At 43.1% G+C, this 270,937-nt stretch overlaps 15 protein-coding genes and 1 long non-coding RNA gene across 23 annotated transcripts; 6 read left to right on the top strand and 10 right to left on the bottom strand.

Annotated features, from left to right (window-relative positions):
• Positions 1–25,677: 25,677 nt before the first annotated feature.
• On the bottom strand, positions 25,678–55,977 carry LOC311127992 (putative helicase senataxin). The gene is made up of 25 exons (XM_084159915.1): positions 55,829–55,977; positions 54,242–54,421; positions 53,789–53,999; positions 53,540–53,646; positions 53,110–53,329; positions 49,871–49,990; positions 48,929–49,109; positions 48,745–48,832; positions 44,291–47,902; positions 43,948–44,056; positions 43,584–43,757; positions 38,881–39,104; positions 38,485–38,637; positions 38,098–38,245; positions 37,836–37,937; positions 37,615–37,727; positions 35,569–35,640; positions 35,164–35,313; positions 33,109–33,216; positions 32,701–32,885; positions 28,870–28,962; positions 28,032–28,187; positions 27,704–27,799; positions 27,445–27,532; positions 25,678–27,342 (listed from the first exon to the last, which is right to left on the bottom strand). The coding sequence occupies exons 1-25, from the start codon at positions 55,829–55,831 to the stop codon at positions 26,461–26,463; spliced, it is 7,575 nt and encodes a 2,524-aa protein (XP_084016041.1). The 5' UTR covers positions 55,832–55,977; the 3' UTR covers positions 25,678–26,460.
• Positions 55,978–71,444: 15,467 nt separating this feature from the next.
• dolpp1 (dolichyldiphosphatase 1) lies at positions 71,445–95,330 on the bottom strand. Its single transcript, XM_084160312.1, has 8 exons — positions 95,243–95,330; positions 83,168–83,268; positions 82,783–82,867; positions 74,055–74,154; positions 73,811–73,909; positions 73,473–73,601; positions 73,172–73,261; positions 71,445–73,054 (listed from the first exon to the last, which is right to left on the bottom strand). Exons 1-8 carry the CDS (start codon positions 95,316–95,318, stop codon positions 73,018–73,020), a joined length of 717 nt encoding a protein of 238 aa, XP_084016438.1. The 5' UTR covers positions 95,319–95,330; the 3' UTR covers positions 71,445–73,017.
• A 742-nt stretch (positions 95,331–96,072) lies between these two features.
• On the bottom strand, positions 96,073–107,994 carry LOC311128259 (mitoguardin 2-like). 2 transcript variants are annotated; one of them, XM_084160310.1, is made up of 15 exons: positions 107,908–107,994; positions 106,579–106,960; positions 106,117–106,327; positions 105,718–105,836; positions 103,685–103,805; positions 102,587–102,753; positions 102,125–102,242; positions 101,803–101,903; positions 101,534–101,643; positions 101,190–101,262; positions 100,988–101,074; positions 100,667–100,765; positions 100,221–100,355; positions 99,846–100,016; positions 96,073–99,439 (listed from the first exon to the last, which is right to left on the bottom strand). In XM_084160310.1, exons 2-15 carry the CDS (start codon positions 106,714–106,716, stop codon positions 99,227–99,229), a joined length of 1,863 nt encoding a protein of 620 aa, XP_084016436.1. In that variant the 5' UTR covers positions 106,717–106,960; positions 107,908–107,994; the 3' UTR covers positions 96,073–99,226. The 2 variants fall into 2 exon arrangements, with proteins under 2 accessions (XP_084016436.1, XP_084016437.1); XM_084160311.1 differs by having other exon boundaries at positions 102,617–102,753.
• A 34,417-nt stretch (positions 107,995–142,411) lies between these two features.
• st6galnac4 (ST6 (alpha-N-acetyl-neuraminyl-2,3-beta-galactosyl-1,3)-N-acetylgalactosaminide alpha-2,6-sialyltransferase 4) lies at positions 142,412–145,863 on the top strand. The gene is made up of 6 exons (XM_084160519.1): positions 142,412–142,503; positions 142,825–142,910; positions 143,016–143,159; positions 143,417–143,826; positions 144,023–144,130; positions 144,502–145,863. The coding sequence occupies exons 2-6, from the start codon at positions 142,899–142,901 to the stop codon at positions 144,707–144,709; spliced, it is 882 nt and encodes a 293-aa protein (XP_084016645.1). The 5' UTR covers positions 142,412–142,503; positions 142,825–142,898; the 3' UTR covers positions 144,710–145,863.
• A 173-nt stretch (positions 145,864–146,036) lies between these two features.
• LOC311128717 (alpha-N-acetylgalactosaminide alpha-2,6-sialyltransferase 6-like) lies at positions 146,037–156,356 on the top strand. The gene is made up of 6 exons (XM_084160962.1): positions 146,037–146,125; positions 147,797–147,876; positions 148,307–148,513; positions 154,496–154,914; positions 155,145–155,252; positions 155,661–156,356. Exons 2-6 carry the CDS (start codon positions 147,853–147,855, stop codon positions 155,845–155,847), a joined length of 945 nt encoding a protein of 314 aa, XP_084017088.1. The 5' UTR covers positions 146,037–146,125; positions 147,797–147,852; the 3' UTR covers positions 155,848–156,356.
• Positions 156,357–157,392: 1,036 nt separating this feature from the next.
• Positions 157,393–168,809, bottom strand: LOC311127520 (uncharacterized protein). The gene is made up of 25 exons (XM_084159342.1): positions 168,654–168,809; positions 168,361–168,454; positions 167,680–167,738; positions 167,450–167,597; positions 166,969–167,118; positions 166,786–166,872; positions 165,179–165,304; positions 164,803–164,923; positions 164,578–164,654; positions 163,589–163,678; positions 163,112–163,298; positions 162,797–162,873; positions 162,562–162,690; positions 161,190–161,420; positions 160,982–161,021; positions 160,666–160,791; positions 160,385–160,544; positions 160,167–160,256; positions 160,037–160,086; positions 159,762–159,892; positions 159,538–159,610; positions 159,283–159,381; positions 159,063–159,165; positions 158,296–158,443; positions 157,393–157,861 (listed from the first exon to the last, which is right to left on the bottom strand). Exons 2-25 carry the CDS (start codon positions 168,430–168,432, stop codon positions 157,784–157,786), a joined length of 2,652 nt encoding a protein of 883 aa, XP_084015468.1. The 5' UTR covers positions 168,433–168,454; positions 168,654–168,809; the 3' UTR covers positions 157,393–157,783.
• A 303-nt stretch (positions 168,810–169,112) lies between these two features.
• On the bottom strand, positions 169,113–171,372 carry surf6 (surfeit 6). The gene is made up of 4 exons (XM_084159711.1): positions 171,007–171,372; positions 170,573–170,803; positions 170,318–170,400; positions 169,113–170,165 (listed from the first exon to the last, which is right to left on the bottom strand). The coding sequence occupies exons 1-4, from the start codon at positions 171,095–171,097 to the stop codon at positions 169,464–169,466; spliced, it is 1,107 nt and encodes a 368-aa protein (XP_084015837.1). The 5' UTR covers positions 171,098–171,372; the 3' UTR covers positions 169,113–169,463.
• A 54-nt stretch (positions 171,373–171,426) lies between these two features.
• On the top strand, positions 171,427–179,229 carry surf1 (SURF1 cytochrome c oxidase assembly factor). The gene is made up of 9 exons (XM_084160496.1): positions 171,427–171,564; positions 171,721–171,787; positions 171,907–172,034; positions 172,122–172,204; positions 173,836–174,027; positions 177,511–177,583; positions 177,668–177,830; positions 178,062–178,143; positions 178,292–179,229. The coding sequence occupies exons 1-9, from the start codon at positions 171,502–171,504 to the stop codon at positions 178,353–178,355; spliced, it is 915 nt and encodes a 304-aa protein (XP_084016622.1). The 5' UTR covers positions 171,427–171,501; the 3' UTR covers positions 178,356–179,229.
• Positions 179,230–179,683: 454 nt separating this feature from the next.
• LOC311128381 (large ribosomal subunit protein eL8-like) lies at positions 179,684–183,025 on the bottom strand. The gene is made up of 7 exons (XM_084160497.1): positions 182,060–183,025; positions 181,695–181,844; positions 181,264–181,404; positions 180,980–181,059; positions 180,589–180,719; positions 180,275–180,344; positions 179,684–179,950 (listed from the first exon to the last, which is right to left on the bottom strand). Exons 5-7 carry the CDS (start codon positions 180,684–180,686, stop codon positions 179,846–179,848), a joined length of 273 nt encoding a protein of 90 aa, XP_084016623.1. The 5' UTR covers positions 180,687–180,719; positions 180,980–181,059; positions 181,264–181,404; positions 181,695–181,844; positions 182,060–183,025; the 3' UTR covers positions 179,684–179,845.
• Positions 180,790–183,007, bottom strand: LOC311127519 (large ribosomal subunit protein eL8; the record flags this gene model as incomplete). The annotated part of the gene is made up of 6 exons (XM_084159341.1): positions 180,790–180,795; positions 180,980–181,059; positions 181,264–181,404; positions 181,695–181,844; positions 182,060–182,180; positions 182,999–183,007. The coding sequence occupies 6 exons, from the start codon at positions 183,005–183,007 to the stop codon at positions 180,790–180,792; spliced, it is 507 nt and encodes a 168-aa protein (XP_084015467.1).
• Positions 183,026–183,069: 44 nt separating the features above from the next.
• med22 (mediator complex subunit 22) lies at positions 183,070–194,454 on the top strand. 4 transcript variants are annotated; one of them, XM_084159912.1, is made up of 6 exons: positions 183,070–183,157; positions 185,746–185,858; positions 187,020–187,167; positions 187,305–187,385; positions 189,302–189,510; positions 193,389–193,923. In XM_084159912.1, the coding sequence occupies exons 3-6, from the start codon at positions 187,045–187,047 to the stop codon at positions 193,573–193,575; spliced, it is 600 nt and encodes a 199-aa protein (XP_084016038.1). In that variant the 5' UTR covers positions 183,070–183,157; positions 185,746–185,858; positions 187,020–187,044; the 3' UTR covers positions 193,576–193,923. The 4 variants fall into 4 exon arrangements, with proteins under 4 accessions (XP_084016038.1, XP_084016037.1, XP_084016040.1 ...); XM_084159911.1 differs by lacking the exon at positions 185,746–185,858 and having other exon boundaries at positions 193,389–194,454; XM_084159914.1 differs by lacking the exon at positions 193,389–193,923 and having other exon boundaries at positions 189,302–191,877.
• Positions 193,902–197,718, bottom strand: cUnh9orf78 (chromosome Un C9orf78 homolog). Its single transcript, XM_084159910.1, has 9 exons — positions 197,525–197,718; positions 197,291–197,350; positions 196,772–196,823; positions 196,584–196,654; positions 196,402–196,482; positions 195,961–196,158; positions 195,548–195,684; positions 195,167–195,277; positions 193,902–194,935 (listed from the first exon to the last, which is right to left on the bottom strand). Exons 1-9 carry the CDS (start codon positions 197,602–197,604, stop codon positions 194,838–194,840), a joined length of 888 nt encoding a protein of 295 aa, XP_084016036.1. The 5' UTR covers positions 197,605–197,718; the 3' UTR covers positions 193,902–194,837.
• A 4,187-nt stretch (positions 197,719–201,905) lies between these two features.
• Positions 201,906–230,356, top strand: LOC311128460 (ubiquitin carboxyl-terminal hydrolase 20-like). Of its 4 annotated transcripts, none has more exons than XM_084160615.1 (25): positions 201,906–202,028; positions 202,549–202,645; positions 203,105–203,158; positions 203,284–203,346; positions 203,696–203,866; positions 204,237–204,345; positions 207,414–207,483; positions 208,550–208,663; positions 208,993–209,092; positions 210,428–210,959; positions 212,075–212,212; positions 212,775–212,887; positions 213,166–213,338; positions 214,014–214,108; positions 214,682–214,715; positions 214,831–214,876; positions 215,050–215,230; positions 215,861–215,987; positions 216,200–216,369; positions 217,199–217,280; positions 217,575–217,683; positions 217,803–217,905; positions 218,262–218,330; positions 218,443–218,621; positions 228,028–230,356. In XM_084160615.1, the coding sequence occupies exons 2-24, from the start codon at positions 202,565–202,567 to the stop codon at positions 218,604–218,606; spliced, it is 2,898 nt and encodes a 965-aa protein (XP_084016741.1). In that variant the 5' UTR covers positions 201,906–202,028; positions 202,549–202,564; the 3' UTR covers positions 218,607–218,621; positions 228,028–230,356. The 4 variants fall into 4 exon arrangements, 3 of the variants coding, with proteins under 3 accessions (XP_084016741.1, XP_084016742.1, XP_084016740.1); XM_084160616.1 differs by lacking the exon at positions 228,028–230,356 and adding an exon at positions 222,134–224,246 and having other exon boundaries at positions 203,696–203,848; XM_084160614.1 differs by lacking the exon at positions 228,028–230,356 and adding an exon at positions 222,134–224,246.
• A 12,372-nt stretch (positions 230,357–242,728) lies between these two features.
• Positions 242,729–251,937, top strand: ptges (prostaglandin E synthase). Its single transcript, XM_084159673.1, has 3 exons — positions 242,729–243,029; positions 243,176–243,258; positions 251,196–251,937. Exons 1-3 carry the CDS (start codon positions 242,922–242,924, stop codon positions 251,443–251,445), a joined length of 441 nt encoding a protein of 146 aa, XP_084015799.1. The 5' UTR covers positions 242,729–242,921; the 3' UTR covers positions 251,446–251,937.
• A 2,455-nt stretch (positions 251,938–254,392) lies between these two features.
• On the bottom strand, positions 254,393–255,210 carry LOC311127929 (uncharacterized protein). Its single transcript, XM_084159830.1, has 2 exons — positions 254,856–255,210; positions 254,393–254,748 (listed from the first exon to the last, which is right to left on the bottom strand). The coding sequence occupies exons 1-2, from the start codon at positions 255,029–255,031 to the stop codon at positions 254,397–254,399; spliced, it is 528 nt and encodes a 175-aa protein (XP_084015956.1). The 5' UTR covers positions 255,032–255,210; the 3' UTR covers positions 254,393–254,396.
• A 4,146-nt stretch (positions 255,211–259,356) lies between these two features.
• On the bottom strand, positions 259,357–265,543 carry LOC311128093. Its single transcript, XR_014613181.1, has 3 exons — positions 264,141–265,543; positions 262,401–262,647; positions 259,357–261,553 (listed from the first exon to the last, which is right to left on the bottom strand). It is a non-coding gene; the product is annotated as an uncharacterized lncRNA (long non-coding RNA).
• Positions 265,544–270,937: the final 5,394 nt, after the last annotated feature.

The raw sequence follows: 270,937 nt of genomic DNA, 5'->3' as shown, positions 1-270,937 counted from the left end.
TGTTTAGACTGATTTGCCACATGATTTATCTACTCATGCACAATTAATCTGTACTTCAATATGATCAACTGATAACAACCACAGCAGCAGATAACCTAGAGAAGCCTATTCGCTCTGATCCCCTCTGGCCAGGGGAAACGAAGCGGTAGCGCCAATATATTTATAGCCTACACTAGGTATTTAAAGCCTAAAATAGGCCAATTTATTTGTGTTAAGAAAAATGTTGAATGTGATTAAATGTGGTATATATTCAAACTTCAGGTGGCTAAGCTACCTAGACCTTTTCAATCCAAAACAAGGCAACAGTAAACATGTTGTCCCCCAAGAATGATGTACATGCCGGATCTGTATGGCAAGACGCATCATTCACCGGAGTTTCGTAAAAATCAGGTCAGTGGTGTCGGAGATACTGAGGAGTGGCTTCCGTCTGGCCACTCTACAAAATTTTATAGCACCACAATCTGGCCAATCAGCGTTATTTTGTAAATGCCGGATTTCAATGGCAAGACGCATCATTCAAAATCGGGCCAGTGCTGTCTGAGATATTGCATGTGACTAACATATGAACGTCACCTCAAGATGGGAAGACCATGATATTGACAACCAGGACAGGTATACCCTCCCATCCTCTTCACCCTTTTGACCCATCACATCAAGATGGGAAGAACATGATCATTTCATAGGATTGAGTGTGTACATTTGATATCAGACCACTGGCAGACATGGTGCAATTCTGGTCTGATTCATGCAAATTCTTCACTTAAAGGCACATTTTAGAGTGGCCTTTAATTGTACGCAGCACAAGGTTCACCTGTGTAATGATCACGCTGTTTAATCAGCTTCTTGATATGCCATGTGTTTGATGTATTTGATGCCATTCCACTAATTCTGCTCCAGTCATTACCACGAGCCCGTCCTCCCCAATTAAGGCGCCACCAACCTCCTGTGCTGCCTACAAGCAGCAATCCTCTCAGGACTGACACTTCCTACCTTGACCTTATCTGGTAACAACTCTGCATCAAAACTCAGCAACTCATCAAGCGGCGGGCGTTACAGACACCGGGAATCTTCAATTTCAACTGCTCCTCCTCAACACTTAATGCCACCCCTGTTATCATTCCTTTCAACGGCACCCTGCTCCGGAGAGCAAAGCACATCACAATTATTGTCCCTAATCTCGTAATCCAGAACGCCCTCTCCCTCTGGGCATAGGAAACACAATAAATCATCACAAGTCCTTCACCTTCACCAACTAAACAGTCCCCAACCTCTCCTCCACCCAACCTCACACCACATATAGATCAACCAAACAGCAAGGATCCATTCTCTTTACAAATCTCACTCCCACTGGACTAAAATCATCCTCATCATCCTTGTGACAAGGCCCGAACTTGGCAATCCTTGCCGCAGGTACTTCCCCTTCACTCTCAACAAGTTCCATCTCTGAACTACTGGAGCACGTATCCCTGTTTTGGCACTTGACTCCGACCTTCCTCACCTCACTACTTCCCTCTACACTCAACTTCTTCTCAGTAGTCATCACTGCACCTGCCACCACATTTAATTTATCCTCACTCTCGTCATGTCCCATCAAGCTCTTCCAAAAGTTCTGTGCGATCCTCCATACCATATTCACTCAAAAAATATTCCATGTCTCTCCTTTTTTTCTTGTCCATCATCTTCTCCTTCACCAGATCTTTCAGAAGGCCTGTTTATTCCCCACTCCATGTTTATTCATAATGTGCTCCACTTTCTTCCTTATTTCCTTTTCCGCCATCTTTCCCCACAGTGGTCTTCCCCCAACACCTGTCCGCCATCTTCCTTCTGCAAGGGAGGCTCTTGCCACCTTCATAGCCTCTTTTAGAATCCGAGAGTGAAATACTCACTCTCTCGTCTCTAACATGTAGGCTCAGCATTCTTTAACAGTCCCATTACAAGTTAGAATGTTGAACAAACGTCATTTCAATTTACTTCACCTGTTGTCTGCAGATTTTGTCCCTATGTCTGAGGTGATCTGATACAAAATATCCAGAGGGAAGTGTTATCAACCTGACCTCAATACACTGGTCTGTATATCAGTTTGTGTTTCCAGTTTTTATTTTCAATACTGATGCAATTCGCATGTGACAAACACTTGCACAATATGGCCGAGCCTAACCGAAACACAGACCAAACACTTCCAGCTGATTGCCAGGAAATGTGTGTTTCGGTTGACTATGTTTGGTAACATGCGGCTATTATTTACATATTGCAAGAGATTGAAAATATAAGCGAAGCTACAGAACCTACTGGTGCCATAGAAAGTTGGGTAAACAACACTTTCCTGTGGATACCCCATCTCCACCTACCGCCAAAAGGACCAACACCATGTACAACCGGTAAAGTAGGTTAAAATATAATTATATTCAACATTCTGGCTTGTAAAGACTATTGCTTCAGTCAGACTGTAATTCCATGGTGTAACCATGGTAACAGGCTGATGTTTTTAGGTAAGGTCTGACATAGTACTCCGACTCAGGGACTAGTTCTTTAATACACAAATAAACACATGGGAGAACTAAATCAGCTGAATGAATATTGTGGTGTCCAAGTCAACGTTGCTAATTATGCTGTGATGATAAGAAGTCCGCTTACACTGTTCTTTGATTATAAAGATTTATTGTATCAAAGTTCACAGTATTAATTTACAGATATCTGCAGTTATATCTGGAGAGAAACGGCCAATCTGTTGATCTCATATGTTGTCTCTCCCTTCTTTGTTTAAGACATGGTATTTATATCCTATGTGACATAATATGGCGTGATTTTAATACACCAATCACTGGCTTTTCACATATCTTCCCATATCCTCTTTTCCAGGAATTTAGTAATGCTTTCCAGATGTTTCCGAAAGCAGAGCCAAGTTTCCTCTAACACACTTTTTGCAAACCTCAGCAAAATCATAGACCCTCAGACACTACAATATCATTCATGATGACATGTAGTAATAATAATACATTTAAAATGTCAGTACTATCTAAACATTTCGAGATACTATCAACAACAAAAAAGAGATAGTAGATCATACATATAGGATATGTTTCTTAATTTGTAGCATTGTGTGCCAATTTCTATATATCCTTGTTGCAGTGATCAGCACAGCAGGGCCGCTGGCAAACGTATGGCGAGCTGACATTTACCCCAGCACTTTTGGTTTGGTATAATAAAAAATATTTACAAAAAAGCGTTGAAAAGAGGGACAAAGTACTGTTGTTTAGACTGATTTGCCACATGATTTATCTACTCATGCACAATTAATCTGTACTTCAATATGATCAACTGATAACAACCACAGCAGCAGATAACCTAGAGAAGCCTATTCGCTCTGATCCCCTCTGGCCAGGGGAAACGAAGCGGTAGCGCCAATATATTTATAGCCTACACTAGGTATTTAAAGCCTAAAATAGGCCAATTTATTTGTGTTAAGAAAAATGTTGAATGTGATTAAATGTGGTATATATTCAAACTTCAGGTGGTTAAGCTACCTAGACCTTTTCAATCCAAAACAAGGCAACAGTAAACATGTTGTCCCCCAAGAATGATGTACATGCCGGATCTGTATGGCAAGACGCATCATTCACCGGAGTTTCGTAAAAATCAGGTCAGTGGTGTCGGAGATACTGAGGAGTGGCTTCCGTCTGGCCACTCTACAAAATTTTATAGCACCACAATCTGGCCAATCAGCGTTATTTTGTAAATGCCGGATTTCAATGGCAAGACGCATCATTCAAAATCGGGCCAGTGCTGTCTGAGATATTGCATGTGACTAACGTATGAACGTCACATCAAGATGGGAAGACCATGATATTGACAACCAGGACAGGTATACCCTCCCATCCTCTTCACCCTTTTGACCCATCACATCAAGATGGGAAGACCATGATCATTTCATAGGATTGAGTGTGCAAATTTGATATCAGACCACTGGCAGACATGGTGCAATTCTGGTCTGATTCATGCAAATTCTTCACTAGGGGATTTGACTGACAAAGCAGATGATTGTCCGCAACCAACCTCTGCCTCACATAGGTCCAGAAACAGTACTTTTTCTTTCATGGCTAACTACCAGGAAGTTTGAGAAGACAGGCTTCTTCTTCTGTGGATTTTTTATGGCGGTTGGCAACCAACTTTAAAGTGCATTACCGCCACCAACTGGACTGGACTATGGACCAGATACAGGGAAGGTCGAAATCCTACCCAATATTCTAGTGTCCCTAAAGGAATGAAATACATAACTATACTGAACAAAAATATAAACGCAACATGCAACAATTTCAAAGATTTTACCGAGTTACAGTTCATATAAGGAAATCAGTCAATTGAAATAAATAAATTAGGCCCTAATCTATGGATTTCAAATGACTGGGCAGAGGCGGACCCATGGGTACACCTGGGAGGGCATAGGCCCACCCACTTGGGAGCCAGGCCCACCCACTGAGGAGCTAGGCCCAGCCAATCAGAATACGTTTTTCCCCACAAAAGCGCTTTATTACAGACAGAACTACTCCTCAGTTTCATCAGCTGTACAGGGGTGGCTGGTATCAGACGATCCCACAAGTGAAGAAGCCGGATGTGGAGGTCCTGGGCTGTTGTGGTCACACGTGATCTGCGGTTGTGAGGCCGGTTGGACGTACTGCCAAATTCTCTAAAACGACATTAGGGGCGCCTTATGGTAGAGAAATGAACATTAAATTCTCTGGCAACAGCTCTGGTGGTCATTCCTGCAGTCAGCATGTTCCCTCAAAACTTGAGACATCTGTGGCATTGTGTTGTGTGACAAAACTGCACATTTTAGAGTGGCCTTTAATTGTCCGCAGCACAAGGTTCACCTGTGTAATGATCACGCTGTTTAATCAGCTTCTTGATATGCCACACCTGTCAGGTGGATGGATTATTCTGGCAAAGGAGAAATGCTCCCTAACAGCGATGTAAACACATTTTTTCACAACATTTGAGAGAAATAAGCTTTTTGTGCCTATGGAACATTTCTGGGAACTTATATTTCAGCTCATGAAACATGGGACCAACACTTTACATGTTGCGTTTATATTTTTGTTCGGTATAAATACTACATCCCCTGAAGATTTCCCCAGCAGTTCACTTAATCTTGGCTCTCCAACCCCATTACTCCTCAAATCTAACAACAAATCGCTCCCTTTCCCTCCCATATTTCTGCACTGAAATACACGCAGCGGGACCCTGTAGACATGGACATTGACTCGGACAGCCAGATGCCCTTTGAGGAAAAAGGAGGGTCTTCAGACTGGACACGGCCTAATCAGGCAGACGAAGGGCAAGAGGCTCCACTTGTCCCACAGACCTTTAAGAATCCGGCTACTCCGCCACCCTCGCGCTCTAGCTTGGCTCAGGACGATGATCGCTTGTTCCTGAAACCAGGAATGTCCCCTATGTCAGTTAAAAAGGCCAAGCCGTCCACCACCAAGATCTATGCAACCTCAAGCTCCAGGAGTGCCTCCTTGGTGCAAGAGATGGAGAGGACTGGAAGAGGTAGGCATGCCCGGCCAGTTGTGCCAGGCCGGCCAGTCGTGCCTGCACAAAGTCCCTGTGTCCTACAAGCTCCTCCTCATCCAGAGGTTAGTCAGTCTCTCCAACTGAACCGACTCTTATACAGACCCATCACACCACAACTACCACCTAAACCCATTCCACCAAAACAACCACCACCCAGATCTGAACAAAACCTCCCCTGTCCACCTGGCCAGCCCCTCCGCCCAATCCAGCACAGCAACATAGGTTCCACCCCCCAGCCCTCCACTTCCAAGACCTACCCCAGGCCCGACGCCCCTTTCCAAAAGCATATACCCAACCAGGAGGTTGGCATCAGATTTGACCCCAACTACCTGATTCAGCACATCCTGAAATGGACCTTTGATTTGTTCAGCAACTACAAACAGTTTGGTATACCCTCAGAGGTGGAAACAGTAGGCTTCAGCTTCAGCTCTTATGTTCTCCAGAGTAGCGCTGTGGTCTAAGGCACTGCATCGCAGTGCTAGCTGTGCCACTAGAGATCCTGGTTCGAGTCCAGGCTCTGTCGTAGCCGGCCACGACCAGGAGACCCATGGGGCTGCGCACAATTAGCCCAGCGTCTTCCAGGGGAGGGAATGGCCGGCAGGGATGTAGCTCAGTTGGTAGAGCATGGCGTTTGCAACGCCAGGGTTGTGGGTTCGATTCCCACGGGGGGCCAGTATTAAAAAATAATGTCTGCACTCACTAACTAAGTCGCTCTGGATAAGAGCGTCTGCTAAATGACTAAAATGTAAATGATAAATACTACAAGACCTTTTACCCCCTGCTTCTCACCAACACTTTTTGAGGAGCTGAGTAGTCAATTTGTTACCAAATAATTGTAACTCATTTAGGTGTGAATTCTGTTCTGCTATGGTGCATTTAGGCTGTAGGCAACTGAAAATGATGGTCAATCTAGCATTACAAAGAGCATTGACATTTTGGCTAATGTTAGAGTTGTGAGTAATGAGTCACAAAGCCGTTTTTAATGGCCGTCTCTTGGAGTCGATCTCTTCTATTAAAGTCAAATTCCCTTCTCTCATCAAAGCTTGCAGGTGAATGGCTAAAGAAGGAGGAATCGGGAAAGGTGGTAACTCAGAATTTAAAAGTTGTCGCAAATGAGTATAGCCACAGTGTTTGGAATGTCAGTTTTACAGGTAAACTTACTGAAGTAACCCATTTTTTATATTGCTTACGCTAACCATTTAAAAACAACAATGCTTTAAGCTTGCACTTGAATCTACATACTGTAAACATTGATACAATGTATGTTATTTGTATCAGATTTCTATTTAATTGTGATGTTGTTCCAATGCTGATCCACGTAACAAACTTATTTTTGTCAGCGAGCATTACTGCCAGTGATGTCTCCCGTCAGATGTACCCTAGGGAGGATGACCTGGTCATTCTGTGGCTGCCCCAGAATACAGGTGCTTACTCACGGCATGAGCAGGGCTTCTTGGATCCCCAAGAACATTTTGGCTATGTACAGAGATCCAATATCTGCAACGGAGGTGTGGGTGAGTACATTTGTGTGTAGGAGGCCAGGAAGTGATGGGCTTACATTAAGAGGGAAGGGGATTGTATTGCTATGGAAAGACAAGTTGAATATAAATATCCTCGACATACAGTACCAGTCAAAATGTTGGACACACCTACTCATTCAAGGGTTTTTCTTTATTTTTACTATTTTCTACATTGTAGAATAATAGTGAAGACATCAAAACTATGATATAACACATATGGAATAATGTAGTAACAAAAAAGTGTTAAACAAATCAAAATATATTTTATATTTGAGATTCTTCAAATAGCCACCCTTTGCCTTGATGACAGCTTTCCACACTCTTGGCATTCTCTCAACCAGCTTTATGAGATAGTCACCTGGAATGCAATATATCCAAGATGGCGTAGCAGTGCAGTCGTGTATTCTCCTTGTGTAAATAGCCTGTTTTTTTGTTTTGTCTTTTTTTCATATATGTATATTTCTCTCTCACTTTCCATCCTTTAATTAAATATACTTTCCTGCAACCCGCCTCACCCAATGTGGAACGGATTCTATTATTTATTTATTTTCATCAAGAACCTACGGCTGAAACTAGCCAGCTACATGCTATTAGCCACCGTTAGCGGTCTTCACCACTGTCCGTGGCCTGCACTACCTACAAGCCAGCTCTAGCCTGGAAAATTAATCGGCCAGTCTGCACAGCGTGCTATCGACCCAGAGCATATCGGATTTTCTGCCGGAATCACTGAATCACTGGACCTTAACACCGGACCATCACAACTAGCTAGCTGCAACCGAATGGCTATTGTTGGCTAGTCACCACTGTCCCGACGAACCAGTTAGCCTTGAGCTAGCCTCGAGCCAGGCCCATCTCCTGGCTATCTACCTCTCTGTCAACCGGACGGGACCTCCTAGTATCGACACGGAGCCCCGCCGATCCATCACGACTGGTCTGCCGACGTAATCGTCTGATGTGGTTTCAACAGGCTTCCCGTTGCGACGACCTCGAAGATCCATCTGCTAGCCCCGGCCCGCTAGCACGCGCAATCAATAGCCGTGCCTCCTGTTCGCCTGTGCTGTAGAAGCCTACGAACTGCTCCCGGACTTACCTATTGCTGTTCAATGGACCTTATGATCACTCAGCTACACAGCTAATGCCTGCTGGACTGTTCCTTTACACGGTACCCCATCCTGTTTATCTGTTTAGCCTCAGCCCAAACTTTCGGCGCCATTACCAGTTGTTGTCTTAGCCCTCTCGAATGACACCTGTGATTGCGTTAAACCTCTCTCCCATGTCAATATGCCTAGCCTATTGCTGTTTGGGTTAGTTCTTATTATACAATTTCACTGTAGAGCCCCCAGTCCTGCTCAACCAGCCTCAGAGAGCTCCTTTGTTCCACCCCCCATACACGCGGAGACCGGCTCAATCGGTACCTCCAGTGATGCTATCTCTTTCATAGTTACCCAATGCTTAGGTGTACCTCCACTGTACTCATATCCTTCCATATCCTTGTCTGTACATAATGCCCTGAATCTATTCTACAACGCCCGGAAATCTGCCCCTTTTATTCTCTGTACCCAACGTACTAGAAGACCAGTTCTTAAAGCCTTTAGCCATATCCTTATTCTATTCCTCCTCTGCTGTTGTAGAGGTTAACCCAGGCCATGTAGCCCCCAGTATCACTCCTACCCCCCAGGCGCTATCATTTGTTGACTTCTGTAACCGTAAAAGTCTTGGTTTTCTGCACATAAATATCAGAAGCCTCCTTCCTAAGTTTGAGTTATTCACTGCGTTAGCACACTCCGCCAACCCTGATGTTCTAGCAGTGTCTGAATCCTGGCTTAGGAAGGCCACCAAAAATTCAGAAATTTCCATCCCCAACTATAACATTTTCCGTCTAGATAGAACTGCCAAAGGGGGTGGAGTTGCAATCTACTGTAGAGATAGCCTGCAGAGCTCTATCATACTATCCAGGTCTGTGCCCAAACAGTTTGAGCTTCTACTTCTAAAAATCCACCTTTCCAGAAATAAGTCTCTCACTGTTGCCACTTGCTACAGACCCCCCTCAGCCCCCAGTTGTGCCCTGGACACCATATGTGAATTGCTTGCCCCCCGTCTATCCTCAGAGTTTGTACTGCTTGGTGACCTAAACTGGGATATGCTTAACACCCCGGCCGTCCTACAATATAAACTAGATGCCCTCAATCTCACACAAATTATCAAGGAACCTACCAGGTACAACCCTAAATCCGTAAACATGGGCACCCTCATAGACATCATCCTGACTAATTTACCCTCTAAATACACCTCCGCTGTCTTCAACCAGGATCTCAGCGATCACTGCCTCATTGCCTGCGTCCGTAATGGGTCTGCGGTCAAACGACCACCCCTCATCACTGTCAAACGCTCCCTAAAACACTTCAGCGAGCAGGCCTTTCTAATTGACCTGGCCCGGGTATCCTGGATGGATATTGACCTCATTCCGTCAGTAGAGGATGCCTGGATGTTCTTCAAAAGTGCTTTCCTCTCCATCTTAAATAAGCATGCCCCATTCAAAAAATTGGTGTCTGGTTAGACCGTAAACTCTCCTTCCAGACTCACATTAAGCATCTCCAATCCAAAGTTAAATCTACAATCGGCTTCCTATTTCGCAACAAAGCCTCCTTCACTCATCCTCCATATTATGGGAAGAACAGTTCAAATAAGCAAAGAGAAACAACAGTCCATCATTACTTTAAGACATGAAGGTCAGTCAATACAGAACATTTCAAGAACTTTGAAAGTTTCTTCAAGTGCGGTCGCAAAAACCATCAAGCGCTATGATGAAACTGGCTCTCATAAAGACCAATATCACAACATGATATTGGCTTGATGTGATTAAGTTCCCAAATATAAATGTTTTATGTTTGACGCCACATCAATTTAACGTTTGAGTTTTAAAACAACATGAAATTGGTTTGATGAGATTAAGTTCCTTAATATATAAATATTTTATATTTAACGCCACACAATATTGATCTGGGAAATTGAAATGAAATACCTGGATTTATAAGTTGAATCAAATGTTTAATATTTGACACGGCAAAGGATACCAACGTAGAATAATTAGGTTGAAAATAACTTGGGTAACATTGAAATATAAATACAGAGTATAATTAAGTGGGGAACCACTTAATTCAAACAAATCGATCGAGGGATAAAAATAAAATTAAAATAAAATATGACTACCAATGGAGAAGCGGAGAGAACTTTGAAGGTTTTAAGATCTGCCCTTGAAGTTAATGGAGGAAAAGACGGAAAGGAATGCAAAAGGAGAGGAGAAAAACTCTATATGGAATGGATAGAAGAGGGTTGTATATTATCCCCCGACGGAGTGCCTGTAGAAGGCGAACCGGGAAGAATACTGGAGACGTTGACACGGAAAGCCCAGAAGAAAGAAAAAGGAAAGTGAAAATATTGGAAGAGGTAGTAAGAAGAGGCGCGAAACAGCTGAAGGAAATGGAACAAACTATGCGAGACCTGAGCGAGGAGAGGAAACAAGGAAGTAGAGCAACCTCTCCACCAATGATGCACAGACCGGTTTCACCTCCCGGAGGGCACTATATAGACATGGGAGAAGAGCATGAAGAAGCAGTGAGAGAGAGAGAGAGAAGGAGGGGGCCAGTACCCACTGATAGCCTTACCTAATCTATTGGCGGGGAATGAAAGAGGCCCCAGCAACCTTAGATGTATACAGTAATAATAATAATAATAATAATAATAATAATAATATGCCATTAGCAGACAGGCCATGAACACAGAGGACGTGGCCAGAGCGGTAGAAGGAATGACCCACCCCAAAACAGGAATAGTAAGGTTTGGGCTGCCGTTAGAGGGCAATGGGTTTCAGGGGATGCAAGTAGCTTTAGCTATTATGCTGAGGGAATAGCACCAACCTATAGTGGGTTCTAGATTTGTTAAATAAACAAACTTATATTTTAAACTAAAGTAATGCAATAGGCTACAATTATAACATTATCAGAAAAAGGCACAATTTAATGTGAAATAGTTATTAAAATGATTATTAATAGTTATTACAGTTATTATCATTGATCCAGTAATGATAGAAGGATAGTAGAGGAAAGGCAAGGGATTAAATCTCATTTAGGGAAAGAGGAAGAGTATGAAGATATATTAGGGAGAAAATACCATTAACTGAGGGATATAAAACGTTTAGCTGAAAAAGACAACAGGAATAATTTACCTTACACCCTAATATAGACATTAGACCACACCAGAAGTAGAGATGGCAGGATCACCAGTAGCAATCATGAAGAGAAGGTTCCCAGAAAATAGTGAAGATATTGGTAATATCTCTAACAAATGAGAAAAAGGACCAGAACGATAGTAACTAAATGGCCAAAGGAGGGAACATTTGATGTAACCGTGATTGTATTGGCTAAAAAATGAAATATGACATTTACAGGTGGGACAGGAACAATAGAAGGGGAGACAGATTTTCCTAGGGGGTTGATCAAATAATTGATAATGGATCATTTGAGATGAGATCACATGTAGCAGATTTAGGGTAATCAATTAAATAATCATTGTATACTCGAGGAATTTTCAGTGGTTTTATGGATTAGTTATGAGGAATTAGATTGATACAAACAATTATTGATGGGTTAGGACTGGGGATATCTGTATCATGTTTTGTGTGTACTACCATCTTTAGATTACTGATGGTAATTGAAGGTTAACAAAATGTATAACCAGGAGAAAGAGATTAGCTTATCTCATTGGAATGTTGCCCAGGGCTAGGGGGAGCAGTAGTGAAGTTAGGCAGTATTTAAAAATAAGGGATGGCAATTGGATGATAAATTACCAATATTACCTAAGTGATTGTTTAGGTAGGTGGTAATATTGACACATGAGCAAAACATGTGTCAAAGGGGGGATGGTAGGAGATGGTAGGATTAAATCATAAATATATACGAAGGAGAGGACAAAATACTTAAAAAAAAAAAAAACATACAGAAAGTGTCTAGAAAGAGAATGCAGTCAGAAATAGAAATTGAGAGCTGAACACGTGTGAAGATAGTTTATTAACCACACCCGTATGTCAGAGGTTTTGTGCCCCACAGGTGAACTAAAGGAGAAGGTGACCCACTCTATCTAACCAGGTGACTGGTGAGCATCCAGTCCCTAAAGAAGAAAAACTGGAAGCAGGCCTGTTGGGAAGGGCCCTATCAGGTTATATTGGTCACTGCCTTTGCCATTAGAATAGCAGAAAGAGCAATCTGGGTCCACGTTACCCACTGCAAAAAGGTAAGAACACATGCAAGCACCACTGAACACATGCAGAGTTAGAGAGAAGAACTGACCCAATAGGGTCTGGGGATCACCTCTGTTAACGAAGATCTCCTACCCCGACCTATCATCACTGTAGTGTGTTCTCAGGGTGTGAGTATGGGGTAGTACCAAGCAGAAAGACTGAGGACAGGAGAGGGTTGGCGGTTTTGGGGAATATGGATAACTTGAGTTGCATCATAGTCTCGGTAATGGTCTTGATATGTCAAGATCCACCACCAGTTGTGCTATGCCCTTACCATTGTTAAGAAGTAAAAGAGAAGAGAAGCGACCCGACATACTGACCGTCAAGGACGAGTGGCCTACAAAATGGGAGTCAGAAAAGGGCAGACTGTCAGATTCAAAATAAGGGTTAGGGACGTAGCCAACGGGTGGGGTACATGTCAATAAGCAAATTGGGATTATAAAATCCTATTATATTCTTGTTCGGCCACCACGGCGGATTGTTCCTAGACTCAAGTGTTTAAATACACTTGGGGATGGGGATATGAGACCGAGGGGGACTGAACATCCAGATGGGGGGGTAAAGAGAAACAAAGACATCACCATTTATCAATTGGAGATAGTAGTAATGTGACGGACTTAAGTTCGGAAGCACAGGAGAGAATTTTGAACCTTACAGCCCCTGTAACCGATGTGTGGTGGGCATGTGCCAGTAAAGGCAGTGTAAGGCAGATAATTCCAAAAGGGTGGCTAGATACATGCGCCCTGGTTCTACTGATTCAGCTAGTTAGAATTAGTCACCAGGAACCAAGGATTAAACAGATGTAGGAGGAGTTTTAACAAGAAGGAGAATAGCCCTATTTAGATGGATGCGACTGGGATACCAAGGGGGGGTATCGGATGGATACCGAGCTATGAAACAATTAGGGGAAGAGTTTACTACCACGTTATTTTGGTGGGTGACAATAAACAAAATTGTGAATTGGATTAATTATATATTTTACGACCAACAACGATTTATTGGCTGGACTAGGGATGCAACAGAAGGGATCTTTGAACAATTATCCGCCATCTCACTCTTATGACTTAGTAAAAAGAGGTTGGCTCTAGATCAGGCAGAAAGGGGTGGTGTCTATAGAATGGTAAGCCATTGTTGTACGTTTATCCCTAACAATACCAGTCCTGACGGGAGTATCTCTAAAGCCCTAGTTGGTATAGATAAACTATCAGCTGAAATGAAGAGCATGGCTGGAATGGAGGGAAACGGACTGTTCTCCTGGTTGGGGGAGTGGTTTGGTAAGTATGCTGCACTGGTGGTTACTGGATTTCTGACCCTAGTAGTTGTGTTTCTAATATTAATGTGCTGTGCTGCCTGTGTAATTCCTTGTTTGAGAAAGTCTGTTACAGATGTCGTGCATACGGCTGGTATGATGCCCCTCCTAGGGGCTCAAGAAGGAGATGCAGACACTGAGATGAAGTTGACTGAGGATGACCCTTGGTTTGCTATTGGTGAGGTGGTGGAGTGACACCCTAGTGGGTGTCTAAAGGGGGAATCAAAATTCCCTGTTTGTGTTTTTATGTTTAATAAATCCATTTAAACTATTGTGTTTGTCTTTCCTTATGTGAAGGTTTGAAGTTCCTGGGTGGCTGGTAGCCAACCTAGTACAAGTTAGGTGTAGATGGAAGGACTGAAGGCCTTTTTATTATCATTATTGCCTATTAATAAAAGTGTGATTCTTTTTGTTTGTATTGTATTTTAATGAGTGACACCCTAGTGGGTGTCAAAAGGGGGAATCCTACATTTCCCTGAAATTTCTTATTTTGGGTTCACACCCAGCGGGTGTTAAAAGGGGGATTGTGGGGATCTATTTTCTTATAACTAGATGTGATGCCTAGCTTAGAAAGAATACATTAATGATTAAACATAATAGGTTTGTGCTGTACTGATATAGATTGTTTAACATAACAAGCTGTGATTAATATGAGGAACCGTTAGGGGGTAGGCTGAGACAGGCTTGTGACTCACACACACAGCCTCTTTGTTAAACCGCTCAAGGACATGTGTTCTGCTACAAAGAAGGACAAACTATGTCTGAGGTTGCTGACTCGAGACAAGTTGTAAAGATAACAACTAATGCCTGGCAACAGTGAAGCGCCAAGGGGCTGGGACCAGCCTGTGCGCCATCGATAGGTTGGGTAAGTTTAAACCACACCCAGCCTCTACTCTGACAGGCCCAGCAGGGAGCGGGAACTATCTCTGTCAGAGTATTTAAAGAAGAACTTATAACAAAAGCTCAGTTCTCTGACTGCCCTGTGTGGTTTTTCAGTGGGCCCGTATATACGAACATCATATTTACCATTCAAGTGTTTGCATAAATTAAAATACTAGTCTATTTTAGAAGACGTGTATTGACCTCTTTTTGTTCCTATACCAGATTTGAATTGACGCAATTTGACACTTAATTTCAATAAGTCACCTGCTAGCAAATCACCTGCTGGCAATAGCTAGCGTGACGTTGTAGTGCAGTGACCATCGGTGCTAGTTAGCTCATCATTAACATGGCTAGCTAAGCCAGCAAAAACTTGGTTCACTTGCTGAAATAGGTCTTCAATACATTAACGGCAAAATAAATATATACATAGCCACATTTGCTATTGACTTTAGGATATATGAACCAGTTTTCCAAAAACACTTACAGTGGGGAAAAAAAGTATTTAGTCAGCCACCAATTGTGCAAGTTCTCCCACTTAAAAAGATGAGAGAGGCCTGTAATTTTCATCATAGGTACACGTCAACTATGACAGACAAATTGAGAAGAAAAAAAATCAGAAAATCACATTGTAGGATTTTTAATGAATTTATTTGCAAATTATGGTGGAAATAAGTATTTGGTCACCTACAAACAAGCAAGATTTCTGGCTCTCACAGACCTGTAACTTCTTCTTTAAGAGGCTCCTCTGTCCTCCACTCGTTACCTGTATTAATGGCACCTGTTTGAACTTGTTATCAGTATAAAAGACACCTGTCCACAACCTCAAACAGTCACACTCCAAACTCCACTATGCCAAGACCAAAGAGCTGTCAAAGAACACCAGAAACAAAATTGTAGACCTGCACCAGGCTGGGAAGACTGAATCTGCAATAGGTAAGCAGCTTGGTTTGAAGAAATCAACTGTGGGAGCAATTATTAGGAAATGGAAGACATACAAGGCCACTGATAATCTCCCTCGATCTGGGGCTCCACGCAAGATCTCACCCCGTGGGGTCAAAATTATCACAAGAATGGTGAGCAAAAATCCCAGAACCACACAGGGGGACCTAGTGAATGACCTGCAGAGAGCTGGGACCAAAGTAACAAAGCCTACCATCAGTAACACACTACGCCGCCAGGGACTCAAATCCTGCAGTGCTAGACGTGTCCCCCTGTTTAAGCCAGTACATGTCCAGGCCCGTCTGAAGTTTGCTAGAGTGCATTTGGATGATCCAGAAGAGGATTGGGAGAAAGTCATATGGTCAGATGAAACCAAAATAGAACTTTTTGGTAAAAACTCAACTCGTCGTGTTTGGAGGACAAAGAATGCTGAGTTGCATCCAAAGAACACCATACCTACTGTTTATTTATTTTTTATTTCACCTTTATTTAACCAGGTAAACCAGTTGAGAACAAGTTCTCATTTACAACTGCGACCTGGCCAAGATAAAGCAAAGCAGTGCGATAAAAACAACAACACAGAGTTACATATGGGGTAAAACAAAACAGTCAAAAAATACAACAGAAATACATATATACACAGTGTGTGCAAATTTAGCAAGTTATGGATGTAAGGCAATAAAATAGGCTATAGTGCAAAATAATTACAATTAGTATTAACACTGGAATGATAGATGTGCAAGAGATGATGTGCAAATAGAGATATTGGGGTACAAATGAGCAAAATAAATAACAATATAGGGATGAGATAGTTGGGCGGGCTAATTTCAGATGGGCTGTGTACAGGTGCAGTGATCGGTAAGGTGCTCTGACAACTGATGCTTAAAGTTAGTGAGGGAGATAAGTGTCTCCAGCTTCAGAGATTTTTGCAATTTGTTCCAGTCATTGGCAGCAGAGAACTGGAAGGAATTGCGGCCAAAGGAGGTGTTGGCTTTGGGGATGACCAGTGAGATATACCCGCTGGAGCGCAGACTACGGGTGGGTGTTGCTATGGTGACCAATGAGCTAAGATAAGGCGGGGATTTGCCTAGCAGTGATTTATAGATGGCCTGGAGCCAGTGGGTTTGGCGACGAATATGTAGTGAGGACCAGCCAACAAGAGCGTACAGGTCACAGTGGTGGGTATTATATGGGGCTTTGGAGACAAAACGGATGGCACTGTGATAGACTACATCCAATTTGCTGAGTAGTGTTGGAGGCTATTTTGTAAATGACATCGCCGAAGTCAAGGATCGGTAGGATAGTCAGTTTTACAAGGGCATGTTTGGCAGCATGAGTGAAGGAGGCTTTGTTGCGAAATAGGAAACCGATTCTAGATTTAACTTTGGATTGGAGATTCTTAATGTGAGTCTGGAAGGAGAGTTTACAGTCTAACCAGACACCTAGATATTTGTAGTTGTCCACATACTCTAGGTCAGACCCGTCGAGTGTAGTGATTCTAGTCGGGTGGGCGGGTGCAAGCAGCGTTCGGTTGAAGAGCATGCATTTAGTTTTACTAGTGTTTAAGAGCAGTTGGAGGCTACTGAAGGAGTGTTGTATGGAATTGAAGCTCGTTTGGAGGTTTGTTAACACAGTGTCCAATGAAGGGCCAGATGTATACAAAATGGTGTCGTCTGCGTAGAGGTGGATCTGAGAGTCACCAGCAGCAAGAGCGACGTCATTGATATACACAGAGAAAAGAGTCGGCCCAAGAATTGAACCCTGTGGCACCCCCATAGAGACTGCCATAGGTCCAGACAACAGGCCCTCCGATTTGACACATTGAACTCTATCTGAGAAGTAGTTGGTGAACCAGGCGAGGCAGTCATTTGAGAAACCAAGGCTATTTAGTCTGCCAATAAGAATGCGGTGGTTGACAGAGTCGAAAGCCTTGGCCAGGTCAATGAAAACGGCTGCACAGTACTGTCTATTATCGATCGCGGTTATAATATCGTTTAGGACCTTGAGCGTGGCTGAAGTGCACCCATGACCAGCTCGGAAACCGGATTGCATAGCGGAGAAGGTACGGTGGGATTCGAAATGGTCGGTGATCTGTTTGTTGAATTGGCTTTCAAAAACTTTTGAAAGGCAGGGCAGGATGGATATGGGTCTGTAACAGTTTGGATCTAGAGTGTCACCCCCTTTGAAGAGGGGGATGACCGCGGCAGCTTTCCAATCTCTGGGGATCTCAGACGTTACGAAAGAGAGGTTGAACAGGCTAGTAATAGGGGTTGCGACAATTTCGGCGGCTAGTTTTAGAAAGAAAGGGTCCAGATTGTCTAGCCCAGATGATTTGTAGGGGTCCAGATTTTGCAGCTCTTTTAGAACATCAGCTGTCTGGATTTGTGTGAAGGAGAAGCGGGGGGGGCATGGGCAAGTTGCAGCGGAGGGTGCAGAGCTGGTGGCCGGGGTAGTGGTAGCCAGGTGGAAAGCATGGCCAGCCGTAGCAAAATGCTTGTTGAAATTCTCGATTATTGTAGATTTATCGGTGGTGATAGTGTTTCCTAGCCTCAGTGCAGTGGGCAGCTGGGAGGAAGTGCTCTTATTTTCCATGGACTTTACAGTGTCCCAAAACTTTTTGGAGTTAGTGCTACAGGATGCAAATTTCTGTTTGAAAAAGTTAGCCTTTGCTTTCCTAACTGCTTGTGTATATTGGTTCCTAACTTCCCTGAAAAGTTGCATATCGCGGGGGCTATTTGATGCTAATGCAGTACGCCACAGGATGTTTTTGTGCTGGTCAAGGGCAGTCAAGTCTGAGGAGAACCAGGGGCTATATCTGTTCTTAGTTCTGTATTTTTTGAATGGGGCATGTCTATTTAAGATTGAGAGGAAATTACTTTTAAAGAACAACCAGGCATCCTCTACTGACGGAATGAGATCTATATCCATCCAGGATACCTGGGCCAGGTCAATTAGGAAGGCCTGCTCGCTGAAGTGTTTTTGGGAGCGTTTGACAGTGATGAGGGGTGGTCGTTTGACCGCGGACCCGTTACGGACGCAGGCAATAAGGCAGTGATCGCTGAGATCCTGGTTGAAGACAGCGGAGGTGTATTTAGAGGGTAAGTTAGTCAGGATGATATCTATGAGGGTACCCATGTTTACGGATTTAGGGTTGTACCTGGTAGGTTCGTTGATAATTTGTGTGAGATTGAGGGCATCTAGTTTAGATTGTAGGATGGCCGGGGTGTTAAGCATATCCCAATTTAGGTCACCAAGCAGTACGAACTCTGAGGATAGATGGGGGGCAATCAATTCACATATGGTGTCCAGGGCACAGCTGGGGGCTGAGGGGGGTCTGTAGCAAGCGGCAACAGTGAGAGATTTATTTCTGGAAAGGTGGATTTTTAGAAGTAGAAGCTCAAACTGTTTGGGCACAGACCTGGATAGTATGATAGAGCTCTGCAGGCTATCTCTACAGTAGATTGCAACTCCACCCCCTTTGGCAGTTCTATCTAGACGGAAAATGTTATAGTTGGGGATGGAAATTTCAGAATTTTTGGTGGCCTTCCTAAGCCAGGATTCAGACACTGCTAGAACATCAGGGTTGGCGGAGTGTGCTAACGCAGTGAATAACTCAAACTTAGGAAGGAGGCTTCTGATATTTATGTGCAGAAAACCAAGACTTTTACGGTTACAGAAGTCAACAAATGATAGCTCCTGGGGAGTAGGAGTGATACTGGGGGCTGCAGGGCCTGGGTTAGCCTCTACATCACCAGAGGAACAGAGGAGGACTAGAATAAGGATACGACTAAAGGCTTTAAGAACTGGTCTTCTAGTGCGTTGGGTACATAGAATAAAGGGGGCAGTTCTCCGGGCGTTGTAGAAAAGATTCAGGGCATTATGTACAGAAAAGGATATGGAAGGATATGAGTACAGTTCAGGTAACCCTAAGCGTTGGGTAACAATGAAAGAGATAGCGTCATTGGAGGCACCGATTGAGCCGGTCTCGGCGTGTATGGGGGGGTGGAACAAAGGAACTATATGAGGCAGTTTGAGAGGGACTAGGGGTTCTACAGTGAAATTGTATAATAAGAACTAACCCAAACAGCAATAGGCAAGGCATAATTGACATGGGAGAGAGGCATAAAGCAGTCACAGGTGTTATTAGAGAGAGCTAAGACAACAACTGGAAATAGCGATAACGTTTGGGCTAAGACTAAACAGAATAAACAGGACAGGGTACCGTGTAAAGGAACAGTCCAGCAGGCATCAGCTGTGCAGCTGAGTGATCATAAGGTCCAGTGAAGCATGGGGGTGGAAACATCATGCTTTGGGGCTGTTTTTCTGCAAAGGGACCAGGACGACTGATCCGTATAAAGGAAAGAATGAATGGGGCCATGTATCGTGAGATTTTGAGTGAAAACCTCCTTCCATCAGCAAGGGCATTGAAGATGAAACGTGGCTGGGTCTTTCAGCATGACAATGATCCCAAACACACCGCCCGGGCAACGAAGGAGTGGCTTCGTAAGAAGCATTTCAAGGTCCTGGAGTGGCCTAGCCAGTCCCCAGATCTCAACCCCATAGAAAATCTTTGGAGGGAGTTGAAAGTCCGTGTTGCCCAGCGACAGCCCCAAAACATCACTGCTCTAGAGGAGATCTGCATGGAGGAATGGGCCAAAATACCAGCAACAGTGTGTGAAAACCTTGTGAAGACTTACAGAAAACGTTTGACCTGTGTCATTGCCAACAAAGGGTATATAACAAAGTATTGAGAAACTGTTGTTATTGACGAAATACTTATTTTCCACCATAATTTGCAAATAAATTCATTAAAAATCCTACAATGTGATTTTCTGGATTTTCTTTTCTGATTTTGTCTGTCATAGTTGACGTGTACCTATGATGAAAATTACAGGCCTCTCTCATCTTTTTAAGTGGGAGAACTTGCACAATTGGTGGCTGACTAAATACTTTTTTTCCCCACTGTATGTTATACAGTTTTAAAGTTTTTTATATACAGTAGAAGGAGACATGAACCCGCTCTCAGAAGATCTCTCTCAGACTGAGGAGCAGGCAGACCAACTTCCCAAATAGGGGAGAAGCACTCAAAACCCACTAGTTGTTCTTTCAAAATAAAATAGTACAAAAAATGGTAAGTCCGAAGACCTCTCGTATTACCAACCTTACTACAATGGCAGCAAATATTTTTATGAATTCAGTAACACAAAATTAAAGGAAACTTTATTTATATCAACCCTTTTCCTGAAGTGAATGGTTTCACCCACTACTCTACTGCGAACTGTGGCGTTCTTTGATGTCTACATTGCGTGCGAGGTTGATGGAAACTCTACATTTTCACTTTGTTACACTGGCCTTCACAATCCCCCGACCTCAACCCAATTGAGATGGTTTGGGATGAGTCAGACCGCAGAGTGAAGGAAAAGCAGCCAAACAAGTGCTCAGCATATGTGGGAACTCCTTCAAGACTATTGGAAAAGCATTCCAGGTGAAGCTGGTTGAGAGAATGCAGAGAGTGTGCAAAGCTGTCATCAAGGCAAAGGGTGGCTATTTGAAGAATCTCATATAAAATATATTTTGATTTGTTTAACACTTTTTGGGTTACTACATGATTCCATGTGTTATATCATAGTTTTGATGTCTTCACTATTATTCTACAATGTAGAAAATAGTAAAAAGAAAGAACCCTTGAATGAGTAAGTGTGTCCAAACTTTTGACTGGTACTGTGTGATTGTGTGTGTGTACAGTGGCTTGCGAAAGTATTCACCCCCTTGGCATTTTTCCTATTTTGTTGCCTTACAATCTGGAATTAAAATATATTTTTGAAGGGGGGTTGTATCATTTGATTTACACAACATGCCTACCACTTTGAAGATGCAAAATATGTTTTGTGAAAGAAACAAGAAATAAGACAAAAAAACAGAACATGAGCGTGCATAACTATTCGTGCGAACACCAAACATGTTTGCTTATTTTTTTCTTTAAGCAATGGCTTTTTTCTGGCCACTCTTCCGTAAAGCCCAGCTCTGTGGAGTGTACTGCTTAAAGTGGCCCTATGGACAGATACTCCAATCTCCGCTGTTTCCTTCAGGGTTATCTTTGGTCTCTTTTGCCTCTCTGATTAATTCCCTCCTTGCCTGGTCTGTGAGTTTTTGTGGGCGGCCCTCTCTTGGCAGGTTTGTTGTGGTGCCATATTCTTTCCATTTCTTAATAATGGATTTAATGGTGCTCTGTGGGATGTTCAAAGTTTCTGATCTTATTTTATAACCCAACCCGGAACTATACTTCAACACAACCTTGTCCCTGACCTGTTTGGAGAGCTCCTTGGTCTTCATGGTGCCGCTTGCCTGGTGGTGCCCCTTGCTTAGTGGTGTTGCAGACTCTGGGGCCTTTCAGAACAGGTGTATAAATACTGAGATCATGTGACACTTAGTTAAATAAAGTCCACCTGTGTGCAATCTAATTATGTGACTTCTGAAGGTAATTGGTTGCACCAGATCTTATTTAAGGGCTTCATAGCAAAGGGGGTGAATACATATGCACGCACCACTTTTCCGTTATTAGTTTTTTTTTTTTTTTTTTTAAACAAGTATTTTTTTTCATTCCAATTCACCAATTTGGACTATTTTGTGTATGTCCAGTACATGAAATTCAAATAAAAATCCATTTAAATTACAGGTTGTAATGCAACAACATAGGAAAAAACGCCATGGGGATGAATACTTTTGCAAGGCACTGAGAGGCTATGATAGTCCACAAGGTTCTCTCTGATGACAGAGTCTGAGCTTGCTAAACATTTCATGGGCTTAGTAGCCTCAAATTGCAGAGACCATGACTATGAATTGGCACACTGAAACAACATCCTTGTCCCAGACAGCTGGTCAAGAAATGGAAAGGTAAGTGATTTTGAACAGAGAGATCAATATCTGAATGTAGGCATACATTTAAGATTTACGATATAGCACACCTCCATTCCATTAATTAAACTTGACCTACCAGCTACATGACCCAATGTCACAGGACATCACACACCCCTACCCAAAGCAGCTCAATACTAAACCTACCCCATACCCGGGGTAAGTTGTGCCAAGAGACCACTCTTTTTAGACAAGCTATGTTTTCAACTTATGTTTATATGAATTCTGATTATTTCCAGGGATACACATCATCCTGAAATACACTACATGACCAAAAGTATGCGGACACCTGCTTGTTGAAAATCTCATAACAAAATCATGGGCATTAATATGGAGTTGGTCCCCCCTTTTCTGCTATAACAGAATCCACTCTTCTGGGAAGGCTTTCCACTAGATGTTGGAACATTGCTGCAGGGACTTGCTTCCATTCAGCCACAAGAGCATTAGTGAGGTCAGGCACTGATGTTGGGCGTTTAGGCCTGGCTCGCAGTCAGCGTTCCAATTCATCCCAAAGGTGTTCGATGGGGTTGAGGTCAGGGCTCTATGCAGGCCAGTCAAATTCTTCCACGCCGATCTCGAAAAACCATTTCTGTATGGACCTCGCTTTGTGCACGGTGGCATTGTCATGCTGAAACAGGAAAGGGCCTTCCCCAAACTGTTGCCACAAAGTTGGAAGCACAGAATCATCTAGAATGTCATTTTATGCTGTAGCGTTAAGATTTCCCTTCACTAGAGCTAAGGGGCCTAGCCCGAACCATGAAAAACAGCCTCAGACATTACTCCTCCGCCACCAAACTTAACAGTGGGCACTATGGGCAGGTAGTGTTCTCCGGCATCCGCCAAACCCAGATTTGTCCGTCGGACTGCCAGATGCAATGCCAGTGTTTCCACTGCTCCAGTGTCCAATGGCGGCAAGCTTTACACCACTCCAGCCGACGCTTGGCATTGCGCATGGTGATCTTAGGCTTGTGTGCAACTCCTCGGCCATGGAAACCCATTTCATGATGCTCCCGACGAACAGTTCTTGTGCTGACATTGCTTCCAGAGGCAGTTTGGAACTCGGTAGTGAGTGTTGCAATCGAGGACAGACGATTTTTACGCACTTCAGCGGTCCTGTTCTGTGAGCTTGTTTGGCCTACCACTTTGTGGCTGAGCCACTGTTGCTCCTAGACTAGACGTTTCCACTTTACAATAACAGCACTTACAGTTGACTGGGGCGGTTCTAGCAGGGCAGAAATTTGACGATCTGACTGACGGTGCCATGTTGAAAGTCATTGAGCTCTTCAGTAAGGCCATTCTACTGCGAATGTTTGTCTATGGAGATTGCATGGCTGTGTGCTCGATTGTATACACCTGTCAGCAACGGACGGGTGTGGCTGAAATAGCCAAATCCACTAATTTGAAGGGGTGTCCACGTACTTTTGTATATATAGTGTATATGTAGATATATTTGTTAGAAATAATAATATATTTCCGTTGACGTAGTGATGCTGAATGTAAAAAATGGCTCAACATACTCCCCTCTCACCTATGTAATTTCATTCAGGTCAGACATGTTTTATGCAAATAGAAAAAGAGCTAACATGATGATTGGGCCAGTATGAAAAAAAATATGTATGCACTCACTAACTAAGTCATTCTGGATAAGAGCGTCTGCTAAATGACTAAAATGTAATGATTGACACCCACACATCCAGCTCAGTTGGAGATTGAACCATTGGGAATTATGAAGAACTGAAAGTGAACCAAAAATGGCTCCACAATATCCTAAACATTTAACTACCCATAACGTTCTGATAGAACAAAATGACTGTTCCTAATAGGTCAAAACATGATAGCGGTCTCCACATAGAAAGAAATTCTAGTAAGTATATATGGTTCTCCCACTCAGAGATCATCATCATGGAAACCCGGGGCTTACAGATTCATCCTAATGACACCCTAGGCATCGTGTGGAGTCCTTCATTCGGAGTCGACTTTTATAAATAAATAAAAACACTTCAGTGAGAAAGTAGTTCCCGGTGTTAACGGTCAGTGACATTGGGCGTAAACTAGAGAACTACAGGTGAAATGGACTATCACTCTGTAAAGGATGAGCACATTTAGACAAAAGCAACACCAACACCTGGGAGGAATGCAAAATAAATTGGGTGGGTATCAGCATGCAATAATAAGACAGAAAACACATTCAGCCGGTGTAAAATAAAATCCTGTTCTAGTCTATTGTGTCTGTAAGGCGTCTCTATTCTGGGCTCCGCTTCAGAAGAAGTCTGCATTGTTAACATGAAGGGCAGCGTGATGAATTGAGACATTTGGGGGAGATCCTCTGGGAGATGGGGCACAGAATGATCTGGGTGCAGATCAGAGACCAAGGTGGGAGTTGTCCTGGCTGAACCGCACTGATCTAAGATCAGATTCCCCTACTCCACAGTCCTAAACTCAAGCATTAGGAGAATGGAAACGAAGGCCTTATTTAGAGCAAAGTTGTACCTTCGCCGATCAGAAGTGCTGAAAGGATAGTGGTATGGTGAGAGGAGTTGTGTTTGACAGAAACAACAAGGCCCGACTAATAGTGGAAGTGTACCGTCTACCTGTGTGAAGTGAGATGCATGAAACAAAATTCAAATTTTAGCATTCGATGTTGACCATTATATAACAAAATATAATCAATATAACTGGGCGCTCTCCCTAACAGTTTACAGAGATGGATTCAGCTGATTGGTTTGGTGAACAATAATATACAGGGCCATGTTCAGTACGAAAACATTCGCGAACGTTGCAGATAGAAATTCCACAAATAGAGCAGACTTGATTCTTATTCTACATGTAAGAAATGCATATTTGTTCTACATAGCATATTTCTATCTGAACGTTCCAAAACAATGAGTCCTGCTGAACACGCCCCAGGTGAACGTTGGCAAGAGGGTGCAGCACCAATTGCAAACAAATAAAAGCAATAATTTTGCAGCTTAAAATGAATTGTAAATAATTTTGTTCAATTTCAAATACAAAGGATTAATTTACAATCTTAAAAAACATGAAAAATGTGTGCATATTTGTTTTGGGTTAAACTGGCGCCGTGGTTTCTTTGGCGCATATGTCTTGGAAAAACTAGGACGTTATTTCCCCCCAAAAACTACATTGCATAGAAATTACTTTAAGAAATTATTTGAAACATTACCTTCCAAAAATCGGAACACAGGAAGGTATCGTGACAGGTGAAACTCAGAAGGAATAACGCGATGTATACTTACATTTTTATATTTCCCTGAAGTTGCTGAGAGCCACTGGAAGTCTGTACTTTGGTTGCAACATTCAAGGAGGCAGCTGGCCTGAAGTCTAATAGTTGTTAATAATACACTCATATCCCCTAGTCTCTGTCAACAAGAAAGGTATCCTAAAATAAGCTTTACTGAGAGATTAGTTTCTTGTGTGTGTAAAAATGACCTTGTGTTAATGCACAGCGTGATACGACAAATAAAAGTGCATCCAATACCGTACAAACAAAAACACCAAACTAAACCAGCAGAAATAAAACACCCAGCGCTTTCAACACTTCTCTGGGGAATAAAATGGCGGTGAACTACTGTACAACATGTCTCTCTATATAGAAATAAAATGTATTTGTCCCACATGCTCCAGCTAATGTGTTCGCTCAGACTATGTCTGGGGTCCATGTTACAGATTCTATAAAGATACATACATTAAGCAACACAACCAGTCAAATTCTGATCACAAAATGTAACATTTGCCTCAGTTACCCACCATCCTGGTGCTCAACAAGGATGACACTTCAAAAGCAAAATAAACAAATAATTGTCTATAGTCAAATAACTATTGCTGACAAGACATACTTTTGCACTTAATAATATATGCTCTAAGTGGAAATAGTATGCACTTAAAATCCAGACTGTTTGAGAACCAAACTACTCTGAGGAGTAATCTCTCCTTCCTCTCTCGTTCCCTTTCTCTGAATATATAAGAAAGCACACGAATAAAAACAAACCAAACAGGGTCAGTGGTCAGACTCATCTCTTCCCCCTCTTGGAGTGGGTGGGAGGGATCCATCGGGTGTCTGGGGCTCGTTTCTGGGGGTGAGTGTGTGTGTGGTTGTTGAAGGAGGCTGTAGCACTGTGGTCCCACGGTGGTCTGTTGACTCCGTCTCCTGGGCAGGGCGCGGTGACAGGTGAATGGTGTCGCTCTCTGTCCATGTCCCTCTCCCTGCCAGCACATCTCAGGTTTTGGTACACAGTGGGGTGAAGCTGTTCTGGGCTGTTCCGTCCTCGTGGGTCCCTCTCAGCTCGTGGGTCTCTGAGGTTTTCCACCCGGGAGTCTCTGTAACCCTCCGCTCGTGGGTCCCTTCTGATCTCCGCTCGTGGGTCCCTTCTGATCTCCGCTCGTGGGTCCCTTCTGATCTCCGCTCGTGGGTCCCTTCTGATCTCCGCTCGTGGGTCCCTTCTGATCTCCGCTCGTGGGTCCCTTCTGATCTCCGCTCGTGGGTCCCTTCTGATCTCCGCTCGTGGGTCCCTGATTCCTTCAGCTCGCAGATCCCAGTCTGCTCTATGCTGGGGGGCCTGTGGATGCTGGACTACCAGACGCGGGTCTGTGGGCCTGTCAGCGGCCTGGGGAGGGGATGCTGAGCTGGGCTGCTGGGGGGAGTCCCAGCCCTGGGCGAACAGGGCTGGCTCAGAGGAGCGCCGCAGCCCGATGGGAGCAGCCCTGGGGGCATCGGCGGTGGGCCGGGAGGCAGCAGGGGGAGGGCCTGCTTCTCTGAGGGGGTTAGACAGGCTCCTGGTCAGCTCCTGCTTGAAGATCTTCCTGGAGACCGTCTTGAAGGTCATCTCATTCGTTGATTTAATGACGTCACGTGTAGCGGCGTCTTTGATAAGCGCACCCCAGTCTTGGTTTTCCTAAGACAGACACACAATCAAAACGAGGCTGGCAAAGGAAATACAACCAGACAGGCCTCCATACAGACACAGATTTTTGACCCAGGAGGAGGACATAATTACCTGGAGTGTCCGTAGATGGCCCAGAATGAACAGGCTAAACTTGGCCCGGGTGATGGTCACATTCAACCTCTGGCGATTCCCCAGGAACCTGTGGGGGGGGCACCATAGATGAGAAACTATACCCATTACCCAAGTAAGCGCAATACTGGTAGTATGAATACTACTTCTACGTAAAGCATTACATAAATCACATTTGTTATATCATTACCAAGTATAGGGCCTGGCCACATGACCTTACCAGGAAAACTTGTCCACTCACCCGATGCCGCCCTGCTCGTGGCTTGCCCTGACGCAGGAGACGATGATGCAGTCCATCTCTCGGCCCTGGAAGCCTTCCACAGTGTCAACGTCCACCCTGGAACACAAGGCATTTTATTTTAGGGTCCCTTCACACTGCTTGCAGAAAGGAAGCCATTTCATTGGTTCTAATGATTCTGCCAGCTAAGACTAATGAAATGGCTTCCTTTTCTGGCAATTTTCTCTTTACACTAGCAGCGCGAACAGACCCTTTGTGCCATCGGAGCATATCCCTGTCAATCTACTTACCCCAATGAGAATACGCATTTATGGTGCAGCACTTCACTCACGTGAGGTTCTTGTTGACCATCTTGGCCAGCTCGCGGTTGATGCGGTCCTTCTGGGCTTTGTAGGGCGTGATGACACCCACCTTGACCTGCTGCTTCTCAGCCATCATCCTCAGCAGGAACACTACCAGCTGCACCTCCTTCAGGTTGCTGAACGACCTGGTGACCAGCCAGAAGGCAATCAAACAGTCATTCAACATGTATTCAGTCACAAGCACTTTTTCGTAATGACTTGCATTTGTCATTAAAGGGATTGTTCAGCGAGAGATTGACCTACATGGGGAATTGGACCAAAAATGCTTCCGTTGACAATTGTTGGCCGTGGCTAGTTTAACAAAATCCAAGTGTGGATTGCACTGTCACTCTTACCCTATGAGGTCCAAAGCCTGCTGGTTTTCTGTTCTACCTGATAATGAATTGCACCCATCTGGTATGCCAGGTCTAAATAGGTCCCTGATTAGAGGGGAACAATGAAAACAAGCTGTGGAACTGGCTTCAAGGTCCAGAGTTGAGTTTGAAGGCCCTAGACCAGGGGCGTCAAACTCATTCCACGAAGGGCCGAGTGTCTGCGGGTTTTCGCTCCTCCCATGTACTTGATTTATTAATTAAGGTCACCAATTAGTAAGGAACTCCACACACCTGGTTGTCTAGGGGTTAATTGAAAGGAAAAACCAAAAACACTCGGCCCTCCATGGAATGAGTTTGACACGTGCCCTAGACTGTTGTCGAGGTAAGGAACAAAATATCTAATCATGTAAAGTCACTGAACTATCCCTTTAACATGAGGCCTACAGCAGAATTAAATAGAACTCATAGAACCATGATCCAGAGATTTTCTTACTCTCCCTCCTTGACCTCCTGGCCGTCAGTCACGTCAAACACACGGTAGGGCTGGAAAGGCCAGCCAAAGTTCACCATCCTCGCTGCAGTTTCACTGAAGACGGGAACAAACACACAAAATGTAATATTAAACACTAACCACTTAATATTGATTAACATTGAATGTTTAACACTTAAAGTAGAATTTTCCGAAATAAATCTACATGATTTATTTAAATTGACGTTATAGAAGGGTCCAGACACTTTGATTTGGCTTGTTTTTGAGAAACTTACCCCAGCCGCGATTCACTTCCTCATTGCGCAGTATCAGGGCACGCAAAAGACATGAACAAAAGCTACAAAAACACCCAAATACATCCTTTGAGAAACTGACACTCAGTATAGCAATGTAGAGTACCAGTCAAAAGTTTAGACACCTACTTATTCAAGGGTTTTATTTTCTACATTTTAGAATAACAGTGAAGACATCAAAACAATGAAATAACACATGGAAGGAATCATGTAGTAACCGCCCCCCCAAAAAAGTGTTAAACATATCAAAATATTTGATATTTTAGATTCTTCAAAGTAGCCACCCTGTGCCTTCATGACAGCTTTGCACAGTCTTGGCATTCTCTCAATCAGCTTCACCTGGAATGCTTTTCCAACAGTCTTGAAGGAGTTCCCACATATGCTGAGCACTTGTTGGCTGCTTTTCCTTCACTCTGCGGTCCAACTCATCCCAAACCATCTCAATTGGGTTGAGGTTGGGTGATTGTAGAGGCCAGGTCATCTGATGCAGCACTCCATCACTCTCCTTCTTGGTCAAATTGCCCTTACACAGCCTGGAGGTGTGTTTTGGGTCACTGTCCTATTGAAAAACAAATGATAGTGGGACTAAGCCCAAACCAGATGTTATGGCATATCGCTGCAAAATGCTGTGGTAGCCATGCTGGTTAAGTGTGCCTTGAATTCTAAATAAATCACAGACAGTGTCACCAGCAAAGCACCCCCACACCTCCTCCTCCATGCTTCACGGTGGGAACCACACATGCAGAGATCCGTTCACCTACTCTGCGTCTCAAAAAGACACGGTGGTTGGAACCAAAAATCTCACATTTGGACTCCAGACCAAAGGACACATTTCCACCGGTCTAATGTCAATTGCTCGTGTTTCTTGGCCCAAGCAAGTCTCTTCTTCTTATGGTTGTCCTTTAGTAGTGGTTTCTTTGCAGCAATTCGACCATGAAGGCCTGATTCACGCAGTCTCCTCTGAACAGTTTGTTGATGTGTCTGTTACTTGAACTCCGTGAAGCATTTATTTGGGTTGCAATTTCTGAGGCTGGTAACTCTAATGAACTTATCCTCTGCAGCAGAGGTAACTCTGGGTCTTCCTTTCCTGTGGCGGTCCTCATGAGAGCCAGTTTCATCATAGCGCTTGATGGTTTTTGCGACTGCACAAGATCTTGAAATTTTCCGGCTTGACTGACCTTCATGTCTTAAAGTAATGACGCTGTCGTTTCTCTTTGCTTATTTGAGATGTTCTTCCCATAATATGGACTTGGTATTTTACCAAATAGGGCCATCTTCTGTATACAACCCCTACCTTGTCACAACAACTGATTGGCTCAAACGCATTAAGAATGAAAGAAATTCCACAAATTAACTTTTAAGAAGGCACACCTGTTAATTGAAATGCATTCCTGGTGACAACCTTATGAAGCTGGTTGAGAGAATGCCAAGAGTGTGCAAAGCGTTCATCAAGGCAAAGGGTGGCTACTTTGAAGAATCTCAAATATAAAATATTTTGATTTGTTTAACACTTTTTTGGTTACTACATGATTCCATGTGTGTTAGTTCATAGTTTCAGTGTTCTATTATTATACAATGTAGAAAACAGTAAAAAGAAAAGAAAAACCCTGGAATGAGTAGGTGTGTCCAAACTTTTGACTGGTACTGTAGGTCTTTAGATGTTGTACACATGAAACTGTGTCATTCCGAACTTAATCCGCAACGTTATCAATGCTCCCTCTAAGCTGCGTGCAGGCACGCAGTAGCCCCGAGACTGCCACGCAGCTCCCCAGGACTGCCGCGCAGAATAAATATCAGCCCTCGGAGAGAAGCACGAGATTGAACTTCATAGAGTTATCCCCTTTTCCCTTTACTGTGGCAATTGTGATTGAATCAACGCATTATTAGCCACTTTCAATGCAACATACCAAAACAAAATGCAAGAGATGTTGTAGGCAGAACACAGTAGGATTCTATTGCGGACAACTCTGCCGGTACTCTACACAGACCAGAGCGGCATAACCAATCAGAGCTGCAGTAGGACTATATGCAAGTAGACCATTGCCATATATGGATCTGTGCCATTTACTTTGAACTGGACTCTGTTTACAGCATGAGCAGTCTTGAGTAGATGCACTTGTTTTGAGATCAAAGCAAGAGCTGCATGTAGCCACGTGTGCACATTTTGTTCATATCCTTTGCTAGTTAGTGAGTTATTACCCAAGTTATAGATCATTTGTAGGCAGCAATAGGGGAGTGATTGCTTCCTACAAGAGCACAAAATGTGTACATTTCTAAAAGCAAGTCAGGTAAAGAGCTTTTTTTTGTCTTAAAAGGGCAGTGTTGTATTTTGAGACCGGCTTGAATAAGCTAAGTAGCCAATAGGAAGAGGGTAGCATAATTTGTCTGATTCTCTGTAATAATGGTATTGGAATAATAATGCATTTATTTTGTAAAGTGGTTTCTTGCATCAATCACCATTTTCAGTCACCTTGTCTGAAGGACAAGTGGATGAACAGGTTAATGTCAAGTCCTGCATGTTATTTTCAAAAGTCTCATGGAATGTAGGCCTACATTGAACACCACACATTGGCTGCTACAGTAGGCTGAATGATAGAACAGCTATTTCCATATTAAAATGTTATGGGATGCATTTTCTCCATTGTTTATGGTAGGCCACACTGATAGGCCTACATTATAATCAAATAGCCACAGTAGCCTACTTGGCCACTGTTAAAACTAACAAAGCGGGTACAGCCTCAGTGTTCACAGTAAACACACGCTGAAATTTGCTCAGCGCTTTTTTTTATTTTTTATAGAGGGAACATTGGTTATAATCAATTTTGGCTGTTTCCCCACACAGCTGTGTAGGCCGAGGCTGTCCCTATAGTACACTGACAAAGCCCGTGCAGCACAGCTGGTAGAAGTGGAATATAACATTGCGGATAAAGTTCGGAAAGACAATTTCATGTGTACATGAAGGCCTACATCACTATACTGAGAGCGTGTCCGTTTCAAAAATGTATTTTGCGTGCCCTGATACTGCACAATGAGTAAGTGAATCGCGGCTGGGGTAAGTTTCTCAAAAACACACCAGATCGCTCACACAAAAAAAGATTATAATAATAATAATAATAATAATAATAAATAATAATAAGCCATTTAGCAGACGCTTTTATCCAAAGCGACACAGTCGTGTGCATACATTTTTACGTATGGGTGGTCCCTGGGATCGAACCCACTACCATGGTGTTACAAGCGCCATACTCTACCAATTGAGCTACAGAGGACCACAAGAAGTGTCTGGACCCTTCTATTAACATATAATTTACATTTAAACAATTTATTTACTTCAGAAATAGGAACAGACGCCTTTAATAAATGCGGCACTGTGTACACCAATACACTCAAACATAAATTGTGTTCAATGACAGGTGCACTACGTGGTAATTAAATATTTGTTCAAAATCTCTCCAGCTTTAGGAACATGAAAACAACACCATTCATTCCTACTGAATCAAGTCAGTATGTTGAAAAGGAGTGGGCGGCAAGAGGAACCTACTTGTCAGTTTTAAGGGCCTTGCGGTAGATGTGCTTGGAGGGGAACTCGCAGATGTCGGGGTGCATGCGGTACTGGTAGCTAAGGAAGACCACAGGGCTGGGCATCTTGTTCTCCTTACAGTAGTGATCCAGGTTGGTCACCAGCCGAGCCATCAGGGACTGGCCATACTTCAACTCCTTCGCTGTCTGACAGAAGATAGATCATAGCATTAAATGGAACACTTAATCTACCTAACACTAAACATTTAAATATATAAACAAACAGCCAGGGGAACACAATGAAAATACACAGTTAATGTTTCACCGTCAGTCAGAATCATTGAACTGAGAAGTGTTGAAAGAAAGATTCACATGAGTAAGAATCTCTTGCAGGTGTATTTTCAGGTAGTGAAAGTGAGAGCTGCAGTACCTGGGAGATAACCGTAGGTGGCAGCTGATGGGGGTCTCCCACCAGGATGAGGGCATTGCACTGGTAGAGCATTGGGATAAGAGTCTCCGTCTCGGTGGCCTGCCCTGCCTGCACCACACAAAGAAATGTCTTGAAATAAATAAAGGCTCTTTGTTCCTCACATTCATACTGAGACAGTGTGAGGGTGTTTTCAGATATAGCAGGGCTTTATGCTGACATTTTCTTTTTTTACAAGTAGCACATGCTACTAAATTGAAACATTTAGGAGCACAAGAGTGTTTTAATGATAAGAAAATGACTAAACGTTCATGAATAAAAAGGTTTTTGGAGTGTTCCATGCTCAATCAAGGACAATGTACCCTCAAATATTTGAGTCTCTTAGGTGAGACATTTTCAGCTAACCCTTCAAGGGGCGGGACATTACCGTGGTAACAGTACGACTGCATGTCTGTCAGAGAGATGAGATTATCCGACGTGTCTCTTCACTAGCAGTTGAGCAAGCTCAAACTAACACTTTAGCAGACTTTGCGGTAAATTCTACCAACTTCTATGCCTGCGCGCGTCTAAAAAATGAATCTTACAGCACTTCACTCCCAGTGTGCATAGCCCACCAACAGGCACTGTTGCTGCGCTTGTGGGGATAGCTATATGGGAATTCATAGTTCTTTGTGCGATTAGCTACCAACTAGGAAACAAAAACGGCAGAAATACTTTGAAAATAGCTACAGCAGCAATTTATTTGGTGCTATAAATCACAACTCGCACATGTGCTCATACTTTACTTTTTCAGTTCGCACATTTATTTTTAGGCACATATTCACGTAAAATGGTCACATTGTAGAGCCCTGTATAGTCCTGTTTAAAATAACCAATCTCAGTCCTCTTTAAAGTGAACTCAGGGGTGAAAAAAACCCCCAAAAGAACTCCGTTATCTTTGAATTCACACTGCCCTTGCCTTTAAATGAGAACTCTGCCAGTTCACTTCAACTATTTTGTGGACCAAATCCTCTTTGCATTCACATTGCTATGCTTAGAAAGGAACCAAGACCTTTTTCCAACATTTACTCAATGCACTCTTGGTAATTATACTATATCAGCCATTCCATCAGAACATGTTATTGAACAGCCAGGGATATACCTACTTACATTTTGGAAGCTAATAGATTGCATTTAGTTAAAAGATAAAACAATTATAATCAAGATAATATTTACATGTAAATATTATAGGTAAGAGGATAAATAGCAGAAGCATAACTACAGATTAAATAATGCTGAAATTGAAAATTGTACTACCAACGTAGGCTACTGCCCCTTTAAGAGCTTGCATTGATTTTGTACCTCATGTTGTGATTCTCACCAAATATGTTGTAGTCTTCTCACATTATTCAAACCCCATAAATCGGATAACTAGCCTATGAAGCTCTTTTGTAGCCTCCACACATATTTTGGCATCTCTGTGATTCCTTGACAATCACTAATCAATGTCCAACAACGGCACACGTTTTTTTTCTGCAAACCTGCACATCATCTTCTCTCATTTGTGGCACCAATGTAAGTTGTTATGGCAGGTTATGGATGTTGCAGTAGCCTAGTGTGGTGTGGGAATAATGACAAGTGAACCTGGAGAGCTTTGTGTTCACATTGCACCAAAAAAGGGAACAGGACCACAGACTTCAAGCGAACCGAACTCAAACCACCTCTTCAGTTCGGGGGATCTTTTGAGGGGTCTTAGTTCCTGCATAAAAATGTAAGCGCACCACACTGATTTCACAAAAATTGTCTGATAGGGACCAAGTGTGAAAATCCCCCAAGAGAGTACAATCAAAATGTGCAAAACAAGGTTTTATCAATCTTGATCCTGGGTTCCACAACGCTTTAGCTATTCCAACCCAGTACCAACACATCTTATTCAACCAAGCAATCACTTTGGTGAATCAGGTGTGTTACAGCACAGGGCCGGAACAAAAGCTTGCACACCGTGCACCTCCAGGACCACTTGGGTAGATGGAACAACTATTGAAATGCAGCCAAAGTATAGGCGCTCCAAATTCTGACCTCGTCCACGATGACGCAGCTAAATGGCTTGTGTCCCAGGCGCCGAAAGGCCGACTCCAGGACGGTGCTGCCGCTGGAGCTCAGGGTGCAGCAGACCACATGGGCATCCTGCAGTACCCGGGCCTGGGTCTCCTGCTTCCTACTGCGAGACTGATAGTGGGAGGAAGAGAGAAAAGTGTAGAGAATGAGTTTGACAGAAAGAGAAGAGAAAGCAAGCGAGTAATGAGAGAAAGAAGCATTTCTAATTAGACTTCTTTCCCCTCAAAGCTGTTTTTTTTCCTCTCTCTTTTCTCTAATCCATCCTGAATAATAATAACTCTCCTCTCATCTAATGAGCCCTTATACACATGACAACGTTGCTAACATCATCTATGTATATAATGGTCATGTGATAGAGGGCTTTACCTGTTTGAGCTGGTAGCCGAGTGTCTTTCTCTCTTGGAGCAGTCTGGACTTCTGCTCTGCCAGCTCATGGTACTACACACCAGCAAATGAAGGAAAAGACTAAACATGAAAAACAACTCTGAAAAATTAAAAACATGTCGGCATGCTATCCCATCTTTTTAAAGGTATTTCTTTAAGGAGTGGGGCAATCCCACTACTTTAGCAATTTCTAAGCTTTATTGAAGAGATAGTTAAGTGTTGGAAAGACGAGGGAGATTGAAAGAGGGTGAGTCAAAGGGCAGGATTCGAACCCATGCCGACTGTAACCGCATGTCTGAACAGAAGCCCATAATTAAAGTAAGAGCCCACAGTGTATGAAATTAGCTTTGGGTAGTTTGGGTAACTGTAGGTGTGTGACCAGCCTTCTGGCAGCCTCTGCTGGGGGAAGCATGTACAGTGGGGAGAACAAGTATTTGATACACTGCCGATTTTGCAGGTTTTCCTACTTACAAAGCATGTAGAGGTCTGTAATTTTTATCATAGGTACACTTCAACTGTGAGAAACAGAATTTAAAACAAAAATCCAGAAAATCACATTGTATGATTTTTAAGTAATTAATTTGCATTTTATTGCATGACATAAGTATTTGATCACCTACCAACCAGTAAGAATTCCAGCTCTCACAGACCTGTTAGTTTTTCTTTAAGAAGCCCTCCTGTTCTCCACTCATTACCTGTATTAACTGCACCTGTTTGAACTCGTTACCTGTATAAAAGACACATGTCCACACACTCAATCAAACAGACTCCAACCTCTCCACAATGGCCAAGACCAGAGAGCTGTGTAAGGACATCAGGGATAAAATTGTAGACCTGCACAAGACTGGGATGGGCTACAGGACAATAGGCAAGCAGCTTGGTGAGAAGGCAACAACTGTTGGCGCAATTATTAGAAAATGGAAGAAGTTCAAGATGACGGTCAATCACCCTCGGTCTGGGGCTCCATGCAAGATCTCACCTCGTGGGGCATCAATGATCATGAGGAAGGTGGGGGATCAGCCCAGAACTACACGGCAGGACCTGGTCAATGACCTGAAGAGAGCTGGGACCACAGTCTCAAAGAAAACCATTAGTAACACACTACGCCGTCATGGATTAAAATCCTGCAGCTCACGCAAGGCCCCCTGCTCAAGCCAGCGCATGTCCAGGCCCGTCTGAAGTTTGCCAATGACCATCTGGATGATCCAGAGGAGGAATGGGAGAAGGTCATGTGGTCTGATAAGACAAAAATATAGCTTTTTGGTCTAAACTCCACTCGCCGTGTTTGGAGGAAGAAGAAGGATGAGTACAACCCCAAGAGCACCATCCCAACCGTGAAGCATGGAGGTGGAAACATCATTCTTTGGGGATGCTTTTCTGCAAAGGGGACAGGATGACTGCACCGTATTGAGGGGAGGATGGATGGGGCCATGTATCACAAGATCTTGGCCAACAACCTCCTTCCCTCAGTAAGAACATTGAAGATGGGTCATGGCTGGGTCTTCCAGCATGACAACGACCCGAAACACACAGCCAGGGCAACTAAGGAGTGGCTCCGTAAGAAGCATCTCAAGGTCCTGGAGTGGCCTAGCCAGTCTCCAGACCTGAAACCAATAGAAAATCTTTGGAGGGAGCTGAAAGTCCGTATTGCCCAGTGACAGCCCCGAAACCTGAAGGATCTGGAGAAGGTCTGTATGGAGGAGTGGGCCAAAATCCCTGCTGCAGTGTGTGCAAACCTGGTCAAGACCTACAGGAAATGTATGATCTCTGTAATTGCAAACAAAGGTTTCTGTACCAAATATTAAGTTCTGCTTTTCTGATGTATCAAATACTTATGTCATGCAATAAAATGCAAATTAATTACTTAAAAATCATACAATGTGATTTTCTGGATTTTTGTTTTAGATTCCGTCTCTCACAGTTGAAGTGTACCTATGATAAAAATTACAGACCTCTACATGCTTTGTAAGTAGGAAAACCTGCAAAATCGGCAGTGTATCAAATACTTGTTCTCCCCACTGTATGTACCATTTCCTCATTCTTCTGCAGTTTGGGCAACATCTTGGAGATCTTGTCTATGTTCTCATCCAGCTGCGCTATGCGTCTGTGGACGTCTGAGTCCTGTGACATCAGGGCCTTTTCTGCAGGAGAAAATTGACAAAACACATGAGTGTGCTTTTTATGAGGTGATTTGAGGGAGGGAGGGAGGTGTGTGCGTTTTTGTGCCCGCGTACACTCTCCAGACTCACGTGTTTTGTTTATCACCTGACTGTCCAGGCTAAAAGGTTTCAGATTCTTGGAGATGGTCCTGTCGTTCCCGAGCCTCACCAGATTGATGTCCCCACAGTTACCTTTAAGAAAGCCATCCAGGACAATGTCAACTTCACCATATCAGTTCCGTGAAACAATCATTTGTGGTTGAATTGCCTTGTAACTTTTAACCCATTTAATTTTTCCATCTATTCACAGTTCACCAATTCATTGAGTATTTCCATAGTTGAGGTAGCATACCCTGGATGTTCTTGCACTTCTCTTTGAAGACCAGGATAATCTTCTTCATCAGATTGTCGATGGCGGCGTTGGACGGGGCGCACAGGAGGACCCGCGTGCGGCGAGGTTTAGCTTGCCTGTTCACTGGAGGAGCCATACTCTGTACTCCCTGGAGATGGTTATGAGAGGAGAACAGGGAATTATATGAAAGTTTGAATTTCACAATGCCTTTAAGCCAAGGTTGTTCAATAGGAAAGAAAATGGAGCGAGCTGAGAAAATACACACTACAGAACACTAGAGCAAAAGAAACTCATTTTTGTTTTTGAAAATGTCTCCCCTTGTGTCTAATGACCTTAGCCCAGGGTTGTACGACAAAACAATGTCCAGAAACAAGGCAAACAGCGTACCTCAGAGAACAGCTTTTGCAGCAGGCCCACAATGGTTTTGCTCTTTCCCGTTCCTGGGGGTCCGTGTATCAGGCAGATTTTTGGGGTGAGTTGCTGGTTCCTGATAACAGACATACCGGTTCTCACCGCCCTCACCTGGTCTGGGTTGTAACCCTGGGCCAAACACATCATACAGACATACTGTTTACATGTATACAAGGCCATTTTCACACATGAAAAGGGCCACCTGAAATTAAACATTTACAATTGGCCATGTCACATTTACAAGTCAAGTCACAAATCCTTTGTTATCCAATAGTTCCACAAAGGAATAACTTCACTTTTAAACCCTTTTCAAATGCATATTATAAAATGGGGGGGGGGGGGGGGGGGGGGGGGGAAACGGGTGTTTCTTACAGGCAGGTTGAGGCTGGGGATGACCTCCGGGCCAGGTTGGAAGTAGGAGACCTGTGGGGCCAGGATGGGCTTGAGCATAGAGCTGCCATTGAGCTGCCAGATTGCCCTGAAAACCCTCATGGTGCTGACCAGGGAGCCCACCACATCACAGCGCACTGCCTGCTTGTTCGCCAACATCACATTCCCCAGGGTCTTTATCATCAGGTTCAGAGTTGGGCACTGGCCTGAAGAGAAATACATCACACCAAGCTTTAGATAAAGTGCATTTAAAATGAAATCAACACACTTAACAGTAAAACAATACCGTTTTGTATTACAAGTAATGCAATATAGTAAAATAATACAATGGATAATTAAGCAATAAGGCCCGAGGGGGTGTGGTATATGGCCAACATACCACCGCTAAGGGCTGTTCGCATTGCGTTGCGCATAAGAACAGCCCTTAGCCGTGGTGAATTGGCCATATATCACAAACCCACAAGGTGCCTTATTGCTATTATAAACTGGTTACCAATGTAATTAGAGCAGTAAAAATAAAGGTTGTCATACCTGTGGTATACGGTCTGATATACCACGGCTGTCAGCCAATCAGCATTCAGGGCTCGAACCACCCAGTTTATAAATGCATATATACAGTGAGGGAAAAAAGTATTTGATCCCCTGCTGATTTTGTATGTTTGCTCACTGACAAAGAAATGATCAGTTTATAATTTTAAATGGTAGGTTTATTTGAACAGTGAGACAGAATAACAAAAAAATCCAGAAAAACGCATGTCAAAAATGTTATAAATTGATTTGCATTTTAATGAGGGAAATAAGTATTTGACACCATCTCAATCAGAAAGATTTCTGGCTCCCAGGTGTCTTTTATACAGGTAACGAGCTGAGATTAGGAGCACACTCTTAAAGGGAGTGCTCCTAATCTCAGTTTGTTACCTGTATAAAAGACACCTGTCCACAGAAGCAATCAATCAGATTCCAAGCTCTCCACCATGGCCAAGACCAAAGAGCTCTCCAAGGATGTCAGGGACAAGATTGTAGACCTACACAAGGCTGGAATGGGCTACAAGACCATCGCCAAGCAGCTTGGTGAGAAGGTGACAACAGTTGGTGCGATTATTCGCAAAAGGAAGAAACACAAAATAACTGCCAATCTCCCTCGGCCTGGGGCTCCATGCAAGATCTCACCTCGTGGAGTTGTAATGATCATGAGAACGGTGAGGAATCATCCCAGAACTACACGGGAGGATCTTGTCAATGATCTCAAGGCAGCTGGGACCATAGTCACCAAGAAAACAATTGGTAACACACTATGCCGTGAAGGACTGAAATCCTGCAGCGCCCACAAGGTCCCCTTGCTCAAGAAAGCACATATACAGGGCCGTCTGAAGTTTGCCAATGAACATCTGAATAATTCAGAGGAGAACTGGGTGAAAGTGTTGGGGTCAGATGAGACCAAAATCGAGCTCTTTGCCATCAACTCAACTCGCCGTGTTCGGAGGAGGAAGAATGCTGCCTATGACCCCAAGAACAACATCCTCACCGTCAAACATGGAGGTGGAAACATTATGCTTTGGGGGTGTTTTTCTGCTAAGGGGACAGGACAACTTCACCGCATCAAAGGGACGATGGACGGGGCCATGTACCGTCAAATCTTAGGTGAGAACCTCCTTCCCTCAGCCAGGGCATTGAAAATGGGTCATGGATGGGTATTCCAGCATGACAATGACCCAAAACACATGGCCAAGGCAACAAAGGAGTGGCTCAAGAAGAAGCACATTAAGGTCCTGGAGTGGCCTAGCCAGTCTCCAGACCTTAATCCCATAGAAAATCTGTGGAGGGAGCTGAAGGTTCGAGTTGCCAAACGTCAGCCTCAAAACCTTAATGACTTGGAGAAGATCTGCAAAGAGGAGTGGGACAAAATCCCTCCTGAGATGTGTGTAAACCTGGTGGCCAACTAAAAGAAACGTCTGACCTCTGTGATTGCCAACAAGGGTTTTGCCACCAAGTACTAAGTCATGTTTTGCAGAGGGGTCAAATATTTATTTCCCTCATTCAAATGCAAATCAATTTATAAACATTTTTGACATGTGTTTTTCTTGATTTTTTTGTTGTTATTCTGTCTATCACTGTTCAAATAAACCTACCATTAAAATTATAGACTGATCATGTCTTTGTCAGTGGGCAAACGTACAAAATCAGCAGGGGATCAAATACTTTTTCCCCCTCACTGTATGATGAGGATGCATGGACAGAGGTAACTCTGAAGTTACGTCATGTTTTTCCTATCAGCTATCCTCTTTAAAGGGATAGTCCGTGATTGTGGCAATTAAGCCCTTTTTCTACTTGCCCAGTCAGATACAGTCATGGATACCATTTTTATGTCTCTGTGCGCAGTTTGAAGGAAGTTAGCGCAATGACTGGAAGTCTCCCAGAGTTAACGCTACTTAGCAATGGCTTGCAAAACTACCTTCAAAATGGTCCAGAGGGGTATACTATAAAGCAGGATAAAATGAGTTAGCCAGCTTAGTTGACTAAATATTCTGATATGACTTCATATTTTATAGAAAGATAAGCTTGAAATGGGAATGGGCTAACTGATTTAACAAACGAAAAATACATGTTAGCTTTTTTAAATGAATCATCAAATCAAGTTATTGGTGGGTGCTTATCAAAGTTAGCAATCTAACATTGATTCTCCTTTGTAGAATACCCCTACGGGTAAAATGACTGGCCCCTCTAATTGAAGCTACGGAAGTTCAAGGTTGACCACTGCACTTGTAGGAATTGACAGCAAAAAACAGGTTCCCCATTATAGTGAAAGGAAAAATGGCTCTCATTACACACACACACACAGTACCAGTCAAAAGTTTGGACACACCTACTCATTCAAGGGTTCTTTATTTTTACTATTTTCTACATTGTAGAATAATAGTGTAGACATCAAAACAATGATAACATATGGAATCATGTAGTAACCAAAAAAAGTGTTAAACAAATCAAAATATATTTTATATTTGAGATTCTTCAAAATAGCCACCCTTTGCCTTGACAGCTTTGCACACTCTTGGCATTCTCTCAACAAGCTTCAACTGGAATACTTTTCCAAAAGTCTTGAAGGAGTTCCCACATATGCTGAGCACTTGTTGGCTGCTTTTCCTTCACTCTGCACTCCGACTCATCCCAAACCATCTCAAATTGGGGGCGGCAGGTAGCTTAGTGGGTAAGAGTGTTGTGCCAGTAACCGAAAGGTCGCTGGTTCTAATCCCAGAGCCGACTAGGTGAAAAATCTGTCGATGTGCCCTTGAGCAAGGCACTTAACCCTAATTGCTCCTGTAAGTCGCTCTGGATAAGAGCGTCTGCTAAATGACTAAAATGTAATGTAAATGTAAATTGGGTAGAGATCGGGGTATTTTGAAGGCCAGGTCATCTGATACAGCACTCCATCACTCTCCTTCTTGGTCAAATAGCCCTTACACAGCCTGGAGGTGTGTTGGGTCACTGTCCTGTTGAAAAACAAATGATAGTCCCACTAAGTCCAAAACAGATTGGATGACGTATCGCTGCAGAATACTGTGGTAGCCATGCTCGTTAAGTGTGCCTTGAATTCTAAATAAATCACAGACAGTGTCACCAGTAAAGCACCCCCACACCTCATCCTCCATGTTTTACGGTGGGAAATACACATGCAGAGATCATCCGTTCACCCACACAGTTTTTTTTAATTCACGGCGGTTGGAACCAAAAATCTCCAATTTGGACTCCAGACCAAAGGACACTTCCCACCGGTCTAATGTCCATTGCTCGTGTTTCTTGGCCCAAGCAAGTATCTTCTTCTTATAGGTGTCCTTTAGTAGTGGTTTCTTTGCAGCAATTCGACCATGAAGGCCTGATTCACGCAGTCTCCTCTGAACAGTTGATGTTGAGATGTGACTGTTACTTGAACTCTGTGAAGCATTTATTTGGGCTACAATTTCTGAGGCTGGTAACTCTAATGAACTTATCCTCTGCAGCAGAGGTAACTCTGGATCTTCCATTCCTGTGGCGGTCCTCATGGGAGCCAGTTTCATCATAGCGCTTGATGGTTTTTGCGACCGCACTTGAAGAAACTTTCAAAGTTCTTGAAATGTTCTGTATTTGTCTTAAGTAATGATGGACTGTTGTTTCTCTTTGCTTATTTGAGCTGTTCTTCCCATAATATGGACTTGGTCTCTTACCAAATAGGGCTATCTTCTGTATACCACCCCTACCATGTCACAACACAACTGATTGGCTCAAACGCATTAAGAAGGAAAGTAATTCCACAAATTAACAAAGCACACCTGTTAATTGAAATGCATTCCATGTGACTACCTCATTAAGCTGGTTGAGAGAATGCCAAGAGTGTGCAAAGTTGTCAAGGCAAAGGGTGGCTACTTTGAAGAATCTCATTTAAAATGTTAAAGAAATCAAAATATATTTTTTGGTTACTACATGATTCCATATGTGCTATTTCATAGTTTTTGTCTTCACTATTATTCTACAATGTAGACAATAGTAAAAATAAAGAAAAACCCTTGAATGAGTAGGTGTGCCAAAACTTTTGACTGGTACTGTATGTTGAGGATATTTCTATTCAACTTGTCTTCCCATAGCAATACAATCCCCTTCCCTCTTAATGTAAGCCCATCACTTCCTGGCCTCCTACACACAAATGTACTCACCCACACCTCCGTTGCAGATATTGGATCTCTGTACATAGCCAAAATGTTCTTGGGGATCCAAGAAGCCCTGCTCATGCCGTGAGTAAGCACCTGTATTCTGGGGCAGCCACAGAATGACCAGGTCATCCTCCCTAGGGTACATCTGACGGGAGACATCACTGGCAGTAATGCTCGCTGACAAAAATAATTATGTTACGTGGATCAGCATTGGAACAACATCACAATTAAATAGAAATCTGATACAAAAACATAAATTGTATCAATGTTTACAGTATGTAGATTCTAGTGCAAGCTTCACGCATTGTTGTTTTTAAATGGTTAGAGTAAGCAATATAAAAAAAATGGGTTCCTTCAGTAAGCTTACCTGTAAAACTGACATTCCAAACACTGTGGCTGTACTCATTTGCGACAACTTTTAAATTCTGAGTGACAACCTTTCCTGATTCCTTGTTCTTTAGCCATTCACCTGCAAGCTTTGATGAGAGAAGGGAATTTGACTTTAATAGAAGAGATCGACTCCAAGAGACGGCCATTAAACTGCTTTGTGACTCATTACTTACAACTCTAACTTTAGTCAAAATGTCAATGCTCTTTGTAATGCTAGATTGACCATCCTTTTCAGTTGCCTAGAGCCTAAATGCACCATAGCAGAACAGAATTCACACCTAAATGAGTTACAATTATTTGGTAACAAATTGACTACTCACCTCCTCAAAAGTGTTGGTGAGAAGCAGGGGGTAAAAAGTCTTGTAGTATTCATCATAAGAGCTGAAGCTGAAGCCTACTGTTTCCAGCGGTAACTCACATACCTCAGAGGGTAAACCAAACTGCTTGTAGTTGCTGAACATATCAAATGTCCATTTCAGGATGTGTTGAATCAGGTAGTTGGGGTCAAATCTGATGACAACCTCCGGGTTGGGTATCTGCCTTTGGAAAGGGGCGTCAGGCCTGGGGTAGGTCTTGGAAGTGGAGGGCTGGGGGGTGGAACCTATGTTGCTGTGCTGGATAGGGCGGAGGGGCTGGCCAGGTGGACGGGGGAGGTTTTGTTCGGATCTGGGTGGTGGTTGTTTTGGTGGAATGGGTTTAGGTGGTAGTTGTGGTGTGATGGGTCTGTATAAGAGTCGATTCAGTTGGAGAGACTGACCGACATCTGGATGAGGAGGTGGTTTTAGTACACAGGGACTTCGTGCAGGCACGACTGGCCGGCCTGGCACAACTGGCCGGGCAGGCCTACCTCTTCCAGCAGGGGTAGAAGAAGCCAAAAAATGAGCATTGGCAGTCCTCTCCATTTCTTGCACCAAGGAGGCACTCCTGGAGCTTGAGGTTGCATAGATCTTGGTGGTGGACGGCTTGGCCTTTTTAACCGACATAGGGGACATTCCTGGTTTCAGGAACAAGCGATCATCGTCCTGAGCCAAGCTAGAGCGCGAGGGTGGCGGAGTAGCCGGTTTCTTAAAGGTCTGTGGGACAAGTGGAGCCTCTTGCCCTTCGTCTGCCTGATTAGGCAGTGTCCAGTCTGAAGACCCTCCTTTTTCCTCAAAGGGCATCTGGCTGTCCGAGTCAATGTCCATGTCTACAGGGTCCCGCTGCGTGTAGAAGAATTCTTCTTCTTCCTCCATCTGCGAGCACATCTCCATGTCAGTTGGCTCCATTTGGGTGAGGTACATACAGTCTGCATCATAACCGTCACCTTCCTCATTGCTTTTGGGAACTTGACCAGAAGGTCCAGGTATGACATCATTCCTCTGAAAGTATGGAGATATCTGCCTGTCCATGTTGGACGACACACTCCTCACTGTATTGGATGATGCTGGTTTGTTCTCATTGGCTCTTTGAGAGCTGCGATTGAACGTCAGCTGTTCCTCATGGCGGGCAGGATCTAGCTGGGAACACTGCAGGTCCTCGTCTTCATCGTCCTCCTCTGTAACAAAACTGGGTCTTTGATTCTCGTCAATCTTTTTAGGATTTCTCTTCATTGGCTCTGCCTTTGCAGAGGTTCCTGCTCCCGAAGCCTGCTTGCTCTGCCTGAAGAACGGTGCGGCTAGCAGCTTCTTGTTACTCGCATTGACCACTCCCTTCTGAGGGGAGGTCACCTTTGACCTCTTGGTGTGTCGGGTAGGCTGCTTGGCCTGTAGGACATTGACTGTAGCGCCGTGGCGCCTCAGCTCATCAACAGTGTCATGCGATTGCTGGGAGAGATTAAAGGCCTTTCGCTCCTTCTTCTTAAGGCCAAGCTTCTCTGCTATGGACACAGGCTCTGCGGCTTTTCTGACTTTTTTAGGAGGGACAATGGCTGGAGTTAATGACGTTTTGTGTGAGATGGCTGATGTGGTTAAGGAAGAAGGTGTCTCGGTTTCTAGTCTGTTTGAACGTACTGTTGAACTGCTTTTTCTCAATGGCGGTGTGACTGCATGGGGAGCATCCTTCACAGGCTCTTTGATTAGTTTTTCTACCACGGTAGGTTTCTTGCTCAGGCACTTGGAGGCCAATGGTTTTGGATCAACAAGAATCTTTCTTTTTTTGACAACGATGGCCCTTTTGAGCCCTTGTGGTGGGGTCTTAGGCTTCTCAAGCTCCTTCTCAACCTGCTTACAGGCTCTTTCAATATCCTCGTCATAGATAGGTTGTGTATCACATTCCCAGGTTGATAAAGGCTCTCTTAAAGTTGGACTCAAAAGATGTCTGACAGGGCTATCTTCTTTGGACTTTTCGGGTGGCATGTTACTTTCTGAATCTCTGTTGGACCAGGCAGACGCCATATATTCCTGTGTTTCAAACTCAAACACCTGAGATTCACTCATGTTTCCGTCGTAATCACGCCAGGTACTGTGATTCTGGTCGGAGGTATCCGGTTCATTTTTAATTTGTGACGTTTCAGAAAAAGACTGAGTTCCTCTTGCTCTACCAACATCTAATGTAGCCTCGTCATCAGATATAACAATGACGTCTGAAGGAGGCTTTGGTGGTGATCGTTGTCGGTCAAATTGTCTAGTGTATCCTTTACTCCGATCTTGTGAAGATTTGGAGCCTACTCTTCCTTTAAGATTACTTTTTAAAACAGAGAGGGGCACATTGTCCACCTGCTCATTGTCAACAGATTCTTGGGGGCATGGAGGGTCTCTGCTAATGCCTTGGTAGTTGGATGCCTCATCTCTACAGCTGGTGAACAGATTTTGAGGTTTCTCTTTACCGAATTCACTGAGCCCTACAGAGGTCTCATCTATCTCAGAGTTGGACTTCTTGGTCATAAGCTGGCCAAGTCTGGATTTGATCACCTGTATTTTCTCTGGATCTGCCCTCAAGGAAGAGAACTTCTCTTGGGTTGGTCTTGAATCATTAGTCGGCTCTACATACTCCTCCTCCTCTTCAGGGGTTAGGGGCTCCTTTTTCAGCAACGCTAGGTCTATGTCCCTCCCCCTCTGAACTGCATTAGAATCCCTACCACCAGATGTACTGCCGTCGACATAATCCCACAACCCTTCCCGTTTTATAGGATGGTTAAATTCAGCTAAGCCGCTAGATCCCGAGGTGTCATTGCTTGACTGAAGTGGTGGTGTGGTTGGTGCCACAGGCCCTGCATCAATGTTCAGCTGTTCGGGTGGAGGAGTACTTGTGGTTGGCCTGTTCATCATCGTCTTGACATAGTCCTTCAGACAGATCTGAAGCCCCTGAATCTCCAGCCTAATCAGCTTCCACTCCCTCTGGGGCCCTTCTCTGAGGTGCTTGTTCAGTCGGTTCAGGAAGTGCTTGCACTTACTGTTGGGGTTCAGCCTGCTCCCTTCCTTCAGCAGGGACCGGATGATATGCGTGCATGACTGTGGAACAGCCCTGCTAGTAGAGGCCTTTCGGGGTGCACTGACCCTCAAAGAGGATGTGGAAGACACAGAGTGAGACACTGAACCTTCCGAGGTGTGGACAAAAGCATCACCAGGCAGGGTTGCACATTTCACCAACACGCCCACCCACTTGGGAGCGCAGTAATAGAGCATATTCATGCGGCCACTCCCCAGGTGCAAATCGATGATATGGACGAGAATAAGGGTGAAGAACTCCGTGACCTTGTCACATATGCGAACCTGGCGCTTCAGGAGGTCTGTGCTGATCTCCCCACACAGGTAGTGGACAACCTCATTAATGTATATGACACTGCGTTCATCGAGGTCCATAACAGACTTCACAAAGGGGATGAACCAGAGAAATGTGCTGTCGTGCACACGCAATGCCTGGCCCATTTCTGAATGCAGGAGGTTGACCAGAGAACTCATTTCCTCATAGACCACACTGCTATCTGCACCATGTGAGCGTCTGCTACCCTTTTCCTACAAAATAAAATAAAATAAATAGTAATACATAACATGGTATTACATAAGATTAGAGAAATGCATAGGAAGTTAACATACCTTCTACCAACTCAATGTATTTTACATTTACATTTTAGTCATTTAGCAGACGCTCTTATCCAGAGCGACTTACAGTTAGTGAATACATATATTTTTTTTTATACTGGCCCCCCGTGGGAATCGAACCCACAACCCTGGCGTTGCAAACGCCATGCTCTATCAACTGAGCTACATCCCTGCCGGCCATTCCCTCCCCTACCCTGGATGACGCTGGGCCAATTGTCCGCCGCCCATGAGTCTCCCGGTCGCGGCCGGCTACGACAGAGCCTGGATTCGAAACAGGATCTCTAGTGGCACAGTTAGCACTGCGATGCAGCGCCTTAGACCACTGCGCCACTCAGGAGTACTACATTAGTAATATTTTGTAATATGACATTCAATAAAACCATGTGTACCTCCAAACTAAAGGCCACCGCACACAGATGTACCCTACATTTTTTACTGTTTCACTCTGAGGTTGGGTTAATAATGTTTTATTCCTATTAAGACTGTTTGCAATAAATAACCTCAACACTGTCCCTGACTCGTGGACGCTCTTGACTGGTAGCACATGAAACAAGCTTGGAATCCTTCTGTAAGAAAGATCAGGGAGAATAGCTTGAGTATGAGAAGAGCTTGTTAAGCAGTTTGTTGTTCTGCATTGTGTTTTTTACTCTAAAAAGGTCATGTTTTGGGAAAGCTTCAAGTGCTGACTTAAAACACATTTGAACGCTAACCACAGATCTACATATTAGAGGAATTGAGTACAACTAATAATATACCTTGCTCACTTTGGTGTTACTGTCATAAACCATCTGACTGCAGGTCACCATGTCATCATCACATGTAGTTTCCGTTTTAACCCTTGATCTTCAGAGCAAAAGAAGAATAGTATCAACCATATGCTTAACTTCTAAGAAATAACAATATGAAAGAATTCAAGGCTAGATAAATAGTGAAACGTACATCATGGTTTGTTGTTTGATGCTCTCGAGCTCTGCAGAATAGCTTGGTCTTCCTGTGATGGCCTGGAAGGCTTGGGTTGGCTCAATCGGACCCCAAATCCTAGAGCCCAAACAATCCAAGATCACCATAAAACACTGCAAGACTGGCCAAAAGGGATCCATCTCCTTGGATGGTTCTTCATCTGGGGAAATAAATGTTCACACATTATTAGCTATGTCAGTTAGGAAGGCTCTTGTGGAAGGTACATTTTTATCGGTGTTGGACTATGGTGACATCATTTACATGCGAGCCTCCACCAGTACACTTAAGGTGCTGGATGCAGTGTATCAAGGACTGCTTAGGTTCATCACTAATGCAAGACCACTCACTCATTACTGTGAAATACACAACATGGTGAAGTGGCCCTCCCTTCCAGAAGGCTTAAACACTGGTACAAGGCAGTGCTTGGGCTACTCCCTACATATCTTTGCTCCCAACTAAAAATCACAATTCCACAGCCTATGCTCGCAGTCAGTGCTCTCCTTCACAGTTCCTAGGGCAAGAACTGAAATGTGGGGGGGGAAAAAATACTATAACACTCTTTGGTCTTGGAACAAACTACAAAAGACCAACAAACTGTAGAGGGTATCACTGTGTCTTTAAAGCTCTGATAGAAGAAAATGTCATTGACCATTGCAATTATTTTGAATGAATTGTATGTACACGCAGACTTCTTCCTGCTGACCTCTTGCCAGGTCCCCCTTGCAAAAGGAGGTTTCTAACAACAAGGGTATTTTCCTGGTTAAATAAAAGGTTTAATTTTAAACATTTTAATGTTTTATTCTCAAAGAGGAAGCTGTAGACAGCAAATTAGCTCTACTGACCAGCTTCATGTTCAGTTGGCACGATGGAAATAGAAAAACATTGAGACAGGCAGAAGATATAAAGTATCTATTCCTTTACCCTCCATGCCACGGTCCATGGCGTTAAGGATACAGTGCAGTATGTTGGCCTGTTTGTCTGGCCCCAGGAACAGTGAGTCCATAGCCTGGGCATCCAGCTGTGTCAAAAGCATACAGATGCCTGGGGGAGGGGAGAGAGGGCATAAACTGTGATGCTTAATATTGACTGCGTTGCTCATTAACAAGTTCTCTATTCACATTCTGTTACTCAAATCTATACTGAACAAAAATATAACTGCAACATGTAAAGTGTTGGTCCCATGTTTCATGAGCTGTAATAAAATATCAAACATTTTCCTTACGCACATAAAGCGTATTTCTCTCAAATTTTGTGCACAAATTTGTTTACATCCCTGTTAGTGAGCATTTCTCCTTTGCCAGAATAATCCATCCACCTGACAGGTGTGGCCTATCAAGAATCTGATTAAATAGCATGATCATTACACAGGTGTACTTTGTGCTGGGGACAATAAAAGGCAACTAAAATGTGCAGTTTTGTTACACAACACAATGCCACAGATATCTCAAGTTGAAGGAGCGTGCAATTGGCATGCTGACTACATTAATGTCCACCAGAGCCGTTATCAGAGAATTTAAGGTTAATTTCTCTACCATAAGCCGCCTCCAACGTATTTTTAGAGAATTTGGCAGTACGACCAACCGGCCTCACAACCGCAGACCACATGTAAACGCGCCAGCCCTGGACCTCCACATCCGGCTTCTTCACCTCCGGGATCGTCTGAGACCAGCCACCCGGACAGGTCTTGCTTGACCTGTCGTATTCGACTTCATTGGGGAAATTCTCACCTTCGATGGCCACTGGCACGCTGGAGAAGTGTACTTTGCACAGATGATTCCCGGTTTCAACTCTCCGAGCAGATAGCATGAAAGGAGTCATGTGAGCAGTTTGCTGATGTCAACTTTGTAAACAGAGTGCCTCATGGTGGCGGTGGGGCTATGGTGTGGGCAGGCATAAGCTACGGACAACGAACACAATTGCATTTTATCGATGGCAATTTGAATGCACAGAGATACCGGGACAAGATCCTGAGGCCCATTGTCGTGCCATTCATCCGCCGCCATTACGTCATGTTTTAGCATGATAATGCACGGCCCCATGTTGCAAGGATATGTACACAATTCCTGGAAGCTGAAAATGTCCCAGTTCTTCCATGGCCTGCATACTCACCAGACATGTGTCATGACTGAGTATCAAAGATTCCGGCTAGGTAAAGGTTTGAACACCCCCTTTCCTGGGGGCCAGTTTTATGACCGGTCGTAAATTCCTTGCAGAAACTTTATTTTCCGTGCCATGCAGTATTGGGAGAGGGAATTTCTCTGTGAGACAAAGGAAGTCTTCCCGCCAAGACTCCAACAACCAAAAGTGGATAATGAAACAATATTCCTACTTAAAAGAACGTGGGAAATGGTTGGTGGGGACTTAAAGAACAATCATGTCAAATGTGTTACTTTGTTGTGATGTCATTAAAGATGGTGGAACAACATAACTGTATCTCTGGGGGCGTACACTTCCCAGTTATGGGGTTTGCATCTAATGGTTGTATAAAACAAATTATTAAGTATAATAATACTTTTGTGAAGATAATGTGAATTCAGCATTCTAGATGAGATGATTGTTTTCCATATTGATTTGTTCTGAGTCAGTGGCCACGCCAAGATGAGCACAAACATGATGGAACACCCCTTTTACCCCAAGAGCATAAAAAGCCTTGTGACGAAATTCACCAGACCAGCAAGCCCCACGGCTTGAAATGGTTGAAACACTACAGACCAGCAGACGTGAAGCGTGAGCTAAACGTTACAAAATGGTTAGACTAGAAAGACCAGAAAACGTGAGTCCACATGTTTGAAATTGAGAAACTCTGAACCTCTACACGAGGTGAAGAAGAAGACAATGCACTAGACCTTATCATCTCAGTCTGCAGCTGGCATGTATAGTCGTCTAGAGAACTTTCACTCAAGACACGAGAGAGGAGGACAATCCCTCTCAGACAACCGCTGGTACATCTTAAGTATCCATTCTAACCACCACTACAACCAGAAACTCTACCAAGGACATTGAGATCTCTGGTGGGCAAACCAGAATCCTACATCATCAACTCAACTAGAGGACAGCAACACGTAAATACATGTTGCATTTCTAATCCGAATGAGCGATTATTAGGGTGCATAAGTATTATGATTACTGTGAGCGTTGTTTCCAAAATAACAACGATAGTTTGAATCTCTGTCTCTACCGTCCATTCTGACCCCTCCACTACCCAAGCATTCATGCTAATGTTAGTCCAGTCCACTAGGGACCTGTATTCATTGTATTACGTTAGTAATCAATAACGTGTTTGTAAGGTGTTATTATTTAGTTAGTAAATAAATAATAAAGCCAATTTGTGTATTGCTGATTCATCAATAAGGTTAGGGTTCTTGCAGGTTCAAGGATTATGCGACGTTCAGAATGAGACTGACAAAAGGTAATTATTTGATAAGTGACTGTTATCGATATATAACATATATATATCTTCTAAGAGTTTAATTCGGGACATGTTAACTCATTAAACAACTTCTGTGGTGCCCCAAATTCCTAATGAGTTAATTGTTACATTATTAATTTAAATCGAGTGGCAATTAAACATAGTTAGGTGATTCGATAAATAACAGTCATACATTAAAGTAAGTCACATCACGAAACATGTCACCCATCGAGCATGTTTGGGATGTTCTGGATCGACATGTACGACAGCGTGTTCCAGTTCTCGCCAATATCCATCAACTCCGCACAGCCATTGAAGAGGAGTGGGACAACATTCCACAGGCCACAATCAACAGCCTGATCCACTCCATGTGAAGGAGATGTGTCGCACTGCATGAGGCAAATGGTGGGCACACCAGATACTGAGTGGTTCTGATCCACGCCCCTACCTTTTTTTAAAGATATGTGACCAACAGATGGATATCTGTATTCCCAGTCATGTGAAATCCATAGATTAGCGCATAATGAATTTATTTCAATTGACTGATTTCCTTATATGAACTGTTGCGTTAATATTTTTTGTTCAGTGTATAAAACACTGCTGTGGATCATATAACGGGTATAGTATTTATTTGCGCTTCAGAAATGGTTAACTTACCCTCGAGCACATCAGTTGTTTCACAAAAAACATACACTCTCTTGGAGAAATGTCTGGAAGACCCCAAATGGGAACACAGGGCAAAGAAACATACCCAACCAGTAGTTTTTGTCATTTTTTGAATCGTAAAGATGCGGTTGCAGCCATGTCATCTTAGTCGTAGGATCATAGGAGGTATCCATGTCTGGGAAGTTCTGGGGGATTCGCAGCTCGACATTGCAGAACATGCAGGAGAAGATGTCCTGAAGTTCATAAAAGTCGTCTCGGTCCACCTTCCCTAAAGACCTGGCAGCACCAATTGCCCACCGCCTAATCTGAAAGAATAAATAACAGCAGAAGTGATGACAGTAGACTTACAGAAGCGTTTGTGACCATGCCAGACAGACGAGAGCCTTAATAAGCTCTTTAACAAATATAAAGACGTGTTAGATATACAACATTTATTTTTTATTTAATTACCATCGAACCATAAAAGTCTCCATTTGTTTTTTGTATTTGTAACAATTCAGCATTTAAGTTATTACCGTCTCGTTGGGGTGGACGAGGAGGAGGTAGATCCCTGGATATTTATCCAACACCTGGAAGGAGTTATATTCCTCCATCTTACATATTGCCTCAACACACATTTCACCTGGAAAATAGAAAATCGGAACAATTTAAACCCACCAAGAGCACAGTCCAGGACTTAATCAAGCATGCTTCATTCCTAAATTTGGTTTGGGGGCTTTTATAGGATATCCATCACCTAAATTGAAAAGAAAATGAGTGCTTACTCAATTCGGGTTGTGCCAGCAGGTAGGGGTATTTGAGGACCTCTGACAGGGGAACCCGAAGACTGTCCTCGTACTCGGCGGGGCTGATATGAGGCACTGCGATTTCCCGGCCGTCCTCTTCTACATAGCTGAGGTCCTTAGACGGCCGTGCCTTCTTTGCTGCATTAGAGAAGTTGCCCAGGAGCCTGGACGTCTCCAACTCCCATAGCCTCTGTGTGTGTGTGTGTGAGAGAGAGTTTTGTGAGAGTGGGAGAGAGAGCAAGAGAGATTAGAGGGGTTGTGGTGAGGAAAGGAGTCGATCAATCGTACAGAAAGTATGTGGACACTGGCAACAGTTTTTCAAGTACGTGATTTTATTTGTGATCACACACCTGCCTATCCATATTATGGTCTTATTTTAATACTCAGCAATGTGGATGAATCGACCACAAACCATACATGGTTCCTCCTTACCCTGTGCAGTCCAGGCAACTCCTCTTTCGCCCTGTGGTACACTACCACACACTCCAGGCAGTACCTGAGGTCCTTGTTGAGTGCCTTCTCATCCTCTGCTAACAGATTCCCAGCACAGTACCTCTGGAGCAGTTTTGCAACATCGTCGCCCACTGACGTGCACCAACGGCATGTGCTCATCTACAAGGGGCAAGACGAGAGTGTTGCTAGACCTCGTCTACTGCCCTTGTGAACATTTGACATCCAACATGCAAGAACGTACTCCTTTGAGGACAAATAACTACTTGGTTCTGCTGACACACATCCACTTCATCAATGAGCAGCATTGGCCACCTAAATCATATCTGTAGAAATGTATTTAGTGATACAAACTTGTAAACGTTTATGACACTGGCATTTGGCTGAGCAGTCACAATAGATAACAAATGGATAGTACAGCAAGGTCACATAAATTCACTTTCAAGATACAAGTACCCCAGGGAGCCTTATCTAATAAAGAACCCCATTGAGTTGGGTGTGAAACCCTGGCCGTTAGGTGAGAAAACTGGCAGAAACCCGCCACTTCAAGGTCTGCCCCTGGGCCGAAAGCTTACTTTGGTGTTTGAGACTAAGCTTACCTTGTCTCAAACACCATGGTTTGTGACAAAGATGTGTCAAGTTGGCATATTCACTTTAACAGCAGTTACAGTCCCCAAAACTACCTTAAAATAATAAAAAGGCCAACTTCCTGTAATTTATTTAGCTGGCTAAATTACAGTAATTAGGCCTTGTTCTAGCTAGCTAAATTACAGGAAGTAGGCATTTTTATTTTATGGTAGTTTTTGGGACCGTAACGTAACTGCTGTTAAAGTGAATATGCCAACTTGACACATCTTAAACAACTTACAGAAAACGCGTTAGAAACATTTGCTGTTGACACATTAAAAAGTTGTAACCAAGTTAACGTTACTACTAGCTCCTAGGCCATCTACTACTACCGTTTCCAGTGAGAGATTGATTGGCAAGTTTAGCTAGCTGCCAGCAAATGCATAACGTTAGCCTAACAGTGTCAGGCACCATTTCACCAACAAAAGGGCTCCAATATCGTTATATTACATATGTTGGTGTGCATAACTGTCTAAATGTTGTTGTTTTTTAATCTGTAAATAATTTGCATTCGTCAAGTGGCTGGTTAGGTAGTTAGCAACTAGCAGCGCAGATTGTAGCTAGTTAGCTGGCCAACGCACCGTTAGCCAGCTAGTTAGCTGGCCAACGCACCGTTAGCCTCTTTAGCTAGATGCACAACAAACAGGTACATTTTAAATGTAGCTAACTAAGGTTAGTTAGAACGCTTACTTTAATAGTTAGCTAGCTACTTGTCATTTTTCCCTTATCAGCAAATGTCACGACATTCAATTTGTTCGCGATTTTAGAGACGTTTGTAGTCTAGCTTCCAGTTGTGTTGACAAAGTTGTCTGGCGAAAGCAAGGATGTAAACATGGTGGCAAGACTCAGCAAGACTCGAACCCTGCCGCGGCCTGGGAAGTCGTTAACTGGCGACGTTAGTTATTTAGCTAAAAAGTCGCGTCTTGTTTAACCAAAACTCACCATGTTGTACAAGTGCTTAATCCAAACGGTGTACTAATTTAATTCATCCTGGTAGACACATATTTCCAATGGAACATTCAATGACACTTCTCGCTACCGTGCTGTTTCCATGTAGAACGTTTACTCTGCAAACACACGCCGTCCCTCCCAGCAACAACATTCCCTGAGACAGGCCAGTTCTGTTCCCGCTCCAATAGGCCCTTTTCACGATGACGTCATCTAACTTCCGCCTTTCCGCGTAGCAGGTTAACTTCACTTCCGTTCGCCCGTAACCTGAGACTTCTCAACGAAAATACAACTGTTGACCACTAACTAGCAAGCTAGCTACTTGAAGAAATTCCAAAAGGTACGTTTAAGTTAAATTAGTAAAGTTAAGAGTAATAATGTTTACGTATATGCAATGGTTTGTAACTTGCTAACGTTATTGTTAATTCATAATTGTTCCAGCTCTGACACTTGTTTTTTTCTTAGCCGCTGGTTTACACACCGCCATATCATTGGTGGCCTCTGGTACAATTCCCTGTGATATAATAATGATGAACAATACATTGTCAAAAGTCAATACAAACTGCAAAGTTCTGCATCAGTGTAACAAATAATGTCTGACCTGTGTCCTAGGCCGGTGCCAGGTCTGCAGTGCGCTGGTGCATGACAGAGGCAATGGCACTGTCTTAAAGCCCATGGTAACATAGTGAGCACTTTGAAAAAGAAGTGCTACTATGTGATTACATAGTGCTTTCCCAGCAGAGCAGGAACATGACATGTGATTGAGTACCACAGGAACCTCTGCAGAGTCTAGTGTAACCTGTTCATAGAGACATAACAATTAGTGCTGTACTTACAAAACATTTTTTCTGCGTTTCATTATAAACTACTGTACACAATTTTCAAAACCCAATTTCTTTTTTTAATTAAGAAAAATTGGCTGTTCTGAAACCTTTGACAAGTAGTGCCAACACTTATCGAAAATTTGAACATTTTGAGTTATCACAGAATCTTTCCCAGTCTTTATTGCCGTCAACAACCCACATCGGTTTGTAAGAATTTCGTTGTGTATTAAGTTTAATGATACAAAATCAGAGCTCAGACTGAGAAACAAACTGATCCACAGTGGAACTTTGTGGAATCATTCTTATTAAATCTGCAACCGCAGCAAAACACAACAAAAAGAAAACTTATCTATCTTAACCTATCTTATCATAATGTTAGAGAACTGTTTATCTGAGAAACCTGAAGCCGATGAGCCTCCTCATTTTTCTTCATGGACCTGTAACATCGCCCTCTCACTGTCACCTCACCGTTAACTACACTTGAGACTGTTTCAATACAGTGATTGGGAGAAAGGGCGCAGCATTAGCCATTAATACATTACTGACTCTTATCTTACGGTCGATACAAACAGCAGTAATATTAAAAAGAGGCTGCAAAACAGAAACTCGTCAGCTCATAACCTTCGCTAGCATAGGGCTAATTTAAGCTAAATAAAGATAAACACGTACCTTCATAATCAAACAGGTAACCTTCAACGAAGAACTTGTAGCCTTTATCAAGCTTCGATCTTGAAGTAAGGGACCACTTGTCAGCAAGTCGTTCTACGTCGTTAAGTCGTATTGGTGGCAGATGTGAAAGGGACTGGGTGAACTCCATAATGATGTGCTACTAGCTAAGCGTTCCTAAGCGACACCGGATGTAAACATAACCTGCATCGCGGCAGAACGGAAGTTGTCTGACGTCACGTGAAAAGGGCCTATTGTCCCTTGCTGCCTTACTTACCACTTCTTCTTCTTCTTCTTCTTCTGAACTCTTAACAAGTTCCATCTCTGAACTACTGGAGCACATATCCCTGTTTTTGCACTTGACTCCGACCTTCCTCGCCTCACTACTTCCCTCTACACTCAACTTCTTAATATGCTCCAGTTTCTTCCTGATTTCCTTTTCCGCCATCTTTCCCCACCACCTGTCCGCCAACTTCCTTCTGCAAGGGTGGCTCTTGCCACCTTCTTAATTTATTGAGAAGTGGACCTAATTTATAGAAAAGTGTGCCTGACGTAGCCTTTTTAGAATCCGAGAGTGAAATACTCTCTCGTCTCTAACATGTAGGCTCAGCATTCTTGAACAGTCCCATTACAAGTGAGGAATGTTGAAAAAACATCATTTCAATTTACTTCACCTGTTGTCTGCAAATGTTGTCCCTATGTCTGAGGTAATCTGATACAAAATATCCACAGGGAAGTGTTATCAACCTGACCTTCAGTACACTTGCACAATATGGCCGAGCCTAACTGAAACACAGACCAAACACAAACACTTCCAGCTGATTGCCAAGAAATGTGTGTTTCGGTTGACTATGTTTGGTAACATGCGGCTATTATTTACATATTGCAAGAGATTGAAAATATAAGCGAAGCTACAGAACCTACTGGTGCCATAGAAAGTTGGGTAAACAACACTTTCCTGTGGATACCCCATCTCCACCTACCGCCAAAAGGACCAACACCATGTACAACCGGTAAAGTAGGTTAAAATATAATTGTAGTCAACATGCTGCCTTGTAAAGACTATTGCTTCAGTCAGACTGTAATTCCATGGTGTAACCATGGTAACAGTCTGACGTTTTTTGGTAAGGTCTGACATAGTACTCCGACTCAGGGACTAGTTCTTTAATACACAAATAAACACATCGGAGAACTAAATCAGCTGAATGAATATAATTCATGATGACATGTAGTAATAGTAATAATAATAGTAATAATTAATTAATAATAATTTAAAATGTCAATACTATCTAAAAAAATTATAGATACTATTTTTTAAAAACATATAGGATATGTTTCTTAATTTGTAGCATTGTGTGCCGATTTCTATATATCCTTGTTGCAGTGATCAGCACAGCAGGGCCGCTGGCAAAAATATGGCGAGCTGACATTTGCCCCAGCACTTTTGGTTTGGTATAATAAAAAATAGACACAAAAGCGTTGAAAAGAGGGACAAAGTACTGTTGTTTAGACTGATTTGCCACATTATTTATCTACTCATGCACACGTGTACCAAATTGTGTTACAATACGAGAGTCCTTGACTGATATACAGTGCATTCGGAAAGACCCCTTCCCTTTTTTCACATTTTGTTTACATTACAGCCTTGTTCTAAAATTGATACAATTATTTATTTTCCTCATCAATCACACACAATACCCCATAATGACAATTTTTGCAAATGTATTAAAAAGAATAAACAGAAATACCTTATGTACATAAGTATTCAGACCCTTTACTATGAGACTCGAAATTGAGCTCAGGTGCATCCTGTTTCCATGTATCTTTTTTTTTTTTTTTTCCACCTTTATTTAACCATGTAAGCCAGGTGAGAACAAGTTCTCATTTACAACTGCGACCTGGCCAAGATAAAGCAAAGCAGTGCGATAAAAACAACAACAACACAGAGTTACACATGGGATAAAACAAAACATACAGTCAATAACACAATAGAAAATCTATATACAGTGTGTGCAAATGTAGTAAGTTATGGAGGTAAGGCAATAAATAGGCCATAGTGCAAAATAATTACAATTTAGTATTAACACTGGAGTGATAGATGTGCAGAAGAAGATGTGCAAATAGAGATTCTGGGGTGCAAATGAGCAAAATAAATAACAATATGGGGATGAGGTAGTTGGGTGGGCTAATTACAGATGGGCTGTGTACAGGTGCAGTGATCGGTAAGCTGCTCTGACAACTGATGCTTAAAGTTATTGAGGGATATAAGAGTCTCCAGCTTCAGAGATTTTTGCAGTTCATTCCAGTCATTAGCAGCAGAGAACTGGAAAAAATGGCGGCCAAAGGAGGTGTTGGCTTTGGGGATGACCAGTGAGATATACCTGCTGGAGCGCATAATACGGGTGGGTGTTGCTATGGTGACCAATGAGCTAAGATAAGGCAGGGATTTGCCTAGCAGTGATTTATAGATGACCTGGAGCCAGTGGGTTTGGCGACGAATATGTAGTGAGGGCCAGCCAACGAGAGCGTACAGGTCACAATGGTGGGTAGTATATGGGGCTTTGGTGACAAAACGGATGGCACTGTGATAGACTACATCCGATTTGCTGAGTAGTGTTGGAGGCTATTTTGTAAATGACATCGCCAAAGTCAAGGATCGGTAGGATAGTCAGTTTTACGAGGGCATGTTTGGCAGCATGAGTGAAGGAGGCTTTGTTGCGAAATAGGAAGCAGATTCTAGATTTAACTTTGGATTGGAGATGCTTAATGTGAGTCTGGAAGGAGAGTTTACGGTCTAACCAGATACCTAGGTATTTGTAGTTGTCCACATATTCTAAGTCAGACCCGCCGAGAGTAGTGATTCTAGTCGGGCAGGAGGGTGCAAGCAGCGTTTGATTGAAGAGCATGCATTTAGTTTTACTAGCGTTTAAGAGCAGTTGGAGGCTACGGAAGGAGTGTTGTATGGCATTGAAGCTTGTTTGGAGGTTTTTTAACACAGTGTCCAATGAAGGGCCAGATGTATCCAAAATGGTGTCGTCTGCGTAGAGGTGGATCTGAGAGTCACCAGCAGCAAGAGCGACATCATTGATATACACAGAGAATAGAGTCGGCCCGAGAATTGAACCCTGTGGCACCCCCATAGACTGCCAGAGGTCCAGACAACAGGCCCTCCGATTTGACATATTGAACTCTATCTGAGAAGTAGTTGGTGAACCAGGTGAGGCAGTCATTTGAGAAACCAAGGCTATTAAGTCTGCCAATAAGAATGCGGTGGTTGACAGAGTCGAAAGCCTTGGCCAGGTCGATGAAGACGGCTGCACAGTACTGTCTTTTATCGATCGCGGTTATAATATTGTTTAGGACCTTTAGCGTGGCTGAGGTGCACCCATGACCAGCTCGGAAACCAGATTGCATAGCGGAGAAGGTACGGTGGGATTCGAAATGGACGGTGATCTGTTTGTTATCTTGGCTTTCAAATACTTTCGAAAGGCATGGCAGGATGGATATAAGTCTGTAACAGTTTGGATCTAGAGTGTCACCCCCTTTGAAGAGGGGGATGACCGCGGCAGCTTTCCAATCTCTGGGGATCCTTGAGATGTTTCTACAACTTGACTGGAGTCCACCTGTGGTAAATTCAATTGATTGGAAATGATTTGGAAAGGCACACACCTGTTTATCTAAGGTCCCACTGTTGACAGTGCATGTCAGAGCAAAAACCAAGCCATGAGGTCGAAGGAATTGTCTGTAGAGCTCCAAGACAGGATTGTGTCGAGGCACAGATCTTGGGAAGGGTACCAACACATTTCTGCAACATTGAAGGTCCCCAAGAGCAATCGGGGGAGAAGGGCATTGCTCAGGGAGGTGACCAAGAACCCAATGGTCACTCTGACAGAGCCCCAGAGTTCCTCTGTGGAGATGGGAGAACCTTCCAGAAGGACAACTATCTCTGCAGTACTCCACCAATCAGGCCTTTATGGTAGAGTGGCCAGACTGAAGCCACTCCTCAGTAAAAGGCACATGACAGCCCACTTCAAGTTTTCAATCTGTTGTTATAGCACCACCATCTGGCCAATCAGTGTTATTTTGTAAATACCGGATCTCTATGGCAAGACACATCATTCACCCAAGTTTTGTCAAAATCGGGCCAGTGCTGTCTGAGATATTGCATGTGACTAACATATGAACATCACCTCAAGATGGGAAGACCATGATATTGACAACCAGGACAGGTATACCCTCCCATCCTCTTCACCCTTTTGACCCATCACATCAAGATGGGAAGACCATCTTGATGGTTTAGATCTTACCTGTCGGAAAGATATCAGTTTGTCTCTGTGAATGGTCTGTCCTCCGACAAATCAACTGTACATTTCGGTGTTCCTCAAGGTTCCGTTTTAGGACCACTATTGTTTTCACTATATATTTTACCTCTTGGGGATGTTATTCGAAAACATAATGTTAACTTTCACTGCTATGCGGATGACACACAGCTGTACATTTCAATGAAACATGGTGAAGCCCCAAAATTGCCCTCGCTAGAAGCCTGTGTTTCAGACATAAGGAAGTGGATGGCTGAAAACTTTTTACTTTTAAACTCGGACAAAACAGAGATGCTTGTTCTAGGTCCCAAGAAACAAAGAGATCTTCTGTTAAATCTGACAATTCATCTTGATGGTTGTAAAGTCGTCTCAAATAAAACTGTGAAGGACCTCGGCGTTACTCTTGACCCTGATCTCTCTTTTGACGAACATATCAAGACTGTTTCAAGGACAGCTTTTTTCCATCTACGTAACATTGCAAAAATCAGAAATTTTCTGTCCAAAAATGATGCAGAAAAATTAATCCATGCATTTGTTACTTCTAGGTTAGACTACTGCAATGCTCTATTTTCCGGCTACCCGGATAAAGCACTAAATAAACTTCAGTTAGTGCTAAATACGGCTGCTAGAATCCTGACTAGAACCAAGAAATTTGATCATATTACTCCAGTGCTAGCTTCCCTACACTGGCTTCCTGTTAAGGCAAGGGCTGATTTCAAGGTTTTACTGTTAACCTATAAAGCGTTACATGGGCTTGCTCCTACCTATCTTTCCGAGTTGGTCCTGCCGTACATACCAATACGTACGCTACGGTCACAAGACGCAGGCCTCCTAATTGTCCCTAGAATTTCTAAGCAAACAGCGGGAGGCAGGGCTTTCTCCTATAGATCTCCATTTTTATGGAACAGTCTGCCTACCCATGTGAGAGATGCAGACTCGGTCTCAACCTTTAAGTCTTTACTGAAGACTTATCTCTTCAGTAGGTCATATGATTGAGTGTAGTCTGGCCCAGGAGTGTGAAGGTGAACGGAAAGGCTCTGGAGCAACGAACAGCCCTTGCTGTCTCTGCCAGGCCGGTTCCCCTCTCCACTGGGGTTCTCTGCCTCTAACCCTGTTGCAGGGGCTGAGTCACTGGCTTGCTGGTGCTCTTTCATGCCGTCCCTGGGAGGGGTGCGTCACTTGAGTGGGTTGAGTTACTGACGTGATCTTCCTGTCTGGGTTGGCGCCCCCCCTTGGTTTGTGCTGTGGTGGAGACCTCTGTGGGCTATACTCGGCCTTGTCTCAGGATTGTAAGTTGGTGGTTGAGGATATCCCTCTAGTGGTGCGGGGGCTGTGCTTTGGCAGAGTGGGTGGGGTTATATCCTTCCTGTTTGGCCCTGTCCGGGGGTTTCTTCGGATGGGGCCACAGTGTCTCCGGACCGCTCCTGTCTCAGCCTCCAGTATTTATGCTGCAGTAGTTTATGTGTCGGGGGGCTGGGGTTAGTTGGTTATACCTGGAGTACTTCTCCTGTCTTATCCAGTGTCCTGTGTGAATTTAAGTATGCTCTCTCTAATTCTCTCGTTCTCTCTTTCTCTCTGAGAACCTGAGCCCTAGGACCATACGTCAGGACTACCGGGCATGATGACACCTTGCTGTCCCCAGTCCGCCTGGCCTTGCTGCTATTCCAGTTTCAACTGTTCTGCCTGCGGTTACGAAACCCCTACCTGTCCCAGACCTGCTGTTTTCAACTCTTAATGATCGGCTATGAAAAGCCAACTGAGAGACCTGAGCCCTAGGACCATACGTCGGGACTACCGGCCGTGGTGACTCCTTGCTGTCCCCAGTCCGCCTGGCCTTGCTGCTATTCCAGTTTCAACTGTTCTGCCTGCGGTTATGGAACCCCTACCTGTCCCAGACCTGCTGTTTTCAACTCTTAATGATCGGCTATGAAAAGCCAACTGAGATTTATTCCTGATTATTATTTGACCATGCTTGTCACTTATGAACATTTTTGAACATCTTGGCATGGTTCTGTTATAATCTTCACCCGGCACAGCCAGAAGAGGACTGGCCACCCCTCATAGCCTGGTTCCTCTCTAGGTTTCTTCCTAGGTTTTCGCCTTTCTAGGGAGTTTTTCCTAGCCACCGTGCTTCTACACCTGCATTACTAGCTGTTTGGGGTTTTAGGCTGGGTTTCTGTACAGCACTTCGAGATATTAGCTGATGTAAGAAGGGCTATATAAAATAAAATTGATTGATTGATTGACCATGATCATTTCATAGGATTGAGTGTGTACATTTGATATCAGACCACTGGCAGACATGGTGCAATTCTGGTCTGATTCATGCATGTTGTTCACTAGGGGATTTGACTGGCAAACCAGATGATTGTCCGCAACCAACCTCTGCCTCACATAGGTCCAGAAACAGTACTTTCTCTCTCAAGGGCACAGCTGTGTGGAGAAATGAAGAGAACAGAGGCTAGCCTGAGCAGTAGCGACAATTCTATCAGCAGAAAGGAGTAACAAAACTGTTGTTTTCACTTGTTTGTGCACCATGATCTCACACACTTGCTAAACTGCACATACACAAATGAGATTGTATCTTTCTATAAAAACTGAGACCCGACCCTGGTCGTCGGGCTCTCAATAATCACCTACGGGTGACCAGCTTCATTATTGCAATAATTAATCGATATTAAAGTATGATTTTTTGAAGAATCTGTAGTCTCTCTTCCTTTTGATTAGAATTTCCACGACACAATGATCACACTTCCCAGTTGGATTTTTCCCCACCAATTTCAATGTACTATGAGCCTTGTATGTTCCAGTCTCAGCCTTGTGATTACACTTTCCTCCCTTCTCTCTCGGCCTGATGACCTCCCTCCCCCCACCTTTTCCTGAATCTTACACAGGTGTCTTCCCTTTCCCACAACTCTTGACATTTGTTTTTTACCACTGTTTTTATCAACCCCTTGGCTCCTGCTTTACTGATTGACAATTCCATCTCAACATTAGGATGTTTAAGAGCCTGCTTGGCGATAACATCCACCTCCTCATTCCCCTCTACTCCCACATGAGCTGACACCCAGAGGAACATTACAAATACCCCCACCTGTCTCACCCTATACAAGCACTGCAAAACCTCATACAATACATCATGTCTGCTCTGAGACACAAATGAATTTAAGCTCATCAGTGCTGCACAGGAGTCAGAGCAGATGACTACCCTGTCTGGCCACACCTCCTCCACCCACTCTGCAGCCAATAGTATGGCCATCAACTCCATTGTATAAACAGATAAATTATCTGTTACTCTTTTTGTCACTGCCACAAACTCAGGAACACTAAAAGCAGCACCTGTCTTCCCTGTTTTAGGGTCCTTAGATCCATCTGTGAATATATTCAAGAAAGCATAGTATTGTATTCTTAAATGTTCACTTACAACTAAATCAACTTCCTCAACAGCTCTTACCCTCTCAAGCAACCCTAGATCTATCACTGGCTGAGGGAGCAACAGAGGGGCTAAACTCCAGCCCAAACAACCCCATCTCTCTCACCATGCAATTGCCTATCCACCCAAAACTTTTATTCAGATTTCGTTTATGTTGCCAGCACTCTAGGAGTACCTTTTTTGTAGGATGTGAAACCTTATGTCCTTGTAGATTTACCCAATATGTCATGGTTAGCTGTTGTCTTTTAAACTTTAACGGCATCTCTCAAAATTCTACCTGCATCACTGCCACCAGGGAGGTCCTGAGTGCTCCACAACATATTCTTAGGGCTTGGGCCTGGTTTACATCTAGCTTAAAGATGTATGAGCTGCTAAACCATATGCTACACTTCCATAATCCAGTGATGACCTTAACAGCACTATATATAGCATTTTCAATGCCATTCTATCTGCCCCCCACTCCATTCCAGGCAACACATCACATTCAATATTTTCTTTCCTTTGACAACTACTCTGTTAATATGCTCCGCCACACATCATTCGAGTGTCAAACCAGACCCCCAGGAACCTAAACACTCCCACCCTCACAAGATTCCTTCCATACAACTTCAAGTATATTTCCTCCCCAACCTTCCTTCAGTCTGTATTTTCTCAACTGAAAACTTGAAGCCCCACCTGAGGGACCACTACTCAACTTCACTGATTGCCTCTTGAACTCTCCTGGCTGTGTGGGTAATATTTCTCCCCCTCTTCCACAGTGCCCTGTCATCCGCAAACAATGACCTCCCAATATTAGGTCTCACCTGAGAGAATACATCGTCAATCATAATGGAGAACAACAAAGGACTAATGACACTTCCCTGGGGGGGTACCATTATCTACCTCATAGCTTTCTGACATAGAGCTCCCCACCCTCACTTGTATTGATCGACCAAAAATAAAATCCTTTATCCAGTTAAAAACCCTTCCTCCAACCCCCATGATATCCAGCTTAATAAGTAGGCCTTCCTTCCACGTCATAGGCCTTCTCTACATCGAAGAAAACGGCTACCACCACCTCCTTATCTGCCTGTGCCTTCTGTATGTCTGACTCAAGGCACAGTACAGGATCCATCGTTCCCCTGCCTTTCCTGAACCCACTTTGATCTGGTGACATTAGTCCTCTACTCTCCAGGAAGTAATTCAGCCTTTCCATTAACATCCTTTCCATAAGTTTACATACGTGAGATGTCAACGCCTATAGCTTGAAGGACTAGAAGGATCTTTCCTTGGATCTTTCCTTGGTTTCCGTATCGGCACCACTACAGCCTGCTTCCAATTTCCAGGCAGTTTCCCTTGCTGCCACACCTTATTGTAAAGGCCCAATACTTTCCCCATTGCAGTGTCACTGAAATGAGCCATCATGATGTAACACATCTCATCCTTCCCAGGAGACGCTACCCCAGCTAATGTAAAAGGGGTATTCAATGCATCCCCCACGATCTTTCTCTGATCCAGGACCCCCAGATGTTCTCCTCTGACCCCCTCTCTCCCACGCTGCCCCTCTTCTGTCAGATTATTTGAGCTGTTCACCTTCACAAATGCCTGGGCTAATATCTCTGCCTTCTTCATATCTCTCACCGCAACAATCTCCCCACTGAAAAATATCCAATAGCTTTGGACAATCTGAATGATTCTGTTGTGCCATTTAAGTAGAGAGCACCTTCACCTTGTCGTCATGACAAAAGTGCCCCCTTAAACTGTATGAATATATATATATATATATATATATATATATATATATATATATATATATATTTGGCAAGTCGGTTAGGACATCTACTTTGTGCATGACACAAGTAATTTTTCCAATGGGGGGGGGGGGGGCTGTTGCTCTGCTCACAGCCTGGGCATATGTGCGGCTGTCATGTTGAGGTCCTTGCTGCAGGGGCAGGGGGCATGGGGGGGCAGAAGGGACATAGGTCTGATCTGGGGGGGCTTATATAGGGTGTGGCCAGGGTTTGTTTGGGGTGGTCTCAGCTGGTTGGGGTGTGGCTGGTGAAGCTGTGGTCTGGGTGTAGGTCCTCTTGGTGTGGGTTCTCTCGGTGCAGGTACTTCGGGAGGGGGTCTTGCAGGTCTGGGCGGGGTGTCTGTTGCTCCTGTGTGAGGTGCTGGGGCTGCAGTTGTGGGTGACGTCCTTCAGGGTCCTGGCAAAAGTTGGGATTGCTGCCTTGTAGAGGTGGACCTGGTCGTAAAGGCTGTTCAAGTCCAGGGTGGAGTTGTGGGTCAGGTAGACATTAGGTTTTGAGGCACAATCCCGGGAAATGCTTGTGTTCACCCGCTGTATGATGGCAAGGTGAATGTATTTTCGTGGTAGCAGGGTGGAGATAACCACTTGTGCGTTGGGGAAAGTGGAAGAAGCTTTTTCAATCACTTCCTTGAGTGCTGTGGCCACCCTTTCCTGCTGGGCCCTCAGGTCGTTTGTGCCAATGTGAATTATAATGTGGCTGGGGGACCTTAGTCTGTACTCTGACATCAGCTCCAGGGCATGCCTAGTGTCTGGGCACCAGAGTTCAGCCACTTTGTGTTTGGGAAAAAGTTTATTCTCTTGAATGTATTTGCCATTTGAGTCAATGAGGAGCACAATTTCTGGCTTTTGTGTGTCCTCAGTGGATGTGTGGGGGTTGTCGGGAGACCTATTGGGGGAGCTGACAGGGGGGCTGTTAGGAGGTGGTGGGGTCTGTTGGGTTGGTGGGTCCTGTGTTGTCTGTCCCATTGTGGTGTTGAGGTTCTGGTCCGGGTCTGAGGTGGGCTGTTCTGCTGGCTTCTCTGGGGGAGTGTCCGGCTCTCTGTCACACAGCTTTCTCACCCTCTCATTGTGCTGTTATCTGTGCCTTGTGTTCCTCTTCCTCCTCCTTCAGTGCTGTTATCTGTGCCTTGTGTTCCTCTTCCTCCTCCTTCAGTGCTGTTATCTGTGCCTTGTGTTCCTCTTCCTCCTCCTTCAGTGCTGTTATCTGTGCCTTGTGTTCCTCTTCCTCCTCCTTCAGTGCTGTTATCTGTGCCATGTGTTTCTCTCCCTCCTCCTTCACTGCATTTAGCTGTGCCATGTGTTCCTCTCTCTCCTCCTTAAGTTCTCTCACCTCAGTCCGTAGAGCAGCCAGCTCTCTCAGACAGCAGTCCATCTCCACCTTCTGCCCTCCGGGTCTTGTTGAGGGGGTGTTGTTGTGCTGGTCTGTTTTGTGGGTCTGTTCTTTCTGGATTGTGTGGACTAGCTCTCTGAGCTCCACCATTTCTCTCTCCAGCTCTGTGAATTTATCCCTCTCAATGATGGAGGAGCAGTGCAGCTGTGGGACCTGGGTGTGTTCAGTGCTTGGGAGGTGACTATCCTCGTCTGCAGGACAGTTTGAAGAGGTGTGATCAGACTCACTCAGGATGGGGGAGTCGTCACCGAGAGAGAGCTTTTCCTGCTGTGCTCTCTCTTTGATCCCGTAAAAGTCCTGCTGGAACTGCATGAGGATGCCCTGCACCATTACTGCCCCAGACTTGTACACGTTGACAGAGGTTGTTTCAATTTCCTCAATGTCTAGTATTCTGAGTTTCCACCCTGGGCCAATACCCTCTCTCTTGACAAAGGGGTAGTGTGCTCTTATAGCACCGTGCCATGCCAGGGGATGGTCTGTGTGAAAAATTAAGTTGCTTACATTCCCCTCTTTTTAGCAGTCAGAAAATAGTATCTCTGGATTGTCCTTAAGGAGCTTCTTTTTGTACTTATTCTGTGCAGTGTTATTTTTAATTTCCAAGGGGTAATGTACTATGATGACATCTGCCCAGGGGTACACCATGGCGCAGGGGGCTTCAAAGGCCTCTGAATTTGGGTGGGGGAGGCTGTGAAACTCTGCTGCCATTGTTAGGCTCAAGAGTTTTCACACATCTCACTTCACACTTCAGTGCTAATTCAAGTTGCAGCCAGGTCTGTTCTGTCCTAGCAGCTTGGTAGCTTATTATTATTTACAAAGATTTATACAACAAAATTACCTAGAGATTGTCTTTTACTTTTTGGCTTCAGAAGTAGGTTCAGATTGAACATTACTCACTCAGTTTTGTGTTGGATGTTATTTCCAGGTTTCCACTGTGTTTCTTCTGCAGGTTTTGGTTTGCTAGTAGTTTTTTCTTGATAACTCCCGAGTGGCGCAGTAGTCCAAGGTAGGGGAGGGTTTGGCCGGCAGGGATGTGGGTTCGTTTCCCTCGGGGGGCCAGTAAAAAAATAAAAACATGTATGCATTCACTAACTGTAAGTTGCTCTGGATAAGAGCGTCTGCTAAATGACTAAAATGTAAATGTAATAGTTCTTGGTAGTAAGAATGCATTCAAGGTAATTTTGTCCAAAGTCAAGGTTTTAGGTATGGAATTTTGATTTGGTTTGAAGGTTTTGATGTAGAGGGTAGTATCCTGTATAGGTCCTTGAGAAAAAAATCCACGTTTATCTACATTTATCCAACTATAATTCTATTTTTTGCAAAAAAAACTAAGGAGCCCATGATCTCTCACTCCCTCACTCATTAACAGCCTGTTCACTGCCTGATAGTCAGCAGCAGCAGGTCACAGTGAAATATATATTTTAAGAAAAATAAAAGCTAACCAACAACTGTAATGATGTATTGGACACAAGTGGCCATGGTGCAAATGTACACTACCGGTCAAACGTTTTAGAACACCTACTCATTCAAGGGTTTTTCTTAATTTTTTACTATTTTCTGCATTGTAGAATAATAGTGAAGACACCAAAACTATGAAATAACACATATGGAATCATGTAGTAACCAAAAAAGTGTCAAAACAAATCAAAATATATTTTATATTTGAGATTCTTCAAATAGCCACCCATTGCCTTGATGACAGCTTTGCACACTCATGGCATTCTCTCAACCAGCTTCACCTGAAATGCTTTTCCAACAGTCTTGAAGGAGTCCCACATATGCTGAGCACTTGTTGGCTGCTTTTCCTTCAATCTACGGTCTGACTCATCCCAAACCATCTCAATTTGGTTGAGGTCGGGGGCTTGTGGAGGCCAGGTCATCTGATGCAGCACTCCATCACTCTCCTTCTTGGTAAAATAGCCCTTACACAGCCTGGCGGTGTGTTGGGTCATTGTCATGTTGAAAAACAAATGATAGTCCCACTAAGCCCAAACCAACTGGGATGGCGTATCGCTGCAGAATGTTGTGGTAGCCATGCTGGTTAAGTGTGCCTTGAATTCTAAATAAATCACAGGCAGTGTCACCAGGAAAGCACCCACACACCATAACACCTCCTCCTACAAGCTTTACGGTGTGAAATACACATGCGGAGATAATCCGTTCACCCACACCGCGTCTCACAAAGACAGTCTCCTCTGAACAGTTGATGTTGAGATGTGTCTGTTACTTGAACTCTGTGAAGTATTTATTTGGGCTGCAATTTCCGAGGCTGGTAACTCTAATGAACTTATTCTCTGCAGCAGAGGTAACTCTGGGTCTTCCATTCCTGTGGAGGTCCTCATGAGAGCCAGTTTCATCATAGCACTTATGGTTTTTGCGACTGCACTTGAAGAAACTTTCAAAGTTCTTGAAATGTTCCGTTTTGACTGACCTTCATGTCTTAAAGTAATGATGGACGGTCGTTTCTCTTTGCTTAATTGAGCTTCTTGCCATAATATGGACTTGGTCTTTACCAAATAGGGCTATCTTCTGTATACCCCTACCTTGTCACAACAGAACTGATTGGCTCAAACACATTAAGAAGGAAAGAAATTCCACAAATTAACTTTTAAGGCACACCTGTTAATTGATATGCATTCCAGGTGAATACCTCATGAAGCTGGTTGAGAGAATGCCAAGAGTTTGCAAAACTGTCATCAAAGCAAAGGGTGGCTATTTGAAGAATCTTTAAATATATTTTGATTTGTTTAACACTTTTCTGGTTACTACGAGTCCATATGTGTTATTTGATAGTTTTGAAGTCTTCACTATTATTCTACAATGTAGTTAATTGAACAAATATAGAAAAACCCTTGAATGAGTAGGTGTTCTAAAACTTTTGACTGGTAGTGTGTTTTCAATAAACATGAGATGAAATATAGCTTACGTTGTCAACAATGTAAGCCAACCCTGTCTGTTTTGACCCATAGTTGTGCATACATTGGTTTTGTTGCTAAACAACCAAGCAGTCTATATGAACCACAGCCCTCTGCAAACACGCCTTCTCTGACGTTGGTTTCAAGGTGGTACTTTTTTAAATTAGGTAAGAATATCATGTTACCATTGGTGTATGGAACTGAGAGTTAGGGTGATGTCACCCTGCCCCCTTAATAATCCTGCCTCCTGAATCTAAGTGTTGGGACATGGGGGGGGGGGAACCAGACATTTTATTATCAAACTTTGTTAATGAAAAAGCAACAGTAATTTTTCATACTTGTCATCATATAGTAAGTTGATCTGGTTTCATCCAAATATCATGAAAAACATGACTTTGACACTTCATGACCTTTATAGAGGTCATATTAAGGGACATATTTCTTAAAATACATAATTATGCTTTTCTGGACCTCTGGACCACTTTTTGTTGACTATTCACTGAAGAATTGGATGGAAAAGAAGCATACATTTATACATAAACACATCATGTCTTTATTCAGCCTGATATGGGTTACACTAGATGGAAAAAATTATAATCTAAGAGAACTACTTCCCTTTATGGAGTTAATGACATTTCCAAACCAGCGTTTGACCCTCACCAGACAGCCTCAAACATCAGTTGTTGCATTTACGAGAGGAACACAGCATTATCACATGCTACGATTGACCTGAGGTTTCCTTTTAAAAACAAAACAAACATTTTTCCCTCAGCAGTCATATCGTTTGTTTTTCCACCAAAAGATATGGAATGTTTTGGAAAGGCAGGTGAAAAGAAAGTTAAGACAGACAAGTGGTAATCCACCATTTCATGTTCTCTAGAACCGCAACAAAAATGGAAAATAAATTTTAAAAAACTACAAATCCTAGGTTTCTGCTCCTTGGGTGTCAGACATGCAGGGAGAAAGGGTTTGATAAAACACTCCTTTGCTCACTGTGTGAGGAAGAGGCGCAGAAACACAGCACTTCCCCTTGTGTTGTGGCGCTCATTTCTCTGCTTATGTATCATCTCAAACAAACATAAATCCAGAACTTGGTGCTGTGCAGAAAGTAAACTAGCCTCGGCTTGTACATTATGTGAGCGCTTAAACGCCTGCAAGTCAATTTTGGAACCAAATACATAGGGTTGGCAGTCATACAGAGAGGAAAGCGGTATCAGAGGGGGGAACAGGGGGGTCTTTCACATGTAACTAGTGTTAAACGTTTTTTCCCCACCTTTTTCTTAAATTTTCAGAGTGCAAATTTGTTTACATTACGTTTTACACAAGTTTTTAAAAAATGGTTCTTTTTTGTAATATAAGAGCCAAAAAAAAAAAGCGGTTAACTTGTTTACCCCTAAAATTCTGCAATATAAAAATAAATCACTAATTTCATGCTGTTTTAACACCAGCCAATATTTGTTACTTGACAGAGCCCTCTTTCTTGGCTTTTCTGAAAATATTTTTCTTACAGTATATGGTTACTATCTGCGCGCGTGCGTTTACAGTTAAAATATATATTAATTTATCATTAAATAGTATGCCTCTTGCACAGTCTTGCATGCATTGGGGGAGCATTTGGGCAAGCTATACAAGGAGGCATGTGGACGGACTTGCTCAGGCTGTAGACTCCAGGCAGAGTCCAGACACTCTTTAGGTCCACCTGTAAATGGATGGCCTTTTTCCATTGCACCCAGGTCAGTCCAGAAGATGATTGATTCTCCAGTGTGTTTCTTTATGGTTTGAATGTCTGTATGTGTGTGTGTGTGTGTCTGTCTGTTCCTTCACTCAGTTTCCCCAAGGAACTGCTGAGATCACTGAAGTTTTGTTCCAAGCTTCCGTTGTCTGTTTCTGGAGGATAAGCAGACATTCAAACCATTACTACACATGTAAACATGGTTAAAAACAAACTCTATATGGAGTCACACAGATTCCCACTGAATTTGGTGATTAAAATATGTCCCTCACCTCGCCTCTGACCTGGTCACCGTGTACTCGAACCACAGGATGTTGGGGATCAGGCTCGTGTCCCGCACCAGAAAGAACTCTGATATCGGCCTGTCAGCAGTCAGGGATGGGGAGAGAGGTGGGACAAAGTCAAAAATGGAGAAACACTGAGAAAGGGAAAAGTACACAAGAGATAATCAAGATGAACACATCAGAAACACTAGCTACAGTATACGCTGGCCAAATCCGTGCCAGGCTCTGATGGTTCACTTCTTGCTAAGCCAAGCCTGTGTGCCCCCCTGAGAGGTGTCCCGTTCTTTACCATGCTGCCATCTTGGGGAATAGCGGTGTCAGCACCTCCTGTGTGAAGAAGAACCAGACTACTCCTATGGTGCTACCGGCCACTCCCCCATAGAAGACCTGACTCCAAGTGTGGTACAACAGGTATACCCTGAGAAAAAGATGCGTACATTATATATTTTTAAAAAATAGCAATTGTGCAATTCTTGTATTTAGCTAATTACGATACAGTTATTAACAGCTAAATAGTTTCAAGAGTTGGGACCAAATTGACCAACTGTGTCATGGTCTAAAAATACATTAAAATCTAGATAAATTAGTTGTTTTTTTTACACTGGGTCTCCCCCTCCACTCCCTCACCTGCTGTATGACACTGATAAGGCCACGCCCAACAAGGTGATGGACAGTATGTGTCTCCACAGCAGCTCCACACACCGAGCGTTGTTCGTTTGATGCATTCTAGACACAGGAGGCAAAGTGCGTCAGCCGACATCAAATGCCATGTATGGTTACAATGCATACAGACTATGAATTTTTAAAAATCATTTTCATTACTTTTTTTTATTTGAAAATAAATGTTGTCTGGGAGAGAACAGTCACTCACCTTAAATAAAGGAAAAGAAAGAAGTAAACAACAAAAAACCAGATGAACTGGGAATGACTGGAGGGCATCCCATATTCCGTAGTCAGGGTTGTGTGAGCTCCTGGGAAAATATAAGGAAGAACAGGGATTAACCACATGGTATGACATTCATCACAAATAGGCGCTCTAGGCCATATGCATTGGCCATTTTTGTCCGTCAAAAGCTGAAATTAGTCAAACTCGTGACGGTTAAAGTCAAGAGTTGCTTACGTTAGAAATGCCTTCAACAACAAGCTGCCACCCATAGTATTGTTGTTTTGTGTGTATATACAGGTAAAAGTCAGTAAATTAGAATATTTTGAAAAACTTGATTTATTTCAGTAATTGCATTCAAAAGGTGTAACTTGTACATTATATTTATTCATTGCACACAGACTGATGCATTCAAATGTTTATTTCATTTAATTTTGATGATTTGAAGTGGCAACAAATGAAAATCCAAAATTCCGTGTGTCACAAAATTAGAATATTACTTAAGGCTAATACAAAAAAGGGATTTTTTAGAAATGTTGGCCAACTGAAAAGTATGAAAATGAAAAATATGAGCATGTACAATACTCAATACTTGGTTGGAGCTCCTTTTGCCTCAATTACTGCATTAATGCGGCGTGGCATGGAGTCGATGAGTTTCTGGCACTGCTCAGGTGTTATGAGAGCCCAGGTTGCTCTGATAGTGGCCTTCAACTCTTCTGCGTTGTTGGGTCTGGCATTCTGCATCTTCCTTTTCACAATACCCCACAGATTTTCTATGGGGCTAAGGTCAGGGGAGTTGGCTGGCCAATTTAGAACAGAAATACCATGGTCCGTAAACCAGGCACGGGTAGATTTTGCGCTGTGTGCAGGCGCCAAGTCCTGTTGGAACCTGAAATCTCCATCTCCATAGAGCAGGTCAGCAGCAGGAAGCATGAAGTGCTCTAAAACTTGCTGGTAGACGGCTGCGTTGACCCTGGATCTCAGGAAACAGAGTGGACCGACACCAGCAGATGACATGGCACCCCAAACCATCACTGATGGTGGAAACTTTACACTAGACTTCAGGCAACGTGGATCCTGTGCCTCTCCTGTCTTCCTCCAGACTCTGGGACCTCGATTTCCAAAGGAAATGCAAAATTTGCTTTCGTCAGAAAACATGACTTTAGACCACTCAGCAGCAGTCCAGCTCTTTTTTTCCTTAGCCCAGGTGAGACGCTTTTCGCGCTGTTTCTTGGTCAACAGTGGCTTGACACGAGGTATGCGGCAGTTGAAACCCATGTCTTTCAAGCGTCTCTTGGTGGTGGATCTTGAAGCCCTGACTCCAGCAGCTGTCCACTCCTTGTGAATCTCCCCCACATTTTTGAATGGGTTTTTTTTCACAATCTTGACTAGGGCGCGGTGATCCCTATCGCTTGTACACTTTTTCTGACCACAGTTTTTCCTTCCCTTTGCCTCTCTATTAATGTGTTTGGACACAGAGCTCTGAGAACAGCCAGCCTCTTCTGCAATAACCTTTTGTGTCTTTCCCTCCTTGTGCAATGTGTCGATGGTCGCCTTTTGGACAGCTGTCAAATCTGAAGTCTTCCCCATGTTTGTGTAGGCTTCAGAACTGGACTGAGAGACCATTTAAAGCCCTTTGCAGGTGTTTTGAGTTAATCAGCTGATTAGTTTGTGGCACCAGGTGTCTTCAAAATGTAACCCTTACACAATATTCTAATTTTGTGACACACGGAATTTTGGATTTTCATTTGTTGCCACTTCAAATCATCAAAATTAAATGAAATAAACATTTGAATGCATCAGTCTGTGTGCAATGAATAAATATAATGTACAAGTTACACCTTTTGAATGCAATTACTGAAATAAATCAAGTTTTTCAAAATATTCTAATTTACTGACTTTTACCTGTATATATATATATATATATATATATATATATATATATATATATATATATATATATATATATATATATATATATATATACATACATACATACATATACATATATACACACACACACATATACATACAGTGGGGAGAACAAGTATTTGATACACTGCCGATTTTGCAGGTTTTCCTACTTACAAAGCATGTAGAGGTCTGTAATTTTTATCATATGTACAATTCAAATGTGAGAGACGGAATCTAAAACAAAAATCCCGAAAATCACATTGTATGATTTTTAAATAATTAATTTGCATTTTATTGCATGACATAAGTATTTGATCACCTACCAACCAGTAAGAATTCCGGCTCTCACAGACCTGTTAGTTTTTCTTTAAGAAGCCCTCCTGTTCTCCACTCATTACCTGTATTAACTGCACCTGTTTGAACTCGTTACCTGTATAAAAAGACACCTGTCCACACACTCAAACAAACAGACTCCAACCTCTCCACAATGGCCAAGACCAGAGAGCTGTGTAAGGACATCAGGGATAAAATTGTAGACCTGCACAAGGCTGGGATGGGCTACAGGACAATAGGCAAGCAGCTTGGTGAGAAGGCAACAACTGTTGGCGCAATTATTAGAAAGTGGAAGAAGTTCAAGATGACGGTCAATCACCCTCGGTCTGGGGCTCCATGCAATATCTCACCTCGTGGGGCATCAATGATCATGAGGAAGTTGAGGGATCAGCCCAGAACTACACGGCAGGACCTGGTCAATGACCTGAAGAGAGCTGGGACCACAGTCTCAAAGAAAACCATTAGTAACACACTACGCCGTCATGGATTAAAATCCTGCAGCGCACGCAAGGTCCCCCTGCTCAAGCCAGCGCATGTCCAGGCCCGTCTGAAGTTTGCCAATGACCATCTGGATGATCCAGAGGAGGAATGGGAGAAGGTCATGTGGTCTGATGAGACAAAAATATAGCTTTTTGGTCTAAACTGGAGGAAGAAGTAGGATGAGTACAACCCCAAGAACACCATCCCAACCGTGAAGCATGGAGGTGGAAACATCATTCTTTGGGGATGCTTTTCTGCAAAGGGGACAGGACGACTGCACCGTATTGAGGGGAGGATGGATGGGGCCATGTATCGCGAGATCTTGGCCAACAACCTCCTTCCCTCAGTAAGAGCATTGAAGATGGTCGTGGCTGGGTCTTCCAGTATGACAACGACCCGAAACACACAGCCAGGGCAACTAAGGAGTGGCTCCGTAAGAAGCATCTCAAGGTCCTGGAGTGGCCTAGCCAGTCTCCAGACCTAAACCCAATAGAAAATCTTTGGAAGGAGCTGAAAGTCCGTATTGCCCGGCGACAGCCCCAAAACCTGAAGGATCTGGAGAAGGTCTGTATGGAGGAGTGGGCCAAAATCCCTGCTGCAGTGTGTGCAAACCTGGTCAAGAACTACAGGAAACATATGATCTCTGTAATTGCAAACAAAGGTTTCTGTACCAAATATTAAGTTCTGCTTTTCTGATGTATCAAATACTTATGTCATGCAATAAAATGCAAATTAATTACTTAAAAATTATACAATGTGATTTTCTGGATTTTTGTTTTAGATTCCGTCTCTCACAGTTGAAGTGTACCTATGATAAATTACAGACCTCTACATGCTTTGTAAGTAGGAAAACCTGCAAAATCGGCAGTGTATCAAATACTTGTTCTCCCCACTGAATATACACACACACACACACACACACACAGTGAGGGAAAAAAGTATTTGATCCCCTGTTGATTTTGTACATTTGCCCACTGACAAAGACATGATCAGTCTATAATTTTAATGGTAGGTTTATTTGAACAGTGAGAGACAGATTAACAACAACAAAATTCAGAAAAACGCATGTCAAAAATGTTGTAAATTGATTTGCATGTTAATGAGGGAAATAAGTATTTGACCCCTCTGCAAAACATTACTTAGTACTTGGTGGCAAAACCCTTGTTGGCAATCACAGAGGTCAGATGTTTCTTGTAGTTGGCCACCAGGTTTGCACACATCTCAGGAGGGATTTTGTCCAACTCCTCTTTGCAGATCTTCTCTAAGTCATTAAGGTTTCGAGGCTGACGTTTGGCAACTCGAACCTTCAGCTCCCTCCACAGATTTTCTATGGGATTAAGGTCTGGAGACTGGCTAGGCCACTCCAGGACCTTAATGTGCTTCTTCTTGAGCCACTCCTTTGTTGCCTTGGCCGTGTGTTTTGGATTATTGTCATGCTGGAATACACATCCACAACCCATTTTCAACACCCTGGCTGAGGGAAGGAGGTTCTCACCCAAGATTTGACGGTACATGGCCCCGTCCATCGTCCCTTTGATGCAGTGAAGTTGTCCTGTCCCCTTAGCAGAAAAACACCCCCAAAGCATAATGTTTCCACCTCAAAGTTTGACGGTGGGGATGGTGTTCTTGAGGTCATAGGCAGCATTCCTCCTCCTCCAAACACGGCGAGTTGAGTTGATGCCAAAGAGCTTGATTTTGGTCTCATCTGACCCCAACACTTTCACCCAGTTCTCCTCTGAATCATTCAGATGTTCATTGGCAAACTTCAGACGGCCCTGTATATGTGCTTTCTTGAGCAGGGGGACCTTGCGGGCGCTGCAGGATTTCAGTCCTTCACGGCGTAGTATGTTACCAATTGTTTTCTTGGTGACTATGGTCCCAGCTGCCTTGAGATCATTGACAAGATCCTCCCGTGTAGTTCTGGGCTGATTCCTCACCGTTCTCATGATCAATGCAACTCCACGAGGTGAGATCTTGCATGGAGCCCCAGGCTGAGGGAGATTGACAGTTCTTTTGTGTTTCTTCCATTTGCGAATAATCGCACCAACTGTTGTCACCTTCTCACCAAGCTGCTTGGCGATGGTCTTGTAGCCCATTCCAGCCTTGTGTAGGTCTACAATCTTGTCCCTGACATCCTTGGAGATCTCTTTGGTCTTGGCCATGGTGGAGAGCTTGGAATGTGATTGATTGATTGCTTCTGTGGACAGGTGTCTTTTATACAGGTAACAAACTGAGATTAGGAGCACTCCCTTTAATAGTGTGCTCCTAATCTCAGCTGTATAAAAGACACCTGGGAGCCAGAAATCTTTCTGATTGAGAGGGGGTCAAATACTTATTTCCCTCATTTAAAATGGAAATCAATTTCTAACATTTTTGACATGTGTTTTTCTGGATTTTTTTGTTGTTAATCTGTCTCTCACTGTTCAAATAAACCTACCATTAAAATTATAGATTGATCATGTCTTTGTCAGTGGGCAAACGTACAAAATCAGCAGGGGATCAAATACTTTTTTCCCCTCACTGTATGTATGTGTATATATATATATATATATATATATATATATATATATATATATATATATATATATATATATATATATATATATATATATAGCTAGCATATTTTAACATTGTATCATACTAAATGTTTTGCTAGTTTAGGATTTTACCATTTGATAATTATATATGATTGAAAACTGGTGTACAATTCAGTCTGACTGAGAGACACCAATAAAACATACTACCTTAAAAATCGACTGACAACTGAATGCTCCCCGTTCTCTCCACTGTGACCCATACAAAAGCGATTGGCTCATTTGTTTTTTTCTAATACAAAATCTGTCTGGCTGCGAACTGGAAGCATTAGCTAAGTAATCTGTGTACCATTTCTGCATTCTGTCTTGCCTACAGTATGAACTTATGTTACCATACACCTACTGTATATTTGATGCACAGACAGACACTGTGTATTGGAATTATTTGTATGTTTACAATGCATTCGGAAAGTTCAGACCTTCACTTTTTCCACATTTTGTTTTACGTTACTTATTCTAAAATGGATTAACTTGTTCCCCCCCCCCCCCCCCCCTCATCAATCTACACACAATACCCCATAATGACAAAGCAAAAACAGGTTAAGGAATTGTTGCTAATTTATAATGAAATAATAAACTGAAATATCACATTTACACAAGTATTCAGACCCTTCACTCAGTACTTTGTTGAAGTACCTTTGGCAGCGATTTCAACCACGATTCTTCTTGGGTATGACGCTACAAGCTTGGCACACCTGTACTTGGGGAGTTTCTCCCATTCTTCTCTGCATATCCTGTCAAGCTCTGTCAGGTTGGATTGGGAGCGTCGCTGCACAGCTATTTTCATGTCTCTCCAGAGATGTTCGATCGGGTTAAAGGCCAGGCTCTGGCTGGGCTGTGTGCTTAGGGTGATTGTCCTGTTGGAAGGTGAACCTTCGCTCCAGTCTGAGGTCCTGAGCAGCTTTTCATCAAGGATCTCTCTCTACTTTGCTCCGTTCAGCTTTCCCTCGATCCTGACTAGTTTTCCAGTCCCTGCCTCTAAAAAACATCCCCACAGCATGATGCGGCCACCATGCTTCACCGTAGGGCGTGACGCTTGGCATTCAGGCCAAAGAGTTCAACCTTGGTTTCATCAGAGCAGATAATTGTGTTTCTCATGGTCCGAGAGTCCTTTAGGTGTCTTTTGGAAAACTCCAAGCGGTTTGTCATGTGCCTTTTACTGAGGAGTGGCTTCGGCCAGACAGAGCAAAGTACAAAGAGATCCTTGATGAAAACCTGCTCCAGAGCGCTCAGGACCTCAGACTGGAGCGAAGGTTCACCTTCCAACAGGACAACGACCCTACGCACATAGCCAAGACAACGCAGGAGTGGCTTCGGGACAAGTCTCTGAATGTCCTTGAGTGACCCAGCCAGAGCCCGGACTTGAACCCGATCTAACATCTCTGGAGAGACCTGAAAATAGCTGTGCAGCGACGCTCCCCATCCAACCTGACAGAGCTTGAGAGCACCTGCAGAGAAGAATGGGAGAAATTCCCCAAATGTGTGCCAAGCTTGTAGCGTCATACCCAAGAAGACTCAAGGCGGTAATCGCTGCCAACTGGTGCTTCAACAAAGTACTGAGTAAAGGGTCTGAATACTTACAGTGAGGGAAAAAAGTATTTGATCCCCTGCTGATTTTGTACATTTGCCCACTGACAAAGAAATGATCAGTCTATAATATTAATGGTAGGTTTATTTGAACAGTGAGAGACAGAATAACAACAAAAAAATCCAGAAAAACGCATATCAAAAATGTTATAAATTGATTTGCATTTTAAATGAGGGAAATAAGTATTTGACCCCCTCTCAATCAGAAAGATTTCTGGCTCCCAGGTGTCTTTTATATAGGTAACGAGCTGAGATTAGGAGCACACTCTTAAAGGGAGTGCTCCTAATCTCAGTTTGTTACCTGTATAAAAGACACCTGTCCACAGAAGCAATCAATCAGATTCCAAGCGCTCCACCATGGCCAAGACAAAAGAGCTCTCCAAGGATGTCAGGGACAAGATTGTAGACCTACACAAGGCTGGAATGGGCTACAAGACCATCGCCAAGCAGCTTGGTGAGAAGGTGACAAAAGTTGGTGCGATTATTCGCAAATGGAAGAAACACAAAATAACTGTCAATCTCCCTCAGCCTGGGGCTCCATGCAAGATCTCACCTCGTGGAGTTGCAATGATCATGAGAACGGTGAGGAATCAGCCCAGAACTACACGGGAGGATCTTGTCAATGATCTCAAGGCAGCTGGGACCATAGTCACCAAGAAAACAATTGGTAACACACTACGCCGTGAAGGACTGAAATCCTGCAGCGCCCGCAAGGTCCCCCTGCTCAAGAAAGCACATATACAGGGCCGTCTGAAGTTTGCCAATGAACATCTGAATGATTCAGAGGAGAACTGGGTGAAAGTGTTGTGGTCAGATGAGACCAAAATCGAGCTCTTTGCCATCAACTCAACTCGCCGTGTTTGGAGGAGGAGGAATGCTGCTTATGACCCCAAGAACACCATCCCCACCGTCAAGCATGGAGGTGGAAACATTATGCTTTGGGGGTGTTTTTCTGCTAAGGGGACAGGACAACTTCACCGCATCAAAGGGACAATGGACGGGGCCATGTACCGTGAAATCTTGGGTGAGAACCTCCTTCCCTTAGCCAGGGCATTGAAAATGGGTCGCGGATGGGTATTCCAGCATGACAATGACCCAAAACACACGGCCAAGGCAACAAAGGAGTGGCTCAAGAAGAAGCACATTAAGGTCCTAGAGTGGCCTAGCCAGTCTCCAGACCTTAATCCCATAGAAAATCTGTGGAGGGAGCTGAAGGTTCGAGTTGCTAAACGTCAGCCTCGAAACCTTAATGACTTGGAGAAGATCTGCAAAGAGGAGTGGGACAACATCCCTCCTGAGATGTGTGCAAACCTGGTGGTCAACTACAAGAAACGTCTGACCTCTGTGATTGCCAACAAGGGTTTTGCCACCAAGTACTAAGTAATGTTTTGCAGAGGGGTCAAATACTTATTTCCCTCATTAAAATGCAAATCAATTTATAACATTTTTGACATGCGTTTTTCTGGATATTTTTGTTGTTATTCTGTCTCTCACTGTTCAAATAAACCTACCATTAAAATTATAGACTGATCATGTCTTTGTCAGTGGGAAAACGTACAAAATCAGCAGGGGATCAAATACTTTTTTCCCCCTCACTGTATGTAAATGTGATTTTTTTTAAATACATTTGCAAAAAAAATAAAAAAATAGTTTTTGCTTTGTTATTATGGGGTATTGTGTGTAGACTGATGAGGGGAAAAAACAATTTAATCAATTTTAGAATAAGGCTGTAACGTAACAAATGTGTAAAAAGTCAAGGGGTTGAATACTTTCCAAATGTACTGAGTCACTACAGTCGTTTTCCTCACCTTCACATGGGCGGGGCTCCCGTAGAATATGCTTCAGCAGCCAATTCACCCCTTCGTTCAGTACAAGCCCACCGAAGAAAGAGATCTAGGGACGAGGAATGGGAAAAGGATTAGGTGTGATCATATGCCTTAGTCCACCATGTGAATGAATACAGCTTTTAGATATTTTCTTACAGCAATGTAACTTGCAACATCAGCCTAATCTTTACTATTAATGGGCAATAGACCAATAATAATCTAATCTATATGACCTTGCACAAGCATTTCTGTATGTAGGGCTTAGTGCGTGTCATATGTGAGTGTGACATGTCCTATCCTCATTTAGTGGTCCAGCAGGGATTTAGGTAACCCCATATGGGCTAAGTATCTGGGTTACATTACTTACCGTGTGCAGTTCACGCTTGAACACTATGAGGGTGACAAAGCCTACGAGGATCGCTATGGGCAGCAGGCTGGTGTAGGCCAACACTTGTCCTGTCAGATCCCCTTTGAGAACAACCAACAAGAAATTCTTATACACAATCCCCTTTCAGGAAAATGTGAACATTCAGGCGGAACTTACATCAGGGCATGTGGGGTATACAGTGGGGAAAAAAAGTATTTAGTCAGCCACCAATTGTGCAAGTTCTCCCACTTAAAAAGATGAGAGAGGCCTGTAATTTTCATCATAGGTACACGTCAACTATGACAGACAAATTGAGAAAAAAAAATCCAGAAAATCACATTGTAGGATTTTTTATGAATTTATTTGCAAATTATGGTGGAAAATAAGTATTTGGTCACCTACAAACAAGCAAGATTTCTGGCACTCACAGACCTGTAACTTCTTCTTTAAGAGGCTCCTCTGTCCTCCACTCGTTACCTGTATTAATGGCACCTGTTTGAACTTGTTATCAGTATAAAAGACACCTGTCCACAACCTCAAACAGTCACATTCCAAACTCCACTATGGCCAAGACCAAAGAGCTGTCAAAGGACACCAGAAACAAAATTGTAGACCTGCACCAGGCTGGGAAGACTGAATCTGCAATAGGTAAGCAGCTTGGTTTGAAGAAATCAACTGTGGGAGCAATTATTAGGAAATGGAAGACATACAAGACCACTGATAATCTCCCTCGCAAGATCTCACCCCGTGGGGTCAAAATGATCACAAGAACAGTGAGCAAAAATCCCAGAACCACACGGGGGGACCTAGTGAATGACCTGCAGAGAGCTGGGACCAAAGTAACAAAGCCTACCATCAGTAACACACTACGCCGCCAGGGACTCAAATCCTGCAGTGCAAGACGTGTCCCCCTGCTTAAGCCAGTACATGTCCAGGCCCCGTCTGAAGTTTGCTAGAGTGCATTTGGATGATCCAGAAGAGGATTGGGAGAATGTCATATGGTCAGATGAAACCAAAAGATAACTTTTTGGTAAAAACTCAACTCGTCGTGTTTGGAGGACAAAGAATGCCGAGTTGCATCCAAAGAACACCATACCTACTGTGAAGCATGGGGGTGGAAACATCATGCTTTGGGGCTGTTTTTCTGCAAAGGGACCAGGACGACTGATCCATGTAAAGGAAAGAATGAATGGGGCCATGTATCGTGAGATTTTGAGTGAAAACCTCCTTCCATCAGAAAGGGCATCGAAGATGAAACGTGGCTGGGTCTTTCAGCATGACAATGATCCCAAACACACCGCCCGGGCAACAAAGGAGTGGCTTCGTAAGAAGCATTTCAAGGTCCTGGAGTGGCTTAGCCAGTCTCCAGATCTCAATAACATAGAAAATCTTTGGAGGGAGTTGAAAGTCCGTGTTGCCCAGCGACAGCCCCAAAACATCACTGCTCTAGAGGAGATCTGCATGGAGGAATGGGCCAAAATACCAGCAACAGTGTGTGAAAACCTTGTGAAGCCTTACAGAAAACGTTTGACCTGTGTCATTGCCAACAAAGGGTATATAACAAAGTATTGAGAAACTTTTGTTATTGACCAAATACTTATTTTCCACCATAATTTGCAAATAAATTCATAAAAAATCCTACAATGTAAATTTCTGGAATTTTTTTTCTCTTTATGTCTGTCATAGTTGACGTGTACCTATGATGAAAATTACAGGCCTCTCTCATCTTTTTAAGTGGGAGAACTTGCACAATTGGTGGCTGACTAAATACTTTTTTTCCCCACTGTACAACTTACATCAGGGCATGTGGGGTATACAACTTACATCAGGGCATGTGGGGTATACAACTTACATCAGGGCATGTGGGGGTATATAGGTTGTGGTGTGCCTACCCTGTCTAGGTATGACTCTGAGGAAGAAGGTGAATACTCTGTTGAAGTTCTCATATGACTTTTACAACTTTCCACAGCCCTACAAGCTCGACGTCATGTATACCGTGAATAACTTGTAAGTGCAGTTATTATAACAGTAACACTCAACTCTGTGTAGAACCTGGGCTAACCTTTCCAATGCACAGATCAATGAGGACTTAAGGAGAAGAGGCATGCATCAAGCTAGCTACAGAACTCCTACAGATGGTATCCATGACTGGGAGTTATAGGTTAGGTACTGTTTGGTGTAGCACAGATATTTCAACCAACCTTAACGATACCATCTTCATTCTGAATTCATCCAAACATGCATCTTCTAAAATGTCTGTGTCCAGTTGCAGGTGGTGCGTTTGAATTTAGAAAATGCTCTGTTACTAAAATTAATAATTGTTTTGCTTCATGAAGTAATCAAACAATGTGTACGCCACCATCTTGTCTTTGAAATCTTCTCTCATTGATCAAGACAGGTGAGTGTCATGCGGGACTTTGGGGTGGACCCACCTGCCTCGATCAATGAGAGAAGATTTCAAAGACAAGATGGTGGCGTACACATTGTTGGATTACTTCATAGAGAAAAACATTTATTTTAATAACGGAGCATTTTCTCAATTGAAAACGCACCACCTCCAACTGGACAAAGACATTTTAGAAGATACAGGTTTGGCCGAATCGAGAATGACAATTGTGTCGCCAAGTTAAGGCGTCAGAATGCTTTGGTTAAGCTGCCGCCTAGCCGAACTCAGCTAGGCGAACCCAATGAATGTGCTCGCATTAGGGCTGTCCCCAGTGTTGCCAACTCCTCAGTAAGGAAAGTCGCTATTGGCTGTCCTAAAAGTTGCTAAATAATGTAATCAACTAATTTGCATAATTGGCCATGTGCATGTAATTGTGATGGACACTGTAGGAGAGAGGAAAAGCGTTGTGGGAGAGACAAAGTGACTAAAAAAACACCCTACATTTCCATCCCGCCCTGAATGTAAGCCAGGGCGGGATCAGCCAGCAGCGGCTTCCCACATGTGCGATTCATTTGCAGTCTGGACGCGGAGGGGTGAACATCTCCTGCTCTGACTGCAGCTGGGAGGGACTGCTGTGCGAGGACTGGGCCGCCTGTGAATGCTTTGGGAGGGGGTGGGGCCCACGGCAGCACCCGCTGCTCGTTGAGAAGAGTAAGAACGATACGTGCTTTCACGTCAGAGTCTCCAAAAGTCTCCAATAACACCAGAAAAAGTCGCTAGATTTGTCGCTAGTCGCTTTTTGAAAAATATGTCGCTAGAGGGGTCTGAATACTCGCTAAATATAGCGACAAAGTCGCTAAGTTGGCAACACTGGCTGTCCCCGACAAAAAACAATCTTGGTCGTCCGAGAGTTGTCCTGTTCTTTCGACCAATCGATTGGTCAAAATGTTTAAACTTATTTTTCCATATATAGACAGACACACCCTATCTGTTTGAATAAAACCAACTACATATGCACTGAGCTTGTCTGATGCTTTAAGCACAATGTTTGATTAAATAATGAAGACACACAAATGACTCAAGAAAGAGCCCGATGGGCAAACAGTGTTAAAAAAAATTATGTGCCTGTGTGACTGGTGCACATTCTCACTCTCCTCCCTACTGCAGTGAAAATGCACCACAACACAGCAAGTGTTTATGGCGCTGTCCGTGCTGAAGCTGCAACATAATTTCAGCCATTTAGTTTCTTACTTGTTTCTGACTGAAAAGGTTCTGTTACTGAAATCCTTAATTTGTTTAGGAAAAACATTCCCTATTCCCTCAACCCTTTCTCTCTTTACGTGAAACATGTAAGCATCGCATGCGACCAATAGGGCCTGACCTATTTAGCCTATCATAATCCCATTAATAAATTGGTTATAACAAACTCTGAACACAGTAATGTTGACAGCAAAATGGATGCGGAGGACGTGAAAAATAAACTCGAAACAGGCAAATGTTTACTGATTGCTCAGGAGGGAAAGGGGAAGTCAGATCTGTTGAAGATATGACTTAGTTGTGAAAACTACTGGAGATCAAGAAAAGGGAGGGTATAGGAGCAAGCACTGCGTGAGTATTATGTGTGCCAAACAGTTGCTGTTAAATTACAATATTCTAATTTTCTGACCATTTCGAACATTGTAAACAACAAATAAGTGTACCAGAGAGTCTGTTCTAACGAGAAAAAAAAAGATAAGGCCTTTATTACAGCAGACTAAAAACAGTTGCATGCATTCGTGAATTGCGGTTTATTTATTGTTTAGGCTAATTATTCAAAGCTCCCTTCATTATTTAATTTTAAAACTAAAATGCTTGATTGCATTTCAAAGCATGAATGTCTTGTATGCTGTGTGATGGCATGAACGAATGAATGATTTATACAGTAGCCTATATATTGGAATATAGGCATAAGTAAGTTATGGTATTAAGACTAAACAGGACGCGCCCTTAGGCTTACAGCTCGATGGTGGTTATACAAAGCTACTATACAAAGCCTACTAATGATAAAGACATTACAATTATTATAATGATCATAATAATAAGGATATCAAGAAAAGGACGGTATAGGAGCGAGAGCTGCATGCATATTATGTGACAAACAGGTGCTATTAGATTACATTTACATAATTTAGCAGACGCTCTTATCCAGAGCACTTATAAATTGAGTTGATGTTATATAGTAACTACATAGTAATCATCTTAGTAACAACAATGTAGGTAAATAGTAATTGCAATGTAATTAGATTACAATATTATTTTTCTGCCCGTTTGGAACAGTGTAAACACTAAATACATTATAAGTAATACCAGTCTGTTCGAACAAAAAAAGTAAAGCCTTTATTACAGCATAGTGAAGATTAAAAACAGCCAAATCTGTGAACTTGTTTTTTCCAACATGTTGCCATTGCATGAGGCTTGGTGCTCACGGAATCAGTAGGCTACTAAACAAACACTCAAACAGGCAACAGAAGCAAGATCTGTCTTATTTATGTAGTTATATATGCAGTGGCGGCTGGTGAAAAATATTCTCGGTGGGGCTGTGCCATACTTTTTTTTTCCTGTAACCATCGCGATATATTTTAACACAAACTGCAGGAAAGCAGTGCTCAGTGAAACATTCAGTAATTATTTAATGCCAATATTAAAAAGTTGAGGCATTCTTACACAAAAACATATTACACAAACCCAAGCCTTTCATTTGCATTTAAAGTGAACTTTTCACCATTGGTAGTAAACAGGCAACGCAACAGGCATGCTGTCAGAACAGAGTGGAAAGTGGACAATAACATGAAATTATTATAAAGTTTATAGGAAATCTTACACTGTATAAAAGGATGTATAATATAGAAATGGATATCAAGTGGATGAACTCAAACCTTTGACTGGAAGAATAGCATACAGTATTTTATGATCATACTAAATGTGACTAATTGTTAATGTGCTCCAGAACTGCAACAATTAATTGATACAAAACAACATATATACAGTAATATTAGCAAAGACACTATTAAGACTTTCTAGAGTACCATATATAACTGGATTTTTTATGCTAAGGTCAACTATATACAAAGAAACATGCGGCCAGAGCTGCTCTGTGTGTGTGTGTCTGTCATCTTATTTGTACAGGAATTTTATATATATATAGACAGACAGACAGACAGACAGACAGATAGTGTGTATATACACACAAACTATGTCTAGTAACTGCTTTTAACCTGTGATGTACATAATTAACTGATGTTATTACGTTTTAAAGCCTTTTTCTATTACATTTGTGAGAGGGATGCAACATGGATAAGAGCGTCTGCTAAATGACTAAAATGTAAAATGTAAACATCATTTTGTTCTGCTGTGCACTTAGCAATAAAGTTAATCTTCAATAACAACTAGGCCTCTTCTAGAAATTGACCTGGTGGACACCTGAATAATTATTACAAACTGTGTAGTACTTTCCTGCATTATTATCAACGTCTGATTGTGTCTTCTCTTTCCTTTTAAAATACTAAAACAAATATAATTGTGACGGCTCTATGATAATCACTCACTTTGATGACCAGACACATTTAGGCTTTTAAACTGTTGTAAGTGAACTATTCATCTTTCTAACAACATCTTTATCAGCCAATAGTAAATATAGTTATTTACCTGATTGTTAGCATGCTGTCTGTGAACCTCTGGACAAGTGCTTTAATGAAGACAGGGTCGATGTTCCTCTTCTGCAGCTGGCTGAAAAGCATGTCCACATTTGGCATGATCTTGTGGAACAGTGCCAGGAAAAAACAGAAAGCCTCGTCTTCGAGCATCCTCACAAAGCCCCCCGCCTCTCTGACAGTCGGGGCATCAAAGTTCCCAGAGTCTCTGATGGTCTGGAAACACGTTAGTGGGTGGAAACGTCAGTCGTCTCGTCAGCTTGAATGGCGATATAATCAGCACTCTTTACTTCCTCCAGGATGTAATCCTTAAGCACTGACAGCATACATTCCAACAGCTCGTTCTGTATCGTCTTTGACGTGCCCTTAAAAACGGTAGCTGTCTTCAGGTGCTCCTCCAGCACACTGTCGAGGGAGGCAACAAAATCCACTAAGCCCCGGAAAATGCCGGGGTTGTCCGAGGAGTCAGTCTCCTCGTGCCCACGCAAGGCCAACTCAAAAGCCCCACAGAACTTCACACAATCGATAATTTTGGATAGAATGTGCCTGTTTTTATCCACCTCCTCATTGTGTTTCCTCACCGCAATCCTGTGGCCGTCATCCAGCTGCGTAGCAATGTTCACCCTTCCTAATACAGCTAGCTTTACAGAGTTGTCCATGTGTGCCCTGGTGTTCTCATGTTTCTTTACCTTCTCTGACAGGTGCTTCATATCCCTCACTCCGGTACCTGTCCATGCTGAATCTGACCCCGTCCGGCCCGTCGTTTTAAAAAGCAAGCACGGAAAGCAAAATAAAGCATTAGCATCAGTGCACCCAGCTAGCCAAGCCTTCCTGGTGTACCAGCGCTACGGGAGAAGCCGCGCATATACTGCTTCCCTTTCTCGCTAGCCTGCTGTCTGATTGAGAGGTCAGGTTGATCTGGGCCCAGCTCTTTCACCCGAACTTTCTCTGACAAAGTTCTCCTCTCAAACGGATCTTGGAGGAGAGATTTCACCGAGTTAGGGTTGGGTCTTGGAGGAGTAACGTTTGCGCTCACCATTGTCGTCTAGTAAAAATGGCGCCACTGGAGCCCGGTCCTTATTTTATCAGGGGCGAGCTTGGGGCGATAAAATAATCGCCCTCCTTGGATTCGAATTAAAATCGCTGATTAGCTACATTTTATGTCATACATTCATATCTTAAATTAGCAATTGGCTTAACTGCTACGTAGACCCGCCTCCTCGGGGCACTTTCTGTATCGCCCAGAGCTGACGAGGCGTTTGACAGGCAGAGGAAAGGTTGCGAATATGATTTTCTATCATATCTTACACATATTACTGTGTGCATTCCATATTTCAAACACACAAATATTGACATACTGATGTTTTTATTATTATTATTATTTTTATTTATTTTTTAAAATAATTTTATTTAAGGGGGCGGCGCCCTAGCGCCCTCTATCGGCCAGCCGCCACTGTATATATGGATGATTTATAAACCCAGCCACATTTAACAGTTAGGCTATTGATTAATGACCTAATTAAGTTGGAGTTTGCTCTCTCAATATTCTTAGACAATTAGGCTAAGCCCTATTTGCACGGGACTAGTATTACTGGAGAACGTTGGTTATGTAAGTATTACCCCAGAATGTCCGTTGCTCCAGAGGACGATTCGGACTGGATTCGTTTTTTCTTAACTGCCCCCTGTAATTCTTCATTATTTTCCAAATAAATTGACCGTCATGAGGGAAGCCTGGAGTTTTTTTTCTAGGCATGAAGATGACAAGTCCAGGTGATAACTGGGCTACACTGATAACTAGAGCTTGGTTCCCAAGTTTCTAAAACATACCAAACCATCTTTGGTATAGTGTCGCCATAATATTTGAGTTGACCAAGTGTGATCATAATCATTAGGATATTTTAGCGATCTAAATGCCCCCGAGCCTTCAGATGTGAGCTAAACAGTGCACTTGCACTTGAGATGCGTTAAGGCTATGGATGCGAAAGTGAATTTATAATTTCCAAACGTTTAGGCCAGTTGTATGACGCTTTGCGATCTTAAATAGGCACAATATTTTTTACTGATGCATTCGGCAATATTCAACTCATACGCACAAAACATATGAAACAAATAATTCACTGAAAGTTAATACATGTAGGTAGGCCCTTCATATATAGGCTATGCGCAGCACTTCATTCCATTTATCGAATCAGTTATTGTTTTCTTGCTCAAACCACGAGATACCTGTCAAACTCAGACATTCCTCTCAAAACACAAGAATGTCGATTCGCACGGGACTAGTATTATCAGAGGATCTTTGAGTTTGCCAAAGAACAGTAAGTTATTCTGTCTGGAATTGTTACTCTGTACAAATTACTGACATGGCAGATCCGGAAGGGACTAAAATTACAGATGTGGTGTTTTGTGCTTGTGCACATAATTACATTACCCGACCACCCCCAGTAAAACTAATCCCTTCCGAATAGGGCTTAAGGCAAGGGCTGTTTCCTCTTCCCTGCTGCTCTCAATATGCTTGTTAATTTTGCTATTATGCACATAGCAACATAGGGAAAGGTGCCAATTCTACGGCGCACTGAAGATTATGTTTCAGTACCGTGGACAGCAACCATATCCAACGCGGGAGAAAGCGCATGTTATAAAATAATATTAGATGCAGTGGCGGCTCCTGAAAAAATTCTCAGGGGGGGGCAATTTTTCTGATGATTTAGGTGACCTACACACATTTTAAAAAAGATATGTCCAGCAACAACATGAAGACAGGGGCAGCATATAAGTCAATACTGATATACACATTACTTGCTTCAAAAAGGCCTCATGGTTGAATTGGAAATATGTGCACCTGAGCATAATTCACAACAAGCAAGCAGGAGCTTTTGATAGAGGCTACTGAAAACATTGATGCAAGTTATTGGTAATAAGAATTTTGTATAGACTTCCATATTCTGCCCTCTTGTATAGATTTGTGAAAATGAACAGTGATAGACATTTTGCCTGAAAACAGAATTTGAAAATAATTTCTAGAAAAGGTAAACACAGCTATCTGTATGGCTTTGTAAAAATGAACAACCATATTCTGGCCAATTGTATAGATTTGTAAATATGAACAACCATATTCTGGCCAATTGTATAGATTTGTAAAAATGAACAGATTATTTTTTTTTTTTTTACTTTTTTTAAAATGAAAAATAACTATTTTAAACAACATCAACTGTGAACTGATTTGGGTGTGTGTGTGTTACAAAGAGACAGACAGGGAGGGACAAAGAGAGAGAGAGGCTACATTACTTGTACTGAAACTGTTCTAGCTTGCTGCATGATCAAATTCAGCTGATGCGCATAGCAATGCACGTAATGGGCATTCTTGAAATGCTTACGCACCTTTTGCTGCACACCAGCCTTCTCTCCCCTCACACTGGCTCCATCGTAAGCTTGCGCAATGAGTTTGACTTTCTCGTCGTCGGCAAAAAGACCGTTCAGTCTCTCCAAAAGCACACTGGCGATTGAGACTGAGGTTGATTCCGAGATGGGAAGGAACTCAAAAAAGCGCTCCTGCACTTTGTGGTTGCTATCTATGTACCTCAGCACAAGCACCAGCTGTGTCTGTGTAGAAACGTCCGTGGTCTCGTCAGCTTGGATAGCTACGAAGTTCGCCGACTTCACCTCCTCCACAATATGTTCCCTCATGACCGCTAGCATACACTCCAGTAGCTCGTTTTGAATGGTCTTTGATGTGCCCTTGAAAACTTTAGCATTTTTAAGATGGTCATCAAACACCTCATCTAATTGTGCCACAAAGTTGACAAGTCCAAGAAAAATACCAGGGTTGGTGGAGCCCTCAGTTTCATCTTTGCCTCGCAAAGCTAGCCATCTTGACAGTTGTACGTGAATTGATTGACGCTGCTACCCGCTCTTTTCTTAGCCTGATTGGACATTTAGTGGCAGATCAGACGTCTAGATTAGAACACTGAAAACTACTGTTGCCGTGATATAATTGATTAGAAAAAAAATCCCTTCCTTTTCCCGTTTGGCAGTGCGTCGCCCATATCGCCCTAATGAACACACCGCCCCTGATTAGATGTATTAGTGTTGCGCCATTATTTGTACATAATATAACCATATACAATTTCAGTATCACATGTCTTAGAGTGATGGACTGTGCCATCCCAGTGGCCTCAGCAATGGATTAGTCCACTGAGACATTCGCGAATCAGATCAGGTAGGTGTTTCGTGCGCCATGAAAAAAATAAAAGTGACTGGTCAACTAAAGAAATCTCGGTCAACCAACAGTCTATCCACCAAACAATCGACTAGTCGACTAACTGGGGTCAACCCTAGCTCGCATACTCCCTGAAGAGATTTGCTTGAAAAACGAGAAAAGTGGTAAGAGCACTTTTTGTCAATTTTGAGACGCTGTTGCAAGTATACGCTTCCTCAAAATAGTCTAAATTAATCTAAGATAACTCATGAAATATCATTAATTTTGACGTTTTAGCCAAGGACATCTTAGTCATGCAATTTTACATCTAACTAAGATGTTTGGTGCAGTATTTCTCAATTTAAAAAAAAATTCTACATGAAAACGATTGAACACACTTCATTGAAAAAAATCCTACTGTTGACCAATGACCAAGGAAGGGGTGTAGACTTCAGCTACCGACTTCAGATTGCCTCGAGAATTTTTGGGGTGTGCAGGAACAACCGAAAAAATCCTTGCTGAAGACAAACTTCACAAAATGTCATCATATTATATGAACAAACTGTTTCGGCTGGGAATCATGTGGATGCCGTTAAAGCTGCAATATGTAACTTTTTGGGCAACCTGACCAAATTCACATATAAATGTGTGTTGTAGATCTGTCATTCTTATTCAAAGCAAGACTAAGATGCAGTAGATCTGTTCTATGTGAGCAAATTATATGCTTCCTGTTAAGTTTCGTTTTTGACTTTCGGTTTGGTACACCAGCTTCAAACAGATGAAAATAAAATGTTTTGGGTAATGGGAAATATATTTCACAACGGTTTAGATGGAACAATGATTCACTGTACTTGCTTGTTTTGTCACAAACTAAAATTAGGCAAACTTAGATTTCTTGCGACTGGGAAATGGCGGATTGAGTTCTGCATAGCACATCTTTAAGGTTGGTAGAACATTCTGTGCTACACCAAACAGTACCTAACCTGTAACTCCCAGTAATGGATACCAAAAATCTTTGGTAAACTCACATTCTCAGGTGTTACAATCTGTAGCTAGCATCAAGCAGCAGTTACATGCTCAATGTGATATAGCTGATTGTTAGAGTTAATATTCAAACACGATAAGGTTAGTAAGCTAAATTGTATGATTCTTTTTTTTTATCGTTACCCACGTGCCATCAATGGGTGAAGGTTGGTGTACTGGGTAGTTGGCAAGTTATCTAAACCAGCTAACGTGAAGGTGTTTGTACAAGGCATTACAAATTGTAAATTTGCGTGATAAAGGTAACACGATCCACATATGTTTTGTCAATGTTCATGTTTGAGGCTTGGAAGGCATAACGTTAGCTGGCCAACTACACTCCGTGTCTTTCAGCTAAGCAGCTAACGTTAATTTAGCTAGCTACCTTACGATCTCACAAAACGAGTTGGCTATACTGGGCCAGTAGTAAAGTAGCAACTCTAAAAGATGCAAACTAGATACATTCGAAACGAAAACATTTCATTATGGGCATGGGTTGTATATGACCATTTTTAAATACAACACTTATATGTAGCAATGAAAGCTCGAGCTAGTTAGCTTGGCATTGTGGACAACTTCCCAACTGCGCATGCGGAACTGTCACACAATTTGGCAGTTCACGTTCGGAGCTGTGTACGCTTTTTTCAGGTCTCATTATTTGGCAGTTCCCGTCGGTCGTGCCCAATCAGTTGCAAATCATCTCACGATTTCTTGCAGATTACAGAAGTTTCGCGCATCTATCAGACGAATGTAAACGAAGAGTAACGCGTAGTAAATACACTTACCAGCAGGGAACTCTACGTGGGTTAGCGATATCGACCGCCATCGAAGTGGTACCGAGCACTGTTCTTCCGACGCCATCTTTCCCGGACACCGGGCAATGTGGATCGACGAATCAGAATGTAATACGTAATCCGTCCAACCAATTGGAAACACGGTCTCTTCTACGAAAATCATCCATTCACAAGAGTAGATCGCCATGAAAGAAATATGGCCAATCAAAATGAGTTTTTCCCCACAAAAGGGCATTATTACAGACAGAAATACTCTGCAGTTTCAACAGCTGTCCAGGTGGCTGGTCTCAGACAATCCCGCAGGTGAAGAAGCCCTGGTGGTTACGCCTGGTCTGCGGTTGTGAGGCCTGTTGGACATACAGCCGAATTCTCTAAAATGACATTGGAGGCGGCTTATGGTAGAGAAATTAACGTTAAATTATTTGGCAACAGCTCTGGTGGACATTCTGGCAGTCAGCATGCCAATTGCACGCTCCCTCAAAACTTGTGGCCTTGTGTTGTGTGACAAAACTACACATTTGTGTGGCCTTTTATTTTCCCCAAAACAAGGTGCACCTGTGTAATGATCATGCTGTTTAATCAGCTTCTTGATATGCCACACCTGTCAGGTGGATGGACTATCTTGGTAAAGGAGAAATGCTTGCTAACAGGGATGTAAACAAATTTGTGCACAACGTTTTAGAGAAATACGCCTTTTTGTGCATATGTAACATTTCTGTAATTTTATTTCAGCTCATGAAACATGGGACCAACACTTTACATGTTGCATTTATATTTTTGTTCAGTATATTTAGCTATCCTTAAATATACTTGACAAATGTCTGACCCCATACTTTCATGTACAGTACAAAAGGCTATAGCAAAGAAATGTGGAAGTAGAATTGTCATTCACACTTGACCGTTGACTTGAAAGCTTGACTGATGTCCTGAGAGATCTCTCTTTTAGGTGATGCAATGCCATAAGCCAAAGACAGTCACAATTTTTGTTTGATTGGAAAAAGTCCAATTAATAGATATTTTAATAAGGAAAAAAAAAATGCAGATTCTAAAATGTTTACAGTTTGTGCTGGCATTGTAATTTCACAACAATAAAAAGACAAAAGGCATGAATAGGACACTTGTAGTGTACAACAAGTAATTTCATACTTAAAACTAAAACTTCTTACTCGGTTTTCTCCTCTTTGGCCATTTGAAATCATCATAAACCTCTAATGTCTCAATGCAGACGTTTAAGAGATTGAATAAGCAAAGCGTTAACTAGCTTGTCTCATCATCTTACATAAGAGATCCTACACCTGAATTCTGAGGTTGAAGTATAATTGATACAGTACAGAGTAAACAGTTAAGCAGTTAATTGTTCACTAAAATCTGCAATTTGTGTTGAAATGTTCCTAGTTTTGATACCACAATTACTGGTAAATAAGATAATTCAAAGGAAGTCACAGGGCATTAATGTAATCCAACACTATGCTGATTGATGGGTCACATGAACAAGATGCAAACAGCAGTAAAGGTATGACGGGTCCACATGCAAAGGCTGCTGAGGATAGTGGGATTCTCTGATAATACGTATAGATCTATTTTTGGTTCAACCGAGAAGGAAAAGTAAACTGATCTCTCAACCCAAAGGCCATAATTTGGGTATCTGAGCAGTAACACATAACTATTACATTAATCTCCCATTGGGATGTGATACATATTGATTGATTCCTATATCATATCATCATACACTATACATTTTATAGTAATTGGAGCCTAGGAGATCCCAAAATAGGCAGGACAGTTTTCATTTGTCAATCAATTGATTTGAATAACCCAATAGGAATATCTGATTCGAATATAGGCCTGAGGGATAATTTGCACAAATTAGACCAACAAATCACATGTACAGTAAACAAGAATTCAATCTAATACATTGTCTGGCACATTGTCTGCCAACCTTACAATGGGTATTCAATAATGCCATTTCTAGGGAAAAAGCCTCAACCTTGTTATCATTTATGCATGTCAAGTATATCCAATAACATCAGTACTTTTCTATGACCAAGAACATTTAAAAACTAGGCCTACCAATGACCTATGCCTCAACCGCGCTATCCAACTATTTTGATAAAAAATATATAGGGTTAGAAGAGCGTTTAAATATGTATTTTCCCATTAAAGTGCAAAGGAAGGATCTTTCATGTGCCAGAAAAAAAAGACAATCAAGTTTAATTCTACTGGTTACTAGAAAAGCTCCATAAACAGTAGTAGGTATTTTTAAGTTAGGCTTCAAGCTTGATATAACAGATAAAGGATTTTTATTTTACCCTTATTTTACCAGGTAAGTTGACTGAGAACACATTCTAATTTACAGCGATGACCTGGGAAATAGTTACAGGGGAGAGGCTAACAATATACCCCCAAAGCCGATTCTGAATACACGGCTACAATATACTGAACTCTTATATCAAGATCACACTAACCGCATACTATATCACAACATTCTAATGTACATAGACTTATCGGCTTTGACAATCCCCATTTCAACAAAATGTGACAGAGCTCAGTACAAGGTACCTGTGAATTCAAACATGTAAGGTAGTATTGCTCCTGTCTTTTGTTGAGAGCAGAGGGCATGTGAGAATATTAGTAGTGGGAAGCGCGCTATTCAGAAATTGCTCCTGTCTTTTGTTGAGAGCAGAGGGCATGTGAGAATATTAGTAGTGGGAAGCGTGCTATTCAGAAACAATGCTTCTCAAAAACAGCAGAAATTAACTTTAAAAAAAAAGTCTGGATAGACCACATCTCATCCTGCTCCGTTAGGTACATAACATTAGGTGCAGTACATACCGGTATCACGGTTTCTTACAGACTAAGCGTGATTACAGACAATAAGAATGATGGATTACACTCTCACACACACACACCGAACTCGACACCAATCATCAGAATTGACAGTCTCCCATTTCATCAAAGCAGTTAATGATATCCTATTTCTTGTTCTCCCAAGCGTAGTCTAAATTCAGCCTGCATTGTCACACGTCAGTTTGTCACCGAGGTAAATGCTACAGTATATTATTAGGATTTCAGGGGTGTTATCCCCCTGTTTGTCATCTTTTTTACCCCCACAGTACCTTGATACTGACAATATCACAATATTTTAAGTATTAGGACAAGATAGGAATATCAGTGCACTTTTCTGTACACACAAGTTTCTAACTGTCCAATGCCCTGCCTGACCTTACGTACAGTATTAGACATTTGTATTACAGATTCTCTTGAATGAATAGGTGCTTTTTTCATCAATACGGCACCTAACACTATATATGCTAAATGAAATGGATGATCAAATCAATGGATAGAGGAGACAGAAGCAATGAGTCCTGCAGCAGACTATGACATCACGTCTCAGTGCACACCTTCTATTGGCCAAGGGTGTCAGGATGATAATAAAGAGGGGATCGGTTCGGATCCCCTGCCTCAGAATACACACTTACAGTACATCCATTACATAGACACAACATAAACATTTTCTTGTCGGTTGGTTGTTGATTCATCAGACATGGGGGGAAAAAAGGGATTACTAGTATTGACTGATCTAAAACTCCAGATAAAACTCTGATGATAAAACATAAGGGGAGAGATGGAACAAAAACGTCCCTCTTTCATGTAAGGTTCAATACAAGTCGGGTTCTGTTCGATTGGTGGCTGTTATGTTTAGGGTGTAGTACCACAGACTGACAAGGTGATGCTGCAGTTCAAGCATGAAAATAACAACCCTCCTAAATCTTGCCTGTTAAGTGCGGCTTTGACAAAACCAGTCCAGTCCCTTCCAGCCCAGCTAAATCAGACACAGGGTCATATTCATTACGCCACACAGTAGCAAACCACTTTCTAACTGAAAATGAAAATCGATGTTCTTATTGGACAAATTAATGTATTACCTCCCCGTTTCACTCTTTCATAACATCCCTACTGATCACTACCCATGTCTCAGTGGTGGTTGGAGGGGCTGGGGCCGGCTTCTGTGTCTCCTTGGGGCAGAGCTCCGTTGGGCTGCAGCAGGCTGTCGATGCCCAGGTAGCCCAGCAGGATGTCACTGCGGCGGTGGGACAGGCTCAGGATGTCCTCGGCTAACGACTGGGCCGAGGTGAAGCGCACCTTGTCGTGGTCAAACATGTCCTTCAGGTACTGCACTATTTGTTGCTGGGGAGGGAGAAGAGAAAGACAGAGGGAGAAATAAGCAAATACAGAGTTCAGTACATTGTGAGGAATGTCCTCTAAGAAAAAGCAATCTTTGTTTTCCACATTCATTTTCACTCCTGAAAATCGGTAGACTGTCTACAGGGATTATGATACTTGAGAGATGAAGGCATCGTAGAGATCAGTGTGATTAAACTGGTGATGTAAGGTAACAAGGACAGACAGATGGAAGGAAGGACGCAGACAGACACAGAAAGCACAAGCACAAAATTCCTTACAAAATCACAAGTGAATGAAGAGTAAATTAGTAGCAAATAAAAACATAGAAGTGATGTGTGACCTCTAAATACCGCTAGTAGTAAATTGGAGACTAAAAGTCAGGGGGAAAAAAGTTACGATTAAAACTCACCTTGAAGATGGTGCACACCTCACTGAGGTGCTGTCGCGGCCCCAGGAAGCCAAAGGCCAGGACGGGGCTGACCTGTTCTGATATGGCGTAGAAGTGGGAGATGAAGCCGTCTGGAACCATCAACAGACGCCGCTTGGCCTTCAGAACGGACCAGCACGCAGTAGCCAGGGCCTGAGAAACACACACAAAGTATGCTTTATTACATTTTAACCAATGGTATAGTTGCAGTGAATGCAATAGAGCCTGTTTTCTATGTCTGCCTGTGTAATTATAATTATGCTGTGTAATGTTGGTTGTGTTTGTATTGCAGTTGTAACAGAGCTAGTATCAATAGATCATGTTGACTATAGGATTGTGTGTGTCTGTCTGTCTCACCGTCTCTTTGAAGCTGTCAGAGAGCCAACGGTTCCTGAGCACGGCCACAACGGACGAGGGCGGGCTCTCCAGGTCATCGAAGGCATCCATCAGGATGAAGTCCAGCACGATGTCAAAGAAGTTCATAACCACCACCTGATAAAGGTCATAGATCATACGAGGTCAGGAGCTTTAAACACACCTGGGACATATATTCATTAGGGCACACCATAGAATAACGAGCGTTTGTTATTGGTAGAAGAAAAAACAAAACGGTAGTCCCTACCTGTTTGGTTTGTAATGAATATGGCCCAGCTTCATACCACATGGAAAATGTGAGAGTTCACGAGTTGTCACACACTAAAGTCAGTCTACCCAGAGCAATTTATAGACACTGATTCTACCTACAGCATCTTGAAGGTACAAAAGAGAGAAAACATCATTTTTTTTGGAAAATAATGTCTCACCCCTCGCCCCTGCAGTTCCATCTTGCTGACTGGCCAGGTCTCCTCTCTCTGGGTGTAAAGAAGCATGTCCTCATAGGTTTCCAGAAAGGCTTTGGGACTCTACAGGTGAAAGAGGAACACAACCAACTCAACAAAAAACCAAATCAGAGCATTATAAAGTAACATTCATGTTCAGAGAGAAGAAGAGTGTTGGTGAGGAGCAGTCTCACTCTGTGTACTGTCCGTCCGGGAGGATGGGAATGAAATAACTTACAGCAGAAATACTACATTTCCATTTCAATGGACAAAGTTACATTGTATTGTATGGGTTAGTGTTGTCACCTTGTTTGCCTTGGTCATGAGTCCTGTGATCATCTGCTTGCCGGTCTCCATGAAGAACGTCCGGTGAGTTTCGTCCAGCAACAGAACCTGCCGAAACAACAACCGCTGTGAACTTCAGCAAAGATGACCCATCTTAGTCACATCAAATCCATAGAGACATTGTCCATATACCAATAAGTCATCTTCAGTAAGGATTTCAGACCTGGAAGGCTTGTCTCACACAGTGGAGCTTGGCTAGGAAGTCTTGGTCACCGTAGCATTCTAGCAGCTCAGTTCTGAGGGACGGCAAGGGGGAAAAGATGGAAATCAGAAATGCGAATAGTTATCAGTTAGTTTTATGTCGGAAATATATGGTTGTGAGTAACACTTCACAAATAGTATTTGTTTTCTTCCAAATACTTAGAGCTGCGCTTGATTGATCTTCCCTGGCGCAATGGAATCTATGGAATAGTCCCAAAAGTACACTCTCCCATCTGGCACTCAATCAAGTGCTCCAAAAATACTACTATTATTTGAACCTAGGTCCAGTACCTAGCTAGTCCTTACCGGAGCTCTCGACAGGGCACGCTGCCGTCCTGGACTAGTGACACAGCCTCATCGTAAAGAGCAGCGGGCCTCAGAGGCTGACACACCTCCAGAGATAGGTTGTCAAACAGCTGCAGAGTAGAGAGGGAGAGGCACAATCTTCAACACATGTTCAAAACATAGGATATATGATAGTCATATGAGAGAGAGAGAGAGACTGTGTGAGGGAGAGAGAAAGAGAGCATACGTGCGTGAGTGAAAGAGAGATAGAGAAAGAAAGAGAAACAAACTTCTGCCGCTGAGAAGAAGGAGTCGTCCGAAGTGATCGTAGTGGCGTCGTCTTCGCGAATTCTACTCTCCAAGTTTGGCAGGATGAGTGTATCCTCACTCTCTGACAGGACAACAAAGCAAACAGTCTGAGCCACAACACAAGGACTATGTAAGCCAAATGACCCATTATGGATAAAAGCTACTGTGTAAACAGAAAATCAACAGATTCATGTTGCATGCTAATAGCTAAATGCTACAGTTACCATCCAAAAGGAAATCAACAGATTTGCGCTAGCTGCATGCTAATGGCTAATAACAAAAACATTGTGGCATATTAATTACCAAAGTCTGCCAGCAGGCTATCTGGGGGAATGGTGGTACCGAAGTCCTCCTGTAGGTGGTAGGCCCGGTGCAGGAGGGTCTCCAGCTTCTCGGCAAAGACCTTGTTACGCGACTCAGACTGAAACCATGAAAACAAACATCACTACATTAGTTGATTAATTCAAATCACAGTGGCCCTCCAGGGCCGGAGTTGCCCATCCTTTCTCTGAATCTTTAAGGAAATGGAGGCTGGTGGAGGAAGAAATCGGATGATGGGCTCATTCAATTCCACTCCAGCCATTACAATGAGCCTGCCCTCCGATTTTAAGTGACACTGGCCTCCAGTTTTAATGTAATCTTTGGTGGATTTGTGAGAGTGCTGTTTCCTCTTGACCAGGGCTCCGTTGAGAACGAGATGCATATCTCAATGGGACTCACCTTGTTAAATAAAGGATAAATCAAATAAATAAAAGTGTACCGTACCGTTGAGAGTGATATAGTTCTGTGGCGTACCGTGGGCAGGTCGGGGCAGGCCGCTGCCCCCTCCAGGGCCAGGCTGGTACTGGCGTTGGAGGCATTGGAGTGGGTGTGGTGCCGAATGTTCAGGGCCTGCTCCCACTTCTGAAGGGCCTCTTCAAACAGCTCCATGCCTGGGGGAGGGGAGAGATGTGATTAGAACAACATAGAAAATCTGGATTTTGGCTAAGGGATAGGTAGGTTCAATGATATGAATGATAAATGCCAGAAAAGCAGGAATTACGAATTAATCAGGAAGAATGGTATTCCTGGGGGGGGGTTACTTTAGGGTCTGTTCCTATTCCTTACCCTTTCCACCAGTGTGCAGTGCACTTGGTGGATGTAAAACCCATGCTTAAATCAATCCATTGTTTCTTTAAATGCAGTAGAGGGAGAGAGCGATTGTACATTGGGGGAAAAACAGTAGGGAGATTGGAACACAACCACAGCTTAATTGCAGTACTTAGTATTTTGATGCATTGTAAAATGCCAGGATGAGTGATGCTATCCTGCCAGGTTGTTTGATAATGACATCTAAGGACTGGGAGGCCTCCCAGACATTTGGTTTTCAAGGAAAGATAACTGAGTCTAGATGAATTACAGAGATGTCTTTGTCCAGGTATTAATGGAAAGACTAACAGTGAAGGAAATACAACATAGTCAGATGTAACCCTCTATGTCAATGTCCCGCTCCTATTCTTCCTCTACCCAAGGGTCCTCATAGCCCCTTGCATTGAGCCAAACAGTTCTTCTGAATGTCAACTAATAACCAATTCCACTTTGGGAAATACTTTTCCCCATTTCCGGGCGGGTAGCCTAGCGTTTAGAGCGTTGGGCCAGTAACTGAATAGTTGCTGGTTCGAATCCCAGAGCAGACAAGGTGAAAAATCTGTCGATGTGCCCTTGAGCAAAGCACTTAACCCTATTTTCTCCTGTAAGTCACTCTGGATAAGAGTGGCTGCTAAATCACTCAAAATGTAAAAGCACATCAAACACTGTCTCAGTTTGTTATGGACAGTCCCCTTCGCTGAATCTTTGAGGGAATTCATGAAGGGGTATTATTACCAATGATGTACAGGTTCTCTGCGTTTGCGTCCCCCATGGCTCCCGACTCCTCCTCCACAGGCTCTGCCTCCCAGGGAGTCGACGGATTGGCCGACTGGTTCGGAGAAGTCGGGACTCGCATCTGTGACACAACAAAAAGCCAATTACAAATTGAATTCTTGAGGGACCATGGACCACGAGGATCTAAAAAGAGTTAAGTGAGGTAAAGGATACACTGAGAAAGAGGAGTGAAATCAGAATGAGTGAGAACTATGTGAGAATGCTCTTCATAGACTACAGCTCAGCGTTCAACACCGTAGTTCCCTCCAAGCTCATCACCAAGCTATGGACCCTGGGACTGAACACCTCCCTCTGCAACTGGATCCTGGACTTCCTGATGGGCCGACTCCAGGTGGTGAGGGTAGGCAACAACACCTCCGCCATGTGGATCCTCAACACAGAGGCCCCTCAGGGGTGTGTGCATAGTCCCCTCCTGTACTCCCTGTTCACCCACGACTGCATGGCCACGCACGACTCCAACACCATCATCAAAAGTTTGCTGACGACACGACAGTGGTAGGCCTGATCACTGACAGCGATAAGACAGCCTACAGGGAGGAGGTCAGAGACTTATCAGTGTGGTGCCAGGACAACAACCTCTCCCTCAACGTCAGTAAGACCAAGGAGCTGATTGTGGACTACAGGAAACAGGGGGGAGAGCACGTCCCCATCCACATCGACAGGGCTGTAGTGGAGTGGGTTGAGAGCTTCAAGTTCTTTGGTGTCCACATCACTAAGGACTTAACATGGTCCACACACACCCGCACAGTCGTGAAAGGGACACGGCAGCGCCTCTTTCCCCTTTGGTATAGGCCCTCGAATCCTCAAAAAGTTATACAGCTGCACCATCGAGAGCATCTTGACTGTCTGCATCCCCGCTTGGTATGGCAAATGCACCGCCCTTGACCGCAAAACGCTACAGAGGGTGGTACGGACAGCCCAGTACGTCACTGGGGCTCAGCTCCCTGCCATCTAGGACCTCTATATCAGGCGGTGTCAGAAAAAGGCCTGAAAAATTGCCAAAGACTCCAGCCACCCAAGCCATAGACTGTTCACTCCACTATCATCCGGCAAACGGTACCGGATCATCGGCTCTAGGACCAACAGGCTACGAGACAGCTTCCACCCCCAAGCCATAAGACTGCTTAATAGCCATAAGAATGCTAGATAGCCCGGGTAACCATTTAATTGACTATCTGCACTGACCCTACGCGTACACACACATTTACATTCGCACACCGACATAACACAAACACACTTTTACACAATTTGCTGAGGCTACTCTGTTCTTTATTTTACTCTTATTGTTTTATATTCTAATGCCTAGTCACATTGCCCTGCCTTCATGTACATATCTACCTCAAATACCTCATATCCCTGCACATTGATACTGGTACTCCCTGTTTATAGCTCCACATTGATCTGGTACTGGTACTCCCTGTATATAGCTCCACATTGATCTGGTACTGGTACTCCCTGTTTATAGCTCCACATTGATCTGGTACTGGTACTCCCTGTATATAGCTCCACATTGATCTGGTACTGGTACTCCCTGTATATAGCTCCACATTGACCTGGTACTGTTACTCCCTGTATATAGCTCCACATTGATCTGGTACTGGTACTCCCTGTATATAGCTCCACATTGATCTGGTACTGGTACTCCCTGTTTATAGCTCCACATTGATCTGGTACTGGTACTCCCTGTATATAGCTCCACATTGACCTGGTACTGGTACTCCCTGTATATAGCTCCACATTGATCTGGTACTGGTACTCCCTGTATATAGCTCCACATTGATCTGGTACTGGTACTCCCTGTATATAGCTCCACTGTATATTTTATTCCTTGTGTTACTATTTTTTTTCTGCATCATTGGGAAGGGCTCGTAAGAAAGCATTTCATGGTAAAGTCTACACCAGTTATATTCGGCGTATATGAAAAATGTGTTTTATTTGAGTGATAGAAAGAAAGTAAGGAGTGTCAAACGTACAGAAGCTATGCTGTGGGAGGAGCTTGAGTGTTTGCTGGGAGCCAGTGAAGAGATGCCGCTCATTGTTTCGTTGCTCCGCACGCTGGGGCTCATTATCTGTCGCCCGGGAAACGGACCACCTGGGACGGAAATGCGGCTGTTAGCTAACACTTCTATCAACAAGGCATTTGGATCACATTAAAACTGGTGTTCTAATCGTGATCATGCTGAAACAGCTTTCACATACAGTGTCCACACAGCCTTATGGAAACACCAGCGTGTCAATGAGCCAACTTACTTGACTTAATCCCTTTTACTTCCTTGAGGTCAATCAGCCAACCAACAAACACATCAACAAATCATGAGCCAATTCCACAGCCTGATTGAAACCACCAGCAATCACATTGAAGTGGAACTCACCTCTCCTCAGAGATGATGGTCTCCCTGACCGGAGCAACGCCTCTGGTATTCCCACCTGCTTCTGCTCATCTTTCGCAGCCGTTGCCTGTTTCCGTTTCCTGCCGCGTCTCTTCATGTGGTGGGCGGTGAGGGCCAGGGCTACGCTCCCCAGAGCCGTGGCGAACAGCACCTTCTTCAGACTGGGAGAAAGCTTCAGCTGAGAGAATATGGACTGATGGGAAAAGAGATGGGGTGAGTGGTCACCACAAGCTCAAACCACTTGAAGCATACATGCTTATGTATCAAATGTGTATCTTCTGTGTGTCAAATATTGGGGGGTGCAAATAACAGTTACTTGCTAATAATGAACAAACATATGCTTTTTTTTGGCAACATCGTTCTTTGCAATGTTTTTGGAGCAGATTCTTACAAACATATTCAATAGTTTACTTGAAAATGTGTCTTCTTGGGGACGTTGTTTACCTGCCCAAAGGTGGAGTAGAGAAACACAGGGATCTCAGCCACAGTCATGGCCAAGGCCTGGGCAATAGACATCCCTTCTGCTCTTCTGATTGACATTTCAGTAGAATGCCCACAGAGCCTCCAACAACCCCTTAACATCCACCTCCTAAGGGGCTTCCTTCTCTGTTCTGTTCTGCTCGGAGACCAGACAGCCAGCACAGTGCCTGGTCCTGGTTGTGATTGGGCTGTAGTCAGCCACTTCTGAGTCTGGGTGGGTCCCGTTGGTCCAGCTTCAGACTGTAGCTGCAACCAGTGTTCCCAGAGTCCTGTCCACACTGGTTTTGGTGCCCTGTCTCTCTTCTTCACTTATCCAAAGGCACCATGTTTCTCGACCCGTGTAAATCTAGGGGGAATGTGAATTGTTGTCATCATGCTGCAATAATATTTTAATAATTTAATATGCCATTTAGCAGACGCTTTTATCCAAAGCGACTTACAGTCATGTGTGCATATATTTTTACATATGGGTGGTCCCGGGGATCGAACCCACTACCCTGGCGTTACAAGCGCCATGCTCTACCAATTGAGCTACAGAGGACCACAATGAAGTGATATCGATCAGTGATAGCAAAATCTGACTACTTCACAAATATGTAATGAACTGAAATTAACTGTGATCTTAAACTTAGTCAGATAACATCGTCTCAGGCTATATAATGTAACACACCCACAGCATCGAGAACAGAGTGAAGTAGACGCTACACAGGCCACCACATGACAGCTGTAACGTTAGTTACACTCTTAACTAGCTAGCTAACGTTAGTTACTAGCCAGCATAACATCAAAGAAGCACGACCAACTAAATATGAGAGTAGACAAGCTTCCTCTAGAAGTTAATAAACATGTTTAACGTTTTTATTTTTTACTTTGACCAAACATTAACTCAAAGAGAGAGACCCTCACAGCCTGGCTGTCAAAGTAGCATTAGCATCATGCTAGCTGACAAGCCCTCACAGCTATCTATCTGCAGGTTCACAACAACTTTCAAGGGTTATCATATTTGACGATAACCTTTGTAACATCAATAAGGTCTCTTCGGTTTTGGCTGCTAATGGAATATTACAAACCTATCCTGATTGATGACCAACCCCACTAGCCGGACATGCTAGTTAGCCAGCTAGGAACTTTGATTCGAGCACTGACAGCTACTGCTGGCTTCAATCCGGCCTGGTTGTCAGATCACTCAGTCAACGGTCTCTGATGGACTACTAAAAACTGTATATTCAAGAGATTGCTAACCCTTTTATGGATAAGAAAGATACCTAACACAATAGTTCGGAGAATACCTACATCCAAAAGCTACTAATGCACATTGGGCATGCAAAGTGCTGTAGAAGGACATTCAGCGCCGCATTTCACACACTATGCTGATATTTGCTTCGGGGCAGACACATTTGTAATTGATACCATGGTAGACCAATGGCTGTTGAGTATATTCGGGCGCGTTCCTATTGTGGTCAATCATAAGAGGAAGGAGGCGGGTGTACATCGGATATCCAATAGTATCAAAGATCGGGGCCTGACTCTTGCTTCTTCCATGGCAAAAATTAGGTGAAAAGTCAAAACGTCTAATCCAAAAATGGATCAATAGCATTAAAGTAATCTCATATTTAACACGGATTATGTATTTATTTTTGAGCACACAACTGTGTTGTCAGAGTTGGATCGGAATAAAAGGCCATTATTGTTTTAAATCATGTGAGATGAGTATCTACTCCTGTCTTGAGTGTAGTTTATGGACAGTGCTGGTGTTGGTGTTGGTGTTGGTATTGGTGGTGGTGGGTTTTGACTAGATGGAATACTGGCAGTTTACGTCAGAATTAACCAGAATAGAGAGCAATAGTAACGGCATATTCATCAGCTAACGTTGCTTTTTGTGAATTTTGAAGCATTTATGTAATTTTTTGAAAGCACATGAAGCAAATAATTCATAAAGATAATGTTAACTGACTGATATTATCTCATAGAACAAAACGTATAAGATATCCTAAGCCTGTGTTAACCTTATTTTCGGCGTTTATCCCAAAACCCTATTATTTTCCCATGAATTTTCCCCATAGGAATGGCTGAACGAACCAGAAGTAACTCATTCCCGGTTTTTAGGAAGTTACAAGCTGGTGAACGCTATTGACGTTTCGTAGCAGGTTAGGAAAACGTACTAAGCAGGTTAGGATCATTAATGTAGCAGGTTAGGATAATTAGGTTAAGGTTTGGAAAAGAGTTAAGGTTAGCATTAGCTAAAATGCCAAAAATGTTAGTGATGCTTATGCTGCAACCAAGAAAGATACTGCTGCTGCTGCTGCTGCTGCTCATTGCTGATACTGCTGATGATGAAAGGGATGTCTTGAAGAGCATGGTCCTAACACTGTAATGGCTCTTAATTATAACTAGTTCAAGTCAATGATTGTACCACTGATCTGTGCTTATAATAAGGCGTTTTATTGCTTTTTTATATACAATTCTGCAAGTCAAAGGATATCAATAATTAGATTTTCCCAAATATGGACTTTTAGAGGGGGATATATGTTTTTAAATCCTTCTACTACTGCATTGTATTCGTTACATCATTCATTCACTGAAATATTTTTCCACTAATAAAATGTTCCCATTATGATGTACTCCCTCAGGAACTAAGCTAGGTGTACTGTAAGTTCGTTGTGGCGAAGCAAGAACTTTTCAGACGGGTTAGCCAAGAACAAAATAAGAAAATTGAGAGAAAGGCAGCGATGCCAGAGTCCCCTGGTGCGAACCAGGAGTATGGTGGAAGTAACTTTAGACAAAGATTTGGTTGGAGAGCCTCGTAAATGGCTTCCCTTGAGAAAGCAAGAACAAGATGTATGTCAGGAGAAGTGCAGTATTATCATAAGGAGACGTATACTTGGAATATGGAGGAGGAATGGAGGGAAAAAAAGAGGCAGAGGAGGTCTAAGAGAGAGAGGGAGGAAGATTGTGAGCTTGAGTCGGTTAAAAATGACGGAAAAAAGGGAGAAGGTTTGTTAAAGAAGAGTGGTAGAAAAAGTAAGCAGAGTGAGCTGAAGACAGGAGGAGAAATGGAAGTGAATGAGGTGAAGTATCGGTAGGTGGTAGGTGTGGTGAAATACTCGGAGACCGAGGCTTGCACTGAGGATCAGGATAAAGATGAGTCTGTGACAGTAGGAGTGAAGTTTTTGGAAAAAGTGGACCATTGCCTTTTGGCTTATCCATTTGTGGTTTTCAGGATGGGTGAAAAAATAGTTGGGTATAGTGGAATCGGTGAGGGTAACCAGAAGTGGTCTAGTGATAATTGTTTGTGTTTCTGCTGGTCAGAGGGAGAAGGCGCTTGGAGTTAAACAAATGGGGGCAAAAAATGTGAATCGTTTCTCAAGAAAAGGGCGCCATTGAAAGGAGTGATTACTGGGGTAGCAGTACAGCTTCTACCCCCAAGCCATAAGACTCCTGAACAGCTAATCATGGCTACCCGGACTATTTGCACTGCAAACTATTTGCACCCATCCTTTTTACGCTGCTGCTACTCTGTTAATTATTTATGCATAGTCACTTTAACTCTACCCACATGTACATATTACCTCAACTACCTCAACTAGCCGGTGCCCCCGCACATTGACTCTGCAACGGTACCCCCCTGTATATATAGCCTCCCTACTGTCACTTTATTTTACTTCTGCTCTTTTTTTTCTCAACACTTTTTTTGTTGTTGTTTTATTTTTACTTTTTTTTTGTTTAAAATAAATGCACTGTTGGTTAAGGGCTGTAAGTAAGCATTTCACTGTAATGTCTGCACCTGTTGTATTCGGCGCATGTGACCAATAAAATTTGATTTGATTTGATTTGATGTAAAAGTTGACCAACTGAAGGGGAAGATTCCTGGTGTTTGTGATGCTCGTCGTTTGGTGTGACGCAAACAGGGTGGCAAGAGTGGATCATTGTCTGGTCTTTTGAGTTTTGAAGTTGAGTCTTTGACCGACAAAGTGAAGTTAGAATATATAAGTTATCCAGTACGAGCTTATGAGCTGAATACATTACGATGTTACAGGTGTCAAACTTATGGGCATGTGGCAGCAGTGTGTAGGAGGGAGGTTCCAAGGTGTGAGAAGTGTACAGAAGGGCATGAGACAAAGGAATGTGTAGCATTGGGGAAAGTAGTGGTATGTGCTAATTATAGGGGTGCCCATGGGGCTGGGGATCAGAAATGTTCCGTGCGAGAGAGGCAGGTTGAGTTTTCCAGGGTAAGAGTGATGTGGAAAATTATCACTATACTTCTTAAAAATCAATGTTCTTCCAGAGTTTTTGTAGAATCAAGATAGACTTTATTACATAGAGCAACGAAAGCCGAGCTGGTCTGCAGAGCAACTCTCGTCTACCTCTCAGCTCTCTGTTTATATAGTCATATTCACATACATCTTAGCTTAAAGCCCCTCCCTCTTGGGTTCCCCCACCACCATCCTCAGTTTCCCGCTCTCTACCGCTCCGCCCACTTCCTTAGTCTATGATAGCGGCTAAATTGGACTTTTATTCAGTCTAGAATCAATAGTAGTACAATCAATCAATCCCTAGTCATGCAAGTGTTAGATGCATTATTCTGTTAGCTTGCATGCAATAACTCATTAGTGCCAGAGGTAAGGCCCCAAAAAACAAAACAACAATGTCTGTTAAAACAAAATAACAAATCAACTTAGAATGATAACCCTTGCTAACACCTTAACTTAATTGTATCCCATAAGGTAATTCAAGGAATAGTAAAATTGACTAGCGACAGGTGTCCCTCATTCTCTTTCTCTGTCCTTGTCATGGTATGAATCATACATAGGCCTATTGCTAAATTATAAACTTCTTCCTAATTATTAGTGTTTACATACTACATATAAATCTCACACAATGTCTCTAGCTTTCGAGTGAGGGTGATCAGGCCTCGCCAGAAAGTCAGAACAGAGGTCAGAGGTCATTCAACCCCATTTAAGTGAGTGCCTCTTTCCCTTTCCTTCCCCTTTACCTCAGATATTATTTAACGATATTTCAAACATTTCAAACATTTTGTGTACCAGGTTTACATTGTTTTTTTCAGTATATTTCTTATCAGGAGAACTTACATGTGTGTAATTAAAACTATGGCAATAGAAACGTCCAAAAATTAAATTGTATGTGCCCTTTAAGGTGTATTATTTCTAACCTGTGAAAAATCCACTAGACCAAAAATAAAACCCTACACAACTACCAAATATTCATAATAGGTGGGTTGTGTGTGCTGGTGTAGGTGGTGAAACGTAGGGCAAAAACAAACAAATGGCTAGGCCTTATTTAATTTGGTAACTCCCTCTTACGGCCTAATTATAAGATTGCTGAGTTTTACTAACTGCTCTCCTCAGCTCACAGTCTCAGGAAACATTACAAAGAGAGATAATGAAACTCCCATTCTCCTGGAAAAGAAAGTGTACATTTCGTTAACATTCACTATAGTACATCTTAATCAACCACCCAAACGTTTGAACTATAAACAAAACATGAAAATAATTATATTGTACTCCATCAAATTAGTAATCGTTTGTTTCAATCTAATTCCTCGTTTATATAAATTGCTGTCATTTGTAAGTAAAACAAACAAGTGTCTACTTTCTTATGCTAAAGGTACACTAAAACATGCTCCACATAAGTCTATTACTGAGAAACATTTTGCATCTGATGGAATGTTTGTTAACAGTGTGTGTGGATTGGGCACCTCTGCTTTATAGTCTTGAACTACTTCATTCATTGCTCTCAGGTCATGAACCAGTCTCCACTTCTGTTTGTCTGCCTTTAGTACCCCTGCTTTTATCAGTCCCTCTATTGTAGCTTGAATTCCTGCCTCTGCTTTCAATGTCATTGGGTATTGCTGTTTCCATGGGGGTCTAGTGTCTACCTTTACTTTAATGCAAATTGGATTAGCTGAATTTACTAAACCCACATCTGTATCATATTTTGCCCATAAGTCTTCTGTGATAATACTTTCCATTTGTTTCCTTAGCTTTTCCTGTTTTGTTTCTTCTTTAACTACTGTCATCTGTCTTTCCTCTGTTATTTCCACTTCCTGTGGTTACCCCCATCAGTTCTGCAAAGCATAGGACTTTAATTAGGTTTTTGTCAACAGACTGGAAAATTAATGGAATTAACGGCCACTAAAAGTGTTACGTGAGGTTCTGTTCCTGGTATATCAAACCAGGTCTGTATGATATCAGATCCTGGAGCATCATGTGCTTCCATTGGTGTTATGTGAATTATTAAACAAACTATTTCAGTGTCTCTGTGCGTCTCCCAAAAGGTTGTAAGTCTTTTGGGATTTAAGTAACGGACAGAGTCCCGATCTGCATAGTCAGAGATCTTTATTCATTGGGATTTCTAAAACAAAATGGTGGTACAATCCTTTTATACACATAAGTCATACGAAAAATCCTGCAACCTTCACTGCAACCTTCACACATTAGAACTAAGAAAAGTTTCATCCAGTCTCAAACTATCTGAATCGTCGTCATCCTCCACCAAGCCTGGTAGGTCATATCCTTCATTCCTTAGGTCAGAGTCCGGGATTGGGCCGTATCTCACCATCTGTTGGGAAACTGCCTCCTCCATCGCCTTGCTCACCAACCCTCGGACACAGGGAATAAGACAACATCCACAAAGAACAAGTATACCCATAGAAGCTATAGCTGCACCCAGAATAGTTACAACAATAGTTTTCCATTTACCAAATATGTTATCAAACCAAACGTTTAGTGAGCTATCAATACCAGAGTTCTCAGCCAGTTCGTTAGCCAGCGTGGTGAATCCCTGAAGCGCTTTGGTCACGGACCCGTCTGGTGCTGTATTGTTGGGGATGAAAGTACAGCACATAGATCCAAACAGAACACAAACTCCGCCCCGCTCAGCCAAAAGCATATCTAAAGCTATTCTATTCTGCCATGCCATTAAGCTAGTTGCCGCTGTCTGCTCAGCCAATCCCTTTATTGCATCACGAGTGTGGTTTATAAATCTTTGCTGGTTATAGTAAATATAATTTATCCAATCTACGTTTTTATTAATTGTTGACCACCAGAAAATACTTGATTCAAACCCAGCTGCGATCTGATTCCTAGCTTTGAATTCTTCTGGAACCCCTCGAGGTACTCCTATCCCATCAATATATATCCTTTCATCAAAGGATCCTGGGAGGAGGTCCCGCTTTCTACGTGACAACTCACCAGTCTCTGACACGTTTGATTGTTTGATGAGAGTGAAGGGCATTGCCAGCTGAGCTAGCGCACAGGTTCCCGTCCAATTAGTATGTAGGCGAGGCCACAGTCTGTTATCACCACATAACCACCAGATGTCAGCACGGGCCTGGTTTTGGTTCCTAAAATCCTCTGGTTGCAACAAAGAGGAGAGATTAGTCATGGTCTCTTTAGTTGTGACATTCTCTGTGTCGGAGCAGGAGCTAAGATGCCCTACCCTGTATCCTATCTTATCAGTCCTAGAGAAACAATAGTAAGAATCCCCTGAGACTTCAAACGGAGGTAACCTAGGTCAGGGTGACTTTGTTATCAGGGGATACAGATAGTGCAAGTTCACCACATTCCCAGGTGGCTTGAACAATTTAATCATGCAGGATAAACCTGACGGAGAGTTAAAGCCCGTCAAGGGGAACGGAGTAGTTGTTAACCTTGGTTTGGCTGTCCCACAGGCATAACAGTCCTCTTTAGACATAGTTCTTGCCGTATACTGAATCCATTCCAACCACAGGTTAGGATCCCTATACCCCGTCTCCACCTGTACTACTTCCTTCAGGTCTATAGTTTGCACTATCTTCACCACAGCCCCGGTCTCACTACCTCCCTCAGAGAGGTTTACTCTATAGGGTGCCCCAGTTGAAGAGGATATCTCACTTGTCAGGTCTGTAACATCTGCTGGGTTGATTACTACCCAGAAAGCCACTAATGGGTCTCCACAACATTTGCGGTCAAATCCTATGTACCACATTCCCTCATTCGTAGCCTTTACCTGTTTTAGCGTAATTCGGACTTTCAGACAGTACCTATCCTTATATGGGTCGCACTGCCATTTCTGGTAATTCCTTACTTTCACAATACTCCACCTGTCCTTAAACTGTGTATGGAGATTGACATACCCCCCCCCCCCCCCCCCGCTCGGTATGAGCAACTACATGGTCCCAGGATGTACATGGTGACATATATATCTCCTATCCTTTACGATACTACCAGCCAGTAGTCCCCAACTCCCCAACTGGTCCGCAAAGACCTCAAAGGTGATGTCCTTCCCTACAGTCCCTAGTACTTCCCCTTTCCCTACGTCTAGCTGTCTCCTATGCCTTCGTAGACTGTGCTCAGGTATTATTTTATCAACTTGTGTTAGGTTAACTACTACTTCTGGTGGATCAGGAGGGTTTGAGTGTGTTAGGAATATGGCCCCCACAATCAGACAGCTACCTACCGTCAGGAGACCTGTGAATCCCCACCCTCGCCCTGAGAACATGTCAGACGCCAGAGGCCAACCCATTGCTTTACCTTCTATCGAACTCACACAGGGATGATCAGACAGGGTAAGGGAATCTTCGTTAAGGAGCCAACCCCCGAGCCCTAGTGGTGATCGGTTCTTTCTCCTAACTCTGTGTTTGTTCGTCAGGTGTAGCTGGGTTTACCTTTTTACAGTGTGTGACATGCACCCAGGTGGATCTTTCCGCAATTCTTACAGCGAAGGCCGTCACCAACAGGACCTGATATGGACCTTGCCAACGGGGCTGCTTCCAGTCTTTCTTCTTCAAGGATTGGATCCACACCCAGTCACCTGGTTGGATGGAGTGGGTTACCTTCTCCTTTAGTTCTCCTGTGGGGCACAAAATCTTTGACATACGTGTTTGGTTAATGAACAGTCTTCTCATGTGTTGTGCCAATGTGTCTTCTACTTCTATGTCTGCCTGTTCTGGCCATGCCAACTGTGACATCCTGTAAGGTCTTCCAAACACTTTCTCAAAGGGGGACAATCCATTCTTATCTGGCGTTATTCTGATAGTCATTAGTATGATTGGCAGACATTGTACCCAATTCCTTCCTGTGCTCATGTGAGTTTTTCGTAATCTAGCCTTAATCGTCTGATTCATGCGTTCGATAAGTCCAGACGATTTCGGGCTATACGAACAATGCTTCTTCATGTTTATTTGTAACCTCTGTCCAATATTATCTATTACTTGATTAGAAAAATGGGATCCATAAAAAATAGTTTCTGGAAGGCCGAACCTTGGTATTATATCCAGGCATATTGCTTTTGCTACTGTTATAGCATCTGCCGAGGAGGTAGGGAAAGCTTCTACCCATTTAGTGTATTTGTCTATTATAGTCAAACACCACTTCTTTCCCTCACTCCTGGTCAGCTCTATAAAGTCCATTAATACATTTTGAAAGGGGTACTTAGCCGGAGGGTACTCACCCAGAGGTGCCCTTTGTCTGCCCTGGTGATTACTTTGAGCACAGATAACACATCTTGAACAAAAGTTTTGTTAATCATTTGTAATCCCATATGCAACAAAGTATTGTCTAATCTGCTCTACCATCCCTCCGGTTGACACATGGCTCTGCCCATGTGTCAATATTGCAGCATATCTAAACAGTGAGTTCGGGAGAATTGGTAAGCTATCTTTGACCCATATTCCTTCCTTATTTACTGCGCCTTGCTTCACCCATTTGTGAACTTCCTTAATTGGGGCCCTACTGTAGCTCTCTATAAGTAGATCTCTATCTATCGAAACTTCCTCTTTTGACAGCTGACTGGAACCAGAGAAGTGTTTTGACCCAGCCTTCTTAGCTTCCTCATCTGCCTTTGCATTCCCCAAAGTAATGCTATCCTTCCCTGTAGTATGCACCACACACTTACATATTGCAAGCTTTTTTGGTAATAGTACTGCATCTAGGAGGTCAAGAATCAACTCTGCATGTGTTATTGGTTTACCCGAAGTCGTAACCATTCCTCTATTCTTCCACTGGACAGCAAAGACGGTATTAAAGGCATATGCACTGTCGGTATAGATAGTTATAACCTTCCCTTTACCCAGTTGGCATGCTTTTGTTAATGCCACTATCTCTGCCTGTTGGGCAGAGTCGTTTCTTGGCAATGGTTCAACAGCTAGAACCTCGTTCTCTGTCACTACAGCATAACCAGTTGCATTCGTGCCATCAGGATTCTTCTTAGAAGATCCATCAACAAACATTGTTACTTCACAACATGGTATAGCTAAGTCTGTTAAGTCAGGCCTGGGTAGTACAATTTTTTCAGTTTCTTCAATACAGTTATGGGGACTACCATCATTCACAACTGGAACCAATGTTGCAGGATTCAGCGTTGTACATTGTTCAATAGTTAGATTTGGCATGTTCAGCAATCTTATCATACAAGATAGGTGTCGTGCTGGTGACATGTACGCTATCTTGTGTTCCAGTAGCAGAATTGACACTGCATGTGGAACTTTTAAGGTTAGATCATGGTATAGTACTATTGAAGCTGAATCCTGCACTGCATTAGCAGCTGCCACAACTGATTGCAAACAGACAGTCATTGCCTGAGCCACCTCATCAAGTCTTAAAGAAAAATATGCTACCGGTTTATTTTTGTCCCCATGTTTTTGTGTCAGTACTGATGTCATATATCCCTCTCTACAATCCACAGTTTGAGTGAATGGTCTGTCATATCTAGGGAACGCCAGCACCGTTGAAGAGGTCAATAATTGCTTAATTTCCTCAAATTGCAAATCAGCCTCGTTATTCCAGATTATTTTATCATGTGCTGCCATAGCTTTTCCATAGATAAGATCACTCTATTTTCCAGTGTGTAAAGCATAATGGGGAATCCATGCTCGACAGTAATTTATCATTCCCAAAAAGCTCATCATTTGTTTCTTATTCAGAGGTTTAGGAGCTTCTAATATTGCTGTTTTTCTTGACGAGTTTAGGGTTCTCCCATCCTGCGTTATCGTGTGACCTAGATATATTACCTCTTTCTGCCAGAGTTGTAGTTTCTTTTTACTGACCTTCTGCCCTTGTCCTGCCATAAAAGTTAACAACTGGAGAGTATCCTTTTTACACCCCTCCTTCGAGGGGTTTGCTACCAGTATATCATTGACGTATATAAAAATGTGGCTCCCCTCTTGGGGTTCAAACATTCCCAGGTTACGTGTGATAGCCTGGGAAAAAATTGTTGGACTTTCCGAATAACCTTGTGGAAGTCTCGAGTATGTGTATTTCTGACCTTTGAAGGTAAAGCCAAACCATCCTTGACTATCAGGATGTACAGGTATACTAAAGAAAGCATTAGCTATGTCTATCACAGTAAAGTAAGAATGTTCTGGTTTCAATTGGTTCAATAGAGTGTGTGGGTCTGGAACACAGTGTGCTCTTGGAATTATGTTCTTATTTACCCCCTGTAGGTCCATTACCATTCGCCAATCATTGCTTGGAGCTGCCTTCTTTACTGGAAATACAGGTGAATTACACTGTGCCTCATCCCCCGGGATTACCACTCCACCTTTGAGTAAGTGGTCAAATGTGGGAGTAATCCCTATAATGGCTTCTGGTTTCATTGGATATTGTTTTTGGTATGGCCTATGGTTTGACCGCGGAACCACCTGGACTGGAGTTACTCCCTTAATTAAAACCACATCGGCTGGTCCCTTAGACCACAACTCTAGAGGTACAATCTCAAGGTCTCTTTCTTGTTCCTCTGTGAGGAAAATGTCTGGTCATCAATTATCACATCCTATGTCTAGGTGCACAGCGGGTGTGCAACCTGCTCTCCAATTCAACTTCCTACGATATCGGCCGGTTGATTGGCTATGTTGGTCCCCGTTAGGAGCAGTCTGCCAGTCTTTAACATACTTTGCCTGTGTCACCCATTTCCCCAGATCTAACCACTCCTCTTGAGCTTCCTTTGCTTTCATTTTAGGTGAGTCAGGTACTAGGGTTTTAGTCAAGTCTACTAAGGTCTTTGGTATGTCTGAGTTACCTCCCCTCAACAGGTCCTGGCTATACCAATAACATGGTTCCCCTTCACCACTTACAACCATATTATCCTTTATCACATAAGCCTGCATTCCCCTCACTGTTGGTCTTACTTCTATGTTTAACTGCGTCATCGCATCTCTTCCCAATAGATTAACAGGACATTGTACTGAAATCAGTACAGGGAGAGTAGCTTCACTCCCTGTCTTTACATGTTTCAGTGTTACTGGTGCAGACAGTTGTTCAATACCTTTATGACCAGAGGCTGATCGCACTATAATTTTTTCTCCATTCATGTCAATTCCCTCTGGTGCATTATCTTTACAAATACAGGTTCGGTCTGCCCCAGTATCACAGAGAAATGTTATCTTTTTACCCATTACTGTCAATGTTAGGTATGGTTTCTGTTCCTGTTGTAATGCCAAATCTACAAGAGACAGAACACCTCCAGTTCTCTCTCCTGCTTCTCCTGATTTCTCTCTTCCTCCCACTCTAGTCATGCCTCCTCTTCTTCCTCTGATTCTGGCTTTCTCCCCCTGTCTCTTCCTCCTCTGCCTGGATTATCCTTTCCTCCTTTTCCTCTCTTCCCCTTCTTCCTACAGTCTCTTGACTGGTGCCCTTTCCTTCTACAGTGATAACACGGTTCCTCACATTCTCTAGCAAAATGTCCCGTTTTGTCACAATTTAAACACTTCCATTCACTCCTGCCTCCACTATTACCATTGCCTCTCTTCTCTCCTAGGTCCATCCAGTCTCTCCTACCTCCCATCTCCCCTAGGGCTGCCACTAGGTACTCAGCTCCCTTCGCTTCCTTTCTCTTGTTTCGTTCCTTTACATTCTGTTCATGATGGATTGCATAACGTTTAACCTCAGCTAAGGTAGCCGTCCCCCAGCCAATTAGGGTATTTTTTATTGTTTGAGAGATTTCTGGCCTCATTCCACTTAGGAAGGCAATCTTTAACTGTTGGTGATACGGACCCTCTGGTGCCCCTGGTCCTGGATCTATTAGCCCACTGTTTGCATTGAACACATCTCTGTCTCTCTAGGTATTGACTAATAGTCTCACTGTCTCCCTGTTTACACTCGTGGACTTTGGAGAAGTCGGCATGTCTGTGATAATATTCTCTCAGATTATCACAGAGTTGTGCCAATTTATCTCCATAAGCCCCTCCTTCTGCCCACACTAGGACCTGCGCATTCCCATCTCCGGGAACCCAGTTCCCTCTCACTGCCGCCCAGTCTTTTAACACTATCTGTCTGACTGCCCTCTCTAGTTCCCCTGTATTCAGCTTAAAGCTGGCGGTCAGCCCTTCCATATCTCTTCTGAACTGGTGTACCCCTGTCTTGGTGTGGGGTATCCCTTCCACTGCTCTCACTACATCTCTCTGAGTCCATGCTCTGTATACTTGTAAGGTATCAGGCTGGTTGTCTTCTCCTGCTCTGGGGTTTGGCAGGGCTATTAAGGGACAGGATTGCTCCATTTTACCCTTACCACTGCCAGCCCCATCTGATTCTTCCCCTTCTGACTCATCATTCCCCTTTCTCTTGGCCTCAGCCCTGTGCCTCTCTAGCTTTTTCCTTTTCTCTTTCTCCCTTTTAGCCTCCTGTCTGACTTTCTCTGCCCTTGTCCTGTACTCCTCTACCTCTAGCTCTTCCTCACCTTCATCTTCCCTTCCTCCTCCAGCCCCTTCTTCCTCATAGGGAGGTGGGGCCGGTGGGGGGGGGCGACATTATTCCCCTGCACTCTCCTTCTCCTCCCTACGTATTCATCATCTGGATTTTCTCTCCATGCCTGGTCTGCCAAGTTTGGATATAACCTTTCTGCCCTCTGCTCTGGGGGAGGCACGGAGACCTCAACCTTTTTTTCCTGCCTTCTTCCCGCTTTCTAGCTTCTACTAGCCACACCCTGGCTGTTTCTAAGCCCTCTCTTTTCTGTTTCTTTAGATCAGTACCACAATTTACATGCATTTGTTAAATCATGGTTGCCAGTTTAATTACATCAAGTCGCCCAGTAAAGCCATATTTCTTTCTCCAAATATGTCCATAATACACATTTCGTTTGTCTCGCATTTCCATGTATTTCTCGTCCCCAGTAAATTCTGGGACCTCTTGTGAGGATTTGCCCCCCATGGTTGGTACTGTTAAAAATCCCTTAGCCACCTCTTCTATATAACAAGTCAATATAACAAGTAATTCAAAACAGCTTCACACCACAACACCTGGAATCACCCCTCCCTGTAAAGGTATTCTTGACTAGTCCCCCAGTATTATCTCCTACTCTACGGAGGAATTTATCCCCACAATGTAATCTTGACAATTCCTGACAGTCTCATACAACAGGAATGGGTTCTCCCTCTTCTCTATACAACCACCTGGAATTATTCATAGATGTGACTTTTGAGCAAATATTAGGTCTCACACGTATACAACCTTACATGATTATTGGTTAACACTATCGGTAACCCGGAGTTTGTAAGGCTACAGTTTCATGAAACAGATAGAGTTATGGCAAAATCTACAGTTGTTTGTGACTTTTGACTTTACTAATATTCTATTTCTCACACATGCTATTTTAATTCCTTCTGGTGTACTTTTTGTATTTGTTTAACCCGGATTATTTGTTGACTGTTCTATAATCTCTTACAGGTTACATCCCATAGGTGTACTTTGAATAGTTCCTTCTATCTCAACACCGGGTAGTTTATTTTGGTAATTGGCCTATTACCGTGAGTCGTTACGGACCCACCAACAGGTTGACTAGTCCCCCAGAATTATCTCCTACTCTACGGAGATATTTATCCCCACAATGTAATCTTGATAATTCCTGAAAGTCCCCTACATTTCACTTAAAATGGCTACGCATTGATCAATTTGCTACTTTTCAATATTTTAGCAAGTTCTCAAATCAATTTCACCAAGTAATGAATAAAGACTACTGACCTTATCCTTGCAGCCGAGATTCAATGTAGGTGTGACACTCTGGCTCCATGGACGTTGATATTTGAGCCAGGGTTGTTCATTTTCATTGTTTGGGTGTATTTCTATGTTGGGGATTTCTGGTTGTTCATTTCTATGTTTGGGGTTAATTGTTCTTTATTAGTCATATGACTCCCAATCGGAGGTAACGAGTGTCAGCTGTCGGCTCGTTATCTCTGATTGGGAGCCATATTTAAACTGTGTGGTTTCACCTGGGTTTTGTGGGTTTTGTTTCCGTTTCAGTCGTGTCACTGAGGACTTCATGATCGTGGTTTATTGTTTTTATCGTGGTTTCTTTAATAATAAAGTCTACGATGTTCGCTCAACACGCTGCGCTTTGGTCTGCTCCTTTCTACGATCGTGACAGAAAAACCCACCTTAAAAGGACCAAGCGGCGTGTCAAGCGGCAACAGGATCCACCTACACAGGATTTCTATCCACCCATAAAGGATTCATGGACATGGGAGGAGATTCTGGATGGTAAGGGGCCTTGGGCACAACCGGGAGAATATCGCCGTCCTCGTGAAGAGCTGGAGGCAGCTAAAGCCGAGAGGCGGCGATATGAGGAGGCAGCACGGAGGCAAGACTGGAAGCCCGTGGGTACTACCCAAGAATTTCTTGGGGGGGGGCTAAGAGGGAGTGTGGCGAAGTCAGGTAGGAGACCTGCGCCTACTCCCTGGACTGACCGTGGAGAGCGAGAGTACGGGCAGACACCGTGTTACGCAGTAGAGCGCATGGTGTCTCCTGTACGCAGGCATAGCCCGGTGCGGTACATTCCAGCTCCACGTATCGGCCGGGCTAGACTGAGCATTGAGCCAGATGTCATGAGGCCGGCCCCACGCATCCGGTCACCAGTGCGTCTCCTCGGGCCGGCTTACATGGCACCAGCCTTACGCAGGGTGTCCCCGGTTCGCATACATAGGCCAGTGCGGGTTATTCCACCTCCCTGTACTGGTCAGGCGACGGGGAGCATACAACCAGGTAAGGTTGGGCAGGCTCAGTGTTCAAGGGAGCCAGTACGCCTGCACGGTCCGGTATTTCCGGCACCACCTCCTCGCTCCAGCCCAGTACCACCAGTACCTACACCACGCACCAGGTTTCCAGTGCGTCTTCAGAGCCCTGTGTCTCCTCCACGCACTGGCTCTATGGTGCGTGTCTCCAGCCCTTTACCACCAGTGCATACACCACGCACCAAGCCTCCTGTGTGTCCCCAGAGTCCTGTGCGTCCTGTTGTTGCTCTCCGCACTAGCCCTGAGATGCGTGTCCTCAGCCCGGTACCTCCAGTTCCGGCACCACGCATCAGGCCTACGGTGCGTCCCCAGGGCCAAGCATGCCCTGTTGCTGCTTCCCGCACTAGCCCTGAGATGCGTGTCCTCAGCCCGGTACCTCCAGTTCCGGCACCACGCATCAGGCCTACGGTGCTTCCCCAGGGTCCAGCATGCCCTGTTGCTTCTCCCCGCACTAGCCCTGAGATGCGTGTCCTCAGCCCGGTACCTCCTGTTCCGGCACCACGCACCAGGCCTACGATGCGCCTCAGACGGCCAGAGTCTGCCGTCTGCCCAACGGGGCCTGAACTGTCCGTCTGCCCAACGCCGTCTGAACTGCCCGTCTGCCCAACGGCGCCTGAACTGCCCGTCTGCCCAACGCCGTCTGAACTGTCCGTCTGCCAAGCGCCGCAGGAACTGCCCGTCTGTACTGAGCCTGCAAAGCCGCCCGTCTGCCATGAGCCTTCAGAGCCGTCCGCCAGACCGGAGCCGCTAGAGCTCTCCGCCAGACAGGAGCAGCCAGAGCCTTCCGCCAGACAGGATCAGCCAGAGCCTTCCGCCAGACAGGAGCAGCCAGAGCCTTCCGCCAGACAGGAGCAGCCAGAGCCTTCTGCCAGACAGGATCAGCCAGAGCCTTCCGCCAGACAGGATCAGCCAGAGCCTTCCGCCAGACAGGATCAGCCAGAGCCTTCTGCCAGACAGGATCAGCCAGAGCCTTCTGCCAGACAGGATCAGCCAGAGCCTTCTGCCAGACAGGATCAGCCAGAGCCTTCTGCCAGACAGGATCAGCCAGAGCCTTCTGCCAGCCAGGATCCGCCAGAGCCAGCCAGCCAGGATCCGCCAGTTAGTCAGGTACTGTCCCTTAGTCCGGTGCTGCCCCTTAGTCCGGTGCTGCCCCTTAGTCCGGTGCTGCCCCTTAGTCCAGTGCTGCCCCTTAGTCCGGTGCTGCCCCTTAGTCCAGTGCTGCCCCTTAGTCCGGTGCTGCCCCTTAGTCCGGTGCTGCCCCTTAGTCCAGTGCTGCCCCTTAGTCCGGTGCTGCCCCTTAGTCCGGTGCCGCCCCTTAATCCAGTGGGGTTTAGTTGGGGGGTGGTCATGTGGAGGGGGATACGGAAGCGGATAGTGACTAAGGTGGGGTGGGGACCACGACCTGGGCCAGAGCCGCCACCATGGACAGACGCCCACCCAGACCCTCCCCTAGACTGTATGCTGGTGCGCCCGGAGGTCGCACCTTTAGGGGGGGGTACTGTGACACTCTGGCTCCATGGACGTTGATATTTGAGCCAGGGTTGTTCATTTTCATTGTTTGGGTGTATTTCTATGTTGGGGATTTCTGGTTGTTCATTTCTATGTTTGGGGTTAATTGTTCTTTATTAGTCATATGACTCCCAATCGGAGGTAACGAGTGTCAGCTGTCGGCTCGTTATCTCTGATTGGGAGCCATATTTAAACTGTGTGGTTTCACCTGGGTTTTGTGGGTTTTGTTTCCGTTTCAGTCGTGTCACTGAGGACTTCATGATCGTGGTTTATTGTTTTTATCGTGGTTTCTTTAATAATAAAGTCTACGATGTTCGCTCAACACGCTGCGCTTTGGTCTGCTCCTTTCTACGATCGTGACAGTAGGTTTGGATTCCGTCACTGTCTCTGTCATTAATCAGGTGTCCTCTGGCCTGTTTTAACCCTTAATGTCAAAGGGCAGGACTTTCTATTTACGAATGTATCATTCGCCCGTCAACGGTTTTCAGAGTTACCTGGAATGACAGAAGCAGGTATTGGAGTCCGGCCTCGAAGGACCAAGCTGTTATGTGAATTATTAAACAAACTATTTCAGTGTCTCTGTGCGTCTCCCAAAAGGTTGTACGAAAAATCCTGCCCCCCACCCCCCTAGGCGGCCTGTAGTTTTCCACTATACACATCTTGTAAGCACACACACACACTTCGGTTCAGCTCATGTTTTCCTCTGCTCTCCTGACCATTAGGGCACACACTGTTCTTATCTTTCCTACTCCTTGCTCGGCCAGGTGCAGTTATCGCATCCTCCCTAAATTGGGAGGCCCCTTTATCTTGGTTTAGACAGTTCTCCTTTGTTGTCTGGTCTAACTCTTACTCACATTGCTAAATAGTAGCTCAATGCCATAGTCTTTACTGGTCCTACACTCACACATTTCTAAAACATTATACACAGTTTCAGGGTGTAATAATTAGTCATTAATAATTAACTATCAATTGGTGACCCTTGTTTCCCTGTTACAAAATATTGCAATCTCATGGAAGCCGGTTTATCCCATGCCTTCCTTAACCATAGTTGTTCTAGCAAATTATTTTGATATGGATCATATTGCAGTGTACAATGATAGCCTAATTTTGGTACTCTCATTTCTGGAACTTGAGCCCTGATAAATGTTCCCCACTTCTTTAATACCTCTTGTATTGGTGATTCTATATTCTATATTCCCTATCCAGTATACATTTGTTGTTTTGTCTGTAGCCATCATCATCTGTGGACATACCCCTTCCTGAACTATTATTAGTCCCTCTGATGTGCATTTAATTTGGATGCCCATTCTACACAGTGCATCTCTCCCTAATAGATTAACTGGACTTTGTTCTGATACTAATATGCAGTGGGAAAAAAATATATTTAGTCAGCCACCAATTGTGCAAGTTCTCCCACTTAAAAAGATGAGAGAGGCCTGTAATTTTCATCATAGGTACACGTTAACTATGACAGACAAATTGAGAATTTTTCTCCCCAAAATCACATTGTAGGATTTTTTCTGAATTTATTTGCAAATTATGGTGGAAAATAAGTATTTGGTCACCTACAAACAAGCAAGATTTCTGGCTCTCACAGACCTGTAACTTCTTCTTTAAGAGGCTCCTCTGTCCTCCACTCGTTACCTGTAATAATGGCACCTGTTTGAACTTGTTATCAGTATAAAAGACACCTGTCCACAACCTCAAACAGTCACACTCCAAACTCCACTATGGCCAAGACCAAAGAGCTGTCAAAGGACACCAGAAACAAATTGTAGACCTGCACCAGGCTGGGAAGACTGAATCTGCAATAGGTAAGCAGCTTGGTTTGAAGAAATCAACTGTGGGAGCAATTATTAGGAAATGGAAGACAAACAAGACCACTGATAATCTCCCTCGATCTGGGGCTCCACGCAAGATCTCACCCCGTGGGGTCAAAATGATCACAAGAACGGTGAGCAAAAATCCCAGAACCACACAGGGGGACCTAGTGAATGACCTGCAGAGAGCTGGGACCAAAGTAACAAAGCCTACCATCAGTAACACACTACGCCGCCAGGGACTCAAATCCTGCAGTGCCAGACGTGTCCCCCTGCTTAAGCCAGTACATGTCCAGGCCCGTCTGAAGTTTGCTAGAGTGCATTTGGATGATCCAGAAGAGGATTGGGAGAATGTCATATGGTCAGATGAAACCAAAATATAACTTTTTGGTAAAAACTCAACTCGTCGTGTTTGGAGGACAAAGAATGCTGAGTTGCATCCAAAGAACACCATACCTACTGTGAAGCATGGGGGTGGAAACATCATGCTTTGGGGCTGTTTTTCTGCAAAGGGACCAGGACGACTGATCCGTGTAAAGGAAAGAATGAATGGGGCCATGTATCGTGAGATTTTGAGTGAAAACCTCCTTCCATCAGCAAGGATATTGAAGATGAAACGTGGCTGGGTCTTTCAGCATGACAATGATCCCAAACACACCGCCCGGGCAACGAAGGAGTGGCTTCGTAAGAAGCATTTCAAGGTCCTGGAGTGGCCTAGCCAGTCTCCAGATCTCAACCCCATAACAAAGTATTGAGAAACTTTTGTTATTGACCAAATACTTATTTTCCACCATAATTTGCAAATAAATTAATTAAAAATCCTACAATGTGATTTTCTGGATTTTTTTTCTTCTCATTTTGTCTGTCATAGTTGACGTGTACCTATGATGAAAATTACAGGCCTCTCTCATCTTTTTAAGTGGGAGAACTTGCACAATTGGTGGCTGACTAAATACTTTTTTTCCCCCACATGTAGCTTTTTCTCCTGCTTCTAGTTTTACTGGAACTGTCATATGTATTAGCTGCGTTTGTCCTGAAAATCCTACTGTCTTTGCATATTTGCCTGACATGGGGAGGTGAGAGGCATAATTTGGACTTACCCATGAGTAAGTTGCTCCAGTATCTATCATCATTGGTGTGCCTCTATTATTCCCCTGAACCTGCAGCATAGGTTCTTCATCAGCCTGCATAGTTACTGCCACTATCTGACCCTCCCCTCTAGGAATCTCTGGGCATCCCTAGTATCCCTGATTTGGTCCTTCCCACGGGTTCACTGGTCCCTGTGAATCCTGTGTCTGAGACTGCTGCCATGCACCTGAGCTGGTGTCATTTCCTTGCCAATTACCCTGTTGTGGTTGCCTAGGCCACCACGGCTTGGTAGGATATTTCCTTCTTGTATGTCCTGATTGATTGCACCTCCAGCAGACACCTGGTCTTCTTGGTCCACCATTCTGGCATGTCTGCTGCTGTGGTTGGTGTCCTTGATTCCTCAGTCCGCTTTTATTATTTTTGTTTTGCCACTGTCCAGGAGATTGTTGTGTGTACACATTCACTACTGGTGCGGCAGGAACTCTTTGGCCTTGCTGCTGAGGCGGTGGTTGTTGACCTCCCTGGATGACAGGTGCCATGGTGCCCTCTTCCGGCGGTGTTGGAGTGATCACTGGGGCTTGTGTTTTCTTTTTGTCCTTTCTTGTCAGCTCTTCGAGCTGCATCTGTGCCAGTTTTCTTTGAATGTCTCTCCCTTGCTCTGTCAGTTTCTGTTCATCCCTCCTGTATTTCTCCATTGCGTGGATAATATGGTCGCAGAATTCCTTGTGTGATTTTGACGTTATTCCCACCACATCTTCCAGTCTGCTTCTGACAGGCATTGGCATTGCCTCCATCAATGATGTCCTGAATAGTGTTGTCATCAGTGGATCCCCCTCTGGGTCTTTTTCTGTTTCTTGTCGGTACCTCTTGAGCTGATCCTCTAGGTAGCTTGCAGGGTTTTCTTTATACTCCATTCTCAGAGTGTGCCATAGTCCTGGCCTATAATTGTCAAAGGCCATTGCATCCAGTACCGTCCTCCGCACCGCCTGTATGAGGCCACCCGCCTGCAACAGGTCCTCCATTTTGGCCACTCCCACCACCCTGGCCAACAATGCCTTCAAGTCTCCCACCGCCAGTAGCTTCCCCATTGTTTGTTCTTCAAATATTATTTTCCTGCTCCTTCATGCAGGTTAGGCAGTCTAGTCACCAGGCCTTCCAGGTCCTGTGATCCCCAAGGCACATAGTGAACCCGTGTCCCCTTTACCAAAATGGGATACTGGGCTCCATATTTATCTGGCTTTTTTATTGTTCTTCTGTTTCTTAATTCTCTCTTTGATTTTTCCAGGTGGGCTTGCAGTGCTTCACCTAGTTCTGTTACTTTATATTTGCCTCCTGTGGCTCCTTGGTGTGATAATTGTCCCTCTGTCTCACTCTGTTCTTGCACAGTCAGCACACTGTTTTAGTTCCTCATCTTCCTCATTACCTGCATCATCCCACTCGCTCTGTCCATCAACATCATACCCTTCAGCCCCTCATACCAGTCTATATCTAAGTATGATCCTCTTTCCCTTTTTGGAGTGGAAGGCTGCTGCTTCCCTTTTTCCTTCTATATCTCTACATTCCCTGTTATTGAGACTAGTCCTGTGATCTGAGGATACTGCCCCCCTTGTGTGTATGGTGGTGGTGCAGTTGAGCCATTCTTTTTTGGTTCTCTCTCCTTTTCCATTATTATCCTTCTAGCTTTGGCCATGCTCTTTCTCTCTCCTCTTCTTTCTTTTCTATAGTTCTTTATTAGGGTATCCATTTCCTCACACACCGTCACATCAAACGTCCCTTCCTTTGGCCATTTTGTTGCTAATTTTCTAGTTCTTATTTCACATTTATCAGAGATTTTTCCAATCTCTTCTTTATTTTCTGGGAACTTTCTCTTCATGATTGCTCCTGGTGTCCCTGCCATCTCTATTCCCTGTATTATGTCTGTTATTGCTCTCAGCTGAAAGTTTTTATATTCTTTAGTTAATGGTATTCTTCTTCCTACTATATCTTCATACTCTGCTTCTTTCCAAAAATGAGATCTTATCCCTTGCCTTTCTTTTAATATTATTCTTCTCCTTTGTTCCCTTGTCTCATCTCCCATCCAGATAACACAGTTACTCTCCTGTCCTTATGCGCTATATTCTTTTAATTTAGTTATTTTGAGCTTTTTTTTCTACTTCTTTATATCTGGACAGCTAGTCCCTATCCTAAATTCTCCTACCCAGATGTATATTATTACTATTATCCTGGTATCATTACTGGATCAATGCAGAGCATATGAGCGGAGTGGAGTGGTGAGAATCTCAGCTCCTCGCTCACGGAGCTGTTCACCCCTCCGCTCCCCCGCTCAAAGCCACATCAGGCCAGTCCGCTCATTATCGCTCAGCGCTCAACGCAGTTTGCATCGCGCTCCACTCAAATCGCCCCCCCGCTCGCTCCAAAAAATGAAAAAAATCTGCATGTATTTCACTTTTAGCTTAAACCACAGCCTTACCTCATCTCCCCGAGTTTGTTGCATACAGACTCATCTCGGATGATCCATTCTGTCTTGAAATGGGGATCTAACACTGATGCTAAAATGAGATGTTTATCAGTATAGTATATTCCATAGTGAATTGACACGTTGTTTGCCAATGTTTCTGCAAAAGCAGCGATGCCCATTGGAAGTGCAGCGTGAGTGTCATCGGTGAGCAGGGATTTGATTTCTGTGACAGCAGGGAGGATCATCCCCAGGTTCCCCAGCTCCTTCTGCATTTTGTCTGTGAGGTCTGCCAGTGGTGTCAGCACACTGACAAGGTGCGTCAGCTGGCGTACTTGATTCAGGGTGATGTTAGCAACATTAGACTTGAGTTTGTTTTGCCATAACGGGTCTTTTTGGAACAACCGGATGAACGACTGAATCATCCGCAGCTGGCAGCTCCATCGAGTTGCGCAGTCATTTGTGGGGTGGACACCTAATTGGTCGGTTTCCTCTGTGTTCAGGGTGCTCTTGCGTACACTTTTCACCAGGTGCCCGACTTTCACTAACAGCCTATTAATGTTGTCGTGCTCGTTAATGGCGTCTTTGATCGCCAGCTGAATCATGTGAATGGGGCATCTCAGATGTAAATTTGACACAGTAAAGTACTGATTTATCATAGTTTCTACATTAGTGGTTATCACTTCCACATTGACTTGCGAGGGCGCAGGTGGTCCCTCATCCTCCTCTTCATGTTCTGCGCTGCTGCTGGCATCCACAGTCACTTCACCCTCCGCCTCCTCTTCAGTGCCAGGGAGGAGGTTAAACGCCTTGATCATGTTGCTGGCACTGTCAGTGACGACCCGAATTACACGTCGTTGCACGTTCCAATATTTCAGTACACTTTCATACTTTTGGTAAATACGATCTGCGGTATGGTGCCCCTGTATGTGCTCACAGCCAGACAAAACCGTGTGCCCCCGGAACATCCCATCAATGAAGCTGGCCACGATGTCAAGGAAGCTGTGCCGTCTTCTACTGGTCCAAATGTCCGCTGACAGAACGAGCCCATCACCATTTTGCAGTAGGTCTTGCAGTTTGGCATCCATCTCTTCCAGGGCATGTGGCATGAGCGTGTCCCGTACGGTGTTGTAGCATGGGGGGGGTGTAGCCTGGTTGAGCTGCGCTGGCGAAGTGTTGCATCCCTTCGCGTTCTCCTTTACTCAGCGGTTCATAGTCCATGTAAATCATTTTTTTAAATGCTACATCCAGCTCTCTTTTTCTCTCCCTTGTTATGGTTGGGCCTTTGCGTGCAGTGAAGAAACTTTTGAATTTCTCAACCCTTTTCTCTTGTTGCTGCTGCTGCTCCTCTCGCTCTATAAAATACAAATTCATGGACGACACAAATTAAATTAAACAGATGGATTCTGGGTCAGGCTTGAGCATGCTTCAGACTCGTGGTGTGAGCGAGCGAAATTGGAGCGGGACATAGGGCGACGCTCCGTCCTTTTAAAAATGCCGCTCTGCGCTCTGTCCAAAATCCGCCCTCTCGCGCTCCACGCTCACTCCCGCTCCACTCCGCTCACATGCTCTGGATCAATGACATAGGTAATAACTGTTTCGCATTAGATTGTGCCTTTTTCTGATAATGTTATAATTGTAGCCTATTGCATTAATTTAGTTAAAATATAAATTGGTTGTTTAACAAATCTAGAACCTACATAAAGTTGGTGCTATCCCATCAGGTTAATAGTCAAAACTACCTGCAATCCACTGGTCCATGTAATGAAAACAAGTTATGCAAACTATAGAATAAAGTAATAACAATTAGAATTTGTCAAAGAATGTTTCCCATTCAACTATTCAGACTTCTGCTTCAAATGTCCCTTACAACCTGATACAGTCCAGCAAGTACGACTCTCTTTCACCCGCAAACTAAAACATGGCATCAGTAAAGTCTATTCACAAACCACCAATAACTAATAGTATACTTGCATTCACATTATTAGAAAACATTATTTTGAAATTCTCACTTCCCTATTAACTTACTTTTCCTTTGTTATCAATTAAAATCATGGCCACAGCTCTATTGTAATTGCCAGTCCACTATTACATTTACGTAACTGTCCTTTCTGATTAGGCTATAGTTAATAAAACAAACATTTGCTATAGTTGACAAGCATACATTCAATTCATATCCATATTCAATTCAATATTCCAAATGACAACCCTATTCACAGTAGTTTAAACTATCAAATCATCAAGCAACGTGAAAAATGACTACCTCGCAATCATCCCACTATTCCTGTTGAATAAATGAGTCTTTCAATTTGAAACAAGCAAGCTGCTAAATCGTTCAGTCTTACATCACAAAATCAAACACTGACTGTTCTATCAATCTAAGCCACCCATAACCATAGTCGAACTACAATCAGAAAACCTAGATTTTAATCAGTAATGCAGAACCTATGCTTTATTGAAATGACAAGTAAATCCTCCATTATTCCAATTATAATGGTCTGTAGTCTTAACATCTGGCACATAACACAATTATCAGAAAATAGCTTTACAGGACAAAGATCTCACAAGCTCGAAGGGAATGAATTAGCAGTCAACGAGTCAAATCTACATTCATTGACTTGGAAACAGATCTAACGAGTTTAATCCAATGGATTATGTTTTTCCCTACAATATTCTAAAATACCTTTACTATATCACCTCTGCTCCGAAATGATAGATAGTTATTATAATGCCTAATCTTATTTCTATCAAATGATCTATGTACTGTCTCCCACCCCTCACGTACGTCTACATTTTGGGTGTGCAAGGCAGTACCTATACATTATTCCACTTATTATTTTATCCAATCTCTAGTAATCAATTACACGCACATAATATTCATCATATTTTAATATATTCATATCAACCAAACCATTCGTATTTCTAATGATTCTTTATTACCACGAGTCAGTTTATCATAATCTACTTCCAGCGGAACAACAACTTTAACTACCCAGACCCTTTCCCTCAGTCATAGAATCCTCCCAGAATCTTATAGACTGGTCACTATTCACTGATCTTACAATATTCTATGACAGGCAGTGTTGTACGAAACTCCAAGATATCATTATATGAAAAGCTTATTATCCAAACGTATATAAAATTATCATACACACCTCTACAGTGAGGGAAAAAAGTATTTGATCCCCTGCTGATTTTGTATGTTTGCCCACTGACAAAGAAATGATCAGTCTATAATAGTAATGGTAGGTTTATTTGAACAGTGAGAGACAGAATAACAACAAAAAAATCCAGAAAAACGCATGTCAAACATTTTATAAATTGATTTGCATTTTAATGAGGGAAATAAGTATTTGACCCCTCTGCAAAACATGACTTAGTACTTGGTGGCAAAACCCTTGTTGGCAATCACAGAGGTCAGACTTTTCTTGTAGTTGGCCTTCAGCTCCCTCCACAGATGTTCTATGGGATTAAGGTCTGGAGACTGGCTAGGCCACTCCAGGACCTTAATGTGCTTCTTCTTGAGCCACTCCTTTGTTTCCTTGGCCGTGTGTTTTGGGTCATTGTCATGCTGCAATACCCATCCATTTTCAATGCCCTGGCTGAGGGAAGGAGGTTCTCACCCAAGATTTGACGGTACATGGCCCCGTCCATCGTCCCTTTGATGCAGTGAAGTTGTCCTGTACCCTTAGCAGAAAAACACCCCTACAGCATAATGTTTCCACCTCCATGTTTGATGGTGGGGATGGTGTTCTTGAGGTCATAGGCAGAATTCCTCCTCCTCCTCCAAACACGGTGAGTTGAGTTGATGGCAAAGAGCTCAATTTTGGTCTCATCTGACCACAACACTTTCACTCAGTTCTCCTCTGAATCATTCAGATGTTCATTGGAAAACTTCAGACGGCCCTGTATATGTGCTTTCTTGAGCAGGGGGACCTTGCGGGCGCTGCAGGATTTCAGTTCTTCACGGCGTAGTGTGTTACCAATTGTTTTCTTGGTGACTATGGTCCCAGCTGCCTTGAGATCATTGACAAGATCCTCCCGTGTAGTTCTGGGCTGATTCCTCACTGTTCTCATGATCATTGCAACTCCACGAGGTGAGATCTTGCATGGAGCCCCAGGCCGAGCGAGACAGTTCTTTTGTGTTTCTTCCATTTGCGAATAATCGCACCAACTGTTGTCACCTTCTCACCAAGCTGCTTGGCGATGGTCTTGTAGCCAGGGAGAGCTTTCAATTTTGTGTAGATGAGAGATATACATTGTTAAATATAGTATACATCTAATTTAAAAAATAAATTGTACTATCATGATGGAAAGATACCCAACCCTATATCCTGGACACCCACCTGAGTGACCCATACACCAAAGAGAAGTTCCCATCTCTTTTATGGACCTGCTGTGAGTATACAGCCTAAACAGAGAAATAAATGCGGTCAGAGACCTACTTGAGCAGCACCGCCCCCTCAAGATTCGGTAATTATTTGCTAGGATAATAATAATTTGCTAGGATAATAATTGTTGTCAATAAATTAAATGTAATACAATGGCAATCCGGGTTATATGTTAAAATCCTACGTATGTCACGATCGTTTACGGACGAGAAGGACCAAGGCGCAGCGTGATATGCATTCATATTTATTAACGACTAAGCACACGACAAAACAACAAACGAAACGTGAAGTCCAAGGTAGCATACAAACAACATACCTTTACGAAACAAGATCCCACAACTAACACGTACCAAAAGGCTGCCTAAGTATGGATCCCCAATCAGAGACAACGAGCGACAGCTGCCTCTGATTGGGAACCACACAGGCCAACATAGATCTAGACATACTAGAATCTAACATAGACAACCCCCCCCCCTCCCTCTCTGTGGATGACTTCGTCAACCATTTTGAAAAGAAGGTTGACGACATCCGATCCTCGTTTGTTAAGTCAAATGACACTGCTGGTCCTGCTCACACTGCCCTACCCTATGCTTTGACTTCTTTCTCCCCTCTCTCTCCAGATAAAATCTTGCGACTTGTGACGGCCGGCCGCCCAACAACCTGCACGCTTGACCCTATCCCCTCCTCTCTTCTCCAGACCATCTCCGGTGACCTTCTCCCTTACCTCACCTCGCTGATCAACTCATCCTTGACCGCTGGCTATGTCCCTTCCGTCTTCAAGAGGGCGAGAGTTGCACCCCTTCTCAAAAAACCAACACTCGATCCCTCTAATGTCAACAACTACAGACCAGTATCCCTTCTTTCTTTTCTCTCCAAAACTATTGAGCGTTCCGTCTTTAGCCAACTCTCTTGCTATCTCTCTCAGAATGACCTTCTTGATCCAAACCAGTCAGGTTTCAAGACTGGTCATTCAACTGAGACTGCTCTTCTCTGTGTCACGGAGGCTCTCCCCACTGCTAAAGCTAACTCTCTCTCCTCTGCTCTTGTCATTCTAGACCTGTCTGCTGCCTTTGATACTGTGAACCATCAGATCCTCCTCTCCACCCTCTCCGAGCTGGGCATCTCCGGCGCGGCTCACTCTTGGATTGCGTCCTACCTGACCGGTCGCTCCTACCAAGTGGCGTGGCGAGAAGCTGTCTCCGCACCACGTGCTCTCACCACTGGTGTCCCCCAGGGCTCAGTTCTAGGCCCTCTCCTATTCTCGCTATACACCAAGTCACTTGGCTCTGTCATATCCTCACATGGCCTCTCCTATCATTGCTACGCAGACGACACACAACTAATCTTCTCCTTTCCCCCTTCTGATAACCAGGTGGCGAATCGCATCTCTGCATGTCTGGCAGACATATCAGTATGGATGACGGATCACCACATCAAGCTGAACCTTGGCAAGACGGAGCTGCTCTTCCTCCCGGGGAAGGACTGCCCGTTCCATGATCTCGCCATCACGGTTGACAACTCCGTTGTGTCCTCCTCCCAGAGTGCGAAGAGCCTTGGCGTGACCCTGGACAACACCCTGTCGTTCTCCGCTAACATCAAGGCGGTGACCCGATCCTGTAGGTTCATGCTCTACAACATTCGGAGAGTACGACCCTGCCTTACACAGGAAGCGGCACAGGTCCTAATCCAGGCACTTGTCATCTCCTGTCTGGATTACTGCAACTCGCTGTTGGCTGGGCTCCCTGCCTGTGCCATTAAACCCCCACAACTCATCCAGAATGCCGCAGCCCGTCTGGTGTTCAACCTTCCCAAGTTCTCTCACGTCACCCCGCTCCTCCGCACACTACACTGGCTTCCAGTTGAAGCTCGCATCTGCTACAAGACCATGGTGCTTGCCTACGGAGCTGTGAGGGGAACGGCACCTCCGTACCTTCAGGCTCTGATCAGTCCCTACACCCAAACGAGGGCATTGCGTTCATCCACCTCTGGCCTGCTGGCTCCCCTACCTCTGCTGAAGCACAGTTCCCGCTCAGCCCAGTCAAAACTGTTCGCTGCTCTGGCACCCCAATGGTGGAACAAGCTCCCTCACGACGCCAGGACAGCGGAGTCACTCACCACCTTCCGGAGACATTTGAAACCCCACCTCTTTAAGGAACACCTGGGATAGGATAAAGCAATCCTTCTAACCCCTCCCCTTACCCCACCCCCCCCCCCAATTAAAAAAATATATATAAACTAAATCTTTAAAAAAATTAAAAAAAAATTTAAAAAAAGATACAAAAATAATAATAATAATAATAATAATAATAATATTTGTCAAGTGGTTATCCCACTGGCTATAAGGTGAATGCACCAATTTGTAAGTCGCTCTGGATAAGAGCGTCTGCTAAATGACGTAAATGTAAATGTAATATAATTGGCATATACATTACTCTTACTGAAGTTCCACGTGGGCGAGGATATTGGAAATGTAATCAAAGCCTATTGGATGATAATTTATTTTTAACTAGAACAAAGGAATTTATAACTGACTTTTTCCGACATAACATAGGTACAGCAAATCCCCTTATTGTATGGGACACCTTTAAATGTGCCTTTAGAGGCCATGCAATTCAGTACTCATCTCCAAAACAAAAGCAATTTAGGTCAAAAGAGTTTATACTAACAAAGGAAATAGAAAGTCTAACAGAACAGATAGATGGCAATAAAAACTGTAACATATAGAGGCTCAGAATAAATTAGAGGAAAAACAAAAAGAAATGGAGAAACTTATTCAAGAAAGATCAAGTGTAATATATTATAAAAATAAAGCAAACTGGATGGAATATGGGGAAAAATGCACCAAATTCTTATTTAATCTTCAACATAGGAATGCTACCAAAAAGAATTTAATGAAATTGGTTACAATTGACGGAGTAACCCATGATTCACCAAATGATATTTTGAAGGAGGAAACAAGGTACTTTAAGCATATGTTTTCGTTTCAGTCGCCTCCATCTCCTCTAACTGAAGCTAATTGTAGAAATTGTTTCTATTGAAAATGTAAAATTAACAGCCAAACAGAAAGACTCATGTGAAGGTGAAATTACAGAGGAGGAACTTCTGGATGCAATTAAAGACTTTAAGTCTGGGAAAACTCCAGGGTTGGATGGCATACTAGTCAAAGTATACCAAACCTTTTTTGATATACTAAGAGGACCGCTATTAGCATGTTTTAACCACTCCTATGTAAATGGTAGATTATCTGACACTCACGAAGAAGATCTCATTATTACTGATACAAGTGGAAAATATAAAGATCCAGTCCATTTAAAAAATTGGAGGCCCCTTACACTTCAGTGTTGTGATGCTAAAATTCTAGCAAAATGTTTAGCGCAAAGAATTAAAAAGGTATTGTCGGATATTATTCATTCTAATCAGACAGGTTTTTTACAAGGAAGATACATTGGAGATAATATAAGGCAAGTATTGGAAACAATAGAACATTATGGAAAATCGGAGAAACCAGTCCTGCTATTCATAGCAGACTTCGAAAAGGCATTTGATAAAGTACGACTGGGGTTTATATATAAATGCCTGGATCATTTCAATTTTGGTGAATCTCTTATAAAATGGGTCAAAATCATGTATAGTAACCCTAGGTGTAAAATAGTAAATAATGGCTATTTCTCAGAAAGTTTTAACTGTCAAGAGGAGTGAAACAAGGTTGTCCACTATCGGCATATCTATTTATTGTGCCCATCGAGATGTTAGCTATTAAAATCAGATCCAACAATAATATCAGGGGATTAGAAATCCAGGGCTTAAAAACAAAGGTGTCATTGTACGCTTATGATTAATGTTTTCTTTTAAATCCACAATTAGAATCACTCCACAGCCTCATAGAGGATCTAGATACATTTTCTAACCTCTCTGGATTACAACCAAATTATGACAAATGTACTATATTGCGTATTGGATCAATAAAAAATACAATTTTTACATTACCATGTAGTTTACCAATAAAATGGTCTGATGGTGATGTGGATATACTCAGAATACATATCCCAAAGGAAATACATGATCTCACTTCAATAAATTATAATAGAAAGTTAGCAAAAATAGATAAAATCTTGCTACCATGGAAAGGTGGGTGCCTGTCAATTTGTGGAAAAATCACCCTGATTAACTCATTAGTATTATCCCAGTTTACCTATTTGCTTATGGTCTTGCCTACGCCTAGCGAACAGTTTTTTAAATTATATGAGAAAAAAATATTCCATTTTATTTGGAACGGCAAAATTAAACGTGCCTATTTATATAATGAATATGAATTCGGGGGACAGAAATTATTAAATATTAAAGCATTAGACCTATCACTAAAAGCTTCAGTCATACAAAAGTTATACTTAAATCCGAACTGGTTCTCTAGCAAATTAGTAAGATTGTCTCACCCAATGTTCAAGAATGGTATTTTTCCCTTTATTCAGATTACAACCACTCACTTTCAGTTATTTGAAAAGGAAATCATCTCCCAGATATCACTATTTCTAAAACAAGCCATAGAAAATTGGTTGCAATTTCAATTTAATTCTCCAGAAACGACAGAACAAATAATGCAACAAATATTGTGGTTAAACTCAAATATACTAATTGACAAAAAAACTATATTTTTTGACAAAATGTTTAAAAAAGGTATAATCTTTGTAAATGATATTATCGGTAGGACTGGTGGAGTTATGTCGCACATGCAGCTAACAAAAACATATGGAAATGTCTGCTCTACCCAAAATTACAGCCAAATAATTGCAGCCTTACCGCAAAAATGGAAGAGGAAAGTGGAAGGAGGAGAAAGTAAGGAACTTGTCTGTCGGCCTTGCATTAAAGAACATAATTGGTTAAGGAAAACTATGATAAATAAAAAGGTATATCAGTTTCATTTAAGGACCAAATCAATTTGTAACATTTTTGACATGCGTTTTTCTGGATTTTTTTGTTGTTATTCTGTCTCTCATTGTTCAAATAAACCTACCATTAAAATTATAGACTGATCATTTCTTTGTCAGTGGGCAAACGTACAAAATCAGCAGGGGATCAAATACTTTTTTCCCCTCACTGTATATCTCATTATTCAAACTTCAGAGTGCGACTCATTTTCCACATTTATACCATTCTCATATCACATTCACACAATGTTGTTCTCAAACACGCTTTAACACTATTTGTATAACCTATAGGAATATTTTCTTCTATAAAAGGGCCCAAATTTGGAATGTTAACCCTATCACACTTATTATTTTACTGTGGTCAACTTTACCATAATCCTACATCACTTCTACATTTTCCAAATATAATGTCCGAAACCACCCTAAAAGATTGGCCGAAATACAATGTGTAGACGTCATACTATCACACCGGTACACGTGACCTGTTCCTCCAACAGGATTTATTTTACCCCTCCTAGTAATGTGAATTTTCCACACACAGAAGCTTCAAGCAACCTCAAATATAGTCCCTTTCCTGACACTACCTCCACACAAAAAAGGCTATTATTTGCAGGATTTCTTATTATTGTCTGATCACTCACACAGATAAGCAGCCACTCGTGCTTAAATGAATGAGACAGAATGACCAGCAGGACAAACAAATGAAACAGAAGAATTGAACAAATACATCAGATGAACAACTGAGTGAATTCGACAGATTGAATGCACGAATTGAGTCAGACCAGTGGACAAAGATGAAAGAGTTGCTTTCGCAAACCCAAGCAGGTCCAACAAACCAGTCTTGTACAAAACGAGTCAGACAAAACAACCGAACCACACAAATTGATCAAGCTGACCAAATGAGCAACCTGAATGAGACAGATGAAACATACAACTTAATCACAATTGAATGAACCACAGCCACTCAAGCAAACCATTCACCCGCACAAGATGAGCAGACCTACTCTATTTAACACTTTCTTTATATTTTGAAGCCCTAGTGGCTATTTCACAACTGTTCACCTACTCTGGATGACCGGCGCTACTTCCAATGTATGGTGTCACCTACTCAGGATGACCTACTTCTTTACCCGATTGGCCCTGTCTAACTTTTGCATCACCACACCACAGGATGATGCACCACCTACCCCCGAGCAGCCTCTAACAATGAACTCCACGTTAGAGCGGTAACCATAGGCACCTATTCACGTACTGGCTAGCCACCTGCCCGTTCAGCCCTCTGGAGTGCTAACCTTAGCTCTTCAAAGCGGTATCCACAGGATTTAACTTATTTACACACTTATAAACAATAACATTGCATGCATGCTTATTTCTCATTCCAACAAAAACTCTGTACTTTTCCTAAATGTAGTCCTTAATACTGGAGAGACCCCTCCCGTACCTTACCCTCAGATTCAGCTTGATCGAATCACACAATTTCTATGTTAAAAGTAAGAACGTCGCTTTCCTCTATTAACAGTGGCCACTGTATTTTTGTGTGTGATTCGTCCAAACTTTCTCCGATGGTATAAGTACCCCAATGGTCTCTTTCCAGTCCCGTCTGGGGTGCCAATATGATGTGGAAAATTATCACTATACTTCTTAAAAATCAAAGTTCTTCCAGAGTTTTTGTAGAATCAAGATAGACTTTATTACATAGAGCAACTAAAGCTGAGCTGGTCTGCAGAGCAACTCTCGTCTACCTCTCAGCTCTCCATTTATATAGTCATATTCACATACATCTTAGCTTAAAGCCCCTCCCTCTTGGGTTCCCCCAACACAATCCTCAGTTTCCCTCTCTCTACCACTCCGCCCACTTCCTTAGTCTATGATAGTGGCTAAATTGGACTTTTATTCAGTTTAGAATCAATAGTAGTACAATCAATCAATCCCTTGTTATGCAAAAATAATCATGTTCAGTTTAATCTCTGTTCAACCCCGGCTCACCCTGGCTTGACCTGAAGATTGATTGTTGGACATGACAGGTCCACACTCAATCTTTCAAACGTACCTAAACCCACTCCTCTCTTCCCTTCCGTCATGCTGTAATTACTTATGATTAGTCTAAACTCTGTTCAACTCTGTCTCCGCTCTCTCTACTTTGTTTGAGGAGAGAGGCAAAGGGCAACAGTCTGGTTTCAGTCCCTGATAAGGTAGGACAGCCATGTATTAGGTAAGAGCGAGGAATTCGACCCAAGGTCAGATCCCCATTTCACACACACACAAACCTAGTGAAAGGAACCAATTAAGTTATTGCCTAGCAACAGAGAATTTTGACTCTATGTTCGTCATGTCAGTAATTAACTTTGTTTATCTAATAGTTTACTGAAAAAAATATTCATCAAGAGTAGTGCAGAAGTTGTCATATGCTGAGGCAGTGAAGAAAGTAGAGGAAGATGGGTCAAGGGGGAGGAGTGGTGAGAGTAGTAGATATGTACCAGTACAGAGGGATAGGCCAAGAAGTGATTTATGTTTCAGTAAGATTGGATTTTTAGCATTGTACTACAGGGATGGAACGTAAGTCGAAGAAAATTGAGGTTGTTGTGGCAGCTGCAGAGAGGTATTTGGGTGTGTGAGACTTGACTTCAGAAGAGTTACAGGGTGTGTTAAATGGTGATGTCCCATCCTTTCAGGTTGAGGGCATGAGCTAGGAATAAATAGATTTAAATAGTGGAGTTGGGTGCTGTTAATTGTATTTTATATATTATTTTTTTTGTGGAATTTGTGAGTGTAGTGTTAGATAGTAGAGTTTAAATTTGTTTATGTTAATTTTTAAGCAAAATATAAGGGAGTTGTACTCCAGTCTAGTAGGTGGCGGTAATGCAACATATTGGTATCCAACCGCCATTAAACCTCATCGAAGAAGAAGAAGAAGAAGAAGAAGAAGAAGGCACTAAACTGTGCTACAATCCCATGGCAGGATTAAACAGATAGGTATTCAGATAAGATTTACTTGGGTCCCCGCTCATGTGGGGGTGGAGGGGAACGAGGCAGTAGATGAACAGGCTAAACAAGCACTTAGTAGTGGGAATGTTGATGTTGAAGTTTCAATGAGCAAGGCAGAGGCAAAAAGACTGATATATACAGTGATGGTGCAGAGATGGCAGGAGCAGCGGAATAGAGATAATAAGGGAAGGCATTTATTTCAAGTACAGAGGAAAGGGGAGGACGGCAGGAAGGGACAGAAGAGAGGAGGCTATTTTTACAAGATGAAGGATGGGACACAGCCAGTTGAATAAGACATTAAATGTGATAGGAAAGCATCCAACAGGAAAGTGTGATTTTTGTCAGGAAACAGAGACCGTGGAGCATGTATTGCTACAGTGTGGGTAGTATCAGAGGGAAAGAGAGAGGATGAGATCTAGTATGAGGGAGAAGGGGATACAGGAAGTTAGTTTAAAGAGTATATTGAGTAGAACGTGATTAGATATAATCTCAAATATTTTGTTATCTTTTTTAAGAGCAACGGGGCTGGCAGGTAGGATTTAGTTTCTCTGTCGCTGGCCCACACTCCAGTACAGTAGGTGGCGGTAATGCACCATAACATTGGATGCCAACCGCCGATAAACCCCACTGAAGAAGAAGGAACTAAGCTATCCAGGATGTATTCACTGACTGAACATAATATGCGTAACACCATCACTCACAATAAGGAAAATATGAGGTTAGTTAGCTTAACATTTATCTTCTTATTCCATGTTAACGTATTATAATAATAATTACAAACAGTCGGTTATTCGTTTGGTCAACGTTTCTGTTAATTGATTGGTCATGATGATAGCTAACTAGCTAGCTAAAGCTAACTAGCTAGCTAGCTAACTAGCTAACTAACTAGCTAGCTAACTAGCTAGCTAACGCGGTTCGATTGGTCATCATGTCGACCGATGCGCACTGAAGTGAACTCCCTACACTGGTTTTAAATGTGCTATTGATTAAACATGAATTGTCAGTTGTCAAATGAACGGTAGTCGTTTTTATTCAACAGGTGAGATAGCCAACTCATCTCCCACCAATAGTGATGAAATCCATTAGGGCCGGGCCCAGAGGTCTCTAAACGATATGAAGTCTCAGGTAAACATTACATCTTGTTTCCTACTCCTCATCATTATTACAGTAACAATTGCTTCCTATGCACACTGACTACAGTTATTTAGCCTGTTCATCTGATGTCCACAGAGGTTCCACTGGATTTGTCTGGTTATTGTAACACTGTCAGTGTTGTTATGGTACGTCCACATGACCAGATCAGATGGGTCCACCAGCATGGTCAACATGGGTCTCCAAGGATACCTCAGCATCACCCCTGACAGGATGGAACAGGTGAGCTGTTGATTTGCATAGGTCTGCTTTGTGTTTTGCAACAGAAAATTACAATTTGCGTTTCTATTGGACAAGTCCAGGTAGTCCCTCCCTGTTTCAGTCTATTTTCTTTGGTTTTGGTGCCGAATGAACACAGCCCATGTCTTGTTCCACTTGCCAACACCTTCAGCCAGAAAGAAACATATACTATATGTTGATGTAACCACATCAATACATTTTCACCTCATCTGATATTATGCCCTATTCTCTCCCTCCAGTTTCTGAAGATGCACTGCCGCCAGTGTGCCTTGGTGTCCAGCTCGGGCCAGATGCAGGGGGCGGGTCTCAGAGAGGAGATTGACCAAATGGGATGTGTGATCCGTATGAACAACGCCCCCACGCTGGGCTATGAGAGGGACGTAGGGAGCAGAACCAGTCTAAGGGTCGTATCGCACACCAGTGTTCCCCTGCTGATCAAAAATGAGAGCTATTACTTCAGGCACTCTGCAGACACCACCTACGTGTTCTGGGGTCCTGAGCGGAACATGAGGCAGGATGGGAAAGGGCGTGTTTTTAATGCCTTGATGAAGATGGCCACAAAGTACCCGCAGGTCAAAATGTACATGGTGACTCGGGAGAAGATCCAGTACTGTGACAGTGTTTTTCAGAACGAGACGGGGAAAAACAGGTAAATAATGGCCTCCTCAAGCACTCAAGGGTCATGTTAATTAGGGTACAAAATGGAGAAGAAAAATGACAGTTTCTTATCGGTCAAGTCCAGGTAGTCCCTTCCTTTTTCAGTCCATTTTCTTCTGTTTGGTGCCAAATGAACACGACCAAGATGGCAATGCTGCTATTCTTATTATGAGTTTTCTCTGTTTCAGAATGAATTCAGGTGCTTTTCTCAGCACTGGTTTCTTCACCATGATCCTGGCCATGGACATGTGTGACAGTATTCACGTCTATGGGATGATCGACGATAACTACTGCAGGTGAGTTATTTGAAAAAGATGTGGAAGCAACTACTTGTTTAATAGCACATTTATTCTGGTGTAATAGCACATTTATTCTGGTGTAATAGGACATTTATTCTGGTGTAATAGCACATTTATTCTGGTGTAATAGCACATTTATTCTGGTGTAATAGGACATTTATTCTGGTGTAATAGGACATTTATTCTGGTGTAATAGTACATTTATTCCGTTTTGAGATTATTTGAATAAAATAAACAGGAACCCTGAACTAGCCGTCAACTAGCCTGATATTACCCTGTTTTGTGTTACACCACATTGTTCTGAGAGTTATTGGGATTGATTGGATGTATATGACTATTAACCACACCCCTTTCATGCTTCTCTGTAGCCGTGCCAATCACAGTGTTGCTCCCTACCATTACTACGAGGGGAGCCGAATGGATGAGTGCCGCATGTACCGGATGCACGAGCACGCACGCCGCGGCGGCCATCGCTTCATCACCGAGAAGGCCATCTATGCCCGGTGGGCCTCCCACCACAGGGTGGAGTTCAAACACCCCACCTGGAACCTGCAGGAGAGGAAACATGACCCCTGAGTGTTGTGCCTGGTGACCCTTTTTGATCTTTGTTGACCTCTGACCCCCGTATGATCCCATTGAGGGGGAATTCTGTGCAGTATGAGAGTCAAATGATGTTAATCCTTCATGGGGCTGCAGTATTAGTTATAATATTTCTGACACAGCCTAAATGGTGTTCAAAACATTGTATTCAATAGTCAAGCATCAAACTGCCAAATTTTTACATGTGTCAAAGTGCTCATATTTCTAATCTTAGACCTTTAGCCTATGGCTAAAGTACAGTATTCGAACCACTATTAAATTGAAACTGCTATTGGTAGGTCTAGTGATGCCAAATCATATTTGATTGTTAGTGTTTGAACAAACTTGATGCCTTTGTTTGTTTGTCTTAATTATGCCTTTTAATTTCTGCACTCTGAAGATCCAATGTTTTGTCATTTAATGTAGCTTTTATGATGCACTGACTGAATGTTTCAGCAACGTATTATGTGTTTTCTTGTTCTCTGCTGCATGTCTGTGTATTTCAATGTAATGAAACATTGTTTCCTATCAGAGTTTAGTCTTAACAGCATTTCAAACTTTCACATATATTTATTATGTCATGGTCCAAATGTAACAAGAATCATGAATTTAGTGTCACTGAAATGTAATAATGTGCTGATCATTTACTATCAGATAAATCTGATCGCAAAGAGAAACTCTTTTGTTGATTTGATTGGTTTTGCAGAGGCCTGGATTGATGTCCAATGGAATGGCTTTAAATGTTATGAGTAGAGAGACACTCCTCCCCAAAAAGTGGGCCTTTTTCTTTACCTTCCTATTTTTGTCTGACATTTCATACATGTTGACTTTAAACAAAATGTGTTGTTGCATGACAATGTAAATTGTTTAATGTTACTTTTATACAAGGTCTGATATGCCTTATATTCTGAATGTCTTAATGATATTTACAAAGTTTGATAGTGCTACAATCATGTTCAATGGAAAATCCCATTTGATTGTGTGGACTTGTGTGCATGTGTTCTCACTGGATTATTTGCAGCTGTTATAGTCCTCTCTTTTAGGAAATATGAAATGCTCTTTACCTGCCTTTTTTAATTACTTAATGATGTTGTTGTTGTGTCTGATTCCAAAGAAATGTATTATAAATATATTATATATTATAAATACAGTATTGTGTTGTTTTCTCTTGTTTATTCTGAAGTGGTGTCTGGTTTTCCCAACACTGAAATATACTATGTACATTTTCAAATACTAGCCTTTTTGTCTTGTATAAATTATTTATAAAGTTCCTAATAATCATTTACACTGCAGCGCTGAAATGTTGATGACGCAAGCGAGTCCCCTCCTACGATAGTGTAGGAAGATGGGGGACGCGCCGACAGATCAAACGTCAACGATGCACGGATCTCATATGGATAAAAAAACAAATAGGTAAGAAAACCTCGTGTTCATTTCATTTAGTCATTATTCTACAGTAATTGTTGAATGACAGCCATTTCCCGCTATTATGGCTTAGAATAGAGCTATTTATGGTGTCAACAAGAATCATATCTGATAGCCTACGTGAGCAGTAAGACAACGGGTTTAGGTCTGCGCCAGAATATTGTCATGTCCCCCATAACAATAGCTTATTCTATAGCATTTTCATATTTAGATTTTGATAGGCTCATAATTACAGTTGTGTCAAAACAAATGTCAGTGCGCTAAAATTAAATATGTGCAATAGATATGCCTGTTTATTTAAACCGGAGGTGTTTGTTTTGATAAACCACTGTCAAACGGATAGGGCCTAGATGTATGATATCAGTTGGAATAACAAAAAACAAAAGAAAATAAAAAAAGATTATGGTTGTCAAATTCTTGAGAATGCATTTTAGTAAGCAATATGCCTATAACCACAATACATTATTCTGTATTATTTCCTGAGACAATTGTGAAAATGTTTCTCTGCTACCATATCATAGGGTTCTTATAGGTCTTTTTCAATAAAACGTCACAATAGGCTACTGTATGTTTGATTTTGCTTCTGGGGGGCAAGGAGACCCCCAGATCCGCTAAAACCATTGACAACTACTTGCCGTTTTAAAGGGATCGCAATATGTAACTTTTTGGGCGACCCTACCAAATTCACATAGAAATGTGTGTTGTAGATCTGTCATTCTCATTGGAGTCTAAGAAGCGGTAGAGCTGTTCCATGTGTACTATTTCTATGCTTGCCGTTCTTAAATTTCATCGCCACTATAGACGGCAAGCAAATCAAACAATATTTGGATATACTCATCTAGTTTAACCCTGAAAGTTCGCTTGTTAACTAGCTTGCTAGCCATATTTGACATGATCTGTTTTTAGCTAGCCAATTTGACATGGTCCATCAATCAATGTAGCCTATATCGGTATATCATGTCTGTCAGCTGCAATCATAATTAAACATTCTTAAAAAACTATGTTGAAAAGGGGATAATGTTAGCAAACTTCGCTAGGTAGGCCTACATTGGTTGGAGAAAACAGTACATTAGGTCTACTTACCACACTAACTACATGTTTAGCCAACTGTAGCTTGCAAAGTAAATTTCAACTAACTGTCCCATGGCAAATGCGCCCTTCTGTTGTTTGACAGGCAGAGCCCACAAAATATTTGAAATGAACCTAAACCACCCATACTTGTAAGGTACAATTAATTTTTAATTTATATCACTCAAATATCCAATTAATGGTGGCCAATATTGAGCGATATCGTGAGGCTACCCTACGTATCTGAAATTACATGATCAATTGATGTTTACTAATCATGAAAAGCATGCAGTTACTTGCTGTATAACTCTGATGACAGAGCTAAATGTGCGCAATTGTTTTGCATGGAATAATCGGAAATGTGTAGGTCTGACAATGCTCTTCAAGAGGTGATGATATTACAACTAAATAGTTCCCATTTATTTAACAACGGCAAGCAGTTGTCACTGGTTTTAGCGGAGCAGGCAAATCGAACGAAAAACAACCTATTGTGACGTTTTATTGAAAACGACCTATTTACAATAAGCACACAAGATGGCAGCCTGAAATATTATAGCGTGTATTCACTATGGAACATCTGCCTCTTGACAGGGGTGGTGACCAGAAAAGCACAGAACATGTAATGTAGCTCAGCCTGACTTGAAAGCATGGGGCTGAGGCTGGTTGACAAGGTAAGGTCATTCTGAGCATTGATATACTCTTACTTGAAATGTATTTTTTTTTTTTTTTTTTGTAGAATTTGCCATCAAATATTATTACTGATGCACTATGCATAATAGCCCTATCTGTATGCTTTGTAAAAAAATTTGGTCACATATTATGTGCACAGATGGTAAATAAACCTGAACTCGAGTTGCTCTCAGAACGGCAACTGGCATTTGAACTGCCTTTTAGAGGTTGTTTTTCATTACTATAAATCAGATAGACAACAAAGCACTAACATTGATCTCTGCACCCAGAACCAAATACAGTGTACATGCTGGTCAGCTACTCAATTTGTTACATTTATGTAACAGTCTGTCACAGGAGACTAACATTGACAGAAAACACAGCACTAACATTGATGTACATTATATAAACGGTTCCCCCTATCTTTGGCAGCAAGGGCCTCAGAGCCAGAAGATGGTGATCTTCGGAGCCATCTTCCTCCTGATGACCCTCCTCATCCTCTTTAGCTCCAACAGCGGCAACGACATCAGTCCCTTCTACAGTCCCTTCCGGGCGTCCTCGCCTCATCACGCCATCAAGGTCACTGACCTCAAGAAATGGGCAGGGAAGGAGGGCTATGTGGCTGTCTATGGAAACAAGGTAATTTACACTCAGGGTTGGAATTACAGAGAAAATCTATGGAACCTCCATTTAATCCAAGAGACCTGGTCAAGAAGGCTACATCTTGTATAAAAACAGAACATTAAAGAAATGGGTTAATTTGAACCCTGTTCTGCTCACACTTGCGGGGTCAAGTTGAAGTGGTGGACAAAAAATGCTTAGCACTGGCTAAATAGTAGTAGTGGGTGGATTATAGTCTCTACCGCATGATCCATAGAAACAATAATGCATAGCCCAAAAACAGACACAAATGCATTTTAGGAACAACTCCTGTCCAAATCGAGTAAAAAAAACTTGTTGCACAATCCATACAGCTGTGTTCATGTAGCTGCTTTGTGTATGACTGTGGTGAGCTTTTGTTTCGAACTACTATTTAACTTCCACTGAGTTTTCAGAGAGCGAGAGAGAGAGAGAGAAAACACAGGGAGACAAACACCTAACTAGAGGTGACAGCATCCCCTCCCCAATATGCCCCCCTAGATACAACTATGACAAAACAACCAACAACTCCTGCAGCTCTGTCGCAAGCTGGGTCTGTACATACTCAATGGTAGGCTTCGAGGGGACTCCTATGGTAGGTACACCTATAGCTTATCTCTTGGCAGTAGTACAGTAGACTACTTTATCACCGACCTCAACCCAGAGTCTCTCAGAGCATTCAGTCGGCCCGCTGAGACACCACTATCAAATCACAATCTACTTGAACAGAGCAATACTCAACCATAAGGCATCGAAGCCGAGCAAACTGCATGCTTTTAAGAAATGTTATAGATGGAAGGAGGGTAGTGTAGAAACCTACCAAAAAACAATTGGCTAACAACGAATCCAATCCCTCCTAGACAACTTCCTTGACAAAATGTTTCCCTGCAATAGTGCAGGTGTAAACTTAGCAGTAGGAAGCCTGAACAGTATATTTGACCTATCAGCTAACATATCACATTTAATTTCAAGCAGAAAACCTAAAACTAACAACAATGAGAAATGGTTTGATGAAGAATGCAGAAACCTAAGAAAGAAATTGAGAAACCTATCCAACCAAAAACAGAGAGAACCAGAAAACCTTAGCTTACGCCTTCACTATGGTGAAACAATACATAAATACACTAAGAAAAAATAAGGAACATCATGTCAGAAAACAGCTCAATGTGATTAAAGAATCCATAGAATCAAATAACTTCTGGGAAAATAGGAACACACTAAACATACAACACGAAGAGCTATCTATCCAAAATGGAGATGTATATGTTTTGCTCTTTGTTCTATGGCCGAAAAGGTTGGATAAATGGTTTACCCATACAAGATAATTTACAAAACTTAGAATCAGCTATTAAAGACTACCAGAACCCACTGGATTCTCCAATTACATTGGATATGCTACAGGACAAAATACAAACCCTCCAACCCAAAAAGCCCTGTGGTGTTGATGGTACACTAAACAAAATGATAAAATATACAGACCACAAATTCAAATGTGCTATTCTTAAACTCTCCAACATTATCCTCAGCTCTGGTATCTTCCCCAATATTTGGAACCAAGGTCTGATCACCCCAATCTACAAAAGTTGAGACAAATTTGACCCCAATAATTACTGTGGAATCTGCATCCAGTCATCTTGGAAAAATCCTCTGCAGTATCATCAACAGCAGACTCCAACATTTCCTCAGTGAAAACAATGTCCTGAGCAAACGTCAAATTGGCTTTCTACCAAAATAACGTACGACAGACCACGTATACACCCTGCACACCCTTATTGACAAACAAACAAAACAAAAGCAAAGTCTTCTCATGCTTTGTTTATTTAAAAAAAGCTTTTGACTCAATTTGGCATGAGGGTCTGCTATACAAATGGATGTAAAGTGGTGTTGGGGGAATAACATACGACATTATAAAATCCATGTACACAAACAACAAGTGTGCGGTTAAAATTGGCAATAAACACACACATGTCTTTCCACAGGGCCGTGGGGTGAGACAGGGACAAGTTCAAACACCCCACTCACCAACCAATAATTCACAAAATGGGACAAACACCCAATTAAGACAATGCATGCAGAATTCTGCAACAATATACTTTGTGTGCAACGCAAAACCCCAAACAATGCATGCAAAGCAGAATTAGGAATGTATCCGCAAGTTATCAAAATCCAGAAAAGAGCTGTTAAATTCTACAACCACCTAAAAGGAGGCGATGTCTACATATTCCATCATGAAGCCCTCACCTACAGAGAGATGAACGTAGTGAAGAGTCCCCTCAGCCAGCTGGTTCTGGGGCTCTGTTCACAAACACAAACAGACCCCACAGAGCCCCAGGACAGAAACACATTTAGACCCAACCAAATTATGAGAAAGCAAAAAGATCATTACTTGACACATTGGAAAGAATCAACCAAAAAACTGAGCAAATTGGAATTATATCTGACCCTAAACAGAGTACACAGGACTAGAATACCTGACCACAGTGACTGACCCAAAATTAAGAACATCCTTGACTATGTACAGACTCTTTGAGCATAGCCTTGCTATTGAGAGAGGCTGCCATAGGCAGACCTGGCTCTCGAGAGAAGACAGGCTATCTGCACACTGCCCACAAAATGAGGTGGAAACTGAGCTGCACTTACTAACTTCCTGCCAAATGTATGACCACCTTAGAGATACATACTGTATTTCCCACAGATTACACGGACCCACAAAGAATTTGAAAAGAAATCAAGCATTGATGAACTCCCATATCTGTTAGGTGAAATAAAAAATATAAAAAATATCGCAGCGGTGTGCAATCACAGCAGCAACGAGTGCAGCACAAACATAGTAAATACCACCAATATTTACAGTGGGGAAAAAAAGATACAGGTCAATGATACAGGTCAAACTTTTCTGTAAGTCTTCACAAGGTTTTCACACACTGTTGCTGGTATTTTGGCCCATTCCTCCATGCAGATCTCCTCTAGAGCAGTGATGTTTTGGGGCTGTCGCTGGGCAACATGGACTTTAAACTCCCTCCAAAGATTTTCAATGGGGTTGAGATCTGGAGACTGGCTAGGCCACTCCAGGACCTTGAAATGCTTCTTACGAAGCCACTCCTTCGTTGCCCGGGCGGTGTGTTTGGGATCATTGTCATGCTGAAAGACCCAGCCACGTTTCATCTTCAATGCCCTTGCTGATGGAAGGAGGTTTTCACTCAAAATCTCACGATACATGGCCCCATTCATTCTTTCCTTTACACGGATCAGTCGTCCTGGTCCCTTTGCAGAAAAACAGCCCCAAAGCATGATGTTTCCACCCCCATGCTTCACAGTAGGTATGGTGTTCTTTGGATGCAACTCAGCATTCTTTATCCTCCAAACACGACGAGTTGAGTTTTTACCAAAAGGTTCTATTTTGGTTTCATCTGACCATATGACATTCTCCCAATCCTCTTCTGGATCATCCAAATGCACTCTAGCAAACTTCAGACGGGCCTGGACATGTACTGGCTTAAGCAGGGGGACACGTCTGACACTGCAGGATTTTAGTCCCTGGCGGCGTAGTGTGTTACTGATGGTAGGCTTTGTTACTTTGGTCCCAGCTCTCTGCAGGTCATTCACTAGGTTCCCCCATGTGGTTCTGGGATTTTTGCTCACCGTTCTTGTGATCATTTTGACCCCACGGGGTGAGATCTTGCATGGAGCCCCAGATTGTGGGAGATTATCAGTGGTCTTGTATGTCTTCCATTTCCTAATAATTGTTCCCACAGTTGATTTCTTCAAACCAAGCTGCTTACCTATTGCAGATTCAGTCTTCCCAGCCTGGTGCAGGTCTACAATTTTGTTTCTGGTGTCCTTTGACAGCTCTTTGGTCTTGGCCATAGTGGAGTTTGGAGTGTGACTGTTTGAGGTTGTGGTCAGGTGTCTTTTATACTGATAACAAGTTCAAACAGGTGCCATTAATACAGGTAACGAGTGGAGGACAGAGGAGCCTCTTAAAGAAGAAGTTACAGGTCTGTGAGAGCCAGAAATCTTGCTTGTTTGTAGGTGACCAAATACTTATTTTCCACCATAATTTGCAAATAAATTCATTAAAAATCCTACAATGATTATCTGGATTTTTCCCCCTCAATTTGTCTGTCATAGTTGACGTGTACCTATGATAAAAATTACAGGCCTCTCTCATCTTTTTAAGTGGGAGAACTTGCACAATTGGTGGCTGACTAAATACTTTTTTTCCCCACTGTATCTGTTTATTTATCTTCCCCCTACTATTCGTACTACAACTATTTGCACATTGCATCTGCTAAATGACTAAAATGTAAATGTAATAAACACTATACATAGCTGGTAATTCCTAATTGTTTTTTATTTATATTGTTTTGTCTTCTCACTTTTGGGGAGGGAGATCTATCTATCTACAGTGCATTCGGAATGTATATTCAGACCCCTTGACTTTTTCCACATTTTGTTACGTTACAGCCTTATTCTAAAATGTATTAAATAAATAAAAATCCTCATCAATCTACACACAATACCCCATAATGACAAAGTGAAAACAGGTTTTTAGATTTTTTTGCAAATGTATAAAAAAAAAACAGAAATACCTTGTTTCCTTTGATCATCCTTGATGTTTCGACAACTTGATTGGAGTCCACCTGTGGTAAATTCAATTGATTGGATATGATTTGGAAAGGCACACACCTGTCTATATAAGGTCCCACAGTTGACAGTGCATGTCAGAGCAAAAACCAAGCCATGACGTCAAAGGAATTGTCCGTAGAGCTCCGAGAAAGGATTGTGTCGAGGCACAGATCTGGGGAAGGGTACCAAAGAAATTCTGCAGCATTGAAGGTCCCCAAGAACACAGTAGCCTCCATCATTCTTAAATGGAAGAAGTTTGGAACCACCAAGACTCTTCCTAGATCTGGCCGCCCGCCAAACTGAGCAATTGGGGGAGAAGAGCCTTGGTTAGGGAGGTGACCAAGAACCCAATGGTCACTCTGACAGAGCTCCAGAGTTCCTCTGTGGAGATGGGAGAACCTTCCAGAAGGACAACCATTTCTGCAGCACTCCACTAATCAGGCCTTTTTGGTAGCGTGGCCAGACAGAAGCCACTCCTCAGTAAAAGCCCGCTTGGAGATTGCCAAAAGGCACCTAAAGAACTCTCAGACCATGAGAAACAAGATTCTCTGGTCTGATGGAGCCAAGATTGAACTCTTTGGCCTGAAGTCCAAGCGTCACGACTGGAGGAAATCTGGCACAATCCCTGCGGTGAAGCATGGTGGTGGCAGCATCATGCTGTGGGGATGTTTTTCATCGGCAGGGATTGGGAGACTAGTCAGGATCGAGGGAAAGATGAACGGAGCAAAGTACGGAGAGATCCTTGATGAAAACCTGCTCCAGAGTGCTCAGGACCTCAGACTGGGGTGAAGGTTCACCTTCCAACAGGACAACGACCCTAAGCACACAGCCAAGACAACGCAGGAGTGGCTTCGGGACAAGTCTCTGAATGTCCTTGAGTGGCCCAGCCAGAGCCTGGACTTGAACCCAATCGAACATCTCTGGAGAGACCTAAAAATAGCTGTGCAGCGACGCTCCCCATCGAACCTGGCAGAGCTTGAGAGGATCTGCAGAGAAGAATGGGAGAAACTCCCCAAATACAGGTGTGCCAAGCTTGTAGCGTCATACCCAAGAATAATCTAGGCTGTAATCACTGCCAAAGGTGCTTCAACAAAGTACTGAGTAAAGGGTCTGAATACTTATGTAAATTTTATTTTTCCTATTTATTTATACATTTGCTAAAATGTCTATAAACCTGTTTTTGCTTTGTCATTATGGGGTATTGTGTGTAGATTGATGACGAAAAAACAACTATTTAATAAATTTTAGAATAAGGCTGTAACGTGACAAAGTGGAAAATGTCAAGGGGTCTGAATACTTTCCGAATGCACTGTATATTTTTTCTGAGTTGTTGTTTCTGCATTCCCTCTCCAGAGTCTGACACTGCACTGCCACCACTGTGCCCTGGTGACCAGCTCCAGCCACGTGCTGGGCAGCGGGGCCGGACCTGACATCGACCGCGCCCAGTGTGTGATCCGCATGAACGATGCCCCCACCACGGGGTTTGACCGTGACGTGGGGAGCCGGACCACCCTCAGGGTGGTGGCTCACTCCAGCGTGTTCAGGGTGGTTCGACGGCCAGCCGAGTTTCTCAACCTCACAGACCGCCAGGCAAATTCTGCAGTCATATTCTGGGGACCACCCACCAAGATTGGTAGAGAGGCTAAAGGAACACTGTACCGTCTGATCCAGAGAGTCAGCATGACCTACAGTAACCTGTCCAGCTTTACCATCACTCCCAGCAAGATGCACAAGTTTGATACACTGTTTCAGAAGGAGACAGGGCGAGACAGGTGGGTAGAATGGAAAGCAGATATGGTGACAGAACAATGGGGATAATGCAAAAATCATTAAGTACAAATTCAATATGGAATTCAATTTATGAATACAATTTATTTTGGCACTATTCATCTATAATGATGCTGAGCACAATGTGGAGATTTTTCTGGGATCTAATGCCATTATCAAAAACTACAAAATGCTATTTTTTGTTAACATTTTATTCTATGGTTTCCTTCCACAGAGCAAAGTCTCAGTCCTGGTTGAGCACCGGCTGGTTCACCATGGTGATCGCCATAGAGAAGTGTGACAATATTAAAGTGTACGGGATGGTTCCGCCCAGTCACTGTGGGTGAGTATAAACTAATGAACAAGGTTACACATAAGAGGATGAATCAATCTATCAAGCACTTAAATCTATCAGGCTATTACATTGTTGTGTGTAATCATAAATTAGTAGTTAGTGAGCAATTAGTTAATCATCTATACTGATTATTATGGAACCATTGTCTGCAATTGACAGGATTGCTTTCATATGAATAATAGAACATTGTGTATTATGGTTGTCTCTGAAAGAAGCCTGACGAAGACCTTTGGGTCGAAACATTGCACTATAAAACAGCGGGGGGATAATTCAACAATGTGTGGGCACCAGTCTTCCTTGTTTATGAAGGAGCCTTATGGTTATTGCTACCCAATGTATGCTGGTTGTCTTGAAGCACATTGTCAATGTAATCATTTGTAACACCTCTTCTTCCAGGAAAAAGCCCCAGCCCAAGAAGATGCCTTACCACTACTATAAACCCAGAGGCACAGATGAGTGTGTGACCTACCTGCAGAACGAGAGGGGCCGGAAGGGGCCCCACCATCGCTTCATCACGGAGAAACAGGTGTTTGCACGCTGGGCCAAGCAGTATAACATCACCTTCGCCCACCCCACATGGTGAGATGACTGGTTCCTTCAACAAAGTTAGCCCAAGGTCTGGGAGAGGTGATACACACATCTGGACCAGGGTCCTAGACAGTGCACGAGTACCCATTTCACACTACTGAGCTGAGACAAGCCTAGCTTGGTTGGGCATCTACCATATTTGCTGGAACTGTGCTGTAAAGGACAATGTGAAAATGAAATATCCAAGCCAGCACATGTATGGTTGTTGTCGGCCCTATTATGTCAATCTGCAATATTAAATTGAATATACTTTATTATTCTTATAGACCCACACAGTTCTCTGTGTGCCACCTTCTCCGAATGGTAGCCATTTCTGTGTGAGTTACTGTAGCTAGGTGATGACAAAGTATTTTTATTTTATTTTCAATATGAAGCTGAGCTTGGTTTGTAACCATTAATATAAATTCTGAATGTGTTTTTTGTTTGTTGACAAAGCTAGCCATCAATACAAAGAGAAGTAGAGTGCAAGATGTACATTTAACAGGATTTTGTAAATACTGTATTTCCGGTGTTTGGCAAGGAAGTTTGAAAAGGGCAACTGACAATGTTGATTGTAAATAAACAAATTGATATTTAAAGATGTATTTTTACATGTTTATAATGTTTTTGTAAAAAAAAATCCTCAAAAGCACTCAAATATAACAAGATAATGTCAACTTTCCCATTGAGGGAGATTGTATTATTCAAGAAGTTAAAAGATTTAAAGGGGCAATCTGCAGTAGCTACATCCATTTTTTGACTTAAAAATTAATGTACCCATTGATTCTTGAAGAAAATAACTTAATGCCTCATGAGCTTAGTTCAACTTTCTTACCCTGTCAGAACCCAAAATATAAGCTGGTTTTACTCCAATGTTTGTAAACAAACACTGTATAGCCTCAACAAACTATAATTGTTATCATGGATGGTCAGTCCTTGCATCCATAGCTCTGAATTTGAGTGGTTACATTTCGCCATCCCTTAGCGAAACAGTGGAAGGGAGAACACTTGTTTCAACAGCTGATTGCCGCTTTAAAGGAATGACCTTATATGCTTAAAGACAGTACGGCTAAAGTTAACAGTGACATGTTTGTCGCATTACCGTATCCAATCAAACCTTGTATGGCTTAGAAGTATTAACAGTTAAAATACCAACATCAGAACACAAGCTTACATTTATAGTACTTTAGGTTGGTTCATGCCAAGCAAATAGAATCACACCATGCCTGTTGAATGTAGGGGTGTGTGAGCTTCTGTAAGGCATTCACGCAACTGTGCTGTATTAGATACTAAGTTGTTTTATCCCGTCTAACCATGACACGGACAAACGTTGCCTCGTCATGTTTGACCCTTTACTTCTGACATCCCTAGGCATGCAGCTGTCTGAGTTTGAATGATTCAAAATAATGTATTGCAGTATTTAGTATTACGAAAATGTATTGCAGTATTTGTTAGCATTACTAAAATAATGTATTGCATTATTTGTTAGCATTGTGTTGAGCAACTTAATCTTCATGTATGTTCTGTAATGTGTGTCTTGAGAACAAATGACAAAAAAACATGCATATAAATGACTTAATTCACCTGGAATCCTATACAGAGGGGTAGTAGAAACATAAGGCAAAGCTAGCGTTGGCTTTAACTAGCAAAAAGCTACCAAAGACAGAGAGTAACAGTTGTTCTAGATGGGAAACACCACCAAGGATGAGGTCTCATGGCCAAGACAGTGGGTTCTTCTTCACTTGTGCTGTGATCCGCTATCCTTTAATAAAAGACGCTTACAGCACACAATGATCCCAGCAATGTCCATTCATTTGATCCCAGAAGTATATAAATATTAAATCATCTGGGTCAGTTAGCTTCACCCAGTTCCCCAAAGGCGTGAATTATTAATAGTCCCGTTGATCCTTTAGACTGCCTCTCAGTGATGGTTTGTCAGTGGCCACTTCCTGTTACGAACCAGTCGACACGTCTGGAAATGCGGCTGTGATTTTCTGCCTCAGGCTGGACATCGAGATCAGGATGGCCTCCTGTGGATTACACATGGGATGGATCAAAGAAACAAAATAGACCAGTCAGATTGAACTCCCAGCCGATATGACATTAAGGGCCCAAGTTTTTCCTTTACCATGTAGGGCACCTGTCAAACTCATTCCACGGAAGGCTGAGTGTCTGCGGGTTTTCGCTCCACCCATGTACTTCATTGATGAATTAAGGTCACTAATTAGTAAGGAACTCCCCTACCTGGTTGTCTAAGTCTTAAATTAAACGAAAAAACTGAAACCTGCAGACACTCGGCCCTCTGTGGAATGAGTTTGACACCCCTGATGTAAGGAAACCATGTTCCATTGTCAGTGTCTTTCCTGGTCAGGGAATAACTCAGTGACCTACAGCAGACATGTGAACGACAGTTTGCGATCCTCTGTCTTCCCCTGCTACACACTCCTCTTTGTTCCCCACTCACCTCTGTGCGGATGGTCCTGCTGCCCTGGTTGGGGCAGGTGTTGAGGTACAGGTCAAACAGGACACTGGGGTCCGTCACCTCCAGGTTCTGATCAGCGTCCACACTGGCCTCCAAGCCCTGCAGACCACCAAACACAACCAACATGTGCCTGGAGAGTGGGGGAGAGTGAGAGTGGGGGGGAGAAAAAGTGGGGGGGAGAGAGTGAGAGAGGGGGGGAGTGAGAGAGGGGGGGAGAGAGAGTGAGAGAGGGGGGGAGAGAGAGTGAGAGAGGGGGGGGAGAGAGAGTGAGAGAGGGGGGGAGAGAGGGGGAGAGAGAAACAGAACAAAGTTTTAGGCCATATATCATCTCGGTAACCCAGAATTAAAGTCTTGCTTAATTGGTCAGCTGCTCGATTCTGGGTCCATACATGTTAAGAGCAGGGATGAAGAGATGCTAGAACGAGGAGCGGAACCAGAACGAGGAGCTCCACCCCCTCTCTCTTTGCAAGTTACATACAAGCCTATGGGCCAAATGTCCCCTCTTCTGAAATTCGAAAAATGCCAACACCTGCGAAATTGTGATATGTCCAAATAACCAGTGATGAAAAACCCAAACACCAGAACTACTGCTGCTCGTTAACCCACGCACCATTATTTCCTGACAGATTCTACGGTACCAGTTATGTTTACCATATAAAACAAAGAAAAGTTATAGTAATATATGTAAACAGGTCTTCCACCAGACCTTCTTGCATTTTGTAGTTCTCGCCCTCATACTCTGAACTTACTTGAATGGAGAAAGAGAGGTTTTGTCAACATCTCCGCCTTTATCAGATGTTCCAATGGTCAGATCATAGCCCTCTTTATGTGGACACTCAGTGAACACATTACCTGCAATCCAATCAACACTTGGTAAGGTGAGACTCGTCAAATTGAATGAAAATCTCAACCTCACGAAATTGAAAAGAATGTCTCCAGTTGTGGAGGATATGTAAAGAATACACCTACTTAGACTGGAGGCCAGGCGAACACTGTAGCCCCAGTACAGACCTCCCTCTGTTCGTGGCTTGTGAGGCGCCACCACCACCCCTTTGTGTAGTCTACCATCTGTGTAAACACACACACAAAATATTGTGCAACTATGAGGGCGGCATCATATTTGTAAGTAAATAACTGAAACGTACTTCTCTGAAGCTCCTATTCATGGAATCAAAGATCAGTTTCAGTGGAACAACTGAGTTGGATGTACAGATGTAGACCTACCTTTATTCTGGGTTTTGTTCATATGGACAGTGACTCTGAGACCCGACTGTAGCTGCTTATCTATCTGTACCTCCTAAAAGTAGCAGAAAAAGACATCAGTCCTCTACCACGTCCTGCTCCTGTTGGGGTTCAATATAAGCACACAGCTTTCTCGGTCCGTTGACCTATGGTTCTTCTTATGGCACATTACCGTACTTTATCACCATATCGAGACATCTGCTCACCTTCCACATTCCACAGTTGACCAAGGAGCCTTTTCCTGGTTTGCTGGGCCGATCGAGGACCACTCCCTCCCGGTACTCACACTCATCATCCTTCCTCATGTGGTGAGGGCTGTCCAGAGGGTTGAGCAAGCCTGGGTGGGGAGGCACCAACACATAGTTAGGGCCAATTATGGCTGTACTAGAACATTCGTTATAATGTTTACACTATGACATATGTTAATTATATGGTTGGGAAAACCAGGAATGGAGATTGAGTTATACAGCTACTCACTCACCGGCATACTGTAAATCTTTATGCATTGGGAAGAATGATTTGCGCAGGTACCTTGGAAAATAACACAAAAGGAAGAGGATTAACACGGCAGCTGCATTTGACAGTCTGTTATAAGTCAATGCAGTACTTACTGTGGGCATTCCAAGAACTGGAGTATTCTAGCCAGTTGAATGCAGGCTTGACCCTTCTTGCCGACACCATTGAATTCTCCGTCAACAGTCCTGTGAAATAAAACAACATTGTGGATCAGTATCATTATACTGCCACTGTCAAGACCTAATATCTACAACAGCATCAAACTATTAAAGACATGAGTCTAAAATAAGATGCATAGAAACAGAGGTCTTACTTGACATCCTCGTCTTGTTCGTCAAATACGATGATCTCGTCGACACAGAACACGACGCAGGCTCTGGCTATCTGTCCAGCCAGGTACGTACGGAGTTCTGTAGACTGGGCATTGTCCAGGACAGAACCAGGCAGGGCCACACTCACTGTGTACGACCGTCCTAGGGTTACAGATACTGGAGTCAAAATCATACATTATTTTATTGTAATGTGTTTTTGTTTTTTTAAGATAGTGGGACCATAGTGGAATAACCAGTGGGGTGAAAACCTAATCAATATTACCTGATCGGTTTTCCCTCTGACTCTGTTGCATTGCTGCCTCAGTCTTCTTCTCCTCCTCCTCTTCCTTCTGCTTGTCAAGTTGTTGAATTAGCTTGGATTCTTTGATTTGCTTCTTGACCTCTTTTCCTATTATTCAAGAAAAAACATGGATTCACAAATCAAATAGTAGGAAAGGAAGTCAACTGAATGCATCTAATCGAAATGTGTATTCCGCATTTAAAAGTGCGCATGTCACGATATCCAATAATCCTCAACCATAGCGATTAACTAGGCACATTTTTCACAAGAAAGAAAATGTAGGATTAAGGATATTTACGTTCCGCTTTCCATTTCTTCCAATCTACTCTCTCCTCGCCCTGTAAAACAATAACATACACACCACGTTAGTTAGCATTATGCTAGCTAGCGAACCGATGTAAAATGGTTATCGTAAAAGTACATCAAATTTCAAGATTATGTGTCTGACACGAATTGCCTTTTTTACACATCAAAAGATAGCGTGAGAAGTCCCCAGTTTAAAATACCTGCGAAGAGGACAATTTGGGCTTTTTCGATGCAACGCTGTCCGTCATCTTTCCCTGCAACCAACACGTGAAAACAACCACTGACATATACTTCCGGTTCACGTAATTCGTTTTAAAAATAAAAGTCCTCGACCATCCTTTATCAACCATGATCGCTCTGAACATGTAATGTACACAAACCTGGTAAGTGTAGTAATTATTTAATAAAAAGCAGTCCTCATTCAAAGCTAGCTGCTCAAATTTTTTTTAATTTGACAAGAACATCAGCATACAGTATTATGCAAATAATCATACATTGGGACTATTTTTCTTCAAGGAGTAGACCACCAGTTGATGATAAAAAAATCATGAAAAGATTGAAAGACATCAAATACAGTGATGTCTACCAAAGAAGACCGCAAATTCAATGTGCAACTTTCCCTTGGTCTCATTTTAAAATGTGCATGACTGTCAATCAGAGCAGTTATACAAAATTAATAAAATCAACATTAATGCGCTAAAATTATAGTGCACTCTGCATGGTGATCACATCCATGGAGGACGGATTGATTACTGTAAGCGGTTGATTACTACCGTATCAGGACAGGTTTGAACAAAAAATGTAAAGCAGCCAACTAGAACAATCAGAACTGGGAGTGTGTGACTGACTACGCAGAATTGTAGCTATACACCGAGTGTACAAAACATTAGGAACACCTGCTCTTTCCATGACAGACTGACCAGATGAATCCAGGTGAAAGCTATGACCATCCACTTCAATCAGTGTAGATGAAGGGGAGGAGACAGGTTAAAGAAGGATTTTTAAGCATTGAGACATCGATTGTGTATGTGTGCCATTCAGAGGGTTAATGGGCAAGACAAAATATTTAAGTGCCTTTATTTGGGTTATGGTAGTAAATGCCAGGTGAACCGGTTTGTGTCAAGAACTGCAACACTGCTGGGTTTTTCACGCTCAACAGTTTCCCGGGTGTATCAAGAATGGTCCACCACCCGACGGACATCCAGCCAAATTGACAACTGTGGGAAGCGTTGGTGTCAACATGTGCCAGCATCCCAGTGGAACGCTTTGGATAAGAGTCCATGTAGAGTCCATGCCCCAACGAATTGAGGCTGTTCTGAGGGCAAAAATGGGTGAAACTCAATATTAGGAAGGTGTTCCTAATGTTTTGTACACTCAGTGTACATTGACAAAGGAAAACATCCCTTATAACTTGCTCCTATGGAGGTCTATTCCTACAGTGCTACAGTGTAAATAAATCCATAGGTGCTGAATATGGCTCGGTTCAACTGAGAACACCTGATTTGAGCTAGGCTGGATAAAGGCAAAACAGGAAGGGTTGTCTGTGTGCTTTCTTCATTTTCCATCCCTCCACTTTCTGAGGATATCCTCGGCAGCGTTCAACGTCGAGTCCTCCTTGACGAAGCAGAACCGAACGTAGTTTTCAAAGTCCTTGCGGTGCTCAGGGCTGTAGAAAGCCGAGACAGGGATAGTGGCCAAACCCTGCATTATGAAGAACACATAGGTCAGGATTACATTATGCATCATCCATATCATGTCAACATGTGTTCAATATTTAGTTCAACCTAAACCTCTCCCCTCTTATTACCTTCTCTTTAATGAGCCACTTGACAAATCTGTAGTCATGAGCTTCACCCTGAGTGCTTGGATCATTCAAGTCAACCTCTTTGGAAAAAACCATAACATCCAGACAAAAACAGTTATGAAATATCAAGCAACATTCATCCATTACTTCATATGCCCATATTAAGCAAGACAAATTTGATGAAGAAGCTGAAACATTGTTACAGTCACACAAACGGATCCATGAAAAACACACATTGCAACACTCACAAACAGATAAACGACATTGTAACACAACCAGATACAAGCAAACACACTTTACTGGTACACTAATACTCACTGAGAGAGGAGATGTCTGCGATCATGAAGTAGCCTCCCTCAGGCAGAATGGGCTGCAGGCCAACACTCTCCAGACAGGTGGCCAGCTTCTTCCTCTTGTGATGCAGCCTCTCAGGCAGCTGCAGGAAGTAGCTCTCTGGCGTCCCAAACTGCTCGTACTCTCTCTGGAAACCTTGGGCCACCGCCTCCTGAGATGGTGCAAGTGTGAACGACCCACCCAAAGCATGAGCTGGAGGATGTTAACTTTCAGAGGTAAAACAACGATTCAATTTCAGATAAGATTCAGACAGACTGAATTTAAAGACAACTGTAGTCAATTTAAAAGTTGTGGGCAAGACATACAGCATGCTCACCTTCCTCATTCAATAGGCAAGAGTAAGTAGAGTAAATAAGTCAGAAAGTTAGAGTAAGGGTGAGGTCATATGTCTTTATACACCAACAGTAGTGGTTTAGAAAGCATCATAAATCAATTGTTAACCTGAGCGGCAGTGGCACAGTGGTACACAGAGTTCTGATGGACGGTCTTCAGGTGCTTTAGAATGTGCCCTGCTCCAATAGCCCAGCCAACCTGAAACACAAGCATCATTTCATTACACCCAATATGGATCAGATATGTCTTAGTCAATACGCACAATATGGATCAGATATGTCTTAGTCAATACGCACAATATGGATCATATATGTCTTAGTCAATACACACAATACGGATCAGATGTCTTAGTCAATACACCCAACATGGATCAGATATGTCTTAGTCAATACACCCAACATGGATCAGATCTGTCTTAGTCAATACACACAATATGGATCAGATATGTCTCAGTCAATACGCACAAAATGGATCATATATGTCTTAGTCAATACGCACAATATGGATCATATATGTCTTAGTCAATACACACAATACGGATCAGATGTCTTAGTCAATACACCCAACATGGATCAGATATGTCTTAGTCAATACACCCAACATGGATCAGATCTGTCTTAGTCAATACACACAATATGGATCAGATATGTCTCAGTCAATACGCACAAAATGGATCAGATATGTCTTAGTCAATACACACAATATGGATCAGATATGTCTTAGTCAATACACACAATATGGATCATATATGTCTTAGTCAATACACACAATATGGATCAGATATGTCTTAGTCAATACACCCAACATGGATCAGATATGTCTTAGTCAATACACACAATATGGATCAGATATGTCTCAGTCAATACGCACAAAATGGATCAGATATGTCTTAGTCAATACACACAATATGGATCAGATATGTCTTAGTCAATACACACAATATGGATCAGATATGTCTTAGTCAATACACACAATATGGATCAGATATGTCTCAGTCAATTCAATACACACAATATGGATTGCATAGATTGTATATGACACTGTGCCTCAAAACTTTATCATAGTTTGTGTTCATAGTATTTCAGTGGATTACCTACCTTCCACCCTGTAGCACTGAAGCTCTTTCCTCCGCTTCCTATCGTGACAGTCCGCTCCCACATCCCAGGAAGACTGGCTTGAATGAAAACACAGTCAAAATAAGATTTAGCGGATTTAGTTGTATCAGGGCATTATTACCATACTGTTACAACCGTTGACCATGGTTATTACATCATGCTATAGAAACTGTGCTGCTTGTCTCTATTGAATCAACTGTACCTCACCTATCTTCACATGCTTGGCACCATCATAAGTCAGCCACTCGTACACCTCGTCACTGATACACACCACATCATGCCTTATACACAGGTCTGCAATCACCTGGAGCTCCTCCCTCTTATACACCTATGTGACAAAGATGAGATGTGGGAGGTGAGAAAAGTCAGTGATGTAGGGTGCCATTTTCATGGTGCAGAAGACCACAAATCTCAGAAGTTTCTAATTAAATTGCACTGCCAGATTATAACGTGGTTTACGGTATTTTTGCACAGATCTGTGCTCTTTTGCACCACGAGAATGTCACCCGCAATGTGAAATGGATGGATAGCCCAAGGATAACATTGAAACAAGTCTATCTCACCATACAGTGGGGTGTCTCACCTTGCCTAATGGATTGTTGGGAGTGTTGATGACGATGGCTTTGGTGCGTGGGTTGAATTTACTGGCCAACTCCTCAGACGATAGGAGCCAGTCTGCACTAGTCAGGGCCTTGCCCCCCTCCACTCTCTAGGACCACACAACACAGCCTCAGCTTTATGTTATCTGGACTTTTCTCTAAATCAGTGAGTATGGTTACATGCACACAATAATGCGATTATTGTAGATAGATTTATATAATAGTTTGATTAAAATGTTTACATGGACACATCTGAAATCAGGCTACCTGATGGCACTTTGATAAATGCAGAAAATCAGCAATCAAAATAAACGTTCTACCACAGCGACCATGTTATTTTTTGGAAGCATATTTGATTCTGAGTTCGGACATACACTACATGGCCAAAGGTATGTGGCCACCCAAGTGAGTGGATTAGGCTATTTCAGCCCCACCCGTTGCTGACAGGTGTATAAAATCGAGCACACAGCCATGCAATCTCCATAGACAAACATTGGCAGTAGAATGGCCTTACTGAAGAGCTTAGTGACTTTCAATGTGGCACCGTCATAGGATGCCACCTTTCTTACAAGTCAGTTTGTCAGATTTCTGTCCTGCTAGAGCTGCCCCAGTTAACTGTAAGTGCTGTTATTGTAAAAGTGGAAATGCCTAGGAGCAACAACGGCTCAGCCATGAAGTGGTAGGCCACACAAGCTCACAGAATGGGACCGCCGAGTGCTGAAGCGCGAGGGTGCGTAAAAAAATATTCTGCCATCGGTTGCAACACTCACTTCCGAGTTCCAAACTGCCTCTGGAAGCAACGTCAGCACAATAACTGTTCATCGGGAGCTTCATCAAATGGGTTTCCATGGCCAAGCAGCCACACACAAGCCTAACAATCCTAAGATGACCATGCGCAATGCCAAGCGCCGGCTGCAGTGGTGTAAAGCTCGCCGCCATTGGGCTCTAGAGTAGTTGAAACGCGTTCTCTGGAGTGATGAATCACGCTTCACCATCTGGCAGTCCGATGGACGAATCTGGGTTTGGCGGATGCCAGGAGAACGCTACCTGCCCGAATGCATAGTGCCAATCGTAAAATTTGGTGGAGGAGAAATAATGGTCTGGGGCTGTTTTTCATGGTTCGGGCTAGGCCCCTTTGTTCCAGTGTATAAAGTTTGTATGTCAAAACTACTTCTAAGACCCAAACATTCAGTTTGTTCCAAACTCACTTCACTCACTCTAAAGAGGGAGGCTCACTCAGCTGGTGTTAGCACATGCGCAGATCAAATACACTGCTGGAACGCCGATTAAGGTGTTTCCGTGTCTTAATAATTCTAAAGATTGCTCAGAAACCAGGTGTTTTAATCGGCATATGCTTACTTCAATTTTGACCTTACACCGATTAAGATAAGCAGAGTAAGGTGTTTACAGGACTATTGCATAATCTGCCTACTGCCATAATCAGTTTAATAATGAATTATTAATGTGCATGTAAACGTTCTCAATGAGCTTTAGGCTAGCACTTACTGTCCCACCAAAGGAAATGTGCCATGAAAGGTATGTAAAAAATCTAATTGTCTGTAAAAACACACACTAAAAACACACTACTCACTGGCCTCAGTGGCACATAGACAGCCTTTCCTCTTGCCATCTTCACCATTGGCTGATAGCAGTCGAAAAAAGGCTCAATAATGATGACCTAGAAGACAGAAGTGACTGACTGATATGAAATGCACAGTAAAAACGAAGTATTGAGTTGCACCCTTTGTCTAGGTGTTGACATAGTCACTGTTACCTCATCGTCTTCATCGACCAGGGCTTGAAAGGTGCAGAAGAGAGCCTGGTAGGCTCCGACAGTGACCAGGATGTCCTCAAAAGCATCAATCTCATGTCCCACGACTCTACCAAAGAACTTGGCCAGGATCGACACAAGAGCGGGATGGCCCTAGGGAAGAACAAAATAAACACATTTTAGCCCTGACTGGCATGCACGTACACACTATAGAAGCGTTAACACACCCACTACCAATATGATCTCATTTGTGGTGCTGGGAGTTACTGCCCCAAAGATCAACATTATAAATAAAATAAATATATCCCACACACGATTTTACCTCTGTGCATTTATTGTGATCGACGTTTCGGTACAATACCTTTTTCAAAACAAAAAGACCATGTCTTGAAAAAAATTATTTTATCGAAACGTCAACCACAATAAATGTGCTCAGGTAAAATCAAGTGTGTGACACACACACACAATTGTGTGTTTTTCTTACGAAAGCGCGTGTGTACTGATGCATTGAGCATCCTCCGTTGACTGCTTTGCAGAAGGCCTCTTGGATGTAGCTTGGAGGGGGGAAGTCAGGAAAGCCCTGGCCTAGATTCACTGCCTTGTAGTCAGCAGCCAGCTGGGTAAAATCAACCCTGTCAGTACAGAACAATTGATAAACAACAATGTATGCTATAAAATGTGGCAAGCACATATGAGATAATTCTGTAAAATTACCATATATTTTTGTCGATTCCCTCGATTCTGCGAGCATGTAGCTGGCGTGACATGATTAACTGAAATTAAATAAATGTTAATTTACATTGTTAAATAGTCAATTGAAATAAGTAGATGATTTCACATTGCTCTTTACAGCATACAATTCCTTATTGTATCATATTATTTAATAGCCACAATCTGCCATTTCAATAGCCTGATCTTGCCACTTTGTTTGGTCACCTGAGGCATGGGGCTGGGGAAACCACTCTCAAATTCATTGACAGATCTATGGCTGCAAGGATTGACAGTCTGACATGCCAGCATTTTGAAGCTATATTGTTTGCTGTGTTCAAAACAACTGGGTAAAATATTTTGACTGGTCATCCAACTCGGAATTCCAAGTCAGGAACTTGGGCCTCTTTCCAGTGGTTCCCAAACTTTTTCAACAGAATTTTGCTCTGCCTGGAGTACCCCTTATGTACACCCTCACGTGCATTTTACCAGTAGGCCTATGTTCTCATCTCAAGTACCCCCAGGGCTCCAAGTAACCCTGGTTGGGAACCACCGTTCTAGAACTCCAACCTGATGATCACTGACGTCATGATTTAATCTCGTTTTTTTCCGAGTTCCCAGTTGTCTTGAAAGCACCAAGAGAATATGTAAAAATGGTTACTAGTTCATATCGGTAGATACCATTACCTTATGATCAAGTTTTACAATGTTTCCTTTCCAACAATTCACAGTCACATTTGCAGTTGCTCTTCTTAGCATGCCAGTGAGGAGTGCAGATTACCTTGAATCAGTTGTCAATTATTACTGTAATGAACCACCCACACAACTCAGACTATGCATTCAATGAATGATTAGCAACAATAAAACTGGTTTACACAAAATAACTCGACCAGTTTCAGTTTGACATTTTCAGCTGGAGGCTAAGCAATTTATCTTACAAAGGTTATCTAAATTCTAGTAAAACATAAATATTGCCTAACCTTGTAACAGAACCAACGTTTGCAATTTTATTGTAACAGAACCAACGTTTGCAATTTTAAAATTGGCAAGTTCGAGGTAGACGTTCGTGTCTTTTACCAATTCGCTGTCGTTGTGCTATTGTGCCGACTGCACTCCTTCAGCTGGGGGAAGAAGTCACGTCTTCCCCCCCCCCGTTTTGATTATAACTTCCTGTATAGGCGGGGCTAAAGATATAAACTCTAGTTTGCGCTTGTAGTTTTAAATAATTTATTTCACCGGTTCTACACTGGCCGATGAACACCGAACGCGCCAATTAAATAATCAACCATCAGTGGCTACCTTTGTGTTTCATTTGTTTATATAAACACCCATTAATAGGCCTATGAATCTATTTATAAGAGAGTCAGTGTTCACCACATATGGCAATAACGTGTTTCCAATGCAATTTGTGTGGTGCTTTCAAATAAATGAATACTGGGCAGGTAACATGGGCATATTTCTTAAATTCGGCAAAACATTGACATTCCATATAGAGAAATCAGATGGCATGTGTCGACCATTGCGACCAACAGAATGAAAAGTAAAACAGCAAGCATTGGTTTGACAGAGCTCTGGTTCTTCAAACCTCGAGGAACCCTGTATTGGGTATATAGGAATGTCTTTGCTCTGTCCAGTGGCTTATAACATAAGTCCGAAACATTACGAATATTATGTGGACACTGGACAAAGCACCATGGCAGGAAAATGCAGTGCAGCTCAATCAAAAAGATGTTCATCATTTAACCAGTCCGTTTTCCACAACCCTCAGCTTGACCCTCCTCCCCATCCCTCTACACCTGAGCCTTCTTCAGGTCTTCAGGCAGCACGCGGCCCCTCTTCCTGGCCCGGTCCTTCTTCTTCTCCACTTTGCCCTTGTTGTTCTTCTGGATGTTCCTGCGCCTCTTGTCCTGTCGCCTCTGCATCTTCTCCACCACTGTCTCGCTGCGCTCCGTCCACTTCTTCTTCCGCTGCGAGCGCATCTTCTCTTTCCTCTTGAGGGAGGCCCTCAGCAGGTCCTCGTCGTCCTTGATCTTCAGGCCCTCTGCCTTGTACAGCACGTTGGTCCACTTCATCTTCTCCTCCTGCACCTTGGCCTTGCCCTCGTCCTTCTCCCGCAGCTCCTCCAGCTTAGCCTTGCGAGCCTCCACGCGCCCCAGCAGCTGCTTGTAGTTTTTGCCCACCAGTGGTGTCAGACCGCCTTTTATCCTGTTCTTCTTCTCCTTCTTCTTCTGCTCTTTGTCCAAGAAGCCACCATCGCCCAGCTCCACCTTGTTGAAGACGATGGCCGTCTCGTCCCGCTTGCCTGCAGCTGGTGCGGTGGGAGGAGGAGGGGCCTCTTCCCTTTTGATCTCAGGCTCATACTCTAGGCCGGCTTTTTCAGCAAGCTTCTTAATGAGGAACTCTTTACGCTTCCTCTTCTTGCGCTCCCTCTCCTGCTTCCGCTTCTCTCGCTTCTTCTGCACCTCCTCAGAGGATGGGTCCTTAGGGGTTCCCTACAGGAAGAAAGGGGGATGTAAGGTTAGTTGTAGGCTATATCAACACACTTATGTGCATTGCCAAGTTATGACAGTCAACTGTGGATTGGTAAAGGGACATTTTACCATATGTAGCCACTGAACAACTCCTTAGATAACCTAATACATACCTGCCCACGAGACTCCTCAATCTTCTCATGAAGTCTCTGCCGTAGAATATCTACCGTGGAGAATTTAGTGCCTGGCTTTCCACCTTCAGGGTGAGAACAAAAGTCAGTGAAGAGTACAAAAATGTCTATGACATGGCTATTATACCATTTATATTGTACCTAGTCAAAAAACAGAAAGAGGAAAAGCAAGTATCACCAAAAGATGTTAGGAAGTTGAGCATAATTCGAGGACTGGACATCAACATATAACTTTACCTTTGGGCTTCTGTTTAGTCTTAACCAATGTCCCATTTGGAACTGTAGCTTTTGAGGCATTCTGTTCTGCTGCACCAGGTGCTTTCTGTGCTGGGGTGATGACAGCCTTCTGGTTATGCTTCAAAGGTGGCTTCTGGTGTTTCGCTAGGTTGCTGTTCCCACGTATCTGTTTGTGATTGGTTTTATTCCTCTTCTTTGGAGGGCCAGCCACACGACCACCTTGAAAAGGGACTTAATTCATGAAGAGATACAACATGTTAGGTTGTACAAGTACAGATGAAAATGCCTTTACATTGGAGGGGTGTTTATTGCTAAGTCGGTGATGCTAGAGGTGTCATGATTAACATCAGCACCCATCTAAAATTTATTGAAAACCATTACCATACAAATTAAAACGTGCAGCTAGCTAATAGATAGAACCTGAAAACATTTACCAAATGGCCTATTTCTTGGTTCTTGCTGTCGAGCACATACTTTACTTGCTAATTTCTGAAGGTAGGAGTCCTTTGAAGCAAGACTTGCCATTTCTACAACAAAAAATGGACAACCACGAATCTGCTAACAAGAAATAGCCACTTGCTAGCTAACGTAAAATCCCTCTTCAAACAGAAAGTGCGAGCAAGATGTTGCAGGTCATCTTTCTGATACTTTAACCAATGGTGAATAAATAACAATTTCACTTATGATGATCAAAATAAAATTGCAGCATTTGCTGTTAAAATGACAACTAAAGACAGACAGCATAAATAGAAGCTAGCTAGCTACAAATGCACGTGTATAGACTGAAACGGGCGTGGCTTAGTGGTGAAGTTGGACCGGATGTAGTTACATCCAACACAACCCCTCCTGCACACAGGACATGTAAGTTATGTAGCCAGTTGCCTTGTCAAATTGACTATCTCGGTGTGTTTTCCATATTTTCAGTAACTATGGGCAGTTTAACATTTATGTTCGCTTGCTCTGCTAAGACCTTGAAGATAATCAAAAACCACGTAAGTTGATATAGCTACTGTCTTACAAGTATTAATATATTAGGAACTAACGTTAACTAGCTAGCTTGTTGTTGCATAAATTCCAGTGACCTACAGTTAGACTGCTGATGTAATGATGTAGTTAAATGTATTTTTTGCATTTATCTTTTTTTTCAGTCACATGCAATTTATTTCAAAAGGACTCTCTTATTGTCACGACTGCCTCTCTTCAAACAATCAGAAGGTAATGTTTAGGACACATTCCTAGCTAGCAAACTAGCCATCTGATTCAATGACATAAGCTTACCATTTCATAACGTTAATTCGTAACGGTTATGGCTCTGACACCTTTCCAAACTTCAGGCAAGTGTATCAACTTTGGTCGACTGTCAAGCTCAACAGCTGCCAGAGCAGCGAAGGGAGAGGACTCCTTCCTCAAATGGCTCCTGCTTCTGATTCCTGTCACTACATTTGGTCTTGGGACATGGCAGGTATGGCTCCATTAAACAGTAGTTCTAATGGAAGTACCTCTAGAATGGATATTCAAAATTATACTGACCTAAGCCACTTCTACTCAGGTGAAACGTCGGGAATGGAAAATGCAGTTGATTGCAGAACTGAGAAGTCTTACCTCTGTGGAACCCATCCCTCTTCCTATTGAGTAAGACATGCACACACAAGTTATCAGACAGATAGTTACACATAATTACGTTGTCTTGACTTTTTAGTTAAGACTGGAAGTGTTTAATTTTCTTGTTATATACAGTGGGGAGAACAAGTATTTGATACACTGCCGATTTTGCAGGTTTTCCTACTTAGAAAGCATGTAGAGGTCTGTAATTTTTATCATAGGTGCACTTCAACTGTGAGAGACAGAATCACATTGTATGATTTTTTAATAATTAATTTGCATTTAATTGCATGACATAAGTATTTGAACACCTACCAACCAGTAAGAATTCCGGCTCTCACAGACCTGTTCGTTTTTCTTTAAGAAGCCCTCCTGTTCTCCACTCATTACCTGTATTAACTGCACCTGTTTGAACTCGTTACCTGTATAAAAGACACCTGTCCACACACTCAATCAAACAGACTCCAACCTCTCCACAATGGCCAAGACCAGAGAGCTGTGTAAGGACATCAGGGATAAAATTGTAGACCTGCACAAAGCTGGGATGGGCTACAGGACAATAGGCAAGCAGCTTGGTGAGAAGGCAACAACTGTTGGCGCAATTATTAGAAAATGGAAGAAGTTCAAGATGACGGTCAATCACCCTCGGTCTGGGGCTCCATGCAAGATCTCACCTCGTGGGGCATCAATGAGAAGGTGAGGGATCAGCCCAGAACTACATGGCAGGACCTGGTCAATGACCTGAAGAGAGCTGGGACCACAGTCTCAAAGAAAACCATTAGTAACACACTACGCCGTCATGGATTAAAATCCTGCAGCGCACGCAAGGTCCCCCTGCTCAAGCCGGCGCATGTCCAGGCCCGTCTGAAGTTTGCCAATGACCATCTGGATGATCCAGAGGAGGAATGGGAGAAGGTCATGTGGTCTGATGAGACAAAAATATAGCTTTTTGGTCTAAACTCCACTCGCCGTGTTTGGAGGAAGAAGAAGGATGAGTACAACCCCAAGAACACCATCCCAACCGTGAAGCATGGAGGTGGAAACATCATTCTTTGGGGATGCTTTTCTGCAAAGGGGACAGGACGACTGCACCGTATTGAGGGGTGGATGGATGGGGCCATGTATCGCGAGATCTTGGCCAACAACCTCCTTCCCTCAGTAAGAGCATTGAAGATGGGTCGTGGCTGGGTCATCCAGCATGACAATGACCCGAAACACACAGCCAGGGCAACTAAGGAGTGGCTCCGTAAGAAGCATCTCAAGGTCCTGGAGTGGCCTAGAAAAATCTTTGGAGGGAGCTGAAAGTCCATATTGCCCAGCGACAGCCCCAAAACCTGAAGGATCTGGAGAAGGTATGGAGTAGTGGGCCAAAATCCCTGCTGCAGTGTGTGCAAACCTGGTCAAGACCTACAGGAAACGTATGATCTCTGTAATTGCAAACAAAGGTTTCTGTACCAAATATTAAGTTCTGCTTTTCTGATGTATCAAATACTTATGTCATGCAATAAAATGCAAATTAATTACTTAAAAATCATACAATGTGATTTTCTGGATTTTTGTTTTAGATTACAGACCTCTACATGCTTTGTAAGTAGGAAAACCTGCAAAATCGGCAGTGTATCAAATACTTGTTCTCCCCACTGTATGTCTTTGCTTCCTAGTCCTCTGGAGTTGAATGATCTGGAGTACAGGAGAGTAAAGGTGCATGGGCACTATGACCACTCCCAGGAGATGTACATCTTACCCCGCTCACCTGTCGACCCAGAGAAAGAGGCAAGGGAAGCAGGCCAGCTGTCATCCAGTGGAGAAACTGGAGCCAATGTCGTTACCCCGTTCTACTGCAGTGACCTAGGGTAAGATAACACTACTCATTACTGTTGCTCTACTGATTCATTCAGTTTAAATATGACAAACTCACCCCATTCAACTGCACCAGGCTGTAAGTGTCCTAACTCGCCCAGTTCCATTTCTACAGTAACTTTTTGTGTTTGTAACTTTTTGTTTCTATCTACAAGCAATCAGAGTGCTGAACATTTGAACTGGACTGACCACCTGCACTGATTCTCCACACTTTAGCACACACACACTCATGCTACACACACATCACAATTGCTGCTACCAGAATGTGTGTACAGTGCATTCGGAAAGTATTCAGACCCCTTGACCCTTTCCACATTTTGTTACGTTACAGGCTTATTCTAAAATTGATTAAATAAATACAAATCCTCATCAATCTACACACATTGCCCCATAATGACAAAGCGAAAACAGGTTTTTAGAAATGTTAGCAAAAAAAAAAAAAAAATGTATTTACGTAAGTATTCAGACCCTTTGCTACAGTGAGGGAAAAAAGTATTTGATCCCCTGCTGATTTTGTACGTTTGCCCACTGACAAAGAAATTATCAGTCTATAATTTTAATTGTAGATTTATTTGAATAGTGAGAGACAGAATAACATCAAAAAAATCCAGAAAAACGCATGTCAAAAATGTTATAAATTGATTTGCAAATAAGTATTTGACCCCCTTTCAATCAGAAAGATTTCTGGCTCCCAGGTGTCTTTTATACAGGTAACGAGCTGAGATTAGGAGCACACTCTTAAAGGGAGTGCTCCTAATCTCAGCTTGTTACCTGTATAAAAGACACCTGTCCACAGAAGCAATCAATCAATCAGATTCCAAACTCTCCACCATGGCCAAGACCAAAGAGTTCTCCAAGGATGTCAGGGACAAGATTGTAGACCTAAACAAGGCTGGAATGGGCTACAAGACCATCGCCAAGCAGCTTGGTGAGAAGGTGACAACAGTTGGTGCGATTATTCGCAAATGGAAGAAACACAAAATAACTGTCAATCTCCCTTGGCCTGCGGCTCCATGCAAGATCTCACCTCGTGGAGTTGCAATGATCATGAGAACGGTAAGGAATCAGCCCAGAACTACACGGGAGGATCTTGTCAATGATCTCAAGGCAGCTGGGACCATAGTCACCAAGAAAACAATTGGTAACACACTACGGCGTGAAGGACTGAAATCCTGCAGCGCCCGCAAGGTCCCCCTGCTCAAGAAAGCACATATCCAGGCCCGTCTGAAGTTTGCCAATGAACATCTGAATGATTCAGAGGAGAACTGGGTGAAAGTGTTGTGGTCAGATGAGATCAAAATGGAGCTCTTTGGCATCAACTCAACTCGCCGTGTTTGGAGGAGGAGGAATGCTGCCTAAGAACACCATCCCCACCGTCAAACATGGAGGTGGAAACATTATGTTTGGGGGTGTTTTTCTGCTAAGGGGACAGGACAACTTCACCGCATCAAAGGGACGATGGACGGGGCCATGTACCGTCAAATCTTGGGTGAGAACCTCCTTCCCTCAGCCAGAGCATTGAAAATGTGTCGTGGATGGGTATTCCAGCATGACGATGACCCAAAATACACGGACAAGGCAACAAAGGAGTGGCTCAAGAAGAAGCACATTAAGGTGCTGGAGTGGCCTAGCCAGTCTCCAGACCTTAATCCCATAGAAAATCTGGGGAGAGAGCTGAAGGTTCGAGTTGCCAAACGTCAGCCTCGAAACCTTAATGACTTGGAGAAGATCTGCAAAGAGGAGTGAGACAAAATCCCCCCTGAGATGTGTGCAAACCTACAAGAAACGTCTGACCTCTGTGATTGCCAACAAGGGTTTTGCCACCAAGTACTAAGTCATGTTTTGCAGAGGGGTCAAATACTTATTTCCCTCATTAAAATGCAAATCAATTTATAACATTTTTGACATTTACATCATTTAGCAGACGCTCTTATCCAGACATGCGTTTTTCTGGATTTTTTTGTTGTTATTCTGTCTCTCACTGTTCAAATAAACCTACCATTAAAATCATAGACTGATAATTTCTTTGTCAGTGGGCAAACGTACAAAATCAGCAGGGGATCAAATACTTTTTTCCCTCACTGTATGAGACTCGAAATTGAGCTCAGGTGCATCCTGTTTCCATTGATCGTCCTTGAGATGTTTCCACAACTTGATTGGAGTCCACCTGTGGTACATTTAATTGATTGGACGTGATTTGGAAAGGCACACACCTGTCTATATAAGGTCCCACAGTTGACAGTGCATGTCAGAGCAAAAACCAAGCCATGAGGTTGAATTTATTGTCCGCAGAGCTCCGAGACAGGATCGTGTCGAGGCACAGATCTGGGGAAGGGTACCAAAACATTTCTGCAGCATTGAAGGTCCCCAAGAACACAGTGGCCTCCTCCATTCTTAAATGGAAGAAGTTTGGAACCACCGAGACTCTTCGTTTAGCTGGCCGCCCGGCCAAACTGAGCAATCGGGGGAGAAGGGCCTTGGTAAGGGAGGTGACCAAGAACCCGATGGTCACTCTGACAGAACTCCAGAGTTCCTCTGTGGAGATGGGAGAACCTTCCAGAAGGACAACCATCTCTGCAGCACTACACCAATCAGGCCTTTATGGTAGAGTGGCCAGACTGAAGCCACTCCTCAGTAAAAGGTACATGACAGCCCGCTTGGAGTTTTCCAAAAGGCACCTACAGGACTCTCAGACCATGAGAAACAAGATTATCTGGTCTGATGAAACCAAGACTGAACTATTTGGCCTAAATGCCAAGCGTCACATCTGGAGGAAATCTGGCACCATCCCTACGGTGAAGCATGGTGGTGGCAGCATCATGCTGTAGGGATGTTTTTCAGCGGCAGGGACTGGGAGACTAGTCAGGATCGAGGGAAAGATGAATGGAGCAAAGTACAGAGAGATCCTTGATGAAAACCTGCTCCAGAGCACTCAGGACCTCAGACTGGGGTGAAGGTTCACCTTCCAACAGGACAACGACCCTAAGCACACAGCCAAGACAACACAGGAGTGGCTTTGAGACAAGTCCCTGAATGTCCTTGAGTGGCCCAGCCAGAGCCCAGACTTGAACTCGATCTAACATCTCTGGATAGACCTGAAAATAGCTGTGCAGCGATGCTCCCCATCCAACCTGACAGCGCTTGAGAGGATCTGCAGAGAAGAATCTGAGAAACTCCCCAAATACAGGTGCAAAGCTTGTAGCGTCATACCCAAGAAGACTTGAGGCTGTAATCGCTGCCAAAGGTGCTTCAACAAAGTACTGAATAAAGGATCTGAATACTTATGTAAATGTGATATTTCTGTTTTTATTTGTAATAAATTTAAAAAACTTTTTGCTTTGTCATTATGGAGTATTGTGTGTAGATTGATGAGGGGGGGGAAATATTTGTATCCATTTTAGAATAAGGCTGTAACGTAACAATGTTAAGAAATTATTGGCTCCTTATACTGACATTCTTTTATATATATTTCACAGGATCACGATCCTTGTAAACAGAGGCTATGTTCCTAGGAAGAAGATCAAGCCAGAAACCAGGATGAAGGGACAGGTAAATCTCCTCCCCCCATTCATTGTCTAATTCAAGACTCAAAGTTGTTATTAATGATGATTCTGTCATGGTGCTGCTTTGTAGGTGGATGACGAGGTTGACCTGGTGGGGGTGGTGAGGCTGACCGAGATCCGCAAACCCTTTGTGCCACAAAACGATGTGGAGCACAACCGCTGGCATTACCGCGACCTGGAGGCAATGGCCAGAGTCACAGGGGCCCAGCAGATCTTCATTGATGCTGACCTGGGTATAGCTCTCAGTATTACCCTATTTAGACAATACACTTTGATTTAAATGCATGGCTATGATGATCAAGCATGATATATCAGAAAATAAGGTATATGAAAGACTGAATGGTGATTAACATTCCCTGTGGCTGAGGTTTGGAATAACGGTAATCCGTTTTTTTAGCCGAAGTGCGTTGGTAGTGTGTGTCATTGAGAATGAATGGAAAGCTAAGGTTTGTTAATGTTCTCAGCCAGCACAATTCCTGGTGGACCTATAGGAGGACAGACCCGAGTCACCCTCAGGAATGAACATATGCAGTACATTATGACGTGGTAAGTTTCATTGTCATTTTTCACATCAATTACTGTCCCTGTTTTTTTTCTTCACTGTGAGCCTCTTTGGTTTAGATTGCATAACTAAAAGTAGAACTAGGATCACTTGAGTTGTATGCATACAATGAGTGCTTCTCTTCCTCTGTAGGTATGGCCTCTGCGCAGCAACCTCTTACATGTGGTATGCCAAGTTCATCAAAAGGATGGTGTAAAACACCCCACAATGGCTTGAGTAGTGTAAATGGATACAATGTTGAAGATGTCATGAATATACCACAGACTGCTCATGGAAGCTGCTGTAGGTACTTAGATGTCTTGGTTTTATTTTGACAAATGTACACTGAACAAAAATAAACCCTACATGAGCTGAAATAAAAGATCCCAGAAATGTTACATATGCACAAAAAGCATTTATCTTATGTTGTGCACAAATTTGTTTAAATCCCTGTTAGTGAGCATTTCTCTTTTGCCAAGATAATCCATCTACTTGACAGGTGTGGCATATCAAGGAGCTGATTAAACAGCATTACACAGGTGCACTTTGTGCTGGTGACAAAAGGCCACTAAAATGTGCAGCTCTGTCACATATGCCTCAAATTGAGGGAGCGTGTAATTGACATGTTGACCGCAGGAATGTCCACCAGAGCTGTTGCCAGAGAATTTAATGTTAATTTCTCTACAATAAGCAGCCTCCAATGTCATTAGAGAACTTCGTAGTATGTACAACCTGCCTCACAACCATGTGTATGGTGGTGTGCTGATGTCAATGTTGTGAACAGTGCCCCATGACGGTGGGTTTATGGTATGGGAAGGCATAAGCTGTTTAAAATATGGCTATTTGAATGCACAAAGATACAGCGACGAGATCCTGAGGGCCATTTAAAGGTATTCGACTAACAGATGCTTATCGGCATTCCCAGTCAACTGAAATCCATAGATTATGGGCCAATGAATTTCAGTTGACCGATTCTCATGAACTGTAACTCTGTAAAAGTGATAATTGTTGCATGTTGAGTCTTTGTTCAGTATTAGTGGAGTTGGATTGTTGTGCATATTTGAAGTATGTAATAAAAATACCCACATGTATCCAGTTGTCAAATCATTCATACGTTATGATTGGGCAGTTTAAATAAGTGTTCTCAGGCCTGAGTTGAGCCACCATTTCGCAGGTAAAGCACACTACACAATGATTCTACATGGGTGTTTCTGGTGGGTAACGCCAACTGTGGCCTTACGTTGGCAAGTGTAATACGCTGAGGAGCACCAGTAGTCGGTTTACATTTAAGTCATTTAGCAGACACTTCTCCAGAGCGACTTAAAGGAGCAATTAGGGTTAAGTGCCTTGCTCAAGGGCACGTCGACAGATTTTTCACCTCGTCGGCTAGGGAATTAGAACCAGCGACCTTTAAGGTTAATGGCACAACGCTCTTAAACACAATCAGAAATATCATACCAATGTTAGAAACATGAGTGATTGGCACCGATATGGAGAGTGTTGCATGGTGTTTTAGATTCAATACACATACAGCAAATGCCCATGCAAAGTGTAGCTGGCATTGATATTTTAAACTCTGGGATGTGATCAGCACAATGATATCCAGTTTCAAAGATTGTAACGTGCAAAACTGTTAAGGGTTATATCTGATGGTACAAATGAAAAAACAACATTTTGGGGGGGACATTTATTTTCATATCAAACAGTTTATCCGAGCTTGGTGGCCAGTTCCTTGGCCTTAGCCTTCTCCAGCTTAGCGATACGGGCTGTGGACTTGGGGCCCATGATACCACCTCCCCAGTGACGACGGATCTAGAAGAGGAAGCACATTGTCATGCATTAATTCAGTAGGGGGGCATGGGTTTTTAATTAAGTCAGTTCAGGGAGACAAAGTAGAAGACAGAGGCAATGTTGTGACGCATGTGCCTTAAGCTAGATCCTCTCAAGTTATGTAAAAGGTTGGTGTAAAGGGTCTTTCAAGCAAATTGCATCAGTTAAGACAGCAAATATTATTTCACGTCTGCAAAAGCCAAATATGAACCCACAAGATAATCCAGCCATCTTCAGGACCCAGAAACATTGTGGCTTGACTACTAGTCAATATTGACAAAACAGCTGATCAGACTGGCCACTCACCTCCTCATATCGGTCATTGTAGTTGGTCTTGATGGCTTCCACCAGCTTGGCAAGGGCACCTTTGTCTTCACTGAAAAGGTAGGAACATGTCATCAGTGCATCGTCAAAGTGCACTTGAGATCCAGGTGAACTGCATGTAAACCTTTGGCTCAGGGTTAAAAAGCTCATAAAGCCACATGGTTGTTCAGTTGAAGAAATTCATACATCATTGCCAAAAGGATTTTTATAGATTTTAAAAAGCTCAACTTCCTAGAGGTAGGCCTCAGTGCATCAACACCACTAAAAAATGTTTTGCTTTGCCACCTGTTACTTACGGGTTAGTCTGTGTGAAGGCGACTGAAGTGCAGGTCTTTCTGTGCACTAGTCTTCCCAGCCTGGCCTTGCCCTTGACAATGCAGTAAGGGACGCCCATCTTGCGACACAGAGCGGGCAGGAAAACCACCAGCTACAGAGGAGACAAGAAAATGACAAGTATGAATATGTATGGTCAAGACATTTCTGGGTGTGCCTTCTCTTCACAACTACAATACAGGGCAGTGATCTTAGCTCAGAATTAAAAAGCTCGTATGTTTTGATCCACATAGAGGATTCAGGTGAAGAAATTCAAGCATCATTGCAAATGACCACATATGCCCACGAGTAGTGATCGAGCCTGCAAAAGCTAACCCATACGGCAAGACACAAATCAAAGGTGAGTGGTCTTACCTCAATAGGGTCCACATCGTGGGCAATGACCACCAGCTGTGCCTTCTTGCTTTCTACCAGAGTGGTGACAGTGTTCACACCTATGGGAAAATTCAACATTGATATCAAACCCACATTCAACCTTGAGTTCTGTTGAAATAGTCAGACAATACTCATGGCTTATGCTCAGGGTTAAAAAGCTCAATAAAACTACATGATTGTTTCAGGTGAAGAAATTCAAACATCATTGCATCAAGGCCAAAGTCAGTCATTTAAAAAAAAGTGCTCAACCCCTCATGGCTCACCTGCACGGAGAACAGGTGGCCTCTTGGTTGGGGTGTCTCCCTTTCCAGCGGCCTTCTGTTCAGCGCGGGCCAGCAGCCTCTGCTTCTTCTCCTGCTTGGTCTCCGGCCTGTACTTGTGGGCCAGCTTGAACAGCTGTGTGGCTGAGAGGGAAATAGAAAATTAGTACATTCATTGGCTCTGGGACACAGCAGAAAACATGATCTGCAACTCAAGATGTATAAAGTTAGAGATCAACAAGGGTAACTTGAGGGTCTTTCAAGTAAGGTGCATCAGTGATCTTGGTGGGATGTCAACATTGCTGTTCAGATAGCAAATATTATTCACATCATTTGCAAAATACCCCACAAGACAATCCATATTCAGGACCCAGAAACAAAACGCTACAAGAATCAACACAGCAGAATTGATAAACGCATGCACTGAGACTTACCGGTCTGACGGTCCAGTGCCTGGGTGAACTGGTTGATCGCAGGGGGGACCTTCAGACGCTTGTACAGGATGGAGCGCTGCCTTTGCAGGCGAATATAGCGGGGCCATTTCACAAAGCGTGTCAGATCACGCTTTGGCTGGATGTCCTGACCTATCAACAAACACAGGAGAATAGTGCATCCAATCAGTACTGTGTAATCAGAAAAGTCAGAAGCCACTATAGTCATGGAAAAAGTGCATCAGCGATCTTGGTGGGTTGTCTGCATTGTTGATAAGATAGCAAATATTCTTTACATCATCTGCACAGGCAAGACAGAACAGTTACTGGAAATCAAATACAAATCCTATCAGGTTCACTTTACTCACCAATGCCATAGTTCTTTGGCCTCTTCTCGAACAGGGGGTTGACCACTTTCTTGGCCTCATGCTTTTTGGCCACAGAAGGGGCTGGTGCCACCTTCTTCCCCTTAGACTTCTTGCCTTTAGGCTGTCAGAAGAAGTAGACTGATCAGCATACATGACACTTTGTTCAAAGAGATTTCCACAATTGTGTGGCTTTAGCTCAGGGTTAATAAGTTCGTGTTTTCAAGCCACATAAAATATTCAGTTTAATAAATTCAAAGATTCATTTCCAAAAACAGAAATAAAGACCGTTCTGTGATTAACTAAAAGTAACATGGAAGCTACTCATCGTGACATGTAAGTTTGCTAACCAACAAACGTTACTGCGAGTTGTGGTTAGTTATGGCTACCTAGTTATCCAAGTTAGCTAACTAGCTATATCACTCGTTAGTTATCAACAGGAATACAAGAGTTCACAAAACATACAATTGACAATTTAATGTCCACCTCTACAGACAACGTCAGTTTCCCTTGTCTATGTGAATTGACTGCGCAGTCAAATGACACCGTAGTTAGCTAAACGGGCTGAAGCGAGGTCAGGCCTACAACTTGGTTGTCCGTTTAGTCTTTTACAACGTACACCACCCGCCACAAGCGCAAAGTCATTTATACGTGCATACACTAATTCAGCAGCACACAAAGTAGTAAGGACACTGAAAACATTAAAATCAAAACACGCTGTACTAGGAGCGTTCCGGTGTGGATTACTTCCACCGGCAGTATCACCGTCAATTCATGAGATCTCCGATAAAAACAAAGAAATATCACACCATACAAAGATCAAATTGATGCTTGGGTTATGTATGCCACAGTACTATAACTTTTTGCAGATATTATAGCTTTAGAGAGAAGATGCTGATGGATGAAAACATCTAGATATTCCCCCAAATGAAATATCCGTACACTCACCATGTTGGATCAGACAGAAAGGAAGAGCCATGGATTGTGGGTAATTTAAGTACCGCGATACCTTTATGTGACGTCATGAACAATCGACGGCAGTGGGGATTTTGAACGGAATGTTTCTATTTTCATAAATAGTATATTTCAATGTATTAGGAGGTACGTGATGTTTTATATTACTGTATATAGCGTGTACAAATATAATATCTTAGTATTAACGATTTTTAGTTGAGTTAATCCATTTCTCCTAAGTGGCAGTAGCGGTGGGTGCGTGCGTAAAATCACTGGGAAGCCAGAAAAAAAGCAATATTACAACCTGTGTTGTGATAAATGCGTCGTTTGCTCTATAAATCCTGTTAGTTAATGCCTTGCGACCGTGATATATACAATAAATTCAACCACACCTTTGTTTCATCACAAAAACCGGAGAGCAACCTCTGTCCGGTGAAGTCCACAAAGCATATAGCATGTAACAAACAGTTACATGACCTACAGCATTTTCGGACCACTTAATTTAGAACCACGGAGAGTTAATGCAAGTCGCAAAGAAACCAGGAGCTGCCTCCACTAGTCCAGCACCATTTCAACTTCAACATTTAAACATCATCAATCACCTATGCTTAGTCTAATACAGTGACGACTTAAAGATACCAAAAACAATTTAGTCCAATCATTTTAAGTTAAACATGATGTCGATCTCCATGTTTCTGATTTCTGTGCTTGTTTGTGCAAGTAGAAAATACATGTTGACTCACCCTACTTGTAGAGAAACGCCAATGCCATCCTCCTCTCTTTCACGTTGACGAAACGGACTATCACTCTTGTCATACAGTACAAGCTTTTATTTATGGTTGTCTTAGGCTACCTGGCTAAAATGCTTGCTCGCTAGCCTAACTTCCTTGCATGGGTAACGTTAGCAAGTTAACATTAGCCTTCTACATCTAGCTAAATATTGAACTTCCATCCTCTCACGCCAGGGGCACAATGTATAAATTAATGGTAGGCTCAGAATCGCCGTTATAATAATTGACCAGTACAGAGAACCACAAGTCCAAATCGCTATCTCCATCCATGGCTAATATAGGAAAGGGACAATTTTAGCTAGCTAGCCACTGGAGGACAACACAATTAGATGCAACAAGTCAAGTTGTTTCTGTCAATGACTTACATTCTATGCGATTTGACAGGAGTGATGCCAAATCCAAACTGGCTTCCTTTGCCACTTTTTTTTTGGTGTGCCAGGACCATTCACAGTTGAGCTCACTCAGTTTAGTGCCGCTGATTGGCTATTATTTGGTACTTCTTTTTTTTTTATCAAGGGAGGCCAAATGCTCGCTGGCTTCCCTTGCATTCAATGCTACAGGCCAGATAGCATCAGATAGACCAGACAGCGTCAGATAGATGCCAAATATTATAAAAAATTACTAAATTGTTTTTTCTCCCTCATCAATCTACACACAATACACCATAATGACAAAGCAAAAACAGGTTTTTAGAAATGTGTGCAAATGTAAAAAAAATATAAAAAAATACAACTGAAATATGACATTTACATAAATATTCAGACCCTTTACTCAGTACTTTGTTGAAGCTCCTTTGGCAGCGATTACAGCCTTGAGTCTTCTTGGGTATGACGCTACAAGCTTGGCACACCTGTATTTGGGGAGTTTCTCAGATTCTTCTCGGCAGATCCTCTCAATCTCTGTCAGGTATGGAAAAAAAACACTCACTAACTGTAAGTCGCTCTGGATAAAAGCGTCTGGTAAAATGACTAAAATGTAAAACATTGAATGGGGAGCGTCGCTGCACAGCTATTTTCAGGTCTCTCCAGAGATGTTCGATCAGGTTTAAGTCCGGGCTCTGGCAGGGCCACTCAAGGACATTCAGAGACTTGTCTCAAAGCCACTCCTGCGTTGTCTTGGCTGTGTGCTTAGGGTCGTTGTCCTGTTGGAAGGTGAACCGTCGCCCCAGTCTGAGGTCCTGAGCGCTCTGGAGCAGGTTTTCATCAAGGATCTCTGTACTTTGCTCCGTTAATCTTTCCCTCGATCCTGACTAGTCTCCCAGTCCCTGCCGCTGAAAAACATCCCCACAGCATGATGCTGCCACCACCATGCTTCACCGTAGGGATGGTGCCAGGTTTCTTCCAGACGTGACGCTTTGCATTCAGGCCAAAGAGTTCAATCTTGGTTTCATCAGACCAGAGAATCTTGTTTCTCATGGTCTGAGAGTCCTTTAGGTGCCTTTTGGCAAACTCCAAGTAGGCTGTCATGTGCCTTTTACTGAGGATTGACTTCCGTCTGGCCACTCTACCAAAAAGGCCTGATTGGTGGAGTGCTGCAGAGATGGTTTTCCTTCTGTAAGGTTCTCCCATCTCCACAGAGGAACTGTGGAGCTCTGTCAGAGTGACCATCGGTTTCTTGGTCACCTCCCTGACCAAGGCTCTTCTCCCCCGATTGCTCAGTTTGGCCGGCCGGCCAGCTCTAGGAAGAGTCTTGGTGGTTCCAAACGTCTTCCATTTAAGAATGATGGAGGCCACTGTGTTCTTGGGGACCTTCAATGCTGCAGATATTTTTTGGTACCCTTCCCCAGATCTGTGCCTCGACACAATCCTGTCTCTGAGCTCTACAGACAATTCCTTCGACCTCATGGCTTGGTTTTTGCTCTGACATGCACTGTCAACTGTGGGACCTTATATAGACAGGTGTATGCTTTTCCAAATCATGTCCAATCAATTGAATTTACCACAGGTGGACTCCAATCAAGTTGTAGAAACATCTCAAGGATGATCAATGGAAACAGGATGCACCTGAGCTCAATTTCCAGTTTCATAGCAAAGAGTCTGAATACTTATGTAAATAAGGTATTTCTGTTTTATATTTTTTTTTATAAATGTGCAAAAATGTCTAAAAATCTGTTTTTGCTTTTTATTTATAGGGTATTGTGTGTTGATTGATGATGAAAACAATTAATTTAATCAGTTTTAGAATAAGGCTGTAACTTAACGAAATGTGGGGAAGGGGTCTGAATACTTTTCCGAATGCACTGTACAGTACATTCAGCCTCTTGGGAATTGAAGGAAAATTATGAAAAACAGAGAGATTATTTGATTTTTTTGGGAAACCCGGCTTCCCTTGGCATTCATGAATACACGCCACTGCCAAGTAGAGAAAGTCAAGACATTGGCCCATGGGGCTGGAGATTGGAGGTGTCCGGTGAGAGAAAGGCAGGTTGAGGTTGCCAGGGTCAGAGTAGTACAGAAAGTGTCGTATGCTGAAGCAGTGAAGAGAGTGGTAGAGGAAGATGGGTTCAGGGTGAGGGATCCTGAGAGGATTCCTGTGAGTAGGCCGAGGTCAATAGAGAGGGATGGGAATAATATGTGCTTCAGTAAGTTGGGTTTATTAGCATTCATAGCCATGGTTGTCAACTGTACTGCAGAAATGGAACGTAAGTCACAGAAAATAGAGGTTGTGGTGGCAGCTGCAGAGAAGTACTTGGGATTGTACTTGGGAAGTACTTGGGACTGTTGGAGCTAGGAACACAAGCATTTTGCTACACCCGCAATAACATCTGCTAAATATGTGTATGCGAACAATACAATTTGATTTGATTGCGAGGTTTTACTGCAGAAGAGTTGCAGGGGATGTTGAGTGGTGGTGTTCTGTCCTCTCAGACCGTTGGCCTGGAGTAGGATTAGATAGGGTTAAATAGTGGAATGAGGTGGTGGGTTTTTTAGTGAGGGCTAATAGTTGGCAGGGTAATGTTCTTTTCCCCCAATTTTGTATTACCAGAATTTTATATAGGTAGGTCGTGACTGTCTTCACACTCCGGTACAGGAGGTGGCAGTGTATGCACCTAAAAGTTGGATGCGATCCCCCAACCCAATCCCAAAAAAGAAGAAGAAGTAAAGACATCGCACTGATGATGTGCACTAGCCAATGCCATGCCGTTTTATTTTGCTGCCTAACTACAGTATAACGTGGGCGTATTTTGAATGTTGTATATCTCCTTTATTTGCTTTTAGGGGTTTGTTTACATTCCTGAATACGATGGCCAATCAAAGAGCGCTCCCTCAAAGCAAGGAGAGTCTTCTTCAGAACTACAACAAAAGACTGAAGGATGATATCAGGTCCATTCTAGACAACCTCACGGAAATCATCAAAACCGCAAAGGTAGCTGTAACGTTACTGTGTGTGTGTGTGTGGGTGGGTGCGAGTGAGCAAGAGAGCGAGAGAAACAGACAAAGGAGTTTTCTTCTAGTGTTTTTTTTTACTGTTCAACCAAAATGTGTTGTGTTGTTTTGCTCCAGGTAGAGGATGAGACACAGGTCTCTCGGGCTACACAGGCTGAGCAGGACCACTATGAGATGCACGTCAGAGCAGCCAACATCGTAAGTACATGCCAGCCAGACTCCCTCGAGACTAGGAGAGCTTTCCTTCAACTTTAAACCCCAGAGTGTACAGTCGTGGTCAGAAGTTTTGAGAATGACACAAATACTAATTTTCACAAAGTCTGCTGCCTCAGTTTTGATGATGGCAATTTGCATATACTCCACAATGTCATGAAGAGTGATCAGATGAATTGCAAAGTCCCTCTTTGCCATGAAAATGAACTTAATCCCAAAAAAACATTTCCACTGCATTTCAGCCCTGCCACAAAAGGACCAGCTGCCATCATGTCAGTGATTCTCTCGTTAACACAGGTGAGAGTGTTGACGAGGACACGGCTGGAGATCACTCTGTCATGCTGATTGAGTTAGAATAACAGACTGGAAGCTTTAAAAGGGTGGTGCTTGAAATCATTGTTCTTCCTCTGTTAACCATGGTTACCTGCAAGGAAACATGTGCCGTCATCATTGCTTTGCACAAAAAGGGCTTAACAGGCAAGGATATTGCTGCTAGTAAGATTGCATCTAAATCAACCATTTATCGGATCATCAAGAACTTGAAGGAGAGCGGTTCAATTGTTGTGAAGACGGTTCAATTGTTGTGAAGAAGGCGTCAGGGCGCCCAAGAAAGTCCAGCAAGCGCCAGGACCGTCTCCTAAAGTTGATTCAGCTGCGGGATCGGGGCACCACCAGTGCAGAGCTTGCTCAGAAATGGCAGCAGGCAGGTGTGACTGCATCTGCACACACAGTGAGGCGAAGACTTTTGGAGGATGGCCTGGTGTCAAGAAGGGCAGCAAAGAAGCCACTTCTCTCCAGGAAAAACATCAGGTCCAGACTGATATTCTGCAAAAGGTACAGGGATTGGACTGCTGAGGACTGGGGTAAAGTCATTTTCTCTGATGAATCCCCTTTCTGATTGTTTGGGGCATCCGGAAAACACCTTGTCCAGAGAAGACAAGGTGAGCGCTACCATCAGTCCTGTGTCATGCCAACAGTAAAGCATCCTGAGACCATTCATGTGTGGGGTTGCTTCTCAGCCAAGGGAGTGGGCTCACTCACAATTTTGCCTAAGAACACAGCCATGAATAAAGAATGGTACCAACACATCCTCCGAGAGCAACTTCTCCCAACAATCCAAGAATAGTTTGGTGACGACCAATGCCTTTTCCAGCATGATGGAGCACCTTGCCATAAGGCAAAAGTGATAACTAAGTGGCTCAGGGAACAAAACATCGACATTTTTGGTCCATGGCCAGGAAACTCCCCAGACCTTAATCCCATTGAGAACTTGTGGTCGATCCTCAAGAGGCGGGTGGACAAACAAAAACCCACAAATTCTGACAAACTCCAAGCATTGATTATGCAAGAATGGGCTGCCATCAGTCAGGATGTGGCCCAGAAGTTAATTGACAGCATGCCAGGGCGGATTGCAGAGGTCTTGAAAAAGAAGGGTCAACATTGCAAATATTGACTCTTTGCATAAACGTAATGTAATTGTCAATAAAAGCCTTTGACACTAATGGAATGCTTGTAATTATACTTCAGTATACCATAGTAACATCTGACAAAAATATCTCATAATACTGAAGCAGCGAACTTTGTGAAGACCAATACTTGTGTCATTCTCAAAACTTTTGACCACGACTGTATATTCATGTCACTTGCTTAGTGAAGTGAATGGTCGAATTGGAATTCAATCCTGGGGCGTGTTCATTTGGGCCTGTAATGGAAAACATTTGAGAACATTTTGGAACAGAAAACTCAAATGAGCATTTCTTATTGAACAATTCCAGGTAGTCCCACCCTGTTTGTCTGTTTCTTCCCCATTTGGTGCATAATGAACATGACCCTGTATTGAGTGCATGTTACAAGGCAAAAGCACCAGTGATAATCCCAGTGATTTGTTGTTGTGTCTGAAGGTGCGTGCGGGCGAGTCCCTGATGAAGCTAGTGTCGGACCTGAAACAGTTCCTGATCCTCAACGACTTCCCGTCGGTCAACGAGGCCATCAGCCTGCAGAACCAGCAGCTGCGCTCGCTGCAGGAGGAGTGCGACAAGAAGCTCACCTCGCTCCGTGATGAGATCGCAATCGACCTGTACGAGCTAGAGGAAGAATATTACTCCTCCAGGTACAAGTAGGCTCATTCTGCACAGTCGCAGTTCATGTGGTCCACTCTATCATGACCTATTGCCCCTATTCCCCCTCACCTTCGTGCCTTATGAAGAGTTGATCTTACCCCACCACCTCAGTCATCCCCATTAGTCCTTTAGTGTCTCTGTATGTTGCGTCAACTTCATTAGAATATCCAAATGCTGGTTTCAACAGCAAAATAGATGGTTGATCTATGGGCAAAGTTCATTTGCAGTACATTCACCATGAGAAATCTCATCTCATTTGGTTGAAAATTCAATGAAGTGCCTTGTTTGTAATGCCTTTTTTTAAATGTATGATAGATTGTAGGTCTCTACATGGTAAATGTTATACCCAATCATAAGTGTGGTTCTAGTGTACACTATATACACAAAAGTATGTGGGCACCCCTTCAAATTAGTGGATTCGGCTATTTCAGCCACACCCGTTGCTGACAGGTGTATAAAATCGAGCACACAGCCATGCAATCTCCATAGCCAAACATTGGCACTAGAATGGCCTTACTGAAGAGCTCAGTGACTTTCAACGTGGCACCGCCATAGGAATCCACCTTTCCAACAAGTCAGTTCGTCACATTTCTGCCCTGCTAGAGCTGCCCTGGTCAACTGTAAGTGCTGTTATTGTGAAGTGGAAATGTCTAGGAGCAACAAGTGGTAGGCCACACAATCTCACAGAACGGGACCGCAGAATGCTGAAGAGCGTAGCGCATAAAAATTGTCTGTCCTCGGTTGCAACATTCACTACCAAGTTCTAAACTGCCTCTGGAAGCAACGTCAGCACAATAACTCTTCGTCGGGAGCTTCATGAAATGGGTTTCCATGGCCGAGCAGCCGCACACAAGCGTCGGCTGGAGTGGACTCTGGAGCAGTGGAAACGCGTTCTCTGGAGTGATGAATCACGCTTCACCATCTAGCTGTCCAACGGCTGAATCTGGGTTTGGTGGATGCCAGGAGAACGCTACATGCCCGAATGCATAGTGCCAACTGTAAAGTTTGGTCGAGGAGGAGTAATGGTTTTTCATGGTTCGGGCTGTTTTTCATGGTTCGGGCTAGGCCCTTGAGTTCCAGTGAAGGGAAATCTGAACGCTACAGCATACAAAGACATTCTAGACGATTCTGTTCTTCCAACTTTGTGGTAACAGTTTGGGGAAGGCCCTTTCCTGTTTCAGCATGACAATGCCCTGTGCACAAAGCGAGGTCCATACAGAAATGGTTTGTCGAGATTGGTGTGGAAGAACTTGACTGGCCTGCACAGAGCCCTGACCTCAACCCCATCGAACACCTTTGGAATGAATTGGAACGTCGACTGCGAGCCAGGCCTAATCGCCCAACATCAGTGCCCGACATCACTAATGCTCTTGTGGCTGAATGGAAGCAAGTCCCCACAGCAATGTTCCAACATCTATTGGAAAGCCTTCCCAGAAGAGTGGATGCTGTTATAGCAGCAAATGGGGGACCAACTTCATATTAATGCCCATGATTTTGGAATGAGATGTTCGACGAGCAGGTGTCAACATACTTTTGGTCATGTAGTGTATCGAGTTGCTGTATTCTTCCTCAGTTCTTTGTAATAGGCTCAAGTGGATGTGATGACTGAGAGAACATATACAGTTTATAGGTATCTAGGTAACAAATTCACAAGCTTTACAGTCAGTATTTGTGGACTGGTGAATGGATGTAGTTGTCTGCTCAAATGTGGATAGGATCCTTTAGTAACTATTCAATCATGTAATTGAAAGATTTGTGTAAACTCAGAGCAAACTGCTCAGGAAGGAAAGGGAAATGTAAGAAAAAACATGTTGAAAAACTAAAACTATGCTACTATCACACAGTCACTGGAAGATAATTTCTACAATCAAAAGTATATTGTCTTTCTAACCCTAATTATAAATTGTGGATGTGTAGGTCCATAAACCATTGTGTAATCACACCAGGCATTTGTGTTATTTATTTTCTATAGAATCGTTTTAGACTGGAAGGTGCTAGACAAATCTAATCTCTATGAGGGTTCCATAAACTTTGCATTGAACGGAATCCAGTGTTGTGTCTGTACGATTTCGTCCCCAGATAGCCTACAATTGACCAAGCCAGTAACCGTGAAAACTGTGTTCCCAAAGCATGCACTGTTGCACACACATCAACTATGACAATATGTATTTAGTCTGTGTCAGTGACCTGCATAGACCAATGATGTATATAAACCCTGGATTGCTGATGCTATGTATTGACCATTGAGAGGCTTTGAAGCCACCAGTCGGCCATATTGGCACTCCCTAGTAGGAGCAGTCCTCCATAGGAATGAATGAATGGAATTCTACAATATTTCAATTAAATGTTTCAAGGACAAAATTACATGTATTTCAGTGTTTTTGTTGTTGTAGTGGGGACAGTAACATTAGTCATCTTTAAAAATATATATATTTGTAAGGACTGAAAATATATAATTTATGTTTAGCTCACATAATATTATTTAAAAGTATGAAATAAGGTGTCTGTAATAGAATAAATGTGCCAAAAATGAATGTATACATTAATAAATGCATTTCTATAACTTCCAAAAATATTTTTTACAATGGTGGGAGAGTGCCAAGATGGAGGCACCGTGGCTTCAACACAGCACCCTCTATTGGTAGTCTAGTGTATAAATAATTGGCATAGACCCAGTCTTTATCTTTATAAACACTGAAAAATAAACTAGAGACAAAACAATGTAGTTCTCTGTCTAATTTGTTTACTGTGAGAAATCTAGCTGTCTCTCTAGATGCTGCTTTTATGCATGCAAGGTGTTGGGGCCCCTCTTTTTCTCTGCCTGTGCATTTCCTGTTATTTGCCCTGCATCAGGACCTAATGCTTCTTCTGGGATTAGGATTACACAGCTAGGTGATACGAACTAGGATTGTCACGATACCAGTATTGTGTATCGTGATACCTGATTTTCCTTGGCAAAAAGGAAATCACAAAGCAGACTAAACTCTTTGGTCCTTTAAAAAACCTACTGTATACATTTTACATTTTGATACCTGATTTTCCTTGGCAAAAAGGAAATCACAAAGCAGACTAAACTCTTTGGTCCTTTAAAAAACCTACTGTATACATTTTACATTTTAGTCATTTAGCAGACGCTCTTATCCAGAGTGCATACGTTTTCACTTTTTTCACATGGGATTCTGGGTGACATCATCAGGCTGTTTGTTTCCAACATTAGGACTGTTTTCCTCAGGAAATTCAGTACGCTTCATGTTTTGTTTCTTTGCCACGATACCTCTGAGTATCACAATACTTGTATTGTGACAACCCTAATACCAACAACCACTGTATCTAACAGTCAGTTACAGATGACCCAACTCTACATTTACATTTAAGTCATTTAGCAGACCCTCTTATCCATAGCGATTTACAGGAGCAATTATGGTTAAGTGCCTTGCTCAAGGGCACATTGACAGATTTCTCACCTACTCATTGACCCTTTGCTCCAGGTCATGTTTCATTGATTGTGTTGCATTTGGAAATGGAAACAAAACAAACTGTGTCCAGTTTACCATCTTTGAGACCGCATTGCAGCTGTTAATAGCGAAGACGGACAGGAATGAAAGACTACAGGCACATTTATTTAGGGATATGATCACAGCACCAGACACTAGACCTCCTGGCTAACATTCCTCTGTAATCCTTTTAGAGCTTAAGCTTTTACTTCATACTGCTATTCCCTGCTTTTTGTGTGCATCATTCCTGTGTCTGTCTCTTTAAGGCATGTGTGTGTCTGTACTCTACCAGATGTGAGTCAGACACACACCTCTCCTCTCCTTTCTGTGCTTTGCTGATTCTATGCCCCTCTATGGTTTTTGTTCTGGTAAAGCTACGGTCAGTGGGACAGTTCCGACCTGCCCCTATGTGAGGCCTACCGGCGTTGGGACAGTTGGGCATCCCCGGACAGGGGTGCCACCTCCGGGTCAGCCCAGGGGGTTGAGGAGGACACAGATGGACCTGCCTCACAGGAGACCACCCCCAAACACGGGACCATCACCGCGGCAGACAAGCCCTAAAGCACTGGAGCAGACCACATATGGATGGGCACATAGGAACGTAGAATGGACCTCTACCTCCAACACTGTGTGTCACTCAGATTCTCACAGTGGTACGTAGATTAGTGTTCGTGTATCATAGTCTATCCATGTACAGTATGACAAGTCTTCCACTGTCAGTGTGTCTGTGGTGGAAATGGGGGCAAGCAAAATTGAACCAAACTAAAGACCTTTGATGTTTCTCAAGGGTATTCCTCTGTATACTTTGTAATATTACAAGGGAACAGTATGAAGCATTGATAGTATGATGAACACTGTTGATAAGCTAATGTTACACTCCAACTGCACAAATTTCACGCATACTTTATTCAATCAATAATGGTAATCCATCTCAGGTTGCTTCTCCGATAAAACAAGAAAAGGTGTGGTAATCAATTGTAACAGTTTATAAATGCTGTAAGCTCTGTAGCAACGTATCCGACCAAATGGATAAAGTATGTTATTCATTTTTAAAAGTTTGGACAATATTAGAAATAATACTTTATGCAACTAGTGTGAAGACTATTAGCTGGCCCAAATAACTTTAAAACGCTGTCTCCCCAAAATCTGACCAAGACTTCTTGGTTTTGTCTAATATCCCCATTACGTACATTGTTGAGATTTAGTTTGAAAGACATTTCAGTTATCCCAGTGGCAGAAACATGCTGCATTACTAGATGCCAATTTCTTTATTTTTGTTAAAACTTGTCTAAATGTATGACCATAAGACTGCATGTCATGCAAGTATATGGATGTTATGTTCTTGGATTTCTTTTGTAGCATTGTTTTTGTAATATTGCAATTTCAGTTAGTAAGCTTTTAGTTTCATGAAGACTTAGACAAGTGAATAAAACATCATTATAAACTCAAGCCTCTGTCTCTAATCTTTAAAAAAACAAAAACATTTCTGGAACAATCAAAAAATATAGTCTGCTACTACTACTGGTTTTGTACTGACAGAATACGTCAAAAATAACATGATACATTTATTGTAGAAACCAAGGATGGAATGACATGTGACATCACAAATAATTCTGATTTATGACATTTCACATGCTATTGATAGAATACAATACATAAATTGAGTCCCAGACAAAACAACAATGCTGGAAACAAGGCAGAAGGGGATATTTATACAAATGGACAGAGATGTTTTTTCTGTAGAAAATACTAAGCCTAGTCCTAGACTAAAAAGCATGTTCAATGGAGATTATCCAATCTCCAGTCAAAGGGAAAATCTATCCTCAGTATCTGCGGTTCATCTTCTTGAATTTCTCGTAGTGGTAGTCGTCCGTGGCCTTCTCGTTGTTAGGCCTCTTGCGATGGTTGGCTGGTTCCACAGCTGGGAGAGACATGAGAGCAGATTGACAGTTACCTTCTCTAATAGGTATATTCTCTAATATTTCAGCTAAAAATATACAAATCTTTTCATCTCAGAATTACTGTGTTATGCTATCAGTATTAGCTGTTGCGTCTCTCAAACAGTATGTGTGTTTGTATATGTCCTCTGGTCTAAATGCTATGTAGTTAAGTGGTTAATACAGTAGTGTGGTTGTGTGGGTTCTTCTCTTACCCTCTGGTCCTGGTTTCTCTGTGTCACCCACACGGAGAGGCCTGGCCTCTGGCTCCTTTGGTTTGTGTCTGTTGTGGTGTCTCTGTGGGGCGTTCACGTCTTCACGGTAGACTGGAACAAAAGACATTCACACAGTTAAAGGTCAGACCGATCAGCATGTATAAAACAGGTTGACGTGATTTGATGTCACTAATCTAATACCCCTTTCATGCTACTGAGTCAAGCCTAGCTGTACTGGGCTGGCCTGGTTACACATCCACCATAGTTTCTGGAAAGAACAATGTGGGGGGAAAATAACCAAGCCAGCACAGTATGGGCTGGGTCGGCCCTGTAGTGTGAACAGGTGTCAGTCATAGATGACATGAACATAACATGACTCACAGCGGTTGTGCTGGACATAGTTGACAGCGATGTTGGTGGGGACGAAGGAGGTGCCGTTGTCCTTCTTCTTGTTCCTCTGATCCTGCAGCAGCTTGGCCTTGGCCTCCTCCGTGAAGATGATGTTCTTTATCTTAGCACTGAAAAAAATAATGCTCTATCTAAGCTTCAAGATAGTAATAGAGGTAAACAAACACCATAGCTGTTGTGCAAGGTTTTCAGTCACTGGATTTGTTGTGGTAAGATGACGAGACATTTCTATAGTTGCTACAAACATGAATACAGATTTAACAAGAGCAAAAAAACAAAGTACACCAACAGTGTTTCCCCTAGGTTTTTTTCAGCAGCAGTGGCAGAGTTCCGAAAACTGAACACTACCACAGCTGCAGAAACATTTTGAGACCCCGGCCACTCACTCAATGCCTAGGTCCACCTCAGGGATCCCACTCAGCATCTGATTGGACAACATCTCTTCAGTCTTCTTGGCCGAGTTGACCCGGATGTTCTCCGGCAGCTCGTACAGGAGGTCCTCAGCGTTCTTCACTTTTACCTTCTGCTCCTCCGCTTCCACCAAGCCCTTCTTCTTCTTCAGCTCTGTCTCAATGTACTTCATCCTAGCCGGGGGACAGGGGGAGAGAACATTTAAAAATATATAGCAAAATATAGAACTTCAAAATTGTGACAGGGAGAGAAAATGAGTGATCTGAAACATCAGTGAGATCTCATTGGACAATAGTTGTGCTCTCTAAGAGAATGTATTTTTGTCTGTAATGTCTTTTTCGTTTTGGCATCAGCTAATGGGGATCCACTAAAATATAATCAAATGTTTAGTTTGCAGAGGTTTGTTGATAACATACATGTCGGCGTCCTCATCTCGTCTGTTGGTCTCGGCAGAGAAAGAGGTGCCCAGATTAAGGTCCCCTGTGTCATCATCAGTCCTGAAGGTGGAAAAGACACACACACACATTATAAATACAGACAAAAAATTGTCTCACACACTCACTTTAAAAGCCTGAAACTGGTAACAATAAAAGCTTACATGTCTCTGGCCCGGTCTTTTACTTTTTTCATGTCAACAACGCCCCCGGTCTTCAATTTAAAAGGGTCATTCTTTTGAGGAATGAAAGGTGAAAAGAATGTAGTTAGATGTTTAAAGCAGAAACGCAAACACGTTCAATGTCTCAACTAGTGAACAATAACACTATGTAAACAAGAAAAAAAACGTACATCACCCCCTTCGTCCAAGCGAAGTTTCTCCCCCTCCAACAATGCGGCCACGCTGAATAGCACAACATAACATAACGTTTATCATCACTTTTCAGTATCATCACTTTAAGGTATAATTGTTCAACTATTAAAGTCATTTTATAATATGCCTGTTTACTTTTTTATAATATATGCTAAATTGTACATGCCTCAGTAGGTCCAAATAACTGTCTTACTCTATCTTAACCCAATAAGCGTGCTCATTTGAGTCTTTGTAAACAAACTATGATTAAAACTATTATGTCTATCTCATGGACTGAGATAGTGATTCAATTTATCCAGCCCCATCCTTCGGCTTTATAGCAGCAAACCAAGTTGTGAGCCTGTAGTTTGGCTGAAAACCCAATGCTTAAAAAGATAAATGTTGATAATCAAATATTATTGCATAGCTTGCTGCGATATAAACTTCTAGCTTAGGTAGCTAGCTAAGTACAATTAGCTAGGGTACACAACAGAAACATAACTGTAAACTTTGCCTACCTAACTCCAGTCTGTCTTTTCCGTAAACTCTGAAGTTCTTTAGCTTCGTCCAGTTTCGATCTGAGTAGAAAAAAAATATTTGACTGATGTCAATATCAAGAACAGGAAGATAACTGCTATCTGGCAATCGAAGAGTCATTAGCCAGCTGCAGCTAGCTAGAAGCTGGCCATCATTCACGTCGTGGCTGCCTTACTAGCTAAGGTAAGCTATATTGAAAACGTCTCAAACGTTACCTAACTTCAGCTGTTATTTCGTCTTCCTCTTCATCCGAAGAGCTTTCTCTTCTCCTTCTAAAATTTTTACCCGACGGCATTGTTTTAGAAAGGATGGTAGCAAACTGTTTGTGTACACGACTTTACAGAGTACGCAGCTGCTCTTTTGCCAACAATAATAACACAGGGGACAGATTTCACCGACGGATCTATGCGCCACATCCCCCAAAACCGGACATGACGTAACACGTTTTGTTGTTTTGGCTCTCTACTCCAGCACTTTGGATTTGAAATTATACAATGACCGTGACATTAAAGTGCAGACTGTCAGCTTTAATTTGAGGGTATTTTCATCCATATTGGGTGAACCGTTCAGAAATGACAGCACTTTTTGTACATAGTCCCCCTATTTTAGGGGATCAAAAGTATTGGTACAAATTCACTTATATGTGTATTAAAGTAGTCAAAAGTTTTGTATTTGGTTCCATATTCCTAGCATGTAATGATTACATCAAGCTTGTGACTCTACAAACTTGTTGGATGCATTTGTGGTTTGTTATGTTTCTGTTTCAGATTATTTTGCGCCCAATAGAAATGAATGGTAAATAATGTATTGTGTCATTTTGGAGTCACTTTTATTGTAAATAAGAATAGAATGTTTCTAAACATTCAACATTAATGTGGATGCTACTATGATTACGTCCTTAATGAATTGTGAATAATGCTTAGTGAGAAAGTTACAGATGCACAAATATCATACCCCCATGACATGCTAACCTCTCACCATTACAATAACAGAGGAGGTTAGCATTTTTTTTTTTTTTTTTTTTTTTGGGGGGGGGCTCACTTTTGGAGCTCACTGTATGTATGGTTTATCTTGCACAGTTTTAGTTACTTGCTGGCTCTAATAAGCTGGACTCCAGAACAAAACGCAGTTCAGCTGTTCTCACCTGCATTTTCAACTGTGCTATCAAATCAAATCAAATCAAATGTTATTGGCCACATGCGCAGAATACAACAGGTGCAGACATTACAGTGAAATGCTTACTTACAGCCCTTAACCAACAGTGCATTTATTTTTAATAAAAAAAGTAAAATAAAACAACTACAAAAAAGTGTTGAGAAAAAAAGAGTAGAAGTAAAATAAAATAACAGTAGGGAGGCTATATATACAGGGGGTACCGGTGCAGAGTCAATGTACGGGGGCACCGGCTAGTTGAGGTAGTTGAAGGAATATGTACATGTGGGTAGAGTTAAAAGTGACTATGCATAAATAATTAACAGAGTAGCAGCAGCGTATTTGGCTGTATCTGACTGACAGTTTGGTTTACTGAGGTTGTGTGGTCAAGATGATTGAACTTTAGAATCGACAGTCAGTGACACCTGTAGTTTAGTTACTATGCTCACAGACTCAGGGCTAAAAAATGCCATTCAAGCTCGGTTTGTGTTATCAGGGATCCTTGGGACGTCCCTACCCTAACCATAACCCTCACCTAACCCTAACCTTAATAGGGTTCATACACGTTTTGACAGATGAAATTTCATGATTTTTAACCAAATTTCCATGACCAACAATTGGTGACGTCTCTATGTACGTATAAAAAAGTATGCGTAATGTGGTATCGACATTGGGAGGCTGCTCTCTGATCCCATGTACCATCTCATGTTGTTGTGCAAGGCATTTAACCCCCCACAAAGTAGAATACCTGTTAGGCAACTGGACTGGAGAGCTACTGAGTGTGCAGGTTTTTGATCAAGCCCTGCTCAAACACACCAGAGTCAGTTGATCAAGGTCTGGTTGAGCAGCTAATTTCTAAAATGTGGTTTGTTAGAGGGAGACTGGAATAAAAACCTACACACTCATTAGCTCTCCTGGAGGATGGTTGACCACCCTTGCTGTATAACATTGCAACATTACAACCAAATACGTTTTGTGCCTTTTGACATAATTTGCTCATTCAATATATCAAATATCAAATGGCTATGGTAGGCTACAAATATTTTTATTCAGCTGAAGCAAGCTGGAAATGTACGTTTTCGAGTTTAGTAATGTTTAACAAGTTTTGAAGCCACATAATGTAAAAGAAAGGCTACATCAAATATTTTCCTAAAATTATCGTTCGCGATTCACAAATTATTATTTTGATTCAAATGATTTGATTCATCACGATTGAACCGAGTCCCAACTAATATAATGGTGAATCGTTCATTTCGTCAAAAATTATCATTTAAATGAACCATGAATCGTTAAAAAAAAGTACATCAATTTTGTATGGCCATATTTTCGAGTGCCAGTGGAAACTGAATGTAAATTCGCGAGATCAAGATGGTTCGTACGAGGCTTGACCAACGTCGTCCCGCACACATGCAGGTCATGCGCACAAACACTTTTTTGTATTTTTTTTGTTTGCATATATATATTTTTTTTCCATTTATTTTTATTAACAACAAATCAATACAGAAAGTACATGGGGGAACACAAGTATCTATAAAGAATATACAAAGGACAATTGCGCTAGAGGGTACAATATCACATTACACAAGGACCTTAAGGGACATACACACACTTATAATTCTAACAGCTTTTTTGTTAGTAGTGCATTTAATTGTCTTAAAATATAGTTCAATTTCTTTTTGTAAGGTAAGAAAATGTGGTGTTTTGTTTGTAAATTTACATTTGTGAATATGAAATTTGGCCAAAAGAATAATGAAATTAATTACATAAAATTGTTTCAACTTATTTCTATCATAGGTAAAGAATCCAAGCAGTACATCTCTCCACAATAGTGTAAAGTCTTCATAAATGTGTTCAATTATAAATCTACTGATGTCTTGCCACAGATTCCTTACATGAATACAATGCCAAAAAAGATGCAACATCGTTTCTGGGTGATCAGTACAAAAGGTACAATTTGAATTTATGTTTTTCTTAAACTTCTTCATATAGTGGTTGGCAGGACAATATTTATGAATAATTTTAAAATAAACTTCCTTCGTTTTGTTAATAAGTAGGTATGTGTGTGGCAACATCCAAACTTTTTTCCAACATACATTATCAATAAGGTATAACTACAACATCCTGCTGAAACAAGGTTCGTATAGCTCTATTGTAGTTGAATGGACCAAAAGAGAAACAAATATTTCCTACCGATGAGTCACCAGGGTTAATGGAAGGTAGGTTCTGAGGGTCAGGTCTTGACACGTTCCTGAATAATAAAGCAACTCCTGAGGGAATGGCATCTAAAACAATTGCAAAATCTTTAGGCATTACAGGGATCTTGTAAAGTGATAAGAATTCCTTATAACTAAGTTAAAAAAACCTCTGCGTTTACAAGTTGGCTCACCAATAGGATATTATTTCGGAACCAATATTCTAAAAACAAGGAAGTATTTTTATACAATATATCCTGATTATTCCATATATAATATCTGTGTGGAGAAAAATTATGCTTATAAATTAAGGACCATGACAAGAAAATCTGCCGATGAAAAGCAGAGTTTCACTGGAACTTTGTCAATATTATAATTGCAAACTAACGTCATGCGCACAAACACAGTCGAGCTAGTGTCTATTGGGTGATGTCAGAGTTGGACATCCCAAGGATACCGAATACCATTTACTGTTATTATTATTATGTTTTATTGCAGAAAACACCAGTAGTAAACAAACAGACAAGGACAACATATATGCTAGGGGGTACAACAAATTACAGATTGTACAAAGACCTTAAAAGACACACACGTATTGATTGTTTTAACAGCTTTCTTATTGGAAGAATGTACAATGATCTTAATGTACTGCTCTAACTCCTTATAGAAAACAAGGAAGAGTGGTTTTTTATTAGTGAATTTACATTTATGAATATGACATTTTTCCATTAGCACAATTACATTTAACAGGTAAAATTGTTTTTCTTTATCCTTATTATAGTTACGGAAATGAGCAACACATTCTTCCATTCTCCTTGTATCCTTAACTCAGTTGGTAGCGCATGGCTCTTGCAAAGCCAGGGTTGTGGGTTCGATTCCTACGGGAGACCAGTAAGAAAATGTATGCACTCACTACTGTAAATTGCTCTGGATAAGACTAAAATGTAAACAGAAGTCATCAAGAATATTATAAAACTACAAATGTCTTGCCATAATCTCTTTACATGTAGACAGCGCCAAAGTAAATGCAAAACTGCTTCTGGATGCTCAACACAAAAAGTACAGTTAATGTCTGAGTTTCTTCAGGTAATGATTCGCAGGGTAATACTTTTAGATAATTCTGAAAGAGACCTCTTTGACCTTACATAAAGCAACAAGCGCCCATTCTCGCTGACGTTGAGCATAACAACACTGACGTTAAACCATGTGTGTGAGTTGGGCGGGGGGTAAAAGTGGGATGGGGTATCTCGATTCCGTACGACAGCCACAGTAGCTAGCCAGGGTACCATCGCTAGCTAGGTGTTTACCTATCTTTAACGCACGTTTTCCCTTAAATGAACGCGTCGGAATATTGCTGTGACATCGCCTGGTGTTGGTAAATAGCATTCCTTGAGATGAATGTATTTGTTATCGATGTCATCCTCGATTTCTGATGCTAGTTAGCCGTGGAAAAACAGGGCCTTCAGTTTGCAGCAGAGCTGTCATATTTCGGTGGCTCTTTAGCCAAACCATTGTACAGGAAAATGTAGTGTCTTTGATTTAATAAAAAATAAAAAAGTGTGCCTGTGTTGGCTGATGTGCAATAGTTAGCTGTTGAATTAATTGATTATCCATTCCTAGAATGCCGACGGGTTGTCAGGCAGCTAGCTACTAGTAAATGCAGTAACGTTAGCATGCTAGCAAAACCAAAGAGTATCATTGTTGGCTACATTCCCTGCTAGCTACGACGAATTCGACATACGTTTGTTTTGAAATAGTCTACTCTTGCAGAGTCAGACACACCTCTTGATTGAAGTGTATCTGTTTGTAGCCATTTACTGTGTCTGCTTGCTTCATTTTCATGTTTTATCTGCCCAAACAAAATGTCATAGATTAATATATTTTTTTGTCTTTAGAAGAAGTTGAATAAACATGGGTGACCCGGGGGACATTTGTCCCCACCTGGAATCCATAGGGGAGGTCACCAAGGAGGACCTTCTGCAGAAATCCAAGGTGAGAGAAAATTATGATTTCTAAAGAGACTTGCCCAGTCGAGAGCTTGGGACTATAAGGTTCTATCTGCATTTTGGTCGAAATTGTACTGTAAATACCCAAATTCATATTGTTAAGTTCAAAAGAATACAAGATGAAAAATGCTGACACCATTAAAACCAATGATGGTTTGGAACTTTTTAAAGACAATTATCTCATAATCATCTTTTTGCAGATATAGCCTTATAGCCCCAAGCTCTCGCAGTGTCAAGCATCTTGAATATGTATAGAATGGATGCAATGTGACCAAAGTAATGTATTTTACTCTTGAGTCATGTCTTCTAGATTTGCCTTCACATATTTTTCTGGTCTAAAAGGCCCTTAGTCCCACAAAATGTAAAAAAATAAAAGTACTATACATTCTGGTGGTCTGACAAAATCACACAGGAGTTGGTGCTGTATAATTGTTTTGTTCTGAAGGGAACCTGCCAGTTATGTGTAGCGGGAGGTCCCAACCTCTGGGCCTGTCTTCAGGTAAACAACAGGCTTTTTCTTTGAGTGTGCTTTTCTTCACAATTTCAGATATTCTGAGGACCATGACATATTTTTTTTAACCCATAGACTAATGTCTAATGTAATTCTTTATTTATTTTGGTCAGAGCGAGTGTCAATATGTTGGCTGTGGAGAATCTTTTTCAGATCACAGCACCCTACACGCACAGGTGAGTTCTTCTCAGAGCGTTTCTTCTTTGGGTAGAGAGATGCCATTTCTAGATTAAGATCACTTTATTGGCACAACCGAAATTTGACTTCCACTTTCAACCCCTCAGAGAAACACACGCAACAGCATTTAGGATTTAATACCAGCAACCCTGCGGTTGCCAGCTCACTTCCCGCCAGATCTTTCCTATCGGACCTGAGATTTGAACTGGTAACCCTCCGGTTGCTGGCTCGCCTCTCAAACCGACAGGCTACCTGCCGCCCTAACATTTCTTGCAACAAAAATATGTTTTTCAAAGCTTATTTTGTGTGTGGGTGGGCGTGTGTGTCTCTGTGTCTCTCTCCCCCTAGACTAAGAAACACAACCTGACAGTAAACCTGACAACGTTCAGGATCTGGTGCTATGTGTGTGAGAGGGAGGTGTTTCTAGAGCAGAGGCCTGCAGTGGTATCTGCTATGTCTGCCACACACACTCCCCACCACTGTAAAGCAATGGACAACCAGGTACGCCATCGCACAAAGGTCAGCTCAGCTATATTAAACTATACTATGTTTACGTGCCATTTGGGCACTGGTCTAAATTAGTGCACTATATAGGGAATAGGGTGCCATTTGGGATGGGCCCTATATCAACTATGGGTAACATCATAATATCTTTAATTTAGAAAGCGTTCATAAACTATTCAGAAGGACTGCAAAATGTACTGTGTATAAAGCATTGATTTATTATAAAGTTTTACTCAACTATGTTTTAATTTTGATCAGCTGACATTGACACTTGTGAGCTGAAATGCAGCCGATGCTGTGTTAATATATTTTAATTGGCTTCCCACAGGCACACAGACTGATGTTCTTGTTTGTTATTTTTAATGACGATTAATAATTTTCCCAGGATGCAGTTCATCAACCAGTGAGTCAACACCACCCGTTGAAGGCAGTGCCCATCGCGGTGGCAGAAGAAGAGGGGTCAGAGTCGGAGGAGGATGACCTCAAACCCAGAGGTAACCTCTGACCCATCTCTCGTCAACATGGCAACCATTCAATAACAGTAAAGAATACAGTGCATTCGGAAAGTATTCAGACGCCTTCACTTTTTCCACATTTTGTTGCGTTACAGCCTTATTCTAAAATGGATTACATTTTTTTTTAAATGTACTCATCAATCTACACACAATACCCCATAATGACAAAGTGAAAACTGGTTTTTAGAAATGTTAGCAAATGTATTAAAAATAAAAAACAGAAATACCTTATGTAAATAAGTATTCAGACCCTTTGCTATGAGACTCGAAAATTGAGCTCAGGTGCATCCTGTTTCCATTGATCATCCTTGAGATGTTTCTACAACTTAATTGTTTCTACAACCACCTGTGGTAAATTCAATTGATTGGACATAATTTGGAAAGGCACACACCTGTCTATATAAGGTCCCACAGTTGACAGTGCATGCCAGAGCAAAAACCAAGCCATGATGTCGAAGGAATTGTCCGTAGAGCTCCGAGACAAGATTGTGTCGAGGCACAGATCTGGGCAAGGGTACCAAAACATTTCTGCAGCATTGAAGGTCCCCAAGAACACAGTGGCCTCCATCATTCTTAAATGGAAGAAGTTTGGAACCACCAAGACTCTTCCTAGAGCTGGCCGCCCGGCCAAACTGAGCAATCGGGGGAGAAGAGCCTTGGTCAGGGAAGTGACCAAGAACCCAATGGTCACTCTGACAGAGCTCCAGCGTTCCTCTGTGGAGTTGGGAGAACCTTCCAGAAGGACAACCATCTCTATAGCACTCCACCAATCAGGCCTTTATGGTAGAGTGGCCAGACGGAAGCCACTCCTCAGTAAAAGGCACATGACAGCCCGCTTGGTGTTTGCCTAAAGGACACCTCCTTTGCCTAAAGGACACCTCCTTTGGCCGCAATTCCTTCCAGTTCTCTGCTGCCAATGACTGGAACAAATTGCAAAAATCTCTGAAGCTGGAGACACTTATCTCCCTCACTAACTTTAAGCATCAGTTGTCAGAGCACCTTACCGATCACTGCACCTGTACACAGCCCATCTGAAATTAGCCCGCCCAACTACCTCATCCCTATATTGTTATTTATTTTGCTCATTTGTACCCCAGTATCTCTATTTGCACATCATCTCTTGCACATCATTCCAGTGTTAATACTAAATTGTAATTATTTTGCACTATAGCCTATTTTATTGCCTTACCTCCATAACTTGCTAAATTTGCACACTGTATATTATATGTATTTCTGTTGTATTTTTGACTTTGTTTTGTTTTACCCCATATGTAACTCTGTGTTGTTGTTTTTATCGCACTGCTTTGCTTTATCTTGGCCAGGTCGCAGTTGTAAATGAGAACTTGTTCTCAACTGGTTTACCTGGTTAAATAAAGGTGAAATAAAAAAATAAAAAAAATAAAAAGGACTCTGACCATGAGAAACAAGATTCTCTGGTCTGATGAAACCAAGATTGAACTCTTTGGCCTGAATGCCAAGCGTCACGTCTGGAGGAAACCAGGCACCGCTCATCACCTGGCCAATACCATCCCTAAGGTGACGTATGGTGGTGGCAGCATCATCATGCTGTGGAGATGTTTTCAGCGGCAGGGACTGGGAGACTAGTCAGGATCGAGGGAAAGATGAATGGAGCAAAGTACAGAGAGATCCTTGATGAAAACCTGTTCCAGAGAGCTCAGGACCTCAGACTGGGGCGAAGGTTCACCTTCCAACAGGACAAAAACCCTAAGCACACAGCCAAGACAACGCAGGAGTGGCTTCGGTACAAGTCTCTGAATGTCCTTGAGTGGCCCAGTCAGAGCCCGGACTTGAACCCAATCTCTGGAGAGGACTGAAAATTGCTGTGCAGCGACGCACCCCATCCAACCTGACAGAGCTTGAGAGGATCTGCAGAGAAGAATGGGAGAAACTCCCCAAATAAAGGTGTGCCAAGCTTGTAGCGTCATACCCAAGAAGACTAGAGGCTGTAATCGCTGCCAAAGGTGCTTCAACAAAGTACTGAGTAAATGTAATATAAAATAAATGTGTAAAAATGTCTAAAAACCTGCTTTTGCTTTGTCATTATGGGGTATTGTGTGTAGATTGATTGATTGGATTTTAATTCATTTTTAAATCCATTTTAGAATAAGGCTGTAACGTAAAAAATGTGGAAAAAGTCAAGGGGTCTGAATACTTTCCGAATGCATTGCATATTGTCCAACATATACACAGTTCAACTGATACCCTTAGCCTGTACAGGGGCATACCTAGTCAGTTGCACAACTGAATGCATTCAACCGAAAGTTTTCTCTTTATGGGTGACAACCATAGCCATCAGATATGGTCTGCATTTTAAATTTAACATATTATGTTACAAATGTAACATACGATCAGATCTAGAGCTCTGTAGAATTGGTTTATTCATCCTTTTCTCTAGATGACACGCTTAGCAGGTCTATCCCTTAGTGAATTATGCCAAGCTGATTTGGTTAGGGACCTCCCAAATTATCTGAGAGCCAGATGAGGCAAGCTCAGGGTTAGGAGAAATATAATTGCTTTCGGCCTAAGAATAGGTACCAGACCCAGGTACCAGACAATGGTAATAGACTGATGGTCAATATTAACTGACAGGGTCCATGCCATGCATTTTCACTAACAGATGTAGTATCTTAATTTGATCACTCTGTTGTTGCAGATCATTTTTCATGCACTGCAAGAAATTAAAATGAGCCTTGTGGTTTACATAAATTCATTGAAAGCCCGCAGTTCTTTCTCTCACTAGATCACACACCTAAACCATAGCCTACCGTAGCCTATCAAAACTAATTTACCGTAAGAAATTATCACTTTTTTATTTATTTTAATAATCAAATCCTCCAGGAATATTTTACTCCTGTGAGAAACTGGTCAAAAGAAGATCCCACATACTGCATGTAGCCATGTTCTCCAAATGTTAGGTGTAAACAGTGGAGTGGCCTGTATCATAGCCCTACCATATAATATATATTATAAATATACCTGTATGATGTTAGCTTGTTTTTTTCCCCTACATCTTGTCCTTCTCAAAGGTCTGACAGGGATGAAGAATATCGGTAACTCCTGCTACATGAACGCAGCTCTTCAAGCCCTGTCCAACTGGTGAGGTCACTTCCTGTCTCGTTTCGTCCTTAAAGCTGATAGTGTGTGACTGTGCGTGTGCGCATATGTGTGCGTCTTCCAGTCCCTCCACGATTCTGCAATAGCAGATTTTTTTTCAAAATCAACAATTTTATAGGGTGTCCACCCACTCTCCCCAGAGTGGGTGAAAACGCACTTTGGTGATGACATTTTCTGAATTGTTCAGTGGGGTCTTTCTCTAACATACACTTGAGTGTACAAAGCACCTAATATTAAGTTACACACCCCTTTGCCCTCAGAACAGTCTCAATTCGTCGGTGCATGGACTTTACAAGGTGTCAAGTGTTCCACAGGGAACACACTCAAACCAGTGCGCCTAGCACCTACTACCATACCCCTTTCAAAGGCACTTAATATTTTTGTCTTGCCCATTCATCCTCTGAATGGCACACACACATAAACATTCCATGTCTCAATTGTCGCGTACCGGTTTGTGTCAAAAACTGCAACGCTGCTGGGGTTTTCAAGCTGAACAGTTTCCTGTGTGTATAAAGAATGGTCCACCACCCAAAGGACATCCAGCCAACTTGACACAACTGTGGGAAGCATTGGCGTCAACATCGGCCAGCATCCCTGTGGAATGCTTTCAACACCTTATAGAGTCCATGCCCCGACGAATTGAGGCTGTTCTGAGGGGGGGTGCAACTCAATATGAGGAAGGTGTTACTAATGTTTGGTATAGTCAGTGCATTATCCGAGGGCATGCATATTTTACCAATCACCTGCATAAAACAGTCAAATCATCGCAATATTATCACATAAGACTGACCCATCGCTGCAGTACAAAAAGAAGGCTCGCAATTTCAACCAATCACTGCACATTTATTGCAAACAAATTGGTAAAAATCATAGAATATTGCAATGCAAAATGTAATAATTGCCAAAGCAAAATCAATAATTTTAGCCTGCAGAAAAAGCTCAGTGGAATCCTGGAGGGACTGCTCGTTTCAGCAGTGTGTTAGTTTTCATAGATTGGATCTCTGACTGACCAGTTCTTCCTCCCCTCACCCCTCTAATCCCTCTCCAGTCCTCCTCTCACTCAGTTCTTCTTGGACTGCAGTGGACTGGTGCGGACCGACAAGAAACCTGCGCTGTGCAAGAGCTACCAGAAACTAATCTCTGAGCTCTGGCACAAGAAACGGTAGTGTACCAATGGACATGCTAATATGTTGAATGTTAGACTGTATGCATATTTTTGGACTAGATATTCACAAGAATGTAGCAAAATTCTGTTTTTAAATTATACTGTATGACGTATGAGGTAGAAGAAAATACATCTTACCCCAGGACACGTTCACTAGATGACTATCCCAGAAAGCGTATGACTTGTTTAATGAGTCTACTTGCTTAGTCATGGTCTGCTTCACATTATGCTTTCTCCTCCTCTTCTTCATCCTCTCTCTCACTTTCTTTCTCTCTCTGTGTGTGTGTCTCTCTCTCTCCCCCTCCAACTCTCTCTCTTTCCTCCAGGCCCAGTTACGTGGTCCCCACCAGTTTGTCCCAGGGCATCAAGCTGGTCAACCCCATGTTCCGTGGCTACGCCCAGCAGGTAGGGGCAAGCTCCCAGCAGGTAGGAAACAAAACGACGCCCTGACCCCTAGCCCTACCCCCTCTTACCCCTCTCTTTAACCCCTGACCTAACCCACCTCTCCCTGTGACCCATACCCCCAAAATGACCACTGTTGCCACAAACCAAATGGACCTCCGGGGACAATGACGTTTCATAGGTTGATTGTTGTGTTGCTGATTGGCTAACCCTGTCAGTGATAACTGGAAGTAGGGTGCCAAGACAGTGAAATGGGGAAGATCTCAATTGCATACTCCTCACATCCTCTCTCCTAGTCTCCTTCTCAAAACCCATTGGAGGAGAAAGTCAGGAGACGAGGAGAGAGAGGACGCGAGGAGTATGCAATTGAGAGCTTCCCATAGGTTGCATCTCAAATGGCACCCAATTCTCTATGTAGTGCACTACTTTTGACCAGAGCGCTATGGGTCCTGGTCAAAAGTAGTGCACCCTGGTCAAAAGTAGTGCACTATATAGGGAATATGGTGCCATTTGGGATGCAGATGTGCTCTAACTAACACACAGTAACTAGGTTACATTTTGATGTTACTGCTTCGCGTTAATCCGTGTTTGGTTGATTGGAATGGGATTGTGTGTATTTGCCTTTTGGTTTTGATTGCTGTGGAGAAATACAATGACAAAACTGCTGTGAAAATAGTGTTGTGATGAGCATGCTCTCTCTGTTTGTCTTGGTTCAACACCTCCTTTCACCATCACACACACTCTCAATGGCTGTCTGTGCCTAAGAGCTGCAGGGAACACACTTGCACAGAACTGTACACACACACACTTTTTCCCTGCTTCATAGCCCTCCCACACCAATCTCCCCTCTCTCTCTTTCTACTTGATAGAGCAGCATGCTCCCCTCTTCTACTTCTGTGTGTGTGATCTGTGTGTGTGTAATCTGAGTGTGTGTGTGATCTGAGTGTGTGTGTGATCTGAGTGTGTGTGTGATCTGTGTGTGATCTGTGATCTGTGTGTGATCTGTGATCTGTGTGTGATCTGAGTGTGTGTGTGATCTGAGTGTGTGTGTGTGTGATCTGTGTGTGTGATCTGTGTGTGTGTGTGTGATCTGAGTGTGTGTGTGTGTGTGATCTGAGTGTGTGTGTGTGTGTGATCTGAGTGTGTGTGTGTGTGTGTGTGTGTGTGATCTGAGTGTGTGTGTGTGATCTGAGTGTGTGTGTGTGTGTGTGATCTGTGAGTGTGTGTGTGATCTGAGTGTGTGTGTGATCTGAGTGTGTGTGTGTGTGTGTGTGTGTGTGTGTGACCTGAGTGTGTGTGATCTGAGTGTAAAGGACAGTTCCACACACCCTCCCTCTTGCCTTGTGATCTACTACATAGGACACCCAGGAGTTCCTGCGCTGTCTGATGGACCAACTCCACGAGGAGCTCAAGGAGCCACTGGCAGAGTATGTTGGGGGAGGGGAGGGGGATGAGCGGAGGGACGGGGGCGACCGCTCCCCTAATGAGGATGACTTCCTCTCCTGCGACTCGGGCGCCAGCAGCGACCGGGGAGAGGGAGGAGGGCTGGGTGAGGCGGGGCTGCTCATCCAGGACGAGTGTGGGGTGTCGCCAAGGGTGGGAGGAGGGGGGACAGGCACTGGGGGGCGAGCAGGGACAGGAGGGCCCATCTCGGAGAAAGAGAGGCTGAAGGAGAAGAGGGTGTTGGGCTCGCCCCTCCACGGAGGCTCCCAGGAGATGGACGAGGACGCAGATGTGGATACGGCGGCGGCCGAGGAGGGGGCTCTGGAGAGGGGGGCGGAGGAGGAGGAGGGGACCCCCCCTAGTCCTAGACCACAGAGCCCACAGAGCCCCAGTCTGAGCCCGAGTCAGACACAGGGACAGGGGCAGATGCAGAGCAACAACACTCCAGGTATGGGCCTGGTTATTGTTGGAGCCAAAACACAGAGAGAGAATCTGGCCGCATATTTTAATTCACGGGCAATAAAGATAAGACGAGTGTTATTTTAGATTCTGAACTAAATTTCGAATCACACAATAGGAATGTGACCAAAATAGCTTTTTTACCACCTGAAACATTGCCACGGTGCGGTCTTTTCTCTCTCAGGCTGATACAGACAGACTCATCCATGCTTTCATTACAAGCAGGCTTGACTATTGTAATGCTCTCCTGTCTGGTCTACCCAAGAACTCCATTGGTCAACTGCCAAACATACAGAATGCTGCAGCACGGGTACTGACCAGGACCAGACGGAGAGCACACATTGCTCGTCCCATATATTTCTTTATTCTTAATTCCATTGCTTTAATTAGATTTGTGTACTTTGGGTATATGTTGTGAAATTGTTAGATATTACTTGTTACATATTACTGCACTGTCGGAGCTAGAAACACAAGCATTTCGCTGCACCCACAATAACATCTGCTAAACACGTGTATGTGACCAATAAAATTTGATTTGATTTGATGCACTGGTTTTAAATTCTCTGCACTGGCTGCCTGTGAGTTTTTTAAGATTCTTCTATTGGTTTTTAAATAAATCCATGATTGTGCACCTCAATACATGTCAGACATGCTTTTGAGTTATGTACCCAGTAGGTCCCTCAAGTCCTCTGGCACTGTCCTTTTAACTATCCCAAAGCCTAGGACCAAGAGGCACGGAGAGGCAGCCTTTAGTTACTATGCCCCCAGCCTCTGGAACAGCCTGCCAGAGAACCTGAGGGGGGCAGAAACTGGAGATGTTAAAACACACATTTTTAGCTTTGCTTTTCCTCATGGTGCTTTTTAGTGTTTCAGTTTCTATTGTTATTCTTTAGTTTTTTATCCTCTTATGTTTGTTGTGTAGTAAATATTTCTGATTTGATTTTCATTGTTTTTTTGTGTGTTTTTTTCCCCTGTGAAGCGCATTGTGTTGCATCCATGTCTGAAATGTACTGGATAAATAAAGCTTGGTTTTGATTAGATTTGTGTGTGAGTGTAGTGATGTGTGAATAATCTCTAAAAGCCCCCCCTTCCTCTTCTACCCAGAGCCAGACAATGAGGCATCGATGCAGCAGCGCCCCCAGTCTCGCCCCTGCAGCCCTGTCCGTACGGACCAGGAGCTGCAACCCAAACTCTCCTCCAGCCCCCTCCGCTCTGCAGGGCCCACATATTCCTTCAAGAAAGGTATGGACGTTCTCGTCGATACACAAGACACACACACTTACATTTTTAGTCATTTAGCAGACGCTCTTATCCAGAGCGACTTACAGTTAGTGAGTGCATACATAATTTTTTTATTTTTCATACCCCCCGTGGGAATCGAACCCACAACCCTGGCGTTGCAAACGCCATGCTCTACCAACTGAGCTACATCCCTGCCGGCCATTCCCTCCCCTACCCTGGACGACGCTGGGCCAATTTTGCGCCGCTCCATGGGTCTCCCGGTCGCGGCCGGCTACGACAGAGCCTGGATTCGAATCTAGTGGCACAGCTAGCACTGCGATGCAGTGCCTTAGACCACTGCGCCACTCGCACGCACACACTGCCACGCACACCACCGACACACACACACACACACACACACACATACACATACACAGTCACACACACAGACACACATACACACAGTCACACACACACACACTCTGTCACATGTGCGCACACTCTCCCACACAAACAGAGACACACCTTACCCCCTCACACACAAAAACGGTTTCACTCCGTTTCCCATAATCTACCTCTACAGCCCAGCTGCTCCTGGGTGCCAAGAAGAAGAAACAGTCTCTCTACCGCAGCGTCATCTCAGACATCTTCGACGGCTCTATCCTCAGCCTGGTCCAGTGTCTGACCTGTGACAGGGTGAGCTGTGCTGTATGTGTGGACCACCACCAGGGGGCGCCACTCCCATAGGAACTCTGCTTTACTACCTCTGTTGAAACCTCACTACTGTCACATTAATATTGAATGTTGACTTCTTCTAATTTGTAGACCTTTTACCACAGATTATTATACCTAAACTTGATCCTACTTTATACATGACTATTATGGATTCTGCCTGTGTGGATTATCACTGTTCAGATTGTTGAGAAGTTTTGGTCAATCTCCTCTCATCCTCTCCTCTCCTCTCCCCCCTCTAGGTGTCGACCACTGTGGAGACATTCCAGGACCTGTCTCTGCCCATCCCAGGTAAGGAGGACCTTGCCAAGCTACACTCCTCCATCCACCAGAACCTCCCAGCCAAGACCGGGGTGTCTCTCGACGTCTACGGCTCCCAGGGCTGGATCACCTACATCATGGACTCCATACGCAGGTCAGGGGGTCAAGGGTCAGGGGAAGGGAGCTGTAGATGGTAGGCAGGGAATGGGGTAGAGAGTTGGGGATGGGGGTAGAGAGCTGGGGATGGGGGTAGAGAGCTGGGGATGGGGGTAGAGAGCTGGGGATGGGGGTAGAGAGCTGGCGATGGGGGTAGAGAGCTGGGGATGGGGGTAGAGAGCTGGGGATGGGGGTAGAGAGCTGGGGATGGGGGTAGAGAGCTGGGGATGGGGGTAGAGAGCTGGGGATGGGGGTAGAGAGCTGGCGATGGGGGTAGAGAGCTGGCGATGGGGGTAGAGAGCTGGGGATGGGGGTAGAGAGCTGGGGATGGGGGTAGAGAGCTGGGGATGGGGGTAGAGAGCTGGGGATGGGGGTAGCACTGGGGAACGTTCATGGGGATGCAACATTACAGAACGTTCAGATATAAATGTATTGTGTAGAACAGATATGATTGACTGTCATCTAGAACAAGGAATGGTGTCAACTCTATTCATTACATTTCTATCTGCAACAGCCAGTTGGCAATGGTAACTCTTTACAATGCACATGCATCATTCCATGGGAATAACCTTACCTAGTATGTAACTACTGTGTAACAAGTATTAAACCATATGTAACAGTTCCATATTACTTGCTATTTATTCACCCCTGTACATTGTCTCCCCCGCTACAGGTTTGTGGTGTCCTGTATCCCCAGCTGGTTTTGGGGTCCCATGGTGACACTGGAGGACTGTCTCGCTGCCTTCTTTGCTGCTGATGAGCTCAAAGGTAAACTCGACAAGATACAGTTGTTGTCCAATAAGATTACTCAACATCCCTCATGTACTGACTGCTTTTAATGTCATACAAAAAGCATTTGTTGACTTAAACTTGGACTGAATTAGGAAACAACTAAGTGTATGTTATTTTCTAGAGACCACAACATTGACTGCACAGATTTACATGTCTGCAAATTGAGCGTTATCCCTCTTTATAAATAACAAGGCATTTGGATCGGTGATAAGTTGTCTTTTTAAAACACATAAAGATGAGTTAACTAAGAAGCTGAGAATACAACTGGGCTTCTTCATTAGAAATAGATGGTGCTTCTCGCTTAATAGTAGAAAACAGATCATTAAATCGACGTCCCTGTCGGCCCTGGATTATGGCGACATTATTTCTATGAATGCAGCTGCCACTGCATTGAACCATTAGATACTGTTTATCACAGTGTACTCTTTATGATGCAGAGTCCCTTGCCAAAGAGACATTGGTCTCAGTGGGACTTTCCTGCTTAAAAACAAAAACAAATCCCCAGCATGAAATAAATTATCAGTCATTTCTTAATTAATTGTTTTGCAGGGGACAACATGTACAGCTGTGAAAAGTGTAAAAAGTAAGTATTTTGGAGAATTTTTAGTTACATTTAGCATTAGAAGATTCATCTGCCTAGTTGGTAATACAGATCACATTACAACACACATTTTAATACTCTTTCACTTATCTTGCAGATTGAGAAATGGTGTTAAATATTGCAAAGTACTTCGGCTACCTGAGGTAACGCTCTTATCTTTGTCCCCTTCTGTGATGTCATACTTTGACTTCCTGCATTTGACTTCCTGCGACTAAAGATACCGAAGTTGTGAAATGTTGTTGATTTTCATAGTGAAGATAATGCATTTGTTTCAGGAAATCTACATTAAACATTTTGTGTGTGTGTGTGTGTACAGATTCTGTGCATTCACCTGAAGCGTTTTCGTCATGAGGTGATGTACTCCTTCAAGATCAACAGTCACGTGGCCTTCCCATTGGAGGGACTCGACCTCCGACCTTTCCTGGCCAAGGACAGCCTCTCCCAGATCACCACATACGACCTGCTGTCCGTCATCTGTCACCATGGCACCGCAGGCAGTTAGTAACAAGTGACAGTCGACTGACTGTACTACCTGATGTTTAGGGAACATGGTTGTTAGGCTTCAAGGTTTTGATTCAACTCAAAATGTGACACTCAAAATGTGTGTCAAAATTCAACTCATATAAAAATGTGAGAGTACCACATCCTGTAACGTTCAGCTGCAAGTTACAGAAAGGGAGGTCATGACACAGAAAAAGATAGCTGCACACTGATGAATGCTGTTGGTTTCACAGCATACCTTTATCTACATTTCTGCAATTCCTCACTCTCTCACTTTCTCTTTCTTTCTTTCTTTCTCTCACTTTTTCTTTCTTTCTTTCTTTCTTTCTTTCTTTCTTTCTTTCTTTCTTTCTTTCTTTCTTTCTTTCTTTCTTTCTTTCTTTCTTTCTTTCTTTCTTTCTTTCTTTCTTTCTTTCTTTCTTTCTTTCTTTCTTTCTTTCTTTCTTTCTTTCTTTCTTTCTTTCTTTCTTTCTTTCTCTCACTCTTTCTTTCTTTCACTCTTTCTTTCTTTCTTTCTCACTCTTTCTCTTTCGTTCTTTCTTTCTTTCTTTCTTTCTTTCTTTCTTTCTTTCTTTCTTTTTTTCTTTCTTTCTTTCTTTCATCCATCCATCCATCCATCCATCCAGGTGGTCACTACATAGCGTACTGTCAGAACGTGATCAACGGTCAGTGGTATGAGTTTGATGACCAGTATGTAACAGAGGTCCATGAGACGGTGGTGCAGAATGCTGAGGCCTATGTGCTGTTCTACAGGTGACACTCTAACCTTCATACCACATTACAATGATAATACAAATGTATTGCTGTTTTGCTGAACTAATGTATTTGTGTGTGTGTGTGTGTGTGTGTGTGTGTGTGTGTGTGTGTGTGTGTCGGGTCATGTGTGTATATGTGTGCCTGCATGCGTGTGTGTGCCTGTGTGCTCACCTGTGTGTGCGTATCCATCTGTGTGTGTGTGTCCACAGGAAGAGCAGTGAGGAGTCGGTGAGGGAGAGGCAGAAGGTTGTGGCTCTAGCCAACATGAAGGAGTCCAGCCTGCTGCAGTTCTACATCTCCAGAGAGTGGCTCAACAAGTTCAACACCTTCACTGAGCCAGGGCCCATCAGCAACCACACCTTTCTCTGCCAGCACGGAGGTCAGTACTGTACTGAACCTACCACCTCAACCCATCCTAAACATCAACCACACCTTTCTCTGCCAGCACGGAGGTCAGTACTGTACTCAACCTACCACCAGAACCCATCCTGAACATCAACCAGACTCAATCTATAGAAGACCTGGGCTCACTTCAAGTAGTACTTGTTTTCTTTCAAATACTTTAAGATGTGCTTGATTGAGCTTCCTGGCACAGTGGAACCAATATAGTAGTCTGAAAAGTGCAAACTCCACCCATCTGATCCAGTGGATGCTGCTGAGGGGAGGACGGCTCATAATAATGGCTGGAATGGAGTATAATGGATGGAATGGAGTGGTATCAAACACAAAAACCATTCCATTTACTCCATTCCAGCCATTATTATAAGCCGTTCTCCCCTCAGCAGCCTCCACTGATCTGGTCTGAGGGTTTAGGGATTCTATTTCTATGCCCTCACCAACCCCACCATCAGTCCCCAAGCACAACCACTCTCAACCCCAAGCACAACCACTCTCAGCACCAAGCACAACCACTCTCAGCACCAAGCACAACCACTCTCAGCCCCAAGCACAACCACTCTCAACCCCAAGCACAACCACTCTCAACCCCAAGCACAACCACTCTCAACCCCAAGCACAACCACTCTCAACCCCAAGCACAACCACTCTCAACCCCAAGCACAACCACTCTCAACCCCAAGCACAACCACTCTCAACCCCAAGCACAACCACTCTCAAACCCAAGCACAACCACTCTCAACCCCAAGCACAACCACTCTCAACCCCAATTCAACCTCATTGAAATAATCTTCTTCACATGTTTTGTCCAGGGATCCCACCCAATAAGTACCACTACATTGACGACCTGGTGGTGATCCTGCCCCAGAATGTGTGGGAGTACCTGTACAACAGGTAAGATGAGACTCTGTCTGTCCGACTGTCTGTCTTCCTACCCACCTGTCTGTCTGTCTAATTGACTGTCCATCTATCTCTGTCCATCAGACTGTCTAACTGACTGTCCATCTCACTCTCTGTCCAGCTGTCTCTCGGTCTAACTGACTGTCCACATGTCTCTCTGTCCATCAGACTGTCTGTCTAACTGACTGTCCATCTCACTCTCTGTCCAGCTGTCTCTCGGTCTGACTGACTGTCCACATGTCTCTCTGTCCATCAGACTGTGTGTCTAACTGTTTGTCTGTGTCCTAGTTTTGGAGGAGGCCCAGCAGTGAACCACCTGTACGTATGTGCTATCTGCCAGGTGGAGTTAGAGGCTCTGATCAAACGCAGAAAGGTGGAAATAGACACCTTTATCAGGGTAAGAGGGATGGGTCACTGTGTTTGTGTGTGTGCGTGCCTGTAAGTGTGTGTGTGTGTGCGTGCGTGTGTGTGTGTCCTGTATCAAAGGCCTCACCTGTTCTCCCGGTCTGTCTCCAGTTGAATAAAGAGTTCCAGGCGGAGGAGGCTCCTACAGTAATCCTGTGTATCAGCATGCAGTGGTTCAGGGAGTGGGAGAACTTCGTCAAGGGCAAAGACAACGGTACAATTCTATGAGAATGGTTGATTTATAATCAGAGGCATTACAGTACCAATGAAAGCTAAAGATCTGAATTACTTAATACTCTATCATTATCACATTGTATCCTCTGTTCAGACCAGGGCCCATATCCACAAAGTGCCTCAGAGTAGGAGTGCTGATCTAGGATCAGGTCCCCACCTGTCCATATAATATTATTCATGATGATCTAAAAGACTGAACTGATCCTAGATCAGCATTCCTACTCTGAGACGATTTATGAATACTGGCCCGGATATGTAGAGGGGATGAATACAGTCTCAAATGTTCTTTAGTAACGACACTAAAGCTCTTGGTGGTGTTTGTCATTGTCTTCTTAGAGCCCCCTGGTCCTATTGACAACAGTAAGATTGGTGTGATGAAAGGGGGACACGTACAACTAAAGCAAAGTAAGCAGTATATGCTTATACACATTCACATTGTGTCTGGGTGTCGGTTGGTTGGTCTATCTGTGGGTGCTTGATCCTGTGTGTATTGGTCTGTGCCTGTGTGTGTTCCTAGGGGCTGACTATGGTCAGATCTCAGAGGAGACGTGGCAGTATCTTCTCAGTATCTATGGTGGAGGGCCTGAAACTGCAGTAAGACAGACAGTGCCGGCCCCGGCCCCCGACACAGACAGCCTGCACAGAGAGCGGAAGATGGAGGCAGAGACCAGGGCACTCTGAGAAACACACACAATGGTGAGACAGCACACACACACACACACACACACACACACACGTTGTGTTTACAAACACAAACACACACACCCAAACACACACATAGGCATGTTGTTTTTACAAACACACACACGCAAGTATCATCTCTGCCCGCTGACGGTTTTCCACATCCATACACAAGAACCCACACATCAACATCAGTTCCCACTGACAAACACGCAAACACACACACACACACACACACACACACACACACACACCCACCCACCCACCTCAGGTCTAAGGAAGATGTAGCATAAACATTCCTATCTTACATTTACATTACATTTACGTCATTTAGCAGACGCTCTTATCCAGAGCGACTCTACTAAACACTTCAGTACTAGACCTTTTGGCTCCTGTAACTGTCTGGGACCGTTACAGTCCACTCACTTTGTTCTCTCACGTAGCTCATGTCATTCTCATGCTTCCACACAAGTGATTCCTGAGTTAATTAAGTAATTAACATTCCATCATGCTTAGGGTCATGTATAAAAATGATGGGCAGCCCATTATTTTGGCTACCATGGCTATGCCCTCATAGGATGACAATGCCCCCATCCACAGGGCACAAGTAATCACTAAACGGTTTGATAAGCATGAAACCGATGTAAACCATATACCATGGCCTTCTCAGTCACCAGATCTCAACCCAATTGAACACTTATGGGAGATTCTGGAGCGGCGCCTGAGATGGCGTTTTCCACCACCATCAACAAAACACCAAATTATTAAGCTTTATGTTGGTGTTTCCTTTATTTTGTCAGTTACCTGTACATTCTGTGTGTGTGTGTGTGGTGGGGGGGAGGTAGGTAATGTACTTAATGTATAAACAGTTTGTAAATCAGCCCAACTGTGTTTGAGATTCCAGATACTGTAACTAAATCGAAGGGCCCTGAAGGGGAATTTGTCTTGCACAATAAAACATAAAAAGCTAGGCAAGTCTACTAGAGGTGTGAACGTATGAAACGTTTAAATGAAACTGAATCGGTAACGCTAAATAAAAAATTCTTAATGGAAAATGTTCGTTTTTTTCCCCCCACAATATGCAAATAGGCCTACAGAACGCAACAATGCTGTAAAGTGAGTAGGAGGAGTTATGCATCTTTCAAATTAATTGCCACTGATATAAAGTGCTCTGCACGTCCTTGTCGTTAAGTTGGAAATAGAACGCTGATTACAGAAATGATTGCGGTTGATATGCAGCCATTGTCAAGGCCTACTTGAGTTGCGAGGTAATTTGCTAAATGAAGAACTGCAAGTGCATCTTTCTCATCAATATCACTGGGAGTTGAGACATACAGTTTAAAAATGTGTCCCTTTTTAACCAGTAGGTAGCTGCATCTTTTTTGCCCTGTGTTTGATTTGTAAGCTTAAACTAGGTGGGCAGGCTTTCGTTAAACATGAAACAAAGTAGGCCCCTAGACTAATTAATACACTATTTGCCTATATCAAAACAATGTTTTGTCTGGAACCTGCCCAGGCTTAGGGGGGATTTTAACCCAGTGGCGGTCAGTGCCATTTAAGATGAGGGAGGACGATTATTTTTTGAATGAGCATGGCCTTATTTCTGTTACAGCATATACGCTCTCTCCTCCTCTCACATTTTCCCTTCACTTGTGGACATCAGTGCACAACACATCAACTTTCCAAGCCAAAAAATGCATATCATAACCGCTACACACAGCCTACATCGTTGTCACCATATTAGCTAATGTCATAGTTATAGTAGCTATGTTGACTAACACGTTAGTAAACCCACTACAATCATGCAGTACAGTCAGCAAGCAGTTTAGCAGTTACACTGGCCCAGAGGAGGACGGAAACTAGCTGTCCTCCGGCTATCCCATGGTGCTACGCTACAGAGTGCTGTTGAGGCTACTATAGACCTTTATTGCAAAACAGTGTGTTTTAATCAATTATTTGGTGAAGTGAATATATTTAGTGTAGTTTTATCTAAAAAGGATAACTTTTTCTAAATGTTTCAATAGTTTTATTTTTCTGAAATTCACTGAGGAGGATGGTCCTCCCCTTCCTCCTCTGCGGAGCCTCCTCTGTTGTAACCTATTTGCAAAACAGCCTAAAAAAGGCGAGATGCATCTATTATTCCAAAACTGCAGCTCGTGATTGGAACACACATTTCTCTTCTTTAATCAACCAGTCCATTTTGAATTTGTGATAAAGCTGTTGTGATTTAGCAAGGAATGTAGCTTGACTACAGTTTTGATTGTGTATCCCATCAGTTAGATACGTTTTTATAGGCAGTAATTTCTGTAGGCCTAATGGGAGCGTGTGTAGAGGGAGCGGTCGTATCGAAATTGAGAGACAAGTAACAAAAGGAAAAGAGAATGTAGGGAGAAGAACTGTGATCACTTGGCTATGTTTCATTTTTGTTGTGAGTCGCTAATGCACATAAAAAATGGAAGGAACACTGAGTCAATGTGAATTAACGGTTGTCTTTGTGACAAAATGTCACCTGCCTGTTCAGGCAGCCACAAAGCATATTATAGATGCCTAAATGCGTCCGCATGCTTCCCAGCCAAAACAGTTTGAAAGAGTTTATGGTCCTCTGTAGCTCAGCTGGTAGAGCACGGCGCTTGGAACGCCAAGGTAGTGGGTTCGATCCCCGGGACCACCCATACGTAAAAATGTATGCACACATGACTGTAAGTCGCTTTGGATAAAAGCGTCTGCTAAATGGCATATTATTATTATGATTATTATATATTATGAAGACATTTTGTGACGTTTTGGACTTCGGTAAGGGTTTTTTCGATTGTTCGGGCACACCAATGTTTTTCTGGAGGCAAGCCGAAGTCGGTAGGCGAAGTCTACGTCCCTTCGTTGGTGAATGGTCAACAGTAGGGATTCTTCAGAAAAGTTTTTGTTGACATTCAATGATAGATGACTTATTTTCATGTACATTTTCTCATTGAGAAATGCTGCACCAAACATCTTAGTCGCGCAATTTTACATCTAACTAAGATATCCTCGAGAAAATTGTCAAAATTAATGAGATGTCTTGAGTTATATTAATTCGGACTATTTTGAGGAAGTGTATACTGGCTACGGCATCTCAAGATGGACAAACAGTACTATTGCCGCTTTTTTCTCGTTTTACAAGTGAAGGTCTTTTAAGGGTGTATGCGAGCACACTTGTTCGGTTCACCTATCCAAGCTCAGCTAGGCTTCATCCAAACCCGAAGCATGCGGAAGCCTACTGTATGACTGCGGTAGAACTTCACTGCCCCCTAGCAGTCATACCATGCAATAGGATTTCTCGTTGAATTTTGTGACATTTTCTTATAGTTTTAATGGAACCCCCCCAAAAATGGCAGTTTAAATGTCAAGAAAATGGTTCAATTTGTCACATCCCTACATTCTACAAAAAATACTACACACCAGAATACACAGAATTCCTGCAAGTCAATTTCCATATGCCCTTGGTGTATTTTCCTCTTTTATCAGCAATGTTTTCCTTCCCTCCCTTCTAGGTCGTCTGTCTGTCTGACTCCTACACTGGCCCTCACTGGAGCTGAGGGGTTTGATTTGCACCTTGGTGAAGAGAAGCCTTGTCGTGAGCACTTTGTATAATGTAGCAATGCGCCTCATTCTATTACCTGTGCAGAAAGACGTAGTTGTCAATTATCATCCTATCGTAGTGGAAAAGGTGTTATTTATTGAACAAATCTTAATAAGATGTTTAAGTGAAAAATATAACATTGCGTGACACCATGTCTCTGAAGCTGTTTTGGCAGTTATGGTTGGTTGGTTAACTCTAAAACAAAATGGCTGCTGTACTAGGTGTTTCATCGTTAAAGGTGTTCAGACGAGAAGTGGAGGGAGGGAGTGGCGTTTGGGACCATGATGCCGAGGGGCGTGACATCATCAGTGTTAATTGCTGCTTGACGACTCGGGTCAACATGTACATTCTTCTCCACACAAGACATTCAATTACGACACGTCGGCCACTCATTTTTTTTTTATTTTCACGAGACAACCAAAGAGGACGGATGTGAAAAAAGTAAAAGGATGTTCAGAGCGTGTTGAATGTTGTGCTCCTTTCCGAGGAGGACTGCAATGTTTTCCGATTGTCGTGACTCGTGGCGTCTCATCGCATAGTCAATTGACTTTACGATGTATATATTTAAATTATACAGATTAAGGCTCATCCCATCAAGACCCTCTAGTAGTGTATGTTTACAGACAGTATGAACAAGCAGATGAGGGGATTCTCTCTCTTTCCGTTCCTTAGAGAATGAGTTCACAAGGTGTTTAGGTGTAGGAGATGAGCCTTGTCCCAGATCTGTTTGTGCCGCCTTGCCAACTCTCTATGGTCTAGTTGGCAAGACGGCACAAACAGTTCTCGGACCAGGCTAATAGGAAACCGCAGCAGATCTACAGGAGAGGAGGGGACCCTCAGGAGAGTAGCCCCAGTTCAGTATATCAGGCTAGTAGGGGAGGAAAGAGAGGGGTGTCCTACCCCCAGTCCACCTGCAGGGATAGAGGTAGAGGTGACCGGTGTGGAAGAGTGCGAAGGGGTGTATCTGTCAAATCTCTATCACGTCTCGTACTTCTCCCCAGCTCCATAACCCAGAATTCACCACTCCCCCAGGTCACTGGCCTGTACCTGCCTGCACTCGTCTCTCTGCTTTGAGGAAATATCATATTCATCCTTATCCCTCTTACCATAAAGGTTCATTAATCTGCAGTGTGCATGTTAGTACTGCACGCTCACACAGAGGTTCAAACTTGTTTTCCTTTTTTTTGGAAGCAGGAGGATGTTGTTGTGTGCACTCTTAGAAAAAAGTGTTCCAAAAGGGTTCTGAGGCTGTCCCCATAGGAGAACCCTTTTTGGTTCCTGGTAGAACTCGTTCTACATGGAACCCAAAAGGGTTCTACATGGAACCCAAAATGGGTTCTTCAAAGGGTTCTCCTATGGGGACAGCCGAATAACCCTTTTTGGTTCTAGATAGCACCTTTTTTTCTGTGTATAAGAGGGAGATGATGCAATGCAAGCAGGGATGTCATTATGAGCTTCACCTGATTTCTGATTCCCTGAGTATGCCAACTAGCCATTTAAAGGTTAACTAACATACATTCAAGCATGTATATGGCTACTGTAGCAATGCTAAGTAATGGATGCTGAGTGACTAGTCGGTCCAAACAGTGTTGGAACCTAAATGTAAAGGTTTGAGTGATTCTGTGCTGCCGTGCTGGTAATTGGTATGTCAGTGTCCAAAGAGAAGAGAAGTACATCTTTTCACCTCACTTCTGAATTCCTGGTTTGTGTGTCTACGTTGGGTTGTGTACACACACACTTGCATGTAAGAGTTTTATTTTCACTGGTAAATGATTGAACATAAAGATGTTGCTGTGGGGGATTGCATAGATAATGACTCTCCTCTTGTCTTTATCCGAAAGAATAATATGAGTTAATCAACTGATGTTTTTCAATGACAAGAGTGTGTCTGTCATGGTCATAGTGATGATGATCTTTTGATGCTATTTGACTTCCGTGGTTGATCCACACTCAGATGATTGTCTGTGAATGTCTGGAAATGTAATTATAGATTATTATATGATTAAAAGCCTGCTCTATCTTTTGCTTGGTGTGTAATCATATTTGAAAACTGGTTTTCACACAAAGGCACAGTACATTGTTGAATTAGAACCAGGAGTTTGGTTTACACTGGCAGGGGCGTGGCCAGAAAACAAAACAATTATTCCAGAGGTTTTGCTGGCATCTATTTAACTAATATTCTCATTCTAATCAATATCTTTCACTTTGATGTATTCATGACTACTTGCCTATCCCACTGCCACGCCCCATAGTATACGCTGATTAGTGGTTTAGCATCTGGTTATAATGATTCCTCTCACAGACTATGCCATCTTTCCAGACACTTATAATAAGGGAGGAGTTATGATTTATAATCTCAGTATTCAAATATCATTTCTAATGTTGGAATGATGGCCAGATCAATAGGTAATCTAGAAGACCAGACGCTTCCCATTGATTAAGGTTTTAGGGACGTTTAGGGCCACTTACCCCCTACTGCATGCTGGGTAAAATAATGTAATTGGACACACCCTCTTCTTGCTTTTGTGACCCCCATTTATTGTGTGCTTGCACATGTCCACAGTCTATGTGTATGTGTGAGTGTGTGTTTGCATGCACTTGAGGTTGTGTGTGAAAGAGAGAGAACAGTGTCGTCTCACTTTGTGGGACTATGATGTCATAGACTTTGTCTCCTACGCCTGGCTCTGCTCTGGCTGTATCAAGCTAACCCAGACAGAGGCAGACAGAGTGAGGACTAAGGAGAGGAGGAACAAAAGGAGAAGGGGAGATAGGGGGAGGTGAAAGGATAGAGCACACTGATCATCCTTTGCAGACAGGAGCAGGTAAACAACATACAAGGTGAGTGATAGAGGTAACATGTACCCCTCTGTTTTTAAAGGCTCTGCTTGATCAATCCCCCCTCTCTCTTTGACCCACCCAAACACGACTGCTGCTGGATCGCTCCACTGTTTCAAAACATTGTCGTGTGCCTCTGTCTGCAGCCTCTGACCACTGCATGTGTGACTGTGTTCTGCAGCAGCTGTCTGATTGAGAGTGAAATACTGTGATGTTCCTGTACAGACAGTGTTTTGTCACCACAATCTGGGTGTGCTGTGTATCTGACTGTAGACATGCAGATTTCATACAGTGTGTTTATAATAGATGTTACTTCATTTTCTGACACTGTCAGTAAAGGGCAGAGTCTCAATTTCACAGATATTGACTGAATCTTTCTGGAGAAACCAAGCCTCATTAAATAAATGATTGATGATGGTTAAATAACTATATTATGTGCATGACTTTCAGCCTTTGCCTGTGCTATAACTGAATAAGAACATGGAACGTATGACAGGGATGCTGTGCAGGCTACTGTACACAAAGCTGTGATGGGTTGGGGCTGTCCCGTCCTTCTCGCCCCATCGACTGACATCATTGGCTAATTTGGATGTCTTTGGTCTTTGCTAGTGGCCTTTGCATGATGCACAAAGACTGGTTGTGATCTAGACAGGTCAATGTCTACTGCCAGTACATCACCATGCTCTTATCTGGTTAAATTGACTGGTGTAATTATTCGTTCTAATAGATTACATGGAAATACAAATTCTTATGTAAGATAAAATGTATGCCACACAAAGTAGGATGGCCTGCAACTCATGGCTTTAGGGTCATGTATGTTTCAGGGTAATGTTCATAATGGATCTCATATCTACCATGACAACTACAGTACCAGTCAAAAGTTTGCACACAACTACTCATTCAAGGGTTTTTCTTTATTTTTACTATTTTCTACATTGTAGAATAATAGTGAAGACATCACAACTATGAAATAACACATATGGAATCATGTAGTAACCAAAATAAGCAAAGAGAAACAACAGTCCATCAGTACTTTAAGACATGAAGGTCAGTCAATACGTAACATTTCAAGAACCTTGAAAGTTTCTTCAAGTGCAGTCGCAAAAACCATCAAGTGCTATGATGAAACTGGCTCTCATGGGGACCGCCACAGGAAAGGAAGACCCAGAGTTACCTCTGCTGCAGAGGATAAGTTCATTAGAGTTACCAGCCTCAGAAATTGCTGCCCGAATAAATGCTTCACGGAGTTCAAGTAACAGACACTTCTCAACATCAACTGTTCAGAGGAGACTGCGTGAATCAGGCCTTCATGGTCGAATTTCTGCAAAGAAACCACTACTAAAGGACACCAATAAGAAGAAGAGACTTGCTTGGGCCAAGAAACACGAGCAATTGACATTAGACCGGTGTAGCTCAGTTGGTAGAGCATGGCTCTTGCAACGCCAGGGTTGTGGGTTCGATTCCCACGGGGGGCCAGTATAAAAAAAATTATGCACTCACTAATTGTAGGTTGCTCTGGATAAGAGCGTCTGCTAAATGACTAAAATGGAAAAATGGAAATGGAAATCTGTCCTTTGGTCTGAGATTTCTGGCTCCAACCGCCGTGTCTTTGTGAGACACAGAGTAGGTGAACGGATGATCTCCGCATGTGTGGTTCCCACCGTGAAGCATGGAGGAGGAGGTGTGAGGGTGCTTTGCTGGTCACACTGTCAGTGATTTATTTAGAATTCAAGGCACACTTAACCAGAATGGCTACCACAGCATTCTGCAGTGATACGCCATCCCATCTGGTTTGCGCTTAATGGGACTATCATTTGTTTTTCAACAGGACAATGATCCAACACACCCCCAGGCTGTCTAAGAAGGAGAGTGATGGAGTGCTGCATCAGATGACCTGGCCTCCACAATCACCTAACCTCAACCCAATTGAGATGGTTTGGGATGAGTTGGACTGCAGAGTGAAGGAAAAGCTGCCAACAAGTGCCAACAAGAACTCCTTCAAGACTATTGGAAAAGCATTCCAGGTGAAGCTGGTTGAGAGAATGCCAAGAGTGCGCAAAGCTGTCATTAAGGCAAAGGGTGGCTACTTTGAAGAATCTCAAATATAAAATATATTCTGATTTGTTTAACACTTTTTTGCTTACTACATGATTCCATATGTGTTATTTCATAGTGTTGATGTCTTCACTATTATTCTACAATGTAGAAAATAGTAAAAATGAAGAAAAACCCTTGAATGAGTAGGTGTGTCCAAACTTTTGACTGGTGCTGTATATCTATAGCAAAATAATGGATGGTGGAAATAAGGGTAGGCTACTCTGATTTATTTGATGAATGATGAGCTGAATTGGGTTTTTGTAAAGTGGCATTTCCCATAGCAGTGTCCCAGTGTATGTTTCCTTCTGAACAAGCATTTGTAATCAGCCGTATATGAGTTTGTGTTAGGAGAGACATGTATGTAATGTGAGTAACAGTCGTCTGTGTGTCAGCGTCTACACCGTCTGCTGCACTGTCACGAAGAGCAAACTGGATTTGGCCAGCTTGGCTATGAATTTCTTTATGTTTGACATTACCAACACTTGAGTGATTTTACCAGGCAGTATCCATTGGCTACTACTCCCGGTATGTGTAGGTAGGGCATGTCTACAGTGCCAGAGGATGGCATCAATATTAGGATTACTGGCATGGATCTGTTTGACCTCAGGGGTGGGTATGTCTGTCTGTCTGTCTGAGACTGTATAAATGAGAAAATAGGGAACATTTATTAGACAGATAACAGAGAGAATAAAAAAAATAGTAAGTTAGACTGTTGGTTTGCGTCTCATCCACTGTGTGTCTACGGCAGCACAGTCTGTATTAGATAGCCTTGTAGTGTCAGTGTGTGACTGGAAAGGAAAGATTGGGAGACAGACTGAGAGATGACTCCCATTAACACCTCGTTCTCCTTTTCTCCTCTCACTCTCTTCTCAGGCTCATACATCCCCAGCTGAGGATCCCACACCGACGGCAACCCTTCCATGGCCAAAGACTGACCAGAACCACATTTGGTAATAGAACACTTGTCAGAGCCATAGTAAACCATACTCACGATGACCCATATACTGACGTGATGAAGGAGAGATGGACAAATATCCAACACTTCCCCTCCTTACTGGCACTAGAGAAGGACTTTCCAGAACAGACTAATATCTCTAGCACAGAATTAAGAAACACTGGAGCATAAGCTACCCCATATATTGCCCTCAGTCTATGGGCCCAGCTAGGCTTCTCATCACAGTCCATCTTGGAACAGATGAAGCTGATGTAAATATTGACATTGTGTGGCTGCCTGTCCTCATCTGACCTGTACTAAGAGAGAGAGAAGAGAAAGTTCTGGGAGCTCATCAACTGGCGGTGACCTTCTTTGACTCCTCAACTGGCGGTGACCTCAGAGCTGCCGTAGGGGCAGAGTTGGTTGTGAGGCAGCTGTCTGCTGCGGTTGACATACAACCAACAGTCTGACTTTCTCTTCTTTTACTCCCTCTGTTTGTTCTCTTGTTGTAGCTACACCTCTTTCTCTCTCGGTCAAAGGGTTCAGATAGGAGTGCTGGCATAAACACATTCCGAGGGAAGACACACTCGCTCACTCACTGGAGGCCTGAGTCAATGCTCGCTCACTCACTGGAGGCCTGAGTCAACGCTCGCTAACTCACTGGAGGCCTGAGTCAACGCTCGCTCACTCACTGGAGGCCTGAATCAAAGCTCGCTAACTCACTGGAGGCCTGAGTCAACGCTCGCTAACTCACTGGAGGCCTGAGTCAACACTCTCTCACTCACTGGAGGCTTGAGTCAACGCTCGCTCACTCACTGGAGGCCTAAGTCAACGCTCGCTAACTCACTGGAGGCTTGAGTCAACACTCGCTCACTCACTGGAGGCCTGAGTCAGACTACGCCACTGAGCAAGAAGTGTGTGTGTCAGTGACTGCCATGTCTGTCCGTCCGTCTGTCTGTCCCTGTGAATAAGTGTGAGTGACATCATGTATGTAATGGTTACCGGTGTCTGTCTGTCTGTGTGAATGAGTGAGTGACATCACGTGACATAACGTGTGTGTATATATCAGCATCTAACGTTACGAGTCAAGTCCACTGTGTGTGTGAGTCAAGTCCACTGTGTGTGTGAGTCAAGTCCACTGTGTGTGTGAGTCAAGTCCACTGTGTGTGTGTGAGTCAAGTCCACTGTGTGTGAGTCAAGTCCACTGTGTGTGTGAGTCAAGTCCACTGTGTGTGTGAGTCAAGTCCACTGTGTGTGTGAGTCAAGTCCACTGTGTGTGTCAAGTCCACTGTGCATGTCAAGTCCACTGTCTGTGTCAAGTCCATTGTGTTTGTCTCTCTCCATAAAGCCACCATGGGCTGTGCCATGTGTTCCCAGTTGATTGACATGTGGAGCGTGTCGGTGAGGATAACCAGACGCAGGGCCATGGAACTGTCTGCCCTCCCCGAGGTGCTCCAGGGGGGCTACCACAGAGTCACCAGCCTCCACTACATGTCCTCCTTCTCCGATGCAGAGGACTGCTGCGATGACAACAGTCACAACAGCACTACCGGCAGCTCCTTCACCATGGACTGGCAAGAGACGGATGACTGACCCTGGGGCGGCAGGTAGCCTAGAGGTTAGAGAGGCGGGCCAGAAACCGGACAGTCGCTAGTTCAAATGTGCCCTTGAGCAAAGCACTTAACCCCCAAATCTGCTCCATGGTTACTGCACTGTGGCTGACCCTGGCTTCCAACCCCTCGGGCATGTGTGTGGGGGGTAGGGTTGGAAGTAAAATATGAATTTCTGTAATCTGCGAAGAAAATGGCAAAACGTAAACCCGACATAAGCACGTTGGCTAATCCTCTCTGTGTGTATGTGAGTGATTAAAATGTCCGTCATTGATCAACATTGTATTTATTATTTCTCATCTGTATTATTTTATCGTTTGTTTGTTCTTTTTTACTATAGGGTGAATTAGAAAGCCTTTCTCAGAACTCTCAAAACATCCCACAATGATGTGGCCCTATCGTCAAGACTCACACTCACCTTGTCAATACAGCCAGGAGTTTGTTCTGACTACGGACCTGACCAGGAAAATATAGCCTATAACCAGGGTTGTAGAGAAACATGTAATCAATTACATCTAATCTGATTACAAAAAACTGTAACTGTAATCAGTTACGTTACCAGCAAAACATTTGGACATGTAACTAGTAACTGTAATGGATTACATTTAGAAAGTAACCTACCCAACCTTGCCTATAACTAGCACCTGGAGTTTTTCCTGGTCAGTTCAAGTGAAACACTCTGGGCCCTAATCATAATGTATCAATCTACAATAAATCTAACATTGAAATGCTGTCACTGTCTTATTATAGCTTACTTACTACCATAGCTTGTTTATACAGTCCTGTGTAAGAATTTGTATTAAGTATCTTCCAGTGTGTCAGTCTGAACACACTGCTTAGGAATGCCTTGACGTTGGTCTGTTAAAATGTGGGTGAGGGGAAAAGCTGTTGTGCATTATACAACACCAGCCCCTATTTTGGCAAAGACGTGGACAGACGCTGTGCAGCTACGCACATAACTCTGTCCTGTAGGAGTCTCTCACCAGGGTGAGATCAAGTAGCCTGGTTAAACTACGCTGTGCTCACCATTGTTTTACTTCACATGAGAGCAGCGTTTAGTGTTGTTTAATAACCAGGCTAGAGATTCAGAGCCAGAGAACAGAGAAAACCAACTCCTTTCATGGATAGGAACATTTTGTTCTCATAAAAGAATGATGAAGCGTACTAATTGCCAACAGTAGCATCATGAACATAATCCAGAAGTTGTGCCTTGACCACTAATGTCTGTATGGTCCTGTGTGGCTCAGTTGGTAAGAACTTGGTGATAGCAATACCATGGTTGTGAGGGTATTGGGACAGATTTAAGGTGTACTGAAAAATTCATCCTGAGGCATTCTGAAACATGACATGGTGTGTTGTAACACCACAGAGTCAGGAGTTGTGCAACAACTTGCCAGAGACTGGGAGCACTAACCCAGAAAATATTTAAAACACTGTACAGTGGGGGAAAAAAGTATTTAGTCAGCCACCAATTGTGCAAGTTCTCCCACTTAAAAAGATGAGAGAGGCCTGTAATTTTCATCATAGGTACACGTCAACTATGACAGACAAAATGAGAAAAAAAATTCCAGAAAATCACATTGTAGGATTTTTAATGAATTTATTTGCAAATTATGGTGGAAAATAAGTATTTGGTCAATAACAAAAGTTTCTCAATACTTTGTTATATACCCTTTGTTGGCAATGACACAGGTCAAATGTTTTCTGTAAGTCTTCACAAGGTTTTCACACACTGTTGCTGGTATTTTGGCCCATTCCTCCATGCAGATCTCCTCTAGAGCAGTGATGTTTTGGGGCTGTCGCTGGGCAACACGGACTTTCAGCTCCCTCCAAAGATTTTCAATGGGGTTGAGATCTGGAGACGGGCTAGGCCACTCCAGGACCTTGAAATGCTTCTTACGAAGCCACTCCTTCGTTGCCGGGGCGGTGTGTTTGGGATCATTGTCATGCTGAAAGACCCAGCCACGTTTCATCTTCAATGCCCTTGCTGATGGAAGGAGGTTTTCACTCAAAATCTCACGATACATGGCCCCATTCATTCTTTCCTTTACACGGATCAGTCGTCCTGGTCCCTTTGCAGAAAAACAGCCCCAAAGCATGATGTTTCCACCCCCATGCTTCACAGTAGGTATGGTGTTCTTTGGATGCAACTCAGCATTCTTTGTCCTCCAAACACGACGAGTTGAGTTTTGACCAAAAAGTTCTATTTTGGTTTCATCTGACCATATGACATTCTCCCAATCCTCTTCTGGATCATCCAAATGCACTCTAGCAAACTTCAGACGGGCCTGGACATGTACTGGCTTAAGCAGGGGACACGTCTGACACTGCAGGATTTGAGTCCCTGGCGGCATTTTGACCCCACGGGGTGAGATCTTGCGTGGAGCCCCAGATCGAGGGAGATTATCAGTGGTCTTGTATGTCTTCCATTTCCTAATAATTGCTCCCACAGATGATTTCTTCAAACCAAGCTGCTTACCTATTGCAGATTCAGTCTTCCCAGCCTGGTGCAGGTCTACAATTTTGTTTCTGGTGTCCTTTGACAGCTCTTTGGTCTTGGCCATAGTGGAGTTTGGAGTGTGACTGTTTGAGGTTGTGGACAGGTGTCTTTTATACTGATAACAAGTTCAAACAGGTGCCATTAATACAGGTAACGAGTGGAGGACAGAGGAGCCTCTTAAAGAAGAAGTTACAGGTCTGTGAGAGCCAGAAATCTTGCTTGTTTGTATGTGACCAAATACTTATTTTCCACCACAATTTGCAAATAAATTCATTAAAAATCCTACAATGTGATTTTCTGAATTCTATTTTCTCATTTTGTCTGTCATAGTTGACGTGTACCTATGATGAAAATTACAGGCCTCTCTCATATTTTTAAGTGGGAGAACTTGCACAATTGATGGCTGACTAAATACTTTTTTCCCCCACTGTATGGTGTTTCAAGTCCTGCATAGTACAGAATTAGATCCCTTCTCTTTTGGTGTTGTTTCCTCTCTCTAAAGCTACTAAACACTATGATGGTGTTTCAAATCCTGTCTAGTGCAGAATTAGTTCCCTACTTTTGGAGTTTCCAAATACTGTAAATGAGAGTCCCCCCCCTCTTATTGTATATTCCCTGCTCTTATATGGTCTTTATAAACTCCTCATTGGTAATTCCAAAAGGTCAAATGTATAGTTTTCTCAAACAAAGGACACAAGAAAATATAGTTTTGTGAAAACACAAATTAATAATTTCGTCCAGGATAATAATGAATGAGTACAAAATTACTTTTTCAAGACAGGATTTAGAAGCTTCAAATTATTTTTATTTTATTTATCAAATTACAAAACATTAACAGGTCTTTCACATTTGTATTGATAAAGTAAGAGTTCAAAGATCTGTAAGTTAGTTATCATATTTATATTCTTCAAAATCAACAGAAATATGGCATATTTCACATTCCTGGAAAATAAATATAGGCAATGACTGCTAATGTTAGCAGTAGCACTTATACAAAACTTGTTAGCAGTAGCACTTATACAAACTTCAGCCCAGGGCTCAATACGATCTACCAGTCATCCATTACGCTAATGAATTTAAACTGAGTCTTTATATTCAGATGATGACATGACAGGTTGCTCAGATGGATTGAATCACAGTACAGTTGAGTTAGATGATATGATTGACAGGTGACAGTTCAGTTGGCATTAGTCTGTGATTCTTGTCTTGATTGGCTTTGGTTAGGATTGACCAGCCGATGGGTAACGTAGTATGTATGCATGTTTTTTTGCAGAGAGACAGAGATATAGCAAATAATAACAAGCAATAATGATAGTACGAATGCATAATTAGGTTATCAAATGCTGTAATATTAAGGGAAACCCAGCCAAGAGCTGCCCAGTGACCCAGACGAGCTAAATGCCCCCTATGCTCGCTTAGAGGCAAGCAACACTGAACCATGCATGAGAGCACCAGCTGTTCGGGATGATTGTGTGATCACGCTCTCTCTGTTGCCGATGTGAGTAAGACCTTTAAACAGGTTAACATTCACAAGGCCGCGGGCCAGACGGATACTCTGAGTATGCGCTGACCAGCTGGAAAGTGTCTTCACTGACATTTTCAACCTCTCCCTGACCCAGTCTGTAATACCTACATGACCAACATAGTCCCTGTGCCCAAGAACGCCAAGGTTACCTGTCTAAATGACTACCTCCTCGTAGCCCTGCACATTGACTCGGTACTGGTACTCCTTAACCGTGGGAAGTAGGGGTGCTGAGGGTGCTGCAGCACCCCCTGAAAAATAAAAAAGAAAGGAAGAAAGAAAGAAAGACATCTAAAAATATACACTACCGTTCAAAAGTTTGGGGTCACTTAGCAATTTTTTTGTCCATTAAAAGAACATTAACTTGATCAGAAATACAGTGTAGACATTGTTAATGTTTATGTAAATGGCTATTGTAGCTGTCAACGGCTGATTTTTAATGGAATATATACATAGGCGTACAGAGGCCCATTATCAGCAACCATCAGTCCTGTGTTCCAATGGCACGTTGTGTTTGTTAATCCAAGTTTATCATTTTAAAAGGCTAATTGATCATTAGAAAACCCTTTTGCAATTATGTTAGCACAGCTGGAAACTGTTGTGCTGATTAAAGAAGCAATAAAACTGGCCTTCTTGAAATTAGTTGAGTATCTGGAGCATAGTACCCGCAAAACACCAGTCTCAACGTCAACAGTGAAGAGGCGACTCCGGGATGCTGACCTAGGCAGAGTTGCAAAGAAAAAGCCATATCTCAGACTGGCCAATAAAAATAAAAGATGGGCAAAAGAACACAGACACTGGACTTTTTCTTTGCAACTCTGCCTAGAAGGTCAGCATCCCGGAGTCGCCTCTTCACTGTTGACGTTGAGACTGGTGTTTTGCGGGTACTATTTAATGAAGCTGCCAGTTGAGGACCTGTGAGGCGTCTGTTTCTCAAACTAGACACTCTTAATGTATTTGTCCTCTTGCTCAGTTGTGCACCGGGGCCTCCCACTCCTCTTTTTATTCTGGTTAGAGACAGTTTGCGTTGTTCTGTGAAGGGAGTAGTACACAACGTTGTACGAGATCTTCAGTTTCTTGGCAATTACTTGCATGGAATAGCCTTCATTTCTCAGAACAAGAATAGACTGACGCGTTTTAGAATAGTTATTTGTTTCCAGCCATTTTGAGCCTGTAATTGAACCCACACTTGCTGATGCTCCAGATACTCAACTAGTCTCAAGAAGGCCAGTTTTATTGCTTCTATAATCAGCACAACAGTTTTCAGCTGTGCTAACATGATTGCAAAAGGGTTTTCTAATGATCAATTAGCCTTTTAAAATGATAAACTTGGATTAGCAAACACAACGTGCTATTGGAACACAGGACTGATGGTTGCTGATAATGGGCCTCTGTACGCCTATGTAGATATTCCATTAAAAATCAGCCGTTGACAGCTACAATAGCCATTTACAACATTAACAATGTCTACACTGTATTTCTGATCAATTTGATGTTATTTTAATGGACCAAAAAAAATGATTTTCTTACCAAAACAAGGACATTTCTAAGTGAACCCAAACGTTTGAACGGTAGTGTATATCACAAAAGTAGTGCACTGGGCCTTTACTAGTCCTGTATTAGCGGACTGATATAGCCATCTGTAACGTGGCAACCCGTCTGTAGTCCCGGCAAAAAATTCAGCACCACCTCAGTTTGAAATTAACTGCTGGACTGAGGGACCTTACAGATAATTTGTGGGGTACAGAGATGAGGTATTCATTCAAAAATCATGTTAAACTATTATTGGACACAGAGTGTCCTGAACTTATTTAGGCTTGCCATAACAAAGGGGTTGAATACTTATTGACTCAAGACATTTCAGCTTTTCATTTGTAATTAATTTAATTTGCAAAATAGAAAAACTAACATTATTCCACTTTGACATTATGGGTTATAGTGACATATCTACATTTAATCAATTCAGGCTGGAACACAACACAATTTGGAAAAAGTCAAGTGGTGTGAATACTTTCTGAAGGCACTGTAGCCTCGTTATTGTTATTTTATTTTTGTTACTATTTCCTTGATAATGATTTTTTAATGACTTTAAAAATATAAAAAATTACTCTGCATTGTTTGGAATGTAAGTAAGCATTTAAAAGGAAAGTCTACACTTGTATTCGGCACATAACATTTTATTTTATTTTAAAACTGATTAATTAATCAAAATGGCTGTTTGATTTATTCTATTAGCGGACGAAATTCCAATGTTCTTATTGGGTGAATTCCTTTTTCTGTTTCCTTCTTCAATGTCATAAAGGGAAAGGTAAAGGGGATACCTAGTCAGTTGTACAACTGAATGTATTCAACTGAAATGTGTCTTCAGCATTTAGCCCAACCCCTCTAAATCAGAGAGGTGCAGGGGGCTGCCTTAATCGACATCCACATCATCGGCGCCCGGGGAACAGTGGGTTAACTGCCTTGCTCAGGGGCGGAACGACAGATTTTTACCTTGTCAGCTCAGGGATTCGATCCAGCAACCTTTTGGTTACTGGCCCAACGCTCCTGCCCACCAGCATAACATTTTGTACTCACGTTTTCATTGACACATACTTTCATGGTCAGTGCTATCTGAGATCCTTGGGACGTCCCTACCCTAAACCCTAACCTTAACCCCTACCCTAACCATAACCCTTACCTAACCCTTACCTTAACCATTTTCAATTTAAACTTCAATGGGGTAGGGCCATCCCAAGGATCCCAGATAGCACGGATCCATACTTTCTTGGATTGTTTTGGAGAGTTTTATCTGCACGTTTGGTGTGCTCTCGCCTGTCTGAGTTTGTGAAGGACCCGAATACAAGGGAGGCTTTCAAACTTGCCTGTTTTTATACTTGACCATAGAGTTTGCTAGAGGGCGTACCTGCCATGAATGCCCTCTCTCCACCTCAAGGCCACAGACTGGGTGAATTCTGAACAGTACGGCAGCACAATGTTTGAAGTACACATTTTGCTTCTGATATTGGGGCCCAAGTTCCTCACGTGGTACCTGGCTGTGTGGTTGAGTGGGTAAAATTCCAAAGAAATGGCTCCCATCTTACTGCCCCAGCAGTTGGTTGTTTATTTCCCACTTCCACCTCTCCAACTTTCACTCCTTCTCTGTCTCCTCCTGTTTCTAATAAGCAAAGCACATAAAAAAATAAAGATGTAAATTCACGTAAAAGTATTCTCTATAGGTCCTTTTCAGACTTAAGATAACCCGCTGGGCACAGATGTCTATTACACATTGGTTTAATGTAATTTCATTGAAATTACGTGGAAACAACGTTGATTAAAACAGTGTGTTCCCAGTGGGAAGTTGATCTAACATGGACTTTAGTCCATGTTTTATTAAGTCCATGTTAAGTCTACTTATCTCTAGTCTGAATTGGGCCCCATGTGCTCAGTGTAACAAGGGTGGTTCAGCATAACCATTTAGTCCTGAAGACTGGCAGAGTGCGCTAAGGCACTGTTTTGACAAGCATGAGACCCGTGTTCACGTCCACCTTCTGTCCTTCTCACATGAATACCAGTGATGAGGGCCCACTTTACACGTTACCTCTTGTTACCTCTGCTATCTTACATAGCCCTAAACATTTGGATTGAACATTTGAACATTGTTTATGATGTCACAATGGGCCTGGCAACTGTAGCCTGTAATAAGTGCCGAAGTCTACCCTAGAAAAAAAAGAAAATCCGGTGTCTTCTTTAAAATGTTAATCAAGGCCTCCCGAGTGGTGCAGCGGTCTAAGGCACTGCATCACGGTGTTGCGCCGTCACTACAGCCTGGGGTTCGATCCCAGGCTGTTTCATAACCGGCCGTGACCGGGAGTCCCATAGGGTGGCCACAATTTGTCCGGGTTATGGGAGGGTTTGGCTGGGGGGGCTTTACTTGGCTCATTGCACTCTAGCAATTCCTTGTGGCGGGCCTGACACCTGCAGGCTGACTTCGGTCGTCAGTTGAACAGTGTTTCCTCCGACACATTGGTGCAGCTGGCTTCCGGGTTAAGCAGGCGGGTGTTAAGAAGCGCAGCTTGGCTGGTCATGTTTCGGAGGACGCATGACTCAACCATCGCCTCTCCTGAGCCTGTTGGGGGGTTGCAGTGATGAGACAAGATCGTAATCATGAAAAGGGGGGTTAAAAATATATATATAGTTCATAAAAATATTTACTGAAAATCAGCATCAATCAATATTTATGCTATAAAGCATTTGATTGTATGAGAGAGACAGTCTGCCAAAACATTATTTTTGTATTTGGTGCTGCCTTTTACATGCACTGAAACACCAGAAAGTGTTTTCACAACACTCTCTTAAAAACACAATTATTCAGATTGCAGAACCACTTTGGGTGTTTCAGAGTACTTCCATTCTGTTTTGAAATACATTCAGTGTGTCATAACACTTACATTGGGTTTACATTCAAACACCCTCTAAACACTAGATCTCAGTTTAGGTGCACTACTTTTCAGGGTTTCACTACACAATGATTGTGTTTTGAGTCTTTCTATTTTAACAGTGAAGGACTTTAGAGCCCTTCATGACAGGAGAGACAGTCACCATGAAATGCAACAAGTTATTCTGCCAAAATAAATTAGAGAGCTTTAGTGTTGACAAGTTTGACATTTCTGGTAAACACCAGTCTATTAACACTGACATCATTTGGATGTCTGCGTTGTGATGATTGTACACACGGCTGTGTTAGTGTTATGATGTGGAGGACATCTGTGTCTGTATATTTTATATTTCTGTCAGGGTCTCTGGTGCTGATGACAATCTGGGAAGGATGTAGAGATCTGTCTCTCTCTGTCTCTGTCTCTGTCTCTGTCTCTCTCTCTCTCTCTCTCTCTCTCTCTGTCTCTGTCTCTCTCTCTCTCTCTCTCTCTCTCTCTCTCTCTCTCTCTCTCTCTCTCTCTCTCTCTCTCTCTCTCTCTCTCTCTCTCTCTCTCTCTCTCTCTCTCTCTCTCTCTCTCTCTCTCTCTCTCTCATTGTCAACCCAGGGTTTCTGGAGGACATTTTAGTTCATGCTGGACAGCTTTTCTGGCAGCATGAAGTTGCTGGTTCAAGTCCCGCTCCTGCTGTTTCCCCGCCCTCTTTCGCTACTAACACAAGTAATGTCCAGCAGAGATAGGCCCAGTAGTAGACTGGGAACGAAATTAGCCTCTGGCATTTCAGCCACACTAGCCCACTACTGCTGTACCATGCCGGTCCCAGCACCCCATCATGAGCTTAGTTCAACTGTCGTACCCCATCAGGACCCAAAATATAAGCTTGTTTTACTCCATTGTTTGTAAACAATGTCAGTGTAAACAAACACTGTATAGCCTCAAAACATAGCTAGAGTCCTTAATTGAAACAATAACACAGCTGAGGGATGGGCCTGGAAAAATGTAACCACTCTCAAACTCATAGACAGAGCTATGGATGCAAGAATTGACCATCCATGATATCAAAATTATTTAACTATGTTTTGAGGCTATACAGTCTTTGTTAACATTTACATTGTTTACAAACATGGGAGTAAAACAAGCTTATATTTTGGGCTCTGATGGGGTCCGACAGTTGAACTAAGCTCATTAGTCATTTTTAAGTTCTATTCTTCAAGAATCAATGGGTATAACAATAAGTCCAAAACTGGATGTAACAATTGCAGACTGCCCTTTTAAACTGTCTGTGCGCCTAGAATCACCTTCTTTGGTCCTCACCATCCATATTTGACTGGGCTCATTTAGCCTATCAAAGGCGGCACAAAGAAAACTAGTTTGTTCTAGATTAGTATTTTACATGTATTGAATTCAATATAGATCAGGCAGCCCCCACGTTTCACTGCTGCCTTTTTAAAGGGCTGCCGAAACGTCCCTTAGTCCTTATCCCAGGCACCTATCCCGGCAACAGCAGGCCTAGCTATCCAGTACTATTCCATTCTAAATCCGTCCCTGATTAGAAGGAAACAGTGGCGATTTTAGGATGTAAATCTTGGTTGGGCAAACTAAAAATATATATTTTTAGATGCATGCAAGCAAAGGCACTACACAACACAACACTAAACACTACATGAATTGCACTATAACGGTGACAAACGGTGCCCACAAACTGTTCGGGCCTACATAAAGCTGTCCCAACAGCAGAGTCCCAACAGCAGTCCCAACAACTTACCACTGCTACACCTGGCTATCAGCGGAGCCTTGTCTGGCAACGAAACAGTTCATTCAGCCTCATTTACTGCCTTTAAAAAAAACATAGCTGATATGGCTGACTTGCTTAAACAAATGTGGTTTCTACTGACAATTGAGATGTACAAACTATGGCCTAAGGGGACCACGAGCAGATAAGAGGCAATCCGTAATTTCGATTAAGACATTAATGAGCGAGCTAGGAAGGATGTAGTCAATATAACTATTTGTTCAGCACTTTTGAAATGTACAGCGACAGAATTCAGAACATGGGCCGTTCTTACAGTATTCTCCCTGTACACCAAGTCAGAACCGTAGGATAAATAAAGGGGGCATATAAGCAGACAATAAAAGCTCTTACAATATTCAATGATGACATTTCTCTAAAACAAGCTATAGGCTACATGTGCACCACCAAGTCAGAACAGTAGGCGAAATTAAGAGGCGAAAAGGGACCAAATTATTAGGGTGAGGCACATGGGCTACTAACGGCTTACTACACAACATACACTTAGTATTACTTTCTTAGCTACAGTATACATATGTCCCTGGCATATTACATCATTTATGCAGCAGCATACAAGACATCTTTGGGCTCACCTTGTTGTGCTGTGCTCATTTGAACAGGAAGTGGCGCGGCAGTCCTTCGTGGGCAAATTTTGTCATCAAAGTCTGGCATTCTCTGGATTTATGGTGCTTTCAAGACAACTGGTAACTCAGAAAAAAACAAGGTTGAATCATGATGACATCAGTGATCTTCAGATCGTAGCTCTAGAAAGAGGCCCGAGTTCCCGATTTGCAATTCCGAGTTGGATGACAGTTTAAAATGTATTTTCCCAGAGCTAGTTTTTTTCTGAGTTCCCAGTTGTCTTGAACTCAGGTTTCCCAGTTTCCAGTTGTTTTGAGCGCGGCAGAAGTCATGCTTGACAGCATGGCCAATGTTGAATGTTTATCCTTTTAATCTTGGGAAAAGAGACCCTCAAACCCAGACTTGGGACCACACACCCACATGTTGAATAGCAGGCTAGATTACCTTGAAATGCTTGCAGTTAGCCACTGATTCCTTCCAAACCACTCGTTGAATTTGCGATTTCCAACTGGTTGTGTAATGTTTATGTCCAATGGCCGATGAGCACCGATACGTTTTATCTATAATTTCTCTTCATTATTTATCTTCATATGACAAGGATTAAAAAGGATTTGCCAGTAGATTGTTGACTTGATTCATTATGATGACTGCTAGCTTGCTAGCTAAGATGTTGAAAGTATGGTGTTGACATGATCAGTCCAATCAAAGCTACTGTAGATATAATGTGATTTGACGTCATTTTATCTGTGGCAATGACCTTGAGCCTTCTTGGATGGGCACTTCTAATGTAACTCTAAGGCAGCACCAAAGGGGCTTGAATCTTCGAGCTCTACCCTTAGATTTGGCGGTGAAGTAGTTTCCCCATGAGTGACAGAAGACTGAGCCAATCACGGCGCAACTAGAGAACATTACCAACCCCTAAACGCCATATTTTCCGCTGGCTGCCCCACCACCACAGAAAGCATTTTGGAGCTGCCTTACTCAAGAAAGCAAAAAGGAGACCAAGTTTGTATGCAGCTTTATATATTTTTTTTTACATTGTTTGCAAACTGATATGTGACACATATTAATGTCAAAATAACTGCCCCACCTGCCCTGAATGAGGGGTCGCTACTGGAATGACATAATGAAAATCAGCAGCAGTGATGTGGTCATGTTTTAAACTCTGATATCTGAGTAATGATTTCATTGACTGTAATGACAGAGCTAAAATAAATCGATGGGGAAGTTTTTCTACACGGAGAGAGGAGCGCAGCTCTCATTCCTCAGAGGTAGACTCTCTTTGAAGCTCGGCGCGCACACCTCCTTTTGCACGCGCTCCACATAACCTGCGGCATTTCAAACATCCCGAACCAAAGCATTCTGAAAATTCCCTGCCCGGGGAGCGAAAAGCCCTGTTCAAACATCCTGCAGAGGACTCCGCAAACCAAAGCGTGTGTGTTTGTTCCTGTTGTAACGCATGGTTATGAGGACTGCCATGCTATGGGTGTTTACCTGCCTAGAATAAACATGTGTCTGTTTATAGTTGATGTCGTGACAAATGTTTTCCCTTGTCAAAGTGTGACATTTTAATTAAGGGCATGTGATATATCTTTAATCTATTACTTACACAGGTAAACACGTCTACTGAACAGCAGACACAATAGGGTATACAAAAATAATAATGATTTATTTATATAATAAGTGTAGTATTTGTATTTTAGTGCCTCTAAATAAGTGATAAGCAATATCCTGTGTCTGCCTGGCTATGTCATAACATGACACAGAGAGAGAGGAGCTCCGTTTATAGCTGGTGCTAACGTGCGTCCTTTGTCCTGATCTTGATGCCCACATTTTTAAACAGGTGTCGACAATTAAAAGACGCATGATCCACTTGACCACCTCCGGAGGTAGTCAGGGACCCATTAATATCTGGATATCAATCAAGTGTAAACAGATCTGGATGGTCAAACCATTTAAAAAATCATAATGCAGGCCTCTACAATCATTGACAGGTAGGAGCATTGACTTATGACATCAACATTTGTCTTAAATATTGCAAGATACACATTTTAATAGAATGTGTAGATGTAACAAACCTTGATCAGATAGTGATTGGCCACATTGATCAGATCACAAAACCCACAAGGTGTATAAACGAGGCTAGAGAGAGAGAGAGAGAGAGAGACATTGATCAGATCACAAAACCCACAAGGTGTATAAACGAGGCTAGAGAGAGAGAGAGAGAGAGAGAGAGAGAGAGAGAGGCAGAGGCACCAGACCAGCCCCTCTAAAACGTGCGTCAGTGAAAGTGTTGAGTCCTGGGGCTCCATCCCGCTCCATACTTTCCAGTTAGGCTCCGTGTGAGCACGAGAAACTCTCCAACCGCATACCACAGCAGTACTTCACTTGGGAATTGGAAGATCACACCAAACAGTCATGTTGGAGAACGAGGTTTTTTCCTGTTTTGTTTTCTATAGTGTTCTCCTGGTCATCAAGATGTACATCATAGCAATCATCACTGGACAAGTCAGGCTGCGTAAAAAGGTAAGATACCTCCCAGTTAAGCTTTTATTAGGCTCGTTCGGTATTTGATCTATGATTTGAATACATTGTAGTTACAAAAATCAAGTACGGCGCTGTATAAACGTTGGTCAGGGTATTTGTAAATTATCTCTCTCTCTCGTGGGAAGGCTTTTGCGAACCCAGAGGATGCGCAGAGACACGGCGGCGTCCAATACTACAGAGAGGATCCGGATGTAGAACGGTGCCGAAGGTGAGAAGAGCGATTACTGTTATCAGATGATTTTGTAGCCCTAGGCTATTGACATTGTGGTAGCAATATAAAGTTCAACAGTAGTGGAGACCGGGTTGGTTGTCACACTTTTTACTCTTGTGTGTATTTCTCAGCACCAGTATCTTACAATACTTGTGTCAATATTATGAGAAAGACAAGGCCTTGGGTTGAAATGTGGACTCTTTTTATCCTCATATAAACCATCAAACACACTCTGTCCACTTGTGACAACCAGCCCCATCCTGGGTTAGATATCACACACAGTATGGGGTTGGTTGTCACAATGTTTGCTAGTAAGGTATTCATTTTTTAACAGGAAATGAAGCAATATAGAAAACAGGGTCTTAGCAATATCCTTGCTTTAATCGAACGATATTCCTAACAAAATGCTGCATTTTATGCCTTGAGAATAACATGACATTTTGAGTAAATATGTGTGTGTGAGAGAGGCAACGAAGGGAGCTCTTTATAATATGTCATTTAGCAGACGCTTTTATCCAAAGCGACTTACAGTCATGTGTGCATACATTTATTTTGTGTATGGGTGGTCCCGGGGATCGAACCCACTACCTTGGCGTTACAAGCGCCGTGCTCTACCAGCTGAGCTACAGATGACCACAAGCACAAAGAGCTGGGATTTATTGTATACTGGCAGTGGCAATGTTGATAGTGACAACCAACCCCACATTCCATATGACAACCAAACATGTAAATGGAGAATTTTACCTTGAGCTGGTTGAAATCTTTAGAGATCATTTGTGGCACTTTCATTTTTCTTTCACAGACGTTTGTTATCCAGCCTGGGGCTGTGGATATGGTTCAGTGTCTGTGTTGTTTTAACTAGATAGGAAATGATCCAGGACAGCAGAAAAAACATCTGTTTTTCTAGTGAACACTGAAAACTTTCCCCTCATTTTTTCCCCTCACATGAGGCCCTTTCTGACCCGACTCATTGAAGATGTAAAATGTGTTGCGCTGAGCAGGCATTCATGCACTGATGCGCAATACAATACAATGGAATGCTCCTTCACTGGTAACAATTAGGTCCAATTAAGATTCTCCAAGAATAGCAAGGTCAATCTCCGCGCCCCCGTGGAAATATAATTAGCATTTTTTTTTAATCCCCATAAAAATCCATCAGTTTAAGCTAGAGATACATATTTTTTTTGCATTGGATGCGTCTCAGTCCACCGCATCCGCTTATGTCGCACTTCCACATCTGTGGTGAAAGGTGACAGAGCTAGAGCGCTGCTTGTCAGACCATGAGACATTCCAAAAATCGGTCTTCTCACAAAATCGTCTGTAGCATCTGAACGGTTTGGCCTTCAAACTATTATGACCCCTCTATGGAAAGATGAGACTCTCAATGATGTTCTCCATTTTGCTCTATGACCTCCAGAAGTCTCAGGAGACTCGTCTGAAGTCAGTACAGCCGATCTGCCAACTTCTGTCTGTAGCGTCCGAACCGTTGTGGCTACATACACGCTAATGTGACTCTGTGCAAAGGTGAGACTCTCACGAACATGTACACTGTACATGTCAGTTGTTTTGCTCCAAGATGCCCACAGGCCTCACAAGACTTGTCTGAAGGTCCCCTAAATGAATGGCAGTATATACAGTGGGGGAAAAAAGTATTTAGTCAGCCACCAATTGTGCAAATTCTCCCACTTAAAAAGATGAAAGAGGCCTGTAATTTTCATCATAGGTACACGTCAACTATGACAGACAAAATGAGGAAAAAAAAATCCAGAAAATCACATTGTAGGATTTTTAATGAATTTATTTGCAAATTATGGTGGAAAATAAGTATTTGGTCAATAACAAAAGTTTCTCAATACTTTGTTATATACCCTTTGTTGGCAATGACACAGGTCAAACGTTTTCTGTAAGTCTTCACAAGGTTTTCACACACTGTTGCTGGTATTTTGGCCCATTCCTCCATGCAGATCTCCTCTAGAGCAGTGATGTTTTGGGGCTGTCGCTGGGCAACACGGACTTTCAACTCCCTCCAAAGATTTTCTATGGGGTTGAGATCTGGAGACTGGCTAGGCCAGTCTTCTTACGAAGCCACTCCTTCGTTGCCCGGGCGGTGTGTTTGGGATCATTGTCATGCTGAAAGACCCAGCCACGTTTCATCTTCAATGCCCTTGCTGATGGAAGGAGGTTTTCACTCAAAATCTCACGATACATGGCCCCATTCATTCTTTCCTTTACATGGATCAGTCGTCCTGGTCCCTTTGCAGAAAAACAGCCCCAAAGCATGATGTTTCCACCCCCATGCTTCACAGTAGGTATGGTGTTCTTTGGATGCAACTCAGCATTCTTTGTCCTCCAAACACGACAAGTTGAGTTTTTACCAAAAAGTTATATTTTGGTTTCATCTGACCATATGACATTCTCCCAATCCTCTTCTGGATCATCCAAATGCACTCTAGCAAACTTCAGACGGGCCTGGACATGTACTGGCTTAAGCAGGGGGACACGTCTGGCACTGCAGGATTTGAGTCCCTGGCGGCGTAGTGTGTTACTGATGGTAGGCTTTGTTACTTTGGTCCCAGCTCTCTGCAGGTCATTCACTAGGTCCCCCTGTGTGATTCTGGGATTTTTGCTCACCGTTCTTGTGATCATTTTGACCCCACGGGGTGAGATCTTGCGTGGAGCCCCAGATCGAGGGAGATTATCAGTGGTCTTGTATGTCTTCCATTTCCTAATAATTGCTCCCACAGTTGATTTCTTCAAACCAAGGTGCTTACCTATTGCAGATTCAGTCTTCCCAGCCTGGTGCAGGTCTACAATTTTGTTTCTGGTGTCCTTTGACAGCTCTTTGGTCTTGGCCATAGTGGAGTTTGGAGTGTGACTGTTTGAGGTTGTGGACAGGTGTCTTTTATACTGATAACAAGTTCAAACAGGTGCCATTAATACAGGTAACGAGTGGAGGACAGAGGAGCCTCTTAAAGAAGAAGTTACAGGTCTGTGAGAGCCAGAAATCTTGCTTGTTTGTAGGTGACCAAATACTTATTTTCCACCATAATTTGCAAATAAATTCATAAAAAATCCTACAATGGATTTTTTCTTTCTCAATTTGTCTGTCATAGTTGACGTGTACCTATGATGAAAATTACAGGCTTCTCTCATCCTTTTAAGTGGGAGAACTTGCACAATTGGTGGCTGACTAAATACTTTTTCCCCCCACTGTATGGAGACTTTTTAATGGCAAAAATATGGGGTTAAATACATATAATCAATGTTTCCTGATCTTTATTATATATCTCAGATATAGGACAGACACTTCAGAACAAACTTCCTTTTGATATTTTTGGGGGACTATCTGTTGTTCTATGTAGTGAATCTGTTATTCAATGCGTTTGTATGGGCTAATAGCAGGAAGACCCACATTTTTTTCTTCATCAAATAATGTTTTAATATTATTACTTTTTATGCTTGAAGGGGTCTTGAAATTAAAAATCAAATAGCTAAATGATCCTTGGTATGACCTTCTTAAAACAATTCCATATAGCTTAGTATAATTATTGATCTGTTTACTGTAACGTGGACAGATTTTGGGCTGAGTAAACCGTCTTGCTTCGCCTTTCCCTCTCTGGTCTCAGTCTGTACTCCAATCAATCTTAAACTCCTAACAACTCTGCCAAAATAATCAAACACTCAAGGGTCTATTCTGTTTAGATTACACCATGGGAGTTTTCCATGTCTTGATGTTGATTGGTTGGAGTGGTACTTGAATTCAACAAAGCAAGATGAATAACACACTGCAAATCTGATTTAATTGGAATGTCTGAATGGCTTCTGAAGAAAATTCATACTATTGAGTAACTACAACTGTTTTTCCCTTTTTAAGGATAATTGATAATCCATGGTCTGGGTTTTACGACTGACTCAGATAGCTGCTGGAAAAGCCCATGCATAAATTGTGACATTCTATTGGTCCATTTAGAGACAGAGACTGGAATCCCTGAGAGGAATTTTCTCTTGAGTGAATGTCAGAAGAGAGGAAGTGATTCATTTTTAGAAAGAGACCTGAATAAGCAGGTACTCCCAGACTTTTGTAATGGAGGGTTTCCACGCTCAACCTACTTGTGTGTATGTGTGTATGTGTGTGTGTATGTGTGTGTATGTGTGTGTATGTGTGTGTATGTGTGTGTGTGTGTGTGTGTATGTGTATATGTGTATGTGTATGTGTATATGTGTATGTGTATATGTATGTACAGTTGAAGTCTAAAGTTTACATACACTTAAATTGGAGTCATTAAAACTCGTTTGTCAACCACTCCACAAATTTCTTTTTAAGAAACTATCGTTTTGGCAAGTCGGTTAGGACATCTACTTTGTGCATGACACAAGTAATTTTTCCAACAATTGTTTACAGACAGATTATTTCACTTATAATTCACTGTATCACAATTCCAGTGGGTCAGAAGTTTACATGCACTAAGTTGACTGTGCCTTTAAACAGCTTGGTAAATTCCAGAAAATGATTTCATGGCTTTAGAAGCTTCTAATAGGCTAATTGACATCATTTGAGTCAATTGGAGGTGTACCTGTGGATGTATTTCAAGGCATACCTTCAAACTCAGTGCCTCTTTGCTTGACATCATGGGAAAATCAAAAGACAGCATCAATCCCAGAACAACAGCAAAGGACCTTTTGAAGATGCTGGAGGAAACAGGTACAAAAGTATCTATATCCACAGTAAAACAAGTCCTATATCGACATAACCTGAAAAGCCGCTCAGCAAGGAAGAAGCCACTGCTCCAAAACCGCCATAAAAAAATCCAGACTACAGTTTTGCAACTGCACATGGGGACAAAGATAGTACTTTCTGGAGAAATGTCCTCTGGTCTGATGAAACAAAAACAGAACTGTTTGGCCATAATGACCATCGTTATGTTTGGAGGAAAAAGGGGGGACTTGCAAGCCGAAGCACACCATCCCAACCGTGAAGGACGGGGGTGGCAGCATCATGCTGTGGGGGTGCTTTGCTGCAGGAGAGACTTGTGCACTTCACAAAATAGATGGTATCATGAGGAAGGAAAATTATGCGGATATATTGAAGCAACATATCAAGACATCAGTCAGGAAGTTAAAGCTTGGTCGCAAATGGGTCTTCCAAATGGACAATGACCCCAAGCATACTTCCAAAGATGTGGCGAAATGGCTTAAGGACAACAAAGTCAAGGTATTTGAGTGGCCATCACAAAGCCCTGACCTCAATCCTATAGAACATTTGTGTGCAGAACTGAAAAAGCGTGTGCAAGCAAGGAGGCCTACAAACCTGACTCAGTTACACCAGCTCTGTCAGGAGGAATGGGCCAAAATTCACCCAACTTATTGTGGGAAGCTTGTGGAAGGCTGCCCGAAACGTTTGACCCAAGTTCAACAATATAAAGGTAATGCTACCAAATACTAATTGAGTGTATGTAAACTTCTGACCCACTGGGAATATGATGAAAGAAATAAAAGCTGAAATAAATCATTCTCTCTACTATTATTCTGACATTTCACATTCTTAAAATAAAGTCTAACTGACCTAAAACAGGGAATTTTTACTAGGATTAAATGTCAGGAATTGTGAAAAACTGAGTTTACAGTGAGGGAAAAAAGTATTTGATCCCCTGCTGATTTTGTACGTTTGCCCACTGACAAAGACATGATCATATAATTTGAATGGTAGGTTTATTTGGACAGTGAGAGACAGAATAACAACAAAATAATCCAGAAAAACGCATGTCAAAAATGTTATAAATTGATTTGCATTTTAATGAGGGAAATAAGTATTTGACCCCCTCTCAATCAGAAAGATTTCTGGCTCCTAGGTGTCTTTTATACAGGTAACGAGCTGAGATTAGGAGCACACTCTTAAAGGGAGTGCTCCTAATCTCAGCTTGTTACCTGTATAAAAAAACACCTGTCCACAGAAGCAATCAATCAATCAGATTCCAAACTCTCCACCATGGCCAAGACCAAAGAGCTCTCCAAGGATGTCAGGGACAAGATTGTAGACCTACACAAGGCTGGAATGGGCTACAAGACCATCGCCAAGCAGCTTGGTGAGAAGGTGACAACAGTTGGTGCAATTATTCGCAAATGGAAGAAACACAAAAGAACTGTCAATCTCCCTCGGCCTGGGGCTCCATGCAAGTTCTCACCTCGTGGAGTTGCAATGATCATGAGAACGGTGAGGAATCAGCCCAGAACTACACGGGAGGTTCTTGTCAATGATCTCAAGGCAGCTGGGACCATAGTCACCAAGAGAACAATTGGTAACACAATACGCCGTGAAGGACTGAAATCCTGCAGCGCCCGCAAGGTCCCCCTGCTCAAGAAAGCACATATACAGGCCCATCTGAAGTTTGCCAATGAACATCTGAAGTATTCAGAGGAGAACTGGGTGAAAGTGTTGTGGTCAGATGAGACCAAAATCGAGCTCTTTGCCATCAACTCAACTCGCCGTGTTTGGAGGAGGAGGAATGCTGCCTATGACCACAAGAACACCATTCCCACCGTCAAACATGGAGGTGGAAACATTATGCTTTGGGGGTGTTTTTCTGCTAAGGGGACAGGACAACTTCACCGCATCAAACGGACGATGGACGGGGTCATGTAAAGTCAAATCTTGGGTGAGAACCTCCTTCCCTCAGCTAGGGCATTGAAAATGGGTCTTGGACGGGTATTCCAGCATGACAATGACCCAAAACACATGGCCAAGGCAACAAAGGAGTCTGTGGAGGGAGCTGAAGGTTCGAGTTGCCAAACGTCAGCCTCGAAACCTTAATGACTTGGAGAAGATCTGCAAAGAGGAGTGGGTCAAAATCCCTCCTGAGATGTGTGCAAACCTGGTGGCCAACTACAAGAAACGTCTGACCTCTGTGATTGCCAACAAGGGTTTTGCCACCAAGTACTAAGTCATGTTTTGCAAAGGGGTCAAATACTTATTTCCCTCATTAATAATAATAAAAATAATATGCCATTTAGCAGACGCTTTTATCCAAAGCGACTTACAGTCGTGCGTGCATACATTTTTGTGTATGGGTGGTCCCGGGGATCGAACCCACTACCTTGGCGTTACAAGCGCCGTGCTCTACCAGCTGAGCTACAGAGGACCACTTAAAATGCAAATCAATTTATAACATTTTTGACATGCATTTTTCTGGATTTTTTTGTTGTTATTCTGTCTCTCACTGTTCAAATAAACCTACCATTAAAATTATAGACTGATCATGTCTTTGTCAGTGGGCAAACATACAAAATCAGCAGGGGATCAAACACTTTTTTCCCTCACTGTAAATGTATTTGGCTAAGGTGTATGTAAACTTCCGACTTCAACTGTATGTGTGTGTATGTGTGTGTGTGTGTGTATGTGTGTGTGTGTGTGTGTGTATGTTTATGTGTGTGTGTATGTGTGTGTGTGTGTGTGTGTATATGTGTGTGTATGTGTGTGTGTGTGTATATGTGTGTGTATGTGTGTGTGTGTGTGTGTGTGTGTGTGTGTGTGTGTGTGTGTGTGTGTGTGTGTATGTGTGTACTCCCCTTGGTCATAGAGGTATTTCCTTCTGTTACTCAGTAGGCTAAACCCCTCCCTTATGTTGGCTAATGGAGAAAGTTGCATGTGTGTGGAGTAATCACAGCGGAAGTGGGGGTTTTCACTGCTTGGGTCAGTGCCAGACGACTGAGTCAGACGACCGTACCGTAAGCTCCAGGAAGTAAGCTCCAGGAATGACCTTCTGATGTGTGAGCGTGGAGAGCTGTTGTGTGTATCCAAGTTATTCTTGGCAACTTGTTGAGTGCAAACAGCTTAGTTATTAATGTAAAAATCCATACCTCCATGATAATAAATATGACTATATCCAATAAATTAATATAAAAACATGAAATGTAATATTCTCTCTCGTGTGTTTCAGGGCTCACCGTAACGACATGGAGAATATCTTCCCCTTCCTGTTCCTGGGGGCAGTCTACTCCCTGATTGGCCCGTCGCTTGCCGTGGCCCGCGCTCACTTCCTGGTCTTCTTCCTGTTCCGGGTGCTCCACACAGTGGCCTACCTATGTGTCCTGCGGGCGCCCACACGCTCCCTGGCCTATGTCGTCGCCCAAGTGCCCTGTGTCTCCATGGCCATGCAGGTCCTCGTGGCGGTGGCCTCATACGCGTGATGATGACACCTCGCGGTAGTTGTGGTGTTCTGGATCTATCTGTGACCGCTTCAATCTGTGACCTATCTCAGTTTGTGAGATGAGCGGTAGAGGATACTGCTTGTTAGAGTGGTGGATACTTTTCATACGAGGGAAATCCTCAAGACTGTATCGTCATCAATGCTGCCATAGCAGTTTGTGTCTCTCAGCTGTAAGACAGTGATACTCTATTCTATAAAGTGTATACTCTGAAATGAAGTCAGTGTTGTGCTCTTGCAAGTACATCCTCCTGTATTACTGTATGTTTGCTATGCAATGTTGAAGTCAATTGCCTCCCTCTTGATAGTCCAGGGGACTCTACTCTCTGAAGATAAAGGTTTTAATTAGTAAACAATCAACCTTTTAACCAGTTAATTGTGTTGTCATGTCATGTTGTTTTTGTATACACAAGTTGTTGCTTGTTTCTGTCTTTTTCTTGTTATAAACTGGGTGGTTCGAGCCCTGAATGCTGATTGGCTGACAGCTGTGGTATTTTTACTGCTCTAATTACATTGGTAACCAGTTCATAATAGCAATAAGGCACCTCGGGTGTTTGTGGTATACTGCCAATATACCATGGCTAAGGGCTGGATCCAGGCACTACACGTTGTGTAGTGCGTAAGAACAGCCCTTAGCCGTGGTATATTGGCCCAATACCACACCCCCTCGGGCCTAATTATACTTTACATTTATATTTTAGCAGACGCTCTTATAGTTAGTGAGTGCATACATTCTTTTTGGGGAATCGAACCCACAACCCTGGCGTTGCAAACGCTATGCTCTACCAACTGAGCTACATTCCCTCCCCTACGCCAATTGTGCGCCGCCCCATGGATCTCCCAGTCACGGCCGGCTACGACAGAGCCTGGATTCGAACCAGGATCTCTAGTGGCACAGCTAACACTGCGATGCAGTGCCTTAGACCACTGTGCCACTCAGGAGATACTTAACCCTGATTGGCTCCAGGGGCACTGTACTACTATGGCTGACCCTGTAAAACAACACATTTCACTGCACCTATCTGTACGTGACAATATATATATATATATATATATATTATTTTTTTCCCACTAAGACATGTCTGGGATATAATGACCTTTTAGCTCAAACCAGCTTGATCCAGTCTTAGAGGTTGAACTGAATAGCAGGCATGTGCCATTCTAAGGAACATTTCCAGTGTGGTGGTAACTGTGTTGGTTTACAAAGCATTGGCCACCATGCTATCACATGATGGGGGATGATGACTACAGAGACGTCAGGTCTACCACTCCTGTCGATGGACTACGGATGAGGCCAGGAGATTTTCCTGATCACTGGATTTGACTACGGCCCATAGTTTTTCCTGGTCTGGTCCTGGACCTAGATAGGAGCTATGACTGCTGAATGATCCAAAATCATAATATATATTTTATCCTCCACCTCTGTGTCTCTTTAGCCTGGTTCCAGATCAACTTTGGCAAGAGCACAAACAGATCTGGGACCAGGCTAGGGTTTCTTCAGTATTGTCCATGTATAACCATGGGAGGTTTGTTGATGAATGGTCCTCTATTGTGTTGTGTCTTCTACACTGCAGCCCTTTGAGGCTTGCTAAAGCAGAAGTTGGCATTGTGAAGACCTCTGTGTTTCAACTGGGCATCATTACTGGACAGTTATTGCACAGTTCCAATGTACTGCATCACAATTCCAAGTTACTGCAATACAGTTCAAAGTTACAGCAACACAGTTCCAAAGTCTTTGTCCTCAGGCCTGGAGGGAAGCCAAAGTAAGAGTGGGAAAGCGTCCTTTACTGGTTCTAACAGCAGACCTATCAGCTCGCTGCCAGCTCTTAGCAAACTGTTGGAAAAAATAGTGTTTGACCAAATACAATGCTATTTCTCTGTAAACAAATTAACTACAGACTTTCAGCATGCTTATAGAGAAGGGCACTCAACATGTACTGCACTGACACAAATGACTGATGAGCTGTTTTAGTCTATTAATGTTCTGTATTATGTCATGTTTCATGTTTTGTGTGGACCCCAGGAAGAGTAGCTGCTGTTTTTGCAACAGCTAATCGGGATCCTAATAAAATACCAATACCCACCCGGCACAGACGTCAATTCAATGTTGGTTCAACGTAATTTCATTAAAATGATGTGGAAACAATGTTGATTCAAGCAGTGTTGCTTAGTGGAAAGCTACTGCCACACAGTTCCAAGTTACTGCTACACAGATCCAAGTTACTGCTTCACAGTTCCAAGTTACTGCTACACAGTTCCATGTTACTGCTACACATATCCAAGTTACTGCTACACAGATCCAAGTTACTGCTACACAGATCCAAGTTACTGCTACACATATCCAAGTTACTGCTTCACAGTTCCAAGTTACTGCTACACAGTTCCATGTTACTGCTACACATATCCAAGTTACTGCTACACAGATCCAAGTTACTGCTACACATATCCAAGTTACTGCTACACATATCAAAGTTACTGCTACACAGTTCCAAGTTACTGCTACACATATCCAAGTTACTGCTACACAGTTCCAAGTTACTGCTACACAGATCCAAGTTACTGCTACACAGATCCAAGTTACTGCTACACAGTTCCAAGTTACTGCTACACAGATCCAAGTTACTGCTACACAGATCCAAGTTACTGCTTCACAGTTCCAAGTTACTGCTACACAGATCCAAGTTACTGCTACACAGATCCAAGTTACTGCTACACAGATCCAAGTTACTGCTACACAGTTCCAAGTTACTGCTACACAGATCCAAGTTACTGCTACACAGATCCAAGTTACTGCTTCACAGTTCCAAGTTACTGCTACACAGATCCAAGTTACTGCTACACAGATCCAAGTTACTGCTACACATATCCAAGTTACTGCTACACAGTTCCAAGTTACTGCTACACAGATCCAAGTTACTGCTTCACAGTTCCAAGTTACTGCCTCACAGTAGGAGAAGCACCAACCCCCCCCCCCCCTTGACTCGCGGCTCCAGCAGCGCGCCGACACCGGCCTCCGGGACGACCCGGAGGACGAGGCACAGGACGATCCGGGTAGCGACAGTGAAATTCCTGCAGTAAGGAAGGGTCCAGGATGTCCTCCACCGGCACCCAGCATCTCTCCTCTGGACCGTACCCCTCCCACTCCATGAGGTACCGAAGGTCCCTCGCCCGACGTCTTGAGTCCATGATGGCTCGTACAGTATACGCCGGGGCCCCCTCGATGTCCAGAGGGGGCGGAGGAACCTCTCGCACCTCAGACTGCTGGAGCAGACCTGCTACCACCGGCCTGAGGAGAGACACATAGAACGAGGGGTTAATATGGTAATCAGGGGGAGCTGTAACCTATAACATACCTTGTTCAGTCTCCTCAGGAATTTAAATGGCCACACAAACCGCGGACTAAGCTTCCGGCAGGGCAGGCGAAGGGGCAGGTTTCGGGTCGAGAGCCAGACCCGGTCCCCCAGTGCATACACCGGGGCCTCACTGCGGTGAAGGTCGGCGCTCGCCTTCTGTCGCCTGATGGCCCATTGCAGCGTCCCAGGTCTCCTCCGAGCGCCTAAACCATTCATCCACCGCAGGTGCCTCGATCTGGCTATGATGCCACGGTGCCAGGACCGGCTGATAACCTAGTACACACTAAAACAGAGACATGTTAGTGGAGGAGTGGCGGAGGGAGTTTTGGGCCATCTCTGCCCAGGGGATGAAAGCTGCCCACTCCCCCGGCTGGTCCTGGCAATAGGACTGCAGAAATCTACCCACATCTTGGTTAACTCATTCTCTCCACCTGCCCATTACTCTCGGGGTGAAAACCTGAGGTCAGGCTAACCGAGACCCCCAGATGTTCCATGAACGCCCTCCAGACTCTCGATGTGAACTGGGGACCCCTCGATGTGAACTGGGGGGGGGGTCAATGTAAATAGTCCGGGTGGCCATTTTATTAATTGTTCAGCAGTCTTATGGCTTGGGGTAGAAGCTGTTAAGGAGCCTTTTGGTCCTAGACTTGGCGCTCTGGTAGCAGAGAGAACAGTCTATGACTTCGGTGACTGGAAACTTTGACAATTATTTGGGCCTTCCTCTGACACCGCCTAGTATATAGGTCCTGGATGTCAGGAAGCTTGGCCCCAGTGATGTACTGGGCCGTATGCACTACCCTCTGTAGTGCCTTATGGTCAGATGCCGAGCAGTTGCTATACCAGGCGGTGATGCAACCGGTCAGGATGCTCTCGATGGTGCAGCTGTATAACTTTTTGAGGATCTGGGGACCCATGCCAAGTCTTTTCAGTCTCCTGAGTCTTGGTGTGTTTGGACCATGATAGTTAGTTGGTGTTGTGGATTGTATAATATATAACTTGTACCTTTTTTTTATGAAAAATGTAATTATTGATCATATTTGACTGTGTAAAACCTAGCAGTGCTACTTTTTTCTCTGAGAGTGAGGCGGATATATACAGTGCATTCGGAAAGTATTCAGACCCCTTGACTTTTTCCACATTTTGTTTAGTTACAGCCTTATTCTAAAATTGATTAAATTGTTTTTCCCCCCGTCATCAATCTACACACAATACCCATAATGACAAAGCAAAAACAGGTAAAAAAATAAATAAAAAATCACATTTACAGAAGTATTCAGACCCTTTACTCAGTACTTTGTTGAAGCGCCTTTGGCAGCGATTATAGCCTCGAGTCTTCTTGGGTATGACGCTACAAGCTTGGCACACCTGTATTTGGGGAGTTTCTCCCATTCTTCTCTGCAGATCTTCTCAAGCTCTGTCAGGTTGGATGGGGAGCGTCACTGTACATCTATTTTCAGGTCACTCCAGAGATTTTCGATTGGGTTCAAGTCCGGGCTCTGGCTGGGCCACTCAAGGACATTCAGAGACTTGTCCCGAAGCCACTCCTGTGTTGTCTTGGCTGTGTGCTTAGTGTCATTGTCCTGTTGGAAGGTGAACCTTTGCCCCAGTCTGAGGTCCTGAGGGATCTGGAGCAGGTTTTCATCAAGAATCTCTCTGTACTTTGCTCCGTTCATCTTTCCCTCGATCCTGACTAGTCTCCCAGTCCCTGCCGCTGAAAAACCTCCCCACAGCATGATGCTGCCACCACCATGCTTCACCTTTGGGATGGTGCCATGCTTTCTCCAGACGTGACGATTGGCGTTCAGGCCAATGAGTTCCATCTTGGTTTCATCAGACCAGAGAATCTTGTTTCTCATGATCTGAGAGTCCTTTAGGTGCCTTTTGGCAACTCTGCCATAAAGGCCTGATTGGTGGAGTGCTGCAGAGATGGTTGTCCTTCTGGAAGGTTCTCCCATCTCTACAGAGGAACTCTGGAGCTCTGTCAGAGTGACCATCGGGTTCTTGGTCACCTCCCTGACCAAGGCTCTTCTCCCCCGATTGTTCAGTTTTTATTTATAATACATTTGCAAACATTTCTGAAAACCTGTTTCCGCTTTATCATTATGGGATATTGTGTGTAGATTGATGAGGAAAAAAAATAATGTAATCCATTTTAGAATAAGGCTGTAACTTAACTAAATGTGGAAAAAGGGAAGGGGTCTGAATACTTTCCGTATGCACTGATAGCATTTTGCAACAAAACATCATTATTTGTCACTCTAAAATGAAACCTAGTGATAGATTTCAACAAATACTGCATATGTCTGTCATTTAACAAAACCATGCCAGGATCAAATGGGGATAAAAAACACAAATCCCTTTTTTAAGTTCTTCTAACAATAAAAGCCAATTTACCAAAATGTATGAAAATTGATATATAGAGTTTTGGAATGAAACTCTTCATATTGCACCTAATCCATAGACCACCATGAGTTCCTCAGACAGACTTGACTTTTGGTCTGGAAGTTGTTCTGCTAGGTAATCTCATTCAGGGCCAGGGGGCAGACATTGCCTTCTAGGGTTGGGGGGAAGGGGAGTGTCGTAGGTGGCATGGTGTGTATACAATGGGGGACCGTGCCTTTCCTCCCACGCATCACACCTTTGGAACTCCCAAAGGCTGCTCAGACTGTTGAGGCTGTTAAAGCCGCCCAAGAACCTGCCCGCTTAAACCTATCACCTCCTCTCTTCTCCAGACCATTTCCGGAGACCTTCTCCCTTACCTCACCTCGCTCATCAACTCATCCTTGACCACTGGCCATGTCCATTCCGTCTTCAAGAGAATGAGAGTTTCACCTCTCCTCAAAAAACCTACACTCGATCCCTCCGATGTCAACAACTACAGACCAGTATCCCTTCTTTCTTTTCTCTCCAAAACTCTTGAGCGTGCCGTCTCTATCCAACTCTCCTGCTATCTCTCTCAGAATGACCTTCTTGATCCAAACCAGTCAGGTTTCAAGACTGGTCATTCAACTGAGACTGCTCTTCTCTGTGTCACGGAGGCTCTCCGCACTGCTAAAGCTAACTCTCTCTCCTCTGCTCTTATCCTTCTAGACCTATCTGCTGCCTTTGATACTGTGAACCATCAGATCCTCCTCTCCACCCTCTCCGATTTGGGCATCTCCGGCGCTGCTCACTCTTGGATTGCGTCCTACCTGACAGGTCGCTCCTACCAGGTGGCGTGGCGAGAATCTGTCTCCGCACCACGTGCTCTCACCACTGGTGTCCCCCAGGGCTCAGTTCTAGGCCCTCTCCTATTCTCTCTATACACCAAGTCACTTGGCTCTGTCATATCCTCACATGGTCTCTCCTATCATTGCTACGCAGACGACACACAATTAATTTTCTCCTTTCTCCCTTCTGATAACCAGGTGGCGAATCGCATCTCTGCATGTCTGGCAGACATATCAGTGTGGATGTCGGATCATCACCTCAAGCTGAACCTCGGCAGACGGAGCTGCTCTTCCTCCCAGGGAAGGACTGCCCGCTCCATGATCTCGCCATCACGGTTGACAACTCCATTGTGTCCTCCTCCCAAAGTGCAAAGAACCTTGGCGTGACCCTGGACAACACCATGTCGTTCTCCGCTAACATCAAAGCGGTGACCCGATCCTGCAGGTTCATGCTCTACAACATTCGCAGAGTACGACCCTACCTTACACAGAAAGCGGCACAGGTCCTAATCCAGGTACTTGTTATCTCCCATCTGGATTACTGCAACTCGCTGTTGGCTGGGCTCCCTGCCTGTGCCATTAAACCCCTACAACTTATCCAGAACGCTGCAGCCCGTCTGGTGTTCAACCTTCCCAAGTAACTCTCATGTCACCCCGCTCCTCCGCACACTCCACTGGCTTCCAGTTGAGGCTTGCATCTACTACAAAACCATGGTGCTTGCCTACCGAGCTGTGAGGGGAACGGCACCTCCTTACCTTCAGGCTCTGATCAGACCCTACACCCAAACGAGGGCACTACGTTCATCCACCTCTGGCCTGCTAGCCCCCCTACCTCTACGGAAGCACAGTTCCCGCTCTGCCCAGTCAAAGCTATTCGCTGCTCTGGCACCCCAATGGTGGAACAAGCTCCCCCACGACGCCAGGACAGCGGAGTCACTGACCACCTTCCGGAGACACTTGAAACCCTACCTCTTTAAGGAATACCTGGAATAGTATAAAAGTAATCATTCTACCCCCGTTAGAATGGGCAAAACAAGTGACCTAAGTGACTTTGAGCGTGGTATGATCGTCGGTGCCAGGCACACCGGTTCCAGTATCTCAGAAACAGCCAACCTCCTGTGCTTTTCACGAATGACAGTGTCTAGGGTTTACCGAGAATGGTGTGACAAACAAAAAATATCCAGTCAACGGCAGTCCTGTGGGCGAAAACGGCTTGTTGATGAGAGTGGTCGAGTGTTGTTCTAGAGGCAAAGGGGGGTCGACCCTGTACTAAATGGGTGTATCTAATAAACTGGCCACTGAGTGTATATGTAAATAATAAAACAATTGTTTTCTAGTTTATCTTTTACTTTATGCACTTTGAGATTATTCTTGTATAATGAAAAGCACTTTACAAATGTAATAGATTATTATTATTATTATGATTTGCTGGCTCCTCTCTCCGTGTCTGATGGTCCAGAGCTCCAGGCAGTGTTACGTTCCAGCATTCCTCTGCAGTTATGTAAGGCTCTGGGGCTGGACACTGTCCACAGGAAGGGGCCTCGGGGCTGGAGAGGGGCACAGAGAGACAGGCAAGAGAGTACGCGTTAATGCATGCTTGCTGCTAATTTACACACACATTAATGGGCTGTAGACTCGTTCTATGGCACTCATTCGAACACACCCTCACATTCACACATGGATATGTGCCTGAGCTGTAGCTTATGGACACTCATGTTTATATGCATTCTTTCTGTCTCATTCATGTTTACACACTTACATACTCTTACTGTACTAGACAATTGCCAACATGCCCACTGTAAGGTACTCTAAAGAAATATAAATGTTTTGTATGGATGACTTTATCGTCTGTGTCAAAGGTGTTATGATGACATAATCAAACTTTTGTTTAAACAAAGGGAAATGCCCATAAAATCATTATCCTGCCAGACATGCACAACAGAATGTCTAAATCATCGCCACATCATAAGCCCTACAGATGATGATGGAGGTGTATGGATTAACAGGTAATCCTGTCCATTGAATGGAATGGTTTTCAACATAAATCAGGATTTGTGTTCAATGTAAATGGTTTGTTAATGACTCGTGGTAGGTAGCAGGGGGCAAGCCCTGTCTTGTCCCTCTCCATGTGTGTCTGCGTGGGCTGTAGGGTGGCCTGGTCGGGGCGTTTGCTTCCTTAGGGCACGTGGAGAGAGAGAGAGGGTATAACCTCCTCTCTGCTACTGACTGTATGCCTATCGTCTTCTCACAAAGATTAGCTCAGGGAGCTGGTATGTAGTGGGATCTTATGCAACCACAGACCACAAGACCACCATCCCACTAACAGCCCAACCCAAGACGCAGTACGCGCAGACAGACACACACACATAGAACATCTCCCACACTCTCATAAATGTGAGCTTAGATAGCCTAACCTAGAGAAATTAATAATATAATAATTTATTTAACTTATAGAGCGATATTCATTACAGAGAAAAAAATCTTAAATTGATGGTATTGTTAACGAAATTGTGGTTGATTTATTTTCTGTCGTTTTTTAAATCACTCCAAGCTGTTGTCAATTAAAATCCATGTTGTATGCCTCCACCCACTGGTCCATACACTGAACTGCACTTGTTGTCGGTCTGAAGAGGTGCAGCTGAAGCAAACGGTGAAGATTGTGCAGCACTGGGCTTGTATTGAGACGGCTGCATCAAAGACAAGGCGAGTGCTACCCTAAGCAGGTTTGTTCTTTAGTTACATACTTTAGTTTCACCCCCTTTGACTTTGGCATTTGCACAATTCCCAGACGTTCACCCAACATGCTATGCAATAACACTGTTTCCTTGTCAGTAGCTACCTTACAATTCCCAGACGTTCACCCAACATTCTATGCAATAACACTGTTTCCTTGTCAGTAGCTACCTCACAATTCCCAGACGTTCACCCAACATTCTATGCAATAACACTGTTTCCTTGTTAGTAGCTACCTCACATACATTCTATGTTATTTCATTTCCACCTTTCAAGATTCACGAGGTGAGTTGTGTAGCTTGTGTCAATGATAGAGATTGGGATAGATGCTTCTTGACTTCGCAAAAGCCTGTTTTTCTATCAGTTTCAAAATTAAATACAAATGTTAAATCACAATCACACTTGCAAAATGCCTAGATAGCTACATTTGATAATTTCCATGTTAGCGGAGACTGCATTCATGGTAAATGCTGCTGCATATGTTGGCTCAATCTGAAAATTACCTTTACATTTCTAGCGCGCAATTAGTAACGCTTCAGCAATACAGATTCAATAGAGCCTTTAGGCAGTGTGCTGGCAGCACCTGCCCACCGAGTTCTTACACTCTTTGGCCTGCATTTTTCTTTCTGTGAAAGAGATGCATTTATAAGAAAATATAAATGTTTCCCTTTCCTTTGACTCCATCTCCAGTTGTCCAGTATGGCAGCCCTTCTCTTTCTGGGAGAGGACCTAACATGCCCCATCCGGTGCTCCTCTCCTGCAGCCACAGCTTCTGCAGGCCCTGCCTGGGGGAGACCTGGAGGGAGCAGAGAGGGATCAAGGACTGTCCAATTTGCAGACGCAGGTCCTCCAGAGACCATCCCCGTACCAACCTGGCTCTGAGGAGCATCTATGAGACCCTGCTGAAGGAGTGGAACAGTAAGGACACCCAGGGCCCCACAGAAAAGACCAGAGAAAAGCCTACCAAGAAGGGACTCTGACAGGGTAAACAACCTGGTTCCAAGTGCCCACATGGTGTGTGTAGCCTCCACTCCCAGAGGCTCGGGTTCTTCTACCTGGAGGATGAGTGTGGTGTTTGTGGAGTGTGTGTTGCAACAAAACTGTCATCAAGGCAAAGGGTGGCTATTTGAAGAATCTCACATATAAAATATATTTTGATTTGTTTAACACTTTCTTGGTTATTACATAATTCCATGTATGTTATTTCATAGTTTTGATGTCTTTACTATTATTCTACAATGTAGAAAATAGAAAACCCTTGAATGAGTAGGTGTTCTAAAACTTTTGACAAGTTGTGTATATCCTAAATATTCTCTCTAAACATTGCGCCACCGTCATGCATTTATTAATTTGCACATTGTTTACTTACAGTGCACTCGTAAAGTATTCAGACCCCTTTACTTTTTCCAGATTTTGTTACGTTAGAGCCTTATTCTAAAATTGATTAAATTGTTTTCCCCCCCTTATCAATCTACACACAATACCCCATAATAACAAAGCAAAAACTGGTTTTTAGATTTTTCTGCAAATGTATAACAAAACCCCCCCGGAAACAGCTATTTACATAAGGTCTCTCCAGAGATGTTAGATCAGGTTCAAGTCCAGGCACTGGCTGGGCCACTCAAGGACATTCAGAGACTTACCCCGAAGCCACTCCTGCGTTGTCTTGGCTGTGTGCTTTGGGTCGTTGTCCTGTTGGAAGGTGAACCTTCACCCCAGTCTAAGGTCCTGAGTGCTCTGGAGCATGTTTTCATCAAGGATCTCTCTGTATTTTGCTCCGTTCATCTTTCCCTCGATCCTGACAATTCTCCCAGTCCCTGCCGCTGAAAAACATCCCCACAGCATGATGCTGCCACCACCATGTTTCACCGTAGGGATGGTTCACCTAGCCTATGAACAAATGTTTACAACGTAGGTGCACACAATAAACAAATTTGAGGTGACAGACAGTGACATGGACAGACAGTTTCACATTTAGTACCGCCCAGCACATTCTTGCCTGCATCTACCTGATCTAGGGTGTAATCATTAGTCCAACAGTTGCAATCGAGAATTTCTATTGGTCAAATTCAGGTATGTTTATCCCCATTTCGTTCCTCTTGCTTCCGTTTAAAAAACGTTTTTCAACTGAATCTGAGGAATGAATACACCCCTGATCACTTTCATACCTCAACTAATACACCCCTGATCACGCGTAAACACAGTTCACTTTCATACCTCAACTAATACACCCCTGATCACGTGTGAACACAGTTCACTTTCATACCTCAACTAAATCTTGTAATGAATAATGTGGAAATTTAGCAAGTTGAGGAGACTAAACTGCTTGGAGTAACCCTGAATTGCAAACTGTCATGGTCAAAACATATTGATACAACAGTAGCTAGGATGGGGAGAAGTCTGTCTATAATAAAGCGCTGCTCTGCATTCTTAACAGCACTATCAACAAGGCAGGTCCTACAGGCCCTAGTTTTGTCGCACCTGGACTACTGTTCAGTAGTGTGGCCAGGTGCAATTGACTCAGAACAGGGCAGCACAGCTGGCCCTTGGATGTACACAGAGAGCTAACATTAATGATATGCATGTCAATCTCTCCTGGCCCAAAGTGGAGGAGAGATTGACTTCATCACTACTTGTATTTGTGAGAGGTATTGACATGTTGAATGCACTGAGCTGTCTGTTTGAACTACTGGCACACAGCTCGGACACCCATGCATACCCCACAAGACATGCCACCAGAGGTCTCTTCACAGTCCACAACAGACTATGGGAGGCGCACAGTACTACATAGAGCCATGACTACATGGAACTCTATTCCACATCAAGTAACTCATGCCAGCAGTAAAATTAGATTAGTAGAGTAGAGGCCTGATGGCACACACTTAATATGTTCTGTTATGAATGTATTGTAATATTTTTAAAATGTATAACTGCCTTAATTTTGCTGGACCCCAGGAAGAGTAGCTGCTGCCGATCCATTACTAGATTCATTATCTGATCCTTCGATTGGGTGGACAACATGTCAGTTCATGCTGCAAGAGCTCTGATAGGTTGGAGGACATCCTCCAGTTGTCATAATTACTGTGTAAGTCTATGGAAGTGGGTGAGAACCATGAGCCTCCTAGGTTTTGTACTGAAGTCAATGTACCCAGAGGAGGACGGAAGGTAGCTGTCCTCTGGCTACACCATGCTGCTAACCTAAAGAGTGCTGTTGAGGCTACTGTAGACCTTCATTGCAATACAGTGTGTTTAAAAAATAAAAATAAAAAATCACTGAGAAGGATGGTCCTCCACTTCCTCCTCTGAGGAACTACTGACCGGCACAAGGTCAAAGTAATCTAAGTCCATCCTGTGTCGAGCCCAGAAAACCGTTCTACAATCACCTTCCTGAGGAAGGTTGGTTGTGCAGGCTCATCTCAGAAGGCTGTGTCCAGTCCCGAGCTAATCCAGCAGGCCTTGCAGCATCCAGACATGTCCCAGAGTGCTGTGCAGCATGTAGAGGCCAGTGCCAACGTCAATCAGGTGTCTGGATACCTTTCCTGGAAGTGACGAAGCGATAGTCTTGTCAATCAGAAAAGTGAGCCAGCTCAAGAGGCCTAAACTGTTTTTCAAAGACCCCAGCACACTGCAACAGAAGCAACAGCGATAGAGACCCGCTGGTAAGGCAGATAAGGCGTCTGGCAGCAGGTGGCACAAGAGAGCAGCCAGCCAGAATGAAGAAGGAGACCTGAGCACTTCCTCAGTAGCCCCCTCAGCCAGAAAGAGGAGGGAGCATTGTCACTGATATTCAGAAGCACACATCAGAGTTGGGGTCTATTCCATTTAAATTCAGTAAATTCAGGGAGTAAACTGAAATTCCAATTCTTTAAGAGGCATTGAGGAAAACTGAAATTGGAATTTCCTGATTTGACTGATTTGAAAAGGAATTGAACCTAACCCTATCACACATACACACTGGCACACATACAGGCACACACAAACAAGAAAGCCTCTTGAGAATGGCAGCATCCTATATTTTTGTTGAAGAATATATATTAGCATACAATAAGTCAGTCTATATATTTTTATTCACCTTTACATTCATGTAAACATTTGTCATGAAAGACTAGGAACACTGCACATCAAACTAGCCAGCCTTGGATAGGAATAGCCTGGTTCAATATTACCTCAAAATGAAGTGACTGTGTAAAAACCAACTAGCAAATATAGCTCTCATAAAAAATATATATGCTGAGTGTACAGAACATTAGGAACACCTGCTCTTTCCATGACAGACTGACCAGGTGAATCCAGATAAAAGCTATGATCCCTTATTAATGTCACCTGTTAAATCCACTCCAATTAGTTTAGATAAAGGGGAGGAGACAGGTTAAAGAAGGATTATTTTGTTTTGAGGGCAAAAGGGGGTGCAACTCAATATTAGAAAGTGTTCCTAATGTTTAGTACACTCAGTGTATACACATCAATAAGGGATCATAGCTTTCACCTGGATTTATTTTTTACACTGCATTGATGGTTAAGGGCTCGTAAGTAAGCATTTCACGGTAAGGTCTACACCTGTTGTATTTAGAGCATGTGACAAATACAATTTTATTATCTATGTCGTGGAAAGATCAGGTGTAGTCATTGGGATTTTTGCCCATTCTTCAAGGCAAAACTGCTCCAGCTGCTTCAAGTTGGATGGGTGTACAGCAATCTTTAAGTCATACCACAGATTCTCAATTTGATTGAGGTCTGGGCTTTGACTAGGCGATTCCAAGACATTTAAATGTTTCCCCTTAAACCACTCGAGTGTTGCTTTAGCAGTATGCTTAGGGTCATTGTCCTACTGGAAGGTGAACCTCCGTCCCATTCTCAAATCTCTGGAAGACTGGAACAGGTTTCCCTCAAGAATGTCCCTGTATTTAGCGCCATCCATCATTCCTTCAATTCTGACCAGTTTCCCAGTCCCTGCCTATGAAAAACATCCCCACAGCATGATGCTGCCACCACTATGCTTCACTGTGGGGATGGTGTTCTCGGGGTGATGAGAGGTGTTGGGTATGCGCCAGACATAGCGTTTTCCTTGATGGCCAAAAAGCTCAATTTTAGTCTCATCTGACCAGAGTACCTTCTTCCATATGTTTGGGGAATCTCCCACATCCCTTTTGGCGAACACCAAAAGTGTTTGCTTATTTTTTTCTTTAAGCAATGGCTTTTTTCTGGCCACTCTTCCGTAATGTCCAGCTCTGTGGAGTGGACGGCTTAAAGTGGTCCTATGGACAGATACTCCAATCTCCGCTGTGGAGCTTTGCAGCTCCTTCAGGGTTATCTTTGGTCTCTTTGTTGCCTCTGATTAATCCCCTCCATGCCTGGTCCGTGAATTTTGGTGGGCGGCCCTCTCTTGGGAGGTTTGTTGTGGTGTCATATTCTTTCCATTTTTTAATAATGGATTTAATGGTGCTCTGTGGGATGTTCAAAGTTTCTGATATTTTTTTATAACCCAACCCTGATCTGTACTTCTCCACAACTTTGTCCCTGACCTGTTTGGAGAGCTCCTTGGTCTTCATGGTGCCACTTGCTTGGTAGTGCCCCTTGCTTAGTAGTGTTGCAGACTCTGGGGCCTTTCAGAACACGTGTATATATACTGAGATCATGTGACAGATCATGTGACACTTAGATTGCACACAGGTTGTCACAGAATCAGCCGAGGCTGCCCCTCCTCCTTGCTCGGGCAGGCTTCGGCATTCGTCGTCCCCGGAGTACTAGCTGCCACCGATCTATGTTTCGGTGTTTGTCTAGTTTGTCCTGATTGTTTGCACCTATTTCCCATTATGTTATATTGTATTCCCTTTATAAACCCCTGTCTCTCATTGGTTATTGTGTGTGATTGTTTTCCGTTAGGTCGGCAGTGCTGGTTGTATGCGTTATTTGTTCCTCCCTGTTTGGAGGTTTGTTTTGTACTTTCTTTACTGTGTTAAGTAAAGTACGTTCTGCCAGTAGTTCGGTGTCCTACGCTTGACTTCGTTTCCCGCATACACGTCACCTTGACAGAATCACACACCACTCATGGAGTCAGCAGGAGCGGCAGTGCCAGCTCGATCAATGGAGGAACGCGTCGAACACCAAGCGGCCATGATCCAGGCTCTCGGCACCGCCATGGAACAGGTGGTGAGCACTATTGGGCGATGGGAAAGAAAGGGTCTGCCTACGCCTTCTCCAACGATACCACCACCATCGGCGATGCCCATCGCTTCACTTCCGGGGTCCAGTGGGATTCGGCTCTCGCTCCCGAGGGCTTATGATGGCACAGCGGCCGGGTGTCAGGGTTTCCTGCTCCAGGTTGAACTCTACCTAGCAACCATCCACCCGGTGCCCTCGGGATACGAGAGCGTGTCCGCCCTCATCTCCTGTCTGTCCGGCAAGGTGCTGGAGTGGGCCAATGCCGAGTGGGGGGGAATAGACGCCGCTACTGTCAACTATGCAGAGTTCACCCGCCGCTTCAGGGCAGTATTCGATCATCCACCAGAGGGTAAAGCGGCGGGTGAGCGTCTATTCCACCTTAGACAGGGGAGGAGGAGCGCACAGGAGTTCGCGCTGGACTTCCGGACGCTGGCTGCCAACGCGGGATGGAATGAGAGGGCCCTCATCGACCACTACAGATGCAGCCTGAGGGAGGACGTGCGTCGGGAATTGGCCTGCAGGGACACCAACCTCAGCTTCGACCAACTGGTGGACATGTCAATTCGCCTGGATACCCTGTTGGCTACCCGCGGACGTCCGGATTCAGGGCCGTCCATTCCATCCCCCAGCACTTCCGAGCCGACCCCTATGGAGCTCGGAGGTGCTGGTGCAAGGGAGACCAGGAGAGTGACCAGGAGGGAGGCCGTCCCCTGCACCAACTGTGGCCGCAGAGGACACACTGCTGGTCGGTGCTGGGGAGGGTCTCCTAGGAATCGAGGCGGTAGGCAGCGCACTGATGAGTCATTCCAGGTGAGTAGGCACCCAACTCACCCAGAGCTCTCTGTTGCGCATATGTGTATTAAAGTTGTGTTTCCCGAGGTTTCTCCTCACTCCCAGCATAAGGCGCTAGTAGATTCAGGCGCAGCTGGGAATTTTATCGATCGCCAATTCAACTACAGTGGGGAAAAAAAGTATTTAGTCAGCCACCAATTGTGCAAGTTCTCCCACTTAAAAACATGAGAGAGACCTGTAATTTTCATCATAGGTACACGTCAACTATGACAGACAAAATGAGAAAAGAAATTCCAGAAAATCACATTGTAGGATTTTTAATGAATTTATTTGCAAATTATGGTGGAAAATAAGTATTTGGTCAATAACAAAAGTTTCTCAATACTTTGTTATATACCCTTTGTTGGCAATGACACAGGTCAAACGTTTTCTGTAAGTCTTCACAAGGTTTTCACACACTGTTGCTGGTATTTTGGCCCATTCCTCCATGCAGATCTCCTCTAGAGCAGTGATGTTTTGGGGCTGTCGCTGGGCAACACAGACTTTCAACTCCCTCCAAAGATTTTCTATGGGGTTGAGATCTGGGGACTGGCTAGGCCACTCCAGGACCTTGAAATGCTTCTTACGAAGCCAATCCTTCGTTGCCCGGGTGGTGTGTTTGGGATCATTGTCATGCTGAAAGACCCAGCCACGTTTCATCTTCAGTGCCCTTGCTGATGTAAGGAGGTTTTCACACATAATCTCACGATACATGGCCCCATTCATTCTTTCCTTTACACGGATCAGTCGTCCTGGTCCCTTTGCAGAAAAACAGCCCCAAAGCATGATGTTTCCACCCCCATGCTTCACAGTAGGTATGGTGTTCTTTGGATGCAACTCAGCATTCTTTGTCCTCCACGCCCTGGCGGCGTAGTGTGTTACTGATGGTAGGCTTTGTTACTTTGGTCCCAGCTCTCTGCAGGTCATTCACTAGGTCCCCCCGTGTGGTTCTGGGATTTTTGCTCACCGTTCTTGTGATCATTTTGACCCACGGGGTGAGATCTTGTGTGGAGCCCCAGATCGAGGGAGATTATCAGTGGTCTTGTATGTCTTCCATTTCCTAATAATTGCTCCCACAGTTGATTTCTTCAAACCAAGCTGCTTACCTATTGCAGATTCAGTCTTCCCAGCCTGGTGCAGGTCTACAATTTTGTTTCTGGTGTCCTTTGACAGCTCTTTGGTCTTGGCCATAGTGGAGTTTGGAGTGTGACTGTTTGAGGTTGTGGACAGGTGTCTTTTATACTGATAACAAGTTCAAACAGGTGCCATTAATACAGGTAACGAGTGGAGGACAGAGGAGCCTCTTAAAGAAGAAGTTACAGGTCTGTTAGAGCCAGAAATCTTGCTTGTTTGTAGGTGACCAAATACTTATTTTCCACCATAATTTGCAAATAAATTCATAAAAAATCCTACAATGTGATTTTCTGGATTTTTTTCCCTCAATTTGTCTGTCATAGTTGACGTGTACCTATGATGAAAATTACAGGCCTCTCTCATCTTTTTAAGTGGGAGAACTTGCACAATTGGTGGCTGACTAAATCATTTTTTCCCCCACTGTATAAGTTAGGGATTCCTATTGTACCTGTTGATGTGCCCTTCCCCATCCATGCCCTAGATAGCCGCCCTTTGGGGTCAGGATTGTGGCATATTATTATTATTATTATTATTAGGGAAGTCACAGCGCCGCTCAGGATGAAAACGCAGGAGGGTCATGAGGAGATACTACGTTTGTATTTGATTGATTCTCATGCGTTTCCCGTGGTGTTGGGCCTTCCCTGGTTAACATCTCATGACCCCAACATTTCATGGCAACAGAGGGCTCTCAAGGGATGGTCTGATCAGTGTTTCGGGCGGTGTGTAGATGTTTCCGTAGGGGCAACAACGGTGGGAAGCCCAAACCAAGTTCCCACCATGCACATTCCACCTGAGTATGCCGATTTGGCACTCGCCTTCTGTAAAAAGAAGGCGACTCAATTACCACCTCATCGACAGGGGGATTGTGCGATAGACCTCCAAGTAGGCACTGCGCTTCCGCGTAGTCATGTGTATCCTCTGTCTCAGGAGGAGACGGCGGCTATGGAGACATACGTCACCGAATCTCTGAGACAGGGATACATACGACCGTCCACTTCCCCTGCGTCCTCAAGTTTATTTTTTGTGAAGAAGAAGGATGGGGGTTTACGCCCGTGTATTGATTACAGTGGTCTCAATCATATCACAATCAAATACAGCTATCCTCTCCCTCTGATTGCTAGTATGACGGAGTCATTACACGGGGCGCGATTCTTCACAAAATTGGATCTCAGGAGCGCGTACAACCTGGTGCGCATTAGGGAGGGAGATGAGTGGAAGACAGCATTCAGTACCACCTCGGGTCACTATGAGTACCTCGTCATGCCATACGGTTTAATGAATGCTCCTTCAGTCTTCCAATCATTTTTGGACGAGATTTTCCGGGACTTGCATGGACAGGGTGTAGTGGTGTATATTGATGACATTCTAACATACTCCGCTACACGAGCCAAGCATGTGTCCCTGGTGCGTCGAGTGCTTGGTAGACTGTTAGAGCATGACCTGTATGCGAAGGCGGAGAAATGTCTGTTTTTCCAGGAGTCCATCTCCTTCCTGGGACATCAGTTGTCCGCGTCAGGGGTGGAGATGGAGATTGACCGCGTTTCCTACCGTGCGTAATTGGCAGACTCCCACCACGTTGAAGGAAGTGCAGCGGTTCTTGGGTTTTGTCAATTACTACCGGAGGTTTATCCGGGGCTTTGGACAGGTAGCAACTCCCATTACCTCCCTGCTAAAGGGGGGTCCGGTGCGTCTGCAGTGGTCGGCTGAGGCGGACAGGGCATTTAGACATCTGAAGGACCTGTTTACCTCGGCTCCGGTGCTGGCACATCCGGATCCCTCTTTGGCGTTCCAAGTTGAGGTGGATACGTCCGAGGCTGGGATCGGCGCTGTGCTGTCTCAGCGCTCGGGTACGCCACCAAAACTCCGCCCCTGTGCTTTCTATTCTACGAAGCTCAGTCCGGCGGAGCGCAATTATGACGTGGGGGACAGGGAGCTGTTGGCTGTGGTTCAGGCCCTGAAGGTGTGGAGGCATTGGCTTGAGGGGGCTAAACACCCTTTTCTCATTCTGACTGAACATCGTAACCTGGAGTACATCCGGGCAGCGAGGAGGCTG

This window comes from Coregonus lavaretus (assembly GCF_964263955.1).
Source record: "Coregonus lavaretus genome assembly, chromosome: 4".
Taxonomy (NCBI): domain Eukaryota; kingdom Metazoa; phylum Chordata; class Actinopteri; order Salmoniformes; family Salmonidae; genus Coregonus; species Coregonus lavaretus.
Note: the sequence above shows the minus strand (reverse complement) of the source record. Positions and strands in the feature narration are given on the sequence as shown.

Coding starts and splice junctions, on each gene's coding strand:
- LOC311127992 (XM_084159915.1), bottom strand. Junction 53,647..53,788: donor GCTGGCACAACCCGAATTGA/GTAAGCACTCAT, acceptor TCTATTTTCCAG/GTGAAATGTGTGTTGAGGCA. Junction 35,314..35,568: donor TCGGCTACCAGCTCAAACAG/GTAAAGCCCTCT, acceptor TCCCACTATCAG/TCTCGCAGTAGGAAGCAGGA.
- dolpp1 (XM_084160312.1), bottom strand. CDS start 95,318: ATGGCGTCGGAAGAACAGTGCTCGGTACCACTTCGATGGCGGTCGATA. Junction 83,269..95,242: donor CCACGTAGAGTTCCCTGCTG/GTAAGTGTATTT, acceptor TTGTTCTCAAAG/GGGATCTGACAGGACAAGTG. Junction 82,868..83,167: donor TCAAGCGTGAACTGCACACG/GTAAGTAATGTA, acceptor CCTCGTCCCTAG/ATCTCTTTCTTCGGTGGGCT.
- LOC311128259 (XM_084160310.1), bottom strand. CDS start 106,716: ATGTTAAGGGGTTGTTGGAGGCTCTGTGGGCATTCTACTGAAATGTCA. Junction 105,837..106,116: donor ACCATCATCTCTGAGGAGAG/GTGAGTTCCACT, acceptor TTTCCGTCCCAG/GTGGTCCGTTTCCCGGGCGA. Junction 100,766..100,987: donor TCATGACCAAGGCAAACAAG/GTGACAACACTA, acceptor TTTCACCTGTAG/AGTCCCAAAGCCTTTCTGGA.
- st6galnac4 (XM_084160519.1), top strand. Junction 143,160..143,416: donor CCCCTGACAGGATGGAACAG/GTGAGCTGTTGA, acceptor CTCTCCCTCCAG/TTTCTGAAGATGCACTGCCG. Junction 144,131..144,501: donor ATCGACGATAACTACTGCAG/GTGAGTTATTTG, acceptor GCTTCTCTGTAG/CCGTGCCAATCACAGTGTTG.
- LOC311128717 (XM_084160962.1), top strand. CDS start 147,853: ATGGGGCTGAGGCTGGTTGACAAG. Junction 147,877..148,306: donor GGCTGAGGCTGGTTGACAAG/GTAAGGTCATTC, acceptor TATCTTTGGCAG/CAAGGGCCTCAGAGCCAGAA. Junction 155,253..155,660: donor GTTCCGCCCAGTCACTGTGG/GTGAGTATAAAC, acceptor CTCTTCTTCCAG/GAAAAAGCCCCAGCCCAAGA.
- LOC311127520 (XM_084159342.1), bottom strand. CDS start 168,432: ATGCTAAGAAGAGCAACTGCAAATGTGACTGTGAATTGTTGGAAAGGA. Junction 161,022..161,189: donor CCAAATTGTCCTCTTCGCAG/GTATTTTAAACT, acceptor ATTGTTTTACAG/GGCGAGGAGAGAGTAGATTG. Junction 160,087..160,166: donor CAGTTCTTGGAATGCCCACA/GTAAGTACTGCA, acceptor TTATTTTCCAAG/GTACCTGCGCAAATCATTCT.
- surf6 (XM_084159711.1), bottom strand. CDS start 171,097: ATGGCAAGTCTTGCTTCAAAGGACTCCTACCTTCAGAAATTAGCAAGT. Junction 170,804..171,006: donor ACCAAGAAATAGGCCATTTG/GTAAATGTTTTC, acceptor TCATGAATTAAG/TCCCTTTTCAAGGTGGTCGT. Junction 170,166..170,317: donor TTGAGGAGTCTCGTGGGCAG/GTATGTATTAGG, acceptor TTCTTCCTGTAG/GGAACCCCTAAGGACCCATC.
- surf1 (XM_084160496.1), top strand. CDS start 171,502: ATGGGCAGTTTAACATTTATGTTCGCTTGCTCTGCTAAGACCTTGAAG. Junction 171,565..171,720: donor TGAAGATAATCAAAAACCAC/GTAAGTTGATAT, acceptor CTTTTTTTTCAG/TCACATGCAATTTATTTCAA. Junction 177,584..177,667: donor AAACCAGGATGAAGGGACAG/GTAAATCTCCTC, acceptor GCTGCTTTGTAG/GTGGATGACGAGGTTGACCT.
- LOC311128381 (XM_084160497.1), bottom strand. CDS start 180,686: ATGGGCGTCCCTTACTGCATTGTCAAGGGCAAGGCCAGGCTGGGAAGA. Junction 180,345..180,588: donor GCCTTCACACAGACTAACCC/GTAAGTAACAGG, acceptor CTACCTTTTCAG/TGAAGACAAAGGTGCCCTTG. Junction 179,951..180,274: donor ACAATGACCGATATGAGGAG/GTGAGTGGCCAG, acceptor TTCCTCTTCTAG/ATCCGTCGTCACTGGGGAGG.
- med22 (XM_084159911.1), top strand. CDS start 187,045: ATGGCCAATCAAAGAGCGCTCCCTCAAAGCAAGGAGAGTCTTCTTCAG. Junction 187,168..187,304: donor AAATCATCAAAACCGCAAAG/GTAGCTGTAACG, acceptor GTTTTGCTCCAG/GTAGAGGATGAGACACAGGT. Junction 189,511..193,388: donor GAAGAATATTACTCCTCCAG/GTACAAGTAGGC, acceptor GTTCTGGTAAAG/CTACGGTCAGTGGGACAGTT.
- cUnh9orf78 (XM_084159910.1), bottom strand. CDS start 197,604: ATGCCGTCGGGTAAAAATTTTAGAAGGAGAAGAGAAAGCTCTTCGGAT. Junction 196,655..196,771: donor GCTTGGACGAAGGGGGTGAT/GTACGTTTTTTT, acceptor ATTCCTCAAAAG/AATGACCCTTTTAAATTGAA. Junction 195,685..195,960: donor GAGGTGGACCTAGGCATTGA/GTGAGTGGCCGG, acceptor TATTTTTTTCAG/TGCTAAGATAAAGAACATCA.
- LOC311128460 (XM_084160615.1), top strand. CDS start 202,565: ATGGGTGACCCGGGGGACATTTGTCCCCACCTGGAATCCATAGGGGAG. Junction 203,347..203,695: donor ACAGCACCCTACACGCACAG/GTGAGTTCTTCT, acceptor CTCTCCCCCTAG/ACTAAGAAACACAACCTGAC. Junction 212,213..212,774: donor CACATATTCCTTCAAGAAAG/GTATGGACGTTC, acceptor CTACCTCTACAG/CCCAGCTGCTCCTGGGTGCC.
- ptges (XM_084159673.1), top strand. CDS start 242,922: ATGTTGGAGAACGAGGTTTTTTCCTGTTTTGTTTTCTATAGTGTTCTC. Junction 243,030..243,175: donor AAGTCAGGCTGCGTAAAAAG/GTAAGATACCTC, acceptor TCTCGTGGGAAG/GCTTTTGCGAACCCAGAGGA. Junction 243,259..251,195: donor GATGTAGAACGGTGCCGAAG/GTGAGAAGAGCG, acceptor CGTGTGTTTCAG/GGCTCACCGTAACGACATGG.
- LOC311127929 (XM_084159830.1), bottom strand. CDS start 255,031: ATGAATGGTTTAGGCGCTCGGAGGAGACCTGGGACGCTGCAATGGGCC. Junction 254,749..254,855: donor TGCCGGAAGCTTAGTCCGCG/GTTTGTGTGGCC, acceptor GTCTCTCCTCAG/GCCGGTGGTAGCAGGTCTGC.